Here is a 286600-nt window from a genome sequence, read left to right as displayed (position 1 = left end):
TTTTCCTCTGTTGAAGGAAATGAACTGAAACTATTTGTCTCCAGAAAAAAAGATCACACTTAAAATCGTGGACATATGGGCAAAAAAGTTCTCAAAAATTATGGTCTCATGGAATTAGAGAAAGGATATGATGTATGAAGCCAAACACCTGGTTTCAAAAGACACCTTTCCAAAGAAATTTTACTACCTCTACCTAGGATTATGTGTACACCACCAACCAAAAAAAAAAAAAAAAAAAAAAACAAGGTTACTGCATCAAACACTTTATTATCCATGAAAAAGACTTGAACATTGTACTGGAATGTCTAACGCATAAATAGTACCAAGCACCAATTACTAATCAGAGGGCCTCATAGGTGTGAGGGCAATGAGTAACCCAGAGAAGCAGGTGACCTGCACAAGCAGTAAGCGCTAATGGAATAAAAATTAAAAGAACTTCACATATCTCTCCAAAATGTACTGCCCAGTGTCTGGCACACAGATGTTACAATATAACAATTTGCTCCTCTATTTTTGAGCACCCAAGTTTACTATAGGGGATTATACATGCAAATAATAGAGTTTGGCCCCAAGTACAGTCAAAGGAGAACACTATCAGCCACCAAAATGTGCTGATCTTACACTGAAAAAGGTTGACTGAAATACTGCCAGGGTGATGCAAACACAAGGATAAAACTGTAGCTCAATTACTTAGTGCTGTGGTTTTATATGCTACATATATAGACCTCTCTTTATACAACAAGTAAGGACAATTCTGGAATAAAAACTGACATGCCACGTAATTGCTCACCTGAAGAAAATAAACCCTATTATAGTTCAGAAAATAATGCAACCAATTTTAATTTAATCTAGATACAGGTACTTTATTTACAAATATTTAGATTAATAGCATTTTGTTACATCAAATGAGTACAGCAGTCTGAATAAATCCTTCTGTCACAAAAACAGTAAGACCCACTGTAGCTAACTTTGGGAATCAGGGTATTGCACCTAAACAAGCCGTAGTCTTTAGTTTGTGATTGCTACCTTATATCCCAATGAGTGGTTTGTTTTGTTTTTGTAAATATACACACACACCAGCAGGTCATGGTCCCTGGGTGAATCCCTTGTGATGCAACAGTGTAAGCAAAATGGATCACTTTAACAGAATGGATTCTTTAACAGAACATACCAATCTACTCCAGGAATCTTATTTCTTAAAAAGTTAAACAAAGACAAAAATAGAAATGAGTCCACAAATTAACCAAATCCTATTTTCTGCACATTCCAGTTTTGGCTTTTATTTAACATTGACTATACAATACTCTGGTACCACCACGTGTTTACAACCCAGAAAGATGTACTTTTACGTTAGTGTCTGTAAAGAGGGATTTAAAATGTGTATTTTAAACACAGCAGTTGAACTGAATGCATTTCATATAATATACTGAGGTTTACCTATCCTACTTCAAATAACTTCTCAATTCCCAGCCACCGAACCATAAACTCAATTAGAAATCAATCAACAGAAGTGAAGGACTTAGTAAAACTTAAGTTTGTTGTCTAAATAAATAAGATTGTTTCTCCTGCAATACAGTATTCTTTCAGTGGCCAAACCACCTAGTGCAAAGTAATAACTTACTTTGTATCAGCACAAGCACTGAAACACCATTAGAAACATTTTCCCTTTTACAAAATAATTTATGCCAACATGACATAAAATAGCCCCTCATACTATGAACACAAGGGATATCTTAAATTATTTCACTGTAGTGTTAAAAATGCACAATTTAAAATCCCTTAACAGCAGACCTGTGGTTCTGGCTGTTTGGTTCAGAATCTAACCATTCCAAGAAGATAAAGGTATAAAAGCTTAAAATGTGCAATAATAAACCCAGCCTTTTTTCTTTTTCTATACAGTAAGGCAAGAATGCAGCCTGTAATGCAAAACGTTTACAAAAAGAGAAAAGCAGGTTAGCACATTGTCGATTGCACAAGAACAGTTAAGAAAATCAGCAGGTAAGCAACAGTGTAAGATGGAACAGAATCTGCTAGTGTTAATCCTCTGATGCTAGGAGCTCTTTCCAGCATAATGTCCCCAATCACTGCCAGCACCAAGGGGTGGAGCCAGTACCACTTGTGAACTGCAGTTGTGTCTATTTCCTTGTGTGAAATGGAAGGGAGTAACATGGTCACATATAGGTCATACTGTACAAACTGGTATTTTATACTGTTCCAATGCCAGTAATCAATTTATTTTCTTCATTAAAATAATATACACAGAATGTATTGTTAGTTCGGTTCCTTCAAATTTTATACATATTTACTTTCTGTTAAAGAGAAAAGGATAAAATGGTGTAAAAAAAAGATAAAGCTATTAATTAAGCACAAAACAGAAGATAAATGGATATTTTCCCTGTGCAAGGCTAAGACAGAAGCTAACCTCGTCAAGAAAAATGCCACCCACACAACAGGGAATTTACCCAACACACACACACACACACACACACACACACACACACACACACACAGCAATTATAGGACCCCTTCTCTACCATCAGAAGTCACTTCACAGCAATGAACATATTGGTTACAACAGACATACTTGAACAGTTAAAGATGGGGAGAAAAGCTTAAGATACCATCAAATTAAACCATACAATGAGACAAAGCCTTGCCAAAGAGGGAGGGTAAAAATCATGAAATCCAGCATCAGTGCTCAGTTTAAATCATATATTGGTGACATATCTATCACGAGGACAAGGGGGAAAAAAAAGTCTAGATTTACCATGCAGGAGAGATTACTCTACTTGCCTTTGATAACCTGATTACATCTAGTTGTTTAGCAGTTTAGTATTGTGTTAAACTGTTTTTACAACAGAGTTTTGTTTTTTCTTTTTTAATTAAACCCAGTAAGATGTACAGAAGACAATGAGGCAGTAAAAAGTACTGCTTCCAACAGACAGAGGTGAAAGGTCAAATGAGGGGCCACGGCAAAGAGGTCACTAGCAGCCACAGCCTTCTCTCTGGGGTTGGGGTTCGCTGGTTAGCCGGCCTCCCTGTGGGGCTGAGGGTTTGTGTTGTACACCAGACTCCGCAGCATTCAGATCCAGGCTTCCATCCTGAATGTTCTGATAGATTTTCTTGGCAGCCTCAAGGAAGGCATCTTCTACGTTCTCTCCCCTAAGAGGCAATTGACAATGTTATTCAAGAACCACAGCTTTCTAGAAAAGACAAGACATTATACACTGACCTTTTGCTAACCTGTAGTCAACTGCCATGATGTCTTCAACTTAGCCACTGTCATCTAATAAGAGATTACCAGGAGACTGAGCTAAGTGAACAACATGGGAAAATATTTTCTATGGAAAGCATATAAACATGGTACTAAGAGCCCTTTCTATAAACCCTGTTTGGGTAATTATGTGTTCTAATCATTAAGATGCCTCATTTCTGTGATAACAGAGATGGTACTCCAAACAGAAATGAAATCTCTCCAAACATGCTGAACAGGATTCTAGGATTTGTATGGTCTGTTCAGCGAAGCATGAACTGTGCTGTTTTTATCATGTGATAATGACATAGTCATGCTTAGCCATGGTCACACTTCCATTCTCTTGGGACTAATAGCACAGCCAAGGCTAAACAAAAGCTCTCACCACTGCAAGGCATTTTTTGGCCTAATAAAATGAAGAATGATGATGAGAGTGCTATGGTTCAATAATGGACATGGAAGAACAATTAAGAAATGTTCATTATGCTTCTGAGTAAGACACTGAGTATTTCCTTAAGCCATGCTTTTTAACGTGATCAGAAGTATTATGTAAAGAACAGATTGACCAAGCTTGGGTCTGGGATGGCAAACTCAACCTCAGTTGTGAAAGTCAAACACTTTTGAAATGTAAACACAATTTCATTTATTAACCTAGGCTACAGCCTCCCAAGTAGCTGGGACTAACTACAGGCATGTACCACCATCCCCAGCTAATTTTTTCTATATATTTTTAGTTGTCCAGCTAGTTTCTATTTTTAGTAGAGATGGGGTCTCACTCTTGCTCAGGCTGGTCTCGAACTCCCTAGCTCAAACAATCCACCCACCTCGGCCTCCCAAAGTGCTAGGATTACAGGCGTGAGCCACCGTGTCCGGCCTACAAGTCTTTTAAGTTAACAAAAATTCATATTATTTTGAAATGTGAAGACAGAAAAGGATATTTGCTCATTGTTCTTCCTGCCATATGCATTATACATTATATTATATATACATTAGACTTTTTATATATATGGTTCTACTTTGAGAAACCTGAATATAATCAAAATATGATCTTTTAGCCATACTTACGTTTTTGCACTTGCTTCAAGGAACAATAAGCCTAAAAATAAAATGTGGACTATAATTAGGACATTTCAAACTAAACAAAGGCATTTCTTCAGTAACATCTGAATAAGCTTCCCATCAGATTTCACTCCTCCTACAATAGCATTTTATGAAAGAGTTTGAGATGAAGAACATCTTTATATTTGTCATTAAATAATTATACTACTTCCAACATAAATCTCATAAAAATAAAAACATTTTGTTTTTCCTCATTGAGATTTTTGAAGTTTGCATTTTTTTAAAAATTGTCAAATATTCTACAGTATCAAAATCCCACCTTTACTTAGAAATTATTTCTAACAAATGTGACCATTAATTCTTAAAAGAAACTCACCATTTTCTTCAGCAAACTGTTTGGCTTCTTCATAGGTAACATCTCTCTGTGCCTCCAAATCTGCTTTATTTCCTATGAGAATTATTACCTAATTTGTGATAAAAAAAAAGACATCTTAAAACAAAAGCAATCCTTTAAACCAACCATGCAAATTCTGAAACCCAAAAACCTTGAAAGAAAAAACATATGGGCCTAAAAAGGAAACCAAGAACTAGCAATTACCCACTATGCAGAACTACAGAATCATAAAGTCATTAATACTAACAAGGATCTTGGTAATCATTTCTGTAAAAAGCAGATAGTATATTTTTCAGGTTTGTGGGCCCCATATGGTCTCTGTTGCATTATTCTTTGCTGTTTGTTTTTATCTTTTTACAACCCTTTAAAATTGTAAAAATCATTCTTAGTTTGCAAGCCATTTAAAACTAGGCCATGAGCCAGATGTGGCCCACAGGCCGTACTTTGGTTACACCTGGTCTAGTCTAGTCCAAAGATGATTTATCTAAGATTACCAAGGATCCATGGAAAAGCTCCAGGGGATCTGTGAATGCCCTGAACTTAAGCATAAAATAGTGTAAACATGGACATTCCGTGGCTTTCATCAGAACTTCCAAAGGTTCTGGGACCCTCAAAAAGTTTAAAAACCACTAGGTTCAACTCCTTCAGGGTACAGGTGAAGAAATAAGGCTCAAATAAAGCAAAGGGATTTGCCAAAGGTCACTCAGTGGGTCAGTGGTAGGGAGGACATTAGAACCCAGGCAGAAAGCTCAAACTGTGACTTTCAGACAAATACTGTCCTGCCCCTAGGTAACTATCCCTAGGCAGGACTAAGTTTATAGTACTGGTAACAAATACCTATGTGTGTATCCAGGGGGGGCAGATGGGGGTAGGGGTAGGAGCAGGGGGAGCACGTATGCAGTAAGTTCAAATCTAAGGCAACATATCACACCTACACCCACACTGGAGTCACTTAAAGATACAACTGAAGTTAGGCCAAAGTTAAAGTCAGCTCTACAAAGGTATAAGAAAAAAGTACATTGCTTTGAGAAAAAGCAAAGGCCTTTGGCCTTTATTTTGGGGGTGGGAGGGTTATGGATAAACTGTATACATATATATAAGCTTGTCTGACACCAATTGGTAAAATTCCCCCCCTTCCCCCCCTTCGAAACAGGTATGGTATTCTAGACATGGCTACTTTAGGAATGGATGGTTTTCACTAAAAAGGCACTTCCACCATTAACTTCTTTTTCCATGTGAAATTACAGCTCTTGGCTCTTTCACTTACAAAGATTTGTGTCCAATAAACTAAATAACCATTTTGATCTGAATGTAAACCTTGTGCAAGGACAGCTAAATAGTACAACAAAAGTGAGCAATCTTCAATCACTGTGAACAAGTACCCACTGTAAAGGGAAAGAAATTTTCACATATAGTCCACTAGTCTTTTAAAGATAAAGTAATGACACTTAAAAAGGAAATCAATTTATAGAAAATCAAGTCTGGTAAAATCAGAGTGGCCTAGTGCGGGGCCATTATAAATGACAAGTACTCAAAACAAGGACTATTGCTTCCCCTCCCAATTCACTATGAATTTCCAAACTAGGCTTTCTAACTCCCTAAAAGGGGAGACATAAAGTTGCAAGCTAATTACACAGAGGTACACTACATGCCAGCAACAAAATGAGTACATAACTTCTACCCAGAAATCAAAAGCAACCTTACAGAAAATGTAACATTTGAACTGGACCTTAACAGATTTTTTTTTTTCTTCTGAAGATCTGGTTAGATTTCAAAGGGCACAAATGAGACAGGAAAGACAGTTAATTTTTTATATATATATTCTTCCATGGACCCTCTACAATGAGTTTTGCTTTAACATTTTATTTGAAATAACTATAGACTCACAGAAGCTTAAAAAAATAAGGTCCCATGAACCTTCACCAAGCTTCCCCAATGGCAGCAACTGACGTAACTATACAGTATACTCTCAAAACTAGAAAAGACTTTGGTACAATCTACAGACCTTATTCATATTTCACAGTTTTTACATGCTCTCCTGAGAGAGAGAGAGTGAGTGAGAGTGTGTGTGCTTAGTATATGTAATTTTATCACAGGTGTAGATTTGCGTCTGTAACAGGATACAGAACTGTTGCCTCACTACAAACAAACTGCTTTGTGCTGCCCTCTTTAGTCACCCCACTCCCACCCTCCACTCCCATCGCTAACCCCTAGCAACCACTAATTATTCTCCATTTTGATAATTTTGTCATTTTGAAAATGTTTTATAAATGGAATCACATAGTATATATATAACCTTTTGAGACTGGCTTTTTTTACTCAAATTGTTGCATGCATCACTAATTCATTCCTATGTATGGCTGAGTAGTATTCCACTGTATGGATGTACCAGATCATTTAACCACTCACCTAACAATAGCCAGCTGGGCTGTATCCAGTTTTTGGCTATTGAGTAAAACTGCTATGAACATTCATCTACAGGTTTGTATGTATACCTACAATGGGCTTAATGTGATAATGGAAAGTTTCAGGCACAGTCCCCTAACATGATAGGCAAACAATATAACTGACTCCCAATAGGATTAAATTGCTGTTCCCTGATAAAAGCTAATCCTACCACTGATTACATTATTTACTGAGCCAGGCCTCTGCTAGGTGCTGGGGATGTAATGCAAAGCGAGACACAGGCCTTGTTCTTGTGAAGCTCAGTCAGTCACAGCACAGTGCCCTTCCTCACATTATTCCGGGAAGACTCTCAACAACATCTACTGAAACCTAACCCGCCTGTCCCCAAGGACCAGCTTGAACACCACTCCTCTGTACAGCTGGTTTCTCCAAATGGCACTGACCATCCTAGGCTCCCCCAGCACCGTGCCGGGGAATTCGTATTTCAGTCTACTCTGTAGCATGGTTATCTAGATACTTGCTGGTTCTCTCTCCCTGCTAGTCTATTGACTTCTTGGGACCAAGGACCAACATTTATCTTTGTACACTGCAGAGCCTGGCACAGAGACTGGCCTTTAAAATCTCAATAAATAATTTCCAGTCTGGTTAAGAAGCTAGTTTTTTAAGCATGGAGAACCCTTTTGATTTTTAATTGACATTTTTATTGAGATAACTACAGATTCACATGCAATTGTAAGAAATAGGGAGATCTCTTGTACACTTTACCCAGTTTCCTTCAATGTTAACATTCTATGAAACTAACAGAGCCCTTTTAAAATTATAATTTCAGATTTCATAGTATCCACTTGACACAAGATCACCACCACATTCACATTTTTTAAACCACAAACATGAACAAAAAAATTAAATATAATAAAAGGCAAAATCTGAGATAATGAGAACTGAAAAAAAAAGTTAAACTTTTTTCAATTAATTGAAGAATAAAATAAAGATTTTCTCATTCTTAGTATTTAAATACAAAAATCTCACCAGTAAATGGCTGTCCTTTTCGGTTAACTTAGATCTTAATTTTCTGTATAATAAAATGTCATTTAACTTACAGTATTTGGATTGGTGAGATTCCTTGCATCTGTCAACCAGCTGCTTAAGTGGTTATATGTACTTCTTCTGCAAAAATTAAAGTTTAAATTTGTGACTACCACATAATTGCCATTTAAAGAGAAAAGAAACTTCAACAAATATTTAAAATATATACTTTAATCAATAGATCCTAAAGGAGTATTCTTGCTTTGACTAGTTAATTTGAAGAACAGTTGTGAAATACAATCACATACTTTTCAAAAATCTAGCCAAGCCCATTATTTTTAAATAAATAACTCAATATCCAACAGCTTTGCTAGTTACATGTCAGAAGGAAATTGTTTACATTTAAAAGCACATTGTGAACAGGTCAATACGCAAGCAATGAACAACACAGAAAACTTAGAAAATTCTGCACTCAGAATTTCCAAACTGAAGTCAAAACTAAAATTTTTAAATCATCCACATTTTCAATCACAAAACAGAGACAAACAAGAATCAAAATGCCTAACCAATAACACATTCAATGAAAATATTTTTGTATGTCTTTAAATTTTAATTTTCAATTAGAAACCAAGACAGTCAACACTATTATAAGCTGGCACATAATTCACCTTTCCTTAATAATTAAAGAGTAAACTAAACTATAACCGCATAAAAACTGGCTTTAAAAAGGCATTTAATACATCTGACTGGAAATTCAAGTACCCAGACATCAGAGAAAAAATTTATCCTAACTTTATACTTTTATTTACCAGGCAGCTAAATCATTTGGGATTCAGACTGTCTTATTTATCCACTTTCTCTAAGCAAGAGTTTAAAAACTCAGAGGTTCATTTGCACTAGCCAAATAGGCCCTAAGATGGCCAACAAATCCAAATAATTTACAACATTATACAGAATGGAATCTACCAAAGGGGTCAAGACAACAAAAAAAGGTTAAAAATGTTTCTGATTTACAGACTCACAGAATATTAATCCATCTTACTTATTTACCATCTGAGGAAACAGAAGCCCATAAAGATTTAAAAGACGTCAAAGCCAGGCCTTGAGCCCCTTTACACATAGCATCTGTCCTCCAAGTGTTTCTAGTTTAGCCTTATGAATATATTCCATGCTCTCCAGCTGCCAGCACTCATATAAATTTCAATATTCAAAATATTTAATCCTTTCCCAATGACAACTGATAAGAACTCGTTTCTCAGGTTCTTTTTTCGGTACTTTATCATTTTGTACATAAATCTCCACTTAAATGTCAAAACAAAGATGCCATATAGCAAAATAGCACCTTTCTCCCCCAATGTTTCATAATTTTCTAAGTAAACAATGTTCAAATATCATTTTTACTTATTTATTTTTTAGTTTTTGTAGAGATAGGGTCTCACCGCTATGTTGCCCAGGCTGGTCTTGACAAGCAATCCTCCTGCCTCAGCCTTCCAAAGTGCTGGGCTTACAGGCATAAGCCACTGTGCCCAGAGCAAGTATCATTTTTAAAAAGCACAAGCCTTATCACTGTACAATATTTGTAGTAACTGGCATACCTTGATTTTACATAATTATGTTTTACTTCATGAACAAACTTTAAATAAGTCTAAACATTTATGCTGATTTTGATGAATTTAAAATTTCAAAGCTGGCAAGGAAAGTGACATAAAAAAACCTTTGTAAGTACTATCGTATCAAGATCTTGTAAACCACATTATTTACAGGTACCATAGCTTCTGCCAATGATTCTGGTAGTTACGCTAGTAACTTAAAATTCAATTTAAAATATTATAATGATAATTTTAAATCTATAAATAAATACTCATTAACTGATGGTACTAGTGCTAAAAAAATGCTAAAATTTTCCTAACATTGGTGTGGATGTTAGATATATCAAATTGATATGGCAAAAAACTGTGAGGGCTATGCCGTCAATCTAGAAAAGCACCCTGTAACAATTAGAGTTAACGCCAAGAATGAAAAGTATAATTCTTTTAAGTTTGCAAAATGTCAAGGATCAAAACAGAAAAAAAACTGGTATCATGACTCTAACATCAAAAGTATCACCGAGTCAAGAAAGCACCTGTCTAGGCCAGGCAAGGTGGCTCACGCCTGTAATCCTAGCACTCTGGGAGGCTGAGGCGGGAGGACTGCTTGAGGTCAGTAGTTCAAGACCAGCCTGAGCAAGAGGGAGATTCTGTCTCTACTAAAAATAGAAAAATTAGCCGGACATCATGGTGCATGCCTGTAGTCCCAGCTACTCAGGAGGCTCAGGCAAGAGGATCACCTGAGCCTAGGAGTTTGAGGTTGCAGTGAGCTATGATGACGCTACTGCACTCTGGCCTGGGTGACAGAGCAAAAAAAAAAAAAAACACCTGTCTAAAGTCTGAAGTACTTTTTCCAATAAGTTTTATTAAGACATAATGAACATATCATAAAGCTTGCCGTTTTAAAGTATATAACTTAGTTATTTTTAGTACATTCACAAAGTTGTACACTGATCACCCCTCTCTAATTCTAGAACATTTTCATCACCCCAAAGAGAAACAAACCCCTATACCCAATAGAATTCACTTCCCAAACCCTAGCAATCCACTTTCTGTCTCTACAAATTTACCTATTCTGGATATTTCATAAATGAAATCATACAATATGTGCCCTTTCTGTGTCTGGCTTCTTTCACTTAGCATATTTTCAAGTATTATCCACATTGTAGCATGTATTAGTACTTTTTCCTTTTTATAGCTGAATAACATTCCATCATACGGATATATCATGTCATGTTTATCCATTTAGTTGAAGGACATTTCAGTTGTTTCCAAATGAAATACTTTTGATGAAGAGATACAAATCTTACACCAAAGTATTTACTGTGCTTAAAAGGTACATTTAAAAGAAAAAACATTTTAAGCACACATCACTATATTTAAATTTTATTAAAAATGCATGGAGTTTTTAATTATGTGAAATCTTCAGAAATACATTCCACATTTTTAAAATGAGACAATTCCATATAGATGGCCAAGTTCCTTAACAGTCTTTCCACTATTTCTATATTTCCTACTATTTACTGATCATGTTACTAATTGCCTGGCCACAGTGAAGAGCATTAAGGCTTGTTTCACTTTGTTTTGCTCTGAGATCACCCAATTCCAGAATTTACTGAAATTTTAAGCACTATAATTATAATCAGCCACTATCTTTATTCTAAGGCATCCCAAAATACGTTCCTCAATAAAATAAGCGTAGGAAACACCAAATTTAACAAAGTTAAACAGTAAAGAATTTCTTTACTGCAGAACTTCTCAGGGTCCTAATATGCTAACTTGCACTGTGACGCTTGAAGAGGCAACAGTATAAAGCATTTTCCAAAGGAAATATGCTTGAAAGTCTAATTATCACTTGGTCCCACTCACCCATCTCTACCCCCAAAAAAGAGTCACGCTGCTTTTTACTGGTGCTTTGCATCAACATGAAAGGTGATCCAGTTCATTTTCCACCTTATAGTAGACAAACAGCACAGTTTGAACGAAATAGCACAGTTTTCCGTGTTCTCCAAAGCCAAACCTTTACATACAGTTTTGTTTCTTTTTATCAAGTGCTTTGAGTTTCCAGAAACAGCTATGTTGAAGTAAATTTGATCTTGCCACATGCAGTATTTGAAGTCACTTTAATCCATTTTAAGACATAAAAAAATTAAGTAAATGAACAATTAAATACTCAAAACCTTCAGGTACAAGCATAGAACTTTTTATAATTTCCAATGCTGGATTAGCAGAACTATTTAATTCTTTGCTTGGCCTTACTTTGAGAAGGTGTAAACTTTAACACTAGAAACTGAATAGAGTAAGTAACTCCCCAAGACTTGTTTGCTTTTTACTGAAAAGAACAGTTTCATGTAAAATATTATTTCTCCTCAAATAATTCAACTGACGCTGCTTTTCAAACTATATTCTTCTACTAGCTCTACCCATCATCTCCCTAAAGTTTTTCTTCAGTCATACTGACTTTCAGAAAAGAAAACAAACATGTTATAATCAAGTTTTACATAGCAACTTATAGAGAAGAAACCCAAATAAGTTCATTTACAGTCATACAATTACAAACGAAAGAATATCTAAATCAATTTTTTTAAAAATTACCCAAAATAGATTTTTTTCCCCCAAGTATGAAGGTTGAAAAATGATTAATCTCTTACCTAGTGATATCATACACCATAAGGGCTCCTGCAGCTCCTCTGTAGTAGCTTCGTGTAACAGCCCTAAACCGTTCCTGTCCTGCTGTATCCCAGATCTGCAGTTTGATTTTTTGGCCACTAACTTCGATTATTCTTGTACCAAATTCAACACCAATTGTATGAGGACAATCAGCCATAACTGTTAGAAAGGAAAAAAAATATATCCCAACTTAGAAGACTTCAAATTAAAGAACTAGTGAAGAAAAATCCACTGAATAATTAAATGATTTACTGATACTAATGGGCTAGAAACAGACTAAACCTACCACTGGAAACAAAAATTAGCGAAGACCCAGAAGTAAGGAGAGAAATGTGACTGGACTAAAATGAGTGCCAGCAAACCTCTGGAAAGGACCAAACAGTAAATATTTTAAAGTTTTCAGGCCAAAAGGTCTCTGTCACAACCGTTCAACTGAAACAGGCAGTGACTGGATTCGGCCTACTGGCCACAGTTTGTTGACCCCTCAACTGAAAGAATCTTCTAAGTAAAAATAAGGATTTTAATAAACACGTCAGGCCAGGCGCGGTGGGTCATGCCTGTAATCCTAGCACTCTGGGAGGCCGAGGTGGGTGGATTGTTTGAGCTCAGGAGTTCGAGACCAGCCTGAGCAAGAGTGAGACCGCATTTCTACTAAAAAATAGAAAGAAGTTATCTGGACAACTAAATATACATAGAAAAAATTAGCCGGGCATGGTGGCGCATGCCTGTAGTCCCAGCTCCTCGGGAGGCTGAGGCAGAAGGATTGCTTGAGCCCAGGAGTTTGATGTTGCTGTGAGCTAGGCTGACACCACGGCGCTCTAGCCCAGGCAACAGAGCGAGACTCTGTCTCCAAAAATAAAATAAATAAACAAACACGTCACAATATCAGTATTATCCTATTTAGCTTTCTGACAATCATTACCTATAAATAAATCAATCAATGGTCTTGGGACTCTGGGAGTAGTTAGTCAAACAAATTTTTATCCTAGAAAATATTAACATGTCTCAAAGAAAATCATCATGCTTTAATATATACTTATTACACAATGACAAGTTATATATGTTTAAGCCAATAGAACAAATTTATTAGCCCTTCCCTTACAATTAGGCCACTTAAAACCTAAACCCACTATTCTCCAGTACAGGTACACAGACCACACTGGACACTTCATAAAACATTACATCAAACCTCTGTGGTAAGCAGCACAAAAATGCTGAAGAAATAATTTCAACTATATAGGAAGGCTTTCAATTGCATTTAGCATATCAGTTACAACAAATTGGCCCCTTCCCCTATCACCCATGACAGTAGAAAGAATTCCATTTTAAGTATTTCATATCTATTAGTTATTTAACAAATGATATATCCAGCAAATCTCCCCTAATAAGATAATCAATTTCTGTAACAGAAAGAAAAAGATGACTTGAATTTGACATTATCCTATGCATTTAAAAAAAATTAACTTAGGCCGGGCGCGGTGGCTCACGCCTGTAATCCTAGCACTCTGGGAGGCCGAGGCGGGTGGATTGTTTGAGCTCAGGAGTTCGAGACCAGCCTGAGCAAGAGCGAGACCCCGTCTCTACTAAAAATAGAAAGAAATTATCTGACCAACTAAAAAATATATATAGAAAAAAATTAGCCGGGCATGGTGGCGCATGCCTGTAGTCTCAGCTACTTGGGAGGCTGAGGCAGGAGGATCGCTTGAGCCCAGGAGTTTGAGGTTGCTGTGAGCTAGGCTGAGGCCACAGCACTCACTCTAGCCCGGGCAACAGAGAAAGACTCTGTCTCAAAAAAAAAAAAAAAAAATTAACTTTACATTTTTACCACCAAGAAATCTAAACAAGTGAATCCAATTATATAATGAGTACAAAAATCAACACTCTAAAATATATTGGTGTATGTCATTTCATCTGTACCTATTAAAAACTCACTGTACCTTAAGACTAAAGTGCCAATATAGGGAAAGGTGGTATTTAAATGCATAAAAAATACTGAAAATAACACTTTTTAAAAAGCAAAAACATGATAATAAAGAAAACTATTGTTTTACCTCACATATTGAACTTACATTTTTTTTCTGTAAATTGATGCAGCAAGCAAGATTTTCCTACTCCCATGTCCCCTGTTTAAAAAAAGAAAGTTTCAGGTGACAGTTATATTTCTTAATTTTATGTTCTTATAATTATAGGCAATGATTGCTATACTCGTACTATATCACATCCCAAGTTTCTGGAACACAGAAAAACTGTACTTCCCTACTTTATAATGGATTCAAAAGATCTTAGGTCAGTTTTCACTGTGATATACAAATTGACTCTTCCCAACCTTCAGCAGTGACAGAATTTGGTTATAAATTACTATGTTAATAAATAATCACCAGCTGGGAAGTGCTTTTTAAGAGAGAAATTATTGTAATGGTATTTTTTACTTTGGGCTATATCAAAGTTTTGTTTTGTTTTTTCCCTTAACCCATGCATATAAGTAAAAGATTCCTAAGAATGACAAATAGGGTAGCATATAACAAGCATAAATAACCTGAGTTTTGGAAGCTTGATTCACTAGGTCCCTGTCTCATCTCATATTTCTCGCAAAATTCCATAAAAGAAAAAGATTTGCACTATATGAAAGCCAATAATAGAACAGGTATCTCTGACTGTACTATAGCAATTTTAACCCTCGGTGAAGGAAACATTATAAAGTCACGTAAGCTCAACATTAAAGTAAACTGTTCTAATGTGAATAATTCACTGAAAAGCATCTGTACTTTAAAATGTACTCTTATAACTATGCTTGCATAAACAACATTAAGACTTTTAATTTGAGAAAAATCTTAAAATTTAAGGGAAAAACACCAATTGAGGGAAATATTATATTTTATGTATATTATACAACTTATTCTGAATCAAACAATATTCTCTACCAATTTTTGGAACCTGGAGATTCCGAGGACTTTCATGGTATTTTTGGAACGTTTCAGCACTCCTAGGACATTATCTCATTATCCCAATATCAACAAGCTTTCAAGCAGCCCTCAAGAACAACCAACATCAAATCACAAAGTACCCAGCACTGTACTATAGAAGTATCCAGGGTCACAATGCAAAAGGTACATTGTTAATGCAAAAATAAATCTTATTAAATAAAGCACCTTTAGTTTTACAGTGAGAAAAATCACTCCTTCAGAAGTCATATTGCTTAAGTATTAGTACATAAATATTTGTACGTGAACCTTCTTTGTGTAACAAGAGTGTAATTTAAATAAACTTACCAATAATTATATATTTAAAGATGTAAGAGTAGTTGTATGGTGCAGTTGCCATGGTGGCACTAAAAACAAAGAAAATTGTGTTACTTCAGAAGAAAAGTATACACACAAGTTATTCAAACTGATCACTGCTATCCTTTAAAGATATATAAGATAAAGCACACTGAATACAAACAAAATGTTTGTTACAATAAGTCATAATAAAATTGTATTTCCCAAATTGATCAAATACACAAATCCTCTTAGATGAATTATGTTTTAACATTCTCATGCATTATCCATAGAAACTTGAGAAACTGTCCAGGCACAGTGGCTCATGCTTATGTATCTCTGCACTTTGGGAGACTGAGGAGGGAGGATTGGATTGCTTGAGGCCAGAGTTCAAGACCAGCCTGGGCAACACAGCAAGACCCGTCTCTACAAAAATAGTAAGAATTAGCCAGACATGGTGGCATGCACTTGTAGTCCCAGCTACTTAGGAGGCTGACGCAGGAAGATCATTTGAGCACAGGAGTTGGAGGCTGCAATGAGCTAAGAATCCCACCCACTATGCTCCAGCCTGGGCAAATAAGAAAGACCCTGTCTCAAAAATAAAATAAAAAACCACCAAAAAAAGAGAAACCATTTACACCGAAACAATTCCAATATTTCACTTTAGGAAACATCCAATAAAAAATATTACTCTGGAAAATTTGAAACAAAAGAAGTCTTCATAAAGTTAAACATCATTATGAATAGTCCCCTCCCCTCTCCCTCTAAAGTTCCCTTCACTGTTAACTGATCAAGTGAGTTACTGATTGTATACTTGTTCAGAACCCTGATTTTAAACAGAATGGTATAAAAAGGAATTATTAACTTATAAACAAAATAACTTTTTACTCTACTTTAAATCAATTGTTAGCAAAGCATCCAAAGAAAGCAATCATGATTTCCAAACAAAATTAATGTTAGAATTAAATTGAATCACATGAAACTGTTATTCCTATAGATTTAAGTCAATTATTATTGGCAATTTCATAGGCTCAACCAAATACAGGACTTGCAGATTAACAATATATTAGGTGCTTGCTATATAATATTCTAGGAGCTGAGAGAACTAATGCCATAAAATTGTATTTGTGGTTGTAAAATTTGGAAGTTTTTATATTAGAAGATATTCCAAAAGATCACAGCCCATTCCCTATCCTCACACAGACTTAACCTGAAAAATTCTAATTTCTCTCCTACTTAAAAAAAAAAAACTCTCCAATTTATTCAAATTAATGCCTTGAATGTGTCAGACATTGTGCTAGGTGCTAGAGAAACAAGGGATGAATTCTTGTAATAACTTCTAATAAAGTTTATTCTCAAACTAGCATTCAGCTTAAGACAAAAGTTCTTTATATATATATAAAGATTTAACCCCATTTTTAAAAATTTGATTCGTAGTATTTTTTATTTCAGCTTATTATGGGGATACAAAAGTTCAGGTTATATATATTACCCATGCCCCCCGCCGCCCCCCACCCCCGAGTCTGAGCTTTAAGCGTGTCCATTCCCCAGACAGTGTGCATCACACTCATGATGTAGGTATACACCCATCCCCTCCCCCCACCCCCCACCTCTGTCCGATGCCCAATTGGTGTTATTCCCAAATGTGCACCTAGGTGATGATCAGGGAAACCAATTTGCTGGTGAGTACATGTGGTGCTTATTTTTCCATTCTTGGGATACTTCACTTAATAGAATGGGTTCCAACTCTCTCCAGGAGAACAAAAGAGATGCCATATCACCATTATTTCTTATAGCTGAGTAATACTCCATGGTATACATATACCACATTTTACTAATCCATTCATGAATTGATGGGCATTTGGGTTGTTTCCACATCTTTGCAATTGTGAATTGTGCTGCTACAAACATTCGGGTGCAGGTGTCTTTTTTATAGAATGACTTTTGTTCTTCTGGGTAGATGCCAAATAATGGGATTGCTAGATTGAATGGTAGGTCTCCTTGAATCTGTTTAAGGTATCTCCATATTGCTTTCCACAGGGGTTGCACTAGTTTACAGTCCCACCAGCAGTGTATGAGTGTTCCTGTGTCTCTGCAACCACGCCAACATGTATTGTTTTGGGACTTTTTGATAAAGGTCATTCTCACTGGAGTTAAGTGATTCACAGTATTTTTTAATCTGGTTTTTACTGTTTGTCAATGTCACATTACACAAGGCTGACATCTGATACCATTGCTGACATTTATTTACTGAATTTATTACCATGTACCATATACCATATTTCACTAAAAGTTCTATATAACTAATAAAATTTAATCTGTAGAAAGAACATATATTTTAAAGAGTGAATTATTTTATCAGGGAAGAGAAAGTTGTTAATTACAACAAATTATTAAACAATCACTTTACACAATACAGTCTTCTCATTTACAATCACTTTACACAATACAGTCTTCTCATTTAGCTGTATGCATTACACTGAGCAAAAGTAGATGCCATGCTATAATACATTCCAGCTTGGCATGTTCCAACATATTTATAATCAGTCTTCTGTATCACAGAAAACTCCCTTAACCAGTTCTTTCAGGGAAAGGAGTTTTTCTGGTTAGATTTACTCCAATTCTGAACATTGTAATAATTTTATTCCTTTTTCCAGACATAAGAACTCAAAACTTATTTGAACTTAGGCCAGGTGCAGTGGCTCATGCCTGTAATCCCAGGACTTTGGGAGGCTGAGGCAGGAAGATTGTTTGAGGCCAGGAGTTTGAGACCAGCCTGGGCAACACAGTAAGACCCCATTTCTACAAAAAATTAAAAAATTAGCCAGATGTGTTGGCAGATGCCTGTAGTCCCAGTGTCTCAGGAGGCTAAGGTGGGAGGACTGCTTGAGCTCAAGAGTTTTTGAGTTTAGTGAGCTATGATCGGGGCCACTACACTCCAGCATGGGAGACAGTGAGATGCTGCCTCTAAAAAAAAAAAAAAAAGAATGAACTAGGTCCTGAGGCTAAAATTGGTCTGGATTATTCACCACTTCTCTAACCCAGATGCCAAATACAGAGAGAAAAATAATCTTACATTAAAAATGATATTTAAAGGTTATTAACTCCATAACCTGCATTCTTCCCAGACTCTTTTCTTCTAATTAACTTTTAACTCCTCTTCTAAACTCTTCTTTCCCCATTCAAACGTAGGTAAAAGTAATCACTTAGCCACCTTCAAATTACTGTTTCTCTTGTGCTCTTCCCTTGACTTTCCTATTTCCATTCCTTCTTCTAACTAAAAGTTGTGGCTGTACATACTTTGCTTCCTTCCACTATGGCAGCTAACAATTCCAATTTCTTCTTCAACTGCTCTGAAGACTAATCATGAAATTATAACCCAATTCTAGTTGTACTCATTTGTGTACCAGCTAATTATCATCCAAAGCATTCAGTAATTAAATATCTGAGAACACTAACTTTGAAAAAAATTTTTAATTACAAGCAATATAGCAGAAATCATTTCCAAATAAAAGAAATGATCACTATTTCAGATTGAATACCAGCACTTTGTCTCCACCTCACCATACAATTTTCTGGTTCAAGTTTCTTAAAAAATCACACATAAAAACCCTAAAAGCAGACTTGAAGGAAAACTATTCAAACTTACGAATTTCAGTAGACAAAGAAGGCAGACCTAAAACAGTTCCTCTCTTTCTTATTCTAAGAAGATACTGGCTAGGTTTACATATATTCCCATAGTTTATTGATACATTCAGTCAAAATTATGTATTTGCAGAACTATACTCAGTGAACCCTTTAAACATTAACTATGCTTAATACTGCTTGAACAAAGGATTTCTCAACCTCATTTCTTCAACATGAAACATACCACAGTTGAGGTGAGGAATGTATTTTTACCTAGCTTTAGAATGGGGGAAAAAAGTTTTTCCCCTATTATTTCCCGTTATTTAAGAGTGCTTTTGTTTTACTTAGAGAACTCAACAGTCCAAAAAAAGGACAAGAAATGTTAGTTTAGTTGAAACACTCCGAAAACATGAGTCCACTCAACACTAACAATCTCCACTAATTAAAAAAAAAAACCTTAGTAATATTTTATAACTTGTATGTAACTACTAGGGTGATTAAAATCACTTTCTTCCACATTTTACAAAAAGCATCTGAATAAAGTTCATATGTAAATAAGATCTCCTTTAATGCCTTAGATTTCTTTAAGAAAAAAAGAGTACTACATTTCAGACAACAGGCATCATTAAATACATAATGAACTTGTAAACTAATAACAAAAACAATTTTTATAGTTACCATTTATTGCATACTTAACATATGCCAAGCAATGTGCTAAATACTTCACATGCAATTTCATTTAATCCCTACTATTATCTGTGCAATACAGTTACTATTATCCTCATATTACAGATGAGGAAATAGACTCAACAGGTAACATGTCCAGATCACACAGTCAAATCTGTACTAAGCCTAGGACTGTCTCCACTGCAGAGTCCCCCCTTAACCACTATACCATCCTGCCTCCTCCACATGTTTAGGAGATGTACCATGAAGCTCTATAGTATTCACTCACTTGGTTCTAATATTCTAAATAAGAAGTACCAAATAATTACATTCAGAAGATGCTGTGATCAGAACTTACAGACACAGATGAATGGTAATACTAGTAATAATAATTTATAATACTGTAATTTATCTACTTACAAAAAAGTTTCTTAAGGGAACTAATATTTGAGAGTAAACCATGTGATGATGATCTATACTACTTTTCACTACACTGTCTTTTATAATTCTTAATTCTCACAACTTTGCAGAGTCATTATCATCATATCCATGCAAAAACTGAAGAAATTGAGATTTGGAGAAATTCACTAATTTGGCCAGGGTTACAAAGTTAGTAAATGGGAACTTGAATCCAAACCTGTTTCCAAAGACCATGACTTTCCCTACCTAAGGTAGTTCATTACAGACATATTCAGATACACTGATAAAATAAAAGCAAAAAATCAAAATTAGAAAAAGAGGGAGGTGCTCGCTTCATAGCACATATACTAAAATTGGAATGATACAGAGATTAGCATGGCGCCTGCGCAAGGATGACACGCAAATTCGTGAAGCGTTCCATATTTAAAAAAAAAAAAAAGAGGGAGGATAATTATACTAAAAACTTAGAGTAACAGTGTTACTATCAGTTCGTGTAAAATTTAGCTTTAAACTTCCTGGTGGTCGGCTGGCGCGGTGGCTCACGCCTATAATCCTAGCACTCTGGGAGGCCGAGGCAGGTGGATTGTTTGAGCTCAGGAGTTCGAGACCAGCCTGAGCAAGAGCGAGACCCTGTCTCTACTAAAAATAGAAATTAGCTGGACAATAAAAATATATAGAAAAAATTAGCCAGGCATGGTGGCGCACGCCTGTAGTCCCAGCTACTCAGGAAGCTGAGGCAGGAGGATCGCTTAAGCCCAGGAGTTTGAGGTTGCTGTGAGCTAAGCTGATGCCAGGGCACTCTAGTCCAGGGAACAGAGTGAGACTCTGTCTCAAAAAAAAAAAAAAAACTTCCTGGTTGTCAAGAGAAATGTTTACTAAATGCATAGTAAACACCAATAATTGTTGTACCATGTGTTCAAGTGGCCCCTTTAAAATATTAATTAACTATGCTTAATATTGGTTTAACAAAGAATTTCTCAACCTCATCTCCTAAACATGAAATATACCACTGTTGAGAAATATATTTAAAAATGGGGTATGCCATCACATAAAACTCAGCCTCATATTTTTTTTGTCACTCAACAAAACCATGGATGTATTTCCACATCAATACACTTAAACCTAAATTGTTACTAAACACATATTAAAGATTAATCATTGTTACGACAAAAATAGAATGCATGGTCTCTATTTACTGACTCAGACACCTTCCCAAATAAGATTATACAGACATATAAATGAATGCTTTTGAAATGTGCAGGTACAGATGTGAAGGTAAACACTTTCATACACTCTGCTGTGGAAGACTGAAATTCCGCAACATTTTTGGAAAGTAATCAGTATTATTAAAATTCTTAAAAATAATTCAAAGCATCCTTTGGGCCCAGAAATCTACTTAGAAATATCTTACAGAAACAAAAGCTTCAGTCTACAAGGCTATAGGTGCATTTAATACACCATTTTTATAGCAAAAAAGCTGGAAATAATGTACAATCTCATCAACAAGGAAATGACAGAATGAAGTATATCTGTATTATGAAATATGCATCTAGTTTAAAAACCACTTAGGGACTGGGCACAGTGGCTCACACCTGTAATCCACCACCTTGGAGGCTGAGGTGGGAGGATCACTTCAGGCCAGGAGTTCCAAACCAGCCACATAGTGAGACCCTGTTGCTACAAAAAATTTAAAAATTAGCCAGCAGTAGTGGTGAGAGCCTGTAGTCCTAGACAGAGGCTGAGGTAGGAGGATCACTTGAGCCCAGAAGTTCAACATTGTAGTGAGCTATGATCATACCACTTCACTCCAACAATTTGGACAACAAGGACAGACCCTGGTCTCTTAAGATAAAAAAAAAAAAAAAAAAAAATTAGATTTACATGCATTTACTGGGAAATACATCCATGATTTTGTTAAGTGAAAAAAAAGCATGTTGCAGAGTTCTATGCAATAGCATACCCCATTTTCAAACACATACACACTCAATCCCATATGCATATAAAATGAAAGAATACACACCAAACTGTGAAAAATGAATACATGGGCTGAGAGGAGAAAAGGGAAGAGGGAAATTAATTTTCTTTATACATCCCTGCACTGACTTCTTATAATGAGCACGTAATATATTCATTTGGTAATATGTTCTAAAATATACAAAGTAGAGAAAATAAAGGACTGATAAATATTTACAAAGCACTTTTCTATATAATTCTTACACAGGTTAAAGAATAACCAAACCAAAAAAAACCTCCCACTCATAACATTTCCAACATTATTTCTGCATTTACTGATAATAAGGGGAACATCAGATGAAGCCAGTCATATGTCTGACCTCAAAATAAAAAACTAACATCCAATAGTAGAAGGTATTTATTTTTTGCTTAACTCCTTACTGTGAACACTTATGCACTGACTTTCACAACTGTTATACAGCTATTTTATTCTACTCCTTAGATCCTATGATATTACTACATAATTTTTACATAGCTGATTCAAGACCTAACAATGGGGGAAAAAAACCACCTACTAAATATTCCAGGTAATTTAAATTCTTATCCTCATTATTTCAATTGGTAAGTTTGTTTTTTTATTTTACTTGCAAGACATTTTGTTAAAAACACCATAACCAAGATAGACTGCTTTTGAGATTCCAACACAAAATATTTGTTGAGTATCTACTAAGCTCAAAGCATTATGCTAGACTTTGACAATATAGTGATCAAAAAAAACAACATTGTCTCTGCCTTCATGGAACTCAAGAATAGAAGCATTCCGATTTGCTTAGAGGCCCACTAAAGTGGAATGCTACCTGATTTGTCAGTCAGGTGAACACAAAACTTCTGCAGTTAATCTAATAACCTAAACAAAATGAGTGGTCAATTTCCTTTTCTCAAAAGTAGTACAACCTCTGAAAATAACCCGCCCACTTATTCAGGCCCACTTAAAAAAACAAACTTCCCTTTTGACAAGTTATTTAATGACATATTTTTATATGATGTGAATGATAAAAAAATAACTGGATTGCTTAGTATGTCAAGAGAAAGGCAAATCTTCTAATTAATTATGATGGCATGCTATATACAGGAAATGAAGTACTCCAATACTGTACCTCTGTTCTCAGAAGTACTTTAAAAAAAAAAAAAAATGCCAAAAAAACCTTACACTTATACTGCACTTACAACTAGAGTTAAGAGGATTAATAATAGTGAAAATTTTACTGATAGCATGACATCTGAGATTGCTTCAAAATAATTTGGCAGGGAAGAGGCAAGTGTGTATAGATGAAATAAGACTGATCACTGTCGACACTGGCTGATTGGTAAATGAATGTTCGATATGTACTTTATTTTGTATACATTTAAAATTGTCTAGAATGAAAAGTTTTTAAAAAGTACAGTATCTCTATTTGTAATTTCTTGTCTTCAGCTATGCCTAGCATTTTTAACCACATAAAAATTTTCAACCTTTTAAAAAAAAACTCTTAACTGCCCTAGCCTTAACCAAGTTTCCTCCAATAGTACATCTTACTATTATTACACAAAGATATTTGATACTGATAAAAATCAGTTGTGAACATTCCAAATTCTGTTGCAAAGTTGAAGTATGCAACAATTATAAAGTTTAACATGAAATATAAAAAGCAAAAACTTTTAAAAATGTAGCTTTAATACCAAGGATTTTTTTAACAGCTATTAGTATATAAAGTTATATATCTTCACAATATTGCCATTTACTCAGTGCCTAATACATGTCAGCTACCTTATAAACAATCTCTCATCTTAAAAACTCATTTTACAAATAAGGAAACCAAGTCAAAGAAGTGATATACCCTTTGGTCATATACTACTAAATGGAGAGCTAGCATTAAGGCCCAGGTCTAACTCTACAGCTCTCCAAACCAATCATTCAACAGATTAAACACCTACTATGTGCCTGGCATCGTTACAGGCATTCGAGCACTTACCGTACACCAATCAACAATTAAGGGCTTTCTTTAAACCCCATTTAATCCTAGCAGCAACTCTAAGTTAAGATGTAGGTACAATCTTTCCCGTTTATAGACAAGGACACTGAGTCTGAGAGGTTAAGTAACTTGCTTGAGATCACTTAACTAACTAGGAAGTGGCAGTACTGGAGTGGCAACCCTTGGCAGTATGACTCCAAAACTCTTAACCACTGCATGCCTCAAGGCATGACGAAGTAAAACCGACTAAGCAGAACTCTGGAGAAAAATTCTGAAAAGGCTTGGGGAATAGAGGTGGAAGCTGATTGCAAAGTCAAATTATTAACCACATTTACATAAAAGGCAGTTCGAATAGTAATGAAATAACCAGTAAACTTTGCAAGAGTTCAAATCTGGGCTCTGACAATTACCATGGGACCACGAGGAAAGCACCTGCCCTCTCAGAACTTTTCTCCATATATAAAATGGAAATCCTGCCATCCCTCCTCTGGGGTTGTGAGCATGAGGATTTGCCAGTGTAGAGGCTGCCATGATGAACTTTAGGTTATGAAGGGGTAATCAGCTGTCACCCAATGCAAAGAGAAGAAGAAAGGAATTAAGTTGTAGCTAACATTTGAAATGGTCATGTCTGTAAACGTAGCCTAACTTTGAGTGTAGCACAGAAAACACCAGCCACAGTGTGGGGAGAAGCCAGTTTCTATGCACCATCATTAGCCATCCACATCACAACTTCAGGCCTCTCAGTCTCCTCATTTATAAAATAGCGACAACTCAACTTATTTCCAAGGACTACGCAAGGCAAGATAAATATGTATGAAGACACCTAAATCCGTGCCTGGCACACAGTAGACAACATACCCTCGAAACACTGTTGTTCTGTCGTCTAGTTCTACAAATGCCAAAACTTTTTCTTCACTATTTTTAGATACTATGTAGGTGCAGAGCCTCCTAAGATGTCCACGGGCCTTATACAGACCCACCAAAACCAGAACCTCAAAGGCACAGGCCCACAAACCCCGTCCCAGCCCGGGTCCAGAGACAGGTTCCCCGCATCTTCAAGGACACCGGAGCTAGTCCAAGATGCCGCCGAGGCTGCGAGGTGCTGCCTTTCGTACTCAGGGCCCACGGGACGGGAACGCCACGGCCGGGGCTGGCGGGCTGCAAGGCGGCGCGGCGCGCGTGGGTAAACACTGCGGAGGCGGTCTGCAGCCGCGGGGAAAGGCGGCGAGGAGAGAGGGCCTGCGGGAGATGCGGTCCTGCCCGGCTGGGCCAAGGAGGCGAGGCCAGAACACACCCTTCCCCGCACGCCTCGGAGCTCTCCGCCGGGTGGGGAGGACGAGGCAGCCTGGGCTGGAACAGAGCGAGGGGACACCTCCGCCCCCGCACGGGCGTCCTGTCAGGCCGGCGCCGCGGCGCTCCCGGCCGCCCCCCGGGCTCGCCGCGGCCTGACGGGCCCGGGCCCCTGGGCGCCGCCCGCGCGGCCCGGCTCTCCGCCGTCCCCACCCGCGTCCCTCGGAGGAGCCGGGCGAGGCGGCGCGGCCGGACGGACACTGCGGAAGGCCTGAGTTACCTCGGGGGTTGCTGGTGGCTGGGCAGCTTTCCGGGCGGGAGGGGGGCGTCAGGACGAGGAAAAGGAGTGCGGTCGCTGCGGGAGGCGGGGCGGCGGCGGTCGGCCGAGGCCCCGGCAGACAGGCGGGCTGGTCAAGAGGCGCACCCGTGCCGGAGGCGGTAGTGGTGGCAGCGGCGACTGCTCCTGCGGCTCCCTCAGGATCTTCCTCGGGCTGGTCCAAGATGGCGGCGCTCCCTGCACAGGGTTTCCTGTCACCCTCGCAATGGGCCGGACCACAAAAGAAGGGGGGGAAAGTGCGCGCGCAGCTGGCGGAGCCCGGAAGAGGGTGGCCGAAGCCGGTTTGCTAGCCACGCCCCTTCCTCGGTCCTCCCCTCTGGACTCGTCGCGCCGCCGCCGAGGCCCGCCCCACTGGCCCGCGCGCCTGGAGGGGCGGTGGAAAGCGCTTGTGCGCAAGCGCAGTCGCGTGCCCTCGCCTCCCGGAGAAGTTACTGCGCAGGTTCGCGTGTAACTTGGTAAGGTGCGCTAGGGTCTTGGAGACTTTTTTACTGTTTTTAACGCCAGCAACTACCACTTACTGAACGTTTACCGTTTCCGGGCCGCTGTGCTAAGCACGCATTTACTGCATGCATTCATTCCACGTGTATTTATTGATCGCTTCGTACGTAGCGGTGAACAAGGTAAACTAAGTCCCTCTCCAAAAGCCTCAGGAGGCACACATCCCCATTGTATGGATGGCGAAACTGAGGGTCAAATTGATCAACTCTCATGTCCAAGAAAGGGTCAAGGAATTGACCTTTCTGCCCTGTGTTTCATCTCTGCCTCTTTTAATATAAGTATAGTTTGTTGTCGCATTTTAACGTTTTTAAAATCAAGAAATCTGTCCATGCCAAATTAAGGAGAAAGCTGTGAGCCAGTTGTCATTACTTGTATAGGTATGAACTTAGGCCTGACTAAAAAGTTTCCTTATATCCCATTGTCACTTGAACTGGTATCTTTATGTATAACTAATGTGTATTGAACACAGGCTGTGTGCCAGAAACTCATACTAAGAATCATGCATATTTTCTTATTTAATCCCTACAACATCCCCATGAAGTCAGTACTATATTAATCCCATTTTATGAATGAAAAAATTGTCATACAGATCTAAAGTCATATAGGTAAAAAATTGGCAGTGCTGGGACTCAAACCTGGCCACATACAACTTCAGGGCTCCCATTCCTAAGCACTACTTTCTATTTCCTCCCTTATTTGCGCTTGTAGAACCACAGCCCCCTTAATGTAGTATAGATCCCTATTTGTTGCTCAAGTGTATGTGAAAGACATTATACTTTGATGCAGCTTTGAACAGAAAAATTGTTGTGAATGCAGAATACCTATCACATGCTAAGCAATGCTATTAAAGACAGTAGAAGGCTGGGCGTGGTGGCTCACACCTGTAATCCTAGCACTCTGGGAGGCCGGGGTGGGAGGATTGCTTCAGCTCAGGAGTTCAAGACCAGCCTCAGCAAGAGTGAGATCCTGTCTCTACTAAAAATAGAAAGAAATTAGCTGACAACTAAAAAAATATAGAAAAAATTAGCCAGGCATGGTGGCACATACCTGTAGTCCCAGCTACTTGGGAGGCTGAGGCAGGAGGATCACTTAGAGCCCAGGAGTCTGAGGTTGCTGTAAGCTAGGCTGACACCATGGCACTCTAGCCTGGGCGACAAAGCAAGACTCTGTCTCAGAAAAAAAGAAAAAAAGAGAGGCCAGGCGCGGTGGCTCATGCCTGTAATCCTAGCACTCTGGGAGGCCAAGGCGAGCGGATCCTCTGAGCTCAGGAGTTCGAAACCAGGCTGAGCAAGAGCGAGAACCGTCTCTACTAAAAATAGAAAGAAGTTAGCTGTACAACTGAAAATATATAGACAAAATTAGCCAGGCATGGTGGTGCATGCCTGTAGTCCCAGCTTCTTGGGAGGCTGAGTCAAGAGGATTGCTTGAGCCCAGGAGTTTGAGGTTGCTGTGAGCTAGGCTGACACCACGGCACTCTAGCCTGGGCAGCAGAGCGAGACTGTCTCAAAAAACAAAAAAACAAAAAACAGTAGAAATGGTCACCTCTTGTAGTAAGTCCTAGAATTTTGAAAGTTGGGAGAGACTGTGTATGACCAATTGCAGCATAATTAAGAAAGACTGTCCCTTGGGTGCCAAACATCTGTTAGGGTTTCTGTGAAAAGAGATGTATGATGTATACATGGAATATACATTGCAGCACTGTTTGTAATAGCAAAAGACTAGAGACAAAAGAAATATCTATCACTATAGAGCTGTTACAATAAATTATAGTACATTCATATTGTGAAATACTATGCAGTCAGTAAAAAGAATGAGGTCTGTGTATATGTCCTTATATGCAACGTCTAAGAAATATCTCAAGTAAAAAAAGCAAGATGAATAGTATGCCAACATTTGTTAAACTATAAAAGAAGGGTGAAATAGATGTATAGGCTTGTGTAACTGGACATTGGGAGGGGTTTTTCCTTTTGTCCTGGAACTGCTGCTGAGGCCCAAACCTGAAACAGAAAGTCTATAAGGAGCCCACATTCTACATGTAAAGAACTGCCAGTGGCTGGAACCAGCTGCCCTTCCGCAGAGCATTTGATGAGCCATTGTTCTAGAAACCAGCCCTTCCATCAATCCCTGCTTCCGCTCCACTACTTCCCCATCCATTCCCCATTCCCAGCCCCCTCCCCACAGACACACACCATCACCAGTGAAAAGAAAGATTGGAGAGAGGGGAGGGTAGTCAGCTGTGTTAACGGGGAGGGGAGAAGAGTCAAACTCTGTAAAATAATTTTAAAGAGATTTTATTCTGAGCCAAATTTGAGGACCGTGACCCTGGAGCCACGCCCAAGAAGCCTTGAGCAAGTGGACTCGGTGTGGCTGGGTTACAGTTCGGTTTTATACATTTGAAGTCATACATTAATACGTGTAAGGCATACATTGGTTTGATCTGAAAAGGTGGGCCATCTTGAAGGGCTGGTCGCTTACAGGTTATAGGTGGGTTTAAAGATCCTTTGACTTGGAATTGGCTAAAGACATGAAGCTTTGTCTAAAGGCTTGGAATGTTTTAAGATAAGGAGCTGTTAATCAGAGACAAGCCATATATATTTGTTGTGTAAATTGAGGACCTGCAGGTTTGTCTTGCATACCCTTAGGCCTGTTAATGGGTTACAAAGGATGCCTCCAAGAAGGGAGGGGGGCATGATGAGGCATCTCTGACCCTCCTCGTGGGAGGCAATTTAGTTTTAGGAGATCCCCTTGGCCAAGAAGGGATCCATTCAGTCAGCTGGTAGGGGGTGAGCCTTAAGATTTTATTTTAGGCCGGGCGTGGTGGCTCACGCCTATAATCCTAGCACTCTGGGAGGCTGAGGCGGGTGGATCATTTGAGCTCAGGAGTTCAAGACCAGTCTGAGCAAGAGTGAGACCCTGTCTCTACTAAAAATAGAAAGAAAATTAGCTGGGCAACTAAAAGATAAATAGAAAAAATTAGCTGGGCATGGTGGTGCATGCCTGTAGTCCCAGCTACTCGGGAGGCTGAGGCAGAAGGATCGCTTGAGCCCAGGAGTTTGAGGTTGCTGTGAGGTAAGCTGACACCATGGCACTCTAGCCCAGGCAACAGAGTGACACTCTATATAAACAAAAAAGATTTTATTTTAGTTCACAGCTGTTAAGGAAAATGAGTGTCATGGAAAGAGACCCATCCTTCCTCTCTCCCCGTGGGGAGCTTGTATCCCCTTCTAGAACCAAAGGAGAAGGACTCCAGGAGGATGACTAGTGAGGATTGGGTGTGCCTGCAGGAAGAGGGAACTGGCATCCCCCCAGATAGGTGTTTGGACAGCAGACTTACTGGTCTGCTGTGCCCATTGCTTCCTACACAAAGGAGAACACAAATAGAGACAGCATGGTAGGGGGCTAAGGGTGGTGTAGAGAGCTCTAGATGGAGAGGGGCTGAAGCTGCTCTCCCTCACCCCCACTTTGACTTTCAAGTCTCAGATTGGAAGGCAGCAAAGAGGTGTCCATCAGGGGTGAGGCATGAGTGACACCAGCTGGCTCTGCTGGAAGATACAGCAAATGCATGAGGGGGTCACTTATTCCTGGGAGAGATGCATGGGATCCCCAGGTACTGATTCCTTGTCATATTCATCTACTCATTTCATTTGTTTATGTTTTTCCTTAATCTCCTCCCAGAGCCTAAACAATTAATTTTCAGATCTCTCTATTGTGCATATTTAAACCAAATTAATTTACCTTCTTATTATTGATTTTATAGGCTTAACTTTTTTTTTTTTTTTAAGAGACGGGGGTCTTGCTATGTTGCCGAGGCTATCTCAAACTCCTGGCCTCCAGTGATCCTCCTCCCTTGGCCTCCCAAAGCACTGGGATTATAGGCATGAGCCACAGCACCTGGCCTCATTTTCCTCATATGTTTTTGAATTTTGGTTTACAAGCTTATCTTGGATTGCAGATTCCCCAGCCCCTCTCTAAGCTCACATTCCTTTTTATCTAATTGTTTTGGAGTTGCCACCAATCCAGAATCAGATATTAAAACATTGGTGTCTCAGTTCCTGAGGTGATATTGAAGATATAGCAGAACTATACAGTTTGTACTCTGAATTTTATTACCACATGCATGTTCTACTTAACTAAAAAGCTAACATATTTTAAAATGTAGTTAATTAACTTCCATTGATATATATAATTCAGTTAAGTAAAACCAAACAGCTAAAAAATACTAGTTTAGCCAAAAAAGAAATGGCAATTGATATACTTCAAAATTTAGCACATTAACAAGGAAGTCAAAATCAAGTGCATAAGACTCAGTAGGCTCCAGATATGAAAAAGGATTAGATCGAACTTAACAATACTAAAGAAGAAGGTGATGCATAAATGTGAGGATAAGTACATTCTATATTCATTGTGAAAGAAATTTTGTATCCATTAAAATAGTACTTACCCACATTCCCATACACTTTATATCACCACCTCCCAAAAATTATTCTTTGGAGACGTAGCTTATGAGGGCATGACATTCTAAAGTTGACCTATAGCAAACAAACAAAAAAAATCACGTAAGGTAGAAAGCATACTTGAAAATTTCTCAGCAAAGCACCACACTGGAGACTAGCTTATTGTCTTTTAATTTTCCTCTGGCATTGGATCTGATAGCCATTCCTTTGGCCGACCACCAAAAGAAGTGGTGGTTTCGATTTACAGGCCATCACATTAAAATAAAAAATGCATCTTTGAACTTCAGAGTCACACTCAATATGGCAAAACGATCACACCATGAGATCCACATGGAAACTAAGGTCTACAGAGAAAATAGATGTAACTCTTTCATTGCACGCTCACTCAAAGGCATGTACTTATTTAGAAATAATGAGGGCAGATTAGTAATTAAATTATTTCTTATTTTGGGGTGAGGGGACAGAGTCTCACTCTGTCACCCAGGCTAGAGTGCTGTGGCGTCAGCCTAGCTCACAGCAACCTTAAACTCCTGGGCTCAAGAGATCCTCCTGCCTCAGCCTCCCCAGTAGTTGGGACTACAGGTGCGTAATTTTTTCTATTTTTAGTAGAGATGGGGTCTCACTCTTGCTCAGGCTAGTCTGGAGCTCCTGAGCTCAAGCGATCCTCCCACCTTAGGCTCCCAGAGTGTTAGGATTACAGGCGTGAGCCACCGAGCCCTGCCTTAAATTATTTGTTTATTGCTTTGACCTTGTATTAATACCTTTAGTTGAAATCCTGTAACTTAAAAGCATGTGTGATGTGACACAACTGTATTAAACTGATAGTGACTCTCACAATGGCACAAATACGACAGGTATTGTCAAGAACTGAGATTTTACACTATTTGCAAGCTAACAAGTTAAGCTGCTGCAGAACAATCCAGTCCAATGTTTCTCAGACTGAGGGGACCACAGAACCTTCCAGGGGGTTCAAGTAGGTGGGCCTCTATTCCTTCTTCCATTCCCTCTCAATACTCAACCACCTCCCCGGCCCCGGAAAAAAAACCATACCAGCCATTTTTTGAAGGGTTTTATAGATTTGGACTTCTGTTTAGAAACTTTGAAAACAGCTGGATAAGGGAATCTTGGAGATCTCTGATCTCCATGTTCGCTTACTGAGAAAGCTGTGAGGTTCACTCGGAAGAGGCTGCTGGGTTATGGTGTGTTCACTCACCGGTGACTAACAATTGGGCTTGGACTCAACACTCCTGTTTCCTCCTGTTCACTCGAGCCCCTCAGTGGCCCCTGCCTTCTCTTTTTCTGCTCAGGCCCTACTGCTGGCAGACCAAGAAGAGACTATGGGTACCTTTTAACTAAGTCCCTGTTATGCAGATGAGAAAACAGATATCAAAGATATTAACTGACCTCCCCAGCAACGACACAGCCAGTGTTTTCAGAAGTGGGACTAGAATCCAAATTTTGCAATCCTAATCTCTTTCCCAAGACTTCAATTCTATCTCTACTGTTTGTGAGCTCTGAGACTTGGGCAAGCTTCCTAATCTCTCTGGGCTTTGGTATGACGGTCCGTAGTTTCTTAGATTGTGGTGAAGGTTATAAATGTATGTAACAATCCCCCTCCACCATAGCCCTTGCCCATTTCCCACCCTCTGCTCTTCCTGCCGGGTGGAGTCAGCTCCCTGCTGGAGGAGCCCACAAAGCGGCCTTCAAGGCTGACACTGGGCATTGCCTCAGTACGGATTAGGACTCATTTTAGAATCCCAGAGCACAGTGTCTGTGAGAGACATAATTTTGATGAATTATTACATTAAAAGTCTTTCTCTCTCATCCTTGAGAGATTTCTCAAGAGATTTCTCTTTCTCTCTCAATCCTTGAGAGATTTTTTCCTCTCCGGAGATAGGACAGAAAGCAAAGGAGAAAAGGGCATGAAAGAAAGGAGAATTTTTTCCTTTGAATTTTACAAGTTTAATGTCTGACCTCCCCCACCCTGAGCAATGGAAGAAAGGAATCATTTTTGGTGGGTGCACAGCTTTATACCTGGTGTAAGTATGCACAATATGTAAAATCAGAAACAAAAAAAATCAGAAATTTGTTCATCAGTAAATGAACACAGGGCAGCTGGGCTTCATGAAGTGACAAATGCCTTCAAGCAGTCTTTGTTTTAGGACAATAGCTGTGGTCACCGGTTTCCAAAAACTGTTGGGAAAAACCACTCCCTGCTACGTCTATTCTGGTATCAAAATGAAAAACCTGCCGGGGCAGAGCATTTCAGGCGAGCTCCACCAGAGGGCGTAGCACGTCCATGGCAGGCCAGCTCTGCAGCCAGAACTCCCAGCCTGTGGCTACTGGTCCCATTCATGTAACTCACGTAGACCTGGTTTAGCAGTAGTATTTCCTCAGTCTCTTTGTAAGTCTCTTTCTTTCCCCAACCCAGAAGAAAGTGGAGAAGCTCTGGAGTTAGGTGGACTTGGGTTAAAATGCTGGCTCTGCCATTAGCTGAGCTCTTGGCAAATGAGTCAGCTTTCTGAGCCGTTGTATTAAGAATTGGAGACTTCTTCCCAAGCCTGGGGAAATCACAAAGTTATAGACTGTTGGCATAAGAAGGGACCTTCGAGACCAGCCAGTAGAACCCCTGCATTTCATGGATGGGGACACTCAGGCCCAGGCTAGACAGCACAAATCTCTGTGCACTTGAGCCAGTGTTCTCTCAGCTACACTCAGCTACCTTCTTTCCCAAACGCGTAAAACATAAAGAGCACTCGTCAATGAATGAATGCACAAAAAGATAAAAGCCCTTTAAGAAGCTCGTGCTGTCTTTTAGAGCAAGGACTTTGGATCCAGACAAAAATGTGGATGCTGCGTTCATCGTCCAGCTTCAGTAGTTACTAACTTGGGCAAGTTACTTGACCTCTTGAGCCTCGTTTCCTCCTGTCAGTGGTGGGGGAATCAATGAATGGGGATAATAGTACCTATCTCACAGGGTATTGTGAGCATTCAGTGAGCACATACCTAAAACGCTCAGCTCTTCACCTGGCACCTCAGAGGCATTAAGTAAATGTTAGTTCTTAAAATCTAGGTCACGTAACCTTTCTGAGCCTCAGTGTTCTCATCTATAAAGTGGGAATTTTTCATAGCTGGAGGATTAAATGACACAACCGATAAAACCCTCAGCACAGGATTTGGCTCGTGGTAATGATACAAAATACAATATATAATAATAAATAGTAGTTTATCTCCTTTCATGAAGTAAGGAATGACTATTTCTAAGAGCAGAGAGGGCTAAGCCTGCATTCCTATCACTTCCAAAGACCTATCAGAGAGCATTCCCAAGAACACATCCTCTTTCCATAGATATCCTATGTCACATTCCTACATAGCTCTGGTCCAGGGTCTCACAGCCAACCCACCTTTAAATGCCCAGTGATTCTTATCTTTGCACCCCCGGCCCCAGTAGTGACTGCATTAGCTGAGACCTTGTCTTTTCTCCCCTGGACCTTTGCTGCAGCATCTGCACCTTGGGAGGTATGAGTGATGCCATCTGGCTGGAGAAGTGCCCCCAAGGGATACGCTTACTGTTGCTAGAAGGGGATATGGGCTCCTGGTTGTATCAGTTTCCTAGGACTGCTGTAACAAAGCTCCACAAACTAGGTGGCTTAAGACAACAGGAAATGTATTCTCCCATGGTTCTGGAGGCTAGAGTTCTAAAATCACGATATCAGAAGGGCCATGCTTCTTCTGAGACTGAGTAGGAGCCTTCATTGCTTCCTCTAGCTCCTGGTGGTGGCTGTCAATCCTTGCTGTCCCTTTACTTGCAGCTGCATCATTCCAATCTCTGCCTCTGTCATCATCACACAACCACCTCCTCCGCTTGTCGGTTTCTCTTCTCCTTTTCTTATAAGGGCACCAGTCATACTGAATTAAGGACCCACCCTACTCCTGTCTGACCACTTCTTAGTTGACATCTTAATGGCATCTGCAAAGACCCTAGTTCCAAATAAGATCAGAGTCACAGGTCCAGGTCCCAGGGCTTGGGACTTCACCATATCTGTTTGGGGATGGACACAATTCAACCCACAACCCTTGTTAAAAGATTTTTCCAAAAATTTGAAATTTTATGAGCCCTTCCAATTTATTAATATTTAAAATGTGTCTTAGATTATATAATATAATTATAGCATATCAATTAATTATATTATTAGAAAATTAGTTATGTTTATAATTATAAATTATATTAGAAATAATATACGTGAAATGGTATATGAATTTTATACTTATAATTATTTATAACTTCTTTACTGTTCAAACAGTTAATTAATTTTTAAAATATAAATGGATGAGTGAAGCAAAACATTTCTGTGGCCCTGGAAGTCTCTTGGGCCATCAGTGTTCAACTCCTTCCCCATGGACCATCACAGTGATCGTTCTATAAACTGGTATATGTGGTCATGTCACTCCCCTGCTTACAAACCCTCCACGGTGACCAATAGCTGATGAATGTCTATTCCCAACAAACACTTCCAGCTACATCTCCACCACTTCCTCTCACAAAGCCTGTGCTCAGGGACAGCACCCCTGTTTTAATCTGACACAGGACAGATCTTCACTGCCAAGGCCTTTACTTGTGTGTTTTTCCCAGAAACAGTCCCCAAGTCCCCCACCCGCCACCTGGTTTTCTCTGCTACTCATCCTTCAAGGTCCAGCTCAAAAGCCTCTTCCTCTATGATAGCTGCCAGGCCTCATCGTGTCCTCCCACGCCCAGGTTCACAGTGCCTTGCTTCTGCATTTTGAAGCATTTCTCCCAGTTGTCCTGGTATTACAGTGAGGTTATTCTAGTATCTGCTTCTCCTGCTAGGCTAGGAGTCCCTGGAAGACAGGAACTTTACCTTGGACGTTATATTAGTTTGCTAGGGCTGCCATAACAAATATTAAAGACTGGGTGGTTTAAACAACAGAATATTATTTTCTCACAATTCTGGAGGCTAAAAGTCCAAGATCAAAGTGTCAAAGAGTTGGTTTCTACTGAAAGTCGGTTTCTCCCTTGGCTTGTAGATGGCTGTCTTCTCCCTGTGTCTTCACATGCCCTCCCTCTGGGTGTCTCTGCATCCTGATACCCTCTTCTTACATGGGGACCAGTGAGATTGGATTAGGGCCCATCCTAAGGACTTCATTTTAACTTAGTTACTCATTAAAGACCCTGTCTCCAAATCCAGTCACATGCTGAGGTATTGGGGGTTAGGACTTCAATATAATTGGGGTGGGAGAGACACCATTCAGCCCCAAAATTTCTTTCAATTTTTTAATAACTCAAATAATATAGAAATAGAGTATCATTATCATTATTATTATTATTATAACTTCAAACAAAGCAGGTAAAGCTAAAGTCCTCCCTTCTGCCCCCCACTCCACTCTACCCGTCTGTTAGCACTGCTACCAGCTCTATTTGAAGCCTTTGCATGTACAGGGGTACATGCATACAGATATAGCTTTGGTGTATTTTTTTTCTTTTACATAAATATAATCAAATTGTCCATGTTGTTTTGCAAATCCTCATCTTACTCGTTCTTTTTATGAGTATGTTCACCCTACCCCCTGCCCTGCATCAGAGTTTAGCTATGACTAAGCATGTTCAGGACATTTGGTGAACCATTAAAAAGAATGAAGGCATGGAGTGTAGTTGTCTAAGTGCACGGCAGGGCCATGCAGACTGTATCACGAGGCTAGCTAAAAGGAAGCCATTTTGCTTCCAGAATGCTTTTGGCTTGCTCTGTCTGTTTAGAATTAACCTGCTGCTTGCTTCGACAGCTGTCAGGCACAAGATTAGAAAACAACCTTGAGGAAAAACAAATCAAGAGTTTGAAACACGCAGACAGCTAATGACAAGATCCACCAGACAACCTAATGTTTTCTGATAACCACAGGACAAATCATAATGACTTGCACAGAGCCTGGTTTTTGCTACATATCCCCTTACCCCTTCCCTTTATAAGTTGCTCAGTAAGCAGAGAAAGATGAGATGGTCTTTGAGACAACAGTCCGCCATCTCCTCCGTCTGCCAGCACTTCTTTCCTTCGCCAACGCTCGCCTCTCGTGTTTGGCTCTTGGGAGGTCGGCAGCTGGACCTGAGTTCGGCAACAAGCCTGCTATGATTTGACTGGCAGCCACCTAATATCAAATTATATTTTAGGTCTGTCAACCTAAAATAAACAGCAGAGAGACTGACTCTCCAAAACAAAGAATTTATTTGGGAATAACAGGAAATTGCAACTTGGGATACCTGTGCTATGGTGGCCCATAGGTACATTCAAAGAGGTTTGGGCAAGGGGAAGCTTTTAAAAGAAAAGAAAAGTGCAACTAAGCTGCTTTGAAACAAAGACCATTGTTACAGGGGCTTGTTGCAGGAGTTGGCCTTAGCTTATTGGTGGAGGCAGCCGTAGTTAGCAAATGTTCTTGTGCAAGCAGCTTATCTGGAATTACTTGGATCGTTTCTGTCATAGGCATACGGTACGAGGGCCCTTTCTTCATGGTTAGGCTTTGACATAAGTGACTCCATGTTGGTATTGGCAACTTTCACAAGTCTCATTTTTCTTGTATGTCAAATGGAGGACAATAATTATAATACTCATCTCCTAAGATCCTCAAATTATCTGGCATGTAGAGGTTCCCCAACCAGTACTGTCTAAGCATCCTTCCTGCATGACCATCGAAGTCTGATATCTTTATGCAATTTCACTTCCTTGCTATTTCTGAGAGTGCTGGGCAGTCTTCCATTTTCCAAAAATCCACCTGGTGGGGGCTGACTCCTCCTGCCCACGCAGTTCTGCTGCTGCTCTCTGCTCCTCTTTAACCGAGCAGAGACCCAGACTGTTAGGTTTGTTCCAGGTGGGAACCTGAAAAATATGTATAGGACAGAATCCAATTAATGCAAAACTTAGGCTCGTAAAACAATAGCCGCAGGAGTCTGGACAGTCCTGGACTTTGTAAACCTCACAGACAGCGGTAGCCAGCATTCCTTCTGCTTCCCTCCCTGGCAGAGACGAAGTTTATCCCTCCCTAGCTCTCTTGGTAAGGATGACACCAGAACCGAAGGATGGATGTGACTGGGGCAGGGTCCTCAGAGCTGGTTGTTTGAAAAACAACTGTTCTGGTCGACTTACTTCCCCCAGAAAAACGCTCTATAAAACCCAAGGCTCTCCGCGTTTCTCTCGTGGACGCTCTTTGGCCTCCACCGATCTGCACCCAGATGCTCAAAATAAACAGCATTTTGCTACACGTGAGGCTTCGTGTGTGTCTCTCTCGGCTCCGGACCTAACACCAGACCGCTCACACAGTTCCCCAAAATACTCCTAATATTAGAGGGTTCAAGTTAACGGGATTTTGCCAAAGCCTTCCTGATAGCCTCATTACTATTCTTACCATCCTCACCTTTCAAAGAGCACAGTGTGTTACGGGTTTCTCATGCCTTATACCCCTGCACCCCCCTGATGCCTAGCGGGGAGGTTCTGTTAACATACCCATTTTGCAGGTGAGGCATCAGAGCCTCTGAGAGGTTGTGGAACTTTCCCAAGGTCACTCAGCCAATGGATGGGAGGGCAGGACCCTGTCCAAAGCATTTCCCAAAGTTTGGCTAGTATCAGTGGTGGAACCCCAGCTAATTTTAGCTGTTTCACACAAAGGCATTAAGTAACTGAACCACCTAGTGAGATAATTATTCCATTTTTGGTTATCCTTTCATTCCTTTTGATTACATCAAGGAAAGCCTCGGGTTGTTTCTCATATACCTTTAAAAGTTCTCTAACGCCTTGCCAATCTCTCTTTTCTGACAAAGACAGAGCAGGCAACAGAATCTAGCCAGAATTTAATCACATTGTCTTGTTTTCCTTGTGTTTACTTTTATGGAAATGAAGTTGATTTTCCATTGACATAGCAATATAAATATTTTTTAAAATATAGGTTATTACAAGTGAGTAGCTCTACAGAAGAATGTTAAGTAAACAAGAGTGTGGTTAGTTCATGGCAGAAATTGGGCGATTTGGGGCCTCAAGACTGGGGAACGCTGCATGTAATAAAGAGGAAGGAACTTAAGACTGGACACCAGAACCCACTTCCTGGCCTCCTCAGAGCCGAGAGGCTGCCCCTCTCCTGTTTCTGGCAGGGACCCAGAGGAGAGGCCTCTGGGCCCAGCCAAGCTCCAGCTCAAGGAAAGCCATTAACATAAGCTCAGCCTTTCCATTTTGCCTCTTTGTTGTCCTCAACTTCTCCATTTCAAGGGAGATTTCCATTTCTCTTTGCGTACAAAAGTCCCCTAACTGGTTTTCCCCAAATAAAAAAAGAGCAGTCACTTTTCCCTTCAGCTGCACTTCAACGGTGGGCCGCTGTGCAGGAGCAGCTTATTGAAGGCCTGGTAGGGCGGTGGGTCTTAAGGGTAGCCCCAGTCCGCAGCCCAGCCCCCAAAGGAGAGGAGCGGGAGGGGTATGCTCCTCCCCCCGCCCCGCCCTCGCCCTAAGTGAAGCCTGGGCCTGCTGTGCGGCACTGACCTTGGCCCTCTCCTGCTCAAACGTGCGGTGTTTCTCAAGGGCCAGTCTCCTTGGCGTGGCATTCGAGGCCCTTCACAATCAGCCGAATAGGGTGAGGGAAAAGAGCATTGGGCCAGGACTCTGGACACCGGGGTTCTAGTGCTAGAGTGACCCTCAACTTGCTGTGTGTCGTCTGTGTGTTCCCTCCCCTCTACAGGCCTCAGTCTCCCCACTGGTAGAAAGGGGAATCTGGTCAGGCAGGTCTCTTCCAGGGCTGACATTCGCCACCTGCAGCCTGAGTCTGGGTTAACTGACCAGCTAAAGATCAAAGAGGCTGAAAGAGCCTCTAAGAGGACTTTGATGCTTGGCCATTTTCAATGGCTTTATGCCTATTTTATACTATGTCAGGAAAAACAGGTCTTCCGGGAATTAAGCTGGCTTGTCCTGCTTCCTAAGAGGTCACCTTACACAAACAGGCCTTACAGAGTGAGGGACCCACTCACGTCTGACCCCTCAACGCTCTCTCCTCCCATCCCAGATGGCTGGTGCCAGCAGGAAAGCCTCTTGTTTTATCTCTTAAAAGGGAAAATGGTGTTTTTTTTTTTTTAGTTGCCATAAAACAGATGCCCAGTGTAAAAATGTTTGCACAACATGAAATGTATAAAAACGAGAGTAAAAGTCTGCTGAAAGATCATCCACCCACCCCTGCCTGAGACATCCTTCATAAGCACTTTTGTGTTCAGCCTTTCAAGCTTTCCCCAAAAAACATAAAGACATACATTTTTATAATGAACATGGGATCATATTAGAAACACTGTTAAAATATTTGAAAAGGTGAAATCACGACTCTCATAGAAATAGAAAATGAACACTTGGCTTGTCAAAGATTTTATTTAACTCAGTAATTAATGAAGTAATATACTAAAACCAGTTCACAGGAGAATCTGATTAACAGACATCCATATAGGCAATCAGGAATGCAGAAGTAAATTGGGAAATGAATGCAAAATTGATCATTATCTATAAGGCAATAAAACGTGATGTTTACAATCATCTCTTAAATTGTATGTTTATGGGACAGAATTTTCATTTCTACGGGCAAGAATAATTTGCATTACTATTACTTTTCTACAACTGCACAGAGATGTGAAATGGCCAAGTCAGAGACAGTGAAAGACCCCTGCAGAATTAGAGGTAACACGCAGAGTCTAGACAGCACGCGGCGTGCCATGGAAAGGACAGTCAATCAACTTTTACAGTTGTTCACCCGAACGTGCATCATGGTGATAGTACCTAATATTTTGGGAGTGCTTACCATGTGTCAGGCACTGTTATAAGTACTTTACTATCTCATTTAAGTCTCATAACAAGGCTGTAAGGTAGAACCTATTATCATTCCATTTACCAATGAGAAAATTCAGCTACAGAGAGGTTACATAACTTGCCCAATGTCACAGCTAGACAGTGGGGACGCCAGAATTCAAACCCTAACTATTACTACCATTGTTTATTTATCCGACTAGCAATTGATGGACATTTGGGTTGTTTCCAGGTTTTTTCTATGATGAACAATGAATGTCTTCAGTGAATGTCTTTATATCATTCTTCACTTCTCAGAATTCCTCAAAGTGGAATTGCTGAATCCAAGAATATGTGCATTTTACATTCACGTAGACACCACCAAATTGCCCTCTGAAAGGCAGAATCAATTTACACTCCTACCAGCAGCCAGCTTGGAGTATTTTTAAGAGAGTTTCCCTACGCCTTTGCTAATAATGAGTAATATCAATCTTTTCAATATTTGCCAGTCTGATAGGTGAAAAAAGGTATCTCGGTATTATTTTAATGTAAATTTCTTCTTAACACAATAATTCTTCAGGACTGTTTTGAAAGGATAATTATTAGTGCCAGAGATCACTTTGTTCCTCCTCCTCTCCTGCAGTGGTAGAGCTATAAACTCAAAGTAAGTTACTGAAAACTGAAAATAAAATCCTAAGCCCCACCCCCTGACTGAACAGAACCCCTCTTGGTAAAGAGAACCCCAGAAAAACCTTAAAACTGAGTTTCTAATCATGAAGGAAAGGGAGGTCTGACATACCCGCTCCCTTATGCAGTTTAGACACAACAATTTACCAGCATTAATGTTAAAATAGAGATCGTAAGACTAATGAAATAGGCTCTTTGAGGCAATAAGATACTAAATTATAAACAGGCCATGCAAGGCAAAGGTTAAGTCACACCTGCAGGCCATCAATTTGCCTAACAGAGATCACTTTAAGCATATCGTGGCTTGCTCTGTGATTAGCAGACTTCTCATCTTAACTTAAAACAGTACTTTCTACTGGGTCCAAGGTTTTGAACAAAGCTTTATTCCTTCAACCAACTACAAATTAAGGAATCTCTGAATCCACCTATAACATGTAACCCTACCTCTCAACCTCCCCAACTCCCCCCAGCCCCGCTTTGAGATGTCCTGCCTTTTCAGGCCAAACCAATGTATACCTTCCATGTACTGACTGACTTATGATTTTACCTGCAACTCCAGTCTTCCTAAAATGTGTAAAACCAAACTGTAAACTGGCCACCTCGGGTGTATTTTCTTGGGACCTCCTGAGACTATGTTTCCCAGGCCACACTCGTATTGGCTCAGAATAAACCTCTTAAAATTATTTTACAGAGTTTGGTTTTTCTGTTAACAGTACAAAGTGGAGAAGAGATTTATCCAAGGCCATTCTGTGAATTAAGGGCAGAACTGGGACTCTCACCAGGGCTTCTGGCTTCCTTCTGGAATAGACAGAGCCTTTTCTGTGGGCTTCCCTGCCACCAGTGTTGCTTTTAGTCTGAATACCAGTGGAAGTGATTGGCAACTCACAAGCAGTAAACTCTCCTTTACTTTAGATTAGTCAATCAATGGAGATGATACGACTATCTAGGCCATTTGAAAAAACAAAACAAAACTGAACGTGCACTTATCACTAGTGGACAAAACATTTAAATGTAAAATAAATAATAAAGACTACCGGAAAAATGAGTAAATTAGTTCTATAGTTTATTTACATTATTTATAAACAAATCATATAGGAAAAGTTAAACAAATTAGACTACTAAATGCTTAAAAATATCTACATGGCAAAAAAAAAAACCACTGCAAATGGGCTTGAAAGGAGAATTTACTCTTTTAAACTGCTCTTTAGACACAAAAGCACATCAGAAATCACTTACGCGTTAACCAACTGTTAGGCCAATTATAGGATTAGAAAAGATAATTCTGTGAACATGGACCGTCCAAAGGCGTTTTTCATGAGGCACAGTGGTTGTGGCTGTCATTATGATCTTTAAGATTTCCAGCTATGCAGCCAAAATCCGTGTGGAAAAGCATTAGACGTGGGTACAGGTGTGAAGGGGTATGGAGGTGTCAATTAATCACTTTTCCTCCAAAGTAGAAAAGAGCCCTGGCTTTAAAACTAGCTACATCTGGATTTGAATCTGCTCTGCTGGCATTTGCCTTTCCTTTGACAGGTGTGTACCATCTCGAACCTGTATCTCCTCATTTGTAAAATGGTCTGATGAGACCCACATGTCAGAATGTTTTTGAGGAATGAATAAGATGATGAGTGTGGACTGCCCAGCACAGAGACCGGCACTTACTAGACAATCAAAAAAGGTGTGTTCCCTCCCCCTTGTCTTCTCTGGGAGCTCCATAGACTCCCGGAGGCTCCGACTCACTCGTCCCACAGTGTTTGTTGCGCATCTGTGCAGGAGAGGGGCAACCTCTGCCCTCCTGGAGCTTTCTGTCTCACCAGGACATCAGACACAGGTCAGATCATTTTACAAAAACAAATTATTTAGAATTAAAGGAAAGCGACAAGGAAAAGAAGCCCATAGTGTACCAGCAGCCTTGACTGAGTCATGGGGGATGCAGCGGGTGTGGGGTATTCAGGAAAGTCCTCTGAGGAAGGGACCTGGTGGATGGGGGAATTAGCATTGGTCGGAGCAGTCCAGGCCGAGAGAAGCAGGATGGACCAGGGATACCTCGTGTGAAAAATAAGAAATTTAAATATTGGTCTCTGCCCCCAGTCCCTCAGCACAGAGCTCCTAAAACCCTTGTAATTTGCTGAGTGCTGGGATGCTAGAAGGATCGAAGAATCATTTGTTCTAAGGTTTGGTCTTTGACCCTAGTTCCTGACGCAGAGCTCTGAAATCCCTTGGAATTTCCTGGGTGATAGAAGCATCTTTGTTCTAAAGAGGCAACTCTTGGTGGGCTCCTGGGTGGGGGCTGGTCACCAGACCAAGCCACGATTATAAGCTTGGAGCTTTCAGCCCCATCCCCCATTCTCTGGGGGATGATCATGCCTATGTGACGACACCGCCATAAAAATCCCTGAACTATGAACACATCCCAATCCCGAGTGCACCCCAACTCCATGGGCACAGAAGCTTCTGAGCTCCGGACCTTTCCAGACCTCACCCTATGTATCTTTTCATCTGGCTGTTCATCTGCATTCTTTATTATATCTTTGATTAATAAACTGGTAAATGTAAATAAAGTGTTTCCCTGAGTTCTGTGAGCCATTGTGGCATATTAATTGAACCCAAGGTGTGGGTAGTGGGAGCCCCAATTTATATACCGGCTGGTTGGTCAGAAGTACAGGTGACAACCTGCTACTTGCAACGGGTGTATGAGGTAGGGCTCAGCTTTGGAGGACCGAGCCCTTAACCTATGGGATCTGATGCAATTCCCAGGTAGGCAGTGTCAGAATTGAACTGAATTAGAGGACACCCAGCAGCTGTCTGCTGGAGAATTGCTTGGTGTGTGGGCAAATAACACCCCCACCCTCATGTTGGGATCAGAAGTGTTGTGTTGACGGTGTGTGAGAGTAGGAGAAACACTTTGGAGATTTTTCTATATTTAACACCTGGAAACCAAAGGAAGGCCACTATGGTTGGAGCCTGGGCAGAGCAGTTGCCACTCTGGCCCAGCATTCACAGCTCAGGAATTCTGGCTCCAGCATCCCAACAGGGGTTCATCCCAGCTTCGGTCTGGACATTCTAGGGCCAGGAAATCCCTACTTCTGGGATCACCTGGTCCATCTGGGGATTGGTTAGCACACCCAGAAATTCAGGCGTGGCCTGCAGGCTACCGCACCACTGCAACCAGGAAATGGACAACTGGCCCCATGTTCTTGATCTTAACTCTGATGTAATCAGTCACTCTCCTTTGGCAAGTCTCACTTTCCCTTCTCTGACATTTACTCTGTGTTGCAATTACCTATTCATATGTCTTTTTCTGCTATCTTAGGAGCTCCCCATGAAAACGGAGTGTGTCTTCCTCCTCCCTCTGCCCCTAGCTCCCAGCACAGACTCTGCACATCTGTGCTGCCCAGTGAATGTTTGTTGAATGAATAATAAATGATGTTTTGCAAAGATCTACTCATTTGATCTTAGGTAACTATTACCCCCAAACACTAGATTTTATTGAGCATCTACTATGTGCCAGACATATTACCAATATTATTGTATTGAATTGATTGTTTTTTGGAGATTGGCATTATTTTGCCTTCATTTTCTCCTCAGCTCTTTATTTTGAAGAAATTCAGATAAACAGACAAGTTGAAAGAACAATACAGTAAACACCCATACATGCTTCATTTAGATTTACTAATTTTGCCACAATTGCTTTATTTCTATATATATACACACACACATACATACACACACTTTTTTGCTGAACCATTTGAAAGTTGCTGATATTATGACTCTTCACTCTTAAAATCTTTTGCACATATCTCCTAAGAACAAGGACATTTTTCTATATAATCACGATGCCATTGTTACAATCAATAAATACAAGACACAAAAGTAATATGTAAAAAGTCCATGTTTTCATTTCTCCCATTGACCTGATCATATCCTTTACAGATTTTTAATTTTCATCCAGCATTATAGACAGTATTTAATTGTCATGTCTCTACTAATCTGGAACAATTTCCCCCACTTTTTTTTTTTTTTTGGTCTTGATGAAACTTTGATGAGTTAGGTTATACATTTTTTAGCACAAATGCTATTCAAGTGATGCTGTGTCTTCTAGTGTGTCAATCAGAAGGCACATGTCATCAGCTTGTTCCATTCTTGGGGATATAATAAATTTTATCAGTTGGTTACAGTGGTGTCCACCAGATATCTTCATCATAAAGTTACCTTTTAATCTTTGTAATTAATAAGTAATTTCTAGGGAGATACTTTGAGACTATATGAACCCAACAACTTCTCACTGAATGGTTTTAGTGCCCACTGATGATCGTCCCTGAATCAATTATGATGGTGGTTGCAAAATGGCGTTTTTCTAATTTCTTCTATACTTTTTCTTTGCCGTTAGCATATCACAATGCACTCACTCATGGATTCCTTTTTTTATTCAATGTATAACAATCCTTTAGGTCATTATTCACTTTGATATTCAAATTGTCTCAAATTTCACCAGTGGAACTTGACCAGCTTAAGCTGGCTCCTGAGTGCTTTGATGTGTCTCCAGTAGCTTTGAACATGCCTTTGCTTTCTGGCACGAGATATTCCAGGCTCATATTTTACCCTTATTGTACAGAGAAGAAAAAGGAGGCTCAGAGAAAGGAAATGACTTGCCTCCTCACAGTATTTGGGAGATCCTGATCAAGCTCCAGATTTTGATTCCAAATTCCTAGGAAAGTAGCTAAACTGCTAGGCCAGCCAGTCCTATAGTGCAGACAGGACCTTATAAGGAGATGCAGATGATCCTAAAGCCAGCTAAATCCTTAGCTGCCTGCACACAGAGCATGCCTAATAAGATGGAGACATTTGGATAACTTTGAACTTAGACAATTAGCAGCACATTCCAAGGATATTTTATTTATTGAAAAGGAAGTTGTATTGTGGGGTGGGGCGGTGGTGAGAGCATGGGTTTTGGAGTCAGGGAGAACAGAGATTTCCTTTAAGGCCCAAGCAGATTCTGCCCTTGCATGTGTCTTTGGGCAAGTTACTTCACCTTGTTGAATCCCAGACTTTTCCTCGCGTAAAATAGGGTAATCACACCCACCTCATAAAGTTAAATGGGTCCATTCATATAAAGTGCTTAATGTACTGTCTTGCACATGTTAAATGCTCAACAGACAAAAGCTACCTTTAACAATAGTGCTGTTGCTATTATTGTTAAAATCTGAGAAAATCCTGTTATTTAGTGGGTTAAGATGGTAGTAAAAGCAATAGATTTGGATTCTAAAGACCCTCATCCAGCCTCTGTGACTTCAGACAGGTGCTGTCCCCATTACCATGGACTTCATTTTTTTTACATGTAAATCAGGCTTCATAATCCCTTTCCTGCAAACTTCACGGCCTCACTCAGCAGATTTCATGAGCACCTACTATGTGCAGGGTAATCACATTCCTAACACTAAAAACAAAGGGTGAACATTGCTGCACTCCTCCTTTAACACAGGATCAACTGGCTGTCCAGGGCCAATGAGAAGCAAAGGTGAGATTCCACCCAGTCATCTCTGACCTCCATGCCTGTCCTTTCCTTTAGGTCATGGCATTCAGAAGGGGAAAGAAGACCTACATGTGAAAATGTTCTGCAAAGCTACAGAGCCCTACAGAGGGAAAAGAGTTTTATCATCAGCAACTGGCATTCCTTTCACGGAAAATGTCACTGGAGGAAAGCAGGTGACTTTGGAACTTTTTTTTCTTCTTCTCTATCCTTGAGATAACCCGTGAGAGTCTTAGATTAATGTTGTTTACCAATGACTCCTCCTACACTTCAAACAATAACAAGGTAAATAAAGGTAGCAGAGATCAGGCCAGCCCAGAAACAAATGCCTCAACTGAGGAAGCTGATTAGACAAGCTCTTTGAAGCTGTAATTCATTTAAGACACTATTTCTAAGAAAAAGAAAAGAATAACAACCCAGTAACTTAACTGGGTATCAGAACTACAGCCAATTCAACGGACAGCTAGAAAGGGGCAGGGAAAATGCTCCAAATTTTTGAGAGTGATCACAGGGCCCTACATTATGAATATTCATGGTGACGTAGCAGGCAGGTGTTCTCTTGTTTTAAAGATGAGGAAACTGCAAAGAAAAGAAAAGAAAGAAAAAAGAGGGAAAAAAAAAAAGAAAATGATGGATAAAAGTTTTAATCTTAAAAAAATAAAAGCATTTGCAGCTCTTCCAGATTAATGTGGGAGGAGATAATGGAAGAGACCAGAAGATCTATCACTCCCAGATCTTACTGGTCATAGCGTAGCACAACATGGTTCGGTGCTCCTTGAAGTCAGGGATTGAATTTGCTTCATGACTGTCTCTCCAGTGCTAAGCACCAAATGGGTCTGGCATCTGGTGGGAATTCAGGAAACGTGTAATGAGGGAATCTGGGGAATGTCATTGAAAATCTTCTTGACACCTCAGGGCCTTCAATATGATTACAAAAATTATCACAGTCTGATAAAAGTCATTCTTCTATTTTATGGAGAGCGCTGGGCAGGGGGCTCAGTCAGTTGTCCTTTTTCACAGCCTTGAGCACTTTTGGTGGAATTACAGGAGTAAAACAGCACGTGTGTTTGTATGACAGGGATGAATGCATCAGTTAAGAGGCAGACCTCAATTTTGCTACCTTTAAAAAATCTTTTTTATTTTATTGTAGTAAGAACATGGAACATGAGAACTACCCTTTTAACAAATTTTTAAGTGTACAATACAGTACAGTTGACTATAGGTACCATGTTGTACGGCAAGCAGTTCTCTAGAAGTTATTCAATCTTGCTACCTAAGCCAAGCTAAAAAGGTGTTTGTGTGTTTGGAATTGATTGGAAGAACTCTGAATAGCTCTGGAATTCACAGAGGAAGGGCAACAGTTAGGTCTCAGGCAGGCCAGAAACCAAAACTCCAGGGGTCACAAAGTAGGGACCCATGGGCACTTCCTGCAGGGAACACCTCTTTTCTTAATGTTCGCTTTGAGGCCTGAGGAGCCAAAGTGGCTGGATGGCAGTCTCAGCTTCCAATTCAGAGGAACCACTGTTGTATCCCCTGGTAGAAGCTTTTCTCCCTTGGGCTTTGTGGTGGATTAAAGATGGCTGCAAATTCCTTATCACTTCCCTGTTGAGAGATGAATTTTGTTTCCTCTCCCCTTGAATCTGGGTTGTCCTGAGACTGCTTAACCAACAATATACGGTGGAAATGATGCTCTGTCTATTCTGGGGCAGGATTTCAATAAGATTGGCAGCTTCCTCTTCCTACTTCTTGGAGCCCTGAGCTGCCATGTAAGAAGTCCAGGCTATTCTACCAGAGACATAGGCCACACGAAGATCACTGAGGCTCTGCAGGTCAAATGAAGAAGTCATCTTTGTTGTCCAGCCCAGTCAAGCCTTCAGATGGCTCCAGCCCCACCTACCATCTGACTGCAACCTCATAAAAGACTCCAAGCAAGAACCACCCAGCTGAGCCCAGGCAATCCACAGAACCATGAGAGATAACACCACTTTTTTTAAGCCACAAAGTTTTGGGGTGGTTTGTTACAGAGGAATAGATAACCAAAAGAGGCCCTAAAACCTGTAGACTAGCAGAACCTAGTCTCAGACCAGAAAGCAGATATTAGGTGTTACCCTGAGAAATTATACCCCTTGATTCCTGAACTAATTGTTTTGGTTATTATTCAGTTTGACTTCATCAAACAACAGACAATAGTGCCTTAAACAAGTTGGAAGTTTCTTTATTTCACAAAAGCCTGAGGAAGTGGTCTAGACTGGAACAGTACTCTAAGATGTCAGGAACCCTGGTCTTTTATCTTTTTTCTGTGCTATGCATGACTTCAGTCTCTTGGGTGAAAATAACACTTGAGGAAGTAGAATGAAAGAAGGGATGAAGAAGAACACAAAGGAAGATTATATAAGGCCACTACATGTCACTTCTGCTTATATCCCATTGATTAACATGTATCTCATGGCCATCCCTAGCTACAAAGGGGACTGGAAAATGCTGTATTGATTCTGGTGGCCATGCACCAGCTCTAAATTCTACTATTTTAGGTTAGAAAGGCTACTGGGAGATGCTTAGCAGTGCCTGTCTCACTGCTATGTCTTAGAAAGAGAGACACAAGGAAACAGCCTCATGTATGGGGTGCTAACTCAGAACATGGATCCCTGCCAGAGGGGAGCAAGCAGTTGTCTCCCAGTGGGCACTGTGAGCCTCTGCAAGGCCATTCTACCATGTTGTAAGGCCAGCTGCTCCTGGATCATGGGTGGGGCCCATTAGGCAAAGAGTGAATCCTATGGGGCTTAGGCCATTGCCACTTTTGCTGTAAAGTGAATTCCTTGATAAGATGCAATGTTGTGTGACACCCCATGCCTGGGTAAAAGCTTTCCAGGCTGTGGTGCTGGCAGAGGCATAAGGGGCAGGGGAAACAAATCTAAATCAAAAGTAAATAGAGTACATTGCTGTGAGAACAATTAACCTGCTCCAGATGGCCCAGCTGAGGAACAGGGAGGTGCGAAGTAGGAGGGAAAGTGTTATAGGTTATTAAGTATAAAATGTCTGATTTCCTTAAGTATTAAGTTTGACAGTTCATATCTCTGATATTTCACTTTGACACTTCTTTTTTTTTTTTTTTTTTGAGACAGAGTGAGTGTCGCTCTGTTGCCCAGGCTAGAGTGAGTGCCGTGGTGTCAGCCTAGCTCACAGCAACCTCAAACTCCTGGGCTTAAGCAATCCTACTGCCTCAGCCTCCCGAGTAGCTGGGACTACAGGCATGCGCCACCATGCCCGGCTAATTTTTTCTATATATATTTTTAGTTGGCCAGATAATTTCTTTCTATTTTTAGTAGAGACGGGGGTCTCACTCTTGCTCAGGCTGGTCTCGAACTTGTGCCCGGCCAACTTTGACACTTCTTGATTTGTTTTTATTATGAAGGTATATCCTCATTCTTTGAAATGTATGGTTTGGCTTGTGATTACCTTTCAAATTTTTTTAGAGCAATTTTTGTGAAACCATGGATAAGTCCAAAATTTGTGTTATTTTAGAATATGAGCTCCATCCTGGAACCAATGCAGCGCAAACAGCTCAAAATGTCAACGAAGTATTTGGGAAGGATGTGGCTAATGAATGCACAGTATGTCAATGGCTTGAGAAATTCTGTTCTGGTGATTTTAATCTTGCAAATGAGCCACATGGGTGACCTGAGGCCAAGGTGAATAATGATGAGCTGAAAGCTGTAGTGGAAGCAAATCCATCTCAACCTACAGATGAATTAGCAGCAAGGTTTGATGTTACTATTAATATTCCAACAATATTGGACCATTTGAGACAAATCCGCAAAGTATAGAAGCTGGATAGATGGGTACTGCATGAATTAAACAAGCATGATAAGAGAAATCGTCTCAAAGTTTGCTTTTCTTTACTGTCACAACATAAAGGTGAACCATTTCTACACCGTATTGTTACATGTGATAAAAAATGGATTCCTTTTGACAGTTGCAAGTGTTTGGCACAATGGTTGGAAAGGGTGAAGTACCGAAACATAATTTAAAACAGAATATTCATTGAGAAAGCTAATGGTGTCTGTTTGGTGGTCCAGCGCTGGTAGTATCCACTACAGCTTCATGAAATCTGGTCAATCTATTATAGCAGATGTCTACCGCAACCAGCTGAATGAAATGATGAGCTGAGATTGGTCAACAGAGACAGGCCAATCCTCTTGCAAGACAACACCCAATTATGGGTCACACAAACAACACTGCTCAAACTACAGAGGCTGGACTTGGAAACTCTCTGTCATCCACTGTATTCACCAGACCTTGCACCAACTGACTCACACTTCTTCCAGGCTTTGGATCACTTCTTGCAAGGAAAAATATTCCATTCTCAACAAGCCGTGGAAAACACCTTTCACGATTTCATCACCACTCGCTCTCCAGCCTTCTTCCCTGCTGGCATAAACAGCTACTGTTAAGATGACAAAGCTGTGTCGATAGTTTAGGCTCATACTTTGATTAATTGTACTGTCTCTTGTTTGAGATATAATAAACTAAACTTTTGATTCGAAATCGGACATTTCATATTTAATGACCTAATAGCTTCCTTCTCCACAAGAGGGAGGTGTGCAGGAGAGACTGCAGACTGGAGACGGTTAGTGGTAGGATTCTCCAAGTCCTCCACAAGCTCCGGATAGCACCATCCTTCCCTAAAAGAAAATCGGCAAAGTCATATATTTGGTGGACATTGAAATTCAGCAACTCCTTGAATCTAACATGGCTTCAACAATCTCAAACCCATGGTGAAAATTTTTCACCTTGCCACGGAAAAGCCCTGAGTTTCAGTCTGTGCCTTGTGGTAAACATCTCAGGACTAGAGCTTGTCATTCTCCCAGTTTAAGATACCTGATGCTTTTAGAAGCAGCCACCCTACTGGTTTCAGTCTCTCATCTCCCTTTTAGGTGGTTAAAGTTTTGGCTTCAACTTGTCCAAAGTCCCAAGTGACCAAAAGAGATTAATTAACCACTGTGTTCCATGAGCTGCTGGTTCCCATTCTAGAAGGCGATTAGAATTCTCGGTGTCTCACTCCCTATCTCCGCTCAAGAACCATGGATCAGTTAGAGGAAAAGCTAAACTCCTGCAATAAAAAAGACAAACTAGAGTAGCCTATTTCCCCCTGTGGGGAGTGGTCCAGGGCAGCAGGGCAGCAGGGCTCCTTTGTCATGCATTTCTCCGCATAGAAGAAGCTGGTCTGCCCTCACATCCGGGTTCTAGCTGGTAAGAAAGGAGAAGTTTCTTGGTTTGTAGCTGCCTCACTCCAATCCTCTGTCTTGACATGGCATCTTCTTGTGTGTCTCCACATTGTCTTCCCTCTCTGAGTGTCTGTCTCTGTGGCCAAATTCCCCTTTTTAATCACACCAGTCACATTGGTTAGCGCCCAACCTGACCATCTCATTAAACTTGATTACCTCTGTAAAGTCCCTATGTCCATATAAGATTACATTCGGAGATCCTAAGGGTTAGGACTTCAACATATTTTTGGGAGTGGGGGACAATGTAACCCATAACAGAGTCTATTGTCTGCAACCAACTCTTGGGTGCTGGTATCTGTATCATTTGTAACAGAAGCAAACCTAAGCAAAGAAAGAGAATGTATTGAAAAGATATTAGGTAGCTCCTGGAATCAAAAGAGAACTTAAACAATCAGGCCTTGGGAGGGATAGAAATCAGGGCAGCCCCAGGCAAAAATTCCTGGACATCTCCTTAGGGCCTGCCTCTAGTTGTCCTTCTGGCCAAGTGTCCCTTCTCTTTTTTTTTTTTTTTTTTGAGACAGAGTCTCGCTCTGTTGCCTGGGCTAGAGTGAGTGCTGTGGCGTCAGCCTAGCTCACAGCAACCTCAAACTCCTGGGCTCAAGCGATCCTACTGCTTCAGCCTCCCGAGTAGCTGGGACTACAGGCATGTGCCACCATGCCCAGCTAATTTTTTCTATATATATTTTTAGTTGGCCAGATAATTTCTTTCTATTTTTAGTAGAGATGGGGTCTCACTCTTGCTCAGGCTGCTCTCGAACTCCTGACCTCAAGCAATCCTCGGCCTCCCAGAGTGCTAGGATTACAGGCGTGAGCCACCAAGCCCGGCCAGTCCCTTCTCTTAAGATACAAATTCTTGGAAGAATCAGTTAGGTTGGCCTGTGGTGGGACCGGGGTCTGTTTGGAGGCATGTGAGTGGGATCAAGTGATGGACAGTCTTGCTAGGACCTCATGGTGTCGGGGAGGGGCAGTTCCCCAGAAGACAGTGAGGGGCTGTAACCAAAAGATAGAGGAGGGGTGTGTTGTGCAAGTGTTTGCTGTACATTGCCGTTCATTTGAGAAAGACTTCCAGCTCAGGCAGCTATGTTTCTAAATATTTTGGCATTTAAGGAGCCATTTAGTCATCTGGAAAATGCAGAGTTGTGGGGAAATGCAGTGTCATGTGGTAAAAAGAGCACTCGTGGTGGAAGCCAGAGAGTAGGTTTTGTTTTGCTTTTTAAAATATTTGCAGATGGTATAATTCTATCCTGAAAACTGAAGACAATTAACTGAAAAGCTGTTGGAAACAAGAAAAGTTCAACCAAGTATCAAGTTACTAACTGGAAATAAAAATAATGTAATATTAATCAATTAGGAAAAAAAGCACAACAGAACCAAAGATGTTATTCAACTTAGCTACAAAGGCAATTTGTAAAAGAATAAACTCAGCAAGAAATGCAAAATGTCTCCATGAAGAAAAAACATCAGATTCTCCTTGGAGGCATAAAAGATGAAGGATGGGAAAACTTGAGATAATAAAAATGTCATTCCTCCATAAATGAATTGATTCAGTGAAAGATTTCAGCCGAACAAACGAACACACAGAAACAAACCTCAGCCAATCAAAATGTTACTTAGGTTTTTAACTTGAAAAACCTAAGTTTTATGAATTTTATGAGTCTGAAATTCATAGGACTATTCCTATGGCAGGACTACAGTCCCTGTCTTTGGATGTCAGATCCTCATAGCCAACAAGCTTTCCCCCCAGGTTTTGATTCTGGCTACGTCATTTAATGATCTGTGAGACCTTGGGCAGGTAATGTCACCTCTTTGGGCCTTAGTTTCCACATCTGTGAAGTGGGATAACTTACTGTTTCACAGAGCTGTAGCAAGGATCATGTGAGAGAAAGAATTTTATAAACTGTGAAGCACTTTTCATGTTATAGTTATTCTTTTTGTTTTTATTCTCCAACAATGCCAGATAAATGGGAAAAATCACAACACAAAAGGTGTCCATTGCTCTGATGCTGCAAAAAAAGACAGATACTCTTAGTAAACTCAGTCGCACGATGATTTATAAATATTTGATTCCACGAAGGACAGAAAAGCTAATGCAAGCTGCTTGCTGCCCAAAGGGAGCAGTCATTTGCTCAGCCACTCACTGGTCACGGAACTGAGCAAAATGCTTATGCCTCCCCACTGTCCCCTCAACCCACATTGTCATCTGTAGAATGAAAATGGAAACCACTGAAATGTCTATCAATAGAAGACTAATTGAATAAACTATGGCACATCCCTCAAATGGAGAATTATGCAGCTGTAACAGGGAACAAGAAATTTTTTGGCCAGGTGTGGTGGCTTACACCTATAATCCTAGCACTCTGGGAAGCTGAGGCGGAAGGATTGCTTGAGCTCAGGAGTTTGAGATCAGCCTGAGCAGCAGCAAGAAGACCCCATCTCTACTAAAAATAGAAAGATTAGGCGAGGGTTGAGGTGCACCGCTGGAGTCCCAGCTACTTGGGAGACTGAGGTGGGAGGATAGCTTGAGCCCCAGAGTTTGAGGTTGCAGTGAGCTGTAATAATGCCACTGTGCTCTACCCAAGGCACCAGAGCAAGACTCTGTCTCAAAAAAAAAAAAAAAGAAAGAAATTTTTCTACTACTATGTGTGATCTCCAGGATATATATTTTTTTAAGTAAAAAGAGAGAAATGTGTAGAGTATGCAATCATTTACCTACAAATAAAAGAAGCTATAAGGCCGGGCGCGGTGGCTCACGCCTGTAATCCTAGCACTCTGGGAGGCCGAGGCGGGCAGATTGCTCGAGGTCAGGAGTTCAAGACCAGCCTGAGCAAGAGCAAGACCCCATCTCTACTAAAAATAAAAAGAAATTAGCTGGACAACTAAAAATATGTAGAAAAAATTAGCCGGGCATGGTGGCTCATGCCTGTAGCCCCAGCTACTCGGGAGGCTGAGGCAGAAGGATTGCTTAAGCCCAGGAGTTTGAGGTTGCTGTGAGCTAGGCTGACACCATGGCACTCACTCTAGCCCAGGCAACAGAGTGAGACTCTGTCTCAAAAAAAAAAAAAAAAAAAAGAAGCTATAAAAATTTAATAAAATATTACTATAGCAAAAGAGAGGGAATGGAGAGGAAGAGACAGGGAAGAAGCTAAGCTTTTTAAAATGTAGCTTGCTTTGTAGATTTAACTTTGGAATAATGTATTTTATGTAATTACAAACAATTTTTTAAAAAAATCCCTAGAGGTTGAAAATAAAATGAAATAAAAATGACTCTATCTGTGCATCCAGTTAGTGACATAACCACACAGAGAAGACTTTGAATGACTTTAAATGATTATCATTTGACTCTATTTCCCTAGAGGAATATATCTGACAAAAAAGAACTGCACATCTGACAAAAAGAATAATTATATTGATGTCCTTAAGAATTCAGATATTTGGCATAGTTGATAGGAAATAAAGATGTAAGATCGATAAGGTTGAGTAAAAACTCTGCAGTCCTCCATTTTAATTGGAAGTATCAATATGAATGCATTATACCTTTTAGCTTTAGAAAACAACATATATATTTCTTAACTATGTCCACTAAAAAGAATTGAAATTCAAGTAAACTGTAAAAAGAAAAGCACATTTTTTTTTTTTGTTAGAGACAGGGTCTTGCTATATTGCTCAGGTTGGAGTGCAGTGGCTATTTCCAGGCACAATCATAGTAAGCTGCTGTCTCAAACTCCTGGACTCAATCAATCCTCCTGCCTCAGCCTCCCGAGTAGCTGGGACTCCAGGTGTGTGCCACCAGGCTTGGCTGGAAAACACATTTTTAAGACAACCAGAGAAATGTGAACTTTATTGCACATCTGATGGCACTAGGAAATGATTGTCCATGTTTTTATCTGTGATACTGTAGAGATTTAAAAAAACAAAAAGAATTTGTGCCAGGTGGTGTGGCACATGCCTGTAGTCTCAGCTACTTGGGAGGCTGAAGTGGGTGGATTGCTTGAGCCTAAGAGTTCAAGGCTGCAGGGTGCTGTTAATAGGATCTCACCTGTGAATAGCCACTGTGCTCCAGCCTGGGCAACATAGTGAGACTCTGTCTCTATAAATAAATAAATAAATAAATAAATAAATAAATTTTAAAACAAAGCAATTTGTATCTTTTAGAGATATATTGTAAAATAGTTACACAATATTATATCTAGAATTTTCCCTCAAAATAATCTAGGGGCAGGGAGGGGAAAGGTATGTGAACATGTAGGTGATTTGGGATGAGTTTGTAGTGATGGTTGTGAAAGCTGGATGAAGGGTACATTAGTACCATTATACTATTCTCTCTGCCTTTGGATGGTTTTTAAATTTTCCACAATAAAAATGGGTGTTTTTTTACTGAAGGGATATGAAGAAAGTTGGGTATATCGTGTGAGGATGTGATTGTTTTGTGAGGAGCTGCTGCAGCCACTTTGTGACAATGAGAGGGCAAACTGGGAGGCTGAAAGCATCCATATTGATAGATATTTCCTTTATATAAATTCAAATGTATTGAACTAATTGTAAAGTTAGTAAATGAGAAAATGAGGCAATTCTGATGGACAAAGATCTTGAAATTGGGGTTCTCAAGGTATATATTCATGAGAATTCTTTGCTTACAATTCATAGAAACCTTAGCTTAGCCAAGGCAAAATTTGGACATTTATTATTGGGACTTAGGGCAATCTTGTGGAATTCTAGGACAGAAATGCCACTGAGATTTATGAGGAACATGGTTCAGAATGTCAAGTTCCTCTGGATTCTTTCTCCAAGTCTCATCTCCACTCTTCAGCATTATTTTGACAATCTCCGCATTCTCTTGTTGCAGAACAGCTTTCTTCACTTTCCAGTCCACATCGTGGGAAACATGCACACCCATAGTTTCTGGATTTTACAAACCCAAGTTCAGCCATTCAAATAGAGATAGATTTTTTTTCTCCCAGGCCCATTTCCAAAAATTCTAGAAGAAATCGATTGGTCCAGGAGCTGGGATTATCCTATCTGAAGAGATAGCCCACGTCTAGTTCAGTCATGGCTAATAAGTTCAAGGCATGTGTGAAATGATTGCTCCTGTGGTGTTCATGTGAATGGAGGGGGTGGGGAGAAGAACAATGCCCAGAGACACGGGGGTGGAAAGTGACTAGGCAGACAGAACAATAGATTGTTCTAGATGAGTCTGGCCAGATTGTCAAGTCCAGAATGGGTGCAAAGATTGGTGAGAATGATGACTTGGACAGGTTGAACTTTGCTTGACTAAGGAAAGCAAACAAGCGGAGCAGAAGCTATGCACGGAACAAGGAAACAAGGGAGGAGACTGAGGTCCTGGGTTCTCACAGAGGCTTGCTCAAGTTCAGTGGTCAGTGCAGCCCACGGGTAGTCAGAAACCAGCCAGGCCACAGGTGCTCAGGCTTTGGTGCTCATGGAAAGGCCATGCCAGTGCTCAAGGGCCCATCACCTCCCACATAAGGGAACTCTTGTCACACTGCTGTCCCACATCTGTCCCACATTGTTCCATTTCTTACAACACCATCAGGCCTAAATAGACTCCACTGGCCTGCCAGACAAGCAGCATGACAGCTGTAGCCTTCCATCCGTGCGTGCGGCTTCTGGTTTCCCTCTGCCTTCTATTCTGGTTAGAGTATTGAGAAAATCCTGATTCACACAGATAAGCAGTTGCAGATTGAAACAGTTTTTCATCATCTCCCATTGCAATATCAGGCTCAAGCTACTTTTCAGTTAAACTGATCCCGAAGCTTGAGAGAGAAGTAAGTAGAAAATTTGTGATTCAAGATAAAATCATTAATAATAGCCAGTAGATGCCAGTGTTCTGTAGATTCATTTGAATCAGGAGGAAGACAGCATTCAAGATTTAAAATAAGTACAGAAAGTATCCAAAATGGAAAAATGTCATCAAATTTACCCAGTTGTTACACTGTGATCCTAATGAACCCCAACGTTAACCTCACCTGACTCACAAGATTCTAGTAATGAATCACTGATAAAACACAGCTAAAGCAACCTCACCCCCCCCACATCCACAACGTCCCACCCACTGCAAGGGTGGCTGACCCGTGAAGGCAGTCTGCTAAGACTTGCAGTCTTCGGGTAGTTAGGAGAATCTGTATGTGCTACCCAATGTGCAATTAATAATAACTCATATTTGCATAGAAATGAGTAAAGTACTTCCACATTCTCTTCTTTATTTGATCTTCCATAAGCCTGTGTGTTGATAGGACATGTTATTGTATGAAGGAGGGGACTGAGTCTCAGGAAAGTGCCATAATGTATCCAAGTTAGTGATAAATGGAGAAGATAACAAGTGTTAAAACTTCAAGCCCTTGGCTCTTCCCTTAGTCCTTCCTTCCTCCCTCCCTCCCTCGCTCCCTCCCTCCCTCCATCCTTCTTTCCTTGCTTCCTTCCTCCCTGCCTCCCTCCCTCCCCTTCCTTCTCCTGCCTTCCTTCTTTCTTTTTTCTCTCCCTCCCTTGTTTCCATCTCCCTCCCTCCCTCCTTCCTTCCTGCCTTCCTTAAGCATTAGTTGATTCCTAGTGTGGGGTCAGGACCTAGACTTGAGACGGGGGATTAGAAGATACATGAGCGTGGTTACTGCTCTGAAAGAACACAGCAGGGGAACAGATGTATCCAGAGCTAAAAATGGATGCAATGTGGAGGCATCACAGAGGAAGTGAAGACATTGAACTGGACCTTGAAGGGTGGGTAGTGTCACCAGGCAGAGATAATGGGTGGGAAGGGCACCCTAGGCAGAGGGACTGGAGAGAGCAAATGTTTTAGGACAAAACCGTCCCCAACCTTTTTGGCACCAGGGACTGCTTTTATGGAAGGCAGTTTTTGTCGGGGGTGGGGGGGGGCCGGGGATGGTTTCAGGATGATTCAAGTGCATTACATTTACTGTGGACTTTATTTCTATTATTATTACATTGTAATATATACAGCAAAATAATTATGCAACTCACCATAATGCAGAATCTAATGCCGCTGATCTGATAATGCCGGAGCTCAGGTGGCGGTGCAAGCGATGGGGAGCGGCTGTAAATACAGACGAAGCTTTGGCTGGCTCGCCCACAGCTCACTTCCACCTGTGCGGCCGGTTCCTAACAGGCCACGGACCGGTACTGGTCTGAGGCCCGGGGGTTGAGGACCACAGCTTTAGGGGACCCACAAGCATAGATTGTCAGTGGGATGGGATGGGGAGAAGTCCTGGTGTCTGAGAAAGAAAGAGAGTAGATGAGGCTGATGCCACATCAAGAAAATTTGGAAGGTGATGGGGGCCTTTGAAGAGTTTTAAGCAGGGAAGCAACAGGATTGTATGTTTGTCAGAAGGATCATTTGGAGGCCACAGTGTGATGGGTGATCAGGACCAGATGAGACTGGAGGCATGGAGGCCAGTTAGGAGGTTGTCATAAGAGTCCAGACCAGAGATAGTAAAGTAAGAGCCGAGGCGATGGAGGTGGTCAGGAGGGAGCTATTTCCTGAAAGATTTAGGAGATAGAATTGACAGGACTTGGCAACAGAGGTACACACAGGATGATGTGTAGGGAGATTCAAGGGAGTAACTATGAAGTGGTTCTGCCATTTCATTCCTTCCCAAATAATGTGTCCTTATTATCCATTCTTTTTAGAGGACATATTTATAATTATATATTTTCTCTCTTTCTGAAGCTGCTTTCTCAAGAATGATTCTCCTTCTTCCTGATTTTAATAGACAGGAGTTGCCTTTTCTTCCTAGCCCCTGTTTTCTGGTGTCTGGTTCCCCTATAAACAAGGTCATGGTGAGAAATAGCCATGTGTGTAGCTGCAGATGTCCCATCCTGGTCACTAGTGATTGGACCAGGTGGGCACCTGAGTAAGCTGGACCTACCAGAGTGTTTCTCTGGGATCTTGAAATTAGGACAGAGAACATGGCTGCTGCTGTCTTGAAAGGAGATGGAAACCAGGCAGCTGTTGGTTGATGATTTGAGTGGCTCTTTTCTGAGAAGTGGAAAAAGCTGGGTTTTAGTGGGTGAGAATAATGAAGTATATGCTCAGAGAGAAGCAGATGTAAGAGAAATAAAGAGGGCTGTGTGTGTTCCCCATAGCACCTGGAGCTGATTCTACCTTATCCTAAGGCCAGGATGTGATTCTAGCCTTGTGTTCCCTGTTGCTGTAGCTAGCTAGCTCTGGCCGATGCTACAGTACCCAAAAGAACTTAATACATTTGTCCACAGGTGCCATTACAAAACTCACACACCAATGACTATGTCTTTTAGAAGTGCCTTTGTGTTTGTGCAATTTACTTTCTAGATACTTCCTTTTTTTGCTTATCACTCTTGTTTGTTTTTCAAAGTAAACTTTTTTTTTTTTCACTCTATTGTTCAGGCTGGACTTGAATTCGTAGGCTCAAGCAATCCTCCCATCTCAGCATCCTGAGTAGCTGGAACTAAGGGTGTGTGCCACCCTGCCTGGCTAAAGTAAACATTTGAATTGAAGTATAACATACATACAGCCTTTGTTCATTTTTAAAAGACCCATTTGTAATTATTAAAAAACCATTATTCAAATTTAAATAAGACAAATTATATTATTATATCTCCCCCAAACATTTACTGAACAATGTCCCAGTGCTGGTAGGGAACAGGCAAATGGAGATGCGTAAGATCTAGTCTGTATCATCCAGTATTCACAACCTACTGGGGCGGGTGGATGGGTGTGGAGAAAGACATACAAACAGTTTGAGTTTCATCTGAAAGAGTCTAAAGTGGAAGCATTTATTCAACAAATATTTATTTAGTGTCCACTATGCTCCAGGCACTGTGAAAAATGCCAGGAAGTCAGTCCCACGGAACTTAAGTGCTAATGAGAATGTGTAAAATCAGATGTGGCCAAACCAGGAAACGTGAATTAATTTTACCTTGAGGGATCAGGAAAGGAGAAGGTAGCTTTCAAGCTCAGCTTAAAGGGAGAAGTAGAATTTCAACAGTTGGAGAAGGTAGAAAAAGGGCATTTTATGTTCAGAAACTGGCATGAGCTAAGGCATGGGGAGTGATGGTTCAAGGACATGCTGGGGGAGCTTGGAAAAGACTCCTGTGGCCAGAGGCGGATTATGAGTTTGGAAAGGGGGACAGTGGCAGGAAATGATGGTGGAGGGGCTCCTGGGGGCAGATTTCAAAACGTCTTGAATACTACGTATGAAAGAGATATTTACTGTTCACCGAATATCCATCTACTTTCCACATTTCCCAGTCTGATTGCTGTTGGAGGGAACCACATGACTGGTTTCACCAATGGGCTATAAGCAGAAGTCACATAGGTCAGCTCTGGGCTAAAGCATGGAGAGCAAGTGTGAGTTCTCCCTTAGCTTCGCTGCCTTGCTGTAGTGACCAAGGATCCCCCACGTTCCAAGTGCAGCTCCAAGATGGTGGCCTCCATCAGTCTACAGCCCATGAGTGATTATGTGGAGCAAATGAGCAAGAAATAAGCTTTTGTTGTAATTAAGATGCTAGGATTTGGGGGATTAATTTGTTACTGTGATATAACATAGCCTATCCTGATGGATACTCCAGGCTGAGAAATTTTGAATTTACCCTAGAGGTAGAGAGTAGCTTGTCTTTCTCAGTTTGGGTTGCTATACGAAAGTGCTATAGACTGGGTAGCTAAGAACCAATAGAAATTTATTTATCACAGTTCTGGAGGCTGGAAGTCTGAGATCAGGGCACCCGCATGGCTGGGCTCTGATGAGGGCCCTCTTCTGGGTTGCAGACTGCCCAATTCTCATCACAGCCTCACATAGTGGAAACAGAGCTAGCTAGCACTCTGGCCTCTTCTTATAAGGGCACGAATCCCATTCGTAAAGCTCCACCTTCATGACTGAATTCCCTCGCAAAGGCCCCACTTCCAGATACCATCACATTGACCTTAGGGTTTCAGTATGTGAATTTGGGGTACACACATTCCAGTCCATTGCATAGCCTTTGACAGGTTTTAAGCAGGTAACATTGTCAGATTTCCCAGACAGCTGCCATCCAGATTGTCCCTATCCACTTGTAACAGTGGTGTCATTAATCATCGTCCCATTTCAGGAGAGTATGAGCTTGTTCAGTTCAGCTCCTACTTTTCCTGTTACCCCTCCCTGCTCCCCACCGAGTACAGACGTCCTGAGCTTCCTTGTCACCACTCCACTGGGCCCAGGGCCCCATTTCTCTGCTTTGGGCATATAGCTTTTGTACCTGGAGCATAATGTAGGTGTCTGCCACCTGGAGTAATGGACAGGTCCATGTTGAAGTTGAATGGTACAAATGAGCATCTCTTCAGCTTGGCAGGCATCCGGGCAGTTATCAGTGCTAGCGGGGTGACATATTCACCAGCTGCCCACAGTGGGACAATGTGCATAGGTGAGTTTTGTGCAGGCACAGGAAGTTCTCTCTCTGGTCATGGCTGAGAGATCTGTGACAATGACTGAGGTCTCATTCTGCTCTTTGGTGCTCAGTGTCTCCCGAAGCCCTTCTTTGCTAGCTCCACTCACCTGTCTCAAGTGAACTCCAAGTCCTCCTCCTTTTTGGTAAATGGCCCCAGATCCACTCTCAGGCTGGCAGGGCACTTGGAGTAACCTCCCGCACTTCACTTTCTTCTCCTCCCTCTATCCCCTGACTTCCTTATAATTTTGAGAAAACCCTTCTTTTTCCTTTTGTGGCTTCCTCAGTAGTACTTCCTTCTTTCTCTCTACTAATTTCTCTGGGCTCCAGCTCTTTAGCAGAAAATTTGATGACTTACTAAATCTGGAGTCTGAATCATCAGCCATGACAACAAATCAACCAAAAAAGGGGAAAATATTTCCTTTTGGTTAAGGAGGTGCTCAGCACTCAAACTGCGTGATATGAGAGGGCAGAAGTGGCAGGTAGGCACAGAAAGGGAGGCAACTGAGAAAGAGTTCAGCTTTGGTACTAAAACAGTTTTAGTTTCACAGCCTGCTGCATGCACAACAGCAAGACTCGGCTCCCCACAAAACATGATCACTTGCTTTAAAGGCCTTCGGCCTTCTACCATGTGTGGGGAGCACTCTCAGCCGTGGGTTCCATTCTTATTTAGATCTAAGTTCTTTCTCCTTCCTTTTCTCTCCCTCTTGTTCCCAGTGCCCCAGACTCCTGTCTCCTGGGTCCACAACACAGGAGGCAAAGAATTATTTAAAATCAGAACTACCTCTTCACCTAACGAGGTCATCCTTCACTTTATGATGATTTTAACCTTTCCCCTCCAGACTGGGCTCTCTGGGCTTTGACTTTGCACAACTAAAACAACTTTAGTAAAACTTTTCTCCCCAACACAAGAGGAATTTTTTCCCCAAAGATGAATTTTTCTGCACCTCTTGTAGCAACAAGCATACATAGCAATATTTTTTGTCCCTACAACCTGTTTGATCTCTATTATAATTTTAATAGGTAACACATATGCATAGTTTAAAATTCAAAAGCAACAAAAGAATATACACAGAAAAATCTCCTCTTTGACCCCACCTGCCAGCCACCTAGTACTCTTCTCAGAGATAACCAATGTTACCAGAGTCTTATGTATCCTTCCAAAGTATTTTACCTAGGTATGAGCAACTACATATATCTATTCTTTCCCTTCTTCCTCCTTCTCCTCCTCCTCTTCTTCTTCTTCCTTTTCCTTTTTTAAGGAACTGATGTTTATTTTCCTTCAATTCTATTTCCACCTTGCTTAAGAGCCTGTGGAGGAACAGCGTAAGACCACTCAGGGGCTGTTCCAACCCATTCAGTGGCCTGAGCAGCGGCAGCTGCAGACCACGCTTCCGTGGCTGGCTGAGCGCTCCAGGCTTCTGTGGGGAACTGCTGAGCAGGCACAGATGCACCTGCGCGCCTTCAGACCAGTCTGCAGTCACAGGTTGAGTGGCAGTGACCTCAGGAGCTGGAGCAGTCCCTTCACCCTGAAATTCCTCCTTGGTCACAGCTTTCTCAGCAGCAGCCTGCTCTTCCTTTGCAATTGGTTCAGGATCTCTGTAGGAGTAGCGGTCAGGCACGAGCTCCCACGGTGCTCACAGGAGATGGTGACAGGCATGGCAGAACTTCCAGGGCCAGTGTCCCCCACATCAGACCCACTGGGTGAGCTCCCTGTTCCTTTGTCATTGCACAGGATGTCCACATAATGCAGAGGAGAATCTGCGTGACACAGAGCAAAGGTAGGCAGGTAACATAAGACACCTCTGTGAGAGGCTGGTGGTCAGCCCTGGGGTCAGAGACCACCAGCAGATGCCGCTCCTGGAAGGCTGCCTGGATCTGGTTAGTGAAGGTTCCAGGAGTGAAGCAGCCAGCAACAGGAGTGGCTCCAGTGGCAGCAGCAAACTTCAGCACAGCTCACTGGCCAGTATTCCTGGAGGATATGACACAGACATATGATGTAGATGCCATCATTTTTCCTTTTGTAGACGTACCGTTCCATCTGGAAGTCAAGGTTGGTCCCACCTAAGTGGGTTCCCTATTGCAAGGAATTTGAGGACATCCTCCTCCTTCATTTGCAGGACGTCAGGGCTCCGGACACTATGAAAACTTCCCTTTAAGTTATATTGTTAACGTTTCCCTTTAACAATGCCATATGGACCCCTCTCTGGGTAGCACAGAAAGGCTTTCTGTTTTGTTTTTAAAATACATGCTGGTACCCCATACACATTGCTTTGCACCTTGTGTTTCACTTAAAACTATATATAGCTTGGGGCTGGGCATGGTGGCTCACACCTGTAATCCCAGCACTTTGGGAGGTTGAGGTGGGAGGATCACTTGAGGCCAAGAGTTCGAGACCAGCCTGGGCAACTGGTCTCTTTGTGGAGACCCCCATCTCTACAAAAAATTTTAAAAATAGCTACTCAGGAGGCTGAGGGCAGGAACGTCTCTTGAGCCTAGAAGTTTGATCAAGGCTGCAGTGAACTATAATCATGCCGCTGCACTCCAGCCTGAGCAACAGAGCGAGAAACAAAACTATATATAGCTTGGGAATACCCCCATTTTACTACATAAAGATTTCCTCCATTCTTTGTTTACAATCAAATGGTATTCCAGTATATGCATGTATCATGATTAATTTGCATAATCCCCTATTGGTGGATATTTAGGTGATTTCCATTTTTTTGCTACTACAGGCAATGCTTAATAACTTATAAATATGCCATGTTGCACATGTTTGGGTATATCTGCAGAAAAAAATTTCTGGAGGTAGAATTGCTGGATCAGAGAGAATAAGTTTTCCCATTGTCCTTTTTCGTCTTTTGCCAAATTACTCTCCCTAGCCATTAAGAAATTCTGTTCTCCCCCTTCACAGTGCTTTACGTGTATTTCTAGAAAAATCCTTCTGGGGCCATGTGGGACTTGATTGGAGGGAGAGGACCTGGAGAGACCTATGGGAGGGGTGGTATGTTCTAGGTAAAGTGCGGCCAGTGGAGATTCACTCTTTTTGGGAGTCAAAGAAGGTTTTTTGAAGGGGAGGATTTTGAATTGGGTCTTGAAAAATCAGGAGGTCGCTAAGCAGAAGCAGGAGGGGGACCAATGTGGCCGTGCTGGCCCTTCTTGGGAGTTTAATCTGAAGGGAGAATTTTTTGACAGGAAAAAGTTGTATGCCTGAGGATGTATCTTGCAGAATTACCTATGAGAGCAAGGAACAGAAAGAAAATGTGATGTATACACGGAATACCATTCAGCCATAAAAAAGAATGAAATCCTGTCATTTGCAACAACATGGATGGAACTGGGGGTCATTACATTAAGTGAAATAGGCCAGGCAAAAAAAAAACCCAACAAATATTGTGTGTTCCCACTCATATACAGGAGCTAAACAATTGATCTCTTGGAGGTAGAGAGGAGAATGGTGGTTACAGAGGCTGGTAGGGGACTAGAGGGTATGAAGAGAGATTGGTTAATGGGTACAAAAATACAGCTAGGTAGAAGGAATCAGTTCTAGTTTTCAATAGTAAGTAGGGAAATTATAGTTAACAATAATTTATTGTATACTTCAAAATAGATAGAAGATTTGTAATGTTCCCAACACAAAGAAAACATAAATGTTTGAGGTGATGGATACCCCAATTACCCTGATTTGATCATTATGCATTGTATGCCTGTATCAAAATATCACCTGTACCCCCAATATATACAATTATTATATATCAATTAAAGAAAGAATAACAAACAGGAAGTCATTTGGTAAAGGTTAAGTAAGCATGATATATAAACTTGATGGAAAAGGAAACTATAATAATAATAACAATAATAATAATAGCATCTACCATTTATTAAGAGCTAGCTACTATGTGTCAGGCACTAGGTTAAATATTACACATGTATTTTAAAAACCCATTTAATATGTATACCAACTCTCTGCATAAGGCACTATACTTTCCAGTTTGCAAATGAGAAAACTGAGGACCAAAAATGATAAGTAAACTTAACTTCCCAAAGATGATAGCATAAGGAATTTCCAGAGCCAGGATTCCAAAAATGTGTGTGACCCCACAGCCTGCGTTCTCATTCACTAGAACAGTCCCTTCCATTAGCTGATTGAACTCCTGAGAGCTCTGAGGGAGGTGTCCTTGGAGAAGAAGTGATTACAGGTGAGAAAACCAAGGCTCAGGAGGTTAAATCAGCGGTCTCCAACCTTTTAGGCACCAGAGACCAATTTGAAGGAAGACAAATTTTCTGCTGACCAGAGAGGGGAGGGAGCAGAGCTCAGGCGGTGCTGCAGCGATGTGGAGCGGCTGTAAGTACAGAGGAAGCTTCTCTGGCTCGCTGCTCACCTCCTGCTGAGCAGCCCATTTCCTAACAGGTCATGGACTGGTACCAGTCTGTGGCCTGGGGGTTGGGGACCCCAGGGTTAAATGACTTGTTCAGAGAAAATATAAAGAGCATATTGCCACATAGAAAAATATTCTCTTAATACTGTAATGAGGAGAAAAAATGCTGTGTGTGTAATTGTTTAAATGTGATGATCACAGCTATGTAAAAATAGAAATATCTGTGGGTGTGCTGACTACTGATCCAGAATATTCTAGGGCAGTCCTCAGTTTAAAGTTTCTGACTGTTGTCAGTCCTAAATCAGGCTATGCTCTGATTTTAGGAAACTTGGGGAAATATGGCTACTTTACTTAAAGCAAAAGACTATATTGAAGACATTTAAGCAGTTACTACATTTTTAAAAATATGCACCTTGGAAAAACTAAAGGGTGATATCTGATACAAATCCAGAAGGTTAAGGAAGCAGACATTTTGAGAAGGTATCTTAGCCTTACTAATTAATGTAAATTGATATCCATGTCTTACCTATTCATTAAAAGGCTACTCCAGTGATTGGATTTCTGTGGTGATTGTTTTTTAAAGGTTAGCCTTGACCAATTCTAAGTTTTTTCCTCCACCAGTACAAGTTAGCAGAATCAAGAAGGGAGCCTTATATTTATTTCAAATAGCGAAAGTAGCAGATATCAATTGGCTGTTTCACAAAGGTTATTTGGGTTTCCTTTACTTGATCATTTGTTCATCCTGCCTTCGTGTTAGTTCTTCTCTCTATTCATTGTATTCCTCCATCTATCCGCCCATTCATTCAACATTTACTCATCTTCTGCTGTGTACCAGGTCCTGCGTTGGGTACCTGGGGCTGTGACCGTGAGGAAGACTTGGTCCCTGCCCACGAGACGTTCAGTGGTAGAGCTAGACACATACACGATGGTTATGACACAGTGTGCTAAGTGCCATTTCAATTTCATTCAGTAGGTGTGTTTCGAAGGTCTGCTCTGTCCAGGGTACTCTGCTGGGCACTGTCCTAGGCCGTAGAGAATGACATCTCTGGCCCTGCCCTCAGGGAGTTCACAGGCTATGGGGGAGACAGTAAACAAGCCAGTAACTAAACCATTACAAATAACCATCACTTGTAAGGGAATTAGGGGGAGTTTTGGGATGAAGAACAAGAGGCCAGGGGGCCCATTTCAGTAGAATGGCCCAGGCAGTGCCATGACAGAGGCATGTGCAGGGGACTGTGGGACTGGGTCACTAACAAACTACACTCTGGAGGGTCAGGGAAGGCTCTCCAAGAAGGGTCCTTCAAACTGAATCTGAAAAGTTAGGGAAGAGCTCAATAGGGAAAATATCAAGATGGGCAGTCCCAAGAAAGAGAACCGGGGTACAAAGCCTTGAAGGTGTTGGGTGACAGAAAGCATGACCAGCAGGTGATTCGGTGGCATAGGGGTACAGGTTCAGGTGGGGAGGGGACGAGATGAGGGTGGAGGGACAAAGCAAGGCCAGATCGTGTGTGGCTACCAATGCCAGGGTAAAGCGGCTTGCAATTTGTCTGGATAGTGATAAAATGCAGAGGTTACCAACCCATGGCCCTCAGCACTGCAGGTCCCCAGAGCTGCATGGGTCTGATAAAGCCAGACTGCATCAGTCGTATTTCACGGCATGATCAAGTTGTGTACTTCAAAAGAGATGTCACAGGTTGCCACTGAAGATTTAACTGCTTTTCTTTTTCAGCTCTAGGAAAAACAGGCTTGAAAGTCGTCTTGGGGTACTCTACCTTCCACTGCCTAAAGGCTGCTCCCTCATCGCTAAAGGGGGACATAATGGGCATCTGGAGACAAGAAAGAGGGCGGTCAGAGTCCCCAGGGGGCAGATATACAAGCAAATTTTGATGCAGGGTTCATAGCTGGCTGGGACCTTGGAGACGTGCTGGGTGAGAAACAGAGCATGGGTCTGGGCTAAGCAGAGAGGGAGCTGGACAGCTCCCTGAGACCCCAGGTGTCCGGCCAGGGACCTGGATCTGCAGGGTCATCTGTCTGAGGTCAGGATCGAGGCAGCAAGGCTGTGCACTAGGGAGAAAGCCAACCTCCAGATCACCTGCTTGGTGTGGATGGTGAGCTGACCCCCTCCCTGCTGGGGCTGCTTCAGCATCAGAGTTTGGGGACCATTCAGGAGGAGAGGAAAGCTCCGTCAGGGAAACACTGGGCTCCTCGCTGATCAGGTTTGGGTTTCTCAAGTCAGTGGTTTTGGTTTGAGAAAAAATGAGATGAAGCGATTGTGTTTGCACCATGAGTTTTTGAAGACACCCTTACAAATTACACGTGTAAAATAAAACAGCCTAGAGTGACTCCACCTAAGAGCTAAGGTTTTGAAGGATGGTTTAATGGATCTCACGGGACAAATGCTCTCTGGCTGTCCTTGGGACAGGAAGCCTGTGCAGGGGCCAGGGCAGCATAACCAGGGGTGAGGAAAACTCCCAGTTTTATAAGCCAGATAGAATCTCTCTTGGAGGTAGTTACTTCTATTGTCCCAGTTTGCAGATGTGACAATGGAGGCTCAGAGGAGTGAGTGACTTGCCCAGGGTCATTTGCAAGGTGAAGGTAGGACAGGGAGTGGAACTCGGGTGTCCTAATTCCCTGGGCCAAGCTCCTAGGACTCCAACAAAGCGCTGCTACTGCTGGAGACAGAGGGGAGAAAGATGAGAAAAACAGGAAAAAGAAACAGAGAAGCGTGGCAGAGTAGGGAGACGGGGAAAGGAGGAGGAATGTAGAGGAGGGATGAGGAAAGTGAAGGAGAGAGATCAACTTTTGACTAAAACCTTAATCCAATCATCAGCTGTGCGCTTTTTTTTTTTTTCTCCCTTTTTTTAGTTTCTCCAAGTTCCAAAGAAGGTAATGCACTGCTGGCCTGATTGTGTTTCAGCTCCAAGACAGCACAACGTTTGAAAAGCCCATTGTTCCGTGTTGTGATAATATAACTCTCTGTAAATGGCGCAGTCCAGTGTACAAAGTCCCACCCCTCCCACCCCACTGGTGACCTGCGGGGACAGCTGAATGCCTTCTGGTCCGCTGAGCCCAGAAGAGTGGGGCTGGGCTTTCAGAAACAGCTGGGCTGATTCATGTAGAACAAAAGCCAGCTCTTCCTGCTAAATCCCTGGCAGGCACGGGCTGTGAGGCCGGTGGGCCCCTGTGCCCCTCCGCAGGAAACGTCTTGACTCAGCTCCGACAGTGTCAGTCTCCCGCGTGGTGAGAGCCTTCGGCAGCTTCCCACTGCCCAGTCCCTTCGGCCTGGCATGCTCCCAGCCCCCACGCGGGAGGCAGTGGCTTTGGAGGGAAATCTGGGTTCTAGTCCCAGCTCTGCCATTTCCCAGCTATGCAACGTAAACGAGTGATTTCGCCTTGCTCAGCCTCAGTTGCTCCATCCGAGAACTGGGAGTGAGAGTAGCTCCAACTTGAAAAATCTGTTGTCGGGTTTGAAGGACAAACTTCAAGGTTGTCAGGCACTCATGGATACTGCTGTCCTGTTTTGTGTAAACCTGATTCATCTTGCTGTCTGGGTTGGTCTTCCACAACTCTCTTTGTCCTCGTACCCTGCACCCCAGACACACTGGCACAAGCTCACTCACCTTAAACACCTCTGTGCCTTTACCTAGTGGGTTCCCATGAACATACCAGCTACTGTTGACAGAGCCCGTTCTGTGTGCCAGGCCTTAACATGGATAAGTTCGCTTAATTTCCCCACAACTCTTTGTGTGGACACTATTGTCAGGTGAGGAAACCAAGGTACAGAGAGGTTGAGTGACTCAGGGGTCCTGTCCTCCAAGGCCAATAAGTACAAAAATAGCACTACCTCAAAGACTTTTTGGTGTGTACCTGTTTAAGGGATTTTATGAATTACTTTTTATTTCTAAAGCATAGCAGTTTTCAATCTTTCTTAAAATAGTTCTATTTCTTAAACAACTCCAAATACCTTCCATCCAAAGAAACTGTGAGTTGTAATTAAGCATTATATGAAGTGTATAGAGAAGTGTCTAACATCAGACCCTAAAATTGTCAAGATGAAATTAAATAATTCCTGACCCTGAATAGGAGGCATGGAGAAGCCCTTACCTTTCTTTCACTTCGGCTGCAGAAAGAATCAGGGCTTTGGACCTGGATTCAAATCTTAGTTCTATCACTCACCCAGCTGTGGGAGCTTAAGCAGGTTACATCTCCTCTCTAAGCCTGTTTCCTTATTAGTAAAATTGAAGACAAGAAGACCTAACTTGGAGGGGAGTTCTAAGGCTTAATTAAAATAATAAAATGGCATATGTTAATAGTAAGCACTCAGAATGCAGAAGTTACAATTATGCTTTTAGTTGTCATTATCAATGCCACTGTCGTAGCACCAGCTGTGTATAGCTGCAGGGACAGACAGGCCTGGCAGAAGGAGGGACAGCCTCTGGGCACTTTTGCTCTTTCTGTGAAAATCTAACCTGGGCGGCGGGCAGGCTGGGAACTCCTCTGCTGCGTGACAGAGTCAGTGACCCTTGCTGCCGCTCATGCTGTTGGGCATCTTACTGGCATTTATGGGACATGCTTATAGACTCATGCCTGCTACGGCTCCAACAGCATGTCAGTCCATGAGCTGGGTGTCTTAGGACGGAGCTGACAGTGGTTGCGTGGAACTCATAGTTTTAATTTCTCATTAAAATAACGGGACAAACACCTTCCTGCCCAGAGCGTTCAGAAAATGTCTGGATTGACAGCTCTTGGAATTCAAAGGACAATCTTCTCCAGTCTTCCTGTCGTGTCCCAAATCACTCTGTCTGACCAAACTTATCTCTGGTCACTTTCCTCATTCACTAATTAATTAATCCAATAAAAATTTGCTAAACATCTGCTCCGTGCCAAGCACTATTCGACACTGGGGTTATAACAGAAAATTGAGCAAATGCACTTACTCCTTCCACTGAGCTCCCAGTCTAATGAGAAACACACATAAACAGACAATCTGAAAGCAGAGTTGAACAAGGGTGGGGGGAAACCCAGCGTATTGGGCAGTGGTGTGCCGGTAAATGTTAAACAACAGGCTCTGGGGGGAGGGGGAAGGGAAGCCCTGATTTATTGCCTTTGCTAATTTCCATGGTGTAAATATTCCCACTGTGGCTGGTTTCAGGCTACCAGCATGATGTCACTGAATGTGGAGTTGAGAAGAGACGTGCAATAAATAGCACACAGCTATATAGTATTTCTACCATATGGACAAACAGCTAAAATACCCTTTAAGAGCATACGTAATAGTGAAGTATAGTCAAATAATTAGGAAGTAATAAGTTTTGAGAATTTATTACCGTTATAATGTATTTAATTATAAGTTTATATAAATTGTTATTGAAGGCTGTGCTTAACAGTTGGCTATAAGAATTCACGGAAATTTAACGACCAGCTCCTGCGAGCTAGTTTGGGCAAATAGCAGCCTGGAGCACGGTACAGACTCTTTCCTTTCTTCCAGTTCTGCTTCCTCCAGCCTCCACACCTTCGCTTATTCTGTGCCCTTCGCAGAAGCTGCCATTCCCTGCCACAACTCCATTCTGATTCTTTCCATCCTTTCAAGGCCGACTGAGGCCTTCCACATTGTCTCTCTGCCACGCTTCCCTCCCCTTTCCCATGGGAACTGCGCCCTCCATGCCCAGGTCACAGTGGGAGCAGCGTGTTTGTGGAGCAGCGTGTTCGTGCGGTGACCCTGCCACTCTGGCTAGAGTTAATTGGATAAAGGGTAGGAATCTGACCCAAGTTAGGATGTGGACCACAAACCAAGATTCCAGCTTGCTGCTGGTAAAAGCCATTTTCTAGAAAGGAGAAGGAGAAATGCTGGTGTGATTGAGGCAGAGGAATGAAGCAGATGGACAGAGATGAAAGATGGGGAGAGGGCACTTTCTGGGTCCCTTTTAGTACTCAGGCTGTGCTTGGGTTTGACACTGAGGCCCCATGGGATATTGCAGGGTCTCCTAAGAGCACTCCCTGAAGTCATCCCTGGCACAAAATCCCCATCTCGTCCTCTGCTTCTAGGAACTTACTATAAGGCATTCAATGCTCAACAAATACTCATCCTGAAGTATTTCTGAAGCTAGCTCCAGAAAAGGCCTGCAACCAGAAGAGCCCCACTGATCCTGAGGTCTTCCTTAGCCAGCCGGCCCCGCTTCCCCACACCCATCTAGTCGCTTAACAAAGCTCATGTCTTTCTCTATGAACATGATGGAAGATGGCCGCTTCAAAATGGCAGCCTTGGAGATTATCAGTCCTCACCAGCCCAGTTAATTAACCACGACTGTCATGTCCCGAACTCCAACTCCAAATCCTGAAAGTCCAGCTTCGTTCCGGTGTCTACTGCTAATGCTGCCAACTGTGTTGTGAAGGGAGGGCTATGGCACAAGCCTGGGTGCCAAGTGAGGGCCAACCTGTGTGCGTGGGAAGAGGCATCCTGAGAGGAGGGAGCGGGCACCCTCAGATTGTCTTCTACACGGCCTCTGTGTGGCCTTAGTTTCTCCCCATCCTCACTCCAAGTTCTCCCATCCGAGATCTACATTACCGACACATGCACTCTGAGGTGAGGAGCCAGGGCAAATTGGTCTCACTGATGCCTAGATTCACTGGGAAGAGAAGTACAAAAGAGTCTAGAAAGGAATGAGGACAGGACACTACGGCAAAGGAACTCCTAGGCACCCACGCAAGGCAGACTTGACCCTGAAAGGGCAGGCCAAGGTAGATCCTGCCCAGCTGTAGAACACACATGTTGATTCATGAAGCGAAGCACTAGGAACTTGCTTGGCCCTCTGATAAAGTATTGGTCATCCTCGTTATTATTTTGACCATTTCTGGTGACAGCTGTGTCTATGTGACTTTGCAGCCACCAGATGGAACAATCACAGGGTTATGGGTGCAAGCCCCTTTGCTCTCTCAGCCTCAGTTTCCCCACCTCTAACATAAAGGGTTGGAGCAGATGTTCTCCAGTGTTTTCTCTGGTTCTGTGGAGACACAGATTCAGACGTCCACCTCCCTTTGTCTGAGAGAAGTTGCTGGGGTTGGAAATGACATGTTAGGTAATTCCAGGGCCTATGTATGCCGGGGCTTGTAATCAGAGAGCTCGGAGCCAAACAGCCTGTGTTTCTGCCTTGCTCCCCACTGGCCCTACCGTGGGCCACAGACAGCTCTGGAAAAAGCAGAAAGTGGCAGAGAGAGGGTACCTCCCTGGGGGCGGGGGTGGAGGGGTGAACACCTTGCTTCAGCTCTCTGAGAAAGTGGAACTGGGCAGAGTTTCCCAAGCCAGGAAGGGTGGCAGAGTGTGACTCAGGACATTGAGCAAAGGAGCGGAGGGTGAGGACTCAGGCATAGAGGACCAGCCTGTACACTATCACTTGTGTGACCTCCAGAGACCTACTTAACCCTTTCTGTGGCTTGGTCATCTCATCTGAAAAATGCACATGGTGTTACCTACCTTGGGAGGGGGGGTAGGGAGGTGAGAGTGAAAGTTGGCGACACGTGGGAAGCCCAGAGCATGGCATGAGACATTCAAGAAATGGTTCCTGCGATCACTGGTGTTGTACGAAGACAGAGAGGGGCAGGAGGAAGAGCCAGGCTGGGATTCCCTAGGCCCTGTGGCTTCCCTGGCTGCTACTCAATGGAAAAACAGGAAGTGAGTGCCATGCTCTTGGCTTCTCTGCTGCTTAAACAATGCCAGCTTTTCCTGCTTTCATCCCCAGCACCCAGCAATTATTGACTCTGGCCCACTTTCTCTAGTTTTGGAGGGGGCTTTACCCTGGCAGAACACGGGGCTGCCGCCAGCACCTAGGCTGGACACGGACATCTCGGTCCTCTGGTCCAGGCTCCTGTTGAGTGTATGAATCCTCCCAAACTGGAGTCACAGAGCAACTGCCCGAGGCCTGGGAACCCACCTTTGTACCAGGACTGTTGGGAGGCTGACCTATGCCTTGTTCCATTACAAATGGCTATTTCTCAAATGCATCTGTTGAGATAAATAAAATACTACACTTGTTTAAAAGTAACCTTGCACTCATCTCTCTGACCAGTGTAGATTTTCTCAATCTTCTAAAATAACATCTGCCACCACACTCCTAAGAACATCCATTTATGCAGAACCCACAGTCCTCGCCATTGTGCAGAGTCCTTCTCTCACTGTCTTCCCAACCGGCCGTGAAGAGGCAGTTCATGATGTCCATTTTACAAATAAGGAAACTGAGACAGGTATGTTAAGTCACTTGACCAAAGTTATGGGAGGAATAAGTGTCAGGGATTCCAACCTGGGCCTTCTGACTCCAAAGGCCCATTTAAGGACAGGGATGCACTTTGGCACTTCCTGTTTCTCCTGAATGAAGTTGGGAATCGTTCTTCCCCTTTGTTCCCTCCAGTGGCTGCTTGCCATCTCCCCTGCTTTGCCGGCTTTGCCACCTGAAGCCCATCCTCACCGGGGGCCTGAAATCTGCCTCACCTGGTCCTAGTAGAGCATTGCACGCTGCCCGCCTCACCTGCGCTCTTTGGCCCCGGGAGCTCCCCCGGGTCTCCTCCCCCGGTTCTAAGCCCCTTCGGATCTCCCCTTCGAGCTGGGGACCTCAGTTTCCTCCTGGGTCCAGCGGGGAGCTGGATGGCTTCCCGCCGGGGTAAGGCGAGGGGCTGCACGGCATGAACACCAACCAGCCGGGACCGGGAGTCCCCATCCCCGCGGTGCATAGGGGAGGGGCCGGCGCTCCGCCCCCCACCCCTGCCCGGCCGCCCCGCCCCGCCCCGAGGGCGGCTCCCGCCCGCGCCCTGCCCCCCCGACCGCTCGCCCCGCGGCGCCCCCGCCCCGCCCCGCCGCCCGGAACCAGCTGAGCACAGCTGGACCCAGCGGCCGCCGTCGCCAGCTCCGCAGCAGCAGGTAGGGGAGGGGGCGGCCCCGGCGCCGGGAATCTGGGGATCCGGGCTGATCTGAGTCCTTCCTCTCCCTCCCCTCGCGGTCCGAGCTCGCCCGCGCCTGGAGCTCGGCCCGGCCTCGGGGGCATCGCTGGAGGCTTCCTCGCTCGCCTCGCCCTTCTTCCCCGGGGACCAAGGAGTGTGGCTCGGGCTGGGGCAGGAGAGGAGGGGGCCAGGCCTGCACCCACCCGCCCCGCTGTGCTGCAGCCGCCCGATCCCGCCCCCGGGGTGGGGAGACTGGGCCCGGGGTCGCCCTCGCACTCGGGGTGTCTGACCCGGGCATGCCGGTGGCGGTCTGGGTGGCGGCTCCGCCCGGGAGCCCTCCTGGATCCTTGACTCTTGGATAATACCTTTGCCCGCTGTCCCTTCCAACTTCTTCCTCCTTCTGAGCCCGGGGCTGTTAGAAAGTTCTTCCTTGTACTCGTCTGAAACCTACCTGTATCTGCTACCTGTAGGTGCCGTCTCCTCCCCGGCCCTGCCGTGTGTGTGTTCCCTTCCCTGACTCACACGGAAACTTCCTTCAGAGTTGAAGACAGTGATTGGACCCCCCTTCTCCCTGGGCCCCCATCCCTTGTAGGGTCTAACGCCCCCAGAACCTGGTCACAGCCTGATTGCAGGCTGGCCGCTCTGGGCGGTGCCCAGGGGAAGCCCCGATCCTTCCTTGGAAGTCTGGGGCCCGGGGTGTGGGTGGGCAGGAGACGTTGGCTTTGTCTGCCCACACGTCCGATCCTTATTCGTCCTCGCGCCCTCCGTCAGAGCAGAGAAGGGATCTTTAAAACACCCAGAACTCATTCCAGGCTGTCCTCGTCCTCGGGTAAGGCTGGCTCTGGGAAGGTGGGGCCCTGGGGAGGTCCCCTCTGGCTTTTGTTTGGCCTCCGGGGCCTTTTAAAAGACTTCATCCTGCATGTCCTGTTCTCCCAGGACCACATTTCCCACCAGGGACTCTCACTGCTGTGCACTTTGTCGTGACTATAGTTTGCTGAAGTCTCACCCTGTCCCCATTCCACAGTTGAGAAAACTCAAGGGCCCATCGTCACACAGTGAGCAGGGACAGGGCTGGGACCCAATTCCAATCTGCCCTTTGCTGCCTACTTCTCGCTGGTGGGACTATAGTCTCTTGGTGTTCCGTTCACTAAAGGCCAGAGCACCCCTTCCACCAACCCCCATGTCCGCACTTGGGGGTGTTGGTTGGTGTTTCTTGGGGATATTAAGGGGAAGATGCTTGGAACAGAGGAGGGAGGATGGGAGGGGAATGGTTGGCTTTCAGCTCCTTTGAAACTCCGTTTTGTTCTTTCTGGGCCTCGCTATTTATAAATGCCAGGAAAATTGTAAACAGCCTTGGGAGCTTGGGTTGGCACTCATTGAGTTACACAGGAGCAAAGAGGGTTTCTGTGTGAATCAGGGAAGGGAACTTTCCTTCAGAATTTTCCATAGTCTTTTTATTAGGGACTAACATGAGCTTGGAAGCAGGCTGCTCCTAGGAGGGGTGGCTGCAGGGTTTGCCACTGGTGGCATTTCCTTCCTTCCCTACTCCCTTGATTCCGCACTCGTCTGGGCCTATGTTCTGTGCCTTGCCCTGTGAGGGGCACAAGAGCCCCTGAGGAGGACAGAGCTCTCTGTCCTCAAGATGCTTCCCATCTATAGTGGTTGACACATCCGTGCCATACCAAGTTACTTCAGTCTGTAAGAGAAGTGACTAATTCTGTCTGGGTGAACCAAGCCTCAGAAATGAGTAGTAGTTTACCAGGAGGAACAGGGATTGGGGAAGAGGCATTCTAAGAAGCAGGAACCGCTTGTGCAAAGGCACTGAGGTTTTCTGAGCAATCCATGTGGCTACAGTGGAGGATGGGGGAAGGGTGGTGTGGTAGGAGTTGAGATTGTAAATGAAGACGGAACTAGATTGTAGGCTAAGAGTTTGGATTTCATCCTAAAGGCAATGAGGAGCTGAGAAAGGTTTTTGACCAGAGCAGTGATAGAAACTCTTGTGAATCTGGTGGCTGGTGGAGGGGGAGCTGTGGCCATTGGGATGGATCAGAGTGGCAGATTCTGGAAGCCCGTCCGAAGGTCTCAGAACCTGCTATAAATTTCATCTGAAATCAGACAACAGGCTTATAGCTCCTGGATATGACTACTACATTATCATAGCTACTGGACAAGACTAAGTTTTTCAGAGTGATTTTTTTCTTTTTTATTACTTTTAAAACAAGCAACCAAAATATTGTTAAGGATTCTAACATAGAGAAGAGGCACCTTCAACCCTTCCAACCCTCCTGTTTCCCCAGAGGTAGCCACTGTTCACAGCGGTGTTTGTGCTTCTGCTGAGCTGTTGCAAGCAAGCTGTTGGCCGGACACCTTCGCTTTTCTTGGCCAGCCGGTGCCAGCAGGTCACTTCTCCCTACTCCGTGTGGGGAGTTTGGGTCTTTTGTGAGATGTTCCAGGATCATAGAGATGGTTTCTGCTTGGTCTGTAGTACTTTGCTGAGGCTTTGGTCTCGAGTTTTCTTTAAGAAAACTTTTACAGCCTGTGTCTACAGCCCCTCAGGGTGCATGCTTGCTTATCAGGGGCCACAGGTATGAAAGAAGCTAGAAGCACTGACTAGGGAGTAGAGCCGCAGTTTTGGTTCTTCTGGGTGACCTTGGGCAAGTCCTATCTCTCTGGGCCTCAGTTTCCTCATCTGTAAAGTGGTCTGCACGATAATAATTAAAAGCTGCCTTTTAATATATCAAACACTGCAACATTAAATCCTCCATGGACTACTCACAACTATCCTCTTTTACAGGTGAGGAAACTAAGGCTTAGAGGCTAAATAATGTGCCTTGAGTTGTGTGACTATTAGGTGACCGTGCCAGGATTCCGGAGGTCTGACCGCAGAGCCATAGCCCTTAATTACTGCACTAAACATTCTCCTGAAGGTTCTGTCTAGTCCTGACATTGCAAGAGCTGGTGGGGGAGTTTTGCTGTGGCTGTCATGAGGGACGGGGGTCACTGTGTACAGTGTGGGGAGTTCAGCCCTGCAGCGGAGAGGCCTGGAGGGGCCTTCCAGGGCTGTTTGTAAACTCACACTTTCCTACACTGTCCACAAGACCCTCGAGTGTAGGTCAGTCTCCTCTCCATTTCAGGGAATCAAGGCTCTGAGACGACACAAGACTTGCCCAGCAAGATCATTTGGTCATTTGGGAGCCCAGCCAGGACTGGTCCCTCTTTTTCACCAGTTGAGCCCATGCTCTGGAAATCTATCTGGGTAAGCCAGGAAAAGTGGGTAACCCACACCCCCATCCCATGGTTTATTCCCTGAAAAATGCTGGCAGAGCAGGGAAAAGAAGATCCCAGGAGTTATGCATTTTGAAGGGGAGAGAAAAATAAGAGACCAGTGTTTAGGCGGCCAGGGGATGTTAAGTAAAAATATCTCCTCGATTTCAACTGAGTGAGCCTGTGTCATATTTCAGCCTGATGTGGTTTGTGAGGTTGGAGACCACAGGCAGGCTCAGTTCCTGCTGCCGGCCAGCTCCCCCTCTCTCCCTCCCCTGCCATATGCCATCTCTTCCCTGCCCTGCCTGGGACCACATCAGCAATTTAAGGGTTGGGCAGGGAAAAGCAGGGGGTGTGGTGGGCAAGGCTGGGCAGCTGAAGGCCTGGTCTTGGGTCCTGGCTTTGCCACTGACAAAGTGACTTGGACTAATGCACATGTTTCTCTGGGCCCCAGTGTCTGTTCTGCACAGTGGGGGTGGATGGCATGTCAGGCCCTCCCAGCTCTGACTGTCAGAGGGCTTTGTGCTCAGCGCATGAACCCAGGACCTGCATATCTGAGACACAAAGTGAGCCCACAGCAGTACAGCTGGTGACTCAGCTACTGCTCTTGAATTTGCTCTTTTCAGACTGAATTGGTTGCCCCATTTTGCAGATAAGAAGGTTGAGGCCTAGGATGTGTGTATGTATCCTATTCCCTGTTCTACGAGCAATAACAATAGTGGCTACTGTATGTGGTGCGTTCACTGTGTGTGTTCACCTTTTGCTTTCACTGTCTTGTTTAATCTTTAACAGGCCTATGAGAGAGGAGATATTGATTCTGTTTTACAGATAAGGAAACTGAGGCTCAGCCTAGAGAAATGAAATGACTTATACTTCCTCTTCTTTGGGTCTCAAAGTAGCTCTGGGGTTGTCATTATGTGACCCATTTTACAGATGAGCACACCAAGGCCTGGAGACATGAGCTCCCTTGCCCGGGAGTCCCCAGGGGCCACATGGCCAGTTAGGTTTCTTTCCGAGCCCTCTTGCTCCTCCCTGGTGCCTTGCTTGTTCTGCTTCCGGGAGCCTCTGCACCTCTTGCATTTAATGCTTGGATTAAGGGATGAGAATAGTTTTCTTCCTGGACTATAAAGTATCCCTGAAACCTATCCTTCCCAAGAGGGATCCAAAAAGGGTTTGAGCCACAGAGCTTCACAGGGTACTCCGATGAAAGAGTTTCAGCAGAGGCAGTGGATTCAGGTATTCCGCTGAACTAGTTAAGCAGTCTTGTTACCTTCCAACCTCAACAAGAGTGTCATCTGGCTCAGACTTATTTGCCAAGCAAAGGATTTATATTCTGTATATGTGAGCCTTTGGGGCGGGGCTTGGCCCTTAATGTCCCTGCTGCAGACGCTGTGGCTGGGCTGCGCTGGGCTCTTGGTTTGTACTCAGTAAATAGTAGTTAAATTTCTGGGCGTGCCTTAGTGGTGTGGGTGGTATATGTACTTTTTCTCCCCTCCTCCAAGGACCTTTTTTGTTTTTTTTAACCCTTATTATATCTATTACCCTTTTGAGAGAAAATTTAGGGAATAAAAAAAGTATAAAAAATAAGAACTGTCCATAGCTGACCAGAGATAATTCCTGCTAACGTGTGGGTGCATTTCCTTCCTGATATTCTCAGTGCACTTTTTTACCCCCACATAATTGCCGTCGTCCTGCATTTATAATTTTCTATTCTGACTTTTTGTTTTTCTTCAACATTATAACATAAATATTTTCTCATGTTATTAAGGACTCTTCTTAAATTTAATTTTTAAAGAGTTTTAAAAGTATATTATACCTTAAGTAGATAAATGTATGTTTATTCTATTTAAAATCTTTTACTCCAATAGGCCATGGGATTAAAAAAGTAAAATAATACATTTTATTTATAAAAAATGAGTTTTACTTTTTTTTAATCAAAGTCATAAATGCTGACCCGAGTTTTTCATCACTCTTGCCCAGCAAGGTCATTTTTCTGTTTTTGGTGTTCGCTTAACAATCCTCTGTTATTAAATATTTAGGCTGTTTATAAATAATACTGCAATGAACATCCTACTGCATAATATTTTTTGTATTCTTTTTTCATTATTTCCTTGAAGGGGGCCCTAGAAATGGAGTTCCTGGGTCAAAAATGACACATTTTACAGCTTTTGCTTGTTAAAAAACATTTATTCAATAATACTTGTTAATGCCTGGTAAGGAAGACTTTATTCGGGACCATTGCAATAGGTGTAGGAACCACTGCAATGGTGTCTTGCAGTGGGGGAGAGAAATTGGGCTCAACTCCAAATACAGCATGGGCAAGTGGGAATTTATAGCCAAGGAGCAGCGTGGGGGTCAGTGGATGGAAAATCACTAAGAGGAAACATCATTAAGGGGTAAGGGGGATGCTGGCTAAATCCACCTAACAGAATTCTTGCTGAAGACGGGCCAGGGAGCTCAGACATCACCTAGGGGATGGTGGAGGATGAGGAACCCGATCAGATTTAAGGATGATCAGATATTAAGGATGGGAGATGTTCTAGCTAAACTGCTTTAGCAGGATTCTTTTGTTAAAACTGGATTTTACAAGGAAGTGTACAGTTGGGTCTACCGAAAGGTTCAGAAGCCTGGCTAAAATTTGGCCATGCAAAGAATCTTCGCCAGGCTGCATTTTGCCAAATTGCTGCCTGGAAAGGTTGCAATAGTTCTTATTCCCACCAGCTACACATGAGGGTGGTGGCAGCATTCTTCAGAAGGAGCATCTGAAGCTGGTTGTAAAAAGTTCAACTGTCCTATTAGAGGGTAGAGGGACCATTTTCCTGAAACGTCACACTTCATTCATTCATTTAGTAAAAATACATTTGCACAGTTCAGCAGCAATAAAGGGTATCAAGTTAAGATCCCAGGCTGATGAAGCAGAGAACTGGCTTCTCCTTCCAGTTTCTGTTCTGTTCTTGCCATAAGACCTGGGGCAGATCACCTCTCTGAGCTTCGGTTTCCTCATCTGTAACGGTTTCCTCATCTGTAAAGTTAGGACTTCAGCACTAACTTCACAGGATTCTGCAAAGTGTCCAACATGGTGCTTGGCAAGTGTGATCATTCAGATGCGGGGAGTTTTTATTATCTCATCTGACTCCAAACTGCCCTGAGAAGTAAGCAGGTAGGTTGAATGTTTATAGCAGCAGTAAATAAATAAATAAATAAATAAATAAAGGAAGTAAGCAGGTAGGGACAGATCATTCCCATTTTTATGGCCTCAGAGAAGAACTGGCTGTGTGTTCTTGGCTTCCTGAGCTTCAGTTCAGGAAGTGGTAGTCCAGTTAACTGTGTCATTCAGGAGGTAAAACAGGCTTTTTTTGTGGGCGAGCCTGGTATCCTGTCCCCCTCACAGCTCCCCTCCCCCATGGCATCTCTGTTTCTCTTGGAAAGCGTGGTCCCTGTTGCAGTGGCTGCTTTCTTTCTGTACTCTTTTAGAAGGTGGGAGCTGCCTGCCCAGCCTTGTTGGTGGTCTTAAAAAAAGAACACACAAATTCATGGTTGCAAAAAGTTCAGTTGTCATAGATTTAAATTGTATTTTAAACGTACTAGGGCTTCATCTGAGAGCATTTTAGAAATGTGGAATTTCAGGCTCCGCCTTTAGGGTTGCCGTATTTAGCAAATAAAAAAAAAAACCAGGATGCCAGTTAAACGTGAATTTCCGATAAATAATGAGTAATTGCTTAGCATTTGTATGCCCCCTGGAATATTTGGGACATACTTATACTAAAAAATTTCATTGTCTATCTGAAATCCAAGTTTAACTGGGCCTCCTGTATTTTGTCTGGCAACCCTCTCCACCCTGGGGGGAGGGGGTCTTGCCATCGAAGCCCGGGATGAATCCTTTTTGTAATGAATCTGTTTGTGAAACAGAACACACTATTGGTAAAGAGACTGATTATTCCCAAATCAATCATTTGCGCACATCTGTGTGTTCATATGTTGGGTTTTCTTAATACAGGGTAGACCTATATCATTTTCAACTGAAGGGAAAAAGTCTTTGCTTTGGTAAGAAACCCTGGCCTCTCTCGAGGCCTCAGTTTCCCCATCTGTAAAATGGACTACATTCTAAGCATCCCTGCCAGCCCATGGTGGCCAGCTGAGGTGACCCCCAAGGGGGTGCGTGGCTGGTGGTCACGCTGGGTCACTCCTGCCTCCACATTTAGCACTGAAGGACTTGGCACTGTGTTCCCAGGCTCAGAGACTGTTGTGATAGTGGTGACTCTTGGCAGAGGGTGCCTCTCCTGTTTGCCTCCTCACCTCAAAACAAAGTTTCCAGACTCTTTTATGGCAGGCCCTGGGGAGTCACCTGGCCCCACCCCCGCACTCCATGGCCAGGGATACTCATGCCCAGAGAGAGCAAGTGAAAGCCCCAGAGCATACAGCAAGCCCTCTGACTGCTACGCTACCACTTATGAGGTGTCAAAGGTACTCTCCTAAATCAAATTATTTCCATTATTATCAAATCTAAGACCTCGGAAGATTAAGGAACTTGACCATGGTCATACCCCTAGTTTGTCTTGGCTGTGTGGTCTTGGGTAAGTCATTTCTCTCCCTAACCTATCCTTTCCCACTCTATAAAATGGGGACTGGCACTCTCTCTTCCCCCAGGTCTACTTGTCTATCTCCCTAAGGTTTTATTGTAAGATCCGATGATAGGTCTTGGTGCGTCAATTGGTCCTGGAGTGGAGTGCTTTATGAGGTCACCGGTACTGGTGATAGGTCAGAGACTTAATACTATGTTGTAAAAAATGTTCTAGAGCATCTCAGTCTTGCTGTGCACACAAATCACCTGCATTCTGTGGAAATGCAGATTCTGGTTCAGTAGGCCTAGGGTGAGGCCTGAGACTGCATTTCCAGTGAGCTCTCAGGAGGTGCCCGCGTTGCTGGTCCAGGGATCGCGCTTTGAGTTGTAAAATTTGAAATCAATCTGTTATCAATTTAGAATCCATACTTAAGAGATAAGGGAGTTAAGAGGTAAATGCCTTGTTCGGAGCCAAAGAGCCAGTAATAATAACAGGGTCCAGCCTAGAGCCCAGATCTCTTCTTAGTTTTTATTTTACTTTATTTTTTTGAAATGGGGTCTCACTCTGTTGCCCAGGCTGGAGTGCAGTGGCCCAATCATAGCTCACTGTAATCTTGAACTCCTGGGCTCAAGTGATCCTCCCGCCTTGGCCTCCCAAAGTACTGGGATTATAGGCATGAGCCACTGTGCCTGGCCCAAATCTTTTCTTAATGTCTTATCTTTGATATCTGACTTATTAATATCTATTTGGTCTACAGCTATGAGTTTTCAGAATCTGAACAGCCCTTGAAATACTTTGCTGCCTAATTGTGGAGCAAGTAGGGCCCTTCCGTAGGAGAGAGTGACTCAGTGGGAAGCTATCTGAAGGGGGAGGAATACAGCCGAGGAACCTAGCATTTGACTTAGATAAACATTTCCACCAGAAGGTTTTCTACTTATGATTATAAGCATCATTCTTTGTGTATCTATGGATGCAAACTATAGCCCTGGGGAGGCCTCAGTCTGTTTCTTTATGCCCCTGAGGTAAGAATGGTTTTTATAGTTTAAAGGGTTATTAAAACAAAAACAAAGCCAGGCATAGTGGCTCATGCCTGTAATCCTAGCACTTTGGGAGGCTGAGGTGGGAGGATCACTTGAGCCCGTGAGTTTGAGGCTGCAGTGAGCTATGATGATGCCACTGCCCTCCAGCCAGGGTGACAGAGCAAGACCCTCAAAACCAAAGCAAACCAAAACAAAAATACACACATACAAAAAAACCAGAATAGAACAAAACAAAACCAACCAATCAACCCAACAAAAAACAAACAAGGAAGAATAGGCAACAGACAGGGTATGTGGCCTGCAAAGCCTGAGATATTTACTGCCTGGCCATTTACAGAAAAAATTTGCTGACCCCTGATCTAGAGCAACCACAACTTTCTGTTTTTCTCAAGCCTTATAGCTTGAAATTTAGTGAGACGAAGACTTAGGAGAAGCAGTCTGACGTGGTGGGAGATGGCCAGACATCTTAGCTGTGTGACCCTGAGCATGTTATTTCCCTCTCTGAGCTAGTGTCCTTGCTTTGCAAAATGGGGACCCTGATACCTGCCTGGCAGAGTTATCGTGAGGATGAGACATGATGCTTGTAGAGTTTGACACTTGGAAGGTGCACAGCAAATGATAACTATTCTTACTGAGGGTGGCCATTTGAACCCTTAAGGCATGAATGGACAGATGTCATGTTCTCCCACCAAATCTGAAGGTCCTCCCCTGGAAGTGAGCTGGGAGAAGTCTTTTAGGAGAAAAAAACCCCCCAAAATCTCTGTTCCAGTCTCTCCCCACCCCACCCCCAAAGCAGAAAGTTCCTTTTTAGCCACCCAGACAGATGGGGTTCTGTGGGGGCTTGCACACTTTCACTAGTGGCAGGCTCGCCACCCAAAGGCCAGCCTTTCCCCAACTCTATGAGAAGGTGCCTCCTCTTCCTGTTCTCTGAGATTTAATTCAGCAAACAGGCACTGAGCGAGAGCCCTGGGCTGGGATCGTGAGTGCTGGAATGAAACCTCTCTTATGACTCCATCTGGAGTGTGTGGGCGGTGAACTATAGTCCGTGGTTTGTGGACCTTGTTTTTAAGCTGCTGCAGCCTCAAGGTCCAAAATGGAAAACAGACCAACTTAGAGGTAGTTGGGGCTAATTCTAAACCCAACCAAGTTTGAAAACTCTGGGGCTCCTGATGTCCAAGTCTTGGGGAGTGTAGTGTTCTTCTTGCCCGTAGATGGCAGCATTTGCACTCTTAGCCAGCTCTGTGGGACCATGTGTTATGCACATGTGCATGCATGTGATTCACTGGTTTCTTCCCTTGTTGAATCTTGAGCTGTGCTGGTCCCAGCCTTAGGCTAGTTTCCGAGATACATGGGAGCAGATCTTAGTCTGATGGGGGAGGCTGACTTGGAAATAGACTATGACAACAGAGTATGACAGGGGAGACCCTAGGGGAAGCAGCCTGACTTGGTGGGAAATGCTCACACATCTTAGCTGTGTGACCCTGAGCACATTACTTCACCTCTCTGAGCCTGTGTCCTTGCTTTGCTGTGGGGACTCAGAGGAAAGCGTCTGTGCAGAGATTACAGGGAGGACTCCAGGAACAGAGAGTGCAGTTGTGTAGGGCTAGAGCCCCATGGGTGGGGGGAAGACAGGAATAGATGAGAGCTGAGGCTCAAGGAGCTGAGGGAGGCCGATCATGAAGGATTGAAAAGTTTGTTAAGGATCTTGGATTTTATCTGTGGCCCTGGGGCAGCCATGGTAGAGCCCGAGCAGAGGAGTGACCTGGTCTGGGCTTGCTCTGAAAAGACTGCCTTGCAGGGCAGAGAAAGGATGCAGGAGGACCCATTAGGAAGCGTCTGCAGTCACCGAGCTGAGAGGTCATGCTGCCGTGGACCAAGATGTTGCAGTGGGGTGGGGAGAAGAGGGTACATTCCACAGGCAGGCATGGGTTGAACTGGCACGATGTTGTGATTCCAGCACCACAAGTGAGGCTGACAGTGTGATTTGGGGTGTGTAGAAGAGGAAGGGGCTGGATTTGAAAGGCTCGTGCTCATACAGAGTTAACCAACTGTGGGAGGTCATCAGTCATTTGCAGGAACAATAAAACCGAACTCTGCTTTGACCTGTCCCTTGGAACTAGGAAGTTTCTGCAGGACTTTCTGAGAAAGGCCCACAGAGGTACCATTTAACACCAGGTTCTGGGGCCCAGATAAGCATCTGACCTCTGACCTGTCTGGTTTTGGATACCGTGACTCCAGATCTGCTGCTAGTTACCTTGTCACTCACAATGCAGAAATCATCAGGAACGTCTGCATCGTTTACTGTCAGGCTGAGAACAGGGCTTGTTTGTGCCTTAATCCCAGGAGCCTGCATGGCCCTGCTGCATTTGGGATCTTGGACTCACCCCTTGGCTTGGAGAGTCTGGTTTGGGCAGAGAAACTTTCCACTGTGAGCAGGAACCAGCTTGCTCAGCTGCCCCCCTGAATGCAGATGACTGGAACTCTGGGTAGTGAGGAGGGGTGAAGATCCGGGCTGTCCTTGCAAGGTAGGAGGGCTGAACTACCTAACCCAGGATGGGGCTGATGTAGGATGGTCCTTCATTCACTCACAGCAAATGCCCACTGGTCCTGCCATTGGCCAGGACATGTGCCATGCCAAAGCTTCAGAGGTGAAGCATGCAGAACCCTTGCCTCCAAGGAGCTTACAGCCTGGTAGGAGAGAAATTCTCATCACTAGACAGTGATGGTGCAGTCTTGCTCAGTAATAGAGCAGTTGGATAATAATAGAGCAATGCTTAGGCATAGAGGTGGGAATGTGACATGTCAACAGCTTGGATTCCCAAACTGCACATGCGTAGGATGAGAAAGATACAATTTATAGGAAAAAGACTTAGAAATTTAATTATTAATAATCAGAGTAACATATGCATTGTGGAAAAAAACCCTTGACATATTTTACCGTATTGTATATTCTAATATTATCCCCTTTGAACAGAGAAGGAAACTGAGATTCACAGAGGGGGTGTTGCTTGCTCAAGTTACACAGGTTCAGTGGGGGCCAGTTTGTATAACTCCAGAGTCCTGGACCACTGCTCTGAGTGTGACTATAAACCTCATGAATTTCGCCATGCAATAGGGCTGCCTTAAATGCTAATGGTAATTTAGATTAGATTAGTAGAGGCATGATATCCAGAGTGATGCTTGCCCTACCCTGGGTAGAGCTTGTCTGAATGTGTCATTCTGGCTTTTGTGCTATTAGTGGGACAGGGTTTGTCTGGAGCAGATCAGGGAAGGGAGTGAGGTAACTGGACACCTGGTCTCAGGAAGAGCTGGAGGAAAGGGGGTACACAACTTGTAGAAGGTTCGAGGGGCCCAGGATCACTGTCTTCAACTCTCCAAGGAGCCGTCGGGAAAGAAGGGACAGACCTGTCCTGGGTGACCCCTGAGGGCAGAGCCAGGGCCAGCAGGTATAAAGGCACAAGGAGAGAGAGAGTTTAGCACATCCTAAGGACAATTCTTGTAACCAGCCAACCTCTCCAACAGCAGGTCCTGCAGCCTTGGCAGGAAGCGAGTGCCCCATTGCTGGGGATGTGTAAGTAGTGATTGTGTGACCCCTGGTGGGGGAGGGAGGACATGGAAACATCACTTGGGGATGTGATCAGGTGATCTTTAACCCCCCATGCTGAGATTCTTGGGCCCTTTGTTTACAGGTGGTGCTGATAACTCCCTTCTCCTTGGCCACAGCCCCTCTGCAGGAGCAGCTCTCCCGCACCCAGCATAGCCCTGTAAGGTAGGTAGAGCAGCGCGGACACCCGTTGCCCTCCTAAACCCAGCTTTGGCTGCCCAGGGGAGTTGGAGGGACTCCAGGGATGGGAGCAGCCGCTGGTAGCCACAGTGGATTCAGAGGGAGTCCTTGAGGGTTTCCTAATAAGGCTTCTGCTCGTCACCCACCCTGGAGAGGGAGGCCGGGCCAGGGTGATTCTATGGGGAGGAGGCAGGGACTGGGCTGGGTGCCCGGGTGGCTGGCTGCCCCCAGCTACGTATGCTGCTTGCTCTGTGTGTGACTTTAGCAGAGTTGCTTTCCCTCTCACGGCCTCTTCTGTGGAGGGGTAGCTTCCCCATGAGGAGGAGGGGCAGGAATTCTCCCCGAGGCTTTGGCGAGGTGAGAAAAGTGAGGGTGAGGCTGCCCAGTCTCCAGGCTTGTTGACCAGAGGAGCATCTGAGCTGTGTGAGTCATGGGTAGGGCGATGAGTCATGCCGCCAGGGACAGCTGGCTGGGCGGGGCCCACCTGGCTATCACATTCACAGGTGACCCACTGAAGGATGCTGGGAAGCCAGGAGTGGAGTGCAGAGTCCTGGGCTGGAAGCCAGGACACCCGGTTCACCTCCTGGCTTGGGCCTCAGTTTCTGTGCCTTAGTCCCCTCCCTGCTCACCTAACAAAGTTGTCGTGAGGGCCCAACACTCCTGTAGATGCCAACGGGCCTCATGAACTGTAAAACAGGAAGTATCACTACTGGGGGGGATAACCTGGCTTCCAACACCGAAACAGAGGAGAATTTCCACTGAGCAATTGTGCGCAGAGCTGGGAGAACACCCCCCAGCTCATGCCGTCAGTCTCCTGCCCAAAGGACCGATGCATCACTGCGGCCCGGCTGGCGTCCAGGTGGTGACTTGAGCAAACCACAGCCAGAGCCGTCTTCTAAAGCTCGGATAAAAGGGCCGTTTGAGGGTCCCCAGGATGCTTTGTCCCAAAGCTGGGGATTCCTAGAAGGCCTGCTGGGCCTGGAGAGGGGACTCGTCCCACTGCAGCCGCTGCCCGAGGGTTCTGCTGACAAAGGGGCAGCCCTGATGTTGCCCCCTAAGTGGGACCGAGGGCTGAATCCTGGTTCTGATGCTCTTGCTTTGGAGACTGAGCCCCGACAACCCCCAAAGCCAGATTGCTTCAAAGTGACCCATCGACAAAAAGAGTGTTACGCTGCTGTGTTAGGGTGGAGCATGCTGGTGTACCCAGGTTTTGAGAAACATTTCTCCAGACAAAGATTAGGGTAGAAAGAAGAAGTTTATTTACTTTTCCCCGGGGAGAAGGGAAAAGACCAGCACGGAGGTGGAAAAAGGAAGAATGTGCTTGTCCTGAAAACCGGCTATTGGGGCTGTTTAAAGGGGGTTGTAAAAATGGCAGGTACAGTGGAGAAACTGCTGCATCCGTTCCTTCCTTTCTTCTTGGCGGCAGGTAGATAACAAAATCTGCAAGGATGTCAAAGCCCAAGAGGTGGCTCTCCTGCCTTTCCTTGGAGAAGGGATTATCACAGCAGATGTGACTCTGTCCTAGAGATACGGTTGAGGCCTGGAGCTCGCACACTGCTGTTCGCTCAGGAACAAAAATCAAGGCTATTCCTCAGCTTCAGGGCTATCTGCGATCTCTGTTTGCCCCGACAAATGGAATTTTAGGTTGTAAAGAGCAGATTCTCAAAAAACAAGTTTGAAAGAGAGAGATTTATGTCTCTTTTCCGTTCATTCAGCTCTTTGCAGAAGCTGTGCAAAACAGAACTCCTGCAGGGTACCTGTTAGTGAGATTGATCTTTAACTGTTACTGGGGAAATGGTAGGATTAGGTATTTTCCTGTTATTTTTGCAAGGCCGCCCCTTTCAGTAACTATGACACAGGAGCCCTGTCCTCTGCAGGCCCTGCAGGGCCCGGCTGGCTCAGGCCTAGCCGAGAGCCCATCAACAGAGAGCTTTGCTTGTTCACCCTTTCAGTGTTCTGCCCCCTGCGACGTACCAGCACGCCTGCCCCACTGAACTTGGGTTCAGCCAGGGAGGCCCCAGTTACATCCTTGATGTCCAATTCAGTGGAGTTTTCCTGAGGACTCCAGGTACCATGTCTCTAGCACATTGGATACCTACTCCTTCTAGAAACTCCCTCCTTTCTGCTTCTGGGAGGCTGCACTGCCTGGTTTATTTCCTACCTCTCTGACCTTCTTAGTCAGGGCTCTGTTTTTCTGCCTCAAATGTTCACCAGGATCCTGACCACCTTCTTGTCTTGAGTTACCTATATTGGTTCATCTATTTCTTCATGCATTCATTCATTCATCCATGCATTCATTCATTCATGAGCTCATTTGACAGATATTTAGGCTGGGAGCTGGGCATTGGAGAGTCAGCAAAGAGCACGTCTTTCCCATACCTCCTGGTTCTTGCAGTAGATGACTGATTCTTTGTCCAGCTGCAATGTGAAGGAGACGTTCGGGCTGCGGGAGTGTGTGGGATTAGGGGGGCGTGGCGAGATCTTGTCCAGGCAGATCAGGGACGCCTCCCTGAAAAAGCTGAGACCTGGAGAGGGAGCAGGAGGCGGCTGGGTGAGCAGGGAAGGGAGGAGCAGAGGGAATGGCGTGGGTGGGGCTCCGAGGCAGGACAAGCCTGGGGTGGCCTCGAGGAACTGAAAGAAGGGAGGAGGCATGGAGGGAGAAGGGCCTGGGGACCAGGCAGCACCCAGGTCACACAGACCCTCGAGTTTGGATTTCATAGACCACTGGGAGCCACTGGAGGTTTTAAAGCAGAGGACAGACTTGCCCAGATTTCAGTATCAGAACCCTTGATAAGCCTTGAGGGTGCAATTTTCGGTTCTTCCACAGAGGGGCGTCCTCACGCTGCACCTCCTTAGGAGCCTGGGCGTTAGGCCGTCCTGGGAAATGTCTTTCCCAGGACTCTCAGCTCTTTGCATGTTTTCATTTGCTCGGCCAGCTCTTGCTGAGCTTCTGCACTGGAGAGGGGAGGTGAATGAGATGTCGCCCGGCCCCCAGAGAGCTACTCTAAGCCAAGACAGAGACTGGGTGACGCCCAGGGTGCACTGGGATAAGTGCCAAGGGACCCAGGGAGCCACGGAGGGCTTTTCCTCTTCTCGAGTCAAACACTAGGCTGAGAAGGGGCAGTTGGGCATTCCAGGCAAGAGGGCTGTGTGTGCAAAGGCTTGGCTGCCTGCAGGAGCCCGCTGTGCTCCGGGGCTAGTGAGCAGTGCAGCTGAAGCAGGAGTGTGGGCGTGGAGGTGGGGAGTGGCCGGAGATGACAGGGAGAGCGAGTTGGGAGAGGCCTTGAATGCCAGGTCTCAATCCTGTGGGTGCCAGGGAGCCATGGATAGGCCTTGAGCTGAGGAGTGACTTGATCAATGAGATTTCAGAACAATCGAGGGTGGTGCTGGGAGCTGGTCAGAGGATGAATCCCACCGGTGAAGCCTTATCACTCCCCCCACTGTGCACACAGAGCACAGTCCTCAGTGCCCCTCTCTGTTGCGCACCCTAGTTCTGCTCTGCCCCCGTGAGCCGGCCAGCCTGGGCTGCCAGAGCTGTTTGACTGCAGCACTGCAGTGTGTTAAACCCCGACTCCAGCAGCAAACAGGTCTGAGCCTGAAGCATCGCTCTGGCCCTGACTTGCTCTGTGCCCCTTGACAAGTCCCTTCACTCCTCAGTTTCCTCATCTGTGAAATGGGGGTGACAATAGGGTTGCTGAGGATTAAATGACAGGGAAGTGAAGTCCTTAGCACATGCCTGGTGCATAGTGATAGCTAGGTTATTTTTGTGTCCCTGTCGGATGGTAATGGCCCAGTCCGTATGGTAATCTGCCCCTACTTTCCCCCTGTCAGGGAGTCCTTGTCTGTGGCCATAAATCTGTAATCTTAACTAGAAACAAAGTGTCCTCAGCAGGCCCAAAAGAGGCCTCTAGTGGGACATCGAGGATTTGGAAATGCCTTTGCCACTGGGATCCAGCACAGGGCTGGGGACGGAGGGCTGGCCCAGGTTTTATTTGTCTCTCTCCCCAGTACTCAGCACAAGGCTGGCAGACTGTGGCTGGCTGGGTTCTCATAAATACTAAACAAAAGCTGGGTGTGGTGGCTCACGCCTGTAATCCTAGCCCTTTGGGAGGCCCAGGCAGGAGGATCATTTGAGCTCAGGGGTTGGAGACCAGCCTGAGCAAGAGCAAGCCCCCGCATCTACAAAAAATAGAAAAATTAGCCGGGCGTGGTGGTGTGCATCTGTAGTAGCTGCTCAGGAGGCTGAGGCTGGAGGATCCCTTGAGCCCAGGAGTTTGAGGTTGCAGTGAGCTATGATCATGCCTCTGCCCTCCTGCTCGGGCAACAAAGTGAGACCTTTTCTCTAAAAAAAGAAAAAAAAATACTAAAAAAGAATTCATAGACCTTGGGCATCATCCTGCCAGCACCTTCATTTTATGGCTGAGGAATCTGGGGCCCAGAGAGGGACAGTGGCTTATCCAAGGTCACCAGTACTTCAGTGGCAGGTGCTGGAACTGTTCCTTTCTCCCTGACTTAAATGCATACTGTAATTCTAATTTTTAAAATGCCAATAATTTAAAAATTCGCAAGCTGACTGGGGAAGGGGTACCAATGGGATGGGCATTTGGGGGCAGGGGCTCCCCCAGAACAACTCCAGGGAGCATCCTGGCGAGAAGTGCCCCAGGGGCATCATGTCCAACCTCCTTTTACATTTGAGGAAACTGAGGCCCAGAGAGTGGTAGTGGTGCGACCAGGGACCTCAGAGGGGGAGAAGCAGGAAGGGGGCCACAAGGCACCCCTCCAGTGGTCAGCAGTAGATGGGGGGGCTTTCCACCCAGATCCACTGCCTCCTGCCTGAGGAAGCAAAGCAGTGTGAACAATGGTTTCCTGAGGAAGTTCTGGGTTTTAATTGTGTTGCAGAGAAGGACCATTTCCGGAACTGTGCGTGCCATGATGCCCGTGGAGTTGGGCTGGCACAGCTATTTCAGACTAAGCCTCAGTGTCCTATTTATAGGCCGATACGATTAGGTTGGCCTGCACCAGGAGAGGCCCACATTCCCTACGCCCAGCCTCGCCATGGCCAAGGAGGAAGCCCTCCCGGGCAGTTCTGACCTAGGGGTGAGTAGCCAGGCATCTGGGGTGGTCCCCAAAGCCAGCTCAGAGGAGGGGTGCCAGGGAGGTCTGAGGGGAAGCCCCCCTCCCGGCTCCCAGTTCAGCCACCAGCCAGGCCCTCTGCAGAAACCAGTTTCAATCCTATGCTCCCCGCTTAAAACTCCTCCACTGTCCCAACCCCAGCCACTCCTTCCACACTGTTTACATTCTCTGCGGGCCACACCTCTGAGCCTTTGCTTTTGCCTTTCCTATGCCTAAGACTCTGTTCATCCTTCAAGGCTCTGCTCAGATGCGCCTCTGCGTGGCTCGGGCGGGCTGTGGGCCCTCCCTGCTTTGTGCACCCACCGCCCACGGCCATTCAGTGACGATCAAGGCTCATGTGTGTGCTCCCCACTGTCCTGGAAGTCCCCGGGCAGGCCTGACACAGCGGGGGAAAGAAAGGGGAAAATTCGTGATTTGAGCCCCTCCTGTGGCCCTTCACCTTACCTGGCAGGTGAGAACTGATCATACCACTGTGTGCAGTAGGTATTTTTTAAAGGTGTGGAGGAGAGTCAGACTTCAGAGCCAGAGGGCCCTGGATTCAAGTCCTGATCTGCACTTCCTGACTGTATAACCTTCGGCTGAACCTCTCTGAGCCTCAGTTTCCCCATCTATAAAAGGAGATGATGCCAGCCGTGGGTTTTGGGGAGGATTCCACAAGACAGTGCTTATAAAGTACTTGCGTTGCCTGTCCATAAGGAGCTCCTGTGCGCAGCTGGAGGTGTTATTTACAGCTGGGGAAACTCAGGGTGGGAAAATCTTTATCTGGGGCCCCACGTAAGGGAGTGGCCAGAGGAGAGGACATGTCTGAGGTGTTCTCCCTCCCCGTGCTCTCTTAGCTCCCTGGCCGATCCTGTTCCCCAGATCAGGGAAAGCATTGTTTGGGGATTGTTTTTCCTAAGAAGTTTCCTCTGTGGTGCCACTGGATGAGTCAGAGCCCTGAGTCACCAGGAGGCTGAGGGCAGGGGGAGGAGTGGGGAATGGAGACAGGAGGAAAGGAAGGGCCCCAGTTCTAGCCCCGGTGCTCCCACCTTTGATCAACTGGGTCTGACACTTCCCCTCTCCTGCCTACCCTCAGTTTCCCCAAGAGTGCGAGCAGGATGTTGGGCTTTGAAGAGTGGTTCCCAGTCCTGGCTGAACTCCTGAATCACAGGTTCCGGGGCCCCACCTGAGACCTGTAGACTTAGGGGCTGGGGGTCTGTCTGGAAAGCTACACTTTTCCTGCCTCCCTGGGAGGTTCTGCCGCACCCCTGCACACCGTGTTTGGGGACCACGTGGCTCAAGGCTACTCCCAGCTGGGCCTCCAAGCGTTGCTCAGCCTCTGCTAGAACAGCTCCACTGACTTGCAGAGAGCTCATTTCTCCTGGTGAGAGCTTTGGCTTTTGCTTGCATGGACTTTTTCTTGTCAACAGCTTTGTTGAAAAATACTTTACATAATTCATTACACATTTATTATATGTAAATTTACATATAACTTACATACACATGATTCATCTTTTTTAACTCAATAATTGTTAGTAAATTTACAATTATGCAACCACCACTATAATCCAAACGATCCCTCGTGCTTCAGTCAATCTCCACTCCCACCCCACGCCGACCACGAATCTGCCTTCGGTCTCTTTGCATGCCAGCTTGAGCCTCTCTGGCCCTGTGACCTCATGTGAGTTATTGGCCTGCCCTGAACCTTGGATTTCTCCTCTGTGTGACAGAGGATAATCGTACCCTCCGCTTAGGTTGTTGTTTGAGTTTCACTAATGTGCACAGAGTGTCTGGTGCACCACAGGGCTGGGGCTGTGAGAGGCCGGCACATGGCACGCAGGACGTCACACGGATGCCCAGGCATGGTTGCAGCCGTCCTAGCAATCATTTTAAAGCACTCACTCTGTGCCAGGCACTGGGCGAAGCACTGTAAGTGCATTATCTATTTTAATCCCCACAACAACCCTGTTCGGTGAGTGTTGATGTCCTTTCCATGTTATGACTGCGGAAACTGAGGCACTGCGAAGGGAAGGAACTTTTGCAGGGTGGCATAGGCGATAGTTGGTCGGGCTGGGAGTCTGTCCCAGAGCCTGTCCTCCCCAACCATGACACTACATTGCCCCTCCACCTCCCCTCCCCATGTCATGGAGCAAGGGACACAATTCACGGATCCAGAACAAGGTTTATGGCACATACTTCCAAGAGATAGGACCTGGCATGATGGACATGGGATTCAAAAGATGGTACAAGGTACGGTCTGTCATGACAGATGTGACACTGTGCACGAAGAATCGCCCAGGGCATAAGCGGCATGGGATGCAGCTACATGGGAGACACGCAGGATGAGGTGTGGGGAGCTCAGGGCTTGGTCTGTGGCACGGTCACGTGGTATGTGCGATGCTGGCCATGGGACAAAGTGTATGATGCAGGGACATGGTACTCAGGGTGTGGGACTTGAGATATGGCCACTGGGCAGGCTCCTAGGCCACCGTGGGACCCTTTTGCATCTGGGGTCCTGCACTGTGTCAGTGCCTGGGCCCCAGCGAGCAGGAGCCCATTTTCTCCTCCTCACAAAGGCCTGCTTGTGTTTTATCCTCCCTGTCTCTTTGGATGCCAAAGAGTGGGAGTGTCCCGGAGGACTGGGGGGGCCCAGAGTGCCCCCTGCCATCCCACCAGCTCAGACAGGGGTCAGGGCTTGGGGCCAAGTCCACAGCACAGGAAGGGCCTGCCAGGCCCCCAGGTCCCTGCTCTCCACGGCAGCTGTGAGCGCCAGTGTTGGCTGGGCCGGAGCTGAGTAATTTTCCTCTAAGCTGCCTCCCTCCGCTCCCCTCCTTGGCTGCCGGTGCTGGCTGTGAGCATGTCTGCATTCCGGGCTTAGGAGAGAGAGGGAGAGCTGCAGCCGCTGCTGTTAAGGTTGAGGAATTAGATTGCTAACAGCTGCTGTAGGGAGGGGTGGGCCTGCAGGCGAGGGGGCGGTGGATTGCAAGCTAACGTGAGCCCTCCTGGCACCCGGCACTCACTACCTTATCTTGTCTCATCTGCGTAGGAGCCCTGGTAGCCTGTTGAGGAAACTGAGGCTCAGAGAGCCAAAGAGCTTGCCCCAGGTCATACAGAGAGGCAGAGCCAAGGCTAGACCCCAGGTCTCCTGGAGGCAGGAAATTGAGGTCATGTGGCTATAAAGGGAGATGGCGCAGAGGATGTTGTTGGGGGGTCAGTGGGTGATGGAGCTACGAGGGCACATGGGCACCAGATCATAGAGGACCAAGCCTCGGAGCCCTGACTTCTTTCTGTCTGCACTGGGGGCCATGGAAGGGTCTAGAGCAGGCAATGATGCACTCTCTATGGATAATGGACTGGGTGGAGGGAGAGTTTAAGGCAGTGAGGAAGCTGGTGCTGTGATTCCAGGGAAAAGATGGGGACACTGGACCAGGACCTTGCTGGGTGTGGGGGTGGGAAGTGGGCGTAAAGTGGGGAGAGGGTGGGGTTGAGACTGTCGGCTCTGACCTCAGTCCTCATGTGCTATCCTGGTGGGATGACCCTGGTTGAGTCCTGCCTCCAAGGGTATCCCAGAGGGTTCTAGAAGCCCCCAGAGGGACAGGCACCTAGAGGACAATGCTGGCGACGGGGCAGGTACCTGGTTGGAGGTGAGGCCTAAAGCATGCCTGGGAGCAGAAGGCAGCGCCAATTTCAGAGCCCGACTCTGTGATGGCCTCTGTGTCTGATGTGCCGGGTCTCGTTGAAATCTTCTCTCTGGTTATGATTATCCTCTGAGCCGGGAAAGGAAGAAAAGCATTCTAGTACTCTACCTCTGTTTGGGTTAAAAGGGAGGAAAGTACTTAAAAAAACCCAACAACTTAGAATTAAAAGGACTATTAGCAATAAAATATCTGAACCTCTGATAATGCTATTGTAGTTAACAGTTTGAGATAAATTGCAAAGAATCTCTACTCATGCTATAGTATTTGGAGTTTTCCTTTTTTAAAAAATAAATTTTATTGTGTATATTTAAGGTATATAACGCAATGTTACGGGATATATATAAATAGTAAAAAGGTTACTATAGTGAAGAAAATTAGCATATCCATCATCCCACATAGCTACCGTTTTTTTTTAAGCAAGGGCAGCTAAAATGTACTTGTTTAGCACGAATCCCAAAATATAGTACAATTTTATTCCGTATAATCCTCATATTGTACCTTATATCTCTAGACTTATTCATTCTACATATCTGCTACTTTGTCCAGTTGGCCCTCCGTGTACCCTGTCTGTGGTTCAGCCAACCACAGATGGAAAATATTCAGGAAAAAACAAAGAAAGATAACAATACAAAAATAATATAAATTTTAAAAGATACAGCATAACAACTATTTATATAGCACTAATATTGTATTAGGTATCATAAGTACTCTAGAGAGACTTAAAGTATACAGGAGGGTGTGCATAGGTTATATGCAAATATTGTACTGGCATTTTATATAACGGCGTCTAGCATGCTGGGATTTTGGTGTGTGAGGGAGGTCCCGGAAGCAATCTCCCACGGATACCCAGGGACAACTGCATTCTCCGACCCCCATGTCCCTATTGGAGTTTTTCTCTGATTTGCCAGTTTTATCAAATTCTGCAAGCCTGTGAGAGAGCCTGGCCATTCTGTACCTGAGGAGACTGAAGCTCAGAGAGGCTGAGTCCCTTGCTCAGCATCACCTTGCTAGTACATGACAGGCCTGGGGTCCAGAGCCCTTGTTCTTTTGGGTGGTGCAGAAGAGGCCAAGTTCAGGGAGGAGGGAAGGGGGTGTCATAAGGAGAGATGCATGGAAGGGATGGGGTAGCAAGGCTGGCTCTTTAGATGTGTGGGCATGAGGTCCCCTACTGGGATGCGTCCCCATCCCTGGTGCCAGCCACCACCCCAGGTCGCTTAGCCTTGGTTGGAAACTTCCAGCTCTCCCCTGCCTTGGATTCAAAGACATAGAGGTAGAGGTCAAGGGTGAGTGTGGGGGCCAGTGAGCTGTGTTTGAGTAGGGTCCAGACACATGCTGGGGGGTCATCTTTGGATGTTATGGTAACTGAGCACCCGCTGCTCCTTCCATCCCCGCAGGGTAGGAATCATCAGGGCATTTTACAGATTAGGAAATTGAAGTGCTATAGAAGGTACCAGTTGCCCAAGTCCCCCAGTGGTAAGGATTTGGGCTCCATCCCAGTTCATCCCTGGACATTGCCTTGTATTCCTTTGGTCTGAAGGTGGCTCATCCTTCACCTGGTCGGTCATTTTTGGCATTTCAGGCTCAGCACTCCTAGAGTCTGTTGTCTCTTGCCTCTTCCCTACACCTGCCCCCTTTGTCTCTCTCAGGTAGTTCTTCCTGCCATGGGCTTGCGCTTTGTGCCACAGCCCAGCAAGGAGGATATCTTGGCTGTGACTGGCTGTGGGACGCTTGGGGACAGAGAAGGGCTTCATTCGGAGCCAGCAGGAGGAGGGACACAGCACCGTCATCTGATATCCTGCGCATTGTTCCCATCAGGATGATGATTGTCCTGGGGAAGCTCCCACCAACCCTGGTGGGTCCCGGTGAAGGAGGCACTTGATCCCCAGACAGGTGGCGGGGACCTTGTGCGCAAACCTTATTTACCTTTTGCTGTGTCTTTCAACGTCCTTGAGTCCCAGGGCCTGAATGTTCTTAGAGATGGGCTGGTTTGCTTGTCACCTGGGTCACCTGCACTACATCACCTCTGGACAGCTCATTGTCTCTCAGGAAGAGGGGAAGGAAACCAGCATTTTTTTCCCCAATATTTTTTATTGTGGCAAAATATACATAACATAAAATTTGCTGCTTTACTTTCACAGTTTTATGGTATGAAATACATTCACAGTGTTGTGCGACCAGCACCACCACCTGTCTCCGGAACTCTTTTCTTCTTGCAAAACTGAAACTCTGTCTCCATTAAACAGCAGCTCTGCATTCTCCCCTCCTCCTCCTCCCACGTGCTGGCGCCGGCGTTCTACTTTCCGTCTCTATGAGTTTGCTCTAGGTACCTCGTATAAGTGGGATCACACAGCATGCCTTTCTGTGACTGGCTTATTTCACTGGACATAATGTCCTCAAGGTTCGTCTGTGTTGTGGCCTGTTGCAGAATTCCCTTCCTTTTAAAGGCTAAGATTCCATGGCATGGATAGACCACGTTTTGTTTATACATTTGTCAGTTGATGGATACTCGGGTTGCTTCTATGTTTCAGCTATTGTGAATGATGCCGCTGGGAACACGAGTGTGCAGATAGCTCTTTGAGACCCTGCTTTTGGAAACCAGCAGTTTTGAACATCGATTTTGTGCAAGCCATGGCCCTAGGGTCCTTCACATTTATGGCCTCATTTCGTCCTCTCAACCAGCCTTCAAGGAAGGCATTTTTACCCCTATTTTACACATAAGGAAATTGAGTCTCAGAGATACACAAACTTTTCCAGGCCTCCTTTCTTACAATAATTGCAGCTTCCTTTCTATGTGCTACTCTGTCCCAAGCACTGTGCTAAGCCCCAGACATATTTTACCTTATTAAATGCACACAACAACCCTAGGAAAAAGGTATTGTAACCCCCATTTTACAGATGGGGAAATTGAGGCACAGAGAGCCAGAGCAACTTGCCCAGAGCCACATAGCTAGTAGGTGACAGATGAGGGACTTAAACCCAGGCTTTTCTGCTGGGAGCTCTTCCCACAGTCACACACAGAAGGTTGCTCCCTTTGTTTTTCTCCCTCCTGGAAGGTCCTTCCTCTGTGGAGTAGGCAGCTGCCTCCTGTGGCTTCTGCTCATTCTGGCTGGAGCTGGGGCGTTGTAGACCCTGCCTTCCCCTGCAGATTTGCAGACAGAGACTGTGCTCCCCCTGTGTCTTCTCCTGGTTCCACAGTCACAGTGTCTGCAGCTGGGCCTCCTCGTACTGCTGCTGACCTGTGTTTGTGCCCGGGCTCCCCAGGGTGGGTTGTGGGGTGCTGGAAGGGGAGAGAGATGGCCGGAGTGGGTCCTGGCAAGAAGGACCCAGAGCCCATGCCATGGCCAAATCTGGCTGCTTCCAGGGCACGGGGTCAGGAAGTGGCAGAGCCAGGCCCCCTTCTTATGTCCTGCCCTGGGTCTCGGCACTAGGTGAGTTTGGCTCGGAAGCTGGGAAAGGGCCAGTGGCTTTGGTTCCTGGGATAGTTGGCCTCCTGGAGGTGGCTTCAGCCAAGTTTCACTGGCCATTTCCCCAACCACTGTCCACACCCAGGATGGACTTGGCCAAGGCAGAGGCCCAGCTGGCCCTGATGGGGAGCCCTGCTGTGTTGTGGAGACCCCGGCCTCGGCTCTGGGTTCTGGAGTTCTAGATCTACCCTTCCAGGGACTTGCTTTGTGACTCCGAAAAGCCACCCTCTTGTTCATAGTGTCATCATCTACAAAAGAGAGGATGAACTAATGACCGCTGCTGCTCATAAATCCTGCTGTGTGCAGCACACTCCAACAGTCCTCCTCCCGTCCCCCCAACACTCCTGCAATGGGCGTCACCATCCCTATTCACAAGTGAGTGACCTGAGGCTCAGAGAGGGAAAGTAACTTGCCCCAGGTCACACAGCCCAGACCTGAACTCCAGAGTCTCACTGTGAAATCTGTGCCCTTTCTCTCCACTGCCACACTGCTCTTGGTGCACACATGCCGAACACAGGCCTCTGCACAGAAACCAGACTGCTGAGGCAGAAGAGTGTTACCTTTGGGGGAGCTCCTATCGTAAGTGAGGTCCTGGGCCTTTTCCCCCGCTCCTTGAGCTAGGTACCATTCTCCTTATTTTATACATGAGGAAACTGAGGCCTTGATCGCAGGAGCAGAGGTGGCCAGATTCTAAAACCTGTGCTCTTTCCAGTCCACAGGGCTCTCCCGCACTTACCCACCCTGTCCAGTTTCACTGGGTTTCATAACTGGCTTCTCTGTTTACTGACCATTGTCCCAATTAGCAAAATCCCAGGCCAGAGGGGCGGATGCTCCCAGGAGGACCCAGAGTACAGCAGTGAGCCAAAAAGCAAACAGATTCTGAGAGAGGGCTTCCCACGAGTGGCTTCATGCCTGGAAAATCAAGAACAACAGTGCTTGGGGTCAGGAGAACAGAACAGGGTGGTGTCTTCCAGGCCTGGCCAAGGCTTTTTGTGCACTGTAGCTGGGGCCGGGGGGAGAGGGTGAGGTCACCTCCTCTGGCCTCTGGTAGCTGCCCTGGGAGGCCCATAGATGCAGAGACTAGCCAAGGTCACAGAGGGAAGGAGGGGCTGGAGCCGGTCGTGAAGGTTCTGGGTCCAACTACAGGGGAGCGAGTTGTCCACCAGAGGGACGTGGGCTATACAGCTCTGTCCTGCGTCAGACACTGAGAAGCTGCCCACTGTGTGCATGGTGCCGCGCAGGACCCAGGACAGCCAAGAGGTCAAGGGGATCTCCAAGGTGCAGAGAAAGGCAGGGACTAGGATGTGCTTATGTACTGAGTCAAAGAAACCATGCCAGACCTGAGTGCCAGGTGGCACAGAGTGTAGATGTCCCCGTCTGCCCTCCTCCTGGTGGCCACGGCCTGGGGATCTTCCTAGGACATGTCCCTGTCCCGGGCAATCACATCAGGTGTGGGAAGGGCTAGAGGGCTTTCCTGGTGCCACCTTCCGCCCTGGCCTGGGAGGTGTGGTGGGGACTTGATGGGGAGGCAGGGGCTTGACCGGCATAGCACCTGCAGCCCTTTACCTGGAAAGGACACTGTCGCTCCCTACGCAGCCCAGCTGGTGCCAGGAGCTCCTGTTTGATCTCCCCAGACAGATCCTGGGCTCTGGAGCTGGCCAGCCTTGTGTTTGAATCTCAGTAACACGTTTCCAGTTGAGGGGCCTGAACCCCCCTGAGTCTCAGTTTCCTTGTCTGGGCCCAGAGGTGAGGTGGCATGCTGCTCTCAGTGACTGCAGTGCTTCCTCTTCAAGTCAGGGGCCCTGGACTGTCTGATTCAGAAGGGTGACCGGGTCCAACGCCCCCATTTTACAGATGGGAACCCTGAGGCTCAGAGACTTGTGGGTTCTGGTTGCACAACCAGTAGTATCTGCAAGTGCAGGGGCTGGGAAAGAGGCTTAGAGTCAGAGCGTCAGGCCCTACCTGTGTTTTGCATATGGAGACACTGAGGACAAGAGAGGAACAGTGACTTGCTCAAAGTCATCCAGGAATTCAGCAGCAAAGCCAGCTCTAGCACTAGGGCCTCTTCCTTTCCACCTAGGGGTCTTTCTCATGTACCCGGATTCCCCCATTCCCTCAGCCATACATCCTCTTCCAGGCAGGAAGCAGAGTAAGACAGTGTCGCCCCTGTCATAGTCCCACACGTCAGTGCTCTGGAGGGATCCAGGCTCTGCAGTCAGGGTCTCCAGAGGGCAGGGGCTGGGGCCTGTTTGCCAGCTCTCGGGTACCAAGGGCCCAGGCTCCAGAGACATGGCAGGCCAAGCTGCAGGGCCTTTGTGATCATTAACCTGAGGGCCAGGGTGGTCAGTGACCCCTGGGGCCAGGGCCAAGCCCCAGCAGCCATCTGTTAATCACCAACTGGCCAGGTCGGGGCCATACTGACCTCGGCTTGGCCAGTTACTGGCTCAGGTTCAGTCTGGGGGCCCGGTGGGTAAAGAAATTTCTTTCTCCTACTTGTTTGAATTTTCCAAATTATCTAACGAGCAGATATCACTGTAAGTATATTCTACTAAAAGATATTGTTTCTGGATTAGTGTTTTATAAAAAACAAAACTATATTGGACACATACTTGTAAAGTTTTAGACCCTTCAGCCATGCTTTTTACAGTTTTTTTTCGGCCAGTATGTTGGGGTATAATTTACATATCATAAAGATTCACCCATTGTAAGTTCTATGATTTTTAACAGATGTAATCAGTTCTATAATCAGCACCATAATCCAGTGTGAGAATACTTTCAGCACCCTAAAAAGTTCCCTAATGCCAATCGCAGTGACCTGGGCACTTCCTCCAGCCCCAGGCAGCCACGGCAATGTTTGAGAATGAGATTATCCCCCGTCCTCCCTTCCAAGCAAACTGCCTTAACAGTTTGGCATTTACCCTCCGATTTTCAAGAGTGTATGCAAAAACATACACCCTTCTGAAGAGGAGAGGAGCTATACTGTGGCCATTGTGCAATTTGCAGTCTGCACTTGGAGATCTCCCCACGGTTACTGAGCGCCTACTATGTGCCAGGCACAGTCAGATCCAGCTTGTTCTTTTTTCACAGCTGCATAGGGGTCCATTGTATGGTGGCTCCATAATTTATTTCACCAGGACATTTGAGTCCTTTCCAGTTTTCTTCAAACAATGCTTCACTGAACATCCTTGCACGTATATTTTTGTGTGCATTGTTAATTCTGTAGGAAGTGGAACTGTTGTTGCATTGTGTGTCTTGGATTTGGACAGTCGCATTCCTATCCACAGACGTGAGGTGAAACCGGTCTGTGCTCCATCCAGAGCGTATGTGAGCCGAGCGGTGGGTTCAGTCATCCTCCACGTGGCTGGGGGGTAGGGAGGGCTCTGCATTGAGGCCGGGGCTGGCCCACTGCAGGCTTGGCTGGCTCAGCCCTGGACTTACCAGGACATGGAGCCCTGAGAACTCTGGCACCCCTGTGGGGCTCTCCATGGACACTGGGATAAAATTCGGACTCTTCAGTGTGGCACACAGGCCTCTGTGACCCTTGCCGCTCTCCCTGTCTCATCTCCTCTTGCTCCCGTGTTTCAGATGGGACTCCTCATCATTCACTGGATGTGGCCTATGTGTGCCTGCCCTTTGCCCGTGTTCCCTCCCCTGGAATGCCTCATCTTCCCACTCTCCATCCTCTCTGTCCTTCAAGGCCCAGGCCACAAGTCCCTTTCTCTGTTATTCTTATAAGGGATTATTATTCTTACAATCCTTCCCTCCAGTTTGAATTTCATCCCTCTTTGTGTTTGTGTTCCCTTAGTCTTTTATCAGACCCACATCCCCCTTGGTGGGAGCAGGTTGTGGGAGGGAGAGGGCAAACTCCAGCCTGATTAGATAGAGGCTGGGCTCCCAGAGGGGCTGGGATGGGTGACTCTAGCTGGGGGCAGGGGCAGAGGACTCACGTTACCCAGCTGCAGGCTGCACTGTTTTCATACATATAGACTGATTTAATCCTCAGCAACTGCTGTACCCATTTAATAGATGAGGAGACTGAAACATTGAAAAAAAAAAACCGCACAGTGGAGTTGGGAATCAAACCCAGGTCTCCAACTTCCCAGTTCTCTTCCTGTCACCACAGGGGGCTGCAGGGGGAGGGCAGGTCTGGGATGGAAAGGGAAATTGTGGGGGTGGGAAGCCCTGGTGAGTGTGAACAGCACCTCTCCCACCCCAGTGATTCGCTATCGCTAGTGGGGAGTGGAGGGGTGGGAACGGAGCCTGGGAGTGGGCGAGGACACTCAAATTCTGTCTTCCCCAGGGAGTCAGTAGATAGTGCCTAAAATGGGGGAAAAAAAAAAAACTTCAAGAGGCAATAAGGGCTTGCTGTTTAGGGACATGGAGGTGAGCCCTGAATCATCAGCTAAAAGAGGTAGAGAGATGTGGTCGTCCTTGGGGAGAGGGAAATCGGACTTGACGTTTTGATCAAAATGAGACTTTTTTTAAGAAACCAAAAGTTTTTACAAGGAAGGAAGGAAGGCTGTCCTGAGTAAAGTAGAAGCAGCAATCCCAGGAGCTGAGTCCTGCTTGCTTCACCTGCGGGGTGAAGCTGAGTCCGTCGCCCTGCTGCCCGCGGCGGGTTCCGCCCAGACCCACTACTGCCTGAGTTCAAATCCTGACAGTACCATTTACTGGTTGTGTGCAAGGTGCATAACCACTCTGCGCTCAGTTTCCCCCTCTGCAAAATGGGTAGTGGGCTGTACCCACTCTGAAAAGAATGTCCTGATGTGTCGGTTAGTGGAAAGCCTTTTAAAAATGTTAGTTTATGTGATTTTTTTTTTTTTTTTGCTGGAGATGTTAGGTGGGGAGGAGACAGGCAGTTACACCAAGCTTATTAGCTGGGTTCACGCACGTGCCCATTTGGCGTGCATTGAGTTAGCGCCTGCTGTATGCCAGGCCCTGTGCTGGGTCTCCCCTGTGCTGGGTCTCCCACCCGGAGCTGGGGTGCAGGGGCTGCCGCGCCCAGTCGGGTCGGTCCCGACGGGAACCCAGATGTCTCCAAGATCCGGAACAGATCTCCGCCCCGCGCCCTCCCTGCGGGGCGGTCCCGGCTTGGGCGGGATGGACCGGCGGCTACTTAAGCTCTGCGACCGGAGCCGCGGCCGCCGGCGGGGTGCCCTACCGCTGTCGCTGCCATGGCTCCCCGCTGCTCCGCGTCCGCGCTGCTCGGCGCGCTGGTCCTGGCGCTGTGCGCGCTGTCGCCGCCGGCCCGCGCGGCCACCGCGTCTCGAGGGGCGGCCCAGGCGCGGGCGACCCAGGGGCGGGTGCCTACGGCGCGGGTGAGTGCCCGGGGGGCCCGGGGCTCCCGGAGTAACTCTCTATTGTAAGTTCTTGCAGATACAGCGCTAGGAAAAGGGAAATAATTCAGGTCTAGAATGGAAAAACTGTTTTGTTGCTTTGTAAGTAAATCCTGCTGCTTTCGAGCCTCTGGGGACGGGGGTGGGAGCATCGGGCCGGCTGTGCTAACCTCACCTTGGCCGGATTCCTTTCCCTGTGCCCCCTTCTGGCATCTACCCCTCTCTGCCGCCTGATTTCTCTAATTCCCTGTCTAATTTCTCCTGCTGTCTGCCTGGTTTCTCTCCTCTCTTCTGCTTTCTTCTTCCACTTCAGATCCCCTGGCCCCATTTGCTCTCTCTCCCTCTCTTCTATTTCTCCCTCTTTCTTGTATGACTTCGTTCTTATGTGCCTGCTTCTGGTCGTTACTATTATCTCTTCTCCCCTTTCTGGTGTCTCCTCTGCCCCGTCAACTTCTTCTCCTCCCTCCTGTTTCCCCTCTGTGTTAGCCACCCTTCTGCCTGAGTTCTCCCCTCCTGGTTTCTCTGCCTTCTCCCATCTGATTTTCACTCCCACCAGCTCTCTCCTCCGGCCCGAGGTGACCTGCGCCTGCTGATTTCCGCCCTGCGACTCCAGCCTAACCATCCTGCCGTCTGCTGTTCCCAGCCCCAGTGCACGTCTGACAGCCATTCCCCATCCTTAACCACCTCCTCTCTGACAGGCTCCTACAGACCCCGCTGCGTCCTCTCCACCTTTCCCAAGAAATGGAATTTGGGGGTGGTGTGTTGGGGGGCAAGAGGGAGGAGGCAGACAGCTCAGGAGGCCACTTGGGCTCAGCCATCTAGTCCCTTCCTGGGGGCGTGATGGGGGTTGGGTAGGGCACAGGAAATCTCCCCACTTCCAAAGAGCAAAAGCAAACAGGCTGTGTGACCTTGGGCCAGTCCCCTCTCCTCTTTGGGCCTCAGTTTCCCTATCTGCAGAGTGGAGTTGGATTGTGAGCTCTCGGAGGGAGCCGTTAGTTCTAAGAGCCAGTGAGGATGCTGGAAGGGAGTGAGCTGAGCCCCTGGGGGCCCCGGATTTACCTGTGCCATCTGAGGGGTCCACTTACTCATTGTCCCTGAGCTTGTGCTCTGGGAGCCTGGGGCAGTCCAGTCCTGCTACACTGTTTCCTAGCTGGGGGTCCCTGGCAGAGTTGCTTCACCTCTCTGTGCCTCAGTTGTCACATCCAGTTGGCAATAGGAAGAACAGCGGGGAGGCAGGTAGAGCCCTCTGTCCACTCCATGCCCAGAAAAAGCGGATCGGGGAGCTGAGCAGGAGAGACAGACACTGACTGGCCAAGGCACAGGATTTGGAATGTACACTCTTGCCCTGTTTGCTAACTCGTTGGGACGGGGCACTCAGAAGGGGATGGCCTCACTTCGGGCGTGGGGAGAGCAGGAGGCTCAAGTGAGATGCTCTTGGTGCTGGAAACCACCCTCCCTCATGCCCAGGGTCTCTCCCTGCCAGACCCCGGGCCCTGCTCAGGCTCTGCTGGTCTCTCCCCAGCCCGGCAGCATGGTGGTGGAACACCCCGAGTTCCTCAAGGCAGGGAAGGAGCCCGGCCTGCAGATCTGGCGTGTGGAGAAGTTCGACCTGGTGCCCGTGCCTACCAACCTCTACGGAGACTTCTTCACAGGCGATGCCTACGTCATCCTGAAGACGGTGCAGCTGAGGAATGGGAACCTGCAGTACGACCTACACTACTGGCTGGGTGAGGCCCACCCTGCCCTGCCCCTGCGGTGGCCCCCCCACCCTGAATAGCGTGGACCCCTGAGGCACGGTCCCCAGGAAGTCCCTGGGAAGTCCCGAGGAAGCAAACTGATTATTGAGCGCCCAGTATATGCCAGGCCCTTGGCAAGTAGTTACCGGTGACCTCGGACTCCAGAGCCAGCCTGGCTGAGTTCAGACCCAGCTCTGCCCTGACCTGTGGTCTGCCCTTTGGCAAGTCCCAAGTGTCTCTGTGGCGTGGACATGATGATAAAGCCACACTACCTCACAGGAGTATTCCGAGGGTTAAACAAGGTACCGTGGCTCTCAGAACTGTGGGTGACTTGGGGGCCCTGGACCCCTGCCCAGCTTCCCTGGGCCCACTCCAGTCACTCCCCACCTGGCCCTTCAGAGTTAGGATTCTGGAGTCCCGTGCCTGTACTGAACCTCAGTTTCCTAATCTGTGCATTGAGTGGACGCTCCCAGTCCCGGGTTCGTGCTCAGGAGGGCTGAGAGTGAGGGCAGGAGAACGTGTCAGAGCTGGGAGGGCCCTTAGAGAAAAATAAGGTCCATTGTCCTGTTATGCAGATGGATTAACTGAGGCTCACAGAAGATAGAGGCTTGCCCAGCTTCTACAGCGAGGCCAGAGCAGTGCTGGAGGCTCCTTCTCCTCCCCAGGGGCCTGGGACCACTTTCGGGAAGCCAGGCTCATGCCACTCTGATGTCCCCTAGGCAACGAGTGCAGCCAGGACGAGAGCGGGGCGGCCGCCATCTTCACTGTGCAGCTCGATGACTACCTGAACGGCCGGGCCGTGCAGCACCGTGAGGTCCAGGGCTTCGAGTCGGCCACCTTCCTTGGCTACTTCAAGTCTGGCCTGAAGTACAAGGTGGGTTGGGCCCCACCGTGCTCAAGCGGCAGGGACAGATGCATCAGTGGCAGGGCTCACTCAGGTCCACCTGTTTTCTGGCCTTGTGGGGTGATGGGTAGACAGGTCAGAGGTCAGGCTTTGGAGTCAACCAACACTGGGTTTAAATCCTGGACCCCTCCTAGCTGTGTGTCCTTGGACAAATCCCTTTCTTATCTTAATATGGGGAGAAGTAAATTCCCATAATTTCATAGTGCTGTCTTCCCAGCCCCAGCAGTGAGGAGTGGTCCAAAGGTGGAAACCCGGCCTTTCTCACAGGCTCCTGGGGGCTTGGGCCTGGTTCTGTTCCTGTACCCCTTAATTCTTAGGGCCCTGTCGGTAGAAGGCCCCGTGTTAGGCATTTGATAGGTCACTCTTAGTCATGTACCTCTTTCTGTTCACTAGAATCCCCCTTGAACTTGAACTCTTAAGAGTATGGGCCAAGACAGATCTCTTTCCCCAAGGTCCCAGCCAGGTGGGGCTGAGCAAAGCCAAGCTGGGAGCCTTAGGAGGCTGCCCCCTAATATGCCTCGTGACATCAGGCAAGCCACTTGACCTCCTTGAGCCTCCCTTTCCTCTCTGGTTACATGAGAGCCAGTTGTACCTGCCCTACAGGGCTGGGGGAGGATTTGGTGAAACGGTAGCTGGGAAACGCCTTGCACAGGGCTTGGCTCCTTGGAAGGGCCCTGGGAAAGCTATGGTTTTGCAAAGCTGGTGTTCTCTTTGGGAAGGATAGGGAGGGGATCACAAGCTCCCATAGCCAGACGGGCCTTGATGTCAGAGTCCAAATCTCTCATTTTAGGGGAGGGGGTGGGGATGGGACTCAGGCACAGAGAAGTTTAAGCAACTGGCCCAGAGTCACACAACAAGTTGGTGCCAGACCTAGGACAAGAACCTAGATCTCCTGACTCCTAGAATTCTTTCCACTAAACCAACATGCCTCTCATGACCAGGGTTCTAGGGTAGGGTTCAAGCCCTGTCAGTGCCACTGATGTGCTGTGTGACCTTAGAGAAGTCACTGTCCCTCCCTGGGCCCCAGGATCTTCTGTGTCAATGGGGCAGTGACCTTGTTTGCTTGGGTGAGGCACAAGGGATGGGAAAGTGCCAGTGAGACGCAGATAGCAAAGGGCAGGGTGTGTCCTGGGAACAGCATCTGGGCTGGGTGGGGTTGGATTCCCTGGTGCCCACCCAGCTCCCTGTCTGCCAGTTTCCCCTCTAGCAGAGCTCCTCCTGCTGAGCTGTGCAGCTCTGCCTTCTTCCTACAGCCCCTCCTGGGGCCTCGGTACCTTGCAGAGGGGGAGATGAGGAGCTTGGGAGCCAGGCCCCTGAGCTGGAGAAGGACCAGGTCTTTTTGCAACTTCTGGAGCGAGCAGTGGACAGAGCACTTGGCCAGAAATCAGAGAGATTGGGGTTCAGGTCGCAAGGCCACCCCTCTAACTGCTGTGAGACTTTGGGCAAGTCGTGTAGCTCTGGGCATGTGTTCACACATTCCCCATGCTTCGTTCATTCAGCTGGTATTGACTGAGTCCCTGTAACAGCGGTGCCTGTTTATCGGTGCCATGTGGCAGGCACGGTACTGGGAACATGTGTTATCACCTATAAGCCTCACAGCTGTCCTGGGAGGCAGGTAATTAGAGCTCCATTTTACAGATGAGGAGACTTGAGGCTCAGAGAGGTCACATAAACCATACTCAAACCCAGGCCCGTGTTCCCCTAACTCTGTGGGCTCTGGGCTGAGTACTGAGGTGCCCAGGGGCACCCAGGTGAAAAAGATGGGTCCCTGCCCTTGAGAGTGCCCCGAGGAGTCGGGGAGTCTGGCAGGCTCAGGAAAGGTCACTTGATGTGTCCAGGTGGGGTGACAGGTGGAATCTCAGGGGGGGCGCTCAGCTCTCCAAGGGGTTCAGGGACTAGAGGGATGAGTAGGTGTTTGCCCACCTATCTCGTCTCAGTCACCTATTTCTTAGAGGGACAGCCCGACGGTCTTGCCTAGTCACAAACAAGGACGTTCTCATATATACAAGAAAGATGATTTTCCAGGTTAGAGAATGTTGCCGAGCAGGTCACAGGCTTCCCGGTCTTTAGGAATAAGCAAGGATGGTAAGAATCGCTACCATATATCAAGCCTGTACCATAGGATCTCTATTTAATCCTCACTGTATCCTTTAGGGTGGGTGGTGATGTTCCCATTTCATAGATGAGGAAGCTGAGGCTCAGAGGAGTTAACTAACTTGCCCGAGTTCACACAGCTAGTAGGAAGGTGCTTATCACTGAACCCTTGTATATTTTGCTTGCTATGTATCTGAGACTCTTCTGGGTACTTTACTCATAAACTCATTTTTACCCTATGAGATAGTTACTAGTACTAGCACCATTTTGTAAATGAGGAAACTAAGGCACAGAGATGTTAAGCAACTTGTCCAAGGTCACACAGCTAGTAAGTGATGGAACTGGGATTTAAACCCAGGTGTGAAGGGCCTAACACAGAGCTGGTTCAGAATGGATGTTTCAAGATTCCCTGATCTTGGATCTTAGCTCGGATGTGGTGTATGCAGCATCTGCTTGTTTAGTAAGCCCACCCTGCCTCCAGGTGATTTTCTGGGATGTTCTTGGACCACACTCTGAGGAATGCTCCAGATCTGGGGCTTCAGTCTTGAAAGGCACTGGCTCCTGGTGGAAATGGGAGGTCCAAGGCTGGTCCTGTTTACACCTTCTGCAAGTCCTCCGGCTGCCCCCGCACTTGGCAGGTCCAGCCGAGGTTCTTGGCCTGGTGCCCTCATCAATTATAGATCCCCGAGGAGCAGGGCTTGTTACGCAAGACTTGTTGCTGTGAAAGCCTCTTCCTCTGAGCCAATTCTGCCCTTGGAGTGTGAGAAAGGGCAGGGAGGGGACAGGGAGCCACTAGGAAGGGCTGACATGGGGCCTGGCCCTCTTGTTCTGCGACCCTCAAATCCTTAAATTCACTCACTGCCAAAGGGCTCAGAATCCCTTGATCTCGGCTCTTCCTTCTCCTCTTCCGCCCCCCACCTTCCATTTTCAAACTGAACCCTGGAGACCCCCTGGGGCTGGGTTATTTGAAACCCTTTGTTCACATGGAATCTGGGCTGGGCAGAGTCCCGGGAGCCCTGGGACCCGAGGAACATAAATGGAGACCCACAGAATCACTTGAACCTTTCTTGTCCTCCCTCCTATTTCTTAGATAAAGAACTCAGAGTTTAGAGGGCAGAGGAGACCAAGACGGATCCAATTCATTTTTCTTTGTTTCATAAACAGTTTAACCTTTTTTTTTTCCCATATAAATCTTTATGGCTTTTTTCCCTGCTCCTGACTACAAGAGTAATACAAGCTTATTGTAAAATGTCAAATATTTTATAGAAAGATAGGTTCTTTCTCACTGCCCAGGTGATTCTACTCTTAGAGATAATATACCAAATGGTGGTTAATTTTTTTCTCTCTCCCTTTCATTTATAGAGTGGCTTTTAAGGCAATTTATCCTTTAAAATTTTGTTCAAATAATTTGACACCAGTCTCACCCATCTAATGATTAGACTGTAGAAAGCAACAACCAATCCTAAAGATTATAGTAAAATAGTAAAAAATAGGAAAACCTTCAAAAATGTTTGCCCCCTGCCTTTGTAGATCCACTAATGTCTTCTAAGAGCTTGCTTTTATTTATTTTTGTTAACTCATCTTTCCAAATCTGATTTCCTAGATCATTAAGATTTGAGGGGTTAAAGACTCAGGAAACTCATGGCTTCAATCGTTAGAAATCAAATATTCTTTTATTTTATAAATAAATATGCAGAGAATTTCTGGAAACTGAGGTTTATGATGTAAAGCAATCCTTCTTTTCTAAAATTAAAAACAATTTTTTAATAACAACAATGAAAGGCATGCTTGAACAAGTTAAATATTTTGGAGGTGTGTAAAAAAAAAAAAGTTAATGGCCTTTGTTTCCTCCTGTTTTCCCATTTCCTTGTCTCCGAGAAATCGGTTGTAACGGTTGGCAGGTCCTTCTAGCACCTTTTGGAAAAGCTTTTCAGATCCATTCTCTCTTTGTATCCAGCCGAATGAAGTCCCTGGTCAGGACTGTCCATAGACACCCAGGAGTTCCTGGGCTGACAGATGACGCTGGTCCCTGAAGGGGGCCTTGGGGGTAGAACCCAGCACTGCCGCCACCCAGCTGGGGCCCTGGGCACGATGCTTCACCTCTCTGAACCTGTTTCCTTGTCTGAGAAGTGGGGTGATGAGTTCCCACCTCAGGGGCTGGTTGTCGGGACTGCGGTCCATGCAGGTACAGCAGGTATCTCAGCACGTGGGGGCCAGTGCAGTCATTTCAGGTGAGGAACACAGGTGAGCACAGGTGAGCGCAGGGCCTCGCATTCCCTTCCCTGGCTGCTCTGCCTCACCTGCTCCCTGGCGGGCTTGGTTACATCGCCCTCAGGACATCGGGTCTCTATGCGCTTCCCCTCCACGGGCCCTGACCCGCGTCCTTTGCACTCCACCGTGCGCTCAGATCCCGGGCATCTTGGGCCCCCTCAGACCTGGCCCCTCACTCACGCCTGGAGCCCAACTCACTCCTCCCTGATGATGGGAAACATTGCTGTCTTGCTGCTCAGTTGTGGGCGGCAAGGTCAGGAGTGGAAGCCACGGCCTTACCCCCTGTTCCACGCTTAGGTCATTCCGACACAGTGGCCAAGCCACAGCTCCCCTTGAAGGGCCCTTGAAGCAGGGCAGAAAGACGGTTCATCCCTCCGTGAACACTGGCCGCCCTCCTGAGCCCAAGGGAACTCTTGAAAAGCCTTATGCTGAGGCCAAGAAGGGACACCAGGGGGCGCTCCAACAGCCTGCAACGGGAAAACATTTCTACCTGAAAGACAGCTCTGAACAGTGGCTTGTTTCTGCCTCCCATCAGGGTGACCCTAGTGGCCTGTGCTCTAAGAAACTCTGACACTGGGGGACTTACAGATTCAGACACGCCTGTGTTTGAATTCTAGCTCCACCATCTACCACTGTAAGATCTTGGGCAAGTTCCTCACTTGTGGGCTCTGCTTTCGTCGTCTGTGAGGTGGGAGAATGATGCCTCCCTCCTAGGTGATGCGTGCAGGATGCCCAGCGCAGTGGGCATGATCGGGTCATACACGCTTAGCTATTGCTTACGACGGGTAGACGTAACGGAGCTCAGTTTAAACTGGCTCCCTTTTCCTCCCTGCCCTCCAGAATCGCACTTCACTTCTCTGGGCTTCAGTTTACCTTGGGTAAAATGGGGTGCCGTGTAAGAACATTTTCAGCCTTGGGCTGGGGACTGCTCCATTGCAGAGGGTGGCAGAGCAGGGGGTTATGTCTCCATTTCAGAAAGGAGAGGCCTGAGGCTCAGAGAGGGCAAGACATTTACCCAAAGTCATCCAGCACTGTTGAGGCAGGGCAGCTGCCTCTGACTCACAGCTGCCTCTGAAGGCACAGCTGGGTGGGACTTGCTGCAGTACCACAGGCCCAAGGAGACAGGTGGCGTGGGCTGGAGCAGTCCAAGAAGACTTTCTAGAGAGCCTTGAAGGATGGGAAAGATTTGGATTAGCACTTCTTAAAGTGGGTTTTGCAGAACACTTGAGCTACGGGCAGGATGTGGTGGGGAAAAGTGATCTTGATTCAAGATAGGGAAATGCTGTGTGAAACGAAAGGCAAGCAGACATATTCGCCAAAGGATTTGCCAGAGCCTTTGTTATGCTCATGCGCGTTGTGTAATAGTCAGGGAAGGTGGATAAGGAGCATTCTTCAGCTTGTTAGATCATGGAATTCTTCCCTTGCAGAATATCTTAGGGGTCTAGGGTGCCATAGAACATCTCTTGGGAAATATTGGTTTTGAGAAAGGAACGTTTGCAATTCTTTGATCCAGGGAAGTGGCTTCCAGGGTCTTTGTTAGTGGAATGTGAGATTCAAAGGGGTGGCAGCGAGATGCAGTGGGTAGGGAATCGATCACTTTTTAGCTGTGTGGCCTTGGGCAAATTTTATTCCTTTCCTGAACCTCAGTTTCCTTCTTTGGAATGGGCATAAGAATGTCCCAGTCTCAAACAAGATAGTAGGTTAAAAGTCCTGGGTTAACTGAGAATCTCTATGTTGCTGGAAGGCCACTGGTCCAGAGGCCAGAATTGCCCTCACCTCAATCATATCCCCTTCCCCCATATCTGCTTCCCTGGACCCTCTCCCCTCGACTGACTCACTCTGTCTCCTTGATCTGACAGAAAGGAGGTGTGGCATCGGGATTCAAGCACGTGGTGCCCAATGAGGTGGTGGTGCAGAGACTCTTCCAGGTCAAAGGGCGGCGTGTGGTCCGTGCCACCGAGGTGCCTGTGTCCTGGGAGAGCTTCAACAACGGCGACTGCTTCATCCTGGACCTGGGCAATGTGAGTCCCGCCTTGCCCTTTCCCAGGGGCTGCTGAGGTACTCCTGGCCTGGCCGGGCCTGACTCTGGGGACGAGGATGCCCCCACAGGAACAAATGTATAGACACGGGCAGGGCAAACCACAGCGACCTGCAGGCCCCTGTGCGCTGCGTGTGAGTCAGAGACCTGGGTACCGACATTTCTGGTATGCATGGACTCCCACACGTGTAGACTCAAGCTTGTCACACACGGACCTCAAGGACGCACCAGGTGCATAGGGTACTCGGACTTTGACACATAGACTTCCCGACACTTTCTGTTCATATGCACATCTTGTGTACCTTTTTACTTATAAACACATGGCAGGCATGGGCAAAAACTATAGTCCTTGCCCACCAGGCATGGACATGTGCACCATAATGAATGCTCCACATGTAGACCTGGGTGTGCTATTCAAGGTCCCACATGTGTATGCCATGCATGTAGTTTGCCCGTGCCTGTTGTATGTGACCATGTGTGTGAGACGCACTTACCCAGGCCCACCTGTGATGCTTGGTACACACTCACCTCACAAGTCCACGTGGCGCAGACCTGCAAATGGACGTGGCCAGGCATTCCACCCCAAACCGCATATTCACATATCCCTGTGGTGTGATGGCCATGCGAACACAGCTCACACTGACTTAGTGTGAGCTTTATTAACGTGTGTGCATCCTGAGTGTGCAGCTCTGTGGATTTCACAGTGGGAACACACCCACGTGACACCGAATCAAGAAACAGAACCTCACCAGCCCCTGTTTCCCTCTTCCAGTCCCTTCACTCTAAGAGCAACCATCATCCTGGACTTTTCAATAGCACAGATTAGTTCTGCCTGTTTCTGAGCTTCATAGACACGGAACCTCACTCTCCTATGTCTGAATTCTTCTGCTCAGCATTGCGTTTCTGAGAGGCATCCATATTGTTACATTTAGTTTAGAGCGTTCATTCTCCTTGCTTCCTAAGATGCAGTCGTGTGGGTGTACCTCAATTTATCCTTTACGATGTTGGTGGACGCTTGGGGTGCTTTCTGGTTTGGGGCTACTATGAGTAGTGCCACTTTGAACATTCTCGCATGGGCCTTCCAGTGGACATACGAGTGCATTTCTGTCGGGTATATTCCTAGGAGTAGGATTGCTGGGTCACAGGGTATAAGGTATATTGAGCTTTAGTAGCTATGGCTGAATGGTTTTCCAAAGTGGTTGTATTAATTCACATTCCTGTCAGCAGGCACACATGTTCATACACATTCTAGATGTAGCTGTACCTGTGAAAAAAGACATATCCCCAGACATGCACTCACACCCCCTGGTGTGCCTGATCACACCCACTGCACTTGGATAATGCACACGTGCGAACTCTGCCAGCCCTCCGCTGGGCAAGCACAGAACAAGGCGAACTTGCATAAACCCACAGTGTCCTACTGGCCCTGTCACTGGCCAGGGCTTATACCAAGGCTGGGGCACTGACTTAAGGGGTCTCTGTCTTCCAGGACATCTACCAGTGGTGCGGTTCCACCAGCAGCCGATTTGAAAGACTGAAGGCCACGCAGGTGTCCAAGGGCATCCGGGACAATGAGCGGAGTGGCCGAGCCCGAGTGCACGTGTCTGAGGAGGGCACTGAGCCTGAGGCGATGCTCCAGGTGCCCGTGGGGTGCAGGGTGGGGTGGGCATGGGGACAGGCTGCTCGTGACATTCTCCCATTCAGTAGGCTATCTGAGGTGAATTTGAGGAAGAAGTAAGTTCTGTCCCCTCCCCATCCTGAGACTGTTTTTCCACCAATCCTGAATGTTTTAGGGATGGGGAAGATCAGCTTCCCTGACCACTCCCAGACTCCCCTGGGGGTGGGGCTGGAATCCCAGGACAGGTGCCTTTGGGAGTGTGAGCCACACCTCCGGCAGGGGAGGCCGGGTCCTCGTGGGAGCTGAGGAAGTGGGTCTTCCGCCATTCACCGAGGGCCAGTTTGGTGCTGGAACAAGGTTATAATAGAAAGAGGCCACTGGGACCCGATCCCTCTTTCCTCTTCTGACCCTTCCTTGTGGTGTATGGCCCGTTTAGTCAGCTGCACGATAAGATCTCAGCCATTGTGCTTTGAGGACATATCAATAGAGGCAAGGTTCACCAGGCAAAGGAGGAGACCGTGAGCTCTGTTCCATGTCATGTGGCTCCTGCTTATCTGGGGACATCCAGTTCCACTTTTTGGAAAGAGCGAAAGGGTGATTGTTGTGGAGAGGAGCCTGGATACCAACCAAGGCTTGGGAGGGCCAGTGCCCGGGCTGTTAAGGCTGGAAAGGGCCAAAATGGAGGAGTAAAAATCAGCTCAGGAGTCACAGGGATTGAGGTTCAAAATCTGACTTAGCCACCTGTAGCTGTGTGGGTAAGTGACTTCGTCTCTCTGGACCTCAGTGTCCTCTTCTGTAAAGTGAGAGTGACAATCTGCGCCTCCTGGCGTGGATGCGAGGATGCAGTGAGATCTTTTAAAAGCATGTGGTGGGAGGTGTTCAGTAGCTGTAGTTCGAAGGTAGCTTAAATATCTGAAGGGCTGTCCCGGAGGCAGAGGAGCAGATGTGTTCTGGAGTTCCAGGAGTCGGGGAGACAGGGAGGGGAAGACTTTTAATAGGCAGATCTGGTTGGCCCCACACACAGATGGTTTGAGCAGAGGCAGGACATCTGTGGAGGGGTCCTGTGGATGCCTGTGTGGCCCCTGCCTGCCTGGGGAGCTCACTCAGGAGCCCAGGCCCCTCCCTCACGGCCACCCTTTCTCTCCTTCTCTCTGTCTGCTGCAGGTGCTGGGCCCCAAGCCCGATCTGCCTCCAGGAACCGACGACACAGCCAAAGAGGACGCAGCCAACCGCAAGCTGGCCAAGCTCTACAAGGTGAGCCCCGGATGCACTGTGCCCCTGGGTGTGGTGGGGTCGGGACAGGGAGGCAGGAGGCCTGGTCTTCCCCAGCCCCCGTGCTGTGGGACCTTGAACAAATCACGCCTTCGGGGGGTCTGGGCTTTCTCAAGCCTCCAGTGGACGCTCATGTGCTTCTTTGCGAGAAACTCCAGACAGACCTATGTCATGTTTGGACGTGGGCCCTCTGTCTGGGTGTCAGGTTCCTAGTCTGTAAAGTGGGAGGGAAAGCAGGAAGGTCATCTTTGCAGGATTTTGGGGAGTGCATAGAAAAAACTGATGGGAAAGTATCTTAGGAAAATACTAGGGGGAAAATACTACAGATATGTTATGCCTGTGTGTGAGGTTGCAGGTTGTGGTTAATGACTTTATTTATAAATTCTTCCTCGTGATTTTTACAACTGAATTGAGGTTTATGTTGGGCTAAGGAACTCTGGCACTTGCATGAGCGCTGGGAGCAAGCCCAGTTGTACTCATGCTGTGCCCCAGGCTTGTGTGCGGTAAAACAGCAACACAGTGGGGGTGCGGATTCCCATCACCTCCAAAGAAAAACCACATTATTGATTTTTTTTTTCTGGTTATAAAGTAATACATATTTATTGTAAAAAGTAGTGAGCAATACTCAGGAGATAACCAGTATTAATATTATTATTATTATTATTATTTTCTTTGAGACAGAGTGTCGCTTTGTTACCCAGGCTAGAGTGAGTGCCGTGGCATCAGCATAGCTCAGAGCAACCTCAAACTCCTGGGCTTAAGCGATCCTACTGCCTCAGCTTCCCGAGTAGCTGGGACTACAGGCATGCGCCACCATGTCCGGCTAATTTTTTCTATATATATTTTTAGTTGGCCAGATAATTTCTTTCTATTTTTTTTTTTAGTAGAGACGGGGTCTCACTCTTGCTGGTCTCGAACTCCTGACCTCGAGCGATCCACCCGCCTCGGCCTCCCAGAGTGCTAGGATTACAGGCGTGAGCCACTGCGCTTGGCCGACCAGTATTATTTTTTAAAGTGTGTTTTAATTGCAAAAGTGACAATACTTAATTTAAAAAATCATCCTGTCCTCCTCACACTCTTGGTGGGTACCATGGTTACATTGTTCCCATTTTGGTGAAAGGACACATCTCTGTCCAGACACATCTTTCTGCGCCTAATTACTGTTCCAGCTGGATCCAAACTATTCATGCTGTTCTGTGGCCTTCTATTTTCCACTCAACATGGTCTGGAATATCTTTCTATAATAAAGATCTACATGGCCCTTTATAACAGCTATATAATGTTCTATTTTATGGATGTAAGAATTTAAGCAGATCCTAGCTGATGGACATTAGTATGTTTCCATGCATTCTGTCCCTTATGGTGCACTTGTGCTGAGAACAGTAGAGCATTAGGGCAAGTCCCTAGACATGGAATTGCTGGATCACAGGACGAAGAATGAGTCGGTGGTTGAAGTGGCTGGTTCAGAGTCAGACTGCGCTTGTTTGAATCCCAGGTCTGCTAGTTCTAGCTGTACAAGTTGCTTAACCACTCCGGGCCTTGGTTTCCTTTTCTTTCTTAATTTATTTTTTTGGCAAAAGCCTGCAGCACCCAGTATTCCCAGGTAGTCTCCCATCCAAGTACAAACCAGGCCCAAACCTGCTTAGCTTCACAAGATCAGACGAGATTGGGCACGTTCAGGTGGTATGGCCATAGACCCTTGGTTTCCTTGTGAGTGAAATGAGGGTAGTGATCGAACTCTCGCATGCAAGGACTGAAAGAGTTCTGTAATTCTGTTTTATCAATTGCTTAGAACAGTGCCTGGCACATAGTAGTAAGTACTGGATCAGCATGGAGCACCTTATTTAAAGTTCTGATACATATCACTCAGCTGTGCTCTGGAAGAGCTCCCAAATTACCCTCACCAGGGATTTGAAGGTGCCTGTTTACCCAGAGCCTGGCGAACATTGGATATTGTCAATCTTTTGAATTTTGACTAGTATGCTACACTTCTTTTTGTTAAGTAAAATGAATTTTTTATTTTGGAATATTTTTAGGCTTATAGAAAAATTACAAAGATGGTACAGAGAGTTCCCATACACTGTTCACCCAGCTTCTCCTAAACATCTTAACATAATCAGATACATTTGTCAAAATTAACATTGGCTCAACACTGTTAAGTAAACTACAGACTTTATTAAGGTTCCCCCAGTTTTTCATTCCAGGTTCCAATCTGGGATACCAGATTGAATTTAGCTCGTTTTAGTTTTCTTGTCTTGTCTTGTCTTTTCTTTTCTGCTGAGGTTGAATACCTTTCAGCAAACTACTCAGTTCTTCCCCTGTGCCACCCACGTTCCTGCATTTTCTCCTGCCTTCCCTTCCCACGTGCAGTTTCCGTGTTACCCCTGAGTGCAGGTCTGTAGATGTGGTTCTGACAAAGCAGAAGAGGACAAAGAAAACCTGCATGTGCCTGGGGATGAGAGTCCAGGTGTTACTCTGCAGTGTCATTTGGGGTGGGGGGGGTTGGGGCAAGGTGGTGGAAATTGCAGGAGTGGGTGGCTGCAGACAATCACGTTCCAACTCCTTCTCCCTCGTCCCCTCAGGTCTCCAATGGCGCGGGCACCATGTCGGTCTCCCTCGTGGCTGACGAGAACCCCTTCGCCCAGGGGGCCCTGAGGTCGGAGGACTGCTTTATCCTGGACCACGGCAAAGATGGGAAAATCTTTGTCTGGAAAGGTACTAGGGACAAGGGACGGGTCTCACCTGGCCTCTAGGACCTTGAGTGGATTCCCCTGCAGCTTCCAGGAACTCAGCTCCTGGGCAGTGTAGAGTGTGTGTTGGAGGCACCCTGGTGCAGCAGAAGTCAGGAGTCTTGGGCTAATGCAATTGACATGCTGTGTGATCTTGGGCATTTTACTTACCCTCTCTGGGCTCAGATTCCCTATCTGGGCTAAAATTAGTGTTCCCCAAGTGCATTATAACACCAATTCTTTGCAAAGTTAATTGTCATCATGTAAAAATTATGTAAAAAGCATCTAGCTCTGTGGTCAAATAAATTTCATGGGCAACGAACGGTGGATTAAATAATGGCAAACAGGTTTGTTTATTGTAGGACTTTTAACTTGCTGACGTGCACTGGGGCTTTTCATGAAGATGATCTGGTTTAGGAAATGCCATGCTAGAAGTCCATGAACTCTTTGAGGAATGTTGTAGGAGGCTCATTGGAACTGTTGGCCCAGATGTTTCTGAGGCCCTGAGATGTTCTGAGAGGGTCTGTCAGTGCCCTCCCTGATTCCCTGAGGCTGGTCCTGAGGAAGAGGACAGGGGGAGGGAGGCAGTGGGTGGACAGAGAGAGGGAGAGAGAGAGAAGCTGCTATTATTATTATCACTACCTGGGCCCCTCGGGCCTGGGGCCAGCTGGCCTGGGTCTTGGCCTTGGCAGTGAGAAGGCTGGGGACCGAGGGCTGGCACTACCTGCTGACAGCTCACCTGGCATGGGAGTGCTCTCAGGGTTGGGACAGATCGGGCTGCTCAGTGGGAAGGAGCCCCCACCCTATGGAGGGAAGCCTGAGTGTGCGGCATGTGGGCTTCAGCGTCGACAGGGCAGGGTCTGAATCGCAGCCGTCCCCCTCGCAGAGTGACCTTGGTCAGTCATTTACTCTCTCTAAGATCCAAGATTCCCTATATGTACATGAGAACAAGATAATAATGATCTTTGTCACATGAGATTGTTGTGTGGATGACACGGAATAATCTATGTACAGTTCTAAGCCCAAAATACATGCTCAGCAGACAGACCACAGTGGTGACTGTGGCTGGAGTCATCGGCCAGGAACCCTAGATGGACCCCCAAGGGCTCTGGGAGTGGTCAGCTCTGGGGGTCTTCAGCCTTGGCTGTCCACAGACTAAGGAGAGTAGGGAGGGGGTTTGTCCACTCCTTTCCCTGCACCGTTGGACGTTAGGATATGGGGGATGTAGGATGCGGCAGGGTCCCAGGCCCCTGACTTTCCGTCACCCCCTCTGGCTGCCGACAGGAAAGCAGGCCAACATGGAGGAGAGGAAGGCTGCCCTCAAAACGGCCTCCGACTTCATCTCCAAGATGGACTACCCCCGGCAGACCCAGGTGAGTCCTGGAGGCCAGGTAGGATGGGGAGGGATGGTCCAGTTTGGGGGGATGGGCTGGGGTGCGGAGGGTGTCCCACCTTCAGTGTGGATGGGGTGTCTGAGGCTCCCCCAGGACCTCTGCTGGGTGACCCAGCCACATCCTCTCCTCCCCCACTGCTTCCCAGGTCTCGATCCTTCCTGAGGGCGGTGAGACCCCGCTGTTCAAGCAGTTCTTCAAGAACTGGCGGGACCCAGACCAGACGGACGGCCTGGGCTTGGCTTACCTTTCCAGCCACATCGCCAACGTGGAGCGGGTGCCTTTCGACGCTGCCACCCTGCACACCTCCACCGCCATGGCTGCCCAGCACGGCATGGATGACGACGGCACAGGCCAGAAACAGGTACCTCCAGGGCACTTCTGGCCCGTGCACTGCCTCCTGCTCCCCTGGGGATGTTTCAACCACGGTTTTGGTAGATGCGATTCTTTGGTGTTACTTATCCAGCATACTCTGAGCACCTACTATGTGCACAGCCCAGTGCCATGTGTCTCAGACCCCACCCTGCCTCAAGGAGTGCCTGGTCTGGGTGGGGAGTGACCATGGCCACAGCTGATTGCTCACCCTTGTAGGAGCACAGGAGGGGCAGTGGGGGTGGCTGGACAGGGACCCTTGGGTTGGGTCTCAGAGCAGCAATAGGAGTTTTTTGCTGGAGAGGAAGCGTGGAGAGCGGTGAGCATTCCAGGCAGGACTCTCTGTGTTTGGGGAGGAGGGAGCTGTCCTGGAAGGCTAATGCCGATGGCACCCTCAGGGAGGGGCCTTGGATGCTGGTTGCAGGGGTGTGGCCTTCATCCTCTAAGGAGTGGGTGCTATTAAGGGTTCTTTTTTTTTTTTTTTAAAAAAATAAAAGCAGAAATGTGGCAGGCTCAGTTCTGTGCTTTGGAAACTCGCTGTAAAAATGGGTTGGAGACAGGAAAATGAAGGCAGAGAGCCCATGAGCTGGTGGTTCTAATAGTTTAGGGGAGAGAAAATGGTGACCTTGAGGCTAAGAAGGTCACAGTGGAGAAGGGGAGGTGGAGGCTGGGGTTCAGAGATGTTTATGAGATAGAATCCACTTCAGGCAAACATTGATTCCATTTCTAGTGACAGGAATAACAAAAGCATTCATTTTCATTTATTTATTTATTTTTTGTCATTGGTAGTAGTAGTATTCATTCATTACTTTAGTGGATGGGGAGGACGCAATGAAAATATTTAGGGTGGGCAGTGTGGAAAACTCCCTGACAGCCTGGCTGTGTGACCTTGGGCAAGTTAATTAACCTCTCTGAGCCTCACTTTCTCACTTGTAAAATGGGGCTTCATCCCACTCCATCACCTTCAAGAATGTTCAAGACCCAGAGATTCTAAGATTGTTTCCTGGGACTGGGGGAATGCAGTGTCTCCACAGCACCACCAGGTGGCGCTGAAGGGCCTTGTGACCACTTGGAAAACGTGATGTCACCAGAGCTCTGCAAAGAAACCTGCTAGCAGGGGTCATTCTGAGGTCACCTAGTGCTGGCCCTGCCTCTCTGGATGTGGCCTGTGAAACCCAGGCAGTTCAATGACACAGACATTGGTAACATTAGTAATATAATAATTATTATAATAATAAAAGTAGCAGACACGGTGCTGGACTTTCATGAATAAACATGAGAAAGCTGAGGCTCAGAGAGGTTAAGCAAGTCGTCCCAGGTCACAGGACCGCTAAGGGGGCGGAGCCTGATTTGGGCTCTGTGTCTGGCTGTTGACCCTCACTGTGCCGCATTCCGTGTGCAGGGAAGTGTAGGGCGGGGCAGGCGTGTGGTGTGAGGACCCAGAGCAGGGAGCCTGGGATGGAGTCCCAGCCCAGCCTCCTAGTGGCTTTCTGATTTGGGCAAATTGTTTAACCCTAGTCTGAGCCCAAATTATAAAAAGCTTGTCCCATGGTCTAACCATGATCCACCATGCTGCCGTTTCCCAGCTGGGCTGAGTTGGGGGTGGGGATATCACACGGTGTCTGACCCCAGCTTTGCTCCGGCAGATCTGGAGAATTGAAGGCTCCAACAAAGTGCCCGTGGACCCTGCCACGTACGGGCAGTTCTACGGAGGTGACAGCTACATCATTCTGTACAACTACCGCCACGGCAACCGCCAGGGACAGATCATCTACAACTGGTGAGGGCCTGGGGCCATGCGATGTGTGTCAAGCGGAGCGTGGCGGGTACTGCTGGGCCCTCGGCGTGGCGGCGAGGGAGGGATGTCTGAGGGCATGAGGGCCAGCATGGGACCTCCACACCCCACTGGGAAAGACTGTCATCCACGGGGCAGCGCCACTTGTCTTATTTCTCCGAACAGCTTTTAAGCTATTTTTATCAAAATATTACATGTCCAATTGTAGGAGATTTGGTCAGTGGGAAGAAACAAACAAACAGAACATTTCCCACGAGTCCATGCCAAGTACTCTACACTCTGGGGTTTATCCGCCCACATATACTTTTTAATTAAAAAATTACTTTAAAAACAGAGAATACATTCATATGGTTCAAAAATCAAAACAAAATAAAATGGCATTTATTGAGAAATGTTATACCCACTCCTGTCCCACTCTACCGCATTCTCCAAACCGCGCCCCATTATGGGTAACCTCTTTCATTAGTTTCTCATATATCCTTCCGGTAACCTGTATGCAAATATAAACAAACATGACTCTATATTCCTAATCCTCGCCCTTCCTTACATAAAAGATAGTGTCCTGTGTGTATGGTGCCGACATTGCTTTTCTGACTCAGTTCTTCCTGGGGGTCAGTCTATGTCAGCACATAGAGAGCTTCCCTGTTCTTTTTTTTCAGCTGTGTAATATTCCTTTGGGTGGCTATACTGTAGTTTACGTAAGAAATTCCTTGCTGAGGCACACCTGGGTCGATTCCAGTCTTTGTTGCTATTATCGGTGTGATTAGTAACCTTGAGCAAATATCATTTTGAACGTGTAGAGAAATATCATTAGGGTAAGTTCCCAGAAGTGGGGTTCCTGAGTCAAAGAGCAAATGCCCTTGTCATTTTGACAGATAGCTCCCAATTTCCCTTGATAATATTTCTTGTGTTTTACATTCCCACCGTCTGTTCCCCTATATCCACGCCAGTGGACTGTGTTGTCATACTTTTGGATGTTTGTCAACCTTATAGTTTATAAAATGATGTCTCAGTGTATTTTTTTTTTTTTTTTTGAGATAGAGTCTTACTCTGTTGCCCAGGCTAGAGTGAGTGCCGTGGCGTCAGCCTAGCTCACAGCAACCTCAAACTCCTGGGCTCAAGCAATCCTCCTGCTTCAGCCTTCCGAGTAGCTGGGACTACAGGCATGCGCCACCATGCCCGGCTAAATTTTTTTTATATATATATCTTAGTTGTTTGGCTAATTTCTTTCTATGTTTAGTAGAGATGGGGTCTCCCTCTTGCTCAGGCTGGTCTCAAACTCCTGAGCTCAAATGATCCACCTGCCTCGGCCTCTCAGAGTGCTAGGATTACAGGAGTGAGCCACCGTGCCCGGCCTCAGTGTACCTTTAATTTACATTTCTCTTATTATACAGTCTCAAACTTTTTGTTTCATTATTGACTATTAGATTTCTTCTTCTTTTTTAAATTTTTATTTTGAAATAATTTTGGACTTGCTGAAAGTTGCAAAAATAGTACAGAAGTTCTTGTCCAGCCATTACCCAGCTTCCCCTATGTTCACATCTTGCATAACCATAGTACAGTTGGCAAAGCCAGGAAACTACCATTGGTACAAGACTATTTACTAATCTTTAGACAGTCCTTGAATTTCACTGATTTCCCCACTAATGTCCTTTTCCTGGTCTGGAATCCAACCCAGGACCCCATGGCACTGACTCATCTTGTCTCCTTAGTGTCCTCGCATCTGTGACAACGCCTCCATCTTTCCTTTTCCCTTATGACCTTGGTACTTATGAGAAGTATACTCGTCAGTTATTTTGTAGAATGACTCTCAATTCAGACTTTTAAAAGCAACTAAAAAATTTTTTTTACTAGACAATACATACACATGGCACAAAATTCATTAAAAAGGCTTTTTTAAAAAGTTAGCTCAGGAACACATTTTGTTTGCTTACGCAGATAACATATTGGTTATGGGAAATGTAGAAGATATAGGAAGAGGTAGGGTAGAAAACCTAAATCCCCCTAAATCTCCCCTCTGAGGGCAATCACCACTGACGTTTTTGGTGAACATTTGTGCGGCCCTCTCTGCACGTGTCCACATGAGGCTAAATCAACAATGTCTTTTTCCACAAATGGGCTCACATCACGCTTGCTGTTCTCTGACCTGCCTTTCCACCTAGAGAAATGTCTTGGCCACTTTTCTGCATCTCAGATTTGCGTGTCAGAGCACCCTCTCTGGCTGCCCAGCCGGTCCCCCGTGGGGCACAGTTAGGACGTGGAAACAGCTTGATGCTAAGCTGAGAGGGCGAGTGTTGCTTTGGTTCCTGGTTCTGGTAGCTCTTTAGACAGTCCCTTTCCCGCTCTGTCTCAGTTTCATTACCTGCAACAGGAAGATTTGTGGGTTTCTCAGCACAGGACAAGGGAGAGGCTCTGGGCTGTGTGCAAACCTCAGTGCTACGTGTCACTTCCTTTCCCAGGCAAGGCGCCCAGTCTACCCAGGATGAGGTCGCTGCGTCTGCCATCCTGACCGCCCAGCTGGATGAAGAGCTGGGAGGTACCCCTGTCCAGGTGAGCCTGGTCCACCTGTTCACCTATCTGTCTGACTGTCCATCCATCCATCCATCCATCCACACTACAAATACTCATGCAGGGTTTCCATGTGCCCAACACTGTGTGTGTAACCATGGACACACAGACACTGCTCCTGTCCCCATGGGCTTTACAGTCTCGGGGGAGATAGACATTCGACACACATGCGCACCAATGGGTGTATGATCACACGGAGACAGATGCAGTGAGTGGAAATGGTAAGACCCCGTGGAGAGAGACGTGGGAGAGGCGGCGTAGCTGAGCAGCTAAGGAGATGGATGCGGAGCCAGCCCGCTGGGGTGTGAATCGTGTCCTCACCTCTGGCCAACCTTGGGCAAGTCACCTCACCTGTCTGTGCCTCTGTGTTCTCACAATGGGGAGAACAGTACCACCTCTCAGGATTGCTGTGAGGATTAAGAGTTAACATTTTCAGAGCCTTGCCTGGCACATACTAGGCCCCTCCGTTATTTGTGTGCGTTAAGTATTAATATAAGGAAGGATCTAATTGGACTAGAAACTCCCTGCCCTGCCTCTAGCAAGGAACTCTTCAGCTGGGGTCTAATGGATATGTAGGAGTTGGCCAGGCAAAGAGTGACATTCCAGGCAGAGGAAAGAGTATATGCAAAGGCTCTGAGCTGGGAAGGAGCACTGGGCATTAAAGTGCCATGGTATGAGGCTGCAGAGGTGCTCAGAGAGGCTCAGAGTCCACGGTGAGGATGTTGACCTTGATCGTGAGAACAACAGGAAGTTGCTGAGTGATAAATCTGAGGTGTAGGGATTTCTGGTTTAGAAGGCAGCTCTGGCTACAGCTGGGGTACCGGAGGGCAGCCGAGCCCGATCTTGGAGATGTGGGGGAGGCAGACAGGAACTGTGCTTCCTCCATCCTACCCCTGGAGTGGGCAGGGCTCTAGATCTGGATCTGGGGCTGGTGCCCTGACCTTTGACCGTGGCATTCTGGGAGCCCGGCACTAAGTGATATGATGACTGTCTTAGTGCATCTCATGCCGACGACAGCCTTGGGAGTAGTAGCGTCCTTAGCGCATTTTGTAGAGGTTGAGGCATGTGTCCAGTTCTCGCCATCAGGGTGGAGCTGGGATCTGAGCCCTAACTCAGCAGCGGTGGGTCATGGTGGGAAATGACCACAGTCACTCAACACACACGTAAGGTTCCCTTCTGAATCAGCCAGCTGGGGCCACAGCTCGAACCTGAAGTCAGGTGGGCACACAGGGAGGGAGCGGATGTGACTAATTCTGGCATAGATCTTGCCCACCTCCCTCCCACCACCAAGCCCCTGACTGCAGCCACCCTCTGGGGTGTGCTGGCTGTGCAGGGGGGCGGGGGGTCTCGCCAGATCTGGAAGGTTCTATTCTCATCACTCCACCAGCTTTCATGCCTGGGCTGACGTCAGCATTCTGGAAGAATGTCCACGAACACTCCCTGCGCTTCCATTTAAGGGAATATTTGCAAACATAGGCTCTCCTGGTTCTTGGACCAGACACAGGGTCAGCGAGGCAAGTCCTCGTGGGGGCGAGGGGGGAGTGGCTGAGGCGCGGCCCTCGGGACCTCAGGCGATAGCGCCGTGTCCAGCCTTCCTGGAAGCTGGGTTCCTGCCCAGCGCCTGTGCGTTGTAGGGCCACGCTCTATGCCACGCACAGACAGAGCATGGTGGCCTTGTCTGGGGATGGCCCAGTGCCACACAGAAGGACTGATACACCCCGTGCCACCTTCCCTGATGTGCTCTCCTGTCTCCCTGCCAGAGCCGCGTGGTCCAAGGCAAGGAGCCCGCCCACCTCATGAGCCTGTTTGGCGGGAAGCCCATGGTCGTCTACAAGGGCGGCACCTCCCGCGAGGGCGGGCAGACGGCCCCCGCCAGTACCCGCCTCTTCCAGGTCCGGGCCAACAGCGCTGGAGCCACCCGGGCTGTTGAGGTAACTCCCAGCTCCCGGACACAGGAGGGACTGGTCTCCCTGAAACTTCCCAGGCTCCAGGGGCACATCTCCAGGGACAGGACTGGGCGGGATTGGGTGAGGGCTTAAGAAGCGGGTTTTGTACCTTCCTGCTCTTGCAGCAGGTCTGTCTGTCTTAGACTCTTCCTGTTTCAAGGACATCCAGTGCCCCTTGCACACCTTACATAACAGGCAGCTCACAACCTACCATGTAGTCCATCCTGTAGGATCCGGGTGTGGTTCCTAATCACGTTCCAGTCGGCTGCTGCCCCTTGCATGGTGGAAGGCACAGATCTGGACATAATTCTCCAGGATGGTCTGAGAAGCCTAGAGGAGAATGGGACTGTCACCTCCTTTGTTCTAGGCACTCAACTTCTGTTAATGCAGCCCAGAATTCTGGAATCACCTTGGCTAATCACGTGCCTCAGTGACTCCTGGGGGTCAGCCAAGCCCATCGGTGTCCAGAGTCCGTGTCCTCAGCTGTGATGGGCTGTGTTCCTCCACGTCCCCATCTGAGAGCTTGTCTTGCTGCAGGATCTCCTGGGCTGTGAGGGGGGCTCAGGGCTTTCTGTCCGATTCCTGATTAACGGAGCGCCACCCTCCCAGGTCATGCCTAAGGCTGGCGCACTGAACTCCAACGATGCCTTCGTCCTGAAAACCCCCTCAGCCGCCTACCTGTGGGTGGGCGCAGGAGCCAGTGAGGCCGAGAAGACGGGGGCCCAGGAGCTGCTCAGGGTGCTGCGGGCCCAACCTGTGCAGGTGGCAGAAGGCAGTGAGCCAGGTAGGAGCCGGGGTGGGGCGGTGGGGGGGACTGCAGCAGTTAGGGTTCCCTTCTTTCCTTCTGCTTAGGGGGTCTATATCCTCACCCCTCTCCAGTGCCTGTCCCCTAATGTGTGTTCAATAAAAGTGGCTCTATGGTCAGTGAGGGGCAGGTCTCCAGGCATTAAAGAAAGGAAAGCTCAGCCTGGGCTGGGGCAGTCAGGGAAGGCTGCAGGAGGAGGCGGCCTCTTGCTAGGAAGCCTTGAAAGAGGGAGTGGGGGTAATGGCATCGGGGCGGAGTGGTCTGTCTTAATCTCTGGAACCTCCTGGACAGAAATGCCACAAGCCCTGCCCTGTTTCCAGAACATCGTCCTCACGCCAGCCCTCAGACTTTCCGCTATTTCTTTGCCCCCATTCCCTTCGTTGATGCTTAATAGAGATGGGGAAGAGTAATTTGGTCTAAAGCAGCTCTGTCCAGTAGAAACTTCTATGAGGATGGACACGTTCTATGTCTGCCAGCTCCAGTGTGGTGGCCACTAGTCATGTGTGCCTACTGAGCACTTGAAATGTGGCTAGTGGGAATTGGGGGGAATGAGGAACTGAACTTTGAATTCAATCTAATTGTGATGATTTTAGATTTAAATACCCACACGTGGACAGAGCAGGTGTAGACAGCGGGTATAGTGGGAAGAATGTGGGGATTGGCGTCAGGCGATACTTGCATCCTGGCTTTACCACTTTCTGGCTGTGTGACCTCGAGTGAGTTGCTCAACCCCTCTGAGCCTTAGTCACTTCATTTGCTGAGGGGAGATAATTATCCCTGTCCCCCAGCACTGTTGTCAGCCGCAAGCCAGCAGTAGTCCTGGCTGCATGTCCCCTGCCACGGCTGCCCTCTCTGGGCCTGTGTTTCATCACCTTGGGGTTCCCTCGGGCCTCTCCTGTCTTGACCCTGTGGGGTTTAAACACGGAGGGAGAGGATGGAGAGCAAGCGGTTGGGCTCGGCTGGGGTTGTCCCTGGGTCTGATGAGAGGCACGAGGGGGCCAGCGGCGTCCCTCAGCAGCCGCCGTGGCCTCCCCTCACAGACGGCTTCTGGGAGGCGCTGGGCGGGAAGGCCGCCTACCGCACGTCCCCACGGCTGAAGGACAAGAAGATGGACGCCCACCCTCCTCGCCTCTTCGCCTGCTCCAACAAGATCGGACGTTTTGTGGTGAGCCCCTGCGGAGGTCACACCCCTGCCTTCCCCTCGGGAAGGGGCTCCCAGGCACCAGTTGGCCGCTGGGGCAGGGAGAATCGGTGCTGAAGGCACTGGCTCTGCGACTCCCTCCTGGGGGGATAGGGGAAGCCCAGCCGGGGGAGGGAAGATGTCTTGCCCATGCGCTTTCCTTATGCTTTGTTCCTTCCCAGATCGAAGAGGTTCCTGGCGAGCTCATGCAGGAAGACCTGGCTACGGATGACGTCATGCTTCTGGACACCTGGGACCAGGTAGGTGACGGCTCTCCGCGCCAGAGGGAGTGGAGACGCTAGACATCAGTTTTAAGATCACTTGCTGGAAGGACTTAAAAGAAGCATTGCCAGGTGTTGCCAGAAAAGTCTGGGCTGCTGCAAGTCACTTCCCCTTCCTGAGCCTCCATTTGCTCATCTGTAAAACGGGAGTGATGGCACCTACCTTGCAGGTACAATCACCTGGAGAGCTGCAAAGTACCGTAGAAATGCAACTCATACGACCTTCATCGTTCTCTCCCAGGCCTTCGGGAAGTGTGAATTCTTATTTGAAGTCTGTTGGTAAAGAAAGTTGAACTTAGCAGCATCTCACATGCAGGCATAAGACTGTCCAGTGCCACCTGGAGGTTTTGAAGTACCTCTTCCGTTCTAGAGGGCTCTGGGCTCGCTCTGCTTCGTCTCCTAGGGAAGGCGACTGTGTAGGACTTAGCAGGGGGAAAACGCCATTCATTCATTCAGCCGATATTGATTGAGCACCTGCTTTGTGCCAGGCTCTTTGCGTTCCAGATGCTGGGATAGAGCAATGAATAAAGCAGACATTTCCCTGCCCTCGCAGGGCTCACGTTCTCATGGGCGGGGGAGCCAGGTCAATACTCCTTCCTAGCAAGTTGGCTTCTCCCAGAGTCATCAGGGCTGTAGAGTGGCTGGCCACACAGGCAAAGATGCTTCTCTACCCAGAGAGCTGGAATCCCCAGTTGGAAGACCAGGTCCAAAAATGTGTGCAGCTTGCGCCATTCAGCTATTGTCATTGACTGATCCATTGGCTACTTAATCTGTTAGTCATTCACTCAGCCAATATTTATTCAGCACTACTGTCTTCCAGGAAAAATGCTGAGTGCCAGAAACCCTATGATGAGCAAAATAGATACAATATCTGCCTTTGAGGGGCTTCCAGTTTAGTAGGGAGCACATTCGTAAATAAGTAAGAGTAACCAAGTCTCCTATTTTATCATCTAATGCCACGTTATCTATGACAGCTGTTCTTTAAAATAATATTTTGGATATGCATAAAAATCAGCTGAATAAATTTTTATCTGTAACAACACTTGTAAGGGGGCTCATAGTGGTGGTAGTAGGGGTGAGTTCTTTTTATTCCAAGCCTTAGACCCATGTTGGCTAAGACACACAGAGAATGGCACATGGTAGACTCTCCATGCGTATTTGCTGGATGAATAAATGAGGGAGAATATGTCTCACCACTCATGTGCTGAATAAATAAATGCCTTATTATCCCATAATTTAGGAAGGAATCTCACACTCAAGGCCCGATGGCACCTGGCTGGTAATGTCAATGAGTGAAGCAGGCAGGGATAGGGAGACGTGAAGGAGTGGTGGGGTCTGAGGCAAACTGGAGCTGCTCAGCTTCACCCAAGTGAGGGTGAAGGCCCAGGTTGCCCAATCCTCCAAGTTTTCAAGAGAAGTTAGAAATCTAGATTTTTATGTCATCAGTTGGTAACTAAATTTGTTTCAAAAGATATTGCAGGCCAACTTGGGATGGCGGGTGGGCAAACAAAACATGTTCGTAGGTTGCCAATTTGCAATCTCTGTTCTATATCCTTCTGGTCATCATCCGTGGGCTCTGTGAGTCAGCTGAGGGCTTTGTCTAGTCCAACACCTGGACCCCTCCCCATTCTACCTCTGGCTGTGAATTTGGCCCTCACGTACTTGTCTTTTCACATTTTACTTCCAGGTCTTTGTCTGGGTTGGAAAGGATTCTCAAGAAGAGGAAAAGACGGAAGCCTTGACCTCTGGTGAGGACCTAAGTCCCTGCGGGTCTGTTGCATGTGGGCTGCGAGGAGCAGCTTCCTTACGGGTCTGGGGGTTGGGGTGGATGGGCTGGGGACTTCCTTGTCTATGGTCAGCCCCGGGGAAGCCCTGCTCAGGGCTCAGAAACCCTGAGGCTTTCTGAAGGAACTGGTCTGCTCCAGGGGAAGGAAGAACCAGATGAGAAGCCACTTCAAGTTCCCAGAATACCCAAGGGCTGAACTTATCAAGGTTTAGATGTTGCAAAGCAGAGCCCTGGTAGCTTTGTAGACTTGATTCAGGAGCTGGGAACCCATAAGCTTGTTCTTCAATGTCTTCCAATAGAGGATAGCAAGGGGAAAATGACAGAAGCTTTATGAAGCAGGAGGTGAAACTGCAGCCCTGTCCCTTGCTGTGTTCCTGAGCAGGGAGGTGGAGAACCCATGTGGCTGTCATTGCCTTTAAGGGATGGGAGTGTCCAGGGCAGGGGTGAGGCAGTAGAGACAGTGGGACCACAAACCATCTTCTCTGGCAACCCCGGCCCTAAATTACCCCCTCCTTGGTAAGAGAGATAGTCACTCAGAATTCTTGGGGTTTCCTTTTCTCACATGCGTGTCTGCAGCTAAGCGGTATATTGAGACGGACCCAGCTAACCGGGATAGGCGGACCCCCATCACCGTGGTGAAACAAGGCTTCGAGCCCCCATCCTTCGTGGGCTGGTTCCTCGGCTGGGATGACAACTACTGGTCTGTGGACCCCTTGCACAGGGCCATGGCCGAGCTGGCTGCCTGAGGAAGGACAGGACCCACCAATGTCACCAGTCAGTGCCTTTTTGAACTGTCCATCCCTCAAAGAGGCCTTACAGTGAGCAGGGCAACTCGCTGATATGTGTGTGTGTGTGTGTGTGTTTTTTTACAGTAGCCAAAAATACCCCTGAAAAAATTCAGGGCCCTTGCACAATTGTCTAAAATGTCTGTGCTTTGGAAATTAAATTCAATAAAAGCTTTTTGACGTGTGTTAACCTAGTGTGGCTCAGCTGTTTCCCTGTGCGATAACCCCCACCCACCTGAGAGTAATAGTCTGAGCACATCCCGGCAACTCTGAGCCTGCCCAGAGAGGGGCCTCGCACGTGCCTGTGCACCACAGGTGAGCTACATCCACCCGTCTGTTAATCCGGGTCCTCCAAGAAGCAGATGCCACGGTAAGATGTGCATACGGGGTGGAAATACCTGTGAGAGTTGAAATAGGGAGGGAACTGAGGAAGGCTGGGAGAGCCATCAGACCGAGAAGCAAGTCTCACTCTAAGGTAAGAAGAGAGGGAGAGAAGGTTGGGTGGGAGTGCCCTACGTAGTCGTGTAATCCGGGGCAGGGGGGTGTTCGGCAAAGCTTTCGGGCAATCCTAGAGCCAAAGTGTTCTTTTTTTTATTTAACGGTATGGTCCCATTTTCGTTGTTGTTTTTTATTGTGGAAAGCTATATACAACAGAGTATTTATCATTTTAACCATTTGTAAGTGTACAATTCAGTGACATTACATATATTTGCAATATTGTGCAGCCATCACCACTATCTGTACCCAAACCTTTTTCAGAACCCCCAACGTACAGGCTGTGCCCATTAAATAATAATTCCCCCTTCTCCCCTCTGCCCATCCCCTGGTAGCTTCTATTCTACTTGCTGTGTCTGTGAATTTGCCTATTCATGTAAGTGGAATCACGCAATATTTGTCCCTCTGTGTCTGGCTTATTTCACTTAGCATAATGTTTTGAAGATTCAACCATGTTGTAGCATATATTGATACTTCATTCCTTTTTGTGGCAGAATAATATTCCATTGTAAGTATATACCACATCTTGTTTGTCCATTCACCCCTCGATGGACTCTTGGGTTGTTTTCCCCTTAGGCTGTTGTGCATAACGCTGCTGTGAACACGGGTGTACAAATGTCTGTCCACTCAAAATGTTCTTGAGCCAGAGTCAAAGTCAGCCAGCAAAGGAGCTGTGTGTCTCCCGTGAGCAGGTGTGTCTTATCTGCCCGCTACGCTCAGCCATCAGGAGGCACGGCCTTGGTGCACACGTGGGATGGAGTTCAAAGCCAGCTGCTGGGGGGGGGCCCTTACTCAATTAGGTTCCCTGTATAGAAATGCAAGGTGCATTGTCACAGCGCTGCGTCCTGTAACACCTTCCTGGACCTTCCTCTCTCCCTCTGGTTCCCACAATTTCATTCTGCTGCCCCAAAGCTGTTTGTAGAAATCTCTGCCGCTGCAGCTACCATCACAAGAGTTGCTCCTCGATGCTCCCAATGTCTCTGGGGTGTGGGAGAGGGACTCCTCTGTGCCCCTGTTGGTCCCCCGGGCCCTGAAGCTCTGCTCGTGCTCAGCACGTCACGAAGTCCCTCTTGGATATTTCCACGAACTACTTCAAAACATTTTTTCCATGGAGGCTCTAAAGCAGTGCAAGGAACCTGCCAGAGGACACGCCCCATTCCCTCCCCTCTATCCTTCAGGACTCTCCTCACCATGTTTTCCCTCCTCGTGTTCTGTGTCACCTCCCCGACTCCATCCCCATCCAAATCATGGAGTGACAGCTCCCATGCATGTGACTGTAGAGAACAGAAACCAGCGTGAGCGTGTAAATGGTGGGAAGGTGTGTGTGTGTGTGTGTGTGTGTGTGTGTGTGTGTGTGTGTGTGTGTGTGTGTGTGTGTGTGTGTGTGTGTGTGTGTGTTTACGTTGTTTCCAAAGCTGACTGATCACCCAAATTGCCCAAGGAAGTTTTTAAAAGCATGGATTCCCCAGTGGCCCTACCTCCAGAGATTCTGATCTGTTGCAGAAGTGACGAGCGTAGTGGAGAAGGAATTTTCTGGAGGAGCATGCTGAGGGGTAGGGGGAAGTCAGAGGGTGCAGCAAGTACAAAGGCAGGGGGCTATGATGGACAGTGGCGTGCTCAGGGACAGACAACAGCCCGGAGTGGCTGGAGCAGGAGTGGTGGGCCTCAAATCTGAGAGGTGGGTAGGGTCCTTAATGCCCTGCCAAGGGGTTTGGACTTGATCCTATACTGCCTGCCTTGCCTACCCCCAAAGGGCAGGCAAGTAATCAACTTGACAAAGTTCTGGAACAAAAGCAGCATTTACCACCTGAAGCCTCTAGGGCCTTCACTAGAGACAGGTGGAGGACTTGTCTCGACAAAACCAGCTAGCTTCCTGGAAATTTGTGGGAGATAAAATTGCTGGTAGACCTGCCCATGAATTCTTCATTTCAGTACATACTGGCATTCAGGGGTGTGGCTGTGGCTTCAAGAGAGAGTTCTATAATGTTCTGAGAAAGAAAATTGCCTGGGACAATTGAGTTGCTGACTTCATATTTTTCCCTCAAAGGCAAAATAACAAATCAGGAACAGTATCACTTCAACCACATATTTTATCTTCCTGATAATTTTAGACGTCATCATTTCCTGTAATAGAGAAATCATTGTGAAATGTGTCAGGGGGAGTATCTCTCAGAAAGACATTGGCCTGGGCTTGGATCCTGTGTCCAATTTTGGGCAATTCAGTTCAACAGATATTTATTTGGTATTTACTTTGTGCAAGGCATGAGAGATACAACACTTAAAATTTTTTTTTTGAGCCTCAAATTATCCACCCGTGAGATGGTATTACTGTATTAATATATTACCTAGCTGGATGTCGTGTAATAGAGTGGCTAATAGCTTTGGAGTTAGATCTGGGTTCAAATTCTGGCTCCACTTATTAGCAGTGTGATCTTACGTAAGCTCTTGGCAATTTCCTTAGCTGCAAAATGGGAATAAGAACAGTGTTTTTATGAGCATTAAGGGAGGTAATGCTTAGCATAATGTCTGGCCCATAGTAAGTGCTCGAAAATGGTTAAAAAAAAATTAAAGAGCCTACCCTTTAGCAGAACCTAGTATATGTCCATGGAGGCAAAGAGCCACTGCACCATGGATCAGAAAGGATGTTTTGTCTGTAAGCAATGGAGAGCCAACTCAAACCAAACTGAACCATAAGCATACCTATGTGCTCTCATAAATTACAGCGCAGAGTTCAGGGGGTCTTCATGGTTGACTAGACCCAGTGGGTCTGGGTTTCCTGTTGCTTCTTCCCAGTCTGGTAGTAAAATAACTGTAGACATTCTGGCTCCACATCCACGCATGACAGTGCCCAGAGGAAAACAGAAAGGATTGTTTCTGGGACATTTTTCAGAAAAGGGAGGAGGAACTGCTCCCAAATCCACAGAAAACCTCTCCTTAGGTCTCAAGAGCCCATATTGGGTCCCACAACCATTCCTGGTGGAATCGTGGGCTGGGAGGATGGAATCCCATGGGCTGGTTAGGCTCATCCCAGCAGCTGGCGGTGATTTCCTCTTCTCCTGAGGTGAGGGCGCTAGAGGGGAGGTATCGGGACAAAGTCAGGGTTCACAGGAAGGAGGGAGGGGGTAAACAGGTGCTGAGCAGACAGCCATTTTGTTGGAGACTTTTGGGGGCAGATGCTGAAAACAAAAATCATTAATGGTTCCCTACTGTGTTGTGGCATCTAGTAATTTTCAGAGAGCTCAATTTCCAGCCATTTCCCCCCCCAAATTTTTTAGGGAAGATTTGCAGTCTACATTATAGTTCCTAAGTATCTTTCTAAAACCTCAGTTTTAATAGTGGTTTCAATTTCCTTTCTCACCAAACTCTTGTGGCTACAGGGTAGATTGAAAAGGGTTGCATCCTCTTAGCAGGGATGACTGCTTTAGGTAAATCCTAGCCTGATCTGAGCCTGGATTTGCTGTGGACCCGACGTTATCATCATCACAGTAAGAGACTGTCACTGATAACCCCAAAGGATGCAGGGATTTCCCTGTGGCCTGGACAGTGCAGCCAAATGAGATTATAAAGGGAAACGAAAGCAGATGTGTAAAGTGCCCTGCACAGGGCTTGGCACACAGTTGTGGTTTCCTTTGCCTTAGTTCTTACAAAATAAAAACTCTTCAGGTAACTGTATAGTTTTGAAGTTAGAAAAAAGGTCTTAGAGATGATCTTGTTCAGTGGTTCTTAAGTCTTTGGATAGGCCTGGTTATGGGGTCCATGTACCTCCTAACGTATGCAAATTTGTGTGTTAATACCCCATTGTGAAATCTTCAGACAAAGCTCTGCAGCTTCCAGCACACTCTCAAAAAGCCTGAGACTACAAGCTCCTTATTTCACAGGCGAGGAAAATGAGATGAGAGGGCATATGACTTATCTAAGGTCACATTGTAAGTTGGATTTATAGTAGGAAAAGCACTCAAAGGCAGTGATTTTTCAAACTGGGATCCGTAGAATTCCAAAAGGTGCTTCTGTGATTTTATAAATATCTGATTCAAATTCCATCTTTAAAGTGGTAATCAAAATTACAGCTACTTAGAAGCAAAATTAAGAAATTAATTGAGCGTGGAGCCTGATTTAAGATTGTAAAACTCTTTCATAACTTCAATTAATATTATTTTTGGTTTTTGAAACAGCCTCATGGTTCTCATTGATTTACTTTACATTAAGTCAGTGTCAGAAATGTGAACATAATTTATTTTGGTTAAAGACACTTTAAATCCTTTACTAGCGTACGGTTTCCTTTGATAAAAGGGATTTGCTGCTAAAGGAAGTTTGAAAACCACTGATGAGTACAAAGGGCACTGGGTTCACTATCACTAGCCAAATGACCTGCTATTGTGCAGATCTCAAGAGATGATACAGTTTGAAAGGCTCAAAGTCCGTGGAACTGTGGTTTCCTCCCGCTCGCTCGAGCCAGTGTTTTACAACATGTTGTGGTTACAAACACCCAATCGATTCCCCTCACTTATACTGAACTTTAGATCAGATAGACCAAAGTTTAAGTTTAGGACCTGCTTGAGTATGAATCTAAGGGCAAATGAACTTCGACAGCCTTGAAAAGCTCTGATCTACCTATAAGATGACCGGCGGTGGTGGTGTGTGTGGGGCGGTGGAAGCAGGCAGTGTCACATGAAGACACACTGATACACCTTAGGAGTCTTTGGCATTAGACAGATCTGGCTTTGAATCCCAGCTCTGCTCCTTTCCAACCGTGTGACTTTGGCTAAGTTTTAACCTTTGAGCCTTGGTGTCCTAACCTGTAAAATAGGGATAATACTTATCTGTCAAGCTATTTTGAGGATAAAATGATAGAATATATGTACAAGTATTTGAGCACAGGGCCAAGTGACTGGTGCACCATGAATGGTAGCCATTAATTCAAGACAGTTCTTCAAAAGTCAAATGTTACAGGTAAAACCCTTTGGTTTTCTATCATTATTTCTCTCTTTTTAAGTAGAGGGTATGTCTGTGTGATTATCTGGGTGACAGGAAGTGGGTTCCTGTTCCATTTGGCAAAGGGAAAGGAAGCCAGCCAAAGCTTTGGGGGGGATGCATGATCTCAAAGTCCCCAGGGAAAATGCGCGGGCTGGTACACGAGAGGGAGCCTGGACGCAGGTGATGGCAGACGGACCGCTGTGGTACCTCCCATTCCTCTGGTCCACAAAGAGCACATGAAGCAGCCAAGGGAGCCAGTTCAGAACTAGAGGATCTGCTGTCCCACTTCTGAAAACTGAAACCCACATACACCAAATGCAAATAGAAACAGACTCTCACCCAGAGAAAATTAGCTAAAGTACACACACTTTATTATGTACACTGCTGGAAAGGGAGGCCACTTGATAAAACTCTTGCACCAACACTCTCATCCTAGAGCTCCTTCTATGCTTCCTACCTCCCAAGCGATTTGATTTCAACCACAGGGCAGAAAGTGAACATCATTTGGTATCTGGAGATACGGAAACTCAAAGAACCAAAAGCAATGTTACTTTAAATCTAGGAAGAGATTTTCATCCAGGATAGGGGTTTCCTGGTCCTCAGTGGTCAAGGGTGAGCCACCTCACAAAGCAGATAAAACTACCATTTTAAAATTCGAGATATAAATGCGACTTGAGTTCCAAGTTGAAATGCTTCATACACTTCTGATAAACTCAGCTAGGAACCAGGATACATGGTGGTTCAAGGCTTGCCAAAATAAGCTTGGAAGTGGGATGTAGGGGAAGGGACATCCATCCACATGCTGGGATTGACAAAGAGATTAAGCTGAGGACAGATATGAAACGTGGTGCTGGGAAAGGAAGCTGTTATTCTTAGACTTCTCTAAGTGAACTCAGAATCTCAAAGAGGAAGTGTTACAAATGTCACCAGCCAGCTTTCCAGGCCAGTAGGAAGAACGCCAGGTTGCTCAGATTCCCGGGCATTTGCAAAACAGAAGGTGTTTCCTAACATTACAGACCAAGAAACTGTGGTCCAGAGGGGCTGACCACTTCCTTTTTCAGTATCAATATATATGATCAAGAATGACTAGGCAAATAACAAAGACCTACATCTACATAGATAGTCTAAGTTTGACAGTGTCTGCCCAAGCTCATTAGACATTATGTGCCAATATATTGTGAATTCCTTATACTACTTAATGAATTGGCTTATAACCAAGATATTTCAGAGCGTATAAGAGTTAATAGCATGCAGACAGTAAAATATAATTGTTTCCTGAAGATATTTTTAAAAAATTATTTTAGTCCTTCAGCTATTCAAATGGGTATATAACTGCTTATAGAACTTTGAGAAAATTTTATTAAAAAATTAAAACTTTAAAACCTGATATATGAAAATAGGCAAAAGTGAGAAAAAAGCACTTTTGTGACAAATATTTAGCTGGTTTGAAAGACAGACCACAGAGGAATCATTTGCTCATAAAGAAGGCTCAAAGAAGTTAAAAAAGATGAACATATTGTTTTAAAAAGGAGCACTATAATAGAATTGAAAAATCTTCAAAAGGCTAAGGTAATCTTTTTCATCAATCTTGACCAGTTCTTCTAATTCTGACAGGTACAGGCAAGAAAAGGCCTCCTCTCAAGTGAGGATTATTCTGAACTTTGTGTTTAAAGAGTAAACAGATATTAGGGAAATTTCCTTAATTAAGACTCCCTGGAGGTAAGGCACATGTGGCCCAGAGAAGCTGGTTGTAGCATAAGGTTATCACTTTCTGCAAAGCATTTATCCGGCCAGGGGTGTCTGGTGGCAGTTAGAGTCTATGTTCTTGCCTCTGGCCTGGTTGCCTGGAGAGTTCAGAATGACTCAATGGAAGTCAAAAGAAGTAGGATTTAACCTACTCCATGATAATCTAAAAATACAAACTTTTAATTATTTTAAAGAGTAAGAGATTACTTATATAAATCACCAATCTCTCTCTTTCAGTGTTTACAAGCTAACAATTCCTTCATCTGTTTCTATGATTACTATATATTCTAAGAACACCACTTGACATATGGAAAGGGAAAGAAAGGGAGAATATTTGAGCTTCCCTGCCCTACCCTCTCCTTATGAGTTAAAGGCTAATTTGGTCCCCCACTTCATCCCTGGAAGGGTAGAGCTCATCTCTGTGCTGGCCCGTATGGCTCAGCGTTTTGCCCCTATGATGCCTTGTAACATATCAATGGGCAGAGGGAAGACAATCGTTGAGTTTTTCTCAGCAGCGATGGTGGTCAGTGTCTGAAGGTATCGGAGCTGAAGGGCTGCAGGAGATTCAGTGATGACCATGGAGGCTTCTTTCAGAGCCCTGGATGCATTCATTTCTCCCTCAGCTGCAATGACCTATGGATGGGGGAAAGCAGAGGTCAAACTGGAGACAACCACATGGTGACATGCTGCAATCATCAAACTGGGGCATGTAGGCCTCAGGTGGTACACAAAACTTTCCAGGGAGTACGTCAGAATAGTTTTAAGGAAATCAATTTCTAGGTACTCAATTTACATATGTTCTTTTTCCTAAAAGTGATAACATTCTCTTTCACTATTGCCTTTCTCCCATTTCACAGGGTACCAAACCAAAGAACAATTCAATACTGTGTGGGATTGAGAAAGTAAATGACTTTAAGGAGGGGATAGAAATGCTTTTCCCAGTGAGGCAGATTTCCAATTCTTTGATTTCAAAGAAAGGCAAGAAGACCTTACTGAAGAAAGCTGTTAGATAATTAAAAATATTTTTTAAGAAAGACTGCTGTATGATTTTTTAGTGCATAAATTCAAAGGGAGTGCTAAGAATTGCGTAACATTACTTTAAACAAAACTTCCATCTCCATCTACTTACATATATAAACAAGGTTTCTTAGCCCTCGTATCTATAAAGATGAAAAATAGGAATAAAATGGATGCTGAATTCTGTCTCATTCTAGCAATAAGTAATAGCCATCCACACATGTATGATTTAATTCCTCATTCATCTCACTGAGAAGCATTTCTAGTAAAAATTTATTGTTTACATAGGAGAAATTCTGAAATTTTTGTAAAACCTTGTTTGCAGCCACAGGATATTAAAAAATTAATTCTAATTTATAGACTAAATGTGTTACAGTAGAGTTATAAAATAATTCATGACAAAATATATTAGGAAAAAATCTGTGGGGGAGTTAGAATGGAAATTTAACTTTAAAAAGAAAAAAGAAACAATAAAAAATTTCTGACAGTTAAAAAAAGCTTATTCATATACTTTTAAATGGATAATTAAATCATTATTATTTAAATTTCACTGGATACATTTAAAAGAATGATGTTAACAGTTTCATTTTAAAATGTCAATATTTATAACATGCCAGGAATGTATATACTTGGCAAGTATATAAATTTAATATGAAAATTTTTACATGCCAATTTATTGATAAAATGTGTGATGGTCCTAAAATGGAAGAGGCTTTAAAAAATGTGTGATGGGATATATAGTTTTTAAAAATTCTTTAAGGGATTATACAGGCAAAAAAAAGTTTGAAGATCACTGGAGTGGTAGAGAAAATAGGGGCTCTGGAGTTAAATGGACTAGAGCTCAAGTCCCAAACCTAACACGTACTAGCCTAATGTCCTCAGAGAGGTTATTTAACATCCTGAACCTCAGTTTCTCATTCTTAAGATCGGCTAACACTTACTTCATAGCACCATTGTGAGGAAGATAGAGAAGGTATATAAAGTGCTCCATGATTAGATGGAAGTCACTATATGGAAATGGTAAGTGACAAGTCAAGACCTGATTTTCAGATCCAACTATGCCTTAATGCATAAAAGATTCAAGGCAGTTACTTTAATTCATGATTCTAGGAGAAGAAAAGGTGTAAAGATACCATAATCATCAAGATTGAAAGTACAGTTTCACCGGGTTATCCTCACGTGGATCTCGAAATATTAATGGTTCATAATACTCTGTGAATATCGGAATTGGAAGCAATGGTCTTATGCCTGATGACATTTTATTCACTTATCCAGCAAACTTGGGGGCCTTTCTAGGTGTTAATAGACCCTGTGTAGGAACTAGGGATAGAGATTGGAATCCCCAGCCTCCTTCAGCTCCTGGTCACGCAGGGAAGACAGGCATGGAAGCAGATAATTTCCCTCCAGTGTGACGAATGCTGACAGAACATGTACAAGGCACAGTGCCAGCACAGCGAAGAAAGCAACTTGTGCAGACAGTGAGCTGGTGAGGTTAAGGATGAAACGTCTGCTGTTTGGACAAAGATGAAGACGCACATTTTAGGCAGAGCACATGCAGTGGTACTGAGGTATAAAAAGCTGGCATATTCCAGACAACTGTAAGTGGCTGTGTGAGGAAGAGGAGAAGGCGGGTCTGAGGGCAGCGAAGGCGGGGTGTCTGGTCTTGGCTCCGCAGCACGGGAAGCTGCGCAACGGCTCTAGGAGATAAGTAACCTCCAGCAGAGCTCGTTTGAGAAAACGCTCTGACGGATGTCTGGGGATAGAAGGGATTGAGAGTTGTCAGTGCACCTGCTTCAGCGTGATGGAGGACAAAATGCATTAGTGAGCTCTTCAGGAGGGAGAATCACTAGAATTGAGACTGGGTGTGGGGAGGAAAGGGAAACAGAGGCTGAGTCCTAGGTTTCTGGGTTTTGGTTGCATGGGTTAGTGCCATTAATGGAGACAGGGGACACAGGATACACTACTTACTGAGAGAGAGAATCTCCTTTACAGGATAAAAACCTTAATGTACAAGGCCACCCCTCATGTCTTACCTAGGCCTGTGAGAAGGGACAGGTGCCAGGTATGCTCACAGAGAGCCGCAGCACCGTATTCCAAGGCAAGCACTGTAGAGAGTGCGTCAGTAATCCCCTGCCACGAGAGCAGCAGGCTCTGATTTTTTTCCATGTCATCTCAGATATCCAATTAAGCCCTTTTTTTGTCTGGACATGGACCAACTGTAAAGATATCTCATTTCCCACCACCAATCAATACACAATCTCTTGGCTAGGAAGCAAGACCCACTGGGCTGGACACACATTTTGTTCACCGAAAAGCTGCTCTGAGCAAACTGCCAAAGATCTGAACACAACACCACTGGCTTTGTCTAAGTATAGGCCAAGTACATTCTGCTGACAGCATCTTAGAGAGCAACGCAAGCTATTTGTGGGTGTGTGGGGCTTTGTCAAATGTGCAGTAATCCCATGTCAATCAACACTTTGTATTTATAGATCATCATTTTAAAATCTGGCATTTTCACAGATGTGAGATTGGTACTTCCTGTTCCCTTCTGTAGACTGGACGGGCTGGTCAGAGGAAGGACAGAGAGAGGTGATCTGTGTATTTGCACTCCACCCTCTCAATTAATAGACTGCCAGGCCCAGAAATATGAGCCGGAAAGCACATGCCAGGCATTTTTCTGAATTATGAAAAGGAAATAAGGAAAAATGCAAGCACAAAAGATTACATTTCAAGCTGTTAAGAGTTGGTCTAAAGACTTTAAAAAGAGGTTTGCCGAATATAAAGTAAAGCAAGTGGGAGAATCTGCCCTCTTTTGTGACTGACTTCTTTCACTCAGAGGGCTCAGTCAGATCCATATTAGGACCAAAGCTGGACTAAAGAGACTCTCTCTTCTGCCATTGTGGAATTAGGGCTGGTCTGTCTCCTTTAGTGCTCACCTGGGCAGACACGTAACCTTGGCAGTCAGACATTCTTCACCACAAGCTATCGACAGTGAGATGCGTTCACTCTCCTTGCTATGTAGTATTCCCTTGTGTGAATAAACCACACTTTATCCATTAGACTAGTGATGGACATTTATTACAAAGTGCTGCTGTGAACATTCTCGTACATGCCTTTTGGTGAACATATGAATGTATTTCTATTAGATACGTACTTAGGAGTGGAGCAACTGGCTCATAGGGTATACAAATGTTCAGTTTTGGTAGATACTACCAGACTGGTTTCCAAAGTACACCAATTTACACTCCCACCAGCAAAATATGAAGAGTTCTAGTTCCTTTCTCACCCACACTTGGTTTTCTTTTTTATTTTCAAGCCATTCTGGTGGATGTCTAGTGTGACATCTGCTTGTAATTTGAATTTGCATTTCCTTGATGGCTAATTAACTTAAGGAATTTCTTCCTGAAGTCTCTTAATCTATGGGCTCCCCCACCCTCTCTCTCATTTCCTCTGCAATTTATTTGTTGAAGAAACTGTGACCCCTTATTTTCCACGAGAACTTTCAAAATAAGCCTCTGGTTGTTGCAGGGTTACTGTATTTTATATTATAGAATGGTTAAGCTCATTATGATTCTATGGGCAAACCCTAACCTTACAGACAAGACAGTCACTGTCCAGGTTCATGAAACTGCTTCCAGACTAACCCCACGGCCTCATCCAAGCAGGAGCATGGTAATCCAGAATTCTAACTGGCTTCCTTTATCTTCTCTTACTGCTATAAAGGGAAGACGGGAACTCTCTTTCCAAACTGGTGAGAATGCTGTGGAAGAGGCCCAGCTCTTCCTGGGTAGTCCTAGAGGAGGCAGTGGGGAGCACAGGGGAATTCTAATCTCCCTGCTGCTGATCGACTGGGTGACCTTGAGGAAATCACTTAACTTTTCTGGGCTTCAATTCTTCATTTGAATAGTGGAATGGCAAACAGGTTTCATTTTTAGGGCTAACTCTAAGCAGGTGAGGGCTGTTACCTGCAGTGCGACAGAAGGGTTCTGAGGCCCAGTCGAGGCTCAGTGGAAAGCAGTGCTGTGGTTTATTACCGGCATGGGAATAGGAGGGTGGAGTGGCAGCATCTGTGCTAGGTGTTTGTCACCTCTGGAAGACAATCTCTGAGGAGCCTTCAGGTGCTGACATTCCATATAGTCTCTGCTAACTTCTATTATTCATTACGGTTTGGGAATGGGGCTTTTTGATTAATGACAGGTTCTAGGTAAAAGCAATTTCTGATTTTCAAAAGAATCAGATATTAGGGCACATTTAATAACTATCATAAATATAATTTAATCTTCTAAATGTGATGGTTTTGAAAGAAAGCACTTGAGGGTTGTGCAGTATCATCAGGTTATCATCACAAGCATCAGTTATCATATTAGGAAAACCTAAAAATTCTGGTTAATGGAAAATTCTGGAGGCAGCATGTCAAATGAGCTACTTTTCCATTTGATGTGGGTTAAGAAATGATAGTGACCAACTTGGGGCTCAAAGGGCATCCTAAGAAGACAAGGTTCTGTGGCTCATCAAGTACCAGCTGCTACTCTTTTCTACTAATAAATTGGTTTGTTCTGTATCTTGGGAGCTTTGTCAAGCCCACAGCAACTGCTCCTATGAAAATGGCTCCTCTTCCTCCCCATCCACAGGCATGGGCTACGGGACCATAACAGGATCTGACTTTCCCTTTTGACCAAATCTGGACCAAAGAGAATCTCTCTTCTGTCAATGTGGAATTAGGGCTGGTCTGTCTCCTTTAGTGCTCACCTGGGCAGACACGTAACCTTGGCAGTCAGATTCTTCACCACAAGGTATCTACAGTGAGATGTGACCCAGGAAAGGGAATGACTAACTCCCTTCAGTCTTGATGGCTTTCTGGGTCCTGGCTCCAATTCTGGTGAGGTTTGACTCTACTTGCTACCCTTGGGTTTGGTGAGCTATCCACATACCCATGTATTAAATATATCATCTCACAAGATCCTCTTTTCTAGGCTAGCTTCACAAATATTTCCTCAGCACGTCCCAGAGAGTCCATGCCACCCACTCAGGGGTAACACATAGGCAGGGATGATGATGAAAACAAAGAGGAAAGAAGCAGATGTCAAAAAAAGAGAAAGAAGAGGAAAAGGGAGGAGGAGGAAACAGTAGGGAGGAAGAAGATCCTGAGAGAAGTGAGAGTGAAAGAGAAGACAAAAGTAAGTAAGAACAGATGGTGTGGATGGAAGGATGACATTATCCGTTAATTTGTCCTTAATAACAAATTGGGAGAATAAAGTATGGGCATGCAGTCACAGAAGAATGAGGTAACTCTGTGCTGATATGCCCATGAGATATTAAGTGAAAAAAGCACAGTGCAGAACAACATGTACAGTGTAACCCTACTTTTGTAAAACAAGCCAATAATCCAACAACCTAGTCAAATAAGATCCAAACACACTAAGTGGTGGCCTCTGAGGGAATATGAATTGAGGTGATGGGGAGGGCTTTCACCTTTACTGATCCCTTCAGCATTATTTTAATTTTTTATAACAAGCATGTTTTTACTTTTTCTGTAATTAGAAAACTCAAAAACAAGCCAAAAAAACCATAACGTTACCTTAGCTCTGGCCTCCCGGGATGCTTCCGCTTCTGCAGCCATAGCTCTCTGGAGCTGCACAGGTAGTTTCACGTCCTTAATTTCCACACGCTCCACCTTTATTCCCCAGTCATCGGTGGCGTCATCCAGAGTACTCTGTTGGGAACAGACAGGTAAGCTACAAATGGCCAGCCCAGCCTAGATGCCTACAGTGGCTGTACTCACTGGGATTCGGAGCAGATAGGGTGCTGGGGGAGAGTTGTAGACAGTTACCCTACGGAGGAAGGAATTTTGAAGCAGGGGCTGGGTCACTAGGGAGGTGATCCTGATTCTGTCACTAATAAGCTAATGCAGGGGTGGGTAAACTTTTAAAAGGGCCATGCAGTGATTATTTATTTGCAGTATCTGTCTCTACTATCTGGCCTAGCTGTTGTAGTCAAGAGCAGCCAAGGATAATACATACATAAATGGGTATGGCTGTATTCCAGTGAAACTTTATTTACAAAAACAGTGGCCTATGGGAGACAGTTTGCCAACTGCTGAGCTAATGTGACCCTGTGTGAGCCATATTACTTCTTTATGCTTCAATTTCTTCCTTTTAGAATGGCAGGCATGAAACCATACTGTCTATTTCATAAGGTTGTTATGGATATCAAATAAGTTCATAGATTTACTCATAATGAAGTCTAAACAAATAATAAGGATTTAGATTTATAGCACTTTATCTTTTCTGAACAAGTCAGGCTTAACTCAACATCAATTACTCAAGCAAGATTAGAAAGCCTAACAGTTATAAGGGAATTCACGGGATTCACACACAGAAAAAAGCTTTAACAATACATGCACTGTCATGTAGAACAACCTCTGAAGTATTTGCTAAACAAGAACGTTACTAGTGATTCTGGGAAAAAAATAAACTCTGGAGGGGATAAAAAAAATGCACACATCTGAGTGTTACTAACCCATGAGCTGCTAATGTGAAAAATGTCCCCCACTCCATGAAATTTGGAAAACTTTACTATGATGAACAAAAGGCCAGGGATCCCTTAACTTGAATTAATAAAAGATTCTCAAACAATCATTGACTTTTTGCTGCATTTTTCAATTTTTTGGTGGGTAATCGTGTGGATGCATTCCTCACCTGCATGTTGTGTGCAATTTCTTCTCTGTCAGAGAGGATCTGAGAGAGGTTCTTGGTGCCCAAAACGTTCCTCAGGGTAGTTTGTGCCAACAGACGGGTTGCGGAGTCCGCGTTGGTGATATTTGCCACAGCCAGGGTTGCATTCTGAACGCGGTAATAGACCACACCATCTACGCTAATTGTCACTGAATCCTTGGTGAGGATCTATGAGGTGAAGGAAGCAATATTACATCTGTCAACCGACTCTGCAACATAACTGTAAGGAATGTTATTCTATAGAACATTGTATAACACAGCTGATTTTCTTTCTTTTTTTTGAGGCAGAGTCTCACTCTGTTGCCTGGGCTAGAGTGCCATGGCGTCAGCCTAGCTCACAGCAACCTCAAACTCCTGGGCTCAAGCAATCCTCCTGCCTCAGCCTCCCAAGTAGCTGGGACTACAGGCATGCACCACCATGCCTGGCTAATTTTTTCTGTATATATTTTTGCTGTCCATATAATTTCTTTCTATTTTTAGTAGAGACGGGGTCTCCCTCTTGCTCAGGCTGGTCTCGAACTCCTGACCTCGAGCAATCCGCCCGCCTCAGCCTCCCAGAGTGCTAGGATTATAGGCATGAGTCACCACACCAGGCGACTTTTTTTTTTTTGAAGGCTGGTCAAGTGAAGAGGTGGGAGTGGAGAAGGAACAAAGGAATCTGTAACTGGTTGTGATCAATTAGTTGTAAACACCACTGCACTCAGACCAACCACGGCTGGTTTTCTTTAGCAAGGAATTCAAAAAGTTAATTATATCTTTAAACATTTAGTAGAATACATTCATTTATTCATTAAGTCCATTATTTTACTCAGTCATTCAACAACTATTGCAATGCCACTCAATAGCAGGCACTGTACTAGGTACCAGCGGTAAAGGTAGAAAAAGTCTTGGTTCCTACTTTCAAGGAGGTTGGGGAATTAAGAGAGGCTGTAAGGGGCAGCTGTGGTGGCACGGGGATATTGGAACTGAATCTTGAAGAAAGGAATACAAATTTTCTGAGGGTTGGGGGTGGGGTGCAAAAGTATTCAAGGCAGAGAGAATAGTGTGTGAAAAGGCACAGAGGTATGAGAGAGGCTAGGTTTGATGAACTACAAGTAGCACAGTATTACCAGAACAAAAAGCACATAAGGAGTGGTTTTAAAAGGTGCATAAAATTATATTTGTAGCATGCTACATAAAAATGCTTAATATGACATCATTTTGTTTTGAACTAAAAAGTTATCTGAGTAAGAGGCTCCAGGAAGCCAGTAATGCAAATTACTTAACCTCGCTGGGACTCACTTTCCTTATTTGTAGAGATTATAGTACCTATTTCACATTGTTGCTAGAATTAATGAGTTAATACATTTCAGTGCTCAGACTAGTCCCTGACACATGATAAGAGTTCTCTTTATTATTTTCTTGCATCTTGGGTAATGGTGTTAATTGAGTAAAACATTGACTCTGTTAATGTAACTGTAACAAGTTAATTTAGACAATGAAAAAGAAGCCAGCCAGGTGCCCTGACACACCTGTAGTTCCAGCTACTCAGGAAGCTGAGATGGGAGCATCACTTGAGCCCAGGAGTTCCCGCCTCTCATTCCTCACAACATCAGACTGGCACATTTCTAGTTATCAGTCAAGTGACCTTTTCTCTGAGAAAATTCCCTGACTCACCTAGCAGAGTTAAACACTCTTCCCTCACGCATTCCACTGCACCTTACTGCAGGGCCAGTATTTACTCACATTTCTACTTTTGTCTCAGATTATGAATTTCTTAAGGGTAGTTCTCTATATCTCTAGCACTTTCAGAGTGCTTGATACACAGCAAGCAGTCAATAAATGAGAGATGAATTCAACTGAAATGTGGTCCTGGGAACAATGATTGATGAGGAACACAGGAGGGAGAGTCAGGAGACCAGAGCTGTAGTTCCAGCTCTGCACATCCCTGGGTGGCCTCCAGCCAGGCTTTTAAACCATTTGATCCAGAGGTTCTTCACTTATGAAATGGGTGACCAATTCCACCAAATTTCTGTGCAGATCAGATAAGAAGGCATTTGTGAGTGAAGCTCTTTTGAAAATGTAAAGGGCTATGTAGATAGAAGGTAATAACAACAATGTTGTTACATAGCTGTTTAGTGCTGCAAGGCAGCAAAGCAGCAATCCTCCTTTTTTTAGTAATCCAGAAATATTTCTAGCTTGGAAGAGAAATGGGGGATTTGTAAATAAATGTACAGTATATTATCATCTTGTGTGAAAATTATTTCCCATGATATGATGGGGAAATGTGTCATTCCTAAACTGATGCTTGTTACTTTGACTTTGCCACAGCTGCTTTCTAAAGCTACAGCTTCTCTGCCTACTGTTCATTGTAGGCAGGGTGTTTATCTCCCTTCACAGTAAGTTCGCAGGGGATTGGAAAATGGACTGCGTGCCAAGCTCCAATCCGCTCTGCACTTAGCAGCTTGCGGGAGAGAGGCGAGCAGCTGGAAGGCAGAAGCTTAAACAGCAACCCTGCCAGATGTCTGCAATGTTTATAGAGGAAAATGCCAGAATTCCCAGCTACCCTGAGAAGACCTCCTTCTGAGAGTCACTCTTCCCTGAAAGATGGTAAAACATAAGAAAATACAGTGATGCTCTCAGTCTTATTTATGCCTCCTAAGATGTGGGCACCAGGATGGCCATCAGTTCCTCAGGTGCCATGATGGAGCTAACATAGGATGCACTTAGCATGAAGCTGTGGGAAAAGTACTGGACAGGGAATCCAAAAAGCTGGATTTGAATCCTGGCTCTGCCACTGTAGTCTAGAGGAATTCCTGTCTCACCACAACGGTATACTTTCTAGGCATTCTTCTGTGAGTTCCAACTGTGATAATATTTGTGAAGTAGTTTGAAAAAGCACAAAATACTAATATAAAATATTTTAGGTTTTATCTAAAATGCCAAATGAGGGGTTTCTAATTCTTTGGCTTTTAACCAATTTATCTAGAATAAAACCTTAAGAAGAAAGAATATTGTACTAAACAAGATTTTCTATCAGAAACCCAAAGAGAGGAAACATGGTAGTAAAAATGATGACAATGACAACAATGATGACATTAATGTTATCCTTATGTTAACATTACATTATGTTCTGTAATACAGTCATCCCTTGGTATCTGTGGGAAATTGGTTCCAGGACCTCCAGTGGATACCAAAATTCGAGGATACTCAAGTCCCTTGTATAAAATGACATAGTTGTTGGATATAACCTATGCACATCTTCCTGTACACATTAAATCATCTCTAGATTATAAAGCACTTTCATACATGATATCTCAGTTCTTCACAGCACATGAAAACCTTACCTCCTGAGGAGGAATATCAAATGAAATAGTTCTCATGTCCACTTTGATGAAGCTGTCAGTACACGGCAGAATGAAAAACAAACCTGCAAAAAAGACACAGGTTATAGAGATACCAGCACCTAATCAGTTCACTTCTCCATTCAATTTTTTTTTTTGAGACAGAGTCTCACGCTGTTGCCCGGGTTAGAGTGCTGTGGCGTCAGCCTAGCTCACAGCAACCTCAAACTCCTGGGCTCAAGCAATCCTCCTGCCTCAGCCTCCCGAGTAGCTGGGACTACAGGCATGCACCACTATGCCTGGCTAATTTTTCTATATATTTTTAGTTGTCCAGATAATTTCTTTCTATTTTTTTGTAGTAGAGAGGAGGTCTCGCTCTTGCTCAGGCTGGTCTTGAACTCCTGAGCTCAAACGATCCACCGGCCTCGGCCTCCCAGAGTGCTAGGATTACAGGCATGAGCCACCATGCCTGGCCTCCATTCAATTTTAATAGAGTCAACCTAATGAACTGAAAGTCATCAGTTCATCTTAGCGAATGGGTCAGAAGCCAGGAAATTTATCCTTGACTCTTCTTGCTTACTTCCCACATCTAACTGTCCCCACTAGGGCCTGTGGAGTTCATTTTCTCACCTCACCGTTGCTGTCACTCTTTTTTTTTTTTCCACTTGGACCAACACAATCCCTTCCCAAGCCATCTTTCTATTGCTGGTAGTTTCTCTCCTATGATCCATTTCCTAAGCTACAAGCAGAGCAATCTCCCCTAAAATACAAGCTGTGCCCCATACGTGGTCCTGTATGACCCGCCTCAGCTCCCCTCTTCAGCCACTCCCTGTCTCCTCACATCCTGCACCCCTGCTGGACTCAGCTACTTACAGTTTCTTGAATCTGCAACATGCTCTTCTGTACATTACTCTGTACATGTTGCTTTCTCCGCTGGGAATACCATCCCTTGGCTAACACCTTTTCATGCCTCAAGATTCAGCCAAGATGTCACCTCCAGAAAGCTTTGTCTCATCCTACTACTAGTTTGGATCAGTTTCTCTTCTCTGGGTCTCTCTCTTCTCACAGCTCTCTGTGATTACTTGATCATAATACTGATCCTACAGGATTGTAGTTATGTTTCCTTGTTGATGTCCCACCACTAGGTAATAAGATTCTTGCAGATAGGGACTGTGTTTTAGTCTCCCTTGAATTCCCAGAGCCTAGAACACAGTAGTTTAATTGAAGTTTGCCAAGTGAATAACTGAAATTCTTTCTTTGGTAGGAATCCTCAAGCTCAAACATCTATAGTTGTAGATATTCCTGGCCTATTAAGATAATCATATCAGCTCAAGTGGGAAGGGGAGGGAAAAAGGGGAAGGAAATGGTAACAATAGTAAGACTGGCTAGAACCACTGCTATTGTTATACAACCTCTGCTATATGAACTTTTTCTACGTCAACAGAGAAGAGGCCCTCGTAACGGGAATCACATCAACAAAAAGAAACAAGCCAGAATCCTAGTACTGACCAGGCCCTTTGGCTCCTCCTTGTAAAATGCGACCCAATCTAAAGATGATGGCTCTTTCATACTCTTTTATAATCTAGAATAAAAACACAAATGATAATTTAACATGAGTAGTACAAATATTTACACGCACAGCCTCTTAAATATGTGTTTCTGCTCTAAACAGGTTAGATGCCTCATATTTTTTTCTGTATCCAGATAATATCTATAAATAACATGTCCGATGTTTACCTTCTCAAAGCATAATATTTATTTAACTTTTTTACTGATTATAAAAGCAATAGATATTCATTGTATAAATTTGGGAAGTACAGAATAATATACATAACCTCACTCCTCAGCTGTTAACATTAAATTATTCATCATTGTTAACCGAAAAAAAAAAAAAACCCTGAAGTCCTTGTAGATTTTCTTCTGATTCTTTCAATTATAAGAATAAATTTATCTGAAAATGCTTAGAACAAATTTTATCTTTTTAGAAACATGTAAATGATAGTCATTTATCCAAGTATTAATTGCCTTATAGAAAACATAACCAGCATCTGAGGGTACTTACTATGTGCCAGGGATTGTGATAAGTAAATTTAGACACACAAATACATTTAATCCTTGTAACAGTCACATGAAGTAGATACTACTATTTTCTCTAATTTTACAAGTGAGGAAACATGGTAAAGGTAACATAGTAAACAATAAAGCCAGTAGTCAAATCTCACCATCCTAACTCTGGAGAATTTGTTCTCATTTCACATCTCTGACCCCAGAAAATTTGTGATGGTGATCCTTACTTTAACCCATGGGGAAGGATCGATTGGACAATGGCTGAAAAGTTTTAAGATGCCATTATAATCAGGGAGTAGAATAAATTTTCCAAAAGAGAGATGAAGAAATAAGAATTACAGGCCAGTATAGTCTCTCTTTTACACACACAAAGTGGGTTTATGTAGGTAGGAGTTGACCCCTTTCCAGAGGTGAATGAAATGTTTTTACCTTTATGCACATCCATATTGATATTGGGAAAGTTATAAGTGTGAATAAGAATGAGACAATCACCAAAAGCCATCCACAAGGTCCAAGGCCCGTACAACCATCTGTTGAAAACAAAAAATACATAACACTTATTGTTCTTAGCTGATCAAGACCATCTTCGTCCTTACTGTTCACTGAACAACTATGTGCTTGCCTTTATGCTCACTGCTTTACATGAATTTCACTATAGAATCCTCATATAACCCTAAGTGTAGGCACTGCTTTCCCTAATCTACATAACCTGATAACACAAGTACATTTTCACATTGTTCATTATTTTATCAAGCAAACATTTATTAAGCATTCTACTATTTATTGCACCCTCTGCTTTGTACTGAAGTGATACAAATGAATAAGACCCAATCCCAGCTTTCAAAAAGGTTAAATTTTAGTGGGGAAGACAGAAAAACAGATACTTATAATATTAGGTGATAAGCGCAGATAGAGAGTATCTGTTCAGAATACTCTGAAGGCACAGAATGAAGTAACTCACGCAGCTGGGATGGAGAGCACAGTGGGGTGGGTAGGTGATGGTGGTTGTCAGAGAGCTTCTTGAACCATATAATGATAAGGAAAATAGCAACGTAAAGGAAGGGGAAGGAAGGAAAAGGGCATTTTAGCAGAGGATACAGCCCGACTAAAGGTCAAAACCATATGATACATGAGTATAAAGTCGTTTACAGCCTCCTTTTAAAAATTACACCCCGAGACATACATATACCCCTCCTTCTAATACATTCTAATATAATGATATCATAATTTCAGTAAGATTACTATCAAATTTTCTATTATTATGAATTTGTAAATGCTGTTCAGAGCTAAGCCATATAGTAAAGTATCATTCGTTTTCCTTTCCTGTACAACTTTTTGTTTTTTCTAGAGTTAATGTTTTGTTTTTTTCCCTTAGCTCAGTTTTTAACTTACTACTTATTAACTCAACCTTAAACTCTTCATCAGTTGTCTAAATTTCCTCTCAAAAGGGAGAGGTATATTATCAATTTCATCTTCTGAAAGAAGTCTCAGGGCCTCGCCTGGACTTCTGTCATCTGGTGTGCACAGGAGCATTTTGGGAATGCCTTTCACTATCGTCCCGGGAATACCTGTCACCTTTTTGTGTGCTCCTATTTCTGTATCCGAGGTCTCCCTCATTTTTAGTTTGCATGTCCTTTCTGTGGAGGATATAGGGAAGGCCAAAGCATAGTATCAATCTTCTTATCAACCCATTAGAAGGCTCCTGCTATATTTTCAGGAGCTGTTTTGGTGGTGGGAGGGAGTCTGGCAAGAGGAGAAAAGGTATGCCAAGCATGTGCTATTGCTCAGAAGAAAATGGCAGTGAGGCAGAGATTTGAATAAATAGGAGGCCAAGAAGTAAGCAGCAAGTTCAGGCTGGGAGCATGGGAGAAAAGAGAGACGCATGCTGGCACCTAGGTCAAGTGCTCTAAACACGGGTTGAAAAAGCAGAAATACAGTGAGTACTTTGGTTATACCTGACTTTGTAATTTTCTGATCCTGTGTCATAGTGTGAGGTAAATGTCCTCATGCATACTTAAATAAAGGGATCTAAGGCAGTCCTGGAGGCTTCAAAGTTATAATTTGGGAGTACAGACCTATTCACTGAGAGAATACTCAAAGCAGGGCCACAATGCTGCTTGTGGAGAAAGCTCTATAAAGTATTATCATAAATGATAATAACAACAGTGGCTGTTGTGAAGGCTTTCTATACGGCACTTATATTTTTGTCTAATATTTTAATTTCTTGGACATTTATGTCCCTTATTAGACTGAGATTTCCTGAGAATGAGGAGTGTCTAGTTTTAAATTTCAGTTCTGATACTTCTTAGTTGTATGATCTTTACTCCTTAGTTTCCTTTCCCATAAAAAAAGTGTGTTACATCACTTTAGACATGTACCTCATTTAACTCTTACAACAGCCCTGTGAGGATATTTTAAACTCTATTTTATGAATGAGGCAACTGAAGTAACATAACTTTCCCAAGGGCACACTATGGAGGACCTGGGATCCAAATATAGGTCATCTTAATCCAAAGGCCATGAAATTCACTCTTTGACCCTTCCTCTCTGAATAAAAAAGTCCTCATTAAAGATGTTTTCATCTTTTTCAAGACAGTATCCAAACTGGGAAAGCATGGTAGGAGTTCTGAAAATGAAATCTGATATTCTTACAAAGGAAGCCCTCTTAATTCCACCTGTGCCTATTTACAGCAAAAGATAGTTTCAAGACTCTGTGCCAGGCACAGGTCTAGGTTTCCAGAGTGAAAGGGATTCCAAACTAGGAATAGATTGGCCACAAATACTTTCTAAAATATTGCCCCAAGTCTCCCATATTCCAGGCAAAGTACATAGCTCTGTGTCCTGAACATTATAACTCCCTGAGGACAGGGTGTTCCTTACTCATTGTTATATTCCCAATGTCTAGCACAGTATCCTGCATAGAGTGGATATAAAATAAAATACTTCTTCTTTTTTTTTTTTTTTGATAGAGATGGAAGTCTATGCTGTGTTGCCCAGGCTGGTCTCTAACTCCTGGCCTCAAGTGATCTCCCAGTGTTGGGATTACAGGCATGAGCCACTGTGCCTCGTGGAAACAAAATACTTCTTATCAAGCTTTCTAGCTAGGTTATGTTTTTTCCTTCCTCTGAATCTTGACAGCATCTTCTAACCTCTCTTGCGGCACTTATATTTTTGCCTAATATTTTAATTTCTTGGGCATTTATGTCCCTTATTAGACTGAGATTTCCTGAGAATGAGGAGTGTCTAGTTTTAAATTTCAGTTCTGATACTTCTTAGTTATATGATCTTTACTTCTTTGAACCTTAGTTTCCTTTCCCATAAAAAAATAAAGATTGGACTGGCCTTGTAGAATTGAGATAGTGCTCAGTAAATTTAGATGATAGTTTTCTGTAATGTTTCAATCCTACTCAAGTGTTCAAATTTTCATGATGAAAAATGGGAAAATAGATAGCACTTACCCTTTTTGATAAATGCCTCTTAAACAATTTAATTTGTCCCTTGCTCCATGCCTCCCCTCAGGCAGGGTAGGCATGGACACTCAAACACCCTCAGGAAGCTCATTTACGGACAGATCTACACGAACACAAGCCAGAAGCTTCAGCCCAGTTTTTCTGTGCTCAATTGCCATTGTCACATTGTGCTTTTGAAAACCTCAGATGGGCATATGGAATTACAAATCAAGAGGAACAAGAAATTCAGTAGATATTCTGAAAACCAAGCTTGCTCTTTCACATTTCGAATGCTCAGCTAGAAATAATCAGCATATAGACTGCGGAAATGGCACTTTCATATTTTTCTAATGCCTTTAAAATCAAACTATCCCATTCTCAACCCTCAAAATTCTTCCCCACCTGACTATAGCTCAAAAAGGTGCATAAACCACATTCCTCAGAAAGGTGAGGCTGAAACTTCGCCAGGCTCGTAAATGAACCCTTAGTGAACCACCACTTCTGGGAATAAGAGGAAAGAAATTCCCACCAAAATTTCATGGAATTCATTTTCTTCAAGTTTCCCATTTATTTTTTATGACTGAATCCTTCCTACCAGCTTTATGACGCTAAGTGACAAATAACAGGCAATCAGCATTCCTGAGATATTTTGCTTGATATACTTGTTGATATTTTGCTGGGTGGGAGCACACCTAAAAATTACGGATCCTATGATACTTGGTTGTAAATACTAATTTGCCGTGGTTTAGAGCATTGTTTCCTTCTACTACCAAACTCCTTCCTAAAAACTACATTAGAATTAACTTGTTCTTTCCCCTTGAGACAGAGTTTCACTCTGTCACCAGGGCTGGAGTGCAGTGGCATCATCATAGCTCACTGAAACCTTAAACTCCTTTGGCTCAAGCAATCCTCCTGCCTCAGCCTCCCAAGCAGCTGGGACTACAGGCGTGCACCATCACACCTGATAATTTTTCTAGTTTTTGTAGAGACAGGGTCTTGCTCTTGCTCAGGCTGGTCTCAAACTCCTGCCCTCAAGTGGTCCTCCCACCTCAGCCTCCCAGAATGCTAGGATTACAGGTGGGAGCCACCTAGAATAAACTTTTTACTAAGCAAAACAGGGTCTGAAAATGGATATAAGGCTATACATTTAAATTTTTCTATTGAACATTCAAGTTGGGCTTACCTACAGGACACTAACAAATTTTAAAAAAATTATTGCTTTTTATTTTAAAAGCAAAATAGTCACTATAAAATTAAGGAATTATAGCTCACTAAATAGAAAAAGAAAAATTATCTACACTTTTATTATCTCTGGATAGGGATTATTTTTTGCCTTGTTATATGGCCATTAAACCTTTTCTATCCTATTTTTTTTCAAAAATGAAATAGTGGTATATATAATGGTCTAAAATCTGCTTCTCCCTCACTACATCGTGAACATCTTTTCATGTCAGTACATATTCTTTATCATTATTAATGGTTGTATAAAATTCTATTGTTTCATATGATGAATATTAAGGTTGCATCCAAATTTCTCAATTAGAAACTCTGCTGCATTGAATACACTTTTAGCAAAGTTTCTGTACTTGCTTACTTCTTACGTAAATTAAGTTTGCTGAAAAGATGAAATTATACAATTCTTAAATGTCTCTTATTATGGAGGTATCTTTTATTACTACTACTAACTCCCGTTTATTGAATGCCTATTACATGTTAGCCACAACTAGCTCCTTAAGTACATTAGTGTTTCTAATATTTACAAAAATCTGTAAAGTAAGTATAAAATATTCCTCCTGGAGTTCCAAAGTATTAATAATAAAGGTAAAGACCTTCTGGGAAGAAACAAATGAAAACAAAAGAAAACTATGAAACAAACAAACGAAAAAAGACAAGTTGTGTAGTAATTTTTGTTGGGTCAGCTTCTGGAAAAGCAGTAAAACATTCTTTCCAAGATGATAATACAGGCTCACGTCCAGAGCATTGTGTGCTGTTTCCAATCCCATATCAGCTGATTTACTCTAAGATCTATTGAATCTGGCACTACTGGAGATCATGAAGAGTAATAAATTCCATTCATCATTGAAATTTAATTATTCTGAAGTTCAAAAGGTACTGGATTTCCTCTGCTGGGAAAGGCCAGAAACATGTCTTACATAGTATCTGAAATTCTGACTCTGAGTTACATGTATTATTGCACACAAAAAGGAAAGGATGGGCTTAAGAATTATTGAAATACCTAAGTTGCAACGTTTAAAGCACAATCTTTTCCTTCCCTTTCACAGAGTGCAGGTGAACACCTTATGTTGTAAACTGCCAAGAATAGTGCGATCTGGGTGGGTAAAGATAGGATGGTTGGGAGTTTAGTCTCAAAATCGTGCTGTCTGGTTCTAACAGTACTTTTTAAAGGGGTAACAGTAAATCAAAATGAAAGCTCTTGGCAATTTTTGAATTTTCTTCTTAAAAGCATATGTATTCAGAATATAAGTGTTCTTTTTGACCATTCAATGATTCCTCATTAGAGATTCTATCTCAGGATTTGGCAAACTTTTCCTGTAAAGAGCCAGAGAGTAAAACATTTTAGGCTTTGCAGGACATGAAGTCTGTTGAACTACCCACCTCTGCTACCGTAGTGCAAGAGCAGCCATAGACAATACATACGTGAATGGCATGACTGTACTTCAATAAAACTTATGGACACTAAAATCTGAATTTCATATAATTTTCATGTGTAATGAAAAATTATTCTTCTTTTGATTTTTAAAAAAACATTTTAAAATGTAAAAACTATTCTTAGCTTGCAGAAACGGGCAGTCAGCCAGATTTGGTCCAAAGGCTGTTATGACCCCTGTTCCTGTTTTATCTCATACAACTATTTATTTGAGGAGGAAGATTTTCATAAATAAAATAATGCATTTGCTCTTATTTCCAGCTATTCAAATAGGGGTACATATCCCAGCTTCTCAGTTTCTTTTTCCTTTGTTTGTTTTGAAACAAGGTCTTTGTAAGACCTGATAAATAAAAACTCAAGGTGAAAACAAGCAAACGGGCAGGTAAAATTAAATACAAATACATCTTCAAATAATCAAAATTTTACTATAACTGAGTTTTTCAAATGGCTGGAATTTTAGGAGAAACAAAGAAGGGAAGGAGATAACAGAAGAGAAGGAAAATAAGAGAAATGGAGAGGGGGTGAAGAGGAGAGACACAAAAATGAAGGCAGTATTCTACAAAGAGAGAAAGATTAAAAGAGCAAGAGGCAAAAAAGAGGCAGAGTTTAGCACATGGTAGGGTCTCAATAAATATATGTTGGAAAAAATATGGTGTTTAATTGTGGATCACAACTTGCAATTTATTTAGGCAGAGGATTTCAAAGCAAACAAGCACCCACTATAGCTTGCCTTTCAAATTATTGTTTTAATTAGGCACAGTTTATTTCTTCAAATGCCCTTATCCTTATACCTCTAGGGAAGAAATTATTCTCTGGGCTAGGGTGGCTACAGGCCAGATGGCAGCAAGTTAAGAACCATGATTGAAAACTGTAACTTTTCCTCCCTGTTATAAACCATCTATGGCTATAAATACTAAACCCAAAGAACTGACACTGACAAGGCATTATGTGATTTGAATCACAAAGCTTAAAATGTGTTTACCATGAAATATTAAGGAAAGGAAATGGACTAATAATCCTTTTAAGAAAGATTTTCAACAGAAGTTGAAATAAAGGAAACCTTTGCTTACCTCAAAAAGAATAAGGAAATTAAATAAGCATAAATATTGTATTGCCCAAGAACTTTGAAGATTTTCTGTAGCTTTCCTTCATTCAAATGTTTCAGGCCATAAAACAGGAGGAAGAAAATAGGTGAGAGCCACATCAATACTTTTAAATTTGGACTCCTCAGTCTTAAATAGGCCTCTCTCTCTTAAACTGCAATAGCACTTAATCCTCTTTAAACAACATTTATCACACTTGTAATTATCTTATTCAGTGTCTTACTCTGTGCCTCAGTCTACCCATTTAAAAATAGGGCTAATAAGAATACTTCCTCCGAGGGTTAGTGTGATGAGTAAATGAGCAATATGGAAGACACCTAGTGCAAAATAGATACTCCAAAAAAATTTGTTAAATAAATAGTTGCTGAACGAGTTGAGTGATAGATTCTGTTGTTTCTCCCGGAGAAAGAAAAGACTGATGTTACATAAGACAAACTGAAACTACATATCAGCACACAAGATCCAAGAATACAATACAGAATCATCCTGTGACCCAAAGTAGTTGTCAACTGCTTTCCTCAAGTGTTTTTCTTTTTTATAAAATCAGACCTTTTCCAATTGTGAGGTTAGAGAGAATTTGGGAAGGTAGAAAAATGGGCTGAACATGCCCTTGTCTGGAAACATAAAAACATTTATGTTCAGAAAAATTGGAGAGAAAAACAATTTCATAATGGGTATTAATTTAATTAAATTTAGACTGGGCCTGCAATACATGAAAACAGAAAACCCTCCTACTTTTTCAGTATTTTTTTTCCAGCTCTTTTACTCAGACATCTTAAAATTATCTATAATTAAGTTTTTCTCATTAAAGTCTTTGGAAGGCAAATCACTTTCATTTAAAAATGGGAAATAGAAGCATAAGGAAACTAGATCATAAGGTTCCCAATTCTTCACTGAGGCCAAATAGCTAAGCAGTGGCTAAGAGCTTGAGTTTTTGGTGTCAGATTCCACTTCTACCATTAAATGTTCTCATCAGTAAAATGGGGGAGAAAGAACAGTACTCATTTCACACAGTTGCTATGAAGAAAATACATAAAGTGCTTGGCACTTTGGAAGTGTTTGACAAATAGTGACCATTATTATTATCACAACTTTCATATCATTATTAATATAGTTTGCAGGAATAAACTTTTTATTAAGTGAATTGCCAGTTGGGACCAGCACACCATGGAGAAAATATCAAGACTAACAATCTGCTTGGGGACTCTATCTCTGGAGGAGAAACAGACTACATTTGGGGTAGTGAGTCAGAGTTCTAAACTTCTTGGACCATCTTTCATACAAATCTTTAAGTGATAATATTGCAACCTCAACCTAGAGTTTTAATTATAAATTCCACTCTCATTTCACTAAACTCTACTACTGTACCATAGTGCTTACTCTAACCGGACAACAAGTTTGGTATAATTTTCCTTTTCTGAGACTTTATTTTTTTTTTCAGAAATGAGATCTTACTCTGTCACCCAGGCTGAAGTGCAGTGGCATGATCATAGCTCACTGCAGCCTTCAACTCCCAGGCTCCAGCGATCCTCATGCCTCAGCCTTAGCCTTCTGAGTTGCTGGGATTACAGGTGTGAGCCATTGCACCCAGATGTCTGACACTTTAGGAAAGACACTTCATTGGTTGTATCTTCAAGGCTAATCTACTGAAATATCACGCCAAATGCTTGGGGTCAAAGTTATTTTACTAGTGCCAGAGAAAAGACAAAGATTCAAAAAGAATGGAGAAACAAGTGTGTGTCAATAGAGAATTGATACATACTTCCTTCTTTCCACCAATTGTGTCCTCTAACTCTGTGGTCCCCAACCTCAGGGCGGCAGAGCTTTGCCGCACACCTCTCCCCCCAGCCATGGACAAATTGTCTTCCATGAAACTTGAGGGGTGTGCACAGCACGGGGCGAGCGAGCAAGGGAGGCTTCATCTGTATTTACAGCCGCTCCCCCTCACTCGCATCACCGCCTGAGCTCCGCATCCTCCCAACCCCCGTGGAAAAATTGCCTTCCATGAAACCGGTCCCTGGCGCTAAAGAGGTTGGGGACCGCTGCCCTAAACTCACCATGGATTAAGGATTAAGGATCGCCACTGCCCTCCACTATAGTTGGATTTACTGGCATTAATCCCTATAAATCATTTTGCTATACTCCTTAACATTGTCCCAGAATCTCAGGGGTCTTGCAAAATCAAAGCGGAAAGTAATCAGTCTGTGCTGCAGTCCCCAACCCCTGGTACCGGTCCGCGGCCCGTTAGGGACCAGGGTGCAGAGCACCGTTGCCACACCCTACCCTGCCATCCGTGGAAAAATTGTCTTCCATGAAATCGGTCCCTGGTGCTAAAAAGGTTGGGGACTGATGCTTTAACTTCTCTTTTTCTATGTTTTAATAAGTAAATGAAGATTCCTTATTAGGTACAATAAATTATCTTGGCAATTATAATCCCTTTATTGATGATATAAACCCAGACAAATACTCTATCTGTAATAAAAATATATAACAAGAAACATGATGGTCACACCCTAAAGTCAACAGTTTGGGTTATCATAAACTTAATAAACTGCAAACAGAAAAATTGCTCCACTAACAACGTGAGTCAAACATTTAACAGTGTAATTTACTCCATGGGATCTTTATCTCCCTGCCTGCTTCCTTTTTCTTTCAACAAACATTTTTGTACACCTACTATGTACTTGATACAATAAGGACGGTCTCTGCTTTCAAAAGCTCTCATGGGGTGGGTGGAGGGGGGGGATGGATGAATCAAACTGATAGTTATAATACTGTATAGCAAACATTGTGACAGAGGCATGTACAGGATGCAAGGCAGACACAGAGAACAGGTGTCGCTGCAATAGTTTTCAGGAAAATGTTTTTCCGTGCCTTTTAAAAAAATTTATTTTGAACCCTATCTGTATCATTTTATCCACTTCTTTAAAGTTTTTTTTCTTCAAAGCTTACTAGGCAATCAGTGACTTTGTCTTTCACCCTGCAAAATTCATACCATCAGGTAGCACCAAGAACCTATTTAATCATTAAAAAAATATATAAATGCCAGTTTTTGTAGACTTGGTCTACAGTTTGAGTTAATTTATGACCATTGATGGTTTAGTTCAGATTAATTATTGAAGAAGTTATAATGTTCTCCTCAATCAGCTATAACAACTGAAATAAACAAATCAGTCCCATGATTCTTCTTATTTTCAGTCACTCTCCCAAAGGGATTCATTCTGTTGACATGGCTCTTAATTATAATGATACATTTCTTTGCAATCCACCTGCATTATTTCATTCTAAGTGAATGTACTAGCTTTAAGAAAAACTGGTCTTGCCCTAGATTTGATTGCATTATGAACCTAGAACTAACTCTCAGCAAAGACCTAAGAAGCAGAGTTTGGGCTTTTATAATTCCACTGCTTCCCTCAGAAGCAGCCCTCTGGACCTGCCTTATCCAAGAGGTCTTGACTGAAGCTGGGTTCCTCTGGGCTTTGTTTGTTTATTGTCTCTCAACTTCAGTAAAGTACTGATGTCAGACAGGGTTCTACATTTTGGTATGCATCTCTAGGATAGGGAAAATGGTTTGGAAAATCAGATAGCCTGGGTGTGAAACCTAGCTCTAAATCTTAGGAGCTGTGTGTGATTTTACCACTCTGAGCCTCAGTTTCCTTATTGTAAAATGGTGAATACTGACATTTTCGTTGCGGAGCTGTTGGAGAATTGCAATTAGGTAATGTTTGTAAATCACTTAGGCTGTGTTTGGCACATGAAGAGCATTTAAAAAATTCTATTTAATAAATTCTAGTAATAGCTTTCGTACCAGTGTCAAGTCTTGAAGGTTTACATTTCTTTAAAAAAAAAGGTGATACAGACCAGCAAAATTGTGTTTGTATGTATAATTTTCTGAAAGAGTACATTAGTTTTCATAAGTTTCAAAGTTTCATAAGTTTCAAATCCTAAAAGATTTCTGTCTAAAAATTAGATAAGCTGAAAGATTTGTCTAAAAATTATTTAAGTGTAGAACCAAGAAAAAAAAAAAACCTAGAAGTAAAAACTGGTCTGTAACCATGAGAAACTAAATAAACATTAAGTACAAAGATCATGTTTATTCCCAAAGAACTCCTCCAAACAGATTTCCCTCTGTAGTTTCCCACCAAGGGGTCAGGGTACTGAGGAATGCATGCTACCCATCTTTTTATCTAGGATAAAACAACTATAGAGGACGTGATACAATTTTTTTTCCTGTTCAAGTTTTAGAATCAAATCAAATCCAGATTTAAAATATGGCTCCATTATTTATAAACTGTGCGACTTTAAGTAACATAACCCCTTTGAGTGTCAGTTTCTTCAAGTATAAAGTAGGGATAAGAACAGTACCTACCATATTATCTGTTGTGAAAATTCAATAAAATAATGTATATACAATATTTGGCACAGAGCCTGGCCTATTCAAGTTTTACTTATGTATTTATGTATTTTGCTATTATACTCATCAATTCCTGGCTGTTTACACTCCAAATTTGGGAAGATAACTTTCCAAGGTGCTTAGTAGTGAAAACGATTTCTGTAATTCTTTTGATGCTCCTGGCAAGGAACTAAAGACAAGGATCCCTGGGAAAGACAAAGGGGACTTATACAAAACGGATGGACAAAGCTGGCTGTACAAATAATCAGAACAGATGACTTCAATGTAGTGTTCTTTGTAGGGTGCTGCAAAAGCCCACCCAGCTGCCTAAATTTCTTTCACCGTGTCATCCTGTCTGAAATTGCATCTTTAGAAATACTGTTAATTCCTTTGGATCACTAAGAGCTCCCGAGAGGATACCAATACTCCCGAGAGGTCCATCACCTCTCTTTATTGAAACCCCCTACCCCGGAGTTAGCCAATAAAGGCTCAAGGTGGTAGCCCTCTCAGGAGTGCTAATTCCTTCACAAGGGAAGAGGACTGAGACACCCCCACCTTCAAGACTGGGAAGACCCTAGTAGGGTAGGGGTTAGGGTAGAGGAACTTAGAGTTCCTCGCGAGGGACAAAAGCCTTGGAGAGTTCTCTAGGACAGAGTAAAGCGGAGAGGGGAAATGGGGCAGAAAGCGGAGCCAGAAAGAGAGGTGGGAAGAGAGCCAAAGAGAGACTTCCCTTCTTTCTTCTGCAAATGCGGCCCACTATGTGTCAGGAACCGCGGGAGGGGGGATCCAGCGTTCTTTCCAGCTCCGGAGGAGCGGGCTGCCCTGGGTGGGCGAGGGCTGGGTGGAGGAGGTGGTCTCCGAGGGGGTGGGGCGGGAAAGACGGGGAGTGGGCAAGGGGTGAAGGGGGAGGGGGCGCCCGCTCCGCTGCTAACTGGCTTCCAGTTCCTTCTGCGTTTCCTCGTCCGCGTGCACGACACAAGATAACGAAGCGCTGGCACAGAGCCTGGCATCTGGCGATCGCGGGATAACGCGGGCCCCCGCCACGGTGCAGAGTATCAGAAACGCCCCGTGCCACTGGCATGGCCACCGTGGGCCGGACTTTGCACCCCACCGCCCCTAAATAGTGACTCTCAGCTGGCGAAACAGGGTTCATTATTCTCAGCTTGGGAGCGAGGAGACCGCGGCTTTGAGAACAGCTCCCGCAGACCGCGGAGCTCACGCTGCGGGCTGGGGCTCGGTCCCCGGGGGAGGGCTGAGGGGCGCGCGGGGCTCACCACTGAAAGAGCTGGCGGCCCGCCGGCCTTCGGTGTCCGCCGTGTGCCGCTTCTCAGCCATGCTGCTGGAGCCGGGGTCGGGCTGTCAGCGAGGGCCCGCAGATGCCGCCAGGAATGCCCGGAGGGGCCAGGGGACTGGAGACCCAGGCTGCAGCCCCGCCCCCGTAGGTCCCGCCCCATCCCCGCGCCCCCGCCAATCCACGCCCAGGATCGAGGAGGACACGCCCCTAGCCTCCGCCCGCCCGTCTCCCGCGCGGAGCTCTGCGCCCGCTTTCCGCTCGGTCCGCGGGCTGCAGGGTGTGGCCGGAGGGGCTAGGTGCCCCCGGGGGGTGGGGATGGGGCCGAGCGGAGGCTCCGGAAGGGAGGGGTGGCCACAGGGTGTAGCGCGGGGACCGAGGGTGTTGCGGGGGTGGCCCAGAGGATGGCCGGGGGGAAAGGTGCAAGTGAGGAAAAGGCGACTTAGTGAGTGGAAGTGTTAGATGCAGGCGCCTCCTCTGGACTGAGGGATCAGGGAGGAAAATGGCGCCCTCTCTTGACGGGGTGGGACCCGAGCTGAGGGGAGAAGGCTGAGCGGTACCGAAGCGGCCAGGGCGAGAGCCCGGAGGCCAGCCTGACATGAGGGACCGACATGATCACCCCCCCAGCCGAAGTGACCGAGTTCCAGGGAGGTGCATTGATGCAAACAAAGTCCTTTTGGAGCGCCTGCCGTCCGGCGGGCTGTGTGCTCACAGTCGGGAATGCAGCGGCCTCGGCGGGCACTGGCCGCCCTCCTGGAGTTTGCGGACTCCAGTGGGGAGCCAGGCGACAAGCGGGTAAACGCATCAGTACGCCTGGTGAAGGCGCTGTGCCGGGCATGGAGCATTCAGAGAGTGGCAAAGGGGATCTCCTTTACTTGGGGGGATCAGGGAAGGCCTCTGCAAGGAGGTGGCCTTGAGATGTCGCCTGAAAGGTGCGAAGGAGCCAGCCAGCTTTGGGAAGGGGGACAGGTGGTGCGGGAGGTCGGAAGGGGTGTCCCAGGCAGAGGGAAAAGCTCATGCGAGGGCATCCCCAACCTCGAGCCTTCTCTTGGGTTGGGGCTGAAAGCCTCGCATTTGAAAGCTGCGCTCTGTTTTATTCTCCATGACTTGTTCTAATGCAGGATGTTCAAAGTATGTTAACTGTACACAAGAAGGCGCACTTTTTAAAAACATTTTATTTTGAAATAAGCACAGATTCACAGGAAGTTGCAAAGACCATACAGAGAAGTCACATGTACTCCGTTTCCCTCCAGTAGTTACATTTTACTTACCTATAGTATCAAAACCAGGAAATTGACAGTGGCACAATATGTGTACATATGGTTCTATGTCCTTTTAATCACACGTGTAGATTCATGTAAGCACAGCAATCAAGATACAGAATTATTCCATCACCACCAAGATCTCCCTCGTGAGAAGCCCTTTTATTCTTTTTTAATGTGCTCAATATTTGGCTGTGTAATACCCAATATCTTGATCCTTGCAACAGGCCACAGGCTCCAATGTGTGATAAAAACCTGATTCAGAGCTCTCAAGTTGACTTCCAGTCAAATTCTGTCAAAGAATTGTTTATATTCCTGGGGTGGAGTGTAGCTTGTGAAGTCACTTTGTTTATTAACCTTCTGAAGAAGATAAGAAGGGCAGTACAGTAATTTAATGATCTCTTCTCTCTAAATCATCCTTGAGGAAGTCCACAGCTTCATTTTTTCCATTCTGCAACAAGTAAGCCCCTGAGGCATGAATTTCCTGTTAATGCTGTGGTTCCCAGGAAAGAGGGGCAAATGCACAAGAACTGAATTAAACCCTTCAGAGGAGGAGGGCTGGATTACAAATCGCATATTGTGAAAAAGATTTTAGGTTTCATTTTTGCTGGAAAGGAAAATGAAACTTCAAAATGAATTTAATGTCCGTACAACCAGCTCCTTAGCTGAAGTCTCAAGGCAATCCTAACAGCGTCACTTCTGGAGAATTAGAAAAGAAGCCTCTCCTTTGGGACAAAGACTTTGGTAAACACTTCTTGGCTCTGGTTTCAGATTGCATCAGTTCTAGAGCTAATTCCAGGTCCCAAACTAAGAACAAGCTTTGACTTAGTTTTTAAACTGCTTTCAGAATAGGTAAGAGTTTCCAATTTTGATTCAAATATACTGACTTTCAGTTGTTATTCTGGCTTTCTCATCCGCAGTCCGTATAGATATATTGATTAAATGTACATTAAAAATAAATATTAGCATATCACTCTCTCCCTTTGGGGGATTTTTAATCCTAATATAATCCTAAATTTGATTAGAAGTTAGAATGAATTTTTTAGAACTTTTTGCTTTAAAAATGGAGACTTATTATATAAAATTATGAATACTTTAAAGAGAGAATTCCTTATAATCTCATCACCTCTAACAAAACTACTATTATAATTTTGGTGAATTTTTCGTCTAGTTGTTATTTAAAGGATATTTGTATGTAGTTAAAATCAGAGTATATATTCCATGTTTTATTTTTGCTGTTCTTTGCCTAACATATTCAGGGTACCAAATTAAATACTGATTGATGGTATTAGTGATAACGTTAAGACATGGAGATAAAGACAGATATGCACCATGAATCAATTGAATAAGTCAGAAGGAAATTTAATTAGTCTTTTCCTGTGTCCATAAGAAATGCTTCAATAATAACAGAAAAGTCCTCATTTATTTTTTTCCTGTAAATTGCCAATCCAGGCTGTTCTCAATGCCTTTAGTGAGGCCAGCTAACCAAATACCTTGAGGGAACAGTAATACCAGTAAGTTACATCTGTCTGTGGCATTTACCCCAGGATGGGACTAACAAATCTGAACTGTCTCTCTGCATGGATTAATTCACATTTATTGCATTACAGCAAGGTGTTTTTGGTTTTTTATGTCTTTTTAGCTCGACTCTTCTTCAGGAAATTATCCCAGGATTTGAATCATCACAAGAGTTTCACCAGAGGATTTTATACATTTGGGCTGTGGCAGCAGACCAATTACACCACAACACCATGTATGACAATGGGAGCCCAGATCCTCAGGTCTTAGGAGAGTAAAAAGCATTACTCTAACATTGGTGGCATTTAACCGAGTTATCTATGAGAAGAATCTTATTAATCTGCTTTATTAATTAGTTGACTCAAAAAATATTTATTGAGCACCAACTATGGTGTCATGCATTGTTCTTGGAGTTTGGGATACATCCATAAACGAAAAAGAAGAAAATTCCTATCCTCATGGCTCTTACATTCTAGTATTCCTTTCCACTTGTATTAATTTGCAAGGGTTTCCTTAACGAAGTACCATAGACTGAGTGGCTTAAACAAGAGAAATTAATTTTTCTTACAGTTTTGCATGCTAGAAGGTTATCAGCAGGGTTGATTTCTTCTAAGGGCCATGAGGGAAGGATTTGTTCCAGGCCTCTCTCTTTGACTTGTAGATGGCTATCTTCATCCTATAGCTTTGCCTTGTCTTTCCTCTATGTGTGTGTGTCCAAATTTCCTCTTCTTTTTTTTTTTTATTAAATAAACTTTTATTTTGGAATGATTTTAGATTTACAGGAAAGTTACAGAGATAGTACAGAGGTCCTGTATACGCTTCACCCAGCCTACCCCAATGTCACATCTTACATAACCATGGTACAACTGTCAAAACAAAGATAATGACATTGGTATATTATGTTTAACTGAAATCCAGACTTTATTCAGATTTCCAGTTTCCCCACTAATGTCGTGTTTTTGTTCCACGATCCAATCGAGGATACCACATCACATTTGGGACTATGTCCCTTTTCAGTTCTATTATTGGTCACCTCAGTCATCTTTCCCTGGGACAGAGAATGGGTGAGAAAGCTGCTGTCCTTGTTATCGAGCTGGGGAAACTGAGGCTTGAAAATGCCATAGGGCAGGAAGTGGGACTCTGCATGGGCTGGACCCACCCTAGTGGAGGTATCTCATTTTCTGCCTTGGTGAACTGGGGGTAAGCTGGGGGAATATTCTAGAGAGGATTCTGAAAACCAGGAGTCCTGGGAGAAAGGGAGAGGTAGAGGGAGGGAACAGAGTGCAGCGGGCCTTGCTCTCACTGCCCTCCAAGGGAACCTGGTCACTTGGCATTTTCAAGCCTCAGTTTCCCCAAATTTCCTCTTCTTATAAGGACATCAGTCATACTGGAGTAGGGTCCATCCTAATGACTTCATTTTAACTTGATTGCCTCTTTAAAGACCGTGTCTCCAAATATAGTCACATGCTGAGGTACCGGGGGTTAGGACTTCAACATATGAATTTTGAGGGAGCATAATTCAACCTATAATAGCACATATAACAAAGGTATATCCAAATCTTTGTATTGCCTGTTTTCTCCTATCCATAACCCTGAGACATTCAAAGCCATTTATGTTTGCTTGCAAAATGTGTCCAGGTGACTATAATTATGAGTGATTACTTTTCTAGACTTTTTTTTTAACTTTTAAAATGGGTGTATAATAGATGTCTATATTTTGGGGATACATGTGATAATTTAGTACACTCATTTAATTTGTAAAGATCAAATCAGTGTAATTGGGATATCCATCACCATAAATATTTGTCTTTATGCTAGAAATATTCAAATTATTCTCTTCTAGCTATTTTGAAATATACAAGGCATGATTTATTTTTTTATACTAGAAAGTTCTTGGTTAGGAAGGATTGCTCTACTTGGAATGTTGCTCCATCTAGTGTTCACCATATTCTACTACTTTTGTCCAAGTTATAAAAATGAATAAAGGGGGACTATGTTGGAGAAGGGGTTCTTTATTCAACAGTAAGCCTGTTATTCACAGAACAGTAAGTATTCATAGTAAAAAATATTGTTTCAAATACTATATGTAGAAGGAAAGAGGGATTATATAATGATATTACTTTTAATAACTCAAATAATATCATTTTCATCATTTATCATCACTACCAATTACTATTTATTTTTATCCCATGAAGAGATTGAGACTGGATTTAGTCACTTGCCCAAAATTTCACAAATCTTGGTGAGATACATACACATCATTGGTGGAGATACTATTTGCCCCAAATCTATATTAACGCCTGAGTTTAAGCTCTGAATTATACAGAATAAATACAAGGAAACAAAAAGATACAAACTTGTCATAGTGCACTTTTAGATATGAACACATCTAAGCATATACCTATATGGTTATCCAAGTTTACCTTCAATATTGTTTTATCTTAACCTTTATCTTATATTGAAATGATACTTTATTGTTCAGTGCTTGTATCATTGTTGATATGCTGTGTCAAATATGTCTGTCCATCTTAGATAGTGAATTTAAAAAGTATAGGACATAATCCACAACCAGATCAGCATTTTATATTTTATTTGATTGTACATCTTGAATTGAAATTTTAAAATAATCATTAGAAAGTTTGGATTTTTCTCTTTGTTGTTTTAAAGCATAATTTTTGTTTTTCTATTGTACAAGTTGAATGAGGCAGCTTAACTGCCTGAAGACATCAGAAAAGGCTTTCAGGGCAAGCTGAGTTTAGAAGGATAAACACAAGTTAGAAAAAGATGCTTTAGGAATACACAAAAGCCCTTGTAAATGCATAGGAGTATGTCAGAGCTTGGTATTTTGGGGAAAATATAAGTGGTAACAAATGCAGGGAGTGGTGGTGAGAGATGACAATGGACTGAAAGGTGTATGCCAAACTTAGAAGGTAATTATGAAGCTGCTGAAAGATCTTAACAGGAGGGTAGGGGTGGTGGTAGAATGAACATATTGAACTAATCAAAACATCATGTAATAGGCAATCTGAATAGGACTATATTTATTAAATAAATTGGATCAATAATTAATAACCTTCTAAAACAGAAAGCACCAGGCCCAGGTGGGTTCACTGGCGAATTCTAAATATTTAAGAAGGAAATTATACCAATTCTCTATAATCTCTTCTAGAAGGTAGAAGGAATGGGAATACTTTCTAACTTACTCTATGGGGCCAGCATTACCCTAATACCCAAATCAGAGAAAGATATTACAAGAAAAGAAAATACACACCAATATCACTCATGAACATAAATGTAAAAATCATCAACAAAATGTTAGTAAATCCAATCTAATAATGTATAAAAATAATTACGCATTATGACCAAGTACAATTTATTGTATGTATTTAATGCTGGTTTAACATTTGAAAATCAATTGATGTACTCCATCATATTAACAGGCTAAAGAAAAAAAATCACATGATTTTATCAGTAGATGTTGAAAAAGCATCTGACAAAATCCAACCCTCATTCATTATAAAAACTCTCAGCAAACTAGGAATAGAGGGGAACTGACTCAACTTGATAAACAACTTATACAAAAATCTTACAGCTAACATTATACTTAATGGTGAGAAATTGAAGCTTTCCCACTAAGATCAGCAGCAAGACAGGGATGTCTCCTCTCACCAATGCTTTTTAACATCATATCGGAAGTCCTAGCTAATGTAATAAGACAAGAAAAGGAAGTAAAAACTATACAGATTGGCAAGGAAGAAAATAAAACTGTCTTTGTTTACAGATGATGTGATTGTCTATGTAGAAAATCTGGAAGAATTGACAAAAAAGAAGAAGAAAAATAAAAACCCTCCTGGAACTATTATGCAATTATAACAAGGTAGCAGGAATAGGTTAATATACAAAAGTCAATTGCTTTCCTATATACGAGCAACAAACAAATGGAATTTGAAATTAAAAACAAAATACTATTTACAGTAGAACCCCAACAATTAAACACTTAGGCATAAAGCTAACAAAAAGTATACAAGATCTTTATGAGGAAAATTATAAAAATCTGATGAAAGAAATAAAAAACTAAATAAATGGAGAGAGATTCCATGTTTATGGATAGCAAGATTCAATGTTGTCAATCTGTCAGTTCTTCCCGATTTGATCTATAGATTCAATGCAATCCCAATCAAAATCCCAGCAAATAAGTTTCTGGATATCAACAAACTAATTTTTAAGTTTATATGGATAGGCAAAAGACCCAGTATAGCAAACATAATATTGAAGGAGAAGAACAAAGTTGGAGGACTGATACTTCCGGTCTTCAAGACTTATTATAAAGCTATACTAATAAAGACAGGGTGGTATTTGCAAAAGTATAGACAAATAGATCAATGGAATGGAGAGAGCCCAGATATATTAATAGGCATGCACAAATATAGTCAACTGATTTTTGGTAAAGGAACAAAGGCAATATAATGGAGAAAAGATAGGTTTGTCAACAAACAGTGCTGAACAGGATATTCACATGCAAAAAAATGAATCTAGACCTTACACCCATCACAAAAATTAACTCAAAATGGATCATAGATCTAAATGTAGAACTCTAAACTATTAATATAAAATTTCTATGAGATAACATAGCAAAAAATATAGATGACCTTGGGTTTGGGCTGAATATTTTAGATCTAACACCAAGGGCATGGTCCATGAAAGAAATAGTTGATAAGCTGTACTCCATTAAATTGAAAACTTTCACTCTGTGACAGACACTGTCAAGAGAATGAAAAGACAAGCCATAGACTGGCAGAAAATATTTTTAAAAGACATATCTGATAAAGGGCTGTCATTTTAGGAAAACTTACTTCCTTTCTAGTTGATAAAGAAAAGATCTTTTTAAAAGAATAATGTAGATAATAAATGTAGAAGAAATGATAGAATCAGAAAATCACCATTTGGCAATGCCCACTCCTCAATGAAATAATTATTTCAGGCAATGGTCACAGGGCTATATTAAAAAAATTAGCAAATAAAGAAAATACAGCAAAATGGTAGCACATTTTGAATCTAAGTGGTGAGTAAATTCTTTTAACATTGTGTATGATTATAAATTCAATTAAAAAGTTGGAAGAAAAAGTCTCTCAATTTAAAATGAGGCCTTTCCCAGGAGGATCCCTATTTGCTTATATAAATGAAACCCTGATGACTGACCCACCAGTCATCGAGGCATGCCCAGATATATTTTCTAGGTGAACTTCTAGGCTAGATAAGTATAGTTTAAGCCTGAGCTGAGACCCCTGCCACACTTGAGTCATGATGTCTGCCTGATGCCTCCCTGTTTCTGATCCTTTCAGCTCTGTTTCCTCCCATCTGTCTTCAAAGGGATCCTTGGAACACATATGAGCTTACTATTGCATAGTCAGAACAGGGTGCAAACCAGCACAATCTGGGAAGCTTTTTCAGAACATACATGCCCAGAACCTGATCCTCAGATATTTCAGTTCACTAGGATCTTGGGTGGGGCCTGGGCACATAATTTTTTAAAAAATATACAGATAACTCTGAGGGACCTCTCTGAAAGAGAGGTGTTTCTATGAAACTAATCTTTAGGCTTTTACCAAATGAATCTATACACATAAGAAGGAATGGGGGAAGATATAGAAAGCAAAAAGGTAAATATGAAATTAAGAAACTAAAAAAGTTCAGATTAATGGTGTGATAATCATTAGCACTGCTAACTGATATCTAATTCTGTCTTTCCTAAAGCCACTTGAAGTCAGTGGCTTGTTACTGGCCTTGTAACTGGCTTTGACCAGTGAAATTATAAGCTGCGGTGGCTATCCAAAGCTGTGTGACTGTAAAGAAAATGAGCAGCTCACGGTAGTATTAAGTGGAGTTCATGTTCAAAAGAAGCTTCCTCTCGGGTTGTTTATGTAATCCTTAATTTATAAACAGGTAAACCACAGGTACTAACATGGAAAGCAAGGGGTGAAGTACAGAAACTAGAATAAAAGATGGTGATTCTAAGACTTGAAATGATCGATCCTATGCAGTTTTTAAATTGGTATACTTTATCTTTGGCATCCTTTCATTTCTCTTACCTGCTTCTCTTCTACTTTATACTGCATGGTACTAATTGCCCTAATTGCCATGTTGTCCTAGTCCATGCAAGCTTGTATTCTCTTGTCAAAGGTCTCTTTGCACCCAAATTACTTACATTCCTCTCCTGATATGTCTCTGATATTAGAAAAAAGTATTGAGTTGATTTCCTCTAATAAGTATGTAATTAATAGGCAACCCTTAACAGTTCTGAAGATAATTGTTATTTTTCAGAAGAATGCCTACTTATATCTAAGGAATTTAAATTTGAAAGATTTTTTTCTTTTTTTTTTTTCTTTCTTTCTTTCTTTTTTTTTTTTGAGACAGAATCTCACTCTGTTGCCCTGGCTAGAGTGCCATGGCATGAGCCTAGCTCACAGCAACCTCAAACCCCTGGGCTCAAGCAATCCTTCTGCCTCAGACTCCCGAGTAGCTGGGACTACAGGCATGTGCCACCATACCTGGCTATTTTTTTCTATATATTTTTAGTTGTCCAGATAATTTCTTTCTATTTTTAGTAGAGATGGGGTCTCGCTCTTGCTCAGGCTGGTCTTGAACTCCTGAGCTCAAACGATCCACCCACCTCGGCTTCCCAGAGTGCTAGGATTACAGGCATGAGCCACCGCGCCCTGCCAAAGTTTTTTCATTATAAGTATGTAAAAAGATATTCAGGCAGTTTTAAAGGCTTTTTTTTTTTTTTTTTTTGGTAGAGGTAAAGGCAGTTTGGTTACATCTTGGAAGATCAGTTTTGTTTGTAAGTAGCAATCTAAGCTACTCCAGCTTTTTCACAGATTTACTTTTCTACACAGATGAGCCTATAAATTCTTCTTAGACTTTCAGTTTCATACAATGTCTCCTTTGATGACAATTATAGGGATTTGGTTTCATTGTGTGAGTTGTTTGAAAGGCAGGACTTTCCTATCCCTTCATTACTAGGTATCTTTGTTGTTAGGTCCCTGTCCTGAAGAGACTCAGTTGAGGAAGAAGAACAGATGGAGAAAAATATGTAATGAGCACTATAAAAACAGTCTTTTAGAGGAATTGCGATTGACTTTATTTACTAGGTGTCTACTTATGTGCCAGGTACTGCCTAAGTGCTGGAGAGTCAGTGATTAACAAGATAGACGTGGTGCCTGCTCTCATGAAGCTTATAGCCTAGTGGTTCTGGAGAGTGGATTGCAGGCAGCACATCTTTGGGGTAATGGTTATTTTTATAGGGATATGGCAATAGACAGAGACTTCCTTTCATATTTCATGATGGGAAAGTAGCATTCATATCATGAAATGGCAAAATAGCTAATCAAGTTACTTTGTAGGATCATATGGGACTATGTACGCACTGAGGAAGATGCTCTGGGGAGCTAGGTAGCTATTGCCATGGACAAACTAAAGGAAAACAAGAGTGATTGAACCATGATGGATGCCTTTAATGGCACTGGATAATTTAAAGCAACAGACAATATACTCAAATTGTTAAGTGTTGCCTTAAATAATAGAGTAAAACTCAAAGCCTTTATGGGATAGTTTTGGAAAACAATCTCTTACAGCTTATAGTGATAGGGCTGACATACTGAAAACCAAATTCAGAGATTGATTCTGTGGTTTGATTAATTATAACAATACATGAACTCACAAATTTTGTATTTCATGTGAATGTTAGGTTAAGCTAGATTAGAAAAGAATAGGGTCTTAACAAATGGAATAGATATATTCTGGGAGAATGAAAGAAATCAGGGCTTGGCAAACCCTAAATTCCTAGATTCATTTAAAACCAGGTTCTCAACTATGACACTATTTACATTTTGTACTGGATAATTTTTTGTTGTGGGGAGCTGTCCTGTACATTGTAAGATGTTTAACAGCATCTCAATCCTCTACCTACCATATGTCCCCACCCCTGAGTCATGACAATCAAACATGTCTCCAGATATAGCCAAATATCTCCCCAGGCGGGGCAAGGGAGGAAAATGCCTGTGGTTTGAGAAACACTGGTCTGAAGTGTTTCCTGTTGTGCAGTTCTTGCTTGAGGAAACGATGGCTCATTGAGTAAGAAAACTAAGAAGTTGTCTTATGCCCCTTCTCTCATTATTGCTTGTCTGGTACCAGTATGCAGACTTAACATGCCTGGGAAGGCAAGATGTAGGATCAAAGGAGGGAAGGTTAAATGTTATATCCACAAGAATTATTGGAATTTGCTAATTTATGTCATGAAAATATGAGGTATATTTGTAGGAATGGATCTGAGAGTGCTTGACTATGAAAACAGAAATGTAATTTCGTATTAAACTGAATTTATTGATGAGATGGCACATGCCAGAGATTTGGAAGTCCATGTGCTTGCTTGGGCAGCCAGCTATAGTTCTAACAATGAACTTAGCTCGTTAATGTCAATTAGTATTGAAAGGCCAGAAAGAATTTGGCTGAATGTAGAGGAAGGAATTAAAAAACATTAGGGAATAGGAGTGCTAGATTAGATGTGTCATGCAATCTTCCCATGTACTCCTGATATATATTCTGGTATGGCTCAGAAGCCTCTCGGTTTAGTTTTGGCATAAGGAATGTCTTCCTTAGTGAAGGAAGGATCAGAAACTTTTAAAAGTGCTATACTGGCTGCCCTTTCTAGGCCAAGAATGCTGATGGGAGCAGTTACATTTGGAACTTGAGTCCTAATCTCTGTGGGGGTGGCAGAGCCCTATGACAGAAATGAATAAGTAGTGAGCATGATCATCAAATAGACAGCAGGGTGAATATGATAATCAAATTCCAAGGAAGTTCTACTATAGTTAAATTAATTTATTAAAATTTATTTATTTTTAAAATTTATTTTTTCCCAGCTTTATTTATTGACAAATAAAGATTGTATATATTTACAGTGGTACAGTGTGATAAAATCTTGATTTATGTTGACATTGCAAAATGATTAAATCAAGCCAATTAACATAGCCATCACCTCACCTACTTATCATTTTTTGGCAAAATTTATTTTTAATTGTAGGAGTAATATATGAATATTTCTTATTGTTAAAAATGCAAACAAAATAAATAAAACAACTCTCCCACCCCACCCAGGCTCTTCTCCTCTTATCATTCTTGCTTTCATGAATTTCACCAGAAATTCCCCACTGCAGAAGAGGCTGTTGATAATAAGATGTTCAAGTTGGCTCTCTGTTCAATGCCAATTCTCTTTGGTCTCCAGGCAGCCTGGTGCTTGCTTAATGGGCTTGTAAACAAAGCAGTCATGGTATCAGTGGTGAAGGTTACACATGGGCTTCAACAACATGGACTTTCCTTCTCCAGGGCTGACTTGATCACTGCCATTGCTGAGGTCTCGATTTGTCTGCATCAGTGACCAATTCTGAGTCCTGGTATTAACATTATACCTTTAGAGGTAAAACCAGTTCTCTGTTGGCAGGTATATTACTTTGGATTGCCTCTGCTCTGGAGAGCGGGGAGCCATAATTTTAGACCTTATGTAGTGGCATCCTTTCTGATAGATGAAGATTTCTTTCTCATGCTGCCATCCTCTCTGCCTCCTTTCCCTATCCTCTCAAAGTAATTTTTGGTTAAATAACTATTCAGTATTTACATTGTACCTATGCAAATGTTTTTCATAGCTGAACATTTTAATGTATTAGGATTGTACTTTTTTGTTTTTCCTGAAGTTAAAAATTGCCTATTTTTTAAATTTACTTTTTTTTTCTTTATACCTGTTGTTGGTTCAAATAGCCTTTCAGTACAATTTCTTTCTTTTCTTTCTTTCTTTTTTTTTAGAGACAGGGTCTTGCTCTGTCACCAAGGCTGGAGTGCAGTGCCGCAATCACAGCTCATTGTAAACTGGAACTCCTGGGCTCAAGCTATCCTCCCTCCTCAGCCTCCTAAGTAGCCAGGACTATAGGCATGTACTACCATACCTGGCCAATTTTTAAATTTTTCTGGAGAGATGGGGTCTCACTATGTTGCCTAGGCTGGTATTAAATTCCTGGCCTCAAGTGATCCTCCCACCTTGTCCTCCAAAAGTGCTGGTATTATAGGTGTGAGACACTGTGCCCCACTACCTTTCAGTACAATTTCATGTGGCCCAGGGCAAATACAAGTGGAGGTCCACAGTCAACATGTTTATATATTTAAAAGCTATAAATCAAACTACCAAATAAAATCTCTTCTCTTCTCCAGTCTTAACATATGTATCTTCACAGCAAAATTTAAAATTTATATCAAGCTGTGATTTTTGTATGGCTGAAAGTCTGACAATTGAATTTAAATTTTTATTGAAAATGTCTGGGTCAGTGATGTTTGGATAAGTAGTAAAGGCTTGCAAAACTATTATAATAAGTGATCAACGTTTTTTCTATACATTTTATTTTTCTTGTCTTAATTTCAGCAAAATATTATTAAAACTTCACATAAATTTTGATTTATTGATAATAATGCCAAAGTAGGCCTTTCTTAAGTCATTATAGACCTTATTTATTTTTCTTTTAACACATTCAAAATTATTTATTAAAATTAAAAGGCAAGATATTAGTTATAGCAATGAATATAAAAATTTAAATAAAATATTTAAAGCTGGACTTTCTAATTTATTATTTTGAAAACTTAAATACTGTTAAACATTTTATAAAAATAAAACTAATTATAATTCTAGAATCAGTATCCATCTGTCAGTGTAAAATATCAATAGCTTGCTTCATACCTATTACATCTAGACATATATACACAGATTTAAGAGTAATATAAGTTGTTTAATATTACAAAATGTTTCTCAGCCACCACGTGTAACAGTGTTGAATAGTATGCTAATTAGTGATTATCACTGGATACTCCCAGTGGGACCTGAATAGAAGTAAAGAAAAGGGTCTACAATTGACACTCTGAGACTTCGGTATACATGAATCTATTTCATTCATGCTCTCTGAGAGGAAGGATTTGTCATACTAATTCATTTGTATTTTCTCTTACCGAAGGGCTTACTTATACTGTTCAGACTCTCCTTGTTGTCCAAGATACAGTCTGTCTCTGACTGCAAAGGCACAACCCATACCCCTACATAGCATGCTAGGGTAGTCACCTTTTATTTTGAGCAACAGATGGGGAGAAGCATTTCCTTGGAGCCTAAATGAAGTTGTTATCACAAAAGGGAATCTTTAAGGTTATATTAATAGATTGCACTGTTCCAGGCCTGAGTGACAGATACCCATACCCATGTCTTCTTTTATACATTGATCTCTCTCTTTCTTTCTCTTTCTCTCTCTCTCTGATATGTAGGGACCCGAGCATGGGGGGCCCAGGTGCTCAGTTCTAAAGTTGGCATTGAGTCTTCACATTAAGTATGCACATGTTCAGTTCGTGCTTCTATTTTCCAGTAGGGCAGTCATTCCCACAACTGTTTCTATCACCCTGCATTCCAGAGCTCACCAGTTCTAGTTATCTGTAGGGGTAGTTGCTCAATGCCATGGGAGAGAGAGGAGAACTAGAGCTCTATCTCTTTAAAAAATTTTTATATTTAAAAAAGTTTTTATTTTGAAATAATTTTAGATTTGCAAAAGGGTTGCAAAGATGGCACAGAGAGTTCCTGTATATGCTTCATCAAGCTTCCCCTAATGTTAACACCTTACACAATCATGGTGCATTTATCAAAACTAAGAAATTAATATGAGTACTGTTAACTAAACCACAGACTTTATTTGGATCACATCAGTTTTTACACTGATGTTCTTTTTCTGTTTCAGGATATCACACTGCATTTGGTGATCATGTCTCCTTAATCTCCAATCTGTGATAGTTTTTTTTAAATCTTTCCTTGTCTTTCATGATCTTAGCAATTTTGAAGAGTACTGGTTAGATATTTTGTAGGCTTTGCCTTAATTTAGATTTGTCTGATATTTGGATTTGTCATGAATAGATTGGGAAAATGCACTTGGGGGAAGAATACCACAGAGGTGAACTGCCCTTTCCATTACATCGTGTAAGGGGTGCATGTCTACATGACTGGTGATGTTAACCTTGATCACTTGGTTAAGGTGGTGTCTGAAAGATTTCTCTAGTTACTCTTCTTCCCTTTCCATACTCTGAAAGCCAGTTGCTAAGTCCAGCCCACACTCAAGGAGTGGGGAATGCATTTTAAACCTCCATTCTATCAATCTTTATTTAATACTCCTTTTTATCTCCACTTCCAAAATTCCACTTGGTTCCTGAGCCTTTAGAAGATTCTGTGGTATACATCACTTTAGTTTTTGGCTTTCCCCACTATATCCTACGCCATTTTTCTGCATTCCAGCTTCCAAAATTTTGTTGCTATTGCTTCCTCTTCTCTCTGTATTCATGGGTTTTTGGGTTTTAAAAAAACCCATTTACTAAAGTTTTAGTGGGGTTTCAGAGGAAATAAAATTGAATTATTATGTTCAATCTGCCTTCTTTATCTGGAAGCTTTGGGGGAAACATTTAATCATCACAATTGATATTTAATCTATGTTTGGATCTGCCATTTCTGCTTGTCGTAATTCTGCTATTGATATAATACATGGAATTATTGAATGCTTTTTTTTGGTACCATTGTTACATTCCATAAAACATGATCAATCAGGAATTCGGTTCACAAGTAGAGAACTAAGTATCCTAGAGTTGGCTGGTATGACTGGCCCTGATTATCAAAGGTAAATTAGGGTTATTGCCATAAAGCAGGGTTTACAATGGTGTGCTTCTGTATACTACCATGCTCAGTTATTAAGGTTAACAAAAAGCAAGGCAATATTGGACACTTTGGGAATCAAAGTTTGGGTCAGTCTACCAGGCAAAGAACCTTAACTGGCTTAAGCAAGCCAAAGGCAACCAAAACTTGGACAGGTAGACGAGGGGGGTTAAAATATCCACTATGGCTTCTTGACCACTTGCATAAGTAAGGACTATAGCTCTGTGTATATTTGATCTCTCTTCTCTCTCCCTCGTCTTTCACCTTTCATTTTCCTACAGTTTTATATAGAGTGTTGTGGTGCCAGTTATGTTTATCATTTAGTGATTTGCAGTTTTTTCTTTTTTATGCATTTTTATAATTTTCATTACTTTTTCAATAGGTAAGTGTAGCTCAAAAACCAAAACGATATAAAAGAGTATGTATTGAGAATTCTCACTCCTGTGCCTGTCTGCCTTGTTCTCTCTTGCCCTGCCCCCTATTAGTAACCATTTAAATTAGTTTCTTGTTTGTCTTTTTGGTATTTCTTTATACAAATACAAACATATATTCTTATCTCCCCTCTCTTACCCAAAAGATACCTTACTATTTATACTGTTCTGTACTCTCTGCTTTCCTCACTGTGTAATATACATTAGTACGTAGGGAGTTTCCTTGTTCTTTCCTACAGCTCTGTGGATGTACCAATATTTATTTAACCTGTACACTATAGAAAATGACTTGGGTTTGTTTCTCTCTTTTTTTTTTTTCCTTTTTATTTCAGCTCATCATGGGGGTACATAAGTTTAGGTTATATACATTTTCCATGTCCCACCCATCCACCCGAGTCAGAGTCCCAAGCGCGTCTGTTCTCATTCTCCAGACAGTGCGCCTGACACTCATCATGTAGTCATACCTCCATCCCCTCCCCCCCCCCACCTCCCCGGGCCTGCACCTTCAAGCATGACCATTCCCCAGAGGGTGTGCAACGCACTCGTCATGTAGGCATACACCAATCCCCTCCCCCCACCCCCCCCATCCCAGTCTGATATCCAATTGGTATCCTTCCCTGATGTACATTTAGGTGATGATGAGGGAAACCAGTTTTCTGGTGAGTACATGTGATGCTTGTTTTTCCATTCTTTGGATACTTCACTTAGTATAATGGGTTCCAGCTCTCTCCAGGAGAACCAAAGAGATGTCGTATCATCGTTATTTCTTATAGCTGAGTAGTACTCCATGGTATACATATACCACAGTTTACTAATCCATTCGTGGATCGATGGGCACTTGGGTTGTTTCCACATCTTTGCGATTGTAAATTGTGCTGCTATAAACATTCGGGTACAGGTGTCTTTGTTAAAGAATGACTTTTGTTCTTCTGGGTATATGCCCAATAATGGGATTGCTGGATCAAATGGTAGGTCTACTTGAATCTGTTGAAGGTATCTCCATATTGCTTTCCATAGGGGTTGCACTAGTTTGCATTCCCACCAGCAGTGTATGAGTGTTCCTGTCTCTCCGTATCCACGCCAACATGTGTTGTTTTGGGATTTTTTGATAAAGGCCATTCTCACTGGAGTTAAGTGGTATCTCATTGTGGTTTTGATTTGCATTTCCCTGATGATTAGGGATGTTGAGCCTTTTTTGATACGTTTTTTGGCCATTCTTATGTCTTCTTTTGAAAAATTTCTATTCATGTCCTTTGCCCATTTTTTGATAGGATTGTTTGATTTTTTCTTGCTGATTTTCCTGAGTTCTAAATAGATTCTTGTTATCAGTCTTTTATCTGATGTGTAGTATGCGAAAATTTTTTCCCATTCTGTAGGCTGTCTGTTTATTTTCATGACTGTTTCTTTGGCTGTGCAGAAGCTTTTTAATTTAATCAGGTCCCATTCGTTTATTTTTGTTGTTGCTGCGATTGCCTTAGGGGTTTTCTTCATAAATTCTTTGCCTAGACCAATGTCTGTAAGAGTCTTTCCTACATTTTCTTCTAGAATTCTAATTGTTTCCCATTTAAGGTTTAAATCTGTTATCTTACTATTTATACTGTTCTGTACTCTCTGCTTTCCTCACTGTGTAATATACATTAGTACGTAGGGAGTTTCCTTGTTCTTTCCTACAGCTCTGTGGATGTACCAATATTTATTTAACCTGTACACTATAGGAAATGACTTGGGTTTGTTTCTCATTTCTGGCTTTACAAACAATACTGCAGTGAATAACTTAAAAACCTCATTTTGTAGATGTGTAGGTATATTTGTATATAAATACCCAGAAGTGAGAGAGTTGCAGAATATTGACTTAGTATTACAGTATATCTAGAGTGGGATTAGCTATCATCTGTTTTAATAGTCAGGGACAACCAGGAAAATAGCAACAATTTCTAGTACTTACAACAGAGGAAATTAACGCAGGGAAGTGGTTACCAGGTGATGGAGGAACTGAGCACTTAACTGGGCAAATGAAGCAACTCAGAGATCAGTAACAACAGAAAAGCCATTGCTTGTAGCCTGGAAAGACAAAAGAAGGCTGAGTCACTGAATCCCAGAGTTAGGGGTCATTTGCTAGGGTTAGGGTGTCTATAGACCTGTTTGGTGGAAGCTGAAGCCTCTGAGGAGATGCAGTCACTACCAGAGAAGTGCCTGAGGTAGAAGAAGGAGGAGGAGAAATATCCTGGCTTATTCTTTCTTTCCCCTGCCCTCCAGTCTTTCAGAAGCCATCTGATAGTGAGCCTGGGAATCACAATCAACAGGGGTCAGTCAGCCCCCTTGCCATACAGAACAGGAGAAGGCAAGGAATGGATTTGAGGACAAATGGGCTCAGAACACACATAGTTCACCCCATTTGCTACTGAGCATTCAAGTTCACCCTTCTATCCATGTTTAATATTTAATACCTTCATACTTCTGCCTGTCATATAAACAAGAAGAGAGACTCAAAGTCCTGTTAATCATTTGGAATCTACTAGAGATCCTCATTCCTTTCCATCAGGTCCAGATGTGAGTTTTTGTGGCCTGGTGACTTATGAATTAAATTGTAAATTAACCAACCACCACCACTCTCCATACAAAATTGTAAGGGAAGGGAATAGGGGAAAAGTAGAAATTATTGTTGTGTGTGTGTATATATGTGTGTGTGTGTGTGTGTGTGTGTGTGTATGTGTGTGTATACGTATACACACACACATATATTCTTATTCTACCCTCTCTTACCCAAAAGATACCATACTATTTATACTGCTCTGCACTCTCTGCTTTCCCCACTGCATTTATATATATATATATATATATGTGTGTGTATATATATATATATATATATGCATGCATGAGTGCTACAGTTCTTATTTCTATAAAAAGTCACAAGGCCATAGTTAATTTTATCACTCCTTTCTTCTACCACTTATTTCATATTTCCTTTTTTTTTAGCTAGAACTGCAAGTGGTTAGAGGTCTTTACGTGGTAGCATGACTACGTCAGTCAGGAAACAATCAGAACAACAGAAATCACACTTGGCATTTCAACAGAGAGAATTAAGAATTTGGTTAAGAGATTTTTGGGAACTGAAAAAGCAAAAAAAGGATACTGAATTAACAGAGAGATAGTAACTATAGGAAGAAGCTACCACTCTGAGGTCTGGGGAGACAAAAGGAAGTTTGCATAAAAGAAAACTGGGAGGAGAGGCATTTCAGATTTCTGAGGTAGGGCCACTGCCTAGCTGTTGCTGACATCTTTGATTGGGCATGTTGAAGCTGGTTCTAAGAATGCCAAAAAAAATTTGAATATTATAATTGATAAGCACTTGTCAGGAAAGAACTATATCCCCTCTTTCTCCTTCTACCTTGAAGAACTTAACAGGAAGCCAAGTGGCAAAATAGAAATACAGTTCTCATAGTCCCAGCCCTGTCATCACAAAGCAGAGTATACAAGTGTGGGTTTGGACTGAGAGGCAATGGCAAAATACCTGGGACACAGCTCATCACTTTGCATACTCAAAATCCATACACATTTTATGTATATATTTTAGTTTCCCAAACAGCAATAACAAATTGCAGATTTTCTTTAACAAGGTACAGCTAACTCTTGTAGAAATAGGCGCTCTCACCCTTTCCCCAAATGTCATTACGTTAATCTCTGGATTTTGTTAATTATGCCTCGGTTCAGTTAGAGTCCCTCATGAATATTCTGTTACTGAAAGATTAAAATTTAAAGTTAACCACTGCCATTAATTTTGTTGTTGTTGTTTTTCAAAAATTTTCCCAGTATTTCTTTTCTATTTTAATTTATATTTTAATATACCATTAATTCTTAAAATTACAATGAGAAAGGAGAAGAAAAATGTATTAATATATACAAAAATATGTCATCACACACATATACACATTAAGCAAGGATGAAAGTAATGCTTAGCTATTAGTCCTTTTTTCTGTGTAGTCATGAGCCTATAGTTGATATTTATAACTTCCTTCTTCCCCTACTCATTTCATGTTCCCTTTGCTCTGAGCCAGCATACACCAGGTAGTGTAATTCAAACTGTCATTCCTGAAGGGTCTGAATCTTCAGTGGTCCTGTCTTTTCTTGGTTATTGTAGTTTTCCATTAACTTTTACTATAGCAATGGGAATACTGAGAGGTGCCCCATAACATCCCCAGACATAGTCCTCCCTGGCCTCACTGTGTAGTGGCAACCCAATTTTTCTTTACTAGTCAGGATCAATCACTCCAGTCAGTAACTCCCTTCATTGCCCCTTGGTTCAGTTGTTTAATGAGTCTAAAATGGCCAGATAGCTGTTAGAAGTTCAAGGAAAGCATTCTTCCTTTGAGAATTAAGACCACCAAACCAGCAGAGTTTAAGTTATGGGAAGCAGAAATTCTGTGAATAGGTGTAATAATGAGAAAAGCCATTTACTCTTCTATCCCTTGACCTTGGACCTGTGTGGTATTCTGGCTATGGGAAAAACAGTGCCATATATTGGTTGATGGCTCAAAGCATGTATTGCTCTTTGAAGACAGATTCCCAATCTTATAAAATATTGTTTCTTGGCTAATGCCATAACTGAATCTTCAGTAGGTCATCCCATCACTCTGTTAGGCCACCTGCTTCTGGATGATCGGGTATATGATAAGGCTAGTGATTTCCATGGTTTATAAACCCAAGTCACTTCTTTTGTGAGATATGTTCCTTAGTTAGAAGCTGTGATGAGTGGGATAAAGTGACAGTGAGCAAGGAATTATATGGTGGTGCTGGCAGAAACACAATGGGCAGGAAAGGCACATGTAGACCCAAATAGGTGTCTATTCTAGTGCAAACAAATTGCTTTCCCTCACCTGATGGAAGAGGTGCACTATAATCAACCTACCAACATATGGTTGGCTGATCCCCTTGGGAAATGGTGCTATACTGGGGACGCACAGTTTAGATTCTGCTCTTGGTAATTTGTCCACTTAACCATGCCAACAGCCAGATTAGCTTGATGACAGGAAGTCCAGGTTGTTGGATCTATGCTTTCATCCCTGCCACTATGGCCATTTTGTGTATAGGCCCATTAAAACACTAGGATAAGGATAGATGCTGACTGATAACCACAGGACAAGTCATCTTGTTTACCCCTATTATTGAGGCCTCCTCTACAGTTGCAGTCCTTTGGTAGCACTCATAATTTCTTCATAGTTTGTGCTTATTCTGAAAGATCTGTGCATGCATCTTTTCTTTAGTCTTTTTAGTTATCAATCTTTCAGGCTTGTTCTTTTCAATTTCATGACCAACTGACCAAAATCATTATTCATTGGCCATGAATGAATGTACACCTATGCTAAGGGCCCCTTCTCCTTCTTGGCCAAGGGTATAGCAATATGTACTGCCAAAAGTTCTGCCCTTTGGGAGGATTTCCCTTCACCATTCTACTTTAGCAGCATCCCTGCGTGAGTATGCTGGTACTAGCATAATGTGTAGACCTTTCTGTGAACCAGTTTTTTAACACATTTTTTAAATTGTAAAAATTTTTAATGACACATAATAATTGTACATATTTATGGGGTACATAGTTATGTTGTGATACATATAGTGTATAGTGAGTGATCAGATTAGAGTAATTAGCATATCCATCATCTCAAACATGTATCATTTCTTTGTGTTGGGAACATTTACTATCCTCCTTCTAGCTATTTGAAACTGTATAATATGTTATTGTTGACTATAGTCATCCTACAGTGCTATAGAACACTAGAAATTATTCCTTCTATCTAACTGTGATTTTGTGTCCTTTAACAAATCTCTCCTTATCCCTTCCTTCCTCCTACCCTTGCCAGCCTCTAGTATCCTCTGTTCTACTTTTTACTCCTATGAGATCAACTTTTTTTTTTAACTTTCACATATAGTGAAAACATGTAGTGTTTAACTTTCTGTTCCTGGCTTATTTCATTTAACATAACATCCTCCAGTTCCATCCATGTTGCTGCAAATGACAGGATTTCATTCTTTTTACGGCTGAATAGTATTCCATTATCTATCTATACCACATTTTCTTTGTCCATTCATCTGTTGTTGGACACCTTGGTTGATTCCTTATCTTGGCTATTGTGAATAGTGCTGCAATAAACATGAGGGTGCAGATTTCTCTTCAATATACTGATTTCCTTTCCTTTGGGTAAATGCCAGAAGTAGGATTACTGGATCATATGGTAGTTCTATTTATAGTTTTATGAGAAGCCTCCATACTGTTCTCCATAGTGTCTATACTAGTTTACATTCCCACCAACAGTGTATAAGAGTTCCCTTCTCTCTATATTCTCACCAACATTTGTCATTTTTTGTCTTTTTGATAATAGCCATCCTAACTGGGGTGAGATGATACCTCATTGTGGTTTTGGTTTGCATTTCCCTGATGATAAGTGATAGTGAGCATTTTTTCTTATATTTATTGGCCATTTGTATGTCTTCTTTTGAGAAATATCTGTTTGGATCATTTCTCAATTTTTAAATTGGATTGTTTGGTTTTTTACTGTTGAGATGTTTGAGTTCTTTGTATATTCTAGATATAAATCCCATGTCAGATTTGTAGTTTGAAAATATTTTCTTCTATTCTATAGGTTATCTTTTCACTCTGTTGATTGTTTCCTTTGCTGTGTAGAAGAGTTTTGGTTTGATATAATACCATTTGTTTATTTTTGCTTTTGTTACCTGTACTTTTGAGGTCTATTTTCCCAGACCAATGTCCTGAAGTGTTTCCCATATATTTTCTTCTAGTACATTTATTGTTTCAGGTGTCACATTTAGGTCTTTGATCCATTTTGAGTTGATTTTTGTATAGGATGAGAGGTGGGGATCTAGTTTCATTCTTCTGCATATGGATATCCAGTTTCTCCAGCACCATTTATTGAAGAAACTAGGCTTTCCCCAATGCGTATTCTTGGTGTCTTTGTCAAAAACCAGTTGGCTGTATACAGTAAAAATAGGGTATTAAAAAAAAAGGAAAGAAAAAAATCAGTTGGCTGTAGATATGTGGATTGATTTCTGGGTTCTCTATTCTGTTCCATTGGTCTGTGTATCTGTTTTTATGCCAGTACCATGTTGTTTTGGTTACTGTAGCTTTGTCGTATGTTTTGAAATCTGGTAGTGTGACAGCTCCAGCTTTGTTCTTCTGCTCATGATTGTTTTGGCTATTTGGGGTCTTTTGTGTTTCTATACGAATTTTAGGATTTTTTCCCCCCTATTTCTGTGAAGAATATCATTGGTATTTTGATAGGGATCAGGCTAAATTTTTTTTTTCCTCTTTCAATAGGTCATAAGGAACTCTCCATGAAACCTTAAGTATAGGTTGAGGGAGGAGCCACATAGCAGCAGAAATAGGTGTTGTGGGGGATCTGAGCCACCTGCTCATATAACTTGCTTGTGCCTTTTGAACTTTTCTTGAGTCTTATCCATAACAATACCCATTGATAATGGTGGCCAGATGTGATTTTTGCTGTTTTCTCTTCATATATAGTTGTACATAAAATAGTACATTTTGTTAGGTAGGAAATTTTTTGGACCTTATGGTAGGAAGCGTATGTGTCCTGTAAGCTGGGTGAACATTTCTTTCTTTGTTTTGTTTCTTTTTTGTCTCCATAGCTTCTCTTGGTCTGACAAACTTCCCTTCCTAATTTAGGTGGTTCTGATGAGTAGAAGTTACCAGATAGAGAAGCAAGAGGGCATTCTAGAAAATGAGAATGGGAGAAGCCAAGGCGTATAGGCTGTGTAGAAGAGTTTTGGTTTGATATAATATTATTATTATTATTGGAAGCAGCAGTTACTTTGGTAAGAGTAACAAGTGGCTTTGGGGGTAAAGAGTACAGAGAGTGTTGGGAGGTAAAAGTGGAAGGGTTGCATAGGGCTACACCGTGAGGAGCTTTATGTACCATGCTAAGAATGTCAACAAAATCCTATGGGCTGAGGGAAGCTAGTGGCTTTTTCCAGGACTGTAATGTGATCTAATTATTGTGAAAGACATTCTGTGAGCATGAGAAGGGAGAATTGGAGATGGGGAACACTGGGGTAGAATTATTACTTAAGATTACTTAGTAAGCCTGAATAAGATAATGAGACATGAGCAAAGTAAGATAGTGAGAATTAGAGGAGAAAATGAATTTAAGTGATACATAGGAGGTGGAATTGACAGACTCAGTGACTGACTACAGGTGGAGTGGGAGGAAAAAACAAAAAATTTGTATATGTGGTCAAAAATTTTACACTTCTGGCCGGGTGCGGTGGCTCACGCCTGTAATCCTAGCACTCTGGGAGGCCGAAGTGGGTGGATCGCTTGAGGTCAGGAGTTCGAGACCAGCCTGAGCAACAGCGAGACCCCTGTCTCTACTAAAAATAGAAAGAAATTATCTGGCTAACTAAAATATATATATAGAAAAAATTAGCCGGGCATGGTGGCGCATGCCTGTAGTCCCAGCTACTCAGGAGGCTGAGGCAGTAGGATCGCTTAAGCCCAGGAGTTTGAGGTTGCTGTGAGCTAGGCTGACGCCACGGCACTCACTCTAGCCAGGGCAACAAAGCGACACTCTGTCTCAAAAAAAAAAAAAAAAAAAAATTTTTACACTTCTGTGACACAATTCTGGTTTGAGTTTGAGAGGGGTTCAGACAGATCTAGGACTACTGTAGAGTGACCAACTGTTATGGCTTATCCAAGACTAAGGGATTTCCTGGGATGTGAGACTTCTTGTGTTAAAACTGGGAAAGTCCCCAGCAAACCAGGATGGGTTGGTCACACTAGCTTAATATGAACTGGTGGGCAGATTAGTGACATGCTTATTGGCATGAGCACTAAGACACCTCCTGGGACAACCCTGACCCAGTGAGAGAGCCTTTAGTGGTGCAAGGAAATGGTAGTTCTTTATACTGTATGGTAGCTGTCATTCAAATCCACCACCCAATAGATCCAATCTGGGGTTACAGGGAGACAGGAGATTAGAGATAAAATAAGAAAGAACTGTTTCCCTAATCTGCAGCCCCCTCTAACAGAGTGTAACCAAGAGGGGATAGATTCTTTCTCACCATGGACTACTCCATAGCTCTGGAAACCTGAGGGCTTTAGTGCATTGGTGACTTCAGTTGCATATAAGTTGGGGGAGTTGCAAGGAATGGGGATGGTAGGAAAGAGGAAGAAGGAGGAATTTGGTAACCTGCACTGGTACACAGAAGAACAGAAATACTTAGAAGAGCAGAATAACGCCTGTGTGGTGGGGCATAAATCAGTGAAATTTGAACTGTTACAGCAAAGGTGACATCAGCAGGCTTTCTTTGAAGCAATTCCATCCAGATGGAAAGAATGTGTTGATTAGGGTTACTTTGTTATGTTCTGCCATCTAGTGTTAACTGTCATGTACTTCTTTTGTCGTAGTTAGATATTAATAAAAAAAAGACTGATGAATTAAGAACCTGTTTCCAAAGTCATCATTCGTTCATTCATTCGTTTGACAACTACTGATTATGGTACCTTCTATAATGCCAGTTACTTTTCTCAGTATTGCGGTTACAGCTGTGAACAAAACAGAAAAAATCTTGAACTCGTGGAAGCTTACATTGATGAAAGAGTACATTTTCATCTTTTCCATATGAATATTCTGTTTTCCCAGCACCATTTACTGAAAAGATTACCTTTTTTTTTTTAGGACTCTGCAGTGACCATTACTGTTATATATGGTGTCCATTTATATGTGGGCCATTGCATGTCTCAGTTATGTTCCATTGATTTATTTGTCAATTTCTGTGACAAGATCATATTGTCTTTATTGTTTTACTTTATAATCAGTCTTAATATTTGGTAGAGCAAGAACTCCCACATTATTATTTGTTAAAGAGTTTTTTGGATATTCTTGGCCTTTGAAACTTCCACAAAGTTTAAAATTGGTCTGTCAAATTCTATAAAACCTGTTGGGAATTTTAATTGGGATTGAGTTGAATTGGTAAATCATTTTAGAGTGAGTTGACATTTTTATTCTACTGAGTCTTTCAATTAACCAGCTTATTTCAGTCTTCTTTAGTGTTTTTCAGTGAACATAGAGATCTTGAATATCTTTTGATAGATTTATTTGTACATACTTGATTTTTTTAGGCTATTGTAAAAGATATCTTTGAAAAATTATTTGCTAACAATTTATGGCTGGTGTTTGGGGCATATTCTTTCTTAATTTAGCAATTTTGCTAAATGCTCTAATTAATTCTAATGAATCTTTTTTCTGCATACACAATTTATTACCTGTAGATAATTATACCTTTTATTTATTTTTCTTACCTATCAGGTATTGGCTAGAATCCATTGTAATTTGGTCATGACGAATTATCTTTTTAATGTATTTTTCAATTTAGATTCCTAATATTATCTTTAATACTTTTGTACTCATGTTTATGAATGAGATTGGCCTATATTTTTTCTTGTCTTTGTCAGGTTTTAATATTAGGGTTAGCCTTCAAAACCAAATTTATCAAGTATTTCTCTTTTTTTGTTATCTTACAGTTTATGTGATTTTGGAATTGTTTCTTCTTTGAACTTAGAATTTTTTGGAGAATCCATTAGGGCTTGGAGTAAATTTTAAAATTAATTGATTTATTTTAAACATCTTTATTAAGATACAATTCACATACCAAAAAATTAATCCATTTAAAGTGTACAATTCAAAGGTTTTTTAGTATAGTCACAAATGTACGTAACCTGTAACCATTACCACAGTCAATTTTAGAACATTTTCATCTCCACAAAGAGAAAGCATGTGCCCTTTAGCCATCTCCCTCCTACACCTCTACCTCCCAGCCTTAAGCAGTCACTAATCTGCTTTCTGTCTCTGTGGATTTGCCTATTCTGGACATTTAATATGAATAAAATTATTTAATAGGCAGGTTTTGTAGCTGGCTTCTTTTACTTAGCATACTGTTTTCAAGGTTCATCTGTATTGTATCAGTTGTCTGATATCAGTTATTCTTCATTCCTTTTTCTGACCAAATAACATTCTAGGTTTTGTGTGTGTGTGTGTGTATGTGCATGTGTATGATCGCCACATTTTATTTACCCATTCATCCATTGATGGACATTTAGATTGTTTCCAATTTTTGGCTATTGTGAATGGTGCTCCTGTGAACATTCATGTACAAGTTTTTGTTTGAACACCTGTTTTTGATTCTTTGGGGTAAATACCTAAGAGTGGAATTGCTGGGTCATATGGTAATTCTATGTTGTCTATTCTGTCAACACAAAGATATTTCTTATGTTACCTAAAACACAAGGATATCTTCATAGACACCCCATTTCTCTCACTTACACCATCCCTAACCCCTGGCAACCATTAATCTGTTGTCCATCTCTATAATTTTGTCATTTTGAAAATGTTATATAGGTAAAATCATACAGTATGTAACCTTTCGACATTGTTTTTTTTTTTTAATCAGTATAATGCCTTTTTGGTCCATCCAAGTTGTTGCATCTATCAATAATTTGTTCCTCTTTGTTGCCAAGTAGCATTCCACAGAATGGATATACAACAGTTTGATTAACCATTCACCCATTGAAGGACATTTTGGTTGTTTCCAGTTTCTGACTAAATGGCTGCTATGAACATTAATGTACATGTTTTTGTGTGAACATAAGATTTTTTCTGGGGTAGATACCTAAAAGTGAAATTACTGGGTTGAATGGTACTGTGTGTTTAGTATTTTTAAGAAACCATCAAAATATTTTTCAGAGTGGTTGTACCATTTTACTGTCAGTAATGTATGAGAGATGTAGTTTTTCTGCATCCTGCCAGCATTTGATATTGTTGTAAATTTTTATTTTAGCTTTTCTAATAGAACCTGGCTAATTTGAATTTATTTCAGAAATGAAAGGTTAATTTGGACTAAAAAAATCAATATATTTAATAATTCACCTCATCAACAAATAATGGAGAAAAATTTTTGATCATTTTCATGGACACACAAAAAATTTTGATAAATTCATGATAAAAATTTTTTGCAAACTAGAATAAAAGCAAATTTTCTTGGTATAATCAAAAATATATATAATACAACGTAATACCCAGAACAACCATTTAAAAAAAATCTATACAAAGAGATATACTCAAAACACTATCAATAAATCAAGATTAAATTCTAAAAAATGTTCTAGTAATCCACAGGAAGGCAAGAAAAGAGAAACAGAAGAAACAAAAAAGAGGGAACAAACAGAAAGCAAAAAATAAAATGTCTGACCTAAGCCCTACCATATCAATATCAATAATTAGTGAGACCTGGACTCTATTACCTGTTCTCTTGGCCCCTCAAGGTTTTCAGAAGCACCACTCATCCTCTTAATGGACTTTTCTTAGATAGGTGAATGACCCTAGGGGAAAAGTCATCTCAAATATCAGACTCACCTTCCTGAGCCTCTGTCCTTCTGGATCCTCCTGGCTGAGTAATTCTTTAATAGATTTCTAATGTCATCAAGCAAATTAAAAAAAAAATGCTTTCCCCAGCTTTGTAGTTATTCTTACTTTTGGGTCCTATTGCCTAGTGCAATTTTTCCAAAAATTTGGTGGCCTTTCTCATCTGTTTTCTCTGTTCTTGTAGATATTTTATTTTTTTCCCCTGTCATTTTAATGAGATTTTGGGAAAGACCACAGATAAGAATGTAAAGATGACATAGGCTCATTCCTTGAGCTTCCATCCTCTTGGATCCTGGGTTGGGAATTCTACGTTATCTTGTTAGCCCTTTGATGTCCTCAATTGGTAAAAGAGTTGGATCTTATTGCCTCGATTAGAGATTGCAAATTATGAGCTAATGGTTTTTTACATTTCTTAAAAATGAACTTTTTGTTTTTGGATAGTTTTAGATTTACAAAAAAGTTATGAAAATAGTAGAGAGCTCCCACATACCCCATACCCAATTTCCCCTATTATTAACATTTTACATTAGTATGGTATATTTGTCACAATTAATGAACCAATATTGACACATATTATTAACTGAAGTCCACACTTTATTCAGATTTCTTTAGTTTTTACCTAATGTCCTTTTTCTGTTCCAGGAGACCACATTACATTTATTCATCATACGTCTTTAGGCTCCTTTCGGCTGTGACAGTTTCTCAGACTTTTCTTGTTTATGATGACTTTGAAAGTTTTGAGGAATATTGATAACCGCATAGTTTTGAGGGGCTGCAGAATGTCCCTCAGTTGGGATTTGTCAGATGTGCTTATCATGATTACACTAAGCTTATGGGTTTTGGGGAGGAAGACCACACACAGTATTAGATTCCTAAGACTGTCATAACAAAGTACCACAAACAGGGTGAATTGAAACAACAGAACTTTATTCTTCTTCACGGTTCTAGAGGCTAGAAGCCCAAAATCAAGATGTTAGCAGGGTTGGTTTCTTCTGAGGGCTATGAGGAAGGATCTATTTTATGCCTCTTTCCTAGCTTCTAGTGATGGCTGGCGATTTTTGATGTTCCCTGGCTTGTAGGTACATCATTCTGATCTCTGCCTCTGTCTTCACTTGAGTAACCTCTCTTTGTGTCTGTGTTAAAATTTCCCTCTTCTTATAAGGATACCAGACATATTGGATTAAGGCCTATATTAATAACCTCACTTTTACTCCACTAATTATATTTGCAAAGACTCTATTTCCAAATAAGGTCTCATTCATAGGACTGGGGGTTATAACGTGAACGTATCTTTTTGGGGGGACATGATTCAACCCATAACAGTGCTATTCTCATCATGTCATATGAAGGATACAGATTATCAACATGGCTTATCACTGTTGACGTTAACCTTGATCACTGGGCTAAGGTGGTTTTTGTAATTTCTTCACTGTAAAGTTACTCTTTTTCCCCCTGCTTCTATATTGTTCTCTTTGGAAGGAAATCACTATGTGCAGCCCATACTTAATGTGTGGGAAGTTATTCTCCACCTCCTTGAGGGCAGAGTAACTACATAAATTATTTGGAATTCTTCTGCAATCATTCACTTATTCATATCTGTGTGGACTCATGGATATTTACTTTATACTTTGGGTTACATTATTTATTTTGTTCAAATTTTTCCATTGGAAGCTCTTTTAGTCGGCTTCTGTGTCCCTTTGACATATCTCCATCATTGTGTTCTTTTTGAGCACTTCATTCCTTTCTGGCACTAGCATATATTCCAGGTCATTTTGTATATTTCCTACTCGTGCTCCAGAATCAGCCACTTCTCCGTGGAGCACCTGGTTCCTTTTGCTGAGGAATGGTATCAGAAACCAAGATCTGGGTGCTAGGTCTGTTTGTTGCTACTGGAGTGTCATTGTTTCTAAGCCCCTCTCAGCTGACACAACAAGGAGATACATGTTTCTACTAACGTGTATTTACATACATATTTATACATATTCCTACATGTATCCATTTGTGTCTATACTGAGCTAAACATGAATTCATACTAATGTCTCCAACTCTCATCCATTATCACATGGATCATTCTGGCCTCTTCCTCTTGCTTGTCTGTAACCTCCTCCTCCAACAGTGAGAAACCATCTGCCGTCCATTTACTTAATTGTTCAGTTCCAGTATGTCCATGTATGGTGATTTCAGAATTATTAGCCCATACCCCTATGGATTAATAATTCAGCCTTATGTGTGTTTCCTTTTATCTTTAGTCTTATAGTCTCCACTCATTTCCAAAGTTACATTCCAAAGTTCCAAAGTTAGGATGTTTTCTCACAACCTCTTCAGTGAGGTCATTTCATACATTTGTAATACTGTTAGATATCTCTTTTTTATCACAGTCTACCTTCTATCCTGGGATCTCCTGACCTACTATATGTTTTTTAAAAATTTGTATGCATTTAAGTACACTCTGTGCTGTTAAGTTCTGTGGGCTTTGACACATGCATAGTGACATGTATCCACTACTACTGTATTATACAGAATATTTTCACTGTCCTGAAAAAGTGCTTCACTTGTTTAACCCTCCCCTCCCCAAACCCACTGATCTGTTTATCATCTCTGTAGTTTTGCCTTTTTGAAAAGTCAGATAAATGGAATCATACAGTATGTAACCTGTGATACTTAATTTTGTGTCAACTTGAGTGGGTTAGTGGATGTCCAGTGATATGGTTTTCATTGTTGGCCCCTCCAAATCTCATGCTGAAATTTGATCCCCACTGTTGAATGTGGGTCCTGGTGGGAGTTGTTTAGGTCACGATAATGAGTTCTCAATTTGCTTTATTGGTTCATGGGTGAGCTGGTTGTTTCAAAGAGCCTGGCACCACCTCCTCCCTCTCTTGCGCCCTCTCTTACCATGTGACACGCCTACACGCCCTTTGCCTTCTGCCTTGACTGGAAGTTCCCTTAAGCCCTCACTAGAAGCAGATGCTGGCACAGTGTTTCTTGCACAGTCTGCAGAATGGTAAGCCAAACAAGACTCTTCTCTTTATAAATTACCCAGTCTCAGGTATTCCTTCATAGCAATGTGAAACGTGCTAACACAGCCAGACAGCTGGTAAACATTATTTCTGGGTATGTCTGTGAGGGTGTTTCTGGAAGAAGTTAGTATTTAAATTGTAGACCAAATAAGGAATATCTGCCCTTACCTGTGTGGGCAGGCTTCAATCCACTGAGGGCCTGACTAGATCAACAGGGTGGAGAAAGGGTGAATTTATTCCCTGTTTGAGCTGGGAAATCTGTCTTCTCCTAACCTCAGACATTGGTGCTCCTAGTTCTTGGGACTTAGTCTTTGAACTGAATTACACCACCAGCCTTCCTGGTTCTCCAGCTTGCAGATGGCAAATTTTGGAACTTCTCAACTTCAATTGTGTGAGCCAATTTCTGTATTTAGAATGAATCTCTCTCTCAACACAGTCATTCTTGGTATCCATGGGGGTTTTGTTTCAGGACCCTGTGGATACCAAAATCTGAGAATCCTCAAGTTCCTTATATAAAATGACATAATATTTGCATATAACCTATGCACATCCTCCTGTATACTTTAAATAATCTCTAGATTATTTATACTATCTAATACAATGTAAATGCTATCTAAATAGTTGTTATACTGTATGTATTAGGGAATAATGACAAGAAACAAGTCTGTACATTTTCAGAATTGTTTTTTTGGAATATTTTCAACCCTCAGTGGGTTAAATCCATGGATGTAGAACTTATGGATACGGAAGACTGACTGTGTGTATTGGCTCTGTTGAGCCATTGAAGAACCCTGACTAATAATAGTTCCTGGCCTACTTTTTAGGGTTGTGGTTGTAATAGCAATATAGATTTCAAAGCCTATGCAGAGCTATTCTGGACTTTGTTCACCTGGTACCCCTGAGGCTCCTGCTTGATTCTGCTGATCCTGCCTGCAGGAGTGGAGTGTACTTTCTCAGGCCTGGTCCTGCCAGTTGAAGTGTGGGAGATGCTAAGACATGGGTCAGTGAGTGTTTCTATACCCCTGCCCTCTGGGATGGCCAGTGCCAGCCAGGCTCTTGCTTGATCCTTACTGGTATTGCTTGGTGGCGTGGGGAGGTGGAAGGTGCTTTTTGCGCTCCCTAGTGCTAGGTGATGGGTGGAGAATGCTGGGCCCGTGGAACAGAGGGTGTTTCCCAGGGCCTGGTCTCTAGGTCATCTGGTGCCAGTGAGTTTCTTGTTGCATCTTGGCTAGCACTGCTGAGGTGGGAGGCATCTAGCTGGACTGCCTTCTGCCACTGCTGTTGGAGGGGAAGAGTCAGGGAATAGTGGGCATGGGTCATCCTATGAGTCTGGAATCTGGGCATGGCTTAGCTGGATCTCTCACAAGGCTGTAATCAAGGTGTTGGCTGGCATTGAGGTGTCATCTGAAGACTCTCCTGGAAAAAGATCTGCTTCCAAGCTCATTTATGTGGTTGGTAGCAGTATTCATCTCCTTGAAGGTTATTGGACTGAGGGCCTCAGTTCCTTTCTGGCTATTGGCTGGAGGCTGCCCTCTGTTCCTTGCTGTGAGAACCTCTCCAACATGGCAACTTGCTACATCCAAGGCAGCAAGCAAGAAAGTATACTAGTGAGACAGAAGTCACAATCTTTTGTAACCTAATCCTGAAAGTTGACATCTCATCACCTCTGTCATATTCTCTTGGTTGGAAGCAAATCACTACATTCAGCTCACACTCAAGTTGAGGGGTTGGGGGAGGCAGATTAAGCAAGGACGTGAATATCAGAATTGGATCATTAAGGGCCATCATAGTCTGCCTCCTATAGTCATCATCAGTATTCCTTATAATGTTACTGTTTTCATGGTCAATAGTACTTATCATTTATAGAATACTTACTAAACCTCAGTTTTTTCTCCCACAAAAGGAGATTATAATAATAACTGTGATTTTAGAGCCTCCAGTTCTTATAATTATGTTATAATATCTCATTAAATTTATGAAAACATGATCAATATGACTACATATTCTTATGGAGGTGGTTGTTCTTTTTCATGAACCACAATAGCATTTTAGCCATGTCTTCTTTGTGATTTTGAGCACTTTTAAAATTGCAAAAGAGGCTGGTTGTGGTGCCTCATGCCTGTAATCCTAGCACTCTGGGAGGACGAGGCAGGTGGATCTTTGGAGCTCAGGAGTTCAAGACCAGCCTGAGCAAGAATGAGACCCCGTCTCTACTAAAAATAGAAAGAAATTATATGGACAACTAAAAATACATATAGAAAAAATTAGCCGGGCATGGTGGTGCATGCCTGTAGTCCTAGCTACTTGGGAGGCTGAGGCAGGAGGATCACTTGAGCCCAGGAGTTTGAGGTTGCTGTGAGCTAGGCTGACGCCACGGCACTCTAGCCTGGGCAACAGAGTGAGACTCTGTCTCAAAAAAAAAAAAAAAATTGCAAAAGAAATATTTATGAATATTCTTATCTCCCTTGCTAGACTGTAGGCTCCTTGAGGACAAATTATGCTTTTAATATTTTTCCATTTCTGACTGCACCCAGAAGAGTCCATTTACCATGGAGTTCAGTAAATATCTGTTTTTAAAAAATTCCCATACCATTTTAAAATATGAACTTAATATCTCCCTTTGTAACAATAAAAGTAAGATATACATTTGGTACAATGTAACAATAAAAGTAGGATACATATTTGGTACAATGTCTCTAAATTCAATCATATACTAAACAGATTGAATACAAAGGAGGAAATTAATCATAAGCAATATATATCCCAACACTGGAAAACATAGTAAATATCTGATGGGGAGTGAGTTGATGGATATTAAATTTTTTCCCTTACACATATCCCTTTGGCAGTGTATGTTTGTATATCTATCTATATTTTCTGAACCATAGTCTGCATGTGTTTCTTCATAAAAAATCATTTTATGCCTCCAAAAGTGTTTCCACATTGTTTATAGTACATATATAATAACATCCCATTACATAAGCAACATTAAATTATATCCATTTATTCTTTATCCAACATAGGTAGAATTAGGTGGTTCAAAATTACAAAGAGAAAAATAATTTGGAAGATTTTACAATTTTGTAAGTTTCTAAAAAGCTGAAAATTTTATAGATTTTATGTTTGAGGAATTATTGCGATTCACTAGTTAATCCATAAACCTGATGGTATAACCATCAAATTCTTTCTGACTGCCATTCTATCTTAACATGTTGAATTTGTGAAGGGGTTCTAAACTTTGGATCCCAATTGTACTCTGGTGATAACAGCTTAGTGGGTTTATTGACAAAAAAATATTTGTTTAGGTGGCTTTCATATATGCTTTTAAGGTCATTTGTGTTGTCCTGAATAATTCCTTTTTGACATTCTTTAGTGAAGTTCAAAACCTCATCGGGTATACCACCAAGAATTGCACCATGGTAATAGAAATCTCCCTGTCCAAAGGGGATGAAAGCTGCTAATGTAGATCTTCTCTCATAAGGGAAATCTTTAGAATTTTTAAAATACCACCATGCATGGAGTTGAGCTACAGAGCTGCCCAGGGTTTCTATTCCAAAGTCATTCTTGAAGATCTGGTTTACAGCCATAGTGAAGAGAAAGTCGACTTCATGCTGGATGTAGGCTAAGATGTTCATATTTAAGTTCTTCATGTATAGGAGATGAAAGTCTTGTTCGAAAGAGTTATGTTGTTTGAATACAGCAAATATTTTACATGTTCGAAGGGGACCTAACTCTATGTAAGGTAGCTTGGTCAAGTCATCCACCATGATGTAAAAGATAACATTGTAGCCAATCATAAAGTGCTTATTAGCAGATTGTATGAACTGTTTCAGGTACTGATCTACAAATCTGTGAAACATGAAAAAAAAAAAAAAACCAGAAAAATTATTTTGCTAAAAACTGTCAGGAGAATGCATGCCATTTAAACATACTAACATATGTGTCAATAATGCTAAAGAAGGTAAGTGTAGAGAAGTTAAGTCTATAGCTTCAATTGTATTGGTTAGTGAAAGAGAATGTAGTAAGTTTGGGGACCTGAGAAAAACCATAAAGTTTGTTGCAAAAAAAGAGAAAAAGAGCTAAATGGATATTAATGAAAAGATTCCCAAGTAGTGTTAAGAACTCAGCCAAAACTGGAGAAAATAACCACTATAAATAATTATACAGGACAGCCAAAAGTAATGATTAGGGTTAATTATGAGTAGTTCTTTGAATGCTGAAAGTCCATGGGTGCTTATACATATTTTTCCAAAATAAAAAACGGCGAATATTAGTAACACCTACTTTCTGGTAGCAAATACAGCCAAGCCTATGGTAATGTTCAGCTTCTTGTAATATTTTTCCAGGGCCTGTCTATTGTAAGTTCCTTCCCATATGATTGGAGCAAGCCAATCAGTTCTTGTTATAACATCAGGTCGTTTTCTGTTGAACAAATAAGAAAAAAATTAAGCAGATATCACTTTATTATGACAGCAGAAGTTGTTGTCCAAGTGATAATGGCTAGTGATTATAGAGTACTTACTATGTGACAGGCACTGTGTTTAAGCACTGATATAATTAATTTAATTCTGGCAATGTCGTATAAGGTAAATACTATTATTATCCTTATTTTTCATATGAAGAAACTTGGGCACAGATTGGTTGAGTAAATTGCTTCGTATTACACAATTAATAAATGGCACAGTCAGGATTCAAGATCCAACCAGTCTGGCTTCAGAGTATATGCTTTCATTATCACACCATACTGTCTTTTGAGCCAGGGATTATTTTCTTTGAGCTCTGACTGCAGCTGAAAACTAGGTAGCCCAATATCTGAACATTTCTCTGATTATTGCCTAAAGCTGATAGTATCAATGTCTTCTTATATGTTCTTGTTTTTTCCTCCTTCTCTTTTTTCTTTTTTTCTCTCCTCTTTTTCTGGAAGATCTAGAATACTACTCCCTTTTCACCTTTTCCCTAATGCTTTACCCATCGATGCAACCAGGATGAAAATATCAGTGCCAAAAGGGAGAAAAACATTAGATTTGCTTCTAATAATAACAACAAAATGTACAGCAGAAGTAGCAGCATTAATAATAATAAATAGTTTGGCTAGAATCAAAGCATTAAACTATTAAAGCAAATTAAGAACTTCATTTTGGAAGAAGTCAAATACAAAATGAGAAGCCATTTTGCTATTGGTGATTGCAGGTTTTAATTACAAATCCATATCCAGACAACGGTAGGATTTGGCAACCGTTAATTGTGTATTAATAATATTCATAATAAAAACAATATAAGAAGTCCTTCAAAAGTGTTCTCTCTTACTGTGTTAGGGATTTTTTAACTTACACATTTATTTATTTTTAATGTAGTTATTTTAAAACCTTCTCTATACTTAGAATTTATAGTTGAACACTTCTATTTGACTCACAAATCTCAAAATCCATCTTAAAACTGACCAGATGTATTATTGTCACAGTAATGATGCTTATAAATTAGGCATGCTACAGATGCAAATCACTGTCTATTTGAGAAGATGAAAAGGTTTGAAGATTATCCCTCTTTCCTCATGAGATAAGATTAAAGGCTTGCTGCCGGAATGGAAGAAAAAGAGCCTCTGAAAGCAGAAGGCAATTTAAAACCTGTGTCTAGAAATTATTTAATAGAAGACAAAACAGAAGAGGAAAAAGTGAGAGGTTAGATTTATATTATGGACATGAAACTTTTCACCTGGGAGGTAAATACTGCCAGAGGGCATCCTCTACAAAGAAGGCTGCCAGTAATCAGGTGGACAGGATGACCTATCCTCTGGATGTCAGCCAGACACGTTCCCTAGTCACCTTGTTGCTGGCTTAGTGAGCCTATGCACAAAGTAGCCCCAGCTACAGGAATGGAGATTATGTATGAGCTCAGTAGCATGGTCATCCCTTTACTAAGGTTGAATTATAGCCAGTGTTGAGTGCCCAACCTGCCAACAGCAGGAGCCAACTGGGAGCCCACAATATGACATGATTTCCCAGGGTGACCATCCATCCATCCAAAAGCTGGTTTATGAAGGTGACAGCACCTTTTCCTCAGGGGAAATAGTTCCATGTTCTGAGTATGGATTTGCTTTCCTTGTCTACACTGTTCATAATAGCAAGAACGTAGAAACAATTCAAGGGCTCATAAACAGGGCAATGAATAGATAAAGTGTGGTATTTTTCACAGGCAATTTTTATGTTATGCAGCCATTAAAATGAATTATAGTGATATACAATTTCTGGATTAATTTTAGCAATCTAATATTAAGGAAAAAATAAGTCCCTGAAGATGCCGTGCCACTGATATCCTCTTTATAAAGTTATAAATAACTAAAGTTTACAAATGGACTTTTCCCCTAGAATACACATGTAGGACATACATTTAAATCTAAAAAAAGAAAGCAAGGGGATGATGAACCAGGATTCAGGATAGTAGCTGTTTCAGGAGATCAAGTGAGGAAAGGCTGAGGGTATTAGAAAGAACACAAAGCTAGACGCTGAAGTTATTGAAGGTTGTGATTTTTGTGTTGTTAAAAATAAACAAGTAAGAAAGCAAACAAATAAATAATATATGAGTTTTTCATAAACCGATGATGATATGTGTCATGAATGAAGGATTATTATTTATTGAATTCTGTGTATATGCAGCCCATTGAAAAATATAAATGTGAAAAAAATTCACAGAACATGAAATATATATGAATAATAAAAACATAAAAAGAAGCTCAAATTCAATAATAATTAGAGAAATGAAAATTGAATGCAGATATTTTAACTAGCAATTTGCCAATAATAAAATGTTTGATATTACTAGACTAACATTAAGTAAATAAACAAAATATTACTAACATTTATCCACTGAAGATTAGAAAATAAATGGTATAATTATTAAAGTGCAATTTAGCAACCTAAATCAAAATTTAAAATCTATACCCTTTTAACTTATGGCTCTACTCTAGGAATTTATCTTACAGATAAATTCACACAATGATGTATAAAAATATATGTACAAGAATATTCATTGAAGCATTACTTATAATAGCCCCCAAATAGTAAATAATACAAAGCCAATAAGTAATTGGCTAAATAGATATATAACCATAAAACAAAATATTACATAACCATTAAAAGAAATGGGGTTCTTCCCTGAGTGTGAATGCCAAAATCAAGAGGAGTCACTAAGGGTATTTTCAGGTTGCTTCTAAAGATATTTTTCTTTCTCCTAATAATATTGGGAGTGTTAAACCAGATAGAGTGGGACAGCTTCATCATTATAACCCTTCATTGCCTGATTCTTGATAAATAAACCCTAGGTTTATATGTGAAAACCTTCAAAGTAAAAACTCTAAGTCCTAGAAATCTCATAGGATAGCTACAGTTTGGTGATGGAAAAAAAAAAAAAACTCTTTCTCAAATTGAATTATATTATTATTATTTTGTGAGCAGAATTTTTTGTTCTTACTTAAAATTAAACCATGTTGAGAGCTGAGGTTCTTCTACTTGATCATTCCTAGGTACAAAAAGAAATCAAGTTAAGAGTAATCCACTCACTCAACAAAATATTTGTTGTGCCCCTATAATATGATGGGCACAGTTTGGTGATTCTACAGCTGTGAACATTTAGATCTAACTCCCCCCCTCAGGAACCTTACAGACTAGCAGGAAAGACAATATTAAATAGACAGTTCTAGTACAGAGTAGTAAGTGCTAATAAGGAAAAGCAAAACTCCATGGGAGCACGTAAGTGGGCATCCAACATAAATTTGGGATTAAGGGAAATGTGGAGAAGAAATATGTTCAACTGGGTCTGGAAGGATAAGGGCTAGTCCAGGTAAGAGGTGTATGATAAAGAGTTCATAATCAACAGCAAGGAAGAGTATGGTTCTTGGGGAGGGGGATATATTTTAAAAGTTAACAGAACAGGCAGAATAATGTATATTCAGACAAAAATACAGATTTAACTAATTCATTTATCAATCATTAGTAGCTTACTATGTGATCAGTATTCTGTTATATGTTGAAATAATGGGGTCAGAGTGGGGGTCTAGACATTTGTCTTTGATTTTTATGTAAAGATAGGATCCACCTAAGATTTTGTTGTACATTTAAGTTATTCAACTAACAATGTTATTAGGCAACTTCCTTTTTATAAACCTGGGATATTTTGCAAAATAAGAAGAATAACTTTAAAAAACTTGTGCTCCTAGAAAGATGTAGTAGTCCTAATTTTCCCCACTCCTCCCACTAAGTATAAATAAAAATCATGGACATTATATATAAAACAAACATAAGAAAACTCTGAGAGGTAAAAAGAAGAAGGCAGACCAGTCAGCGATCCAGGGATGTGAAGAGTATCTTCATGGCAAGTTAGTTCCCTGGGTTATTTTTCTGCAATATATATCCCAAAGTGGATACTGGAGAAGCCAACAATCCAGAAATGCCAATGGGCACAGACACAAAAAGAGCCCTAAGAAAAGGCTGCTCTTTATAATTAAAGAACCAGGAAAAGGCAACCGAGCAAGACAGAAAACTTTTAGGCACCAACCATTCCACTCTAGCCAAATAACACACACAAAAACGTGACCTCTAACTCTATTCCCTCCAGCAAAAGTCAAGTACAGAGTCTACACTTCCACCCTTGCCAGACTGTAATGAGGCTCCCCTCTCTTCCTCGCTGGTGCAGAGTCAGAGGAGGTTAGTGGAGGTTAGAACTTTGACCACTGCTCAGCAATTGAGGCCATCCCCATGCAGTGTCAGTAGAGCCCATGTGAGGAGCCTGAGCTCCCATCTCCACTCATCAGTAACAAGGAGTTCCCAACTCCAAATCCCTACCCCTGCTTTCAGCGGAAGCAATGTGGAAAATCTGGAATTTCACCCCCAGCTGATGGTAATGGCATCATCCCATTTTCCAGCTGGAGCAGTGACGGAGGACACTTGAGAAAACACAGGATTTAAATAAGATCTAGAGTCTTGTAACATACCCCCGATGTCCAGGTTTCAATAAGAAAATCATTCATTATACTAAGAACCAGGAAGATCTTAACTTGAATTAGAAAAGGCAATCTGCAGATGCCAAGATAACAGAGATAGCAGAATGATCTGACAAAGATTTTAAGGCAGCCATTGTAAAAATGTTTCAGTGAGCAGTTACAAACACACTGGAAACATGAAATAGAAGGTTGAAGAAATAGAAAGTCTTACCAAAGATATAGAGGATATAAAGAAATACCAAATGTAAACTTTTGAATTTAAAACTACAATAACAAATAAAAAATTCAATGGATAGGCTCAACAACAAAATGGAGAGGGCAGAGGAAACAATCAGTGAACTTGAAGATTGAATAATAGAAATCACGCAATCTGAACAACAGAGAGAAAAAAACTTAAAAAAAAGAACAGAGCCTCGAGGACATGGGGGACTAAAAGGTATACATATATTTGGAGTCTAAGAAAGATAGGAAAAACAAAATGGGGCTGAAAAAAGTAATTAAAAAAATCATGGCTAAAAATCCCTCAAATCTGGCGAAAGATAAACAGATTTAGAAGCTGAATGAGCCCCAAACAGGATCAACCTGAAGAAATCCATGCCAAGGTATAAGATAGTCAAACTTCTGAAAACTAAAAATTAAAACTCTCAAAAGCAGTCAGGGAGAAACGATTCCAATGTGAGTCACATTGTCATCAGAAACCATGAAGGCCAAAAGGAAGTGGCAAAGTATTTTTCAGATGCTAAAAGAAAATAACTGTCATAGAAAATGTCCCTGGTTGGGCCAGGCACAGTGGCTCATGCCTGTAATCCTAGCACTCTGGGAGGCTGAGGCGAGAGGATCGAATGAGCTCAGGAGTTCAAGACCAGCCAGAACAAGAGCGATACCCCGTCTCTACTAAAACTAGAAAAAAATTAGACGGATGTGGTGGTGCGTGCCAGTAGTCCCAGCTACTTGGGAGGCTGAGGCAGGAGGATCGCTTGAGCCCAGGAGTTTGAGGTTGCTGTGAGCTAGGCTGATACCAATGGCACTCTAGCCTGGGCGACAGAGTGAGACACTGTCTCAAAAAAAAAAAAAAATATCCCTGGTTAGATAACCTTTGATGCATCCGTTCATGAAATACTACATAGCAATAAAAAGGAGTAAATCACTGATAAACACAACAACTTGGTTGGACCTCAAGGGCATTACACTGAGTGAAAAAAACTCATCTCAATAGGTCATATACTGTATAATTCCATTTATGAAATATTCTCAAATGGCAAAATTATAGAGATGGAAAATAGGTTTGTAGTGGTACCAGAAGTTAAGGAGGGTCTGGGAGAAGGAGTTGCCTGTGAGTTTAATGGGACATTTTGATGGTGATGAAATATCAGTAGTTCTGTTACATGAATCTACATGTGTGATAAAATGACATAACTATACAGGCACTTTGTATTAATGTTAATTTCCTGATTTTGATTATTACTAGTACAATTATGTAAGATATAACTTTGGGGTAATTGAGTGAAAGGTAAACATGACTTCTATTTGCAACTTCTTATGAATCTATTATTATTTCAAAATAAAATGAAAAAAAAAACACCTTAAAGAGTATGTCCTTTATGATATTTTTTAAGGTGTCTTTAGCCAAAGATATTTCATTATGGGATTCCCCAGGACTGGTGTTCTTTCAAAATCTAAATTGTCCATGCCTAAATTCATTAAAAATTGTCCATGCCTAAATTCATTAAAAATATATAGTGACAAATGGAGAAGTTTTAAAAAGTTCTTTCTTTTGAGGGTTGGTTTCACTAATTTGGGAGTCCTACACAGTAGTCAATGGAAGAAAACATGGTCTACTAAAGGGGACAGAGATACTTAAATAATAGCAAATGTCAGAAGTTGTCTAGTGTAAGCAGGTGAGTATGTGAGACAAATTTGGAGATGTGCACATACACACGTTCATGTAAACTCATATATACGTATATATGCATGTGCATGGAATATTTATGAACTGACACTGAAGAAATTTATCAGTGATTATCTCTAGGGAATTCAGTCTAGTTTTCTGTTCTTTCTGCCTACCATCACTATTAGAATACATTTGACTTGTGCTAGTTTGCCCTCAATAGTTTGTAGAATATTTATATTAATAGAATAGATTCTTACCAGCAGATGTACATCTTCTGTAGGTGATTCTTTATTCTTTAGATAAATGAAAAAAATCATTTTAGTTTTAAATTTTAACAAAGGTCTATTGCAACTAAAATGACAAAAAAATCTAGAATTCAAATTCATTCATTAACTCATTTGTTGGCCATATAATTACTAAATGCTTAGTATATACAAAGCATAATCCTACAGTTCTGGAATACATGGCAAAATCCAGGCCTGCCATTAGATTTGGTCTGTTATTTCCTTTTTGACTAAGATACCCCTCAAAAAGATGCTGTTACTATTGTAACTGGCCATGAATCCTTTCCATTAAGGTACAATACCTATGGAGGACAAATAACATGTACAACACCAAATCAATAGCATTAATTTTAAAATACATTAGCTCTCATAATACGGCTGCTTTTCAAATAGCATTCAGTAACGTTGCATGCGTATAAAGAAGACCACAAGAGGAGGGCATGGAGGAAGTAAGAATTTGAATCTTAGAAAATTTTAGCAGGTTAAATAATTTGTTCCCCACTGCAGCCATGTCTCTATATCAGGTTACTTTCAGTCTTGTTCACATTAAATGGAACTTTGATGTAGTTTAAAATTTATCTAAAACAGCAGCCCCAAACTCTCCCCTTATCTTGCCTTATTTCTTTCTTCATAGCATTATTATATAAAATATACCATCCCTGGCCTTATATTATATATTTATTTGTTTATTGTCCGTCTTCTCCACCTAAAATGAGAAGCTCCATAAGAGCAGTGACTTTGGGTCACCTTGAACAGGGCCTGGCACCAAGAAAGTGGTCAATAAATAGTTACTGAATGTTGAAAAAAATGAAACAAGTAATGTGTATTTTCCCCAAAGAAGAGATTATTTCTAATTAATTTAGGGAGTGTTATTATTATCTTTTGGACAAAGCTCAGCATTTTAAATCAACTCTGCCAATCATTAAAGATAATGATTCATCAATATTTTATATTTACCTGAAATGACGCTCAATCAATGGCAGTGATAAAGCAAACAAAATCATTAACAGCATTTTTCTTTTCGAATTCATTCTTTCCTAGAAAAGGAGGATAAATAGAGATTTTGGGGGAAGTAAAAGACTACTTCCTTGGCATATTCTAACAATAAATTAATTTATGGAAATTTGGTCACCAGTCTAAGTGTCTGATTCTAGAATGCTCAGCCTTAGGAAGAAGGCATCCTTGGGTCAGAGAAACCACCTGTTCTGTTTGAAGTGCCTGGAAATCACCCTTAGGATACTGATTGATTCTTTTTAGATTAGGTGCAAAGTGTTTATGACATTCCTTTTGTATTCCTTTATCAAAATCCACCCTGACTGAATAAAAGAAATTCAATAAAACTCTGTTCCTATTTCGTTTGTGCCTCTGTGAACATAAAATGAGGTAATTCTGAAGATGTCCATGTGCACTGTGATATATTCTGCCCCAAAGTTGATTTTTATGTATTTTTTTCTTCACAAAGATAGTGAGACCAATATTTTATTCAAAAACTATAGGGCTAGGAACCTAGAGATATATTAGCTCTCTCAAAGGTATATTCTTGTAAACAGTGATTAAAAGTCTAAATTAAAGGCATTAAGCTCTAAAATGGTTCTAGCCAATGCATTGAGCTTGTGTTCAAGGTGTTAGATTAAATGTCTGTTTACAAGCATAAACTGGTTTTTGGTGGGCATCATCCAAGAGCAGGTCTTGCCTTTGGGATATTGTATTGGAGTGAAAGAAAGGTCTCTGATATTTAATTTTTAAACATTTATTTAATGAGTGAGATGTTTTAGACCTGTACCTTTCAATACAACCATCAATAGCCACATATGGCTAGTGAGCACATGAAACATTGCTAGTCCAAACAGTGGAGTTTGAAGACTTAGTATGAAACAAAGAATCTAAGATGTCTCAATAACAATTTTTATATTGACTACCTATTGAAATGAAATTTTGGATAGAGTGGATTAAGTAAAATATATTATTAAAAGGAATTTCATCTGTTTCTTTTTACCTTTTTCCAATATGGTTCCTGAGTATTTAAAGTGACAACCATGACTTGCGTTATATTTCTATTAGAAAGTTCTTCTATAGATAATGACATACTGGACAGGCTTAAATTGGACACAATTTTAGTGTCCCAGCAATGTAAAATGATCATCTTTTAAATTCAAGATCATTTGAAATAACATATGAATGAGGTAAGACTGCAGTCCATCTAGCCAGATTATTTTCTGACAGTGTGCCCTCAGTGACATTGTTCTTAAAAGCCAGGAATATGTTAGTGTGTCACCTACTATTCTGTATGATATACTTTTTTTTGTTTGTTTTTTGAGACAGAGTCTCACTCTGTTGCCCCGGCTAGAGTGCCATGGCATCAGCCTAGCTCACAGCAACCTCAAACTCCTGGGCTCAAGCAATCCTCCTGCCTCAGCCTCCTGAGTAGCTGGGACTATCTGTATGATATACTTTTAGGACCAATGTTTTGGGAAGATCCCAGCTATCATTTTTCCATGATCACCCAAACTTTTATACAGTCCCTGCCTAAGAGTCACTTTACCTTTAGTTTTGGTGATAACACAGAGAAGTGCTAGGACAGACGTTTTTTTGCAAAAAAAAAAAAAAATCATATATCATATACTACTCTCCTGCTGTTTGAGTCTTCTATTAATGGTGATGTCACCAGACTCTCTTGATGATGAAAGCATTAGAAAGTCACTGTCATAATGATACATTCGGTAGCAAGTTCTCATTGCAACCAAGCAATAGAACTTTGTTTCATGTGAAAAATTAAAGGTTTAAAAATATTCTGTTTTTAGTTTCTTTGTTGTATTTCTTACCTTTCTTGATGACTGATCTTTACTTTCTGTGGAAATATGTTTCAAATGGTGTAGGAGGTGTGTATGTGTATGAATAACAGAGAAAAAGTGCAACATCCTTTCTTTGCATCCTCTTTTAGATATTGTCCAATTATCTCAGGCAGAGCTAATCCATTACTCTTTTTTTTTTTTTCGTGACAGAGTCTCACTTTGTTGCCTGGGCTAGAGTGCAGTGGCGTCAGCCTAGCTCACAGCAACCTCAAACTCCTGGGCTTAAGTGATCCTTCTGCCTCAGCCTCCTGAGTAGCTGGGACTACAGGCATGTGCCACCATGCCCGGCTAATTTTTTCTATATATATTTTAGTTGTCCATATAATTTCTTTCTATTTTTAGTAGAGATGGGGTCTCGCTCTTGCTCAGGCTGGTCTTCAACTCCTGAGCTCAAACGATCCACTTGCTTCGGCCTCCCAGAGTGCTAGGATTACAGGCATGAGCCATCGTGCCTGGCCTCCTTGAGGTTTTGATTTGTGTTTCCCTAATGAGTAGAGTTGTTGAGCTCTTTTTCATATGTTTGCTGGCCATTATTCTGTCTTCTTTTGAAAAGTTTCTGTTCTTGTCCTTTGCCCACTTTTTGATGGGGTTGTTTGATATTTTTTCTTGTTGATTTTCTTAAGTTCTATATAGATTCTTGTTATCAGCCCTTTATTGGATGTGTAACATGCAAATATTTTCTCTTATTCTGTAGGTTGTCTATTCGCTCCAATGACAGTTTCCTTGGCTGTGCAGAAGCTTTAAATTTGATCAGGTCCCATCTATTTATTTTTGTTGCTGCAGTGATTGCTTTGGAGGTCTTCTTCATAGATTCTTTGCCTAGGCTGATTGTCTATAAGAGTTTCCCACCCCCCAGAAGAGTTTTCCCAACATTTTCTTCTAGAATTATTAAGGTTTCATGCCTTAGGTTTAAGTCTGTTATCCATTGTGAGTTGATTTTTGTGAGAGATGAGAGGTGGAGATCCAGTTTCAATCTTTTGCATGTGGTTATCCAATTTTCCCAACATCATTTATTAAATGTGGATTCTTTTCCCCAATGTATATTTTTGTCTGCTTTGTCAAAGATTATATGATAATATTAGGATGGTTTTATATCTGGGTTCTCAGTCCTGTTCCAAAGATCTATATCTCTTTTCTTGTGCCAGTACCATGCTGTTTTGGTTACTATAGCCATGTAGTAAAGCTTGAAGTCTGGTAGACTGATGCTTCCCAATTTGTTCTTTTTGCTTAAGATTGCTTTGGCTATACAAAGTCTTCTCTGGTTCTATATGGAACATAGAATTATTTTCTCTAGATCTGTAAAGAATGATGATGGTATTTTGATAGTGATTGCATTAATTCTGTAGAGCACTTTAGGTAGTATGGACATTTTAACAATATTGATTCTGCCAATCCATAAGCATGGTAGAGTTTTTTATCTATTTACACCTTCTACAGTTTATTTTCTCGGTGTTTCATAGTTCTTCCTATATAGGTCTCTCACCTCCTTTGTTAAATATATTCCTAAATATTTAATTTTCTTTGATGCTATTGTGAAAGGTGTTGCATCTTTGATTTGATTTTTGGCTTGACTATTATTGGCATATATGAATGTCACTTATTTGTGTGCAGTAATTTTGTATCCTGAGACTTTACTGAATTCATTTATCAATTCCAGGAGTCTCTTGGTTGAATCCTTGGATTTTCTAGGTATATCATATTGCCAGGAAAGGTGAGAGTTTGAGCTCTTCTGCCCACATTTGGAGACACTTCATTCCCCTCTATTGTCTGATAGCTCTGGCAAGGACTTCCAGCACTATGTTAAATAGAAGTGGAAATAGTGGGCAACCTTGTCTTGTTCTAGTTCTGAATGGGAATGCCTTCAATTTGTCCCCATTCAGTATGATATTGGCTGTGGGTTTATCATATATGGTTTTATAATTTTAAGATATGTCCCATCTATGCCTATTCTGTTAAGAGTTTTTATCATACAAATGTGCTGGATTTGGTCAAATGCTTTTTCTGCATCTATTGAGAGAATCATATGGTCTTTGTTTTTGCTTTTATTTTTGTGGTGAGTTACATTTATAGATTTATGTATGTTGAACCATCCTTGCATCCCTGGGATAAAGCCTACCTAGTTATGATGAATTATTTTTTTGGTGTCCTGTTGGATTCAGTTTGCTAAGATTTTGTTGAGGATTTTTGCATCTATATTCATAAGGGATATTGGTCTGTAGTTTTATTTTTTTGTTGGGTCCTTTCCTGGCTTTGGTATCAAAGTGATATTGGCTTCATAGAATGAGTTGGGGAGGATACCATCCTTCTCAATGTTATGGAATAATTTATGCAGTATACGTATGTGTTCTTCTTTGTAAGTTTGGTAAAATTCAGGTGCAAACCCCTCTGGTCAGGGACTTTTATTTGTTGAGAGATTTTTAATTGCTGCTTCAATTTCTATGCTTGATATTGTTCTGTTCAGGAATTCTATTTCTTCCTGATTGAGCCTAGGGAGGTTGTGTGTTTCTAAGGGTTTCCTCCACGTTTTGTAGTTTTTTTTTGCCATATAGATTTTTATAGTATTCAAAGATAATGTTTGGTATTTCTGTGTTGTTTATAATAACCTCTCCTTTCAGGCATATAGATTTTTATAGTATTCAAAGATAATGTTTTGTATTTTTGTATTGTCTATAGTGACCCCTACTTTTTCATTTCTAATTGAGCTTATTAGAGTCTTTTCCTTTCTAGCTTTTGTCAGTCTAGCAAGAGGGCTGTCAATTTTGTTTATCTTTTTGAAAAACCAACTTTTGGTTTTATTAATTTTCTGTATGGTTCTTTTATTCTCAATTTCATTTAGTTGTGCTCTGATCTTAGTTCTTTCTTTTCTTCTGCTAAGTTTAGGATTGATTTGCTCTTCCTTTTCCAGTTCCTTGAGGGGGTTTATTAGTTTGTTGATTTGTGAGCTTTCTCTCTTTTAGATGTGAGCATTTAGTGCTATTAGTTTTCCTCAGGAATACTTTTGCTGTGTTCCACAGGATTTTGATAACTTGTGTCCCTGTTATCATTTAGTTTGAAGAATCTTTTGATTTCCATCTGGATCTCCTCCTTGATCCAACAGTCATTCAACAATAGATTGTTTAATTTCTATGACTTTGTGAAGTGGTGAGTGTTTCTGTTGGAATTGATCTCTCATTTTATACCACTGTGGCCTAAGAAGACACATGGTGTAATTTCTATTTTTTTTTAATTTGTTGAGATCTGATTTGTGGCCTAGGATGTGACTGATTTTAGAGAAAGTTCCATGAGCTGATGAGAAGAATGTATATTCAACTTTATTTGGGTGGAATATTCATTCTGTAGATTTCTGTTAGACCTATTTTTTCTAGAGCTCTGTTTAAGTCCATTATTTCTTTGCTTATTTTCTGCTTGGAGGATCTGTCCAGTTCGTTCAGGGGGGTATTGAAATCCCCAGCTACTATGGCATTACTGTTTGTCATGTTATTTAGATCAGACAGGGTTTGCTTTATGTATCTGGGGGCTCCTGTGTTGGATGTACAAGTATTAAGAGTTGTTAAGTCTACTTGTTGGATTTTTCCCTCCACCATTATATAGTGGCCATCTTTGTCTTTCTTTACTTTTACTATTTTAAAGTTTATGTTATCTGTTATAAGAATAGCCACCTCAGCTTTCTTTTGGTTTCCATTTGCCTGGATGTTTGTTTTCCAACTCTTCACCTTGAGTCTGAAAGTATCTTTGTGGGTAAGATGTGTTTCCTGGAGACAGCAGATACTTGGCTTGTGTTTTTTATGCACTCATCCAGTCTATGTCTCTTCAGTGGACAATTCAAGCCATTCACATTTGTTGAGAGAATTGATATTTGGGGGAGATTTCTGTTCATACTGTTGGATAAATTCTTATTTTTTTTGTTTTACCTCTCAAGCCATCGTGGAATCAGGGTTCTGGACTTTACCTCTTGAGTGATTTTACTTTGCTAGGTGTTTATTGCACTGTTCAGTGTATAATGCAGGTCTGAGTGCTTCCTGTAGGGCAGGTCTGGTCTTCGCAAATTCCATCAATTATTGCTTGTCTGGGAAAGTCTTTATTTCTCCCTCATAGATGAAGCTTAGTTTTTATGGGTAAAGAATTCGAGGTTGGCCATTAATCTGTTTTAGAAGATTGAGCATGTGTCCCCAGTTCCTTCTGGCTTGTAAGGTTTCAGTTGAGAGGTTTGTAGTTAGTCTGATAGGTTTTCCTTTATAGGTTATCTGGCATTTTTGTCTTACTGCTCGAAAGATTGCCTCTTTCATGTTTACTTTGAATAGCCTAATAACTACATGACATGGTGATTGTCTTTTCACATTGAGTCTCCCAGGAGTTCTGTGTGTTTCTTGTACCTAGATATCTTGATTTCTGGCCAGGCCAAGTAAGTTTTCCTCCATTATTCCAAGAAATAGATTTTCCAGCCCTTGTGTATTTTCTTCTTCTCCCTCTGGGTTGCCTGTAATTCTTAAGTTTGGTTTCTTTGCATAGTCCCACATTTCTTATATGTTTTGTTCACATCTTTTGCTTCTGTGTTCTCTATCTTCATCTGATTTGTTTAGCACATAGGCATTATCTTCAAACTCTGAGATTCTTTCCTTTGCATGATTCACCCTATTTTTAAGGCTTTCCACCGTATTTTGTAGTTCCTTGAATGTCTCTTTCATTTCCGGTGTTTATGTTTGGTTCTTTTGTAAAATTTCGATTTCTTTAGAGAATTTTTTATTCATTTCCTCTATTGTTGTTGTAGCTTCTTTGTGTTGGTCTATTTTCTCTTCAATTCCATTGAGTTTTCTTACAGTCCATATTTGGAATTCTTCCTCTGACATTTTAATCATTTTGTTTAAGTTGGTATCCATTATTGAGGATCTAATGATTTCTTTTGAGGGTGACTTTTCTCTCTGATCTTTCATGTTTCCTGCATTCTTTCACTGATTCTTTCTCATCAGGCTACTTGGTCAAGAACTAGGGGTTCTAGGACTTGTTTATGGCCCTATCTCCAGGTTCCTGAGGGTGATTCCTTGACAATGCTGAGGAGAGGCATGCTGGTCCTGTATTGCCTTAGGGGTATTTTAGCAAGTTGGGTTACTTCTGACCTGTTGTCTTTATGTCTTACCAATGGAGACTAGTGATTTTGGTCCCCCAGCTTAAGCTCCCAGCTGGTGGATCACACTTGTGAGTATGACTCCATTACCCTCTAATAGCTTGAGATGGAAGGCACTGTGTTAAGCTTGAGGTTACTCTTTCTGTCATCATTGTAGTTTGCATGAAGGAGCCAGTTATCAAGGTAATCTGATGTCTCTGTGGTAGTCACTGGTCTTCCAGATGAGGTATACAAATGCCCTGACCTTTGGGTGAGGCCATGCCACTCCTGAGGGTTACTTGGACCCTGTTCCCCCTTAAGGTGGGGGTAAGGGCAAGATAGATTGCAGCTGTTGCACACAAGCCGGGGTATGTGTCCTTCTATGGTTGCTTGATATGCCGCTAGGGGGAACCACCACTATGTTATTCAGGGCTCTTTCACTGTGCTTGGAAGGCTGCTCCTGCCGGGCATGGTGGCACATGCCTGTAGTCCCAGCTACTTGGGAGGCTGTGGCAGAAGGATTGCTTGAGCCCAGGGGTTTGAGGTTGCTGTGAGCTAGGCTCATGCCATGGCACTCTAGCCCGGGCAACAGAGTGAAATTCTGTCTCAAAAAAAAAAAAAAAAAAAAAAGAAAAAGAAAAGAAAAGAAAAAAAGAAAAAAATTCTTTCAAATTTAAATTCCATAGATATAAGTAGGCAATCTTCTTAAAAATAACAATTATATTCAGAACTGTTAAGGGGTTGCCTATTAATTATGTACTTATTAGAGGAAATCAACTCAATACTTTTTTCTAATATGGACAGCTAAAAATATATATAGAAAAATTAGCCGGGCATGGTGGTGCATGCCTGTAGTCCCAGCTACTCGGGAGGGTGAGGCAGGAGGATCACTTGAGCCTAGGGGTTTGAGGTTGCTGTGAGCTAGGCTCATGCCATGGCACTCTAGCCTGGGCAACCGAGTGAAATTCTGTCTCAAAAAAAAAAAAAAAAAAAGAAAAAGAAAAGAAAAAAAGAAAAAAATTCTTTCAAATTTAAATTCCATAGATATAAGTAGGCAATCTTCTTAAAAATAACAATTATATTCAGAACTGTTAAGGGGTTGCCTATTAATTATGTACTTATTAGAGGAAATCAACTCAATACTTTTTTCTAATATGGACAGCTAAAAATATATATAGAAAAATTAGCCGGGCATGGTAGTGCATGCCTGTAGTCCCAGCTACTCAGGAGGATGAGGCAGGAGGATCACTTGAGCCTAGGAGTTTGAGGTTGCTGTGAGCTAGGCTGACGCCAAGGCACTCCAGCCTGGGCAACAGAGTAAGACTCTGTTTCAAAAAAAAAAAAAAAATTAGATAGAAAGAATAAGATCTAGTGTTTGAAAGTACAGTAGGGTGACAATAGTTAACAATAATATATAGTTCAAAATAGCTAGAAGAGAAGAATTGGAATGTTCCCAAAGTAAAGATAAATGTTTGGGGTGATGGATATTCCAATTACCCTGAAACACATAGTATGCATTTATCAAAATATCACATGTATCCACAAAATATATACAACTATTATGTACCAATGAAAAAAAATCATGTTAGTATTCAGAGATAGGTATCTAGAAACCTGTGGAATATAGTAGGAAACAGCTAATTAAATTATCCCTGGGCTCACATGAATGAGATACTCATTGAAACCAAAGACTTTTGGCATTCAGTGGTTTGAATGTGTCTCCCAAATTTCATGTGCTGGAAACTTAATCCCCAAATTCATATGTTGATCGCATTTGGAGGTGGGCCCTTTGGGAGGTAACTAGATTAGATAAGGTCATCAAGGTAGGGCCTCTATGATGAGACTGGTGGCTTTATAGAAGAAGAAGAGAAACCAGAGCCGGCATGCCCTTGCCCTCTTGCCATGTGATATCCTCCACTATGTTATGAAGCAGCAAGAAGACCCTTACCAGACGCTGACCCCTCTACCTTGGACTTCTCGGCCCCCAGAGCCATGAGCTAAATAAACCTCTATTCTTAATATATCACAGAAAGAAATCAACAAACAAAAGACAGGTTAAATGGCTTCATCTAATGGCACTAAAGAGCTTAAAGAAAAAGCACAAAGCTGAAGTCAGAGTTTCCTTTGTGGTTCTAGCTTCCGTCAGACAGTCGCCTCTTCATGGCTTTTGGCCTTCCTGTGCTCCTCTTGCCCAAGGGATGGTTGCAGCTTCTCAGTTTCTTCACTATCCCATTTAGCTCCTTAGAAATTCCATCATCTGTATAACCAATTCTCTTATTAAAATCCTCATTTGAAATGCCTACATTTTCCTGATTGGACCCAGATTGAATATTGTTCTTAGTACTAGGAGTGATCTGGTATTAGTTAGCTTTTGCTGCATAGTAAACCACCCCAAACCTTAGTGGGTTGAAGCAACAATGGTTTGTTTTTGCTCATGAGTCTCTATGTCATTTGTATGGTTCTGCTGATCTGGGCCAGGCTTAGCTAATTTCAGCTAAGGAGCACTCATATATCTGCAATCACCTGGTAGGTTGGTTGGAGACTTGCTGGTCCATATTTGGACATATCTGGTTATTGGATAACTATCATCTGGGGGCAATGCAGAAGGCCACGGGTACAGAGAGTTGATAATAGTTGCCATTTATGGGAACTATCTACCAAAGTTACTGAGAAATAGACTCTCATAATAAGATTCTGGGATTGGGTTGCTCAACTATTGAGTTGGAGTACCATGAAACCTCCTTACAAGTAGAATGGGGTTACTAGAAATCTTTGGCATGTAGTAGCAGCACAATTATTTAAATTATTTTATCACCTGTATTTGCTTGGAAGGAAGTGTCAGTTGAAGGGAAGACTTTGAGACGTTAAGTAGCTGTTGCACTCTATTGTGGTTATAATGAATGACAAGGTCTGTGGGATGGGATTGCCGCTTCTGATTGCCCTAGAAAGCTTACAGAAATAAAATAACAAGTCTATAAATTTAAACTCTCATCTCAAGGCATGGACACAGAACCAGGTGATGTTTATGATGCCATTTTGTTTGTGTGTGTGTGCGTGTCCCTTTTTGCTCCTTAGTAGTCCCATGAGGAATTCCATGTGTGGCCATAAGGCATATATGGCTGAGGATAAAACCCAAAATATAATGGTGCAATTTTCATAATTAGAATATAATTTAAATATACAATTTCTAAAAATCTCTTGTGTTAAAATTTGAGAATTGGAAAGACTGGGACCATTATAAGTATGATGAGAACACTGGATGGATTCAGATGAATCTGACAACTTGAAATGCTAAATCCTCCTCAATCTCTCTTGTCAGTGGAAACAATTCCTTCTCATCTTTCTGAGCAAGTCTTTTCCTGCTTCTGGATGCTCTAATGACCCCACTTAAGATAGTTGATTTACAAGGTGATGGCTATTTTCATTACCTATGGACTTAATATTTAGAGTCAGATACAGCATACCTCATGTAGAGAATTTAAGGTCTGTTCCAATAGGAGACAACTTCTATATTAAAAGAGTTTCAAGCCAGGCATAGTGGCACATGCCTGTAATCCAGCTATTAGGGAGGCTAAGGCAGGAAGATTCCTTGAACCCAGGAGTTCAAAGCCAGCCTGGGCAACATAGTGAGACACCTGTCTCTAAAACATTTTTTTAAATTAAAAAAAAAGAATGTCAAGCCCTTGCTAATTTGTATTAGTAGGGAAACATATGTGGGAATGGATTATAAGACTGTCAGACCAAGATGAATGGAATATAATATTGGATTAAGCTGAAGTTACTAAAACAGATACACTTCCCTGAGATTCTCAATTTAATATGTTATTTTAGTCAGCTGTAAGTGGTTCTAAGAGTTTTCTTAGTTGTTAAACTAAAAGTTGAATTTAGTGGTAGCCTACAATTAATGAGGTTTAGATGTTATAACTTCCCTGGCATGAGGTAGAAGAAATCCAAAGGTTTAGGAAGACAAGGATGTTAGAGTGAATGTATTATGGTCAATCCATTTGCCTTACCCCTGTGTTCTCTGGTGAGGGGTGGGACTAGAGGACATTTTTTTTTTCACCAACTCATTGAGAAATCAGTCTGTGTGTGGAGATACTGAATAGACTGATTTCAGTAAGAATGATGTGTTACACATTACTGGAAAAACTCTAGGCCTGGTGAGCAGAAATGTGACCTATGTTGCCACAGTAAAAAGTTATGGTCTCTTGGTATGTTCCCAAACTGAAGTCAGTTTATAGACCTTGAGTCCCTTGATTGAGGGGAGTCTATGTCACCTTGAGGGAGGACTTGTGGCCATTTACTAGGACAACTATATCCTTGGGATAAATGTAGAGTGGACACTAGCTCTGAATTGACAATAATTTCTAGGGGCTAGAAATGCCATTGTGGTCTTCTGAACAGAATGAAGACTTACTTATGGAGAATAGGGGATAAATTAAATTTTGCCCTGAATTTATCTCACAGTGATTCCAGTATATAAAAGAGCCACTCTATGTTTTTTTTGCTGTAGTTCCTGAATTTATGGTCGGAATATTTATACTTAGCAACTGGCATTTACATCAGTTCCTGACCCATGGAGGAAAGGCTAATGTAGTATAAAGGTGAAATGGAAGCCAATGGAAAAGGCTCTCCTACTAAAATAACACCTCCTTGTGGAAATTGTGAAGATTAGTGCTACCATTAAAGACCTAGATATTGCAGGCTGTTGATTCCTATCACATCCTTGTTTAACTTGCTTCCTTGGTCAGTATACAAGACAGATGGATTTAGAGAATGCCTACAAATCACTGTAAAGTTAATTAAGTGCTAATTCCAATGACAGCTACTTTTCCAGGTGTATCTTTATTGGAGCAAATCAGCACAGCCCGTGGTATTTGATATGCAGCTGACAAATATGTTTTTCCTATATCTATTAGTAAGGATTACCAAAAGCAGTTTGCTTTCACCTGGCGGAAATGTCAGTAACCCCTAAAGCTATGTGAATTCTCCTGCTTTGTCATAATACATTCCACAAGGTCCTTGATCATCCAGGCATCTCACAGGATACCATTGTTAGCAACATGCTGATTGGATCTTTTTTTTTTTTTTTTTTTTTTTTTTTTTGAGACAGAGTCTCACTTTGTTGCCCAGGCTAGAGTAAGTGCTGTGGTGTCAGCCTAGCTCACAGCAACGTCAAACTCCTGGGCTTCAACAATCCTACTGCCTCAGCCTCCCGGGTAGCTGGGACTACAGGCATGTGCCACCATGCCCGGCTAATTTTTTCTATATATATTTTAGTTGGCCAGATAATTTCTTTCTATTTTTTTAGTAGAGACGGGGTCTCGCTCTTGCTCAGGCTGGTCTTGAACTCCTCACCTTGAGTGATTCACCCGCCTCAGCCTCCCAGAGTGCTTGGATTACAGGCGTGAGCCACCGCGCCCAGCCGCTGATTGGATCTTATGAGCAGGAAATGGCAGGAATCCCAGATGTCAGGTTAACACAAATGTATACCAAGAGGTGGAAGAAAAACTCCACAAAATTCAGGGGCCTGAGAATTGGTGCCATTTCCGAGGAGCATGTAGACATATCTGGTCTAGATAAGTTTCTGCACCTTGCACTGCTTTCAACTAAATGAGAGGCACAATGCTCAGTGAGACTCTGAATATTGGAGGCAACATATACTGCATTTGGGTGTGCTACTCTGACCTATTTATTGAGGAACTGAGTTTTGAGTGAGGCCAGGACAAAAGAAGGCTCTATATTAAGTCCAGTCTACAGAGCAAGGTCTATGCAACTTAGTAGATTCAAATGGCAAATATAGTCACTGGGTAAAGCATTTTGCATGGGTAGAGAATGAATGCTTAATACGTGAGAAATTTACTTGAGCTATGACCTCCCCTACCTACTATGAACTTAATGCTCTCTGATCCAACAAACTGAAAGTTTGGATGTATGCATCTGCAATCCATTATGAAATGGAAGTAGTTTATATAGAATTGGATTCGGGCAGATTGTAAGATTGGTGACAAAACAGTCTGAGGTCCTTCCTTTATGGGCTTCTGAAATAGGCACAGAGTATGAGGATATATGTGCCCCATGAAAATGCTCACCAAAGAGAAATCTCAGTAGAGGAGGTTCTCAGTAATCAAGTAGATGAGATAATCTATTCTGTGAGTTCATTTAGCCTCTTTCTGTAGCCACCACAGTACTTGCTCAACGGGCCTTTGTACAAAGTGGCCTTGGTGCAGGGATGGATGCTGTGCCCATACTCAGTAAGATAGACTTCCTCTCATCAGCGATGATCTGGCTGTCTCCACTGGTAGATGCCCAGCCTACCAACAGCATAGGCCACCTGATTACCTCATATATGGTACCTTTCTTCTAAGGCACCATCTGGCTACTGATGGCATATTGGTTACCTTGGATTTTTCCATCAGATAAAGGAAGAAATTTGTCCCTGAACAAATATATTCTGGGTATAGATTTGCCTTCCTTTCTTTTAGTTCTGCTGCCAGGGCCACCATTTATGGTCTTACAGAATTGCTTTATCCATTGACTTTGACTAGGAGATATATTTTATTGTAAAGTAAATGCAACAATAGGCTCATGTCCATGGAGTCCATTGGTCTGACCATGCAACTCATGACTGGAAGCAATTTACTTTATGAAATGGCCTGCTGAAAATTCAGTTATAATTCTGGCTGTGAGACAACACTCTGTGAGGTTGAGGTTGTCCTAAAGGATGTGGGCTATGCCTTAAAATAGTGGCCACTATGTCATACTGTCTTCCCCATAACCAGAATGCACGAGGTAGAGGTCATGAGGCCCTTCTTTTAAAATTACACCAAATAGGCCGCGCGTGGTGGCTCACGCCTGTAATCCTAGCACTCTGGGAGGCCGAGGTGGGTGGATCGCTCGAGGTCAGGAGTTCAAGACCAGCCTCAGCAAGAGCGAGACCCCGTCTCTACTAAAAATAGAAAGAAATTATCTGGCCAACTAAAATATATATATAGAAAAAATTAGCCGGGCATGGTGGCACATGCCTGTAGTCCCAGCTACTGGGGAGGCTGAGGCAGGAGGATCGCTTAAGCCCAGGAGTTTGAGGTTGCTGTGAGCTAGGCTGACACCATGGCACTCACTCTAGCCCGGGCAACACAGCGAGACACTGTCTCAAAAAAAAAAAAAAAAATTACACCAAATAGTCACTGGAGTAATTTTTGTTTCCATCTCTGTAAGCTCTTGGGTTCACTGGGTTTGAAGGCCTTAGTGCATAAGGAAGGAATATTCCTACAAGTAAACAGTCACAATCCTGTTGAATTCGAATTTGAGACTTCTCCTGATCGTTTTGCATTCTCATGTTGAATCAGCAGCCAGATAAGGGGTTCTCTTTACTGGATTGGGAGACTCATCACAATTATCAAGAAGAAAGTTGGTTGATACTATACAATAATGGAATGGGAGCTATATTTAGAACTCAAGGTGTTCCCCAAGAGCCTCTTAATACTACCTTATCCAACAGCCCTTGTTAAGGGAAAACTGTGGCAATCTAATAAAGACAGACCCACCAAAGTCGAAGATTCCATAGGGAAAAGGTTTATACCATCCCACCAGGTGAAGAACCCTGTCTATCTGAGCTTCTAGCAGAAAGTAAGGAGCATGGAAAGGAAGAAGTGGTAAATATGAATAAATATGAATTTGACCTTTTGACCAGTTAAAGAAATGAGGAATGCAGCGGGTATGCATATTCTTCTTTTCTATATATTATAACTATAAATATATTATATATTTTGTATATAAATAATATCTTTATGTTAACCAATTATTTATTTTTCCTTTTTCCTTCTCCTATTATTTTTTAATGAGGAGTGTTAGTTGTTCTTGTGAAATCTGTCAGAATAAAAATGGAGTCACTTGTGTCAAATCCTAATGAAAAATAAATAAAGCCAAGGGGGCTGAGAAAGAAGGGCCCTTATGCACACATACCCATAATAAGAACTATTACAAAAACAATCTCAAAGGCTCTTACATACATATGCCTATAACAAGAACTTTTGCCAAGGACTTTCTAAACTATAGCTTGCTAAATGAGTCACAAGGACAGCTAGCCGTATACACAAGAACACTTGCCTTACACACTGTCTCCAGTAATGAATTGGTATTAACTCCTGAGATAAGCCCCTGTAACCAATGTTCTCTTTGTTTCAACACAAATTGTTATACTTTCTCCTTTTTCCTTTAAAAGCATCCCCTTTCCTCAACCTCTTTGGCTATATCTATGCTGCCCATAGCCTGCATATCCTAGATTTGTCAATCCCTGGTACACTCCCGAATAAATTCAATATGTTTGGAGAATCTCTCTGTGTTGTTTAGATTGACATTCTTTTATTAATTTAGATCAGAGTTCACAAAACTGTGAGGAGCCACATACAGTTGTGATGGAGAGGACCACATATCATTTGGGGTTCCTGGACATGGTGAGAGACATTGTCAGGTGGTACTTTATGTTCCATCTTTTTAGGATTTTGAGAAGAGAGTGATTGTTAATTTGTACAAAAGTTAATTGAATTATACTAGGTGGAAACATGACAGCATTTTATGAGAGTTAGCCAAATCAACCCTGGTGATCAATGGGGTGACAAATGTCGCAGCCAGATTGCCCATACATCTGGTTTTATGAGAATTAGGTACAGGTAGAAGGGTGAGAATGGGTGCTTTGTAGCAAAATGGGTGGACTGTAGCAGCCATTTGCCTATTTATTTCCGAATCTATTTTTTCATTTTTCCTGTGCTCTGCTCAATGTGGCAGAGACTTGTTCTCTGACTATTGCATAGCATTGGGCAATGAAAAATATTGACAAAAAAGCAGGTTAGGAAGAAAGGACAGCCTGGATCTCCACCTGCCCTTACCCACACACACTCTGGGTGTCATATCTAGCAGTAGCTGGAACTCTCTTTCTCTGTTGTCCCAGCTCATACCAGGTAACTTCTGCTAGGTTCTAGCTCTTTCTGGACATCCTACATTTTCTCTACAGCCCTCAGGGTGTTGTTGCCTTCATTTAAAAAAAATTATGGATTGTCTGATTCTTTCTTGTATCTCCCCTCAGCTCTTTTATCACTTATATGTCCAATTCCCACTGTTTGAAATACCTAGAATAATAGTTTCTGTTTTCCTAGCTAGACCTCGACTATTCATAAAATGTCTGTGTGCATGTGTATATGTGTGTGTGATGTAACTGAATTTGTATAAAATGTTATATAAGGACATATGTGAGTATATGTGTGTGTATATATATTCATGTGGTGGGTATATAAATGCATATAAAAGGAATATGGAAAGACAGGTTTTCAAAGATAAAGGGGGGATTTCAATTTTCTCTCCCTATATTTTTATTTTCATAAGTTTTTACAACAAACAACTTTGTAAAGCATATAGTTATGCATATATTATTAAAGCATATAGTTATTTTTTAATAACACAAAGATTCCTAACTAACTGCCCATCTGATGGCAGCTTTAATGTTCTCAAAGTTTTACATAGAGGGCATTTTAGTGTAGTTGCAGGAATCTTCCTTTCTCCACACCTCTAGACAACTTTCCTTAAGCAATATGAAAAATGTATATCTACTTGGATCAATTAAAATATTTCAAATTTAATTTTCTTGTAACAGAATCTATTTTATTAAATGTGATCTAACAAATACTATTTCCTCAACATGCTCATCTACATCTGATTTCAACAAATTCATTCTGCAACTACTGAATCCCATGTTATATGGTTCAAAATGAATGTGAGGATAAGTATGAATTTGCTGTGTGGTGGGCTTGCCATTTTGTTAGTGATTTTTTAGTGCTAAAATTTGTCAAGTGCTAATTTTCTAAGGAATAAGACAATTTTCTAAAGAATAAGACAAAACAGTGCTCTTAAATTCAGAAATGTGAAGGAAGAGCTATAAAATTAAGCCGTCACTCTAAGAAGTTCATAATTCTTAATATCCCAAGAGAGTTTGACAGTTCTGATATCAGAATTCCTTTTAAGACGGAAATCCCAGCAATATTCTGGTGATAAGATTTTAGTGGGTTTATGCAGAAAGAAATACTTGTTTAAGTAGCTTTCATCATGCCACATTGCTTCAATGTTATTTTTCTTGTCATTCATGATTCCTTTGGTGCATTCCCTGGCAATATTGAGAACCTGAATGGGAGTGCCACCAAAAACAGCAGCATGGTAATAAAAATCCCCCTTACCCATAGGTATATAAGCTTGTGATAACTGATTTCTCTCATAAGGTACCATCATAGGAGTTGCCTGATACCAATAACTATGTATCTGAGCTACTGACTCTCCCAGAGTCTCCAATCCATGTTCTGTTTCAAATATTTGGTCCACATCCATGCAGAAGAGGAAGTCAACTTCATATTGGATGTGATTGACAATATGTTCACCAATGGTCTTCATGCGCATCATACTGATATCTTGCCATCTCCCCTCTCTCTTAATTTCAAAAACTTTGAATGTACGGAGAGGATTCAGAGGTATCCAAGGCATCTTGGGGAAGTTATCTACCATCACATAAATTATGACTTTCTGGTCAATCATAAAAAACTTATCAGCAGATAACAAAAACCTTTTCAAATAGAAATCAAGATATCTGTGAATAAATAAGAAGTGATTAAGTTCATTTTCTTATATTTTAGTGGAACACATGTTATTTAAATTACACTGACTTTAGCTTATCCAGCAATGCTACTAGCAACCAAATATTATAAATGCTTCTTGAGTTGTATTTAAGTGATACAGAAGAAAGTGAAATTATCTACCTTTCCTTTCTCTGACAGGGTTCTACAGATCATAGGATAGAAGAGTTCCTCATGAGAAGGAATGAAACTTGGTGAGATCAGAAAATTAGCAGAACCCAGCCTAAAACAAAAGCCAGAGTTTTTCAGGGTTATCAGAGCAATGAGCACCTGCTCTGGGGCTTATAGGCAGGAAAGGTATTGAGTCATTGTAGGAGGTGTTATCATTGTCTGTGTCTTGCTTTATGAATAGTCACTTATGCATACAAGATCACAGGTGACATAGTCAATAATCCACCATCTGCATCATTTTTCTTATTTTTTCATGTGTCCTTTATTAGGATGCTAAAATAGCTGGATTGGAAAACAAAACTTTCTCTTTTCTAGTCTCTCAAGCCAGTAAAAGATTCTCAGAATAAACAGCCTTAGGTAAATGCAAAAAAGGAAAGGTGGCTCACCCTAAATAAGTGGCTCACCTTAAATAATATTTAAAAATCCTTAAGAATAAATTCTGGATGTTGATCTAAGTTTTAAGAAATATAGCAGATTAAAGGTCAGGAGAAAACTTGCTAGTGTAGAACATCTAAAATCATTAGGTAAATTATGAAAAGTATCACTTAAAATATTCTACTGAGCTAGAAGCTAGCAACTCAAATCCAAAGAAGTCCAATTATTCATACTTCTTTTATGGTTAGTACTTTTGTGTTATATTTCAGAAATCTTTGCCTCCTTAAGGTAATGAAAATATTCTACATTTTCTTCTGTAGTATTATTGTTTTAACATCTACATTTTAAGTCTATTACCCATTTGAATTAATTTTGTATGTGGTGTAATATAGGGCAAATTTGATTTTTTTCAATTTTGAAAAAACTTTCTACTTTGAAACAATATTAAATTTCAGAAAAGTTGCAAATATATGATAGAGTGCCTATATATACATATATCAAATATATGATAGAGAGCTCCTTCATCTAGCTTTCCTTAACATTAACATCTTATGTAACCACTGTACATTTATCAAAACTAGGAAATTATTAGTGGTAAAGTACTACTAACTAAATTACAGATTTTATTTTGATTCTACCACTTTTCCCCCAATGGCCTTTTTAGTTTTCATGATCCAATCCAGCACACACATTGCATTTAGTCCTCATGTCTCCTTAGTCTCCTTCTATCTGTGTCAGTTTCTCTTCTTGTTATTCATAACCCTGACAGTTCTGAAGAGTCCTGATCAGATATTTTGTAAAATGTCCCTCAATTTTTTTTCAAAGGTTTGTCAATTTTGCCGATCTTTTTCTAAGAGCAATTTTTGGCTTTAATGATTTGTTTTTAAAAAATTCTTTATTTCATTTATCTCTGCTCTAATCTTTATTGCTTCTTTTTTTTTCTGCTTGCTTTAGGTTTTGTTTGTTCTTCTTTACCTAGTTCCTGAAGATTAGGCTATTGATATAAGATTTTTCTTCTTTTTTAATGTTGCTATAAATTTCCCTCTGAGCAGTGCTTTTGTTGCATAATTTTGATATGTTGTATTTTTGTTCATTCATCTTATTTTCTAATTTTCCTTGTGATTTCTTCTTTGACCCATTGGATGTTTAAGAGTATGTTGTTTAATTTCCACATATTTGCGAATATTTCAGATTTTCTTCTGTAATTGATTTTTAATTTCATTCTGTTGTGGTCATAAAAGAAACGTGGTTTTATTTCAATTTTGAAAATTTTATTGAGACTTTTGAAGTCTAAAACATGGTCTGACTTGAAAAAGTTCCATGTATACTTGGGAAAAATGTGTATTTGTTGGGTGGACTGTTCTCTATACATTTGTTATAGCACTAAGTTCATACATTAGTAAAGAGGCTGTGTGAAGGAAAAAAGAGAGTGGCACTGCTTAGATATGATAATATTGAAAAATCATCTGACCTTGGGAAAACATAAATGCTATGAATAGATTTGTCTCCACTCAACCACAATGCCATCATGGTATGGGATACCTGAATGGATACCATTATGGTCTATCTATGCCCCTATATCTCACCACTCTAGATAAGGGATGGTCAGGTAGGTTTTTGGGAGATTGTTCAACCTATCTTGAACATTCAGTGCACACTATGAAGTTTGTAGATGTATACATCCAATTTGATGTCTTCTCCAATTTGGTCCAACTTTTAGAATTGCCATATAATCTTCAAAGTTAAATGTTTACTTTGAAATATTTCCTAGATTTATTAGAACTTAAAGCTTTCTTCTTTTTATCTATATTTATTGTCTTCATAGAGTTTCAGAAGATAGGAGATCAATGCAATGGTGGTATTCATCCACCTTTAAATGACAGTACTTCATTGTGATTTTTTTTTCAGAGTCTACTTTTTTTTTCAGAGTCTATGGTTTTGATTTTCTATTTGATTAGGAATTAAGAAGAAAGTAGCTTTTATTTTTAAATTACTGGATGATTTTATGTTCTCTTTTTATTTTTTGTATTATGATTGGTGGTCAGAAAATGTAGCAGGTAAAAATTCCTTTACAGACAATTGCAGTTACCTTGGCTTATTGTATACGGAATCAGTGTTTCTGTGAAAGGTCAATAAGCACTCTTAAGTAAGTTTATCTGAAAGTAGTTTATGAATTGGGTAGAGCGTTTGGGGGAGCAAATTATTGAGTTGACTCAGTGTAAAGACAATGAAGAATGGCTATAACAGAGGCACAAACTTGTGAAGGAACAAAAGATATTTTAAATGTCTATTAAGAGACCCAGGAAATTAAGTTCATGTTAAGTTCATGAGAGGATTTTAATATCAGATAACAGAAAGGGGTTTTGTTGGGGTTTTTTTGAGTGGACCAAGTAGATGATGATATTTAAAATGATGGCAGGAATTGACCTAGAGAGACTAATTATTAAATAAAATTATGAGGTGCTTCAGTATGTTACCTCCCATTTTCTACAATAAAAAGCCTGAATGTGCCCAGGTGTGGTGGCTCATGCCTGTAAACCTAGCATTCTGGGAGGCCAAGGGGGGAGGATTGCTTGAGCTCAGGAATTGGAGACCAGCCTGAGCAAGGGTGAGCACGAGCAAGGGTGAGACCCTGTTTCTACTAAAAATGGAAAAATTAGCTAGGCACACACCTCTAGTCACAGGTACCCAGGAGGCTGAGGGAGGAGGATCGCTGGAGGCCAGGAGTTTGAGGTTGCTGTGAGCTATGAGGACACCACTGCACACTACCTGGTGGGAGACTCTGTCTCAAAAAAAAAAAGCCTGAATATAAGACATTTGACATCATTACCTACCCTGCCACAGCAAACACAGTCAGCCCCACAGTAATTTTATGATTTTGATAATAATTTTCCAAGACTGACTCATTGTAAGTGCCATGCCACACAACTGGAGCTGACCACTCAGTAATAGTCAAGTTCGTGTATGCACTGTAAGAAAGACATAACATTTTGAACAAAATACATTATAAATTCAGTCTAAAGACTGAAACAGGATCCGCACTTTTCACTGTTCCTTTCAGAATCATTTGATTCATCAGCGAGGAGTGGCGATTCCATCTCCAGACCAATCGAAGGCTAGGCCAAAGTAACTCGATCTTTCCAAGAGGTGTGTGGCACAACTTTTGAAATAACCGCTAGGTGGAGAACTATTTGGTGTTTTGCCATGGCACCTTTCACCCTAATTTTCACCAGGCTGGTCTCCGCATCCTTAGGCAAAGGAGAGTTTTCACAGACGAAAGCAGGCTGAGGCCCAGTAAACTTGGCATTTCCAATAGTTGGTACTAGAGACTATAAAGAAAGTGTTCTTTTAAGTATTATTCCACTGTGGTTTCACCATTATTTACACAACCTGAGCAGGTTTCTTGCATTAGCATAAGAATCCGTCCTCGTAGTAGATATTTCTGGGTGGCGTGTAAGTGCAGGGCATCTGTCAGCCCTGTGTTTGATTTGTTTACTTCCAGAGTTGGTGAGTGCATATTTGCGTGAGATGGGAAAAGTGTGTATCGTGCTTCAGATTTCATCCTGACACTTTTGAAATCACCAGTATGTTGGTAATTATTTGCCATTTCCATAGCGTTTTGCACCGTAATAGTCATGAGGTCGGTCTCTGAATCCTGAAGCCTATGATGCTTTTCCCAGAGAAAACTCTGCTGAGGCCGGGGTAACTTGCTATTTCCCATACCTGGCACCGGAGCCTTGGAAGATAGGATTGTTTTCAGTATTTCTTCACCATCCTTTCCCCACTGTTTCAAGAACGGGAGCCCTTTTCAACCGTTAGCGTAAGAATCCTTCTTTGGAGATGAGATACTTTTCTGGGGTGGCAAGTGCAGGGCCTCTGTCAGTCCTGGGTTTGTTGGACTAGCGCCAGACATGAGAAGTGCGCCTTTTTGTGACAGGTGAATGGTGCGGATCCTGTTTCAGTCTAAAGACTGAAACAGGATCCGCACTTTTCACCATTCCTTTCAGAATCATTTGATTCATCAGCTAGGAATGGCGATTCCTTCTCCAGACCAATCGAAGGCTAGGCCAAAGTAACTCCATCTTTCCAAGAGGTGTGTGGCACAACTTTTGAAATAACCGCTAGGTGGAGAACTATTTGGTATTTTTCCGTAGCACTTTTCACCGTAATTGTCCTAAGGTTGGTCTCTGCATCCTTAAGCATAGGAGAATTTTCACAGACTAAAGCATGCTGAGGCCCAATAAACTTGGCATTTCCAATAGTTGGTACAAGAGACTATAAAGAAAGTGTTCTCTTAAGTATTATTGCAGTGTGGTTTCACCATTATTTTCAGAACCGGAGCAGGGTTCACGCATTAGCATAAGAATCCTTCCTCGTAGTTGAGATTTCTGTGTGGGGGGTAAGTGCGGAGCTTCTGTCAGCCCTGTGTTTGATTTGTTTACCTCCAGAGTTGGTAAGTGCATATTTGCGTGTGATGGGAAAAGTGTGGATCGTGCTTCAGATTTCATCCTGACACTTTTGAAATCACCAGTATGTTGGTAACTATTTGCCATTTCCATAGCGTTTTGCACCGTAATAGTCATGAGGTCGGTCTCTGCATCCTGAAGCCTATGATGCTTTTCCCAGAGAAAACTCTGCTGGGGCCCAGGTAACTTGGTATTTCGCATACCTGGCACCGGAGCCTTGCACGATAGGATTGCTTTCAGTATTATTTCACCATCCTTTCACCACTGTTTCAAGAATGGGAGCCCTTTGGAACCATTAGCGTAAGAATCCTTCTTTGGAGATGAGATACTTTTCTGGGGTGGCAAGTGCAGGGCTTCTGTCAGTCCTGGGTTTGTTGGACAAGCTCCAAACGTGAGAATTGCGCCTTTGTGTGAGAGGTGAATACTGCGGATGCTGTTACAGTCTAAAGACTGAAACAGGATCCGCACTATTCACCGTTCCTTTCAGAATCATTTGATTCATCAGGTAGGAATGGCGATTCCTTCTCCAGACCAATCGAAGGCTAGGCCAAAGTAACTCGATCCTTCCAAGAGATGTGTGGCACAACTTTTGAAATAACCGCTACGTGGAGAACTATTTGGTATTTTTCCGTAGCACTTTTCACCGTAGTTTTCGTCAGGTTTGTCTCTGCATCCTTAAGAATACGAGAGTTGTCACAGATGAAAGCATGCTGAGGCCCAGTAAACTTGGCATTTCCAATAGTTGGTCCTAGAGAGTATAAAGGAAGTGTCCTTTTAAGTATTATTACACTGTCTTTCACCATTATATTCAGAACCTGAGCAGGTTTCAAGCATTAGAATAAGAATCCTTCCTCGTAGTTGAGATTTCTGGGTAGGGTGTAAGTGCGGGGCTTCTGTCAGTCCTGTGTTTTATTTGTTCACCTCCAGAGTTGGTAAGTGCATATTTGCGTGAGATGGGAAAAGTGTGGATCGTGCTTCAGATTTCATCCTGACACTTTTGAAATCACCAGTATATTGGTAATTATTTGCCATTTCCATAGCGTTTTGCACTGTAATAGTCATGAGGTCGGTCTCTGCATCCTGAAGCCTATGATGCTTTTCACAGAGAAACCTCTGCTGAGGCCCAGGTAACTTGCTGTTTACCATAGCTGGGACGGGAGCCATGGAAGATAGGATTGTTTTCAGTATTATTTCACCATCCTTTCACCACTCTTTCAAGAACGGAAGCCCTTTTCAACCGTTTGCATAAGAATCTTTCTTTGGGGATGAGATATTATTCTGGGGTGGCAAGTGCAGGGCCTCTGTCAGTCCTGGGTTTGTTGGACTAGCGCCAGACATGAGAAGTGCGCCTTTGTGTGAGAGGTGAATAGTGCGGATCCTGTTTCAGTCTAAAGACTGAAACTGGATTCGCACTTTTCACCGTTCCTTTCAGAATCATTTGATTCATCAGCTAGGAATGGCGATTCCTTCTTTAGACCAATCCAAGGGTAGGCCAAAGTAACTCGATCTTTCCAAGAGGTGTGTCGCAAAACTTTAGAAATAACCGCCAGGTGGAGAACTTTGAGGTATTTTTCCGTAGCACTTTTCACCGTAATTGTCATCAGGTAGGTCTCTGCATTCTTAAGCATAGGAGAGTTTTCACAGACGAAAGCAGGCAGAGGCCCAGTAAACTAGGCATTTCCAGCAGTTGGTACTAGAGACTCTGAAGAAAGTGTTCTTTTAAGTATTATTCCACTGTGGTTTCACCATTATTTTCAGAACCTGAGCAGGTTTCACGCATTAGCCTAAGAATCCTGCCTGGTAGTTGAGATTTCTGGGTGGGGTGTAAGTGCGGGGCTTCTGGCAGCCCTGTGTTTGATTTGTTTACCTCCAGAGTTGATAAGTGCATATTTGCCTGAGATGGGAAAAGTGTGCATCGTGCTTCAGATTTCATCCTCACCCTTTTGAAATCACCAGTATGTTGGTAATTATTTACCATTTCCATAGCGTTTTGCATCGTAATAGTCATGAGGTCGGTCTCTGCATCCTGAAGCCTATGAAGCTTTTCGCAGAGAGAATTCTGCTGAGGCCTGGGTAACTTGGTATTTCGCATACCTGGCACCGGAGCCTTGGAAGATAGGATTGTTTTCAGTATTATTTCATCATCCTTTCGCCACTGTTTCAAGAATGTGAGAACTTTTCAACCATTAGCTTAAGAATCCTTCTTTAGATATGAGATATTTTTCTGGGGAGGCAAGTGCAGGGCCTCTGTCAGTCCTGGTTTGTTGGACTAGCACCACCCATGAGAAGTGCGCCTTAGTGTGAGAGGTCAATAGACTTTAGACTGAAACAGGATCCGCACTTTTGACCATTCCTTTCATAATCATTTGATATATCAGCTAGGAAGGGCGATACCTTCTCCAGATAATCGAATGCTAGGCCAAAGTAACTCGATCTTTGCAAGAGGTGTGTGGCACAACTTTTGAAACAACTGCTAGGTGGAGATCTATTTGGTATTTTTCCGTAGCACTTTTCACCGTAATTGTCATCAGGTTGGTCTCTGCATCCTTAAGGATACGAGAGTTGTCACAGATGAAAGCATGCTGAGGCCCAGTAAACTTGGCATTTCCAATAGCTGGTACTAGAGACTATAAAGAAAGTGTTCTTTTTAGTATTATTCCACTGTGGTTTCACCATTATTTTGAAAACCTGGGCAGGTGTCACGCATTAGCGTAAGAATCCTTCCTCCTAGTTGAGATTACTGCGTGGGGTGAAAGTGCGGGGCTTTTGTCAGCCCTGCCTTTGATTTGTTTACCTCCAGAGTTGGTAAGTGCATATTTGCGTGAGATGGGAAAAGTGTGGATCGTACTTCCGATTTCATCCTGACACTTTTGAAATCACCAGTATCTTGGTAATTGTTTGCCATTTCCACAGCGTTTTGCACCGTAATAGTCATGAGGTCGGTCTCTGCATCCTGAAGCCTATGATGCTTTTCGCATAGAAACCTCTGCTGAGGCCCAGGTAACTTGCTATTTCCCATGGCTGGCACCGGAGCCTTGGAAGATAGGATCGTTTTCAGTATTATTTCACTATCCTTTCACCACTGTTTCAAGAACAGAAGCCCTTTTGAACCCTCAGCGTAAGAAACCTTCTTTGGAGATGAGATATTTTTCTGGGGTGGCAAGTGCAGGGTCTCTGTCAGTCCTGGGCTTGTTGGACTAGCGCCGGACAGGAGAAGTGCGCCTTTGTGGGACAGGTGAATAGTGCGGATCCTGTTTCAGTCTAAAGACTGAAACAGGATCCGCACTTTTCACCGTTCCTTTCAGAATCATTAGATTCATCACCTAGGAATGGCGATTCCTTCTCCAGACCAATCGAATTCTAGGCCCAAGTAACTCGATCTTTCCAAGATGTGTGGCGCAACTTTTGAAAGAACCGCTAGGTGGAGAACTATTTGGTATTTTTCCGTAGCCCTTTTCACCGTAATTGTCATAAGGTTGGTCTCCGCATCCTTAAGCATACGAGAGGTTTCAAAGAGGAGAGCAGGCTGAGGCCCAGTTACGTTGGCATTTCCGATAGCTGGTCCGAGAGACTACCAAGAAAGTGTTCTTTTAAGTATTATTCCACTGTGCTTTCGCCATTATTTTCAGAACCCAAGCAGGATTCTCGCATTAGCATAAGAATCCTGCCTGGTAGTTGAGATTTCTGGGTGGGGTGTAAGTGCGGGGCTTCTGTCAGTCCTGCCTTTGATTTGTTTACCTCCAGAGTTGGTAAAGGCATATTTGCGTGAGATGGGAAAAGTGTGGATCGTGCTTCAGATTTCATCCCGACACTTTTGAAATCACCAGTATGTTTGTAATTGTTTGCCATTTCCATAGTGTTTTGCACCGTAATAGTCATGAGGTCGGTCTCTGCATCCTGAAGCCTATGATGCTTTTCCCAGAGAAACCTCTGCTGAGCCCCGGTAAATTGCTATTTCCCATGGCTGGGACCGGAGCCTTGGAAGATAGGATCATTTTCAGTATTATTTCACAATCCTTTCACCACTGTTTCAAGAACGGGAGCCCTTTTCAACCATTAGTGTAAGAATCCTTCTTTGGAGATGAGATATTTTTCTGGGGTGGCAAGTGCAGGGCCTCTGTCAGTCCTGGCTTTGTTGGACTAGCGCCAGACATGAGAAGTGCGCCTTTTGTGGGACAGGTGAATAGTGCGGATCCTGTTTCAGTCTAAAGACTGAAACAGGATCCGCACTTTTCACCGTTCCTTTCAGAATCATTTGATTCATCAGGTAGGAATGGCGATTCCTTCTCCAGGCCAATCGAAGGCTAGGCCAAGGTAACTCGATCTTTCCACGAGGTGTGTGGCCATTCTTTTGAAAGAACCGCTAGATGGAGAACTATTTGGTATTTTTCCGTAGCATTTTTCACCGTAATTGTCATAAGGTTGGTCTCCGCATCCTTAAGCATAGGAGAGTTTTCACAGACGAAAGCAGGCTGAGGCCCAGTAAACTTGACATTTCCGATAGTTGGTCCTAGACACTACCAAGAAACTGTTCTTTTAAGTATTATTCCACTGTGGTTTCACCATGATTTTCAGAACCCGAGCAGGTTTCTCACATTAGCGTAAGAATACTGCCTGGTAGTTGAGATTTCTGGGTGGGGTGTAAGTGCGGGGCTTCTGTCAGCCCTGCCTTTGATTTGTTTACCTCCAGAGTTGGTAAGGGCATATTTGTGTGAGATGGGAAAAATGTGGATCGTGCTTCAGATTTCATCCTGACACTTTTGAAATCACCAGTATGTTGGTAATTATTTGCCATTTCCATAGCGTTTTGCACCGTAATAGTCATGAGGTCGGTCTCTGCATCCTGAGGCCAAGATGCTTTTCGCAGAGAAACCACTGCTGAGGCCCAGGTAACTTGCTATTTCCCATGGGTGGCACCAGAGCCTTGGAAGATAGGATCGTTTTGAGTATTATTTCACCATGCTTTCACCACTGTTTCAAGAACGGGAGACCTTTTCAACCCTTAGTGTAAGAATCCTTCCTTGGAGATGAGATATTTTTCTGGGGTGGCAAGTGCAGGGCCTCTGTCAGTCCTGGGATTATTGGACTTGCGCCAGACATGAGAAGTGCGCCTTTGTTGGACAGGTGAATAGTGAGGATAGTGTTTCAGTCTTAAAGACTGAAACAGGATCCGCACTTTTCACCGTTCCTTTCAGAATCATTTGAATTATCAGCTAGGAATCGCGGTTCCTTCTCCAGACCAATCGAAGGCTAGGCCAAAGTAACCCGATCTTTCCAAGAGGTGTGTGGCCCAACTTTTGAAAGAACCGCTAGGTGGAGAACTATTTGGTATTTTTCCGTAGCCCTTGGTTTACCGTAATTGTCATAAGGTTGGTCTCCGCATCCTTAAGCATAGGAGAGTTTTCACAGACGAAAGCAGGCTGAGGCCCAGTAAACTTGGGATTTCTGATAGTTGGTCCTAGAGACTACCAAGAAAGTGTTCTCTTAAGTATTATTCCACTCTGGTTTCACCATTATTTTCAGAAGCCCAGCAGGTTTCTCGCAGCAGCATAAGAATCCTGCCAGGTAGTTGAGATTTCTGGGTGGAGTGTATGTCTGGGGCTTCTGTCAGCCTTGCCTTTGATGTGTTTACCTCCAGAGTTGCTAAGGGCATATTTGCGTGAGATGGGAAAAGTGTGGATCGTGCTTCAGATTTCATCCCGACACATTTGAAATCACCACTATGTTTGTAATTGTTTGCCATTTCCATAGTGTTTTGCACCGTAATAGTCATGAGGTCGGTCTCTGCATCCTGAAGCCTATGATGCTTTTCCCAGAGACACCTCTGCTGAGCCCCGGTAAATTGCTATTTCCCATGGCTGGCACTGGAGCCTTGGAAGATAGGATCGTTTTCAGTATTATTTCACCATCCTTTCACCACTGTTTCAAGAACGGGAGCACTTTTCAACCGTTAGCGTAAGAATCCTTCTTTGGAAATGATATATTTTTCTGGGGTGGCAAGTGCAGGGCCTCTGTCAGTCCTGGGTTTGTTGGACTAGCGCCAGACATGAGAAGTGCGCCTTTGAGGGACAGGTGAATAGTGCGGATCCTGTTTCAGTCTAAAGACTGAAACAGGATCTGCACTTTTCACCGTTCGTTTCAGAATCATTAGATTCATCAGGTAGGAATGGCTATTCCTTATCCAGACCAATCGAAGCTAGACCAAGGTAATTCGATTTTTCCAAGAGTTGTGTGGCCCAAGTTTTCAAAGAGCCGGAGGTGGAGATCTATTTGGTATTTTTCCGTAGCACTGTTCACCGTAATTGTCCTAAGGTTGGTCTCAGCATCCTTAAGCATAGGAGAGTTTTCACAGACGAAAGCAGGCTGAGGCCCAGTAAACTTGGCATTTCCGATAGTGAGTCCTCGAAGCTACCAAGAAAGTGTTCTTTTAGGTATTATTCCACTGTGGTTTCACCATTATTTTCAGAACCCGAGCAGGTTTCTCGCATTAGCATTAGAATCCTGCCTGGTAGTTGAGATTGTTGGGTTGGGTGTAAGTGCGGGGTTTCTGTCAGCCCTGCCTTTGTTTTGTTTACCTCCAGAGTTGGTAAGTGCATATTTGCGTGAGATGGGAAAAGTGTGCATCGTGCTTCAGATTTCATCATGACACTATTGAAAACACCAGTATGTTGGTAATTATTTGCCATTTCCGTAGCGTTTTTCCCGGTAATAGTCATGAGGTCGGTCTCTGCATCCTGAAGCCTATGATGCTTTTCCCAGAGAAACCTCTGCTGAGGCCCAGGTAACTTGCTATTTAACATGGCTGGCACTGGAGCCTCGGAAGATAGGATCGTTTTCAGTATTATTTCACCATCCTTTCACCACTGTTTCAAGAACGGGAGACCTTTTCAACCCTTAGCGTAAGAATCCTTTCTTGGAGATGAGATATTTTTCTGGGGTTGCAAGTGCATGGCCTCTGTCAGTTCTGGGTTTGTTGGACTTGCGCCAGACATGAGAAGTGCGCCTTTGTGGGACAGGTGAATAGTGAGGATCCTGTTTCAGTCACAGGGTCCGCACTTTTCACTGTTCCTTTCAGAATCATTTGATTCATCAGGTAGGAATGGCGATTCCTTCTCCACACACATCGAAGGCTAGGCCAAAGTAACTAGAACTTTCCAAGAGGTGTGTGGCCCAACTCTTGAAAGAACCGCTAGGTGGAGAACTATTTGGTATTTTTCCGTAGCATTTTTCACCGTAATTTTCCTAAGGTTGGTCTCCGCATCCTTAAGCATAGGAAAGTTTTCGCAGACGAAACAGGCTGAGGCCCAGTAAAGTTGGCATTTCCGATAGTTGGTCTTAGAGACTACGAAGAAAGTGTTCTTTTAAGTATTATTCCACTGTGGTTTCACCATAATTTTGAGAACCCGAGCAGGTTTCTCGCATTAGCATAAGAATCCTGCCTGGTAGTTGAGATTTCTTGGTGGGGTGTAAGTGCGGGGCTTCTGTCAGCCCTGCCTTTGATTTGTTTACCTCCAGAGTTGGTAAGTGCATATTTGCGTGAGATGGGAAAAGTGTGGGTCGTGCTTCAGATTTCATCATGACACTTTTGAAAACACAAGTATGTTGGTAATTATTTGCCATTTCCATAGCGTTTGCAACGTAGTATTCATGAGGTCGGTCTCTGCATCCTGAAGCCTATGATGCTTTTCGCAGAGAAACCTCTGCTGAGGCCAGGTAACTTGCTATTTCCCATGGGTGGCACCGGAGCCTTGGAAGATAGGATCGTTTTCAGTATGATTTCAGCATCCTTTCACCACTGTTTCAAGAACGGGAGCCCTTTTTAACCGTTAGCCTAAGAATCCCTCTTTGGAGATGAGATATTTTTCTGGGGTGGCAAGTGCAGGGCCTCTGTCAGTCCTGGGTGTGTTGGATTTGCGCCAGACATGAGAAATGCGCCTTTGTGGGACAGGTGAATAGTTCGGATCCTGTTTCATTGAAACAGGATCCGCACTTTTCACCGTTCCTTTAAGAATCATTTGATTCATCAGTTAAGAATGGTGAATCCTTCTCCAGACCAATCGAAGGCTAGGCCAGAGTAACTCGAACTTTCCAAGAGGTGTGTGGCCCAACTTTTGAGAAAACCGCTAGGTGGAGAACTATTTGGTTTTTTTCCGTAGCACTTTTCACGGTAATTGTCCTAAGGTCGGTCTCCGCATCCTTAAGCATAGGAGAGTTTTCACAGACCAAAGCAGGCTGAGGCCCAGTAAAGTTGGCATTTCCGATAGTGGGTCCTAGAGACTACCAAGAAAGTGTTCTTTTAAGTATTATTCCACTGTGGTTTCACCATGATTTTCAGAACTGGAGCAGGTTTCTCTCATTAGCACAAGAATCCTGCCTGGTAGTTGAGATTTCTGGGTGGCGAGTAAGTGCGGGCATCTGTCATCCCTGACTTTGATTTCTTTACCTCCAGAGTTGGTAAGTGCATATTTGCCTGAGGTGGGAAAAGTGTAGATCGTGCTTCAGATTTCATTCTGACCTTTTTGAATTCACCAGTATGCCGGTAATTATTTGCCATTTCCATAGCGTTTTGCACCGTAATAGTCATGAGGTCCGTCTCTGCAACCTGAAGCCTATGACGCTTTTAGCAGAGAAACCTCTGCTGAGGACCAGGGAACTTGGTATTTCCCAAACCTTGCACCGGAGGCTTGGAAGATAGGATTGTTTTCAGTAGTATTTCACCATCCTTTTACCACCGTTTCAAGAACGGGAGCCCTTTTCAACCGTTAGCGTAAGAATCCTTCTTTGGAGATGAGATATTTTTCTGGGGTGGCAAGTGCAGGGCCTCTGTCAGTAATGGGTTTGTTGGACTAGCGCCAGACATGAGAAGTGCGCCTTTGTGGGAGAGGTGAATAGTGCGGATCTTGCTTCAGTCTAAAGACTGAAACAGGATCCGCACTTTTCACCGTTCCTTTCAGAATCATTTGATTCATCAGCTAGGAACGGTGATTCCTTCTCCAGACCAATCGAAGGCTAGGCCACTGTAACTCGATGTTTCTAAGCGGTGTGTGGCACAACTTTTGAAAGAACCGCTAGGTGGAGAACTATTTGGTATTTTTCCGTAGCACTTTTCACCGTTATTGTCCTAAATTGGTCTCTGCATCCTTAAGCATACGAGAGTTTTCACAGACGAAAGCAGGCTGAGGCCCAGTAAACTTGGCATTTCCAAAAGTTGGTCCTAGAGACTACAAAGAAAGTGTTCTTTTAAGTAGTGTTCCACTGTGGTTTCACCATGATTTTCAGAACCCGAGCAGGTTTCTCGCATTAGCATAAGAATCCTGCCTGGTAGTTGAGATTTCTGGGTGGGGTGTAAGTGCGGCAATTCTGTCAGCCCTGCCTTTGATTTGTTTACTTCCAGAGTTGGTAAGTGCATATTTGCCTGAGGTGGGAAAAGTGTGGATCGTGCTTCAGATTTCATCCTGACCCTTCTGAAATCACCAGTATGCTGGTAATTATTGGACATTTCCATAGCGTTTTGCACCGTAATAGTCATGAGGTCGGTCTCTGCATCCTGAAGCCTATGATGCTTTTATCAGAGATCCCTCTGCTGAGGACCAGGGAACTTGGTATTTCCCAAACCTGGCACCGGAGCCTTGGAAGATAGGATTGTTTTCAGTAGTATTTCACCATCCTTTCACCACCGTTTGAAGAACGGGAGCCCTTTTCAACCGTTAGCGTAAGAATCCTTCTTTGGAGATGAGATATTTTTCTGGGGTGGCAAGTGCAGGGCCTCTGTCAGTCCTGGGTTTGTTGGACTAGCGGCAGACATGAGAAGTGCGCCTTTGTGGGAGAGGTGAATAGTGCGGATCTTGCTTCAGTCTAAAGACTGAAACAGGATCCGCACTTTTCACCGTTCCTTTCAGAATCATTTGATTCATCAGCTAGGAAAGGCGATTCCTTCTCCAGACCAATCGAAGGCTAGGCCAATGTAACTCGATGTTTCTAAGAGGTGTGTGGCACAACTTTTGAAAGAACCGCTAGGTGGAGAACTATTTGGTATTTTTCCGTATCACTTTTCACCGTTATTGTCCTAAGTTGGTCTCTGCATCCTTAAGCATACAAGAGTTTTCATAGACGAAAGCAGGCTGAGGCCCAGTAAACTTGGCATTTCCAAAAGTTGGTCCTAGAGACTACAAAGAAAGTGTTCTTTTAAGTAGTGTTCCACTGTGGTTTCACCATGATTTTCAGAACCCTAGCAGGTTTCTCGCATTAGCATAAGAATCCTGCCTGGTAGTTGAGATTTCTGGGTGGGGTGTAAGTGCGGGGCTTCTGTCAGCCCTGCCTTTGATTGGTTTACCTCCAGAGTTGGTAAGTGCATATTTGCCTGAGGTGGGAAAAGTGTGGATCATGCTTCAGATTTCGTCCTGACCCTTTTTTTTTTTTTTTTTTTTTTTTTTTTTTTTTGAGACAGAGTCTCACTTTGTTGCCCGGGCTAGAGTGAGTGTCGTGGCATCAGCCTAGCTCACAGCAACCTCATACTCCTGGGCTTAAGCGATCCTACTGCCTCAGCCTCCCGAGTAGCTGGGACTACAGGCATGAGCCACCATGCCCGGCTAATTTTTTTGTATATATATTTTTAGTTGGCCAGATAATTTCTTTCTATTTTTAGTAGAGACGGGGTCTCACTCTTGCTCAGGCTGGTTTCGAACTCCTGACCTCGAGCGATCCACCCGCCTCGGCCTCCCAGAGCTAGGATTACAGGCGTGAGCCACCGCGCCCGGCCTGTCCTGACCCTTTTGAAATCACCAGTATGTTGGTAATTTTTGGCCATTTCCATAGCATTGTGCACCGTAATAGTCATGAGGTCGGTTTCTGCATCCTGAAGCCTATGATGCTTTTATCAGAGATCCCTCTGCTGAGGACCAGGGAACTTGGTATTTCCCAAACCTGGCACCGGAGCCTGGGAGGATAGGATTGTTTTCAGTAGTATTTCACCATCCTTTCACCACCGTTTCAAGAACGGGAGCCCTTTTCAACCGTTAGCGTAAGAATCCTTCTTTGGAGATGAGATATTTTTCTGGGGTGGCAAGTGCAGGGCCTCTGTCAGTCCTGGGTTTGTTGGACTAGCGCCAGACATGAGAAGTGCGCCTTTGTGGGAGAGGTGAATAGTGCGGATCCTGTTTCAGTCTAAAGACTGAAACAGGATCCGCACTTTTCACCGTTCCTTTCAGAATCATTTGATTCATCAGCTAGGAACGGCGATTCCTTCTCCAGACCTATCGAAGGCTAGGCCAATGTAACTCGATGTTTCCAAGAGGTGTGTGGCACAACTTTTGAAAGAACCGCTAGGTGGAGAACTATTTGGTATTTTTCCGTAGCACTTTTCACCGTTATTGTTCTAAATTGGTCTCTGCATCCTTAAGCATACGAGAGTTTTCACAGACGAAAGCAGGCTGAGGCCCAGTAAACTTGGCATTTCCAATAGTTGGTCCTAGAGACTACAAAGAAAGTGTTCTTTTAAGTAGTGTTCCACTGTGGTTTCACCATGATTTTCAGAACCCGAGCAGGTTTCTCGCATTAGCATAAGAATCCTGCCTGGTAGTTGAGATTTCTGGGTGGGGTGTAAGTGCAGGGCTTCTGTCAGCCCTGCCTTTGATTTGTTTACCTCCAGAGTTGGTAAGTGCATATTTGCCTGAGGTGGGAAAAGTGTGGATCGTGCTTCAGATTTCATCCTGACCCTTCTGAAATCACCAGTATGCTGGTAATTATCGGACATTTCCATAGCGTTTTGCACCGTAATAGTCATGAGGTCGGTCTCTGCATCCTGAAGCCTATGATGCTTTTATCAGAGAACCCTCTGTTGAGGCCCAGGGAACTTGGTGTTTCCCGAACCTGGCACCGGAGCCTTGGAAGATAGGATTGTTTTCAGCATTATTTCACCATCCTTTCACCACCGTTTCAAGAACGGGAGCGCTTTACATCCGTTAGCGTAAGAATCCTTCTTTGGAGATGAGATATTTTTCTGGGGTGGCAAGTGCAGGGCCTCTGTCAGTCCTGGGTTTGTTGGACTAGCGTTAGACATGAGAAGTGCGCCTTTGTGGGACAGGTCAATAGTGCGGAGCATGTTTCAGTCTAAAGACTGAAACAGGATCCGCACTTTTCACCGTTCCTTTCAGAATCATTTGATTCATCAGCTAGGAACGGCGATTCCTCCTCCAGACCAATCGAAGGCTAGGCCAGAGTAACTGGATCTTTCCAAGAGGTGTGTGGCACAACTTTTGAAAGAACCGCTAGGTGGAGAACTATTTGGTATTTTTCCGTAGCACTTTTCACGGTAATTGTCCTAATGTTGGTCTCTGCCTCCTGAAGCATTCGGGAGTTTTCACAGACGAAAGCAGGCTGAGGCCCAGTAAACGTGGCATTTTCAGTAGGTGGTCCTAGAGACTACAAAGAAAGTGTTCTTTGAAGTAGTATTCCACTGTGGTTTCACCATGATTTTCAGAACCCGAGCAGGTTTCTCGCATTAGCATAAGAATCCTGCCTGGTAGTTGAGATTTCTGGGTGGGGTGTAAGTGCGGGGCTTCTGTCATCCCTGCCTTTGATTTCTTTACCTCCAGAGTTGGTAAGTGCATATTTGCCTGAGGTGGGAAAAGTGTAGATCGTGCTTCAGATTTCATCCTGACCCTTTTGAATTCACCAGTATGCCGGTAATTATTTGCCATTTCCATAGCGTTTTGCACCGTAATAGTCATGAGGTCCGTCTCTGCAACCTGAAGCCTATGACGCTTTTGCAGAGAAACCTCTGCTGAGGCCCAGGGAACCTGGAGTTTCCCATACCTGGCACCGGAGCCTTGGAAGATAGGATTGTTTTCAGTATTATTTCACCATCGTGTCACCACAGTTTCAAGAACGGGAGCCCTTTTCAACCATTAACATAAGAATCCTTCTTGGAGATGAGATATTTTTATCGGGTGGCAAGTACAGGGCCTCTGTCAATCCTGGGTTTGTTGGACTAGCACCAGACATGAGAAGTGCGCCTTTGTGGGACAGGTGATTAGTGCTGATCCTGTTTCAGTCTAAAGACTGAAACAGGATCCGCACTTTTCACCGTTCCTTTCAGAATCATTTGATTCATCAGTTAGGAACGGTGATTCCTTCTCCAGACCAATCGAAGGCTAGGCCACTGTAACTCGATGTTTCTAAGCGGTGTGTGGCACAACTTTTGAAAGAACCGCTAGGTGGAGAACTATTTGGTATTTTTCCGTAGCACTTTTCACCGTAATTGTCCTAAATTGGTCTCTCCATCCTTAAGCATACGAGAGTTTTCACAGACGAAAGCAGGCTGAGGCCCAGTAAACTTGGCATTTCCAATAGTTGGTCCTAGAGACTACAAAGGAAGTGTTCTTTTAAGTAGTGTTCCACTGTGGTTTCACCATGATTTTCAGAACCCGAGCAGGTTTCTCGCATTAGCATAAGAATCCTGCCTTTTAGTTGAGATTTCTGGGTGGGGTGTAAGTGCGGCAATTCTGTCAGCCCTGCCTGTGATTTGTTTACCTCCAGAGTTGGAAAGTGCATATTTGCCTGAGGTGGGAAAAGTGTGGATCGTGCTTCAGATTTCGTCCTGACCCTTTTGAAATCACCAGTATGTTGGTAATTTTTGGCCATTTCCATAGCATTTTGCACCGTAATAGTCATGAGGTCGGTCTCTGCATCCTGAAGCCTATGATGCTTTTATCAGAGATCCCTCTGCTGAGGACCAGGGAACTTGGTATTTCCCAAACCTGGCACCGGAGCCTGGGAGGATAGGATTGTTTTCAGTAGTATTTCACCATCCTTTCACCACCGTTTCAAGAACGGGAGCCCTTTTCAACCGTTAGCGTAAGAATCCTTCTTTGGAGATGAGATATTTTTCTGGGGTGGCAAGTGCAGGGCCTCTGTCAGTCCTGGGTTTGTTGGACTAGCGCCAGACATGAGAAGTGCGCCTTTGTGGGACAGGTGAATAGTGCGGATCCTGTTTCAGTCTAAAGACTGAAACAGGATCCGCACTTTTCACCGTTCCTTTCAGAATCATTTGATTCATCAGCTAGGAACGGCGATTCCTTCTCCAGACCAATCGAAGGCTAGGCCAATGTAACTCGATGTTTCCAAGAGGTGTGTGGCACAACTTTTGAAAGAACCGCTAGGTGGAGAATTATTTGGTATTTTTCCATAGCACTTTTCATGGTAATTGTCCTAATGTTGGTCTCTGCCTCCTGAAGCATACGAGAGTTTTCACAGACGAAAGCAGGCTGAGGCCCAGTAAACGTGGCATTTTCAGTAGGTGGTCCTAGAGACTACAAAGAAAGTGTTCTTTTAAGTCGTATTCCACTGTGGTTTCACCATGATTTTCAGAACCCTAGCCGGTTTCTCGCATTAGCATAAGAATCGTGCCTGGTAGTTGAGATTTCTGGGTGGGGTGTAAGTGCGGGGCTTCTGTCAGCCCTGCCTTTGATTTGTTTACCTCCAGAGTTGGTAAGTGCATATTTGCCTGAGGTGGGAAAAGTGTGGATCGTGCTTCAGATTTCATCCTGACCCTTCTGAAATCACCAGTATGCTGGTAATTATTGGACATTTCCATAGCGTTTTGCACCGTAATAGTCATGAGGTCGGTCTCTGCATCCTGAAGCATATGATGCTTTTCACAGAGAACCCTCTGTTGAGGCCCAGGGAACTTGGTGTTTCCCGAACCTGGCACCGGAGCCTTGGAAGATAGGATTGTTTTCAGCATTATTTCACCATCCTTTCACCACCGTTTCAAGAACGGGAGCCCTTTACATCCGTTAGCATAAGAATCCTTCTTTGGAGATGAGATATTTTTCTTGGGTGGCAAGTGCAGGCCCTCTGTCAATCCTGGGTTTGTTGGACTAGCGCCAGACATGAGAAGTGCGCCTTTGTGGGACAGGTGAATAGTGCGGATCCTGTTTCAGTCTAAAGACTGAAACAGGATCCGCACTTTTCACCGTTCCTTTCAGAATCATTTGATTCATCAGCTAGGAACGGTGATTCCTTCTCCAGACCAATCGAAGGCTAGGCCACTGTAACTCGATGTTTCTAAGCGGTGTGTGGCACAACTTTTGAAAGAACCGCTAGGTGGAGAACTATTTGGTATTTTTCCGTAGCACTTTTCACCGTTATTGTCCTAAATTGGTCTCTGCATCCTTAAGCATACGAGAGTTTTCACAGACGAGAGCAGGCTGAGGCCCAGTAAACTTGGCATTTCCAAAAGTTGGTCCTAGAGACTACAAAGAAAGTGTTCTTTTAAGTAGTGTTCCACTGTGGTTTCACCATGATTTTCAGAACCCGAGCAGGTTTCTCGCATTAGCATAAGAATCCTGCCTGGTAGTTGAGATTTCTGGGTGGGGTGTAAGTGCGGCAATTCTGTCAGCCCTGCCTTTGATTTGTTTACCCTCCAGAGTTGGAAAGTGCATATTTGCCTCAGGTGGGATAAGGGTGGATCGTGCTTCAGATTTCGTCCTGACCCTTCTGAAATCACCAGTATGTTGGTAATTTTTGGCCATTTCCATAGCATTTTGCACCGTAATAGTCATGAGGTCGGTCTCTGCATCCTGAAGCCTATGATGCTTTTATCAGAGATCCCTCTGCTGAGGACCAGGGAACTTGGTAATTCCCAAACCTGGCACCGGAGCCTGGGAGGATAGGATTGTTTTCAGTAGTATTTCACCATCCTTTCACCACCGTTTCAAGAACGGGAGCCCTTTTCAACCGTTAGCGTAAGAATCCTTCTTTGGAGATGAGATATTTTTCTGGGGTGGCAAGTGCAGGGCCTCTGTCAGTCCTGGGTTTGTTGGACTAGCGCCAGACATGAGAAGTGCGCCTTTGTGGGACAGGTGAATAGTGCGGATCCTGTTTCAGTCTAAAGACTGAAACAGGATCCGCACTTTTCACCGTTCCTTTCAGAATCATTTGATTCATCAGCTAGGAACGGCGATTCCTTCTCCAGACCAATCGAAGGCTAGGCCAATGTAACTCGATGTTTCCAAGAGGTGTGTGGCACAACTTTTGAAAGAACCGCTAGGTGGAGAACTATTTGGTATTTTTCCATAGCACTTTTCATGGTAATTGTCCTAATGTTGGTCTCTGCCTCCTGAAGCATACGAGAGTTTTCACAGACGAAAGCAGGCTGAGGCCCAGTAAACGTGGCATTTTCAGTAGGTGGTCCTAGAGACTACAAAGAAAGTGTTCTTTTAAGTAGTATTCCACTGTGGTTTCACCATGATTTTCAGAACCCTAGCCGGTTTCTCGCATTAGCATAAGAATCCTGCCTGGTAGTTGAGATTTCTGGGTGGGGTATAAGTGCGGGGCTTCTGTCAGCCCTGCCTTTGATTTGTTTACCTCCAGAGTTGGTAAGTGCATATTTGCCTGAGGTGGGAAAAGTGTGGATCGTGCTTCAGATTTCATCCTGACCCTTCTGAAATCACCAGTATGCTGGTAATTATTGGACATTTCCATAGCGTTTTGCACCGTAATAGTCATGAGGTCGGTCTCTGCATCCTGAAGCATATGATGCTTTTCACAGAGAACCCTCTGTTGAGGCCCAGGGAACTTGGTGTTTCCCGAACCTGGCACCGGAGCCTTGGAAGATAGGATTGTTTTCAGCATTATTTCACCATCCTTTCACCACCGTTTCAAGAACGGGAGCCCTTTACATCCGTTAGCATAAGAATCCTTCTTTGGAGATGAGATATTTTTCTCGGGTGGCAAGTGCAGGGCCTCTGTCAATCCTGGGTTTGTTGGACTAGCGCCAGACATGAGAAGTGCGCCTTTGTGGGACAGGTGAATAGTGCGGATCCTGTTTCAGTCTAAAGACTGAAACAGGATCCGCACTTTTCACCGTTCCTTTCAGAATCATTTGATTCATCAGCTAGGAACGGTGATTCCTTCTCCAGACCAATCGAAGGCTAGGCCACTGTAACTCGATGTTTCTAAGCGGTGTGTGGCACAACTTTTGAAAGAACCGCTAGGTGGAGAACTATTTGGTATTTTTCCGTAGCACTTTTCACCGTTATTGTCCTAAATTGGTCTCTGCATCCTTAAGCATACGAGAGTTTTCACAGACGAAAGCAGGCTGAGGCCCAGTAAACTTGGCATTTCCAAAAGTTGGTCCTAGAGACTACAAAGAAAGTGTTCTTTTAAGTAGTGTTCCACTGTGGTTTCACCATGATTTTCAGAACCCGAGCAGGTTTCTCGCATTAGCATAAGAATCCTGCCTGGTACTTGAGATTTCTGGGTGGGGTGTAAGTGCGGCAATTCTGTCAGCCCTGCCTTTGATTTGTTTACCCTCCAGAGTTGGAAAGTGCATATTTGCCTCAGGTGGGATAAGTGTGGATCGTGCTTCAGATTTCGTCCTGACCCTTCTGAAATCACCAGTATGTTGGTAATTTTTGGCCATTTCCATAGCATTTTGCACCGTAATAGTCATGAGGTCGGTCTCTGCATCCTGAAGCCTATGATGCTTTTATCAGAGATCCCTCTGCTGAGGACCAGGGAACTTGGTATTTCCCAAACCTGGCACCGGAGCCTTGGAAGATAGGATTGTTTTCAGTAGTATTTCACCATCCTTTCACCACCGTTTCAAGAACGGGAGCCCTTTTCAACGGTTAGCGTAAGAATCCTTCTTTGGGTATGAGATATTTTTCTGGGGTGGCAAGTGCAGGGCCTCTGTCAGTCCTGGGTTTGTTGGACTAGCGCCAGACATGAGAAGTGCGCCTTTGTGGGAGAGGTGAATAGTGCGGATCTTGCTTCAGTCTAAAGACTGAAACAGGATCCGCACTTTTCACCGTTCCTTTCAGAATCATTTGATTCATCAGCTAGGAACGGCGATTCCTTCTCCAGACCAATCGAAGGCTAGGCCAATGTAACTCGATGTTTCTAAGAGGTGTGTGGCACAACTTTTGAAAGAACCGCTAGGTGGAGAACTATTTGGTATTTTTCCGTAGCACTTTTCACGGTAATTGTCCTAATGTTGGTCTCTGCCTCCTGAAGCATACGAGAGTTTTCACAGACGAAAGCAGGCTGAGGCCCAGTAAACGTGGCATTTTCAGTAGGTGGTCCTAGAGACTACAAGGACTGTGTTCTTTTAAGTATTATTCCACTGTGGTTTCACCATGATTTTCAGAACTCGAGCAGGTTTCTCGCATTAGCATAAGAATCCTGCCTGGTAGTTGAGATTTCTGGGTGGGGTGTAAGTGCGGGGCTTCTGTCAGCCCTGCCTTTGATTTCTTTTCCTCCAGAGTTGGTAAGTGCATATTTGCGTGGATTGGGAAAAGTCTGGATCGTGCTTCAGATTTCATCCTGACTCTTCTGAATTCACCAATATGCCGGTAATTATTTGCCATTTCCATAGCGTTTTGCACCGTAATAGTCATGAGGTCCGTCTCTGCATCCTGAAGCCTATGATGCTTTTCGCAGAGAACCCTCTGTTGAGGCCCAGGGAACTTGGTGTTTCCCGAACCTGGCACCGGAGCCTTGGAAGATAGGATTGTTTTCAGCATTATTTCACCATCCTTTCACCACCGTTTCAAGAACGGGAGCCCTTTACATCCGTTAGCATAAGAATCCTTCTTTGGAGATGAGATATTTTTCTCGGGTGGCAAGTGCAGGGCCTCTGTCAATCCTGGGTTTGTTGGACTAACGCCAGACATGAGAAGTGCACCTTTGTGGGACAGGTGAATAGTGCGGATCCTGTTTCAGTCTAAAGACTGAAACAGGATCCGCACTTTTCACCGTTCCTTTCAGAATCATTTGATTCATCAGCTAGGAACGGTGATTCCTTCTCCAGACCAATCGAAGGCTAGGCCAGAGTAACTGGATCTTTCCAAGAGGTGTGTGGCACAACTTTTGAAAGAACCGCTAGGTGGAGAGCTATTTGGTATTTTTCCGTAGCACTTTTCACCGTAATTGTCCTAATGTTGGTCTCTGCCTCCTCAAGCGTACAAGAGTTTTCACAGACGAAAGCAGGCTGAGGCCCAGTAAACTTGGCATTTCCAGTAGTTGGTCCTAGAGACTACAAAGAACGTGTTCTTTTAAGTAGTATTCCACTATGGTTTCACCATGATTTTCAGAACCCGAGCAGGTTTCTCGCATTAGCATAAGAATCCTGCCTGGTAGTTGAGATTTCTGGGTGGGGTGTAAGTGCGGGGCTTCTGTCAGCCCTGCCTTTGATTGGTTTACCTCCAGAGTTGGTAAGTGCATATTTGCCTGAGGTGGGAAAAGTGTGGATCGTGCTTCAGATTTCGTTCTGACCCTTTTGAAATCACCAGTATGCTGGTAATTTTTGGCCATTTCAATAGCATTTTGCACCGTAATAGTCATGAGGTCGGTCTCTGCATCCTGAAGCCTATGATGCTTTTATCAGAGATCCCTCTGCTGAGGACCAGGGAACTTGGTATTTCCCAAACCTGGCACCGGAGCCTGGGAGGATAGGATTGTTTTCAGTAGTATTTCACCATGCTTTCACCACCGTTTCAAGAACGGGAGCCCTTTTCAACCGTTAGCGTAAGAATCCTTCTTTGGAGATGAGATATTTTTCTGGGGTGGCAAGTGCAGGGCCTCTGTCAGTCCTGGGTTTGTTGGACTAGCGCCAGACATGAGAAGTGCGCCTTTGTGGGACAGGTGAATAGTGCGGATCCTGTTTCAGTCTAAAGACTGAAACAGGATCCGTACTTTTCACCGTTCCTTTCAGAATCATTTGATTCATCAGCTAGGAACGGCGATTCCTTCTCCAGACCAATCGAAGGCTACGCCAATGTAACTCGATGTTTCCAAGAGGTGTGTGGCACAACTTTTGAAAGAACCGCTAGGTGGAGAACTATTTGGTATTTTTCCATAGCACTTTTCATGGTAATTGTCCTAATGTTGGTCTCTGCCTCCTGAAGCATACGAGAGTTTTCACAGACGAAAGCAGGCTGAGGCCCAGTAAACGTGGCATTTTCAGTAGGTGGTCCTAGAGACTACAAAGAAAGTGTTCTTTTAAGTAGTATTCCACTGTGGTTTCACCATGATTTTCAGAACCCTAGCCGGTTTCTTGCATTAGCATAAGAATCCTGCCTGGTAGTTGAGATTTCTGGGTGGGGTGTAAGTGCGGGGCTTCTGTCAGCCCTGCCTTTGATTTGTTTACCTCCAGAGTTGGTAAGTGCATATTTGCCTGAGGTGGGAAAAGTGTGGATCGTGCTTCAGATTTCATCCTGACCCTTCTGAAATCACCAGTATGCTGGTAATTATTGGACATTTCCATAGCGTTTTGCACCGTAATAGTCATGAGGTCGGTCTCTGCATCCTGAAGCATATGATGCTTTTCACAGAGAACCCTCTGTTGAGGCCCAGGGAACTTGGTGTTTCCCGAACCTGGCACCGGAGCCTTGGAAGATAGGATTGTTTTCAGCATTATTTCACCATCCTTTCACCACCGTTTCAAGAACGGGAGCCCTTTACATCCGTTAGCATAAGAATCCTTCTTTGGAGATGAGATATTTTTCTCGGGTGGCAAGTGCAGGGCCTCTGTCAATCCTGGGTTTGTTGGACTAGCGCCAGACATGAGAAGTGCGCCTTTGTGGGACAGGTGAATAGTGCGGATCCTGTTTCAGTCTAAAGACTGAAACAGGATCCGCACTTTTCACCGTTCCTTTCAGAATCATTTGATTCATCAGCTAGGAACGGTGATTCCTTCTCCAGACCAATCGAAGGCTAGGCCACTGTAACTCGATGTTTCTAAGCGGTGTGTGGCACAACTTTTGAAAGAACCGCTAGGTGGAGAGCTATTTGGTATTTTTCCGTAGCACTTTTCACCGTTATTGTCCTAAATTGGTCTCTGCATCCTTAAGCATACGAGAGTTTTCACAGACGAAAGCAGGCTGAGGCCCAGTAAACTTGGCATTTCCAAAAGTTGGTCCTAGAGACTACAAAGAAAGTGTTCTTTTAAGTAGTGTTCCACTGTGGTTTCACCATGATTTTCAGAACCCGAGCAGGTTTCTCGCATTAGCATAAGAATCCTGCCTGGTAGTTGAGATTTCTGGGTGGGGTGTAAGTGCGGCAACTCTGTCAGCCCTGCCTTTGATTTGTTTACTCTCCAGAGTTGGAAAGTGCATATTTGCCTCAGGTGGGATAAGTGTGGATCGTGCTTCAGATTTCGTCCTGACCCTTCTGAAATCACCAGTATGTTGGTAATTTTTGGCCATTTCCATAGCATTTTGCACCGTAATAGTCATGAGGTCGGTCTCTGCATCCTGAAGCCTATGATGCTTTTATCAGAGATCCCTCTGCTGAGGACCAGGGAACTTGGTATTTCCCAAACCTGGCACCGGAGCCTTGGAAGATAGGATTGTTTTCAGTAGTATTTCACCATGCTTTCACCACCGTTTCAAGAACGGGAGCCCTTTTCAACCGTTAGCGTAAGAATCTTTCTTTGGAGATGAGATATTTTTCTGGGGTGGCAAGTGCAGGGCCTCTGTCAGTCCTGGGTTTGTTGGACTAGCGCCAGACATGAGAAGTGCGCCTTTGTGGGAGAGGTGAATAGTGCGGATCTTGCTTCAGTCTAAAGACTGAAACAGGATCCGCAGTTTTCACCGTTCCTTTCAGAATCATTTGATTCATCAGCTAGGAACGGCGATTCCTTCTCCAGACCAATCGAAGGCTAGGCCAATGTAACTCGATGTTTCTAAGAGGTGTGTGGCACAACTTTTGAAAGAACCGCTAGGTGGAGAACTATTTGGTATTTTTCCGTAGCACTTTTCACCGTTATTGTTCTAAATTGGTCTCTGCATCCTTAAGCATACGAGAGTTTTCACAGACGAAAGCAGGCTGAGGCCCAGTAAACTTGGCATTTCCAATAGTTGGTACTAGAGACTACAAAGAAAGTGTTCTTTTAACTAGTGTTCCACTGTGGTTTCACCATGATTTTCAGAACCCGAGCAGGTTTCTCGCATTAGCATAAGAATCCTGCCTGGTAGTTGAGATTTCTGGGTGGGGTGTAAGTGCGGGGCTTCTGTCAGCCCTGCCTTTGATTTCTTTTCCTCCAGAGTTGGTAAGTGCATATTTGCGTGGATTGGGAAAAGTCTGGATCGTGCTTCAGATTTCATCCTGACTCTTCTGAATTCACCAGTATGCCGGTAATTATTTGCCATTTCCATAGCGTTTTGCACCGTAATAGTCATGAGGTCCGTCTCTGCATCCTGAAGCCTATGATGCTTTTCGCAGAGAACCCTCTGTTGAGGCCCAGGGAACTTGGTGTTTCCCGAACCTGGCACCGGAGCCTTGGAAGATAGGATTGTTTTCAGCATTATTTCACCATCCTTTCACCACCGTTTCAAGAACGGGAGCCCTTTACATCCGTTAGCATAAGAATCCTTCTTTGGAGATGAGATATTTTTCTCGGGTGGCAAGTGCAGGGCCTCTGTCAATCCTGGGTTTGTTGGACTAACGCCAGACATGAGAAGTGCACCTTTGTGGGACAGGTGAATAGTGCGGATCCTGTTTCAGTCTAAAGACTGAAACAGGATCCGCACTTTTCACCGTTCCTTTCAGAATCATTTGATTCATCAGCTAGGAACGGTGATTCCTTCTCCAGACCAATCGAAGGCTAGGCCAGAGTAACTGGATCTTTCCAAGAGGTGTGTGGCACAACTTTTGAAAGAACCGCTAGGTGGAGAACTATTTGGTATTTTTCCGTAGCACTTTTCACCGTAATTGTCCTAATGTTGGTCTCTGCCTCCTCAAGCGTACAAGAGTTTTCATAGACGAAAGCAGGCTGAGGCCCAGTAAACTTGGCATTTCCAGTAGTTGGTCCTAGAGACTACAAAGAACGTGTTCTTTTAAGTAGTATTCCACTATGGTTTCACCATGATTTTCAGAACCCGAGCAGGTTTCTCGCATTAGCATAAGAATCCTGCCTGGTAGTTGAGATTTCTGGGTGGGGTGTAAGTGCGGCAATTCTGTCAGCCCTGCCTTTGATTTGTTTACCCTCCAGAGTTGGAAAGTGCATATTTGCCTCAGGTGGGATAAGTGTGGATCGTGCTTCAGATTTCGTCCTGACCCTTCTGAAATCACCAGTATGTTGGTAATTTTTGGCCATTTCCATAGCATTTTGCACCGTAATAGTCATGAGGTCGGTCTCTGCATCCTGAAGCCTATGATGCTTTTATCAGAGATCCCTCTGCTGAGGACCAGGGAACTTGGTATTTCCCAAACCTGGCACCGGAGCCTGGGAGGATAGGATTGTTTTCAGTAGTATTTCACCATCCTTTCACCACCGTTTCAAGAACGGGAGCCCTTTTCAACCGTTAGCGTAAGAATCCTTCTTTGGAGATGAGATATTTTTCTGGGGTGGCAAGTGCAGGGCCTCTGTCAGTCCTGGGTTTGTTGGACTAGCGCCAGACATGAGAAGTGCGCCTTTGTGGGACAGGTCAATAGTGCGGATCCTGTTTCAGTCTAAAGACTGAAACAGGATCCGCACTTTTCACCGTTCCTTTCAGAATCATTTGATTCATCAGCTAGGAACGGCGATTCCTCCTCCAGACCAATCGAAGGCTAGGCCAGAGTAACTGGATCTTTCCAAGAGGTGTGTGGCACAACTTTTGAAAGAACCGCTAGGTGGAGAACTATTTGGTATTTTTCCGTAGCACTTTTCACCGTAATTGTCCTAATGTTGGTCTCTGCCTCCTGAAGCGTACAAGAGTTTTCACAGACGAAAGCAGGCTGAGGCCCAGTAAACTTGGCATTTCCAATAGTTGGTCCTAGAGACTACAAAGAACGTGTTCTTTTAAGTAGTATTCCACTATGGTTTCACCATGATTTTCAGAACCTGAGCAGGTTTCTCGCATTAGCATAAGAATCCTGCCTGGTAGTTGAGATTTCTGGGTGGGGTGTAAGTGCGGGGCTTCTGTCAGCCCTGCCTTTGATTGGTTTACCTCCAGAGTTGGTAAGTGCATATTTGCCTGAGGTGGGAAAAGTGTGGATATTGCTTCAGATTTCGTTCTGACCCTTTTGAAATCACCAGTATGTTGGTAATTTTTGGCCATTTCCATAGCATTGTGCACCGTAATAGTCATGAGGTCGGTCTCTGCATCCTGAAGCCTATGATGCTTTTATCAGAGATCCCTCTGCTGAGGACCAGGGAACTTGGTATTTCCCAAACCTGGCACCGGAGCCTGGGAGGATAGGATTTTTTTCAGTAGTATTTCACCATGCTTTCACCACCGTTTCAAGAACGGGAGCCCTTTTCAACCGTTAGCGTAAGAATCCTTCTTTGGAGATGAGATATTTTTCTGGGGTGGCAAGTGCAGGGCCTCTGTCAGTCCTGGGTTTGTTGGACTAGCGCCAGACATGAGAAGTGCGCCTTTGTGGGACAGGTGAATAGTGCGGATCCTGTTTCAGTCTAAAGACTGAAACAGGATCCGCACTTTTCACCGTTCCTTTCAGAATCATTTGATTCATCAGCTAGGAACGGTGATTCCTTCTCCAGACCAATCGAAGGCTAGGCCACTGTAACTCGATGTTTCTAAGCGGTGTGTGGCACAACTTTTGAAAGAACCGCTAGGTGGAGAACTATTTGGTATTTTTCCGTAGCACTTTTCACCGTTATTGTCCTAAATTGGTCTCTGCATCCTTAAGCATACGAGAGTTTTCACAGACGAAAGCAGGCTGAGGCCCAGTAAACTTGGCATTTCCAAAAGTTGGTCCTAGAGACTACAAAGAAAGTGTTCTTTTAAGTAGTGTTCCACTGTGGTTTCACCATGATTTTCAAAACCCGAGCAGGTTTCTCGCATTAGCATAAGAATCCTGCCTGGTAGTTGAGATTTCTGGGTGGGGTGTAAGTGCGGGGCTTCTGTCAGCCCTGCCTTTGATTTGTTTACCTCCAGAGTTGGTAAGTGCATATTTGCCTGAGGTGGGAAAAGTGTGGATCGTGCTTCAGATTTCATCCTGACCCTTCTGAAATCACCAGTATGCTGGTAATTATTGGACATTTCCATAGCGTTTTGCACCGTAATAGTCATGATGTCGGTCTCTGCATCCTGAAGCCTATGGTGCTTTTCACAGAGAACCCTCTGTTAAGGCCCAGGGAACTTGGTGTTTCCCAAACCTGGCACCGGAGCCTTGGAAGATAGGATTGTTTTCAGCATTATTTCACCATCCTTTCACCACCGTTTCAAGACCGGGAGCCCTTTACATCCATTAGCATAAGAATCCTTCTTTGGAGATGAGATATTTTTCTGGGGTGGCAAGTGCAGGGCCTCTGTCAGTCCTGGGTTTGTTGGACTAGCGCCACACATGAGAAGTGCGCCTTTGTGGGAGAGGTGAATAGTGCGGATCTTGCTTCAGTCTAAAGACTGAAACAGGATCCGCACTTTTCACCGTTCCTTTCAGAATCATTTGATTCATCAGCTAGGAACGGCGATTCCTCCTCCAGACCAATCGAAGGCTAGGCCAGAGTAACTGGATCTTTCCAAGAGGTGTGTGGCACAACTTTTGAAAGAACCGCTAGGTGGAGAACTATTTGGTATTTTTCCGTAGCACTTTTCACCGTAATTGTCCTAATGTTGGTCTCTGCCTCCTGAAGCGTACAAGAGTTTTCACAGACGAAAGCAGGCTGAGGCCCAGTAAACTTGGCATTTCCAATAGTTGGTCCTAGAGACTACAAAGAACGTGTTCTTTTAAGTAGTATTCCACTATGGTTTCACCATGATTTTCAGAACCTGAGCAGGTTTCTCGCATTAGCATAAGAATCCTGCCTGGTAGTTGAGATTTCTGGGTGGGGTGTAAGTGCGGGGCTTCTGTCAGCCCTGCCTTTGATTGGTTTACCTCCAGAGTTGGTAAGTGCATATTTGCCTGAGGTGGGAAAAGTGTGGATCGTGCTTCAGATTTCGTTCTGACCCTTTTGAAATCACCAGTATGTTGGTAATTTTTGGCCATTTCCATAGCATTGTGCACCGTAATAGTCATGAGGTCGGTCTCTGCATCCTGAAGCCTATGATGCTTTTATCAGAGATCCCTCTGCTGAGGACCAGGGAACTTGGTATTTCCCAAACCTGGCACCGGAGCCTGGGAGGATAGGATTTTTTTCAGTAGTATTTCACCATGCTTTCACCACCGTTTCAAGAACGGGAGCCCTTTTCAACCGTTAGCGTAAGAATCCTTCTTTGGAGATGAGATATTTTTCTGGGGTGGCAAGTGCAGGGCCTCTGTCAGTCCTGGGTTTGTTGGACTAGCGCCAGACATGAGAAGTGCGCCTTTGTGGGACAGGTGAATAGTGCGGATCCTGTTTCAGTCTAAAGACTGAAACAGGATCCGCACTTTTCACCGTTCCTTTCAGAATCATTTGATTCATCAGCTAGGAATGGCAATTCCTTCTCTAGACCAATCGAAGGCTAGGCCAATGTAACTCGATGTTTCCAAGAGGTGTGTGGCACAACTTTTGAAAGAACCGCTAGGTGGAGAATTATTTGGTATTTTTCCATAGCACTTTTCATGGTAATTGTCCTAATGTTGGTCTCTGCCTCCTGAAGCATACGAGAGTTTTCACAGACGAAAGCAGGCTGAGGCCCAGTAAACGTGGCATTTTCAGTAGGTGGTCCTAGAGACTACAAAGAAAGTGTTCTTTTAAGTAGTATTCCACTGTGGTTTCACCATGATTTTCAGAACCCTAGCCGGTTTCTCGCATTAGCATAAGAATCCTGCCTGGTAGTTGAGATTTCTGGGTGGGGTGTAAGTGCGGGGCTTCTGTCAGCCCTGCCTTTGATTGGTTTACCTCCAGAGTTGGTAAGTGCATATTTGCCTGAGGTTGGAAAAGTGTGGATCGTGCTTCAGATTTCATCCTGACCCTTCTGAAATCACCAGTATGCTGGTAATTATTGGACATTTCCATAGCGTTTTGCACCGTAATAGTCATGAGGTCGGTCTCTGCATCCTGAAGCATATGATGCTTTTCACAGAGAACCCTCTGTTGAGGCCCAGGGAACTTGGTGTTTCCCGAACCTGGCACCGGAGCCTTGGAAGATAGGATTGTTTTCAGCATTATTTCACCATCCTTTCACCACCGTTTCAAGAACGGGAGCCCTTTACATCCGTTAGCATAAGAATCCCTCTTTGGAGATGAGATATTTTTCTCGGGTGGCAAGTGCAGGGCCTCTGTCAATCCTGGGTTTGTTGGACTGGCGCCAGACATGAGAAGTGCGCCTTTGTGGGACAGGTGAATAGTGCGGATCCTGTTTCAGTCTAAAGACTGAAACAGGATCCGCACTTTTCACCGTTCCTTTCAGAATCATTTGATTCATCAGCTAGGAACGGTGATTCCTTCTCCAGACCAATCGAAGGCTAGGCCACTGTAACTCGATGTTTCTAAGCGGTGTGTGGCACAACTTTTGAAAGAACCGCTAGGTGGAGAACTATTTGGTATTTTTCCGTAGCACTTTTCACCGTTATTGTCCTAAATTGGTCTCTGCATCCTTAAGCATACGAGAGTTTTCACAGACGAAAGCAGGCTGAGGCCCAGTAAACTTGGCATTTCCAAAAGTTGGTCCTAGAGACTACAAAGAAAGTGTTCTTTTAAGTAGTGTTCCACTGTGGTTTCACCATGATTTTCAGAACCCGAGCAGGTTTCTCGCATTAGCATAAGAATCCTGCCTGGTAGTTGAGATTTCTGGGTGGGGTGTAAGTGCGGCAATTCTGTCAGCCCTGCCTTTGATTTGTTTACCCTCCAGAGTTGGAAAGTGCATATTTGCCTCAGGTGGGATAAGTGTGGATCGTGCTTCAGATTTCGTCCTGACCCTTCTGAAATCACCAGTATGTTGGTAATTTTTGGCCATTTCCATAGCATTTTGCACCGTAATAGTCATGAGGTCGGTCTCTGCATCCTGAAGCCTATGATGCTTTTATCAGAGATCCCTCTGCTGAGGACCAGGGAACTTGGTATTTCCCAAACCTGGCACCGGAGCCTTGGAAGATAGGATTGTTTTCAGCATTATTTCACCATCCTTTCACCACCGTTTCAAGACCGGGAGCCCTTTACATCCGTTAGCATAAGAATCCTTCTTTGGAGATGAGATATTTTTCTGGGGTGGCAAGTGCAGGGCCTCTGTGAGTCCTGGGTTTGTTGGACTAGCACTAGACATGAGAAATGCGCCTTTGTGGGACAGGTGAATAGTGCGGATCCTGTTTCAGTCTAAAGACTGAAACAGGATCCGCACTTTTCACCGTTCCTTTCAGAATCATTTGATTCATCAGCTAGGAACGGCGATTCCTTCTCCAGACCAATCGAAGGCTAGGCCAATGTAACTCGATGTTTCCAAGAGGTGTGTGGCACAACTTTTGAAAGAACCGCTAGGTGGAGAACTATTTGGTATTTTTCCATAGCACTTTTCATGGTAATTGTCCTAATGTTGGTCTCTGCCTCCTGAAGCATACGAGAGTTTTCACAGACGAAAGCAGGCTGAGGCCCAGTAAACGTGGCATTTTCAGTAGGTGGTCCTAGAGACTACAAAGAAAGTGTTCTTTTAAGTAGTATTCCACTGTGGTTTCACCATGATTTTCAGAACCCTAGCCGGTTTCTCGCATTAGCATAAGAATCGTGCCTGGTAGTTGAGATTTCTGGGTGGGGTGTAAGTGCGGGGCTTCTGTCAGCCCTGCCTTTGATTGGTTTAACTCCAGAGTTGGTAAGTGCATATTTGCCTGAGGTGGGAAAAGTGTGGATCGTGCTTCAGATTTCATCCTGACCCTTCTGAAATCACCAGTATGCTGGTAATTATTGGACATTTCCATAGCGTTTTGCACCGTAATAGTCATGAGGTCGGTCTCTGCATCCTGAAGCATATGATGCTTTTCACAGAGAACCCTCTGTTGAGGCCCAGGGAACTTGGTGTTTCCCGAACCTGGCACCGGAGCCTTGGAAGATAGGATTGTTTTCAGCATTATTTCACCATCCTTTCACCACCGTTTCAAGAACGGGAGCCCTTTACATCCGTTAGCATAAGAATCCTTCTTTGGAGATGAGATATTTTTCTCGGGTGGCAAGTGCAGGGCCTCTTTCAATCCTGGGTTTGTTGGACTAGCGCCAGACATGAGAAGTGCGCCTTTGTGGGACAGGTGAATAGTGCGGAGCCTGTTTCAGTCTAAAGACTGAAACAGGATCCGCACTTTTCACCGTTCCTTTCAGAATCATTTGATTCATCAGCTAGGAACGGTGATTCCTTCTCCAGACCAATCGAAGGCTAGGCCACTGTAACTCGATGTTTCTAAGCGGTGTGTGGCACAACTTTTGAAAGAACCGCTAGGTGGAGAACTATTTGGTATTTTTCCGTAGCACTTTTCACCGTTATTGTCCTAAATTGGTCTCTGCATCCTTAAGCATACGAGAGTTTTCACAGACGAAAGCAGGCTGAGGCCCAGTAAACTTGGCATTTCCAAAAGTTGGTCCTAGAGACTACAAAGAAAGTGTTCTTTTAAGTAGTGTTCCACTGTGGTTTCACCATGATTTTCAGAACCCGAGCAGGTTTCTCGCATTAGCATAAGAATCCTGCCTGGTAGTTGAGATTTCTGGGTGGGGTGTAAGTGCGGCAATTCTGTCAGCCCTGCCTTTGATTTGTTTACCCTCCAGAGTTGGAAAGTGCATATTTGCCTCAGGTGGGATAAGTGTGGATCGTGCTTCAGATTTCGTCCTGACCCTTCTGAAATCACCAGTATGTTGGTAATTTTTGGCCATTTCCATAGCATTTTGCACCGTAATAGTCATGAGGTCGGTCTCTGCATCCTGAAGCCTATGATGCTTTTATCAGAGATCCCTCTGCTGAGGACCAGGGAACTTGGTATTTCCCAAACCTGGCACCGGAGCCTTGGAAGATAGGATTGTTTTCAGTAGTATTTCACCATCCTTTCACCACCGTTTCAAGAACGGGAGCCCTTTTCAACCGTTAGCGTAAGAATCCTTCTTTGGAGATGAGATATTTTTCTGGGGTGGCAAGTGCAGGGCCTCTGTCAGTCCTGGGTTTGTTGGACTAGCGCCAGACATGAGAAGTGCGCCTTTGTGGGAGAGGTGAATAGTGCGGATCTTGCTTCAGTCTAAAGACTGAAACAGGATCCGCACTTTTCACCGTTCCTTTCAGAATCATTTGATTCATCAGTTAGGAACGGCGATTCCTCCTCCAGACCAATCGAAGGCTAGGCCAGAGTAACTGGATCTTTCCAAGAGGTGTGTGGCACAACTTTTGAAAGAACCGCTAGGTGGAGAACTATTTGGTATTTTTCCGTAGCACTTTTCACCGTAATTGTCCTAATGTTGGTCTCTGCCTCCTCAAGCATACAAGAGTTTTCACAGACGAAAGCAGGCTGAGGCCCAGTAAACTTGGCATTTCCAATAGTTGGTCCTAGAGACTACAAAGAACGTGTTCTTTTAAGTAGTATTCCACAGTGGTTTCACCATGATTTTCAGAACCCGAGCAGGTTTCTCGCATTAGCATAAGAATCCTGCCTGGTAGTTGAGATTTCTGGGTGGGGTGTAAGTGCGGGGCTTCTGTCAGCCCTGCCTTTGATTGGTTTACCTCCAGAGTTGGTAAGTGCATATTTGCCTGAGGTGGGAAAAGTGTGGATCGTGCTTCAGATTTCATCCTGACCCTTCTGAAATCACCAGTATGCTGGTAATTATTGGACATTTCCATAGCGTTTTGCACCGTAATAGTCATGAGGTCGGTCTCTGCATCCTGAAGCCTATGATGCTTTTCACAGAGAACCCTCTGTTGAGGCCCAGGGAACTTGGTGTTTCCCAAACCTGGCACCGGAGCCTTGGAAGATAGGATTGTTTTCAGCATTATTTCACCATCCTTTCACCACCGTTTCAAGACCGGGAGCCCTTTACATCCGTTAGCATAAGAATCCTTCTTTGGAGATGAGATATTTTTCTGGGGTGGCAAGTGCAGGGCCTCTGTGAGTCCTGGGTTTGTTGGACTAGCACTAGACATGAGAAGTGCGCCTTTGTGGGACAGGTGAATAGTGCGGATCCTGTTTCAGTCTAAAGACTGAAACAGGATCCGCACTATTCACCGTTCCTTTCAGAATCATTTGATTCATCAGCTAGGAACGGCGATTCCTCCTCCAGACCAATCGAAGGCTAGGCCAGAGTAACTGGATCTTTCCAAGAGGTGTGTGGCACAACTTTTGAAAGAACCGCTAGGTGGAGAACTATTTGGTATTTTTCCGTAGCACTTTTCACCGTAATTGTCCTAATGTTGGTCTCTGCCTCCTGAAGCGTACCAGAGTTTTCACAGACGAAAGCAGGCTGAGGCCCAGTAAACTTGGCATTTCCAATAGTTGGTCCTAGAGACTACAAAGAATGTGTTCTTTTAAGTAGTGGTCCACTATGGTTTCACCATGATTTTCAGAACCCGAACAGGTTTCTCGCATTAGCATAAGAATCCTGCCTGGTAGTTGAGATTTCTGGGTGGGGTGTAAGTGCGGGGCTTCTGTCAGCCCTGCCTTTGATTGGTTTACCTCCAGAGTTGGTAAGTGCATATTTGCCTGAGGTGGGAAAAGTGTGGATCGTGCTTCAGATTTCGTCCTGACCCTTTTGAAATCACCAGTATGTTGGTAATTTTTGGCCATTTCCATAGCGTTTTGCACCGTAATAGTCATGAGGTCGGTCTCTGCATCCTGAAGCCTATGATGCTTTTATCAGAGATCCGTCTGCTGAGGACCAGGGAACTTGGTATTTCCCAAACCTGGCACCGGAGCCTGGGAAGATAGGATTGTTTTCAGTAGTATTTCACCATGCTTTCACCACCGTTTCAAGAACGGGAGCCCTTTTCAACCGTTAGCGTAAGAATCCTTCTTTGGAGATGAGATATTTTTCTGGGGTGGCAAGTGCAGGGCCTCTGTCAGTCCTGGGTTTGTTGGACTAGCGCCAGACATGAGAAGTGCGCCTTTGTGGGACAGGTGAATAGTGCGGATCCTGTTTCAGTCTAAAGACTGAAACAGGATCCGCACTTTTCACCGTTCCTTTCAGAATCATTTGATTCATCAGCTAGGAACGGCGATTCCTTCTCCAGACCAATCGAAGGCTAGGCCAATGTAACTCGATGTTTCCAAGAGGTGTGTGGCACAACTTTTGAAAGAACCGCTAGGTGGAGAACTATTTGGTATTTTTCCATAGCACTTTTCATGGTAATTGTCCTAATGTTGGTCTCTGCCTCCTGAAGCATACGAGAGTTTTCACAGACGAAAGCAGGCTGAGGCCCAGTAAACGTGGCATTTTCAGTAGGTGGTCCTAGAGACTACAAAGAAAGTGTTCTTTTAAGTAGTATTCCACTGTGGTTTCACCATGATTTTCAGAACCCTAGCCGGTTTCTCGCATTAGCATAAGAATCGTGCCTGGTAGTTGAGATTTCTGGGTGGGGTGTAAGTGCGGGGCTTCTGTCAGCCCTGCCTTTGATTTCTTTTCCTCCAGAGTTGGTAAGTGCATATTTGCGTGGATTGGGAAAAGTCTGGATCGTGCTTCAGATTTCATCCTGACTCTTCTGAATTCACCAGTATGCCGGTAATTATTTGCCATTTCCATAGCGTTTTGCACCGTAATAGTCATGAGGTCGGTCTCTGCATCCTGAAGCCTATGATGCTTTTCGCAGAGAACCCTCTGTTGAGGCCCAGGGAACTTGGTGTTTCCCGAACCTGGCACCGGAGCCTTGGAAGATAGGATTGTTTTCAGCATTATTTCACCATCCTTTCACCACCGTTTCAAGAACGGGAGCCCTTTACATCCGTTAGCATAAGAATCCTTCTTTGGAGATGAGATATTTTTCTCGGGTGGCAAGTGCAGGGCCTCTGTCAATCCTGGGTTTGTTGGACTAACGCCAGACATGAGAAGTGCACCTTTGTGGGACAGGTGAATAGTGCGGATCCTGTTTCAGTCTAAAGACTGAAACAGGATCCGCACTTTTCACCGTTCCTTTCAGAATCATTTGATTCATCAGCTAGGAACGGTGATTCCTTCTCCAGACCAATCGAAGGCTAGGCCAGAGTAACTGGATCTTTCCAAGAGGTGTGTGGCACAACTTTTGAAAGAACCGCTAGGTGGAGAACTATTTGGTATTTTTCCGTAGCACTTTTCACCGTAATTGTCCTAATGTTGGTCTCTGCCTCCTGAAGCGTACAAGAGTTTTCACAGACGAAAGCAGGCTGAGGCCCAGTAAACTTGGCATTTCCAGTAGTTGGTCCTAGAGACTACAAAGAACGTGTTCTTTTAAGTAGTATTCCACAGTGGTTTCACCATGATTTTCAGAACCCGAGCAGGTTTCTCGCATTAGCATAAGAATCCTGCCTGGTAGTTGAGATTTCTGGGTGGGGTGTAAGTGCGGGGCTTCTGTCAGCCCTGCCTTTGATTGGTTTACCTCCAGAGTTGGTAAGTGCATATTTGCCTGAGGTGGGAAAAGTGTGGATTGTGCTTCAGATTTCGTTCTGACCCTTTTGAAATCACCAGTATGTTGGTAATTTTTGGCCATTTCAATAGCATTTTGCACCGTAATAGTCATGAGGTCGGTCTCTGCATCCTGAAGCCTATGATGCTTTTATCAGAGATCCCTCTGCTGAGGACCAGGGAACTTGGTATTTCCCAAACCTGGCACCGGAGCCTGGGAGGATAGGATTGTTTTCAGTAGTATTTCACCATCCTTTCACCACCGTTTCAAGAACGGGAGCCCTTTTCAACCGTTAGCGTAAGAATCCTTCTTTGGAGATGAGATATTTTTCTGGGGTGGCAAGTGCAGGGCCTCTGTCAGTCCTGGGTTTGTTGGACTAGCGCCAGACATGAGAAGTGCGCCTTTGTGGGACAGGTGAATAGTGCGGATCCTGTTTCAGTCTAAAGACTGAAACAGGATCCGCACTTTTCACCGTTCCTTTCAGAATCATTTGATTCATCAGCTAGGAACGGCGATTCCTTCTCCAGACCAATCGAAGGCTAGGCCAATGTAACTCGATGTTTCCAAGAGGTGTGTGGCACAACTTTTGAAAGAACCGCTAGGTGGAGAACTATTTGGTATTTTTCCATAGCACTTTTCATGGTAATTGTCCTAATGTTGGTCTCTGCCTCCTGAAGCATACGAGAGTTTTCACAGACGAAAGCAGGCTGAGGCCCAGTAAACGTGGCATTTTCAGTAGGTGGTCCTAGAGACTACAAAGAAAGTGTTCTTTTAAGTAGTATTCCACTGTGGTTTCACCATGATTTTCAGAACCCTAGCCGGTTTCTCGCATTAGCATAAGAATCCTGCCTGGTAGTTGAGATTTCTGGGTGGGGTGTAAGTGCGGGGCTTCTGTCAGCCCTGCCTTTGATTTGTTTACCTCCAGAGTTGGTAAGTGCATATTTGCCTGAGGTGGGAAAAGTGTGGATCGTGCTTCAGATTTCATCCTGACCCTTCTGAAATCACCAGTATGCTGGTAATTATTGGACATTTCCATAGCGTTTTGCACCGTAATAGTCATGAGGTCGGTCTCTGCATCCTGAAGCATATGATGCTTTTCACAGAGAACCCTCTGTTGAGGCCCAGGGAACTTGGTGTTTCCCGAACCTGGCACCGGAGCCTTGGAAGATAGGATTGTTTTCAGCATTATTTCACCATCCTTTCACCACCGTTTCAAGAACGGGAGCCCTTTACATCCGTTAGCATAAGAATCCTTCTTTGGAGATGAGATATTTTTCTCGGGTGGCAAGTGCAGGGCCTCTGTCAATCCTGGGTTTGTTGGACTAGCGCCAGACATGAGAAGTGCGCCTTTGTGGGACAGGTGAATAGTGCGGATCCTGTTTCAGTCTAAAGACTGAAACAGGATCCGCACTTTTCACCGTTCCTTTCAGAATCATTTGATTCATCAGCTAGGAACGGTGATTCCTTCTCCAGACCAATCGAAGGCTAGGCCACTGTAACTCGATGTTTCTAAGCGGTGTGTGGCACAACTTTTGAAAGAACCGCTAGGTGGAGAACTATTTGGTATTTTTCCGTAGCACTTTTCACCGTTATTGTCCTAAATTGGTCTCTGCATCCTTAAGCATACGAGAGTTTTCACAGACGAAAGCAGGCTGAGGCCCAGTAAACTTGGCATTTCCAAAAGTTGGTCCTAGAGACTACAAAGAAAGTGTTCTTTTAAGTAGTGTTCCACTGTGGTTTCACCATGATTTTCAGAACCCGAGCAGGTTTCTCGCATTAGCATAAGAATCCTGCCTGGTACTTGAGATTTCTGGGTGGGGTGTAAGTGCGGCAATTCTGTCAGCCCTGCCTTTGATTTGTTTACCCTCCAGAGTTGGAAAGTGCATATTTGCCTCAGGTGGGATAAGTGTGGATCGTGCTTCAGATTTCGTCCTGACCCTTTTGAAATCACCAGTATGTTGGTAATTTTTGGCCATTTCCATAGCATTTTGCACCGTAATAGTCATGAGGTCGGTCTCTGCATCCTGAAGCCTATGATGCTTTTATCAGAGATCCCTCTGCTGAGGACCAGGGAACTTGGTATTTCCCAAACCTGGCACCGGAGCCTTGGAAGATAGGATTGTTTTCAGTAGTATTTCACCATCCTTTCACCACCGTTTCAAGAACGGGAGCCCTTTTCAACGGTTAGCGTAAGAATCCTTCTTTGGGTATGAGATATTTTTCTGGGGTGGCAAGTGCAGGGCCTCTGTCAGTCCTGGGTTTGTTGGACTAGCGCCAGACATGAGAAGTGCGCCTTTGTGGGAGAGGTGAATAGTGCGGATCTTGCTTCAGTCTAAAGACTGAAACAGGATCCGCACTTTTCACCGTTCCTTTCAGAATCATTTGATTCATCAGCTAGGAACGGCGATTCCTTCTCCAGACCAATCGAAGGCTAGGCCAATGTAACTCGATGTTTCTAAGAGGTGTGTGGCACAACTTTTGAAAGAACCGCTAGGTGGAGAACTATTTGGTATTTTTCCGTAGCACTTTTCACGGTAATTGTCCTAATGTTGGTCTCTGCCTCCTGAAGCATACGAGAGTTTTCACAGACGAAAGCAGGCTGAGGCCCAGTAAACGTGGCATTTTCAGTAGGTGGTCCTAGAGACTACAAGGACTGTGTTCTTTTAAGTATTATTCCACTGTGGTTTCACCATGATTTTCAGAACTCGAGCAGGTTTCTCGCATTAGCATAAGAATCCTGCCTGGTAGTTGAGATTTCTGGGTGGGGTGTAAGTGCGGGGCTTCTGTCAGCCCTGCCTTTGATTTCTTTTCCTCCAGAGTTGGTAAGTGCATATTTGCGTGGATTGGGAAAAGTCTGGATCGTGCTTCAGATTTCATCCTGACTCTTCTGAATTCACCAATATGCCGGTAATTATTTGCCATTTCCATAGCGTTTTGCACCGTAATAGTCATGAGGTCCGTCTCTGCATCCTGAAGCCTATGATGCTTTTCGCAGAGAACCCTCTGTTGAGGCCCAGGGAACTTGGTGTTTCCCGAACCTGGCACCGGAGCCTTGGAAGATAGGATTGTTTTCAGCATTATTTCACCATCCTTTCACCACCGTTTCAAGAACGGGAGCCCTTTACATCCGTTAGCATAAGAATCCTTCTTTGGAGATGAGATATTTTTCTCGGGTGGCAAGTGCAGGGCCTCTGTCAATCCTGGGTTTGTTGGACTAACGCCAGACATGAGAAGTGCACCTTTGTGGGACAGGTGAATAGTGCGGATCCTGTTTCAGTCTAAAGACTGAAACAGGATCCGCACTTTTCACCGTTCCTTTCAGAATCATTTGATTCATCAGCTAGGAACGGTGATTCCTTCTCCAGACCAATCGAAGGCTAGGCCAGAGTAACTGGATCTTTCCAAGAGGTGTGTGGCACAACTTTTGAAAGAACCGCTAGGTGGAGAACTATTTGGTATTTTTCCGTAGCACTTTTCACCGTAATTGTCCTAATGTTGGTCTCTGCCTCCTCAAGCGTACAAGAGTTTTCACAGACGAAAGCAGGCTGAGGCCCAGTAAACTTGGCATTTCCAGTAGTTGGTCCTAGAGACTACAAAGAACGTGTTCTTTTAAGTAGTATTCCACTATGGTTTCACCATGATTTTCAGAACCCGAGCAGGTTTCTCGCATTAGCATAAGAATCCTGCCTGGTAGTTGAGATTTCTGGGTGGGGTGTAAGTGCGGGGCTTCTGTCAGCCCTGCCTTTGATTGGTTTACCTCCAGAGTTGGTAAGTGCATATTTGCCTGAGGTGGGAAAAGTGTGGATCGTGCTTCAGATTTCGTTCTGACCCTTTTGAAATCACCAGTATGCTGGTAATTTTTGGCCATTTCAATAGCATTTTGCACCGTAATAGTCATGAGGTCGGTCTCTGCATCCTGAAGCCTATGATGCTTTTATCAGAGATCCCTCTGCTGAGGACCAGGGAACTTGGTATTTCCCAAACCTGGCACCGGAGCCTGGGAGGATAGGATTGTTTTCAGTAGTATTTCACCATGCTTTCACCACCGTTTCAAGAACGGGAGCCCTTTTCAACCGTTAGCGTAAGAATCCTTCTTTGGAGATGAGATATTTTTCTGGGGTGGCAAGTGCAGGGCCTCTGTCAGTCCTGGGTTTGTTGGACTAGCGCCAGACATGAGAAGTGCGCCTTTGTGGGACAGGTGAATAGTGCGGATCCTGTTTCAGTCTAAAGACTGAAACAGGATCCGTACTTTTCACCGTTCCTTTCAGAATCATTTGATTCATCAGCTAGGAACGGCGATTCCTTCTCCAGACCAATCGAAGGCTACGCCAATGTAACTCGATGTTTCCAAGAGGTGTGTGGCACAACTTTTGAAAGAACCGCTAGGTGGAGAACTATTTGGTATTTTTCCATAGCACTTTTCATGGTAATTGTCCTAATGTTGGTCTCTGCCTCCTGAAGCATACGAGAGTTTTCACAGACGAAAGCAGGCTGAGGCCCAGTAAACGTGGCATTTTCAGTAGGTGGTCCTAGAGACTACAAAGAAAGTGTTCTTTTAAGTAGTATTCCACTGTGGTTTCACCATGATTTTCAGAACCCTAGCCGGTTTCTCGCATTAGCATAAGAATCGTGCCTGGTAGTTGAGATTTCTGGGTGGGGTGTAAGTGCGGGGCTTCTGTCAGCCCTGCCTTTGATTTCTTTTCCTCCAGAGTTGGTAAGTGCATATTTGCGTGGATTGGGAAAAGTCTGGATCGTGCTTCAGATTTCATCCTGACTCTTCTGAATTCACCAGTATGCCGGTAATTATTTGCCATTTCCATAGCGTTTTGCACCGTAATAGTCATGAGGTCGGTCTCTGCATCCTGAAGCCTATGATGCTTTTCGCAGAGAACCCTCTGTTGAGGCCCAGGGAACTTGGTGTTTCCCGAACCTGGCACCGGAGCCTTGGAAGATAGGATTGTTTTCAGCATTATTTCACCATCCTTTCACCACCGTTTCAAGAACGGGAGCCCTTTACATCCGTTAGCATAAGAATCCTTCTTTGGAGATGAGATATTTTTCTCGGGTGGCAAGTGCAGGGCCTCTGTCAATCCTGGGTTTGTTGGACTAACGCCAGACATGAGAAGTGCACCTTTGTGGGACAGGTGAATAGTGCGGATCCTGTTTCAGTCTAAAGACTGAAACAGGATCCGCACTTTTCACCGTTCCTTTCAGAATCATTTGATTCATCAGCTAGGAACGGTGATTCCTTCTCCAGACCAATCGAAGGCTAGGCCAGAGTAACTGGATCTTTCCAAGAGGTGTGTGGCACAACTTTTGAAAGAACCGCTAGGTGGAGAACTATTTGGTATTTTTCCGTAGCACTTTTCACCGTAATTGTCCTAATGTTGGTCTCTGCCTCCTGAAGCGTACAAGAGTTTTCACAGACGAAAGCAGGCTGAGGCCCAGTAAACTTGGCATTTCCAGTAGTTGGTCCTAGAGACTACAAAGAACGTGTTCTTTTAAGTAGTATTCCACTATGGTTTCACCATGATTTTCAGAACCCGAGCAGGTTTCTCGCATTAGCATAAGAATCCTGCCTGGTAGTTGAGATTTCTGGGTGGGGTGTAAGTGCGGGGCTTCTGTCAGCCCTGCCTTTGATTGGTTTACCTCCAGAGTTGGTAAGTGCATATTTGCCTGAGGTGGGAAAAGTGTGGATTGTGCTTCAGATTTCGTTCTGACCCTTTTGAAATCACCAGTATGTTGGTAATTTTTGGCCATTTCAATAGCATTTTGCACCGTAATAGTCATGAGGTCGGTCTCTGCATCCTGAAGCCTATGATGCTTTTATCAGAGATCCCTCTGCTGAGGACCAGGGAACTTGGTATTTCCCAAACCTGGCACCGGAGCCTGGGAGGATAGGATTGTTTTCAGTAGTATTTCACCATCCTTTCACCACCGTTTCAAGAACGGGAGCCCTTTTCAACCGTTAGCGTAAGAATCCTTCTTTGGAGATGAGATATTTTTCTGGGGTGGCAAGTGCAGGGCCTCTGTCAGTCCTGGGTTTGTTGGACTAGCGCCAGACATGAGAAGTGCGCCTTTGTGGGACAGGTGAATAGTGCGGATCCTGTTTCAGTCTAAAGACTGAAACAGGATCCGCACTTTTCACCGTTCCTTTCAGAATCATTTGATTCATCAGCTAGGAACGGCGATTCCTTCTCCAGACCAATCGAAGGCTAGGCCAATGTAACTCGATGTTTCCAAGAGGTGTGTGGCACAACTTTTGAAAGAACCGCTAGGTGGAGAACTATTTGGTATTTTTCCATAGCACTTTTCATGGTAATTGTCCTAATGTTGGTCTCTGCCTCCTGAAGCATACGAGAGTTTTCACAGACGAAAGCAGGCTGAGGCCCAGTAAACGTGGCATTTTCAGTAGGTGGTCCTAGAGACTACAAAGAAAGTGTTCTTTTAAGTAGTATTCCACTGTGGTTTCACCATGATTTTCAGAACCCTAGCCGGTTTCTCGCATTAGCATAAGAATCCTGCCTGGTAGTTGAGATTTCTGGGTGGGGTGTAAGTGCGGGGCTTCTGTCAGCCCTGCCTTTGATTTGTTTACCTCCAGAGTTGGTAAGTGCATATTTGCCTGAGGTGGGAAAAGTGTGGATCGTGCTTCAGATTTCATCCTGACCCTTCTGAAATCACCAGTATGCTGGTAATTATTGGACATTTCCATAGCGTTTTGCACCGTAATAGTCATGAGGTCGGTCTCTGCATCCTGAAGCATATGATGCTTTTCACAGAGAACCCTCTGTTGAGGCCCAGGGAACTTGGTGTTTCCCGAACCTGGCACCGGAGCCTTGGAAGATAGGATTGTTTTCAGCATTATTTCACCATCCTTTCACCACCGTTTCAAGAACGGGAGCCCTTTACATCCGTTAGCATAAGAATCCTTCTTTGGAGATGAGATATTTTTCTCGGGTGGCAAGTGCAGGGCCTCTGTCAATCCTGGGTTTGTTGGACTAGCGCCAGACATGAGAAGTGCGCCTTTGTGGGACAGGTGAATAGTGCGGATCCTGTTTCAGTCTAAAGACTGAAACAGGATCCGCACTTTTCACCGTTCCTTTCAGAATCATTTGATTCATCAGCTAGGAACGGTGATTCCTTCTCCAGACCAATCGAAGGCTAGGCCACTGTAACTCGATGTTTCTAAGCGGTGTGTGGCACAACTTTTGAAAGAACCGCTAGGTGGAGAACTATTTGGTATTTTTCCGTAGCACTTTTCACCGTTATTGTCCTAAATTGGTCTCTGCATCCTTAAGCATACGAGAGTTTTCACAGACGAAAGCAGGCTGAGGCCCAGTAAACTTGGCATTTCCAAAAGTTGGTCCTAGAGACTACAAAGAAAGTGTTCTTTTAAGTAGTGTTCCACTGTGGTTTCACCATGATTTTCAGAACCCGAGCAGGTTTCTCGCATTAGCATAAGAATCCTGCCTGGTACTTGAGATTTCTGGGTGGGGTGTAAGTGCGGCAATTCTGTCAGCCCTGCCTTTGATTTGTTTACCCTCCAGAGTTGGAAAGTGCATATTTGCCTCAGGTGGGATAAGTGTGGATCGTGCTTCAGATTTCGTCCTGACCCTTCTGAAATCACCAGTATGTTGGTAATTTTTGGCCATTTCCATAGCATTTTGCACCGTAATAGTCATGAGGTCGGTCTCTGCATCCTGAAGCCTATGATGCTTTTATCAGAGATCCCTCTGCTGAGGACCAGGGAACTTGGTATTTCCCAAACCTGGCACCGGAGCCTTGGAAGATAGGATTGTTTTCAGTAGTATTTCACCATCCTTTCACCACCGTTTCAAGAACGGGAGCCCTTTTCAACGGTTAGCGTAAGAATCCTTCTTTGGGTATGAGATATTTTTCTGGGGTGGCAAGTGCAGGGCCTCTGTCAGTCCTGGGTTTGTTGGACTAGCGCCAGACATGAGAAGTGCGCCTTTGTGGGAGAGGTGAATAGTGCGGATCTTGCTTCAGTCTAAAGACTGAAACAGGATCCGCACTTTTCACCGTTCCTTTCAGAATCATTTGATTCATCAGCTAGGAACGGCGATTCCTTCTCCAGACCAATCGAAGGCTAGGCCAATGTAACTCGATGTTTCTAAGAGGTGTGTGGCACAACTTTTGAAAGAACCGCTAGGTGGAGAACTATTTGGTATTTTTCCGTAGCACTTTTCACGGTAATTGTCCTAATGTTGGTCTCTGCCTCCTGAAGCATACGAGAGTTTTCACAGACGAAAGCAGGCTGAGGCCCAGTAAACGTGGCATTTTCAGTAGGTGGTCCTAGAGACTACAAGGACTGTGTTCTTTTAAGTATTATTCCACTGTGGTTTCACCATGATTTTCAGAACTCGAGCAGGTTTCTCGCATTAGCATAAGAATCCTGCCTGGTAGTTGAGATTTCTGGGTGGGGTGTAAGTGCGGGGCTTCTGTCAGCCCTGCCTTTGATTTCTTTTCCTCCAGAGTTGGTAAGTGCATATTTGCGTGGATTGGGAAAAGTCTGGATCGTGCTTCAGATTTCATCCTGACTCTTCTGAATTCACCAATATGCCGGTAATTATTTGCCATTTCCATAGCGTTTTGCACCGTAATAGTCATGAGGTCCGTCTCTGCATCCTGAAGCCTATGATGCTTTTCGCAGAGAACCCTCTGTTGAGGCCCAGGGAACTTGGTGTTTCCCGAACCTGGCACCGGAGCCTTGGAAGATAGGATTGTTTTCAGCATTATTTCACCATCCTTTCACCACCGTTTCAAGAACGGGAGCCCTTTACATCCGTTAGCATAAGAATCCTTCTTTGGAGATGAGATATTTTTCTCGGGTGGCAAGTGCAGGGCCTCTGTCAATCCTGGGTTTGTTGGACTAACGCCAGACATGAGAAGTGCACCTTTGTGGGACAGGTGAATAGTGCGGATCCTGTTTCAGTCTAAAGACTGAAACAGGATCCGCACTTTTCACCGTTCCTTTCAGAATCATTTGATTCATCAGCTAGGAACGGTGATTCCTTCTCCAGACCAATCGAAGGCTAGGCCAGAGTAACTGGATCTTTCCAAGAGGTGTGTGGCACAACTTTTGAAAGAACCGCTAGGTGGAGAACTATTTGGTATTTTTCCGTAGCACTTTTCACCGTAATTGTCCTAATGTTGGTCTCTGCCTCCTCAAGCGTACAAGAGTTTTCACAGACGAAAGCAGGCTGAGGCCCAGTAAACTTGGCATTTCCAGTAGTTGGTCCTAGAGACTACAAAGAACGTGTTCTTTTAAGTAGTATTCCACTATGGTTTCACCATGATTTTCAGAACCCGAGCAGGTTTCTCGCATTAGCATAAGAATCCTGCCTGGTAGTTGAGATTTCTGGGTGGGGTGTAAGTGCGGGGCTTCTGTCAGCCCTGCCTTTGATTGGTTTACCTCCAGAGTTGGTAAGTGCATATTTGCCTGAGGTGGGAAAAGTGTGGATCGTGCTTCAGATTTCGTTCTGACCCTTTTGAAATCACCAGTATGCTGGTAATTTTTGGCCATTTCAATAGCATTTTGCACCGTAATAGTCATGAGGTCGGTCTCTGCATCCTGAAGCCTATGATGCTTTTATCAGAGATCCCTCTGCTGAGGACCAGGGAACTTGGTATTTCCCAAACCTGGCACCGGAGCCTGGGAGGATAGGATTGTTTTCAGTAGTATTTCACCATGCTTTCACCACCGTTTCAAGAACGGGAGCCCTTTTCAACCGTTAGCGTAAGAATCCTTCTTTGGAGATGAGATATTTTTCTGGGGTGGCAAGTGCAGGGCCTCTGTCAGTCCTGGGTTTGTTGGACTAGCGCCAGACATGAGAAGTGCGCCTTTGTGGGACAGGTGAATAGTGCGGATCCTGTTTCAGTCTAAAGACTGAAACAGGATCCGTACTTTTCACCGTTCCTTTCAGAATCATTTGATTCATCAGCTAGGAACGGCGATTCCTTCTCCAGACCAATCGAAGGCTACGCCAATGTAACTCGATGTTTCCAAGAGGTGTGTGGCACAACTTTTGAAAGAACCGCTAGGTGGAGAACTATTTGGTATTTTTCCATAGCACTTTTCATGGTAATTGTCCTAATGTTGGTCTCTGCCTCCTGAAGCATACGAGAGTTTTCACAGACGAAAGCAGGCTGAGGCCCAGTAAACGTGGCATTTTCAGTAGATGGTCCTAGAGACTACAAAGAAAGTGTTCTTTTAAGTAGTATTCCACTGTGGTTTCACCATGATTTTCAGAACCCTAGCCGGTTTCTTGCATTAGCATAAGAATCCTGCCTGGTAGTTGAGATTTCTGGGTGGGGTGTAAGTGCGGGGCTTCTGTCAGCCCTGCCTTTGATTTGTTTACCTCCAGAGTTGGTAAGTGCATATTTGCCTGAGGTGGGAAAAGTGTGGATCGTGCTTCAGATTTCATCCTGACCCTTCTGAAATCACCAGTATGCTGGTAATTATTGGACATTTCCATAGCGTTTTGCACCGTAATAGTCATGAGGTCGGTCTCTGCATCCTGAAGCATATGATGCTTTTCACAGAGAACCCTCTGTTGAGGCCCAGGGAACTTGGTGTTTCCCGAACCTGGCACCGGAGCCTTGGAAGATAGGATTGTTTTCAGCATTATTTCACCATCCTTTCACCACCGTTTCAAGAACGGGAGCCCTTTACATCCGTTAGCATAAGAATCCTTCTTTGGAGATGAGATATTTTTCTCGGGTGGCAAGTGCAGGGCCTCTGTCAATCCTGGGTTTGTTGGACTAGCGCCAGACATGAGAAGTGCGCCTTTGTGGGACAGGTGAATAGTGCGGATCCTGTTTCAGTCTAAAGACTGAAACAGGATCCGCACTTTTCACCGTTCCTTTCAGAATCATTTGATTCATCAGCTAGGAACGGTGATTCCTTCTCCAGACCAATCGAAGGCTAGGCCACTGTAACTCGATGTTTCTAAGCGGTGTGTGGCACAACTTTTGAAAGAACCGCTAGGTGGAGAGCTATTTGGTATTTTTCCGTAGCACTTTTCACCGTTATTGTCCTAAATTGGTCTCTGCATCCTTAAGCATACGAGAGTTTTCACAGACGAAAGCAGGCTGAGGCCCAGTAAACTTGGCATTTCCAAAAGTTGGTCCTAGAGACTACAAAGAAAGTGTTCTTTTAAGTAGTGTTCCACTGTGGTTTCACCATGATTTTCAGAACCCGAGCAGGTTTCTCGCATTAGCATAAGAATCCTGCCTGGTAGTTGAGATTTCTGGGTGGGGTGTAAGTGCGGCAACTCTGTCAGCCCTGCCTTTGATTTGTTTACCCTCCAGAGTTGGAAAGTGCATATTTGCCTCAGGTGGGATAAGTGTGGATCGTGCTTCAGATTTCGTCCTGACCCTTCTGAAATCACCAGTATGTTGGTAATTTTTGGCCATTTCCATAGCATTTTGCACCGTAATAGTCATGAGGTCGGTCTCTGCATCCTGAAGCCTATGATGCTTTTATCAGAGATCCCTCTGCTGAGGACCAGGGAACTTGGTATTTCCCAAACCTGGCACCGGAGCCTTGGAAGATAGGATTGTTTTCAGTAGTATTTCACCATGCTTTCACCACCGTTTCAAGAACGGGAGCCCTTTTCAACCGTTAGCGTAAGAATCTTTCTTTGGAGATGAGATATTTTTCTGGGGTGGCAAGTGCAGGGCCTCTGTCAGTCCTGGGTTTGTTGGACTAGCGCCAGACATGAGAAGTGCGCCTTTGTGGGAGAGGTGAATAGTGCGGATCTTGCTTCAGTCTAAAGACTGAAACAGGATCCGCACTTTTCACCGTTCCTTTCAGAATCATTTGATTCATCAGCTAGGAACGGCGATTCCTTCTCCAGACCAATCGAAGGCTAGGCCAATGTAACTCGATGTTTCTAAGAGGTGTGTGGCACAACTTTTGAAAGAACCGCTAGGTGGAGAACTATTTGGTATTTTTCCGTAGCACTTTTCACCGTTATTGTTCTAAATTGGTCTCTGCATCCTTAAGCATACGAGAGTTTTCACAGACGAAAGCAGGCTGAGGCCCAGTAAACTTGGCATTTCCAATAGTTGGTACTAGAGACTACAAAGAAAGTGTTCTTTTAACTAGTGTTCCACTGTGGTTTCACCATGATTTTCAGAACCCGAGCAGGTTTCTCGCATTAGCATAAGAATCCTGCCTGGTAGTTGAGATTTCTGGGTGGGGTGTAAGTGCGGGGCTTCTGTCAGCCCTGCCTTTGATTTCTTTTCCTCCAGAGTTGGTAAGTGCATATTTGCGTGGATTGGGAAAAGTCTGGATCGTGCTTCAGATTTCATCCTGACTCTTCTGAATTCACCAGTATGCCGGTAATTATTTGCCATTTCCATAGCGTTTTGCACCGTAATAGTCATGAGGTCCGTCTCTGCATCCTGAAGCCTATGATGCTTTTCGCAGAGAACCCTCTGTTGAGGCCCAGGGAACTTGGTGTTTCCCGAACCTGGCACCGGAGCCTTGGAAGATAGGATTGTTTTCAGCATTATTTCACCATCCTTTCACCACCGTTTCAAGAACGGGAGCCCTTTACATCCGTTAGCATAAGAATCCTTCTTTGGAGATGAGATATTTTTCTCGGGTGGCAAGTGCAGGGCCTCTGTCAATCCTGGGTTTGTTGGACTAACGCCAGACATGAGAAGTGCACCTTTGTGGGACAGGTGAATAGTGCGGATCCTGTTTCAGTCTAAAGACTGAAACAGGATCCGCACTTTTCACCGTTCCTTTCAGAATCATTTGATTCATCAGCTAGGAACGGTGATTCCTTCTCCAGACCAATCGAAGGCTAGGCCAGAGTAACTGGATCTTTCCAAGAGGTGTGTGGCACAACTTTTGAAAGAACCGCTAGGTGGAGAACTATTTGGTATTTTTCCGTAGCACTTTTCACCGTAATTGTCCTAATGTTGGTCTCTGCCTCCTCAAGCGTACAAGAGTTTTCATAGACGAAAGCAGGCTGAGGCCCAGTAAACTTGGCATTTCCAGTAGTTGGTCCTGGAGACTACAAAGAACGTGTTCTTTTAAGTAGTATTCCACTATGGTTTCACCATGATTTTGAGAACCCGAGCAGGTTTCTCGCATTAGCATAAGAATCCTGCCTGGTAGTTGAGATTTCTGGGTGGGGTGTAAGTGCGGCAATTCTGTCAGCCCTGCCTTTGATTTGTTTACCCTCCAGAGTTGGAAAGTGCATATTTGCCTCAGGTGGGATAAGTGTGGATCGTGCTTCAGATTTCGTCCTGACCCTTCTGAAATCACCAGTATGTTGGTAATTTTTGGCCATTTCCATAGCATTTTGCACCGTAATAGTCATGAGGTCGGTCTCTGCATCCTGAAGCCTATGATGCTTTTATCAGAGATCCCTCTGCTGAGGACCAGGGAACTTGGTATTTCCCAAACCTGGCACCGGAGCCTGGGAGGATAGGATTGTTTTCAGTAGTATTTCACCATCCTTTCACCACCGTTTCAAGAACGGGAGCCCTTTTCAACCATTAGCGTAAGAATCCTTCTTTGGAGATGAGATATTTTTCTGGGGTGGCAAGTGCAGGGCCTCTGTCAGTCCTGGGTTTGTTGGACTAGCGCCAGACATGAGAAGTGCGCCTTTGTGGGACAGGTCAATAGTGCGGATCCTGTTTCAGTCTAAAGACTGAAACAGGATCCGCACTTTTCACCGTTCCTTTCAGAATCATTTGATTCATCAGCTAGGAACGGCGATTCCTCCTCCAGACCAATCGAAGGCTAGGCCAATGTAACTCGATGTTTCCAAGAGGTGTGTGGCACAACTTTTGAAAGAACCGCTAGGTGGAGAATTATTTGGTATTTTTCCATAGCACTTTTCATGGTAATTGTCCTAATGTTGGTCTCTGCCTCCTGAAGCATACGAGAGTTTTCACAGACGAAAGCAGGCTGAGGCCCAGTAAACGTGGCATTTTCAGTAGGTGGTCCTAGAGACTACAAAGAAAGTGTTCTTTTAAGTCGTATTCCACTGTGGTTTCACCATGATTTTCAGAACCCTAGCCGGTTTCTCGCATTAGCATAAGAATCGTGCCTGGTAGTTGAGATTTCTGGGTGGGGTGTAAGTGCGGGGCTTCTGTCAGCCCTGCCTTTGATTTGTTTACCTCCAGAGTTGGTAAGTGCATATTTGCCTGAGGTGGGAAAAGTGTGGATCGTGCTTCAGATTTCATCCTGACCCTTCTGAAATCACCAGTATGCTGGTAATTATTGGACATTTCCATAGCGTTTTGCACCGTAATAGTCATGAGGTCGGTCTCTGCATCCTGAAGCATATGATGCTTTTCACAGAGAACCCTCTGTTGAGGCCCAGGGAACTTGGTGTTTCCCGAACCTGGCACCGGAGCCTTGGAAGATAGGATTGTTTTCAGCATTATTTCACCATCCTTTCACCACCGTTTCAAGAACGGGAGCCCTTTACATCCGTTAGCATAAGAATCCTTCTTTGGAGATGAGATATTTTTCTCGGGTGGCAAGTGCAGGGCCTCTGTCAATCCTGGGTTTGTTGGACTAGCGCCAGACATGAGAAGTGCGCCTTTGTGGGACAGGTGAATAGTGCGGATCCTGTTTCAGTCTAAAGACTGAAACAGGATCCGCACTTTTCACCGTTCCTTTCAGAATCATTTGATTCATCAGCTAGGAACGGCGATTCCTTCTCCAGACCAATCGAAGGCTAGGCCAATGTAACTCGATGTTTCCAAGAGGTGTGTGGCACAACTTTTGAAAGAACCGCTAGGTGGAGAACTATTTGGTATTTTTCCGTAGCACTTTTCACGGTAATTGTCCTAATGTTGGTCTCTGCCTCCTGAAGCATACGAGAGTTTTCACAGACGAAAGCAGGCTGAGGCCCAGTAAACGTGGCATTTTCAGTAGGTGGTCCTAGAGACTACAAGGACTGTGTTCTTTTAAGTATTATTCCGCTGTGGTTTCACCATGATTTTCAGAACTCGAGCAGGTTTCTCGCATTAGCATAAGAATCCTGCCTGGTAGTTGAGATTTCTGGGTGGGGTGTAAGTGCGGGGCTTCTGTCAGCCCTGCCTTTGATTTCTTTTCCTCCAGAGTTGGTAAGTGCATATTTGCGTGGATTGGGAAAAGTCTGGATCGTGCTTCAGATTTCATCCTGACTCTTCTGAATTCACCAGTATGCCGGTAATTATTTGCCATTTCCATAGCGTTTTGCACCGTAATAGTCATGAGGTCGGTCTCTGCATCCTGAAGCCTATGATGCTTTTCGCAGAGAACCCTCTGTTGAGGCCCAGGGAACTTGGTGTTTCCCGAACCTGGCACCGGAGCCTTGGAAGATAGGATTGTTTTCAGCATTATTTCACCATCCTTTCACCACCGTTTCAAGAACGGGAGCCCTTTACATCCGTTAGCATAAGAATCCTTCTTTGGAGATGAGATATTTTTCTCGGGTGGCAAGTGCAGGGCCTCTGTCAATCCTGGGTTTGTTGGACTAACGCCAGACATGAGAAGTGCACCTTTGTGGGACAGGTGAATAGTGCGGATCCTGTTTCAGTCTAAAGACTGAAACAGGATCCGCACTTTTCACCGTTCCTTTCAGAATCATTTGATTCATCAGCTAGGAACGGTGATTCCTTCTCCAGACCAATCGAAGGCTAGGCCAGAGTAACTGGATCTTTCCAAGAGGTGTGTGGCACAACTTTTGAAAGAACCGCTAGGTGGAGAACTATTTGGTATTTTTCCGTAGCACTTTTCACCGTAATTGTCCTAATGTTGGTCTCTGCCTCCTGAAGCGTACAAGAGTTTTCACAGACGAAAGCAGGCTGAGGCCCAGTAAACTTGGCATTTCCAGTAGTTGGTCCTAGAGACTACAAAGAACGTGTTCTTTTAAGTAGTATTCCACTATGGTTTCACCATGATTTTCAGAACCCGAGCAGGTTTCTCGCATTAGCATAAGAATCCTGCCTGGTAGTTGAGATTTCTGGGTGGGGTGTAAGTGCGGGGCTTCTGTCAGCCCTGCCTTTGATTGGTTTACCTCCAGAGTTGGTAAGTGCATATTTGCCTGAGGTGGGAAAAGTGTGGATTGTGCTTCAGATTTCGTTCTGACCCTTTTGAAATCACCAGTATGTTGGTAATTTTTGGCCATTTCAATAGCATTTTGCACCGTAATAGTCATGAGGTCGGTCTCTGCATCCTGAAGCCTATGATGCTTTTATCAGAGATCCCTCTGCTGAGGACCAGGGAACTTGGTATTTCCCAAACCTGGCACCGGAGCCTGGGAGGATAGGATTGTTTTCAGTAGTATTTCACCATCCTTTCACCACCGTTTCAAGAACGGGAGCCCTTTTCAACCGTTAGCGTAAGAATCCTTCTTTGGAGATGAGATATTTTTCTGGGGTGGCAAGTGCAGGGCCTCTGTCAGTCCTGGGTTTGTTGGACTAGCGCCAGACATGAGAAGTGCGCCTTTGTGGGACAGGTGAATAGTGCGGATCCTGTTTCAGTCTAAAGACTGAAACAGGATCCGCACTTTTCACCGTTCCTTTCAGAATCATTTGATTCATCAGCTAGGAACGGCGATTCCTTCTCCAGACCAATCGAAGGCTAGGCCAATGTAACTCGATGTTTCCAAGAGGTGTGTGGCACAACTTTTGAAAGAACCGCTAGGTGGAGAACTATTTGGTATTTTTCCATAGCACTTTTCATGGTAATTGTCCTAATGTTGGTCTCTGCCTCCTGAAGCATACGAGAGTTTTCACAGACGAAAGCAGGCTGAGGCCCAGTAAACGTGGCATTTTCAGTAGGTGGTCCTAGAGACTACAAAGAAAGTGTTCTTTTAAGTAGTATTCCACTGTGGTTTCACCATGATTTTCAGAACCCTAGCCGGTTTCTCGCATTAGCATAAGAATCCTGCCTGGTAGTTGAGATTTCTGGGTGGGGTGTAAGTGCGGGGCTTCTGTCAGCCCTGCCTTTGATTTGTTTACCTCCAGAGTTGGTAAGTGCATATTTGCCTGAGGTGGGAAAAGTGTGGATCGTGCTTCAGATTTCATCCTGACCCTTCTGAAATCACCAGTATGCTGGTAATTATTGGACATTTCCATAGCGTTTTGCACCGTAATAGTCATGAGGTCGGTCTCTGCATCCTGAAGCATATGATGCTTTTCACAGAGAACCCTCTGTTGAGGCCCAGGGAACTTGGTGTTTCCCGAACCTGGCACCGGAGCCTTGGAAGATAGGATTGTTTTCAGCATTATTTCACCATCCTTTCACCACCGTTTCAAGAACGGGAGCCCTTTACATCCGTTAGCATAAGAATCCTTCTTTGGAGATGAGATATTTTTCTCGGGTGGCAAGTGCAGGGCCTCTGTCAATCCTGGGTTTGTTGGACTAGCGCCAGACATGAGAAGTGCGCCTTTGTGGGACAGGTGAATAGTGCGGATCCTGTTTCAGTCTAAAGACTGAAACAGGATCCGCACTTTTCACCGTTCCTTTCAGAATCATTTGATTCATCAGCTAGGAACGGTGATTCCTTCTCCAGACCAATCGAAGGCTAGGCCACTGTAACTCGATGTTTCTAAGCGGTGTGTGGCACAACTTTTGAAAGAACCGCTAGGTGGAGAACTATTTGGTATTTTTCCGTAGCACTTTTCACCGTTATTGTCCTAAATTGGTCTCTGCATCCTTAAGCATACGAGAGTTTTCACAGACGAAAGCAGGCTGAGGCCCAGTAAACTTGGCATTTCCAAAAGTTGGTCCTAGAGACTACAAAGAAAGTGTTCTTTTAAGTAGTGTTCCACTGTGGTTTCACCATGATTTTCAGAACCCGAGCAGGTTTCTCGCATTAGCATAAGAATCCTGCCTGGTAGTTGAGATTTCTGGGTGGGGTGTAAGTGCGGCAATTCTGTCAGCCCTGCCTTTGATTTGTTTACCCTCCAGAGTTGGAAAGTGCATATTTGCCTCAGGTGGGATAAGTGTGGATCGTGCTTCAGATTTCGTCCTGACCCTTCTGAAATCACCAGTATGTTGGTAATTTTTGGCCATTTCCATAGCATTTTGCACCGTAATAGTCATGAGGTCGGTCTCTGCATCCTGAAGCCTATGATGCTTTTATCAGAGATCCCTCTGCTGAGGACCAGGGAACTTGGTATTTCCCAAACCTGGCACCGGAGCCTTGGAAGATAGGATTGTTTTCAGTAGTATTTCACCATCCTTTCACCACCGTTTCAAGAACGGGAGCCCTTTTCAACGGTTAGCGTAAGAATCCTTCTTTGGGGATGAGATATTTTTCTGGGGTGGCAAGTGCAGGGCCTCTGTCAGTCCTGGGTTTGTTGGACTAGCGCCAGACATGAGAAGTGCGCCTTTGTGGGAGAGGTGAATAGTACGGATCTTGCTTCAGTCTAAAGACTGAAACAGGATCCGCACTTTTCACCGTTCCTTTCAGAATCATTTGATTCATCAGCTAGGAACGGCGATTCCTTCTCCAGACCAATCGAAGGCTAGGCCAATGTAACTCGATGTTTCTAAGAGGTGTGTGGCACAACTTTTGAAAGAACCGCTAGGTGGAGAACTATTTGGTATTTTTCCGTAGCACTTTTCACGGTAATTGTCCTAATGTTGGTCTCTGCCTCCTGAAGCATACGAGAGTTTTCACAGACGAAAGCAGGCTGAGGCCCAGTAAACGTGGCATTTTCAGTAGGTGGTCCTAGAGACTACAAGGACTGTGTTCTTTTAAGTATTATTCCACTGTGGTTTCACCATGATTTTCAGAACTCGAGCAGGTTTCTCGCATTAGCATAAGAATCCTGCCTGGTAGTTGAGATTTCTGGGTGGGGTGTAAGTGCGGGGCTTCTGTCAGCCCTGCCTTTGATTTCTTTTCCTCCAGAGTTGGTAAGTGCATATTTGCGTGGATTGGGAAAAGTCTGGATCGTGCTTCAGATTTCATCCTGACTCTTCTGAATTCACCAATATGCCGGTAATTATTTGCCATTTCCATAGCGTTTTGCACCGTAATAGTCATGAGGTCCGTCTCTGCATCCTGAAGCCTATGATGCTTTTCGCAGAGAACCCTCTGTTGAGGCCCAGGGAACTTGGTGTTTCCGGAACCTGGCACCGGAGCCTTGGAAGATAGGATTGTTTTCAGCATTATTTCACCATCCTTTCACCACCGTTTCAAGAACGGGAGCCCTTTACATCCGTTAGCATAAGAATCCTTCTTTGGAGATGAGATATTTTTCTCGGGTGGCAAGTGCAGGGCCTCTGTCAATCCTGGGTTTGTTGGACTAACGCCAGACATGAGAAGTGCACCTTTGTGGGACAGGTGAATAGTGCGGATCCTGTTTCAGTCTAAAGACTGAAACAGGATCCGCACTTTTCACCGTTCCTTTCAGAATCATTTGATTCATCAGCTAGGAACGGTGATTCCTTCTCCAGACCAATCGAAGGCTAGGCCAGAGTAACTGGATCTTTCCAAGAGGTGTGTGGCACAACTTTTGAAAGAACCGCTAGGTGGAGAACTATTTGGTATTTTTCCGTAGCACTTTTCACCGTAATTGTCCTAATGTTGGTCTCTGCCTCCTCAAGCGTACAAGAGTTTTCACAGACGAAAGCAGGCTGAGGCCCAGTAAACTTGGCATTTCCAGTAGTTGGTCCTAGAGACTACAAAGAACGTGTTCTTTTAAGTAGTATTCCACTATGGTTTCACCATGATTTTCAGAACCCGAGCAGGTTTCTCGCATTAGCATAAGAATCCTGCCTGGTAGTTGAGATTTCTGGGTGGGGTGTAAGTGCGGGGCTTCTGTCAGCCCTGCCTTTGATTGGTTTACCTCCAGAGTTGGTAAGTGCATATTTGCCTGAGGTGGGAAA

At 43.4% G+C, this 286600-nt stretch overlaps 3 protein-coding genes, 1 long non-coding RNA gene, 1 other non-coding gene and 3 pseudogenes across 10 annotated transcripts; 3 read left to right on the top strand and 5 right to left on the bottom strand.

Moving 5' to 3' along the window:
- Positions 1-836: 836 nt before the first annotated feature.
- Positions 837-26312, bottom strand: RAB14 (RAB14, member RAS oncogene family). Its single transcript, XM_045563060.1, has 8 exons — positions 25900-26312; positions 15664-15722; positions 14464-14517; positions 12376-12553; positions 8213-8279; positions 4689-4776; positions 4319-4349; positions 837-3162 (listed from the first exon to the last, which is right to left on the bottom strand). The coding sequence occupies exons 2-8, from the start codon at positions 15713-15715 to the stop codon at positions 2985-2987; spliced, it is 648 nt and encodes a 215-aa protein (XP_045419016.1). The 5' UTR covers positions 15716-15722; positions 25900-26312; the 3' UTR covers positions 837-2984.
- LOC123646727 lies at positions 20689-20791 on the top strand. The gene has a single exon (XR_006737988.1). It is a non-coding gene; the product is annotated as a U6 spliceosomal RNA (small nuclear RNA).
- A 37427-nt stretch (positions 26313-63739) lies between the features above and the next one.
- On the bottom strand, positions 63740-74860 carry LOC123645655 (annotated as a pseudogene).
- Positions 74861-75812: 952 nt separating this feature from the next.
- Positions 75813-133969, top strand: GSN (gelsolin). Of its 6 annotated transcripts, XM_045562771.1 has the most exons (20): positions 75858-75928; positions 88337-88385; positions 88504-88583; positions 106240-106310; positions 107731-107935; positions 108664-108818; positions 115073-115234; positions 116741-116890; positions 118034-118123; positions 120724-120856; positions 122155-122243; positions 122410-122625; positions 124280-124413; positions 126888-126978; positions 128757-128927; positions 129552-129726; positions 130788-130912; positions 131110-131187; positions 132896-132956; positions 133571-133969. In XM_045562771.1, the coding sequence occupies exons 4-20, from the start codon at positions 106287-106289 to the stop codon at positions 133738-133740; spliced, it is 2229 nt and encodes a 742-aa protein (XP_045418727.1). In that variant the 5' UTR covers positions 75858-75928; positions 88337-88385; positions 88504-88583; positions 106240-106286; the 3' UTR covers positions 133741-133969. The 6 variants fall into 6 exon arrangements, with proteins under 6 accessions (XP_045418730.1, XP_045418728.1, XP_045418727.1 ...); XM_045562772.1 differs by lacking the exon at positions 88337-88385 and having other exon boundaries at positions 75848-75928; XM_045562773.1 differs by lacking the exon at positions 106240-106310.
- LOC123645654 lies at positions 88463-89049 on the bottom strand (annotated as a pseudogene).
- On the bottom strand, positions 119720-119838 carry LOC123646714 (annotated as a pseudogene).
- A 5628-nt stretch (positions 133970-139597) lies between the features above and the next one.
- Positions 139598-167149, bottom strand: STOM (stomatin). The gene is made up of 7 exons (XM_045562768.1): positions 167023-167149; positions 154565-154665; positions 153578-153650; positions 152072-152154; positions 148710-148913; positions 147590-147724; positions 139598-141627 (listed from the first exon to the last, which is right to left on the bottom strand). Exons 1-7 carry the CDS (start codon positions 167081-167083, stop codon positions 141433-141435), a joined length of 852 nt encoding a protein of 283 aa, XP_045418724.1. The 5' UTR covers positions 167084-167149; the 3' UTR covers positions 139598-141432.
- Positions 167150-169005: 1856 nt separating this feature from the next.
- Positions 169006-173386, top strand: LOC123646061. The gene is made up of 3 exons (XR_006737783.1): positions 169006-169153; positions 169944-170054; positions 173260-173386. It is a non-coding gene; the product is annotated as an uncharacterized LOC123646061 (long non-coding RNA).
- Positions 173387-286600: the final 113214 nt, after the last annotated feature.

Source organism: Lemur catta, chromosome 10, assembly GCF_020740605.2.
Source record: "Lemur catta isolate mLemCat1 chromosome 10, mLemCat1.pri, whole genome shotgun sequence".
Lineage (NCBI taxonomy): Eukaryota > Metazoa > Chordata > Mammalia > Primates > Lemuridae > Lemur > Lemur catta.
The sequence above is the reverse complement of the archived record's forward strand: the minus strand, read 5'-3'. Positions and strand labels throughout refer to the sequence as shown.

Bases quoted from the DNA above. Each gene is read 5' to 3' on its own strand.
- RAB14 (XM_045563060.1), bottom strand. From the start codon at position 15,715: ATGGCAACTGCACCATACAACTACTCTTACATCTTTAAATATATAATT. The intron at 8,280-12,375 runs GTAAGAGATTAA...TAATTTTTGCAG, and splicing joins ATGGTGTATGATATCACTAG to AAGAAGTACATATAACCACT. The intron at 3,163-4,318 runs GTAAGTATGGCT...ATTGCCTCTTAG, and splicing joins CTTGAAGCAAGTGCAAAAAC to GGGAGAGAACGTAGAAGATG.
- GSN (XM_045562769.1), top strand. From the start codon at position 106,047: ATGGCTCCCCGCTGCTCCGCGTCCGCGCTGCTCGGCGCGCTGGTCCTG. The intron at 118,124-120,723 runs GTGAGCCCCGGA...TCGTCCCCTCAG, and splicing joins AGCTGGCCAAGCTCTACAAG to GTCTCCAATGGCGCGGGCAC. The intron at 130,913-131,109 runs GTGAGCCCCTGC...GTTCCTTCCCAG, and splicing joins ACAAGATCGGACGTTTTGTG to ATCGAAGAGGTTCCTGGCGA.
- STOM (XM_045562768.1), bottom strand. From the start codon at position 167,083: ATGGCTGAGAAGCGGCACACGGCGGACACCGAAGGCCGGCGGGCCGCC. The intron at 154,666-167,022 runs GTGAGCCCCGCG...TGTTTTCAACAG, and splicing joins GGCCGCCAGCTCTTTCAGTG to ATGGTTGTACGGGCCTTGGA. The intron at 147,725-148,709 runs GTGAGGAATGCA...TGTTCCCAACAG, and splicing joins AAATTGCACACAACATGCAG to AGTACTCTGGATGACGCCAC.